General features: G+C 45.6%; 3 protein-coding genes across 7 annotated transcripts; all 3 read right to left on the minus strand.

Annotated features, from left to right (window-relative positions):
* Positions 1-10,191: 10,191 nt before the first annotated feature.
* ARHGEF12 (Rho guanine nucleotide exchange factor 12) lies at positions 10,192-212,354 on the minus strand. Of its 5 annotated transcripts, XM_084895546.1 has the most exons (41): positions 211,637-212,354; positions 154,525-154,548; positions 152,916-153,001; positions 151,417-151,473; positions 123,737-123,835; positions 123,065-123,114; positions 118,674-118,731; positions 109,393-109,571; positions 107,711-107,788; positions 107,441-107,560; positions 105,165-105,305; positions 86,982-87,056; positions 75,548-75,640; positions 73,471-73,581; positions 73,057-73,155; positions 70,240-70,282; positions 69,874-69,979; positions 69,378-69,515; positions 68,892-68,924; positions 68,240-68,354; positions 66,967-67,072; positions 65,638-65,850; positions 59,652-59,784; positions 59,331-59,366; positions 51,918-52,072; positions 50,903-51,049; positions 49,869-49,954; positions 33,638-33,763; positions 33,092-33,206; positions 30,501-30,601; positions 27,333-27,410; positions 25,924-25,999; positions 25,332-25,499; positions 23,738-23,825; positions 22,994-23,080; positions 22,781-22,860; positions 22,054-22,287; positions 18,338-18,805; positions 15,268-15,569; positions 14,322-14,391; positions 10,192-13,932 (listed from the first exon to the last, which is right to left on the minus strand). In XM_084895546.1, the coding sequence occupies exons 1-41, from the start codon at positions 211,666-211,668 to the stop codon at positions 13,922-13,924; spliced, it is 4,617 nt and encodes a 1,538-aa protein (XP_084751672.1). In that variant the 5' UTR covers positions 211,669-212,354; the 3' UTR covers positions 10,192-13,921. The 5 variants fall into 5 exon arrangements, with proteins under 5 accessions (XP_084751672.1, XP_084751673.1, XP_084751674.1 ...); XM_084895547.1 differs by lacking the exon at positions 151,417-151,473; XM_084895548.1 differs by lacking the exon at positions 107,711-107,788.
* Positions 212,355-219,286: 6,932 nt separating this feature from the next.
* On the minus strand, positions 219,287-234,583 carry TLCD5 (TLC domain containing 5). Its single transcript, XM_084895362.1, has 4 exons — positions 234,542-234,583; positions 230,803-231,246; positions 227,292-229,013; positions 219,287-220,550 (listed from the first exon to the last, which is right to left on the minus strand). The coding sequence occupies exons 2-3, from the start codon at positions 230,999-231,001 to the stop codon at positions 228,475-228,477; spliced, it is 738 nt and encodes a 245-aa protein (XP_084751488.1). The 5' UTR covers positions 231,002-231,246; positions 234,542-234,583; the 3' UTR covers positions 219,287-220,550; positions 227,292-228,474.
* Positions 234,584-243,850: 9,267 nt separating this feature from the next.
* On the minus strand, positions 243,851-270,712 carry POU2F3 (POU class 2 homeobox 3). The gene is made up of 10 exons (XM_084893560.1): positions 270,610-270,712; positions 269,600-269,702; positions 267,136-267,218; positions 264,221-264,403; positions 263,707-263,848; positions 262,311-262,447; positions 260,406-260,567; positions 255,292-255,358; positions 254,195-254,300; positions 243,851-243,902 (listed from the first exon to the last, which is right to left on the minus strand). Exons 1-10 carry the CDS (start codon positions 270,634-270,636, stop codon positions 243,863-243,865), a joined length of 1,050 nt encoding a protein of 349 aa, XP_084749686.1. The 5' UTR covers positions 270,637-270,712; the 3' UTR covers positions 243,851-243,862.
* Between the last annotated feature and the right edge of the window lie 17,646 nt (positions 270,713-288,358).

A 288,358-nucleotide genomic window follows, 5' to 3' on the forward strand; every position in this document is an offset into this window, starting at 1 on the left:
TGTAGCCTTGATTTGAGGCGTAGGCCAGCAAGGGCAGGTACAAAGCTTGGCTTCCTCCATTGCTGGGGAAACCCAAGCCTTCCTCCTGCTCTTCGTGGCCGTAGCCATCTTGGTTGAGTTTATTTGCATATTTGCTCCTGATTGGCTGGTGGGCATGGCTTATGGGTGAAGCAGAATAATGGTTGATTTGAATATTACTATTTTATTAGATAGGATGCTATTTCAATCTTTAATTCTCTTGCAGATTTGAATGCAGTTGCCAAAAGAGCAGGTGCCCAAATGGTCTCTATTGAGACTCTATTGAGAGACAGTTGGAAACCTGTGTACTGCATTGCAGGCCTTTGTGACCATGCCCATTTCAGGGGTGGCACAAACCTCAACTTTAAGAAAGTGGGGGAGGCCTGTGTGGAACAGAGGAACGTAGTAAGTACCTGCCCTCTGTCACAGGAATTACAGACCCCGTGAGGTTCTGTGACATGTGAGACCCTGTGAAGGGATAAAACTCCCTTAGTCCTTTCTGAGAGGGCATGTCATCCCTCCCTGAGGCCATATGTAATTTAAGACAAGTAGGGGGAGCCCTACTACAGGAACAGCTGTGACTATCTATTTGAGTGTAGACACGTTTAAATTTCTTCTTGCCATTTAAAGACAGTTACTGTTTTATTTTATTTTATTAAATAAATCTTTATTGTTCAGATGATTACAAATGTGTTCCCCTCCCCCCCTCAATTGCTCCCCTTCACCAGGTTCCCACCGCACCCTCTGTCCTTACCCCACCCCCAATGTCCTCATCCATAGGTGCAGTTTTTGTTCAGTCTCTTCCCACACCCTCACTCCCCTTTTCCCCGAGAATCATCAGATCACTCCCCTTCCATACCTCTGATTCTATTATATTCACCAGTTAATATTGTTCATCAGATTTTTAAAAAAATTTCCTTGGTGTTTATATAACTTGTTGATAGTTATGTATTTGTTGTTCATAATTTTTATCTTTATGTTCTTCCTCTTCCTAAATAACCCCCTTCAGCACTTCATATAATTCTGGTTTGGTGGTGATGAACTCTTAGCTTTTTTTTATTTGTGAAGCTCTTTATCTGGTCTTTGATTCTGAGTGATAGCTTTGCTGGGTAGAGTATTTTTGGCTGAAGGTTCTTGCTATTCATCACTTGAATATTTCTTGCCATTCCCATCTGGCTTGCGTGGTTTCTGTTGAGAAATCAGCTGACAATCGTATGGGTGCATCTTTATAGGTAACTACCTGCTTTTCTCTTGCTACTTTTAATATTCTCTCTTTGTCTTTTGCTCTTGGAATTTTAATTATGATTTGTCTTGGTGTGGTCCTCCTTGAATTCCTTTTGTTTGGGGTTCTGCGGGCTTCCTGGACTTGTAAGTCCCCAGGTGGGGGAAGTTTTCTGTCACTATTTCTTCCAGTATTCGTTTGGTATCTTGCTCTCTCTCTTCTTCTGGAATCCCCATAATTCTGATGTTGGTTCGCTTGAAATTGTCCCAGAGGTTTCTTACATTATTTTCAACTTTCTGGATTCTCTTATCTTCTTGCTTCTGTGGAGGAGTGTCCTCTGGCTCTTTGTGTTCTAAATCTTTGTCTTGATTCTTGCGATCTTCCAGTCTGTTTTTAGGACTCTGTATAATATTTTTTATTTCAGACAATGTTTTCTTCATTTCTATTTGATCCCTTTTCATATCTTCATAGATCTCATTTATTTTATCGGCCTTTTTTTTTTTTTAAGATATTCTTGAGTAACCTTATAACTGTAGTTTTGAACTCAATGTCCAATCTTTTCTTTTCCTGCATCTCCTTCCTTTGTGTCCTGCCTCTTGTCTGCATTTTAATTATTTCCCTGATTTGATGGAATAGTTTTGTGTGCTAGGTGTTCTGGTAGAGCCCAGTAGCACAGCCTTCCCAGTTACCTGCGGTGGACAGTCTTGGTGTAGCCTTTTGTGGGCTGTGTGTGCAGTCTTGTTGTTAAGCCTTGCTTATTGTTGGTATCGCTGAGAAGCGTTGATCTCCAAGCCAATTGGCTGTGAGGATCAGCAGTGTCTCAGCTAAGAGGGCTTCTGTACTCCACTTGGATGGGGCGGGGTCTCAGGGTGGCGCAGACAATCTTTGGTTCCCTGTCAGTCTCGCCTTAGAAAAGTCCTTCTTCTCAGTGAGTTTCGGAAGATTGGTTGCAGGCACGCGCACCTCTTTGGTAAAGGCGCAGACAAGCTTTGGATTCCGGCCAGTTCCTCCTTAGAGAAAGCCAGCCTCTGGGAGAGCTTCTGTGCTCAGCTTGGATGGGGCAGAGTCTCGGATTGGTGCAGATAAGCTTTGTTTTCCCTTCGGCTCCTCCCCAAGTCCCGCAGTAATGGCCTCTGTCTTCACACACCTCCGAGAGATCTCTGCCCACTGTCTGACAGTCTGGCCTCTCCCTGAATGTGGCCGTCTATCAGAGAAATAGGGTGATTCTGTTTTCCTCTCGTACCAGAAAGCCAGCTGCGAGTTAGCTGTCTGCCCTCTCTGCGCACCAGGAGTAAGCCAGCAGCAATCTCGGTCCAGCCTTCCCTCACCGCACCGGGAGTAAGCCAGCTCTTTTTCGCGCGCACAGTTCTCCGTACCTTCACAGTTCCTGAGGTTCAGCGTGCCTTCTCTCTCCTTTCCAGATGGCAAAGCCTCCTCTCAGCTAGCCGTCCTGCAGTAATGGTCTCTGGCTTCACACACCTTGGAGAGATCTCTGCCTGCTGCCTGACAGTCTAACCTCCCTGACTGGGGCCGTCTGTCAGAGCAATAGGTTGATTCTGTTTTCCTCTCGAACAAGAAAGCCAGCCGCACGTTAGCTGTCCGCCCTCTCCACGTGCCGGGAGTAAGCCAGTGCCTTTTCGCACCCACAGTTCTCCATACCTTCACAGTTCCTGAGGTTCAGCGTGCCTTCTTTCTCCTTCCCAGATGGCAGAGCCTCCTCTCAGCTAGCCGTCCGGTGCTTCAGGGCAATGCCTCCCCTGTTTTCCAGTTCTAAATTCAAATTTGTTGTGGCAGGCTGCATTTGGATGTCAACCCTATGCCGCCATCTCGGTTTCTTAGTTACTGTTTTATTATAATACATTTAGAAAAATATTACTCTGAAGAGTCCATAGAGAGGACTGTCAAGAAAAAAATCAAAAAATCTTAAAGCAGGTCAGTATATTTCTCTCCTTATACAATTCCTCCAGAATTTAGCAATAATTAATAAATAAATTATGGCAATACATTTCTTTGCATAAATTCAATAAGACCAGTTTCCAATAGTGGTTTATTGACAGAAAACTTTGACTGGAGTATCACTTTTTAAAGAGCCCTGTCTGAACTCTGAAGACTTGAATCCAATAATAGAGCCATAGGAAAAGCCTGGTACCCTGCTTGGTAGCCCTGAAAATGGCTGGGGCTGGAGAATCAGGTCCAGACCCTACCATCACTGACAGTTGGTCAGAGTAGAAGGGGAGCAATAAGGGTGCCTCTGCATCCCAGCGGAACCTCTACACACTCTAGGCCACAACAGGTGGGAGGGCTGCTAAAATGAGCCTTAAAGCCTAACCCTAGGGAATGGGCCTGGGTAGAGCCACTACAGGTGAGGATTCCCCTAACTCAGCTGATACTGGAGGCAGGCCTGACGGCAGCTGGAAGGCTTGGCTTCCTGGCCCTATGGGGCACACTAAGATACAATCATAAAATTTTGGCAATGGTAGTCAGTTACCATTCTTGTTGTGTTTATGCAATTAGGCCACATTAAATACAATAGATAAATTGGTCTTAATTTAACTCTTTTAATAAATATATGGATAATTTTTAAAAGAAAAATTATATTTTAATAGAAGTTATTAAAACTGAAATGTTTTCTTTCCCTTCCACTGGACGATTTGTTACAGTTTATCTCTGCCAGGTCACAAACATACCTCCTTCTGTGCCTAGGCCTCATCATCCCTCTGACGACAGCAAGGATCTCTTGGCTCTGGAAAAAAAAAAAAATACCCAACACACACAAAAAAAACTCCACCCCTCTTCAACATGGAAGTAGGCAGAGGAGCTCCACCAACATCCATTTTCCCTAAAAGAATTCAAAGCCAGGATTCTTGAGGTACTATATTGGGCAGTAAGACAAACATGAGCAGAACAAAGACAATGGGCCAACTAGCACTACCAGACGTAATTAAGTCTTTCCACCTCTACATATATAGGACAAGGGGCATAGCCAATGGGGTTCTCACCCAAAGTCTCGGTCCCTAAGAAAGGCCAGTAGTCTACTTGTCTTTTGGTTGACCCCATTGTGTCTAGGTAGCCCACCTGCTTCTGAGCAGAAGCAGCCACTACTATATTGGTCAAGGAAGCAGACAAAGCAGCCTGGGAAGCTGCCCTAAAATCAGAGAGGCCTCTTCAGTGACTCCTCCAGACCCTGACTTACACACCTCGCCAGCTTATATGGAACCATACTAAACTTGTAGAGCTTCTAAGAGATAAGTAATATATACGCAATCTAAGAAAGCTGAAATCTATAACCAATCTTTGCTCAAGTTATTACAGGCTTTACAGTCCACCCAGAAAGCAGTCCTGAAGCACGGCCAAGACACTCTGCCTGTGCCAACTTCTAATCTGGTCCATGCCTTCTTCCCTGGTGACTCTGTTTAGGGTGAAGAAATTTACCACCCAAGGACTGACTCCTACCTAGAAAGAACCATACACCATCATTTTTAAAAAAAAAAAAATTAATCTTTATTGTTCATATTACAAATGTTCATTTTTCTCCCCTCCATTGCTCCCCTCCACCAGATTCCCACCCCACCTTCTGCCCTTTCCCCACCCCCCATTGTCCTCATCATAGGTGAACAGTTTATGTTCAGTCTCTTCCCACACTCACTTCTCCCCCTTTCCCTGAGAATCGCCAGTTCACTCCCCTTCTGTTATATTCACCAGTTAATATTGTTCATCAGATTTTTTTTTAATTCCCTGGGTTCTTATATTCACTTGTTGATAGTTATGTATTTGTTGTTCATAATTTTTATCTTTATTTTCTTTCTCTTCTGAAAGAACCACCTTCAGCAATTCATATAATTCTGGTTTGGCAGTGATGAACTCCTTTAGCTTTTTTTTTTTATTAGTGAAGCTCCTTATCTGACCCTCGATTCTGAGTGATAGCTTTGCTGGGTAGAGTATTTTTGGCTGTAGGTTCTTGCTATTCATCACCTTGAATATTTCTTGCCATTCCCATCTGGCCTGCATGGTTTCTGTTAAGAAATTAGCTGACAATCATATAGGTGCTTCTTTATAGGTAACTACCTGCTTTGCTCTTGCTGCTTTTAATATTCTCTTTGTCTTTTGTTCTTGGAATTTTAATTATGATTTGTCTTGGTGTGATCCTCTTTGGATTCCTTTTGTTTGGGGTTCTGTGTGCTTCCTGGGCTTGCAAGTCTAATTCTTTCACCACATGGGGGAAGTTTTCTGTCACTATTTCTTTCAGTATGTTTTCGGTATCTTACTCTTTCTCTCTTGTTCTGGGACCCCCATAATTCTGATGTTGGTTCGCCTGAAGTTGTCCCAGAGGTTTCTTACATTATCTTCAACTTTCTGTATTCTCTTGTCTTCTTGCTTCTGTGGAGGAGTGTCTTCTGGCTCTTTATGTTCCAAATCTTTGACTTGATTCTTGCGATCTTCAATTCTGTTTTTAGGACTCTGTATAATATTTTTTATTTCAGACAATGTATTCTTTATTTCTTGTTGATCCCTTATTATTTCTTGTTGATCCCTTATTATTTCTAGTTGATCCCTTTTCATATTCTCATAGTTCTTCTTTATTTTATCGGCCTTTTCTAGGAAATTCTTGAAAAACCTTATAAGCGTGGTTTTGAACTCTATATCCAGTGGCTTTTTGTCCTCCATTTTTTTCGTTTGTGATCTGTTTCTTTGTCTCCGCATTTTGTAGCTTCCCTGAGTTGGTAGCCTTAAAAGTCTCTGTGTTCAGCTTGGATGGGGCAGAGTTTCAGGGTGGAGCCTACAGCTTTGGCTTCCCTCAGCCCCGTCCTATGCAGCTTCTGAGTCTCAGTATTCCTCAGGATCCTTCAGTACTCACTATAAGCACATCTGAGAGAAAGGTGCCCTCGAGTTTTGCCCACTACCAAACAGTCTAGGCTTTCCCCCAATGAGCCCAGAACTGGGGTTCAGTTCAGTTGGAAGTGGGATTGGAAGTAGGGTTCAGAGCAGTCTGGAGCTTTTGTCTCCTTCCCGCTAGGGCAATCCAGTGGTACAGTCAACTGTCCGTTCTCTGAACGCAATGTGCGCGCCTCTGGGACTTCCTTTTGCTGCTCCCCTGGGTTTCCACCTTACAGCCCAGGCTTCCTCTGTATGAGCCTGGGTCCCCGGGGTCTGGCCTAGAACTGGGGTTCAGTGCAGTCAGAGCTGGGGCTCAGCACTGTCCAGAGCTTTTGTCTCCTTCCCACTAGGGCAATCTAGCAGCAGTCTCAACAGTCTGTCCTCTGCGCGTAATGTGTGCACCTCCAGAACTGCCTTTTGCCGCTCCCCTGAGATTCTACCTTACAGCCCTGGCTACCTCTGTATGAGCCTGGGTCCCCAGGGTCTGGCCTAGAACTGGGGTTCAGCACAGTCAGGAGCTTTTGTCTCCTTCCCGCTAGGAAACACCAGCCAGGCACTCAGCCTTCCCCTCCTCTCCGGCTCTGTCCTCTCCACACGCGCAGCGTGTCTCTGTACCTTAGACTTTTACAGCTCCTCTGCTTTTCCTTCTGGTTTTCTCTTTCCTTCTCGTTGTAGAATTTCCAGTCAATCAACTTTCCTGTAGTTCTGGGTAATGTCCATTTTGTATTTTAGTTGTATTTTATTGAAATAATTGTGTGAGGCAGCCATCTTGGATCTCCCCCCACCATCATCTTGACCACCCCAATGGCAGTCAAGGTTGATGGGATCCAGATGCGGTTTCATCACACCTAATACCGGTGGTCTTAGAAGGATTCAAAAATCTGGAGAAGTGTTGAGTGTAAATTTAAGTCCAGAGATGAAACATAATTTTGGAAGGCATTATGGGGGGCCAGAGAAGACTTAGCTAAAGGAACTAAGTTCTCTTTGTCTCAGGACCCTCTGCTTTTTATTAACACAAATTGTCCTAAGGCAAGGTAGATAAACACCAAAGGCCAGAGTTTGGTACACAGAGTCCATTGTCAAATTGGTGAATTGCCTTAAGCTGTTCAGGTGTTTGGCCAGTAGGAGGCAATAACATGTAGATAAGATGTCCTGATATCACAGCAAGCAGTCCTTTTATGCATCCCTTTCAGGTTTGGGGAAATGTCCTCAGCCATCTCCAGATGATTCAGCCCTGTTGACATGCTGGAACTGGCTTCTGGCACACACCTAGCTAAGGCAGCCCAGGCAGAATAGAGAATCCAAGACTCTTCATCAGACCCACTGAAGCTAAGACTCACACATACTCCTGGTCCTCATTCTGGGACCCTGTCTTATAAACTGGTTTTCTAACTTTATTCAACAGAGAATTAACACTATCAAGCTCATAGTCTGCAAAGCCAATACAATCCCCTCCCCAAGAAAGGGTCACAAGAGTCAATGATTTGACTCATTTAAATAAAACTAGTGGAGAATGAAGCACAGTAGCCTCCATCTTATATAAAAACTGCTGTTTGAAAATCTCTGGTATTGTTAGATAGAACCTTGTTCTGTAAACTCTGTCATTGTAAACTCATTTTTAGACAGTCTCTTATCCTGTAAAATGACTTTGTTTTTTTAGTTTAAATAATAGAAAATATAAACTTAATTGTCTGACCTTGCAAGTTAGCCATCTAGCATAGGGGGCTGATATACTGATACTGATAATATTCTCATGCTAAGTGTTTGCTCATTATGTATCCAAGGTTACAAGCTGTCTGAAAAATAATTCACACGGGCTCTTTGTAAAATCTGCAGACGAAGAGCTTGGAAGGTGTAAGTAGGGGAAACTTCTATGTGTTGGCTCAGAATTTGACAGAGATATTCTGCTCTGAGCCCACATGTAATAAAGACTCCTAATTGGCCTGTTAAGGCATCTTGTATTTAGCTTGCTGATTGACAATATAACACCCTGCCTCACAACTCACACCACTGGCCTCACCTCACGCCCCACTCCTCACCTCATCTCACTCCTAACCTCACGCCCCACTCCTCACCTCACACTCACTCACCTCACGCCCCACTCCTCATCTCTCCTCAACTCATTTCTCATGAGTCTCACCTCACCTACCCCCCCCCCCCCGCCCCGCCTCACCTCATGTCTCACCTCTGGCCTCAATTCCCTCTCCCAGCACATCATGGGGAGTCTTTTGGCTTCAGGTGCACAGCAAGGCCACTCCTGAATCCCAGCCCTCACTCCAACATGGCCCCACCCATCCACTCAGGAGAAAGCCTTGTAGCTAGCCTTTTTAATTAATTCTCACCCAAGGATATTTTTTTCCATGGCTTCTTTTTTTAGATAGAGTGGAAGGAGAGAGAGACAGAGAAATACATCCCTTGGTTGCCTCCCACACTCGGCCCAAAGCAAGCAGGAATTGTGTCCTTGACAGGAATGGAACCAGTCTCTTCAGTCCCAGGGCCAATGCTCTAGCCACTGAGCAGCATGCTAGGGCTGCAGATAGACTTTTATCTGTGACCTGCTGCTTGCCTCATGTCCCAACACCATTTATTATAGAATGCACATTTCTTCTATTGACCTGAGGAGACATGCTTATCATACAAAATTTATCTTTGGATTTGGGTTGATTACTACACCTATTCTGTTCCATTAACGTGTCTATTTAGCCTGGCCAGTGTAACTCAGTGGTGGAGTGTCGACCTAGGAACCAGGAGGTCATGGTTTTGATTCTCAACCAGGGCACATGCCCAGGTTGTGGGCTTGATCCCCAGTAGGGAGTGTGCAGGAGGCAGCTGATTGATGATTCTCTCTCAGTGATGTTTCTATATCTCTATTCCTCTCCCTACAAAGCAATAAATCATATCTATTTTGAAATGTGTCTGCTGGGAAGCGGTACCCTCCTGAACCCTGTCTAGAGGAGGTGATCACGAAAAGGGGTCCAACTGGAACCAGGATGCCACCGAGGAAACTGGTCCTGAGGAAGCGCTGCTCACGGACTCCAGCTGGCTGCAGTGCACTCCCCCAGGCACCCGCTCTGGCTCTCAAACACTCGCTGGCACTCCCTGGACCCCCACACTGCCTGCACCAGGACGGAGACATCTCATCCAGGTCTTTCTTCCCCATTGACCCAAGACCCCTCAAAAGGTGTATGGAAAGGGAATAAGCAATTTGTCTCTAGTTCTCTCCTCACCTCTTAGCCAAACATCTGCTCTGCCCCTCACATACTGGTCTCAAGGCAGAATGGAAATGTTGCTTCAGGTCTACCACGTTCTTCCTCAGGCCCCCCTCAACTCAATGGCTGATTCAACCAGGATAGGCAATCTGCCTCCAGCTCTCTCCTCATCCCTCACCCCAGGATTCCCTTACATTACAGATGACATATATGGATAGATGCCAAGAATATAGATCCATAGTATAAAGGGCTCCTGATGGATAACTGAGCTCAAATTTTGAACAACAACAATAGGGGGGTGGGGGGGGGGAAGGAAAAAAAAAAAGGCAAACCAGAGCCTCATGTCCATTTGTACACAAGGGTTTCTAATACAAATCTTAATTCAGAGGAGAAACTTGCAAGCTTTCTCCCACATTGAACTGACTGATAAAGACGTGTAGACTGAGCAAGGAAGAGAAGGCAAGACCAGAACAGAACACAATGGGAGCAGAGTGGAGTGGCCCCAAGAGAATTCACTCAGGTCAGCCTGACACTAGCCCAGCCATGATGCTTCACACTTCAGCAGCAGCACAGCAGACCTGCTCCCACATGCTGCTCCTGTAGCAACACTGAGCTGCTCAGCAGCCATGCCGTCACCCCAGATGCTGAGCTAGCCCAGCTGCTGGTGTCCCAGTGGAAGTTTACACATCAAAGGTCACTGGCCAGCCTCACTAGTGAAGACCTCTAGTAGGAGGGAGATGTTTGTTGTCCCTGCCAGTAACATCAATGAAGGCCTCCTTTGCACACAAACTTTTCTGAAACTTGTATGAGACACATAAAAAAAAACAAAAAAACAAAAAAAAAAACTGCAAATAGTCACACACTTGGTTCCTTTAAGCATATTTAATATTTGAACTCTCATTTTCTGTTTTCCCAGATCCCAGAAAAGACAAAGTTTTTAGCTGACCAGTATTTTGTTCCAGAAACATACAGCCTTATCAGCTAATTCATAAAAGAGCTATTTTACAAAGGTACATCTGGATAATTAGAACAATAAAGCCTTTTGGGTATTTCAAAATATGAGTAAAAAATACATTATTAATAGTCTTTTTGAAGATAGTTGCCGTTTTTACAAAGTGATTTCTATTAAAGAGCACAAGACTGTGTGGTGAACGAGGGAAGGGTTCTGGCAGGAAGAGGTGTGTTACCCACCACCCAGTGGGCACATCCCAGGGGGCTTTGCAGCCCAGCCGCGCAAGTGCGGCCCTGGAAGGGCAGGCAGAGCTTCCTTCTAGGAGGTTCATTTCCCAAACCAGCTTATTATCAAACTGGCAGGACCAGTGGGGAAGGCATAGGAATGAAGTAAAGGAACTCTTTTCTTTAACAATTTTGCAGAACATTTTGAAAAGGGGTTGAAAAATCATAAAAAAAACCACAATTTACAACAAAAATTGTCCTATTAGAGACAGAGGGGATGGAGGCCCTGCTCCTGGTCTGCTGTAGGCCCTCGTACCCGGTTCTCAACGCGCCTTGGTGCCCTCCAGGGAGAACTGCTGGCAGAGCCTAGAAGCTCAGTGACACTCCACTGCTTTCAGAGGCGTTTCCGACCCAAGTGCAGATGCTCCTGCCACACTTACCAACGCCAAGAAAAAAGGGTACAAAAGAAAGAAAAACCAGAGAACATATTTCTTTAGCTTCTGAAAATAAAAGATTCTTCTCCTCCACGATCACATTAGTTCCCCTCTCCCCTCCAAAATAAAAACTCTTTCCCCTCTATGTCTAAACCGTGTTTATTATACTGCACGGGAGGTGTATTTCATAAAACAGCCCGGCGGTTGAGTGTCGACCCAAGTACCAGGAGGTCAGGGCCTATGCCCAGGTTGCGGGCTCGATCCCTAGTTGGGAAAGTGCCTGAGGAAGCTAATCAATGTTTCTCACTGATATTTCTCTTTCTCTACTCCCCCCCACCCTTTCCCTCTTTAAAAATCAGTAAAAAACTTATGAAATGTGACTCCCATGCAGTGTAGTTTCAAAAAGCCAAGGTAAGTCAGGCAGCCCAGGGGAGCTGATATCAAGGTACACATACGTCGCTTCTCGGGCAGTGGTCAGCACTTTAGAGCACCCGAGAGCCCAGTGGGTGTCTGGCTAACTGTCCTCTCCTACTTCATGAGCCTCAGGAGGGAGCACAGGCCGCAGCTGCTCCCACCGGAGCCAGCTCTCTGCTCCTGGAAAGCACTCCGGCCCCCTCTTTCCCCCCCGGGCTTGTCCGTGTGGAACTGCTTCCAATCTCCTCACTGAGAAAGTGACTGATGGTAACTGAACTGTTTCCGCTCGAGGGCAGGATGCAGTCCATCAGCCTGAAAGGCAGGTCTAACGGTCCAGAAAAGCAGACGTGATGAGAATGGCCAGTATACAGTGGGAGGTGTGGGAGGCCAGGCTGCAGAAGGGGAGGAAGGTTAGTGGGGAAGACAGAAAGAACACTCAAAACGTGGGATCTTTGCAAAATCAGACTTCATTTGGGGGCTTTGTTTGAAAATCTAGACACACATTTATTTGGAAGCCCTAGAGCTGTGGTCCAAGCATTTTCCTCGTTAGCTCTGTTACTGTCCCAAGGAAAGGTTAAACTGCAGGAAAGAAAAGCAAACAGTTGCCAAGGACCAGGTATTGGCTGAGCCAGAGGAGAAATGAGAATGCTGCTACCCCAGCAAGCTTCCTCCGTGAGCGCCAGTGGAGGACCAGGGCCTAGAGTGTCTGCGGTGAGACCAGTTCTCGGTACCTTTCTCCTGATGCCTGCCGCGGGCAGTCGGAGGGCCAGCCGCGCAGGGAATCTCTGAGCTGAGGGAGCGCCATGTAGCTATCTAGTTGCTACTCGCTTCTCTTAAGTGATCAGAAGGTTCAAGCTCCACTTATATATTAGCTTCTGCTTCTAAAATTTAAATTCCACTCTGATTTAATTTATACTTGGTCTATGACCCAAAAATAATTATAACTTATAAACGAGGGTCCAGCAATACAGCTGTTCGTACAGCTGTTCAGTTTACTAAAAACAGAGGTCAGTTTTGAAAAGACGGAGACTGGAGCTGACAGCGGCGAACTGGCTCTGTGGTGCTCGTCACAGAGCTGGAACCCTCCTGTGTGTGATGAGTGTGCGTGTGACTGGGCTGCAGGGGGAGAAGGACACATTGGAGACACCCCCCCCACCCCCCCGCCGCCAGGGGGCACTGCTGGAGGACGAGAGCAGCGGGTGAACTCCTTGCATATGTACAGAATTCTAAAATTTGACAAATAATTTCCTTTTAGTTGGCAAAACTACTCCAAAACATACATACCTGATGCACAAAGGAATCACAGAAGACCATGGAGCTAAAGGAGCTCTCGAGCCACTGCTCTGGTCCTCTGTCCTCTGTGGGGTGCTGTCAACACTGCTGGCCATCCCGGGCCAGCGTCCCCCGCTCACTGGCAGGGCCAGTGCGCTCGGCCTGCATCCATGAGGCAGCAGGCAGGCACCAGTGGGGAGAAGAGCCAGAGGGAGCAGGTCCAGGCAGCTCTGCTCCCCGCCCTCCTCCACTCCTCTCGGCTCTCCTTTCCACTCAGCCCTTTGGCACCATCCGTGCAAACGTCAGTCAAACCTTCAGGCACTGAAGTGTCACTGGCCACAGGGGCAGCAGTGCCTGTCAACTTCAGGAGGGACTCCCTGCAGACCTTCCCAAAGGCCTTCGGCTGCTGCCACCCGGCCTCCCCAGACCCCACCCCTGCCATCTGAGGCATCTCCACTTGTTTTGCTTTTATTTCCTGCTCAATCTGCAGGAGCAATTGTACACACGTGCTGAAGTCCAATGTATAATTATAAAAATGAAACATATTAAGGAAAACAAATTTATAGTCAAGAAAATGAAATTTGCTTTCCTTTCCCTCCCAAATCCCAACCCTCAACGGAGAAGAAAACACGCCCATTTCCAAGTGGCTGCCATGGAGCACACGAGGCTCGGGTTCGGGCGATCCCAGCGGGAGGGCAGTGCTGGCTCTGCCCCCGGGGAGCACAGGGCACAGGTCGCCTCTGCCTCGAGGCCAGATGGGAGCAGCCAGGGGCAGCAGAGACTGTGACACAGGAGAAGGCTGGCTGCTCCCCAGGCTGCTCTCTCCTCTCCGCCCGGCCTCCTGCCACCTGCTCCTGAGCTCTCCGCCTCAGGAGCCACTGGCTTTTGGTGAACTAAATATAAAGGGGTGCTGTCAACAAAGTCTCACTACTTAATTAAAACACAGCAAAAGAGAAATTAAAATGTGCTTTCAAATGTGGAATGAAGTCAAATAAATACATCTGATTTTCTCCTTTTCTTAAGTCTAAATAAAATGTCATACCCCACACACCCAGAGCTCTATGCATTTGGTTTTTGTTCTGAATCAAAATGAATTCCTGGTCGTGAGGCGCAGAGTGTGGAGCAGAGGCTCCCTCGCGGACAGCAGGGCAGCTGCTGACTGGGAAGGACGGTCTTCTCTGGGCCGGGGTCAGGCCAGCCCCGAAGCTTTCCAGGCAGACCCTCTGCCACTCTCTCTCTGCTCACACTAGGGCCAGGATGTGCTGATGCTCAAACTCCAACCACCTCCAGGACGCGCAGCTCTAGCTGTTATCTGGAAGAATAAGGACATCATGGGTCAAAGTAAGAAGAAAGGGCACATGGGCATCTGGAGAACACCGTGAACTCCAAGGCCGGGGTCCGCCTCTGCTTCTGGATCAGAACAGCCTCATCCAGAGCCAATGGCATAGACTGCTGTGCTGAGCTCAGCACCACCTGCAGCCACGGAGTCCGAGAGAGGCCGGGAGGGCCAGGTGAGGAGCCGCCCGCAGGCGGCCCCGGGGCACTGGGTCAGCAGCCCTCCCTCTACCTCCCGCTGTGCAAAGGGGAGAGGGGTGATCTTTAATGTTTGGAAACATTTTAAAATATTTATTTATGCATGCATTTCATGTATTTGTTCAGGCAGGATAATTCCAGAGTCTGGAATACGCAGCTTTCACATACCTGAGTGTTTGTCTGTGAGGGCTGACCCAGCCAGCCTTTGGCAAATAATGGTGTAACTTTCCTCCACCTTCTGTAAAATAAAAGCATCGGTTTTTCATTTGAACATCATAAAAAGATATTTTTGAAAATAAGAAAAATGTTTTTTAATTACAGGTATGCTTCCAAATTGCAACATAAACATAATTAAAATTTTGTTAGTGGAGGGAAACTTGTAAATTTCACTCCTTTTGCCCTTTTCCATCTTGAATGAGGGACGTAACATTTCCCCCATGAGAAGAAAGCAGAGGAGAGCAGCTGGGAGGCCCCTCAGGGAGAGCCACCCGGCACACGCCTCTCAGAGGTGCCCGTCGGCAGCCCGGGACGCTGCATGTGAACAAGGCAAACACGTCCCTAGAGCCCCTCTGCCCGGCCAGTGGGAGCAGCGGGCAGCCGCGGGGCTGCAGACGTAAACGCCAATAAAGAAAGCTCTTTCCTCAGAAGCCCGTGGCAGTCAGGCTGACCAGGGCCAGGACAGAGGTGACACGGTCACTCAGTTCACCAAGCCCCCATGCTGCGCTGACTCACAAGAGCCACAGGGCCAACTCATCCCCACAGCACCAGGCGAACACGTCCCGGCCTCCACTCCAAGGACACAAACCCTTTATCCAGCTCTCTGTTCCCGCCTCGCATGGCAGTCAGCCAGTCCCCTCACACACATCCGGGCCTCACGCCTAGAAGCCCGTGCAAACACAGCTCCCAGGGCTCCAGCGCTTTCTGTCGCTGTGCTTTGTAACCAGATAAACAATGCTGATCTCTGCCTCTTCCCAGGCCTTTTCATGGACAATGGTCAAAGAAAACACACATTTCGAACGCAACAAGTTTGCTGACACCAGTGCTTCAATCACTGCATTCCCTGCTGGTCCACGTGCTGCCCCCCACCGAGTCCTGAGGGGCCGGGCCCAGGTACCTTTAAGTGCTCCAGGGCAGCCTCTATCTTGCGGATGCACTCCAGGACCTGGCTCGGGGAGTCTGCACACGTGAAGGGGCTCTGGATCTCCAAGCAGGCCCCCTCCAGAGCTCCCCAGCGCTGCGGGGTAAATGGTGACACCGCCCCATCAGGAAGAGCCTTCTGGGAAGAGGGCCGCTGTTGCTGGGCAGGATCCGTGGTGGGGAGGACTGTTCCGGAATGCGGGGGGAGCCAGATAGCACCCTCCTCATCGGTGGAGCTCTCCTGCACGGCTTCATAGCCAGCGAGGATCAAATAGTTTCCTACAGACAGAGACAGGGCTGTGAGACTGGAGGGCCATCCACATGTCAGGAAACAGGGCGGTTGAAATGGTGACAGCTTTAAAAGCGATTAAAGACTGTCAATTCGGGAAAGCCATTAATTCCCAAATCCCCATATTTAAAGCACAACTTAATGTTCTTCCTTTGGTTCCAGGGACACTTAGCAAACTTTCATGGTACTTTCTGAATAATTCATAGGAGTTAGAATTTGAAAAGTTAAAAGCTGAAAACTACAATGTTCCTCTACAATCTTGCCACCACTTCCCTCGCTACATGCTCCCCCCCCCCCCCCATCTCCCACCATTTTTCTCCCTGCCCCCTACTTACTCCTCAACCCCGAGCTGGAGCTCGCTGCATAGCTGTGCCTCCTCTAGCTGGGACTCTGCCCCAGGCACCTGAGCTGCTTCCAGGGTCTTGGCTCTGACGCAGCCTCAGCAGAGGCCTCTCCCCTGGTCACTTGCCTTCCCCTTACTCTGTGACCCTTAGTCTGACTCACTTTCCTGTGAAGACTTCTTCTCACTCTATTTATTTGCTTACTTATTTATCACTAGTGGCCCAGTACATTGATTCGTGCACACTGAACGGAAATTAATTAGAAGAAATGTTTTAAGATCACTATTCACCTATTCTCTAAAATAGAAGCGTCAGAAATGAAAGAAAATTAGTAAAATATATATGAAAATGTACATTAATAAAAGAAAAACAGCAAATTGACCATCCCTCCGCTACACCCACCAGCCAGGAGCAAGTATGCAAATTAACCCAACGAAGATGGCGGTTAGCACAGAAGGAAGTCAAGTGCTGCAGAAGGGAGAAAAGCAGCAGAGAAGGGAGGGAGGGAGGCAGCGGAGACGGCAGTGAAGCCCACTCCTTTCTCTGCTTCACTCTGGCTGCAGGAAGCCCTATTCTTGCAGGAATCTTCCTGCAATGGGCCTCTAGTAATATATAAGTTGATTAATTAATAACATGATAATACAACAAAGACATGATATAAAAACAACAAAAACATGATATATAAATAACTTTCATTATAACAATGGCTAATAAATGGATTAAATTTATTCTAATATCTCCCTGTATACCACATTAAGAGTGAAAACACTTTCAGAGAGCTTGACTACTTTCCTTTGTGATGAAGTATTTACAATTTTAATGTTACACACTCTTTGAATTCGGGAGAAAGCAACATAAAATCATCATGTCTACCAGCTTTCTGGTAGAAATATTCCTACTCTGTCTAGAGTTTGTCCTTGTAATTTATTAACAGTCATCGCAAATGCTGGCATCACGGGAAACTGTCTTCGAATTAATTTAAATGGGAGGCCAGTGTCAGATGGGGACAAATCAGTTCTTGGAATCAGAACAACCTCTCCCCCTGCAGATCCTGTTAGTAAGTACTTCAGCTTCGATAATGTTAGGTCAAAATCTTGTGATAATAGATCTAGTGCCATTACAAAGACCCCATTCACTTATTAAGATCTCTCAGGAGCATGAATGATTGCACCCACTTTCAATTTTAATTTATGACAAGGAAGAATTTGATAGAAAAATTTTCCTTTCAGCATCATCCATTGAATAAGTGGAATCATCACTCAAACAGGTGTGGAAATCTCCATCAAGTATTTCCAAAATTTCTTCATTTTAGTTTATGAACATGCTCATTTTTAGGTCAAAGAATCGCATGTTGAGATATAGTTTAAATATTAGCTATAGATATGCTATTTCCAAAGGTAGCTTCAATAATAGATCTGTTACAAATCATTTCACAGGGGATTTCAATAATACCCATTCAGAGAGCTTTACATGTATCACGCGTGCGTGAGTCAACATTTATTTTGAATTGCCAGTGTGCGTCATGTATACTGGCCAGTCGGTTGGTCAGAAGGTCAGACAGATGGTCAGTTGGTCACTTAGCCTTTTATTATTTTATTTTTTAAAATATATTTTTATTGATTTCAGAGTGTAAGAGAGGGGTAGAGAGAGAAACATCAATGATGAGAGAGAATCATTGATTGGATGCCTCCTACATGTCCCCCACTGGAGACTGAGCCCGCAACCCGGGCCTGTGCCCCTGGCCAGAATTAAACCCAAGACCCTCCAGTCCACAGGCCGATGCTCTATCCACTGAGCCAAACCAGTAAGGGAGCCTTTTATATACATACTAGAGGCCTGGTGCATGACATTCATGCACTTGGGGGTGGGCGGGTCCTTCAGTTTGGCCTGTGCCCTTTCGCAGTCCAGGAGTCCTTGAAGGATGTCAGCAGTCAGACCTCCTTAACCACGGAGGTGGAAGAGGCTCCCGCCACTGCTGCTGCACTTGCCAGCCATCAGCCCAACTTCTGGCTGAGCGCCACTCCCGCTATGGGAGTGCACTGACCACCAGGGGCAGCTCCTGCATTAAGTGTCTGCCCCCTGGTGGTCAGTGCACATCATAGTGACCGGTCGTTCTGCCATTCAGGCAATTCTATTATATAGGATAGATTATATAATAGAATTGACTGAACTAGCACCCCAACTAGCACCTAAGCTTCAGGAGAAGAGTTGATTTTTATTAATTCAATGCTCTATCTCCAAGCACTAGAGTAGATTCAAGAATTATTTAGTGTGATAAAGAATAAGTAACACACACACACACACACACACACACACACACACACACATACACAATGCTTGCAAACCCAAACACCATCCGTTTCACCACACAGGACAGTAACAGCAATCAACATCAAAGTGTCAATGTGAGAACTTGCCTGAGATGTGTACGTTAATGTCCTTCTCTTCCTGTTTAACTGCTCCCTCACCTTCGGATGGATTATCATCACTGTGTACTTCATGGGCATCAAAAAAGTGCTCCCCACTCTCATCAAGACCACCTTCTGGCTCTGCAGGAGGAGCCTCCAGGGGCACAGGCGTGTGGCCCGTCACTGCACTGCTACCTGCCTGGCCCTGCTGGAATGCCAGGACCGCAGGATCCCGAGGAGCAGGAGAGTCCGCTGAGGCCGGTGGACTGCTGCATGCTGAAAGGCTATCTGCTCCAGCTCTCAAGGGCATCTGTCTTTCACCGCGACAGGCCTTCATCACTTCAAAGTTCTGGGTTCCACTGTCTGCCTGCACCCATGGGAAGGCTGTCCTGTATCTTGAAAAATGTGGCCAATCTTCCTGAGTGCTCTTCTCAGCCGGACTCAGCTTCTGTGCCAGCAACTGCTTCAACAAGCCCACTGCAAGATTGAGGGGCAAGGGAAAGGCATATTCACACTGAAATCTCAGACTGAAACCAAAACTAAGTAGTGCCATTAGCACTGTCTAAAAGTAAGCACCTTTTTAGTAGCATAGAGTCAAATGTTAACTTCATATAATTATTTTTATTTTTTGAAATAAAGCAATATAATATTAAAATAGACTAGGAAAATCTAGAAATTTGTAATGGGAGGTGCTCCTACTTAGAACTGCTAAGTAACTAATACTATGTCCTCTTCTATTTTTTCTTTCATATACTAGTAACTGGAATAAGACCCAAAGATGCTGAGAAACTTTGGTAAGCTAGACAACAAAAACTCCAAAAGTTCTGTTTTTCCAGAAGCAGACACTATACACATAGGCATTATTTTTTCTAATTTTATTAAACACAAAGAACATTTATTTGATCATTTACTAGAGGCCTGGTGCATGGATTTGTCCATTGGTGGGGTCCCTTGGCCTGGCTTGCGGGCACTGGGCGGAAACCAGCTCTGACATTCCCCGAGGGGTCCCGCATTGCGAGAGGGTGCAAGCCAGGCTAAAGGACCCCAACAGTACACGAGGGAGGGACTGTGGGAGGTTGGCTGGATGGGGAGGGACTGTGGGGGGACTCCAGGGCATGTCTGCCCCATCTCACCCAGTCCTGATTGGTCAGACCTTAGCAGCAAGCTAACCTACCAGTAGCACCATTTGCCCCCTGGTGGTCAGTGCTCGGCATCATAGTGACTGGTCGAAGGGTCAACCAGTCGGACACTTAGCATATTAGGCTTTTATCATACAGGACCAGTGGCTCGGTGCATGAAATTGGTGTACTCTGGGATAGGGGCATCTCTCAGCCTGATCTGTGCCCTGACACAGTGATAAATCGCCCCAAAGCGGTAGGGCCCGCCCACCCATCCAGGGCTCCTCGATGAATTTTCTCAAAGAGATAGGCTGGAGCTGGGGGAGGCCTGCCGATTTCTGGGCTGGGCCGCAGCGGAGGCCTGCAGACCCCCAGAACAGGTGCATGGAGGCCTTCGGACCTCCGCGTGCCTGCGGACCTGTCCTCAAGTCCACAGCAGAGAGGCATGTCACCTGTGGAGCCCAGGTGCAGGCGTGCGGAGAGGCCTCTCTGCCGTGGCCCTGCCCCTGTCCTGACATTGCAAGTCCCCGCCCACTCGTGCCTACTGCACACACAGTAAGGATTGCTGCCCAATCCTTACTGTGATGGTGTCCCAACCAATTTGCATATTACCCTAGTATTAGGATAGACTAGAGGCCCAGTGAACAAATTTGTGCATGGGTGGGGTCCAGCCCGCCCACCAAGATAAGGGCCGTTCGGGCCGGGCTGGCCAGGGGGAAGAGCCACAGGAAGTTGGCAGGTCTTCCCCGCCCCCTGGTCAAACTCTGGTTGAACTCCCGGTTGAGGAGACAATTTGGGTATTACCCTTTTATTATATAGGATAATAACCTAAAGGCTTTCCTTAAGTGGTAAAGAAGAAAATAAACTTCCCTATAAAGATATTTAATTCTAATGATTTATCAGTGTGTATAATTTCAAAAGGGAATAGTAATTAGTTTTTTTTTTAAAATGACCTTATTCATGGCATAGCTTTCTTAGGTTGTTAAAAAAAGAAAGAAAAAAAAAAAAAGCAATATACTAGAATAGGCAAATGTATGCTATAAGGCCCCTCATACAATGACAGTTACTGGGACAAGGTTGGTCAAACCATCAGAAATCTTTATAGTACTTATAAATGCCTAACCACTAGGTGTATACCTGAAATTAATATAATATTGAATGTAAAATATAATTGAAAAAACATTTTTTTAAAGAAGTCATTATCAGTGTTCATTCAGGAGAATATAAATTAATCAGGTGTGAATAAGCTAGACCAATGCCCCACTTGCAGCTCTGGCTTAGTTTCTACCTTCTGTTCCTTCCCAGAGGCTGAGGCCTGACCTTGTAGTGCCATTAGCATCTTTTTAGTAACATAAAGTCAAAGTGTTAATTTCATATAATTACTTTTATATGAAATTAACATTTTGCTTTCACTTCCCAAGAGATGCTCTGAATCCCTGTGGCTGTGATGCTCACAGCCACCTCCCTCCCTGCACCTCCCAAGTCCCAGCCTGAAACTGCAACTCCTGCTTCCTCTAAATGCTTTGCTATTCATTGTCTTAAACTCAGTATGTTTTACAATTATGCCCACAACCTCTGTCAAACTAAAAAAGGGGGAAGAGTGTGACAGTGGGAGTGGTGGTCCTTTTTTACTTTTTATCTGACAAAAACACTAAAAATTATCTCTATTTCCTTCCCTTTGTCCTCACATCCAAACAGGTCAATTGCTTTAAATATCTGTTGACTCCTCCCTTTATATTTATTCCTCTGACACCATTCTAGTTCTAACCCTTTACGCTCAAGTCCACACTACTACAATAGTCTAACAGTAAGTGTACTGCTCTAAGCCTCTTTTCATTAAAATCCTTTCACAGATCTTAAATTTCATTAGTCATAACCTTAAAAACTTCAAATGGATCTCTATAGTTAGAGCCATTATTCTCAGCCTTTTCCCCAACCCCCATTGCTCCTGAGAGAGGAAGCACTCTCCCACTGACAGTGATTATCAGCGGCTGGAGAAGAGGGGCAGCTAAGAGTGGCAAGGCCTGCCCACGCTCCTGGGTAAGTGCACAGTGTGCCTGTGTGTGAGGATGGGACAATTGCCACCGGGAATCAGAGTAATTGGTAGTTTGGAAAAGCCCTCTGAGCACTGTGTTGTGCCATCTGCCAAGTTCAGGAGGCTCAGTCTAATGTCCAAGGCTCCAGCAGGTAGGCTGCACTCCCCTCTGCCCCCTTGCAGCCCGCCTCGCCTCCCACAGCTCCAGTGCACGCAGGCTCTCCCTCAGGCCCCCGTTCACCCTCAAGTTTCCCCTCATTGTGCTTTCAGTGCCATCATATTCTTGATGAATAACTTATACTCTTCTAGATACCTATCAGAGTTTTATCCACCTCTCATTTTCTGTTGCCTCCCTGCCCTTGTCCCCCTGACCAGGTCACTTTGGACATCCCTGTATGTTTAGTACTTAAAATGATGGGCAATGTTTCAATTATCTTCCCAACTAGACTGTAAAATTCTTCCAAGAAAAAGTCTGTTTATACTTCTTTGGATTCTCCCTAAATGACTGTGTAGTACATTATACAGCTCTGGTACTTACTAAGAATCTGTGTTAACTTAGGAATAAAGCTTACAGTTCCTCAGTGCGTCCAACGCCCACCGCTCTTCCGAGACAGGCAAGTGTAAGTCTGGGATTGTGATGTGATTATTTACTCCTGCTTCCTTGACAGCTCCCTCTGCATGCTGTTCCTGTGCAAACCGCCTCTCGGCCACAGAGAGTTCGTCAGCCTCTGCTTTCCCAGAAGTGCCCAGTGTATGAGACTGAGGTTTTGATGATATTAAGGGAGATTCTAATCCCAAATCTCTGTCTGTTAAATGAAACAGGAAAAGGAAAACATATTTTTCAATATTTAACAGGTAGCATTTAGGAAACACTTGGAAAAAATTATCATATGAACTACTGAGATTGTCTATTAAATAAAATACACAGTCAGAGCAGTGTTACAATGGCCCACAGAAGGCTCACAAGCAAAGTTTGTTAAAATGAAAAACTGACACCCAAACTGACGCCTAAAACAAAAAGTGTTAAAGTTTATATTTTTATTGATTTCAGAGAGGAAGGGAGAGGGAGAGAGAAACATCAATGACGAGAGAGAATCATGGATCAGCTGCCTCCTGCAAGCCTCCCACTGAGGATCGAGCCTGCAACCCAGGCATGTGCCCTCACTGGAATCAAACCATGACCTCCTGGTTCATAGGTCGATGCTCATCCACTGAGCCACACCGCCGGACGATTTCTGTGCATTTTAATAAGCAACACGTGGACTACATTCTTCCAAGGAAACTAGCAGGTGGGTTTACCTGGACTCTGCAGATCAGCAGAGGACACGCCTTGATGCTCCGCTTTTAACTTGGGAGGCTTGCCATCCTCACTGTCTCCTCTGCAGAAGAAAGAAGACAATCTTTAGACGTCACAGGCGCCTACATATCACACAACAAAACGCAAACATTACCTACTCCTCTTCCAACCAAAAGAAAACAAAGACATCCTTAGTCAGGCCCAGGCACACTCACTCGCCAGGTGGTGACTGCGGCAGGGCGATTGGCTTTGTGGACGGCTCCTTTACCGATGCGGCCATCCGACAGATTAGGTCCTGCCAGCTGTGGGGTTTTCACAAGAATCCCACATAAAAAAGGGGGAGGAAAAAAAGAGGGCCTTTAAATACACAGAGAACACAAAAATAAAAACAAAATAAAACAAACATAACCAGAAACCAAAACCAACCAGAAACTCTACTTTTGACAGAGATGACATTTATGTTGACTACTGCTATTAAGCAGAGATTATAACTGTGCACTTTAAGGAAAAACCTTAACAATATAATGAACACATTGCCCATTAAAACGCTTCCTATGACTCCTCTGCATTTTTTTCTTTAGAAAATATACTTTCAGTAGGACAGAATCAAAATAAGGGACATCAATATAAAAAGTAACACCTTCTTAGAAGAACAGCTAAAAGAATATAGACGAATTGCTTGATTTTTGATTTTCAAAGTTGTCCTGCAGAAACAATGTTCTGTTTATGAAAGATTATAATCAGGACTTTGAAAACACCAGAGCACCATGGGGCGCAAAGGGTAAAGGGGGCCAAGTACATGGTGATGGAGATTGACTTTGCGTAGTAAACACACAATGCGACATATAGACAATGTATCACAGAATTATACACTTGAAACCTATATAATTTCATTAGCTAATGTCACCCCAATAGATTTAATTTAAAAAGTTACAGAAACAGCGATGTTTAATACGTACACAGTCTTTTCCGAAACTGTCTGTGCCACCAGCTCATAGATTTGGGCTCCATTGTCTGACATGGAAATGACGAAAAAGGCTTTGTTATCTAGAAAAAAAGAAAAGAAAAAAATGACTCACAGAGGCCATTCTTAGGGCCCTGGTATTATTTTGCATCTTAGTCCAGCTAAAGGTTACATGTGTTCACTTTGTAACATGTGTTTACTTTGTAAAAATTCACCAAGTTACACACTTAAACTTTGTACAACAGGCTGTGTAGTCTAGTGTGTTTTTTATACTGCTACAAACCAAAGATTATAAAAACTAGCACTGATTCCACAGTAACTCAATATAAACAAAAAGTCTAAGTGCCTAAATTTACCCTGCCATCATGGAACTAACGAGTTTTAAAAGGGATCTCATTGTCAGTATCATTAATATACTAGTGGTCTGCTGCACGAAATTCATGCATGGAGGGGGTGGTTCCCTCAGCCCAGCCTGCACCCTCTCCAATTGGAGACCCCTTGGGGGATGTCTGACTGCTGGTTTAGGCCCAATCCCAAACTGGCAGTCACCCTCTCTCAACCTGGGACCGCTGGCTCCTAACTGCTCACCTGCCTGCCTGATTGCCCCTAACTACCTCTACCTGCCTGCCTGATTGCCCCCAACTGCCCTCCTCTGCCAGCTTGATCTCGCCCCCAACTACCCTCTCTTGCTGGCCTGGTTGTCCCCAACTGCCCTCCCCTGTTAGCCAGGTTGCCCCCAACTTCCGTCCCCTGCAAGCCTGATCTCACCCACAACTGCCCTAGTCTACTGGATTTGGTTCTGATTGGTCAGTTTCTATGCCAGTCAGTGTCAAAGCTCCGCCTCGTAGGCAGCCATTGGTTCCTCACACTTCACCCAGATTTGGTTCTGATTGGTCAGTTTCTATGCCAGTCAGCCTCTCTGGGCCTTTCAACAGGGCCTGATCAGAAAGACAGGGCTGATCAGCAGCCCCAGTGGAGGCCTAGAGAGAAATGGAGGTGAGGCTGCTGGCCAGACTAGGAGACAGAGAGGCAAGTCCTGATCAAAAGCTGCCACAGAGGCAATGGATCATTTCCTGCTTCTCTCTTCAGGCCTCTCTCTGGCTCTAATTCGAAGCCCACTCAGCAGTCAGTGCTGGGGCACCCTGCAGGACTGACTTCCGGTTGGTCGAGCCTCAGTCATTTCTGGATGTTACGACCCAGGGTTTTTATATAGTAGGATATTTTACTAACTTAAACCGATTTAAAAACCTAAACTATACCCAACTCTTGAGGTTTTGTCCCTTTTCCCCACCAAATCAAAAACATACCACTCAAATGAAAGCCTTTTGTCTACCAATGATTTGAACATGGAATAAAAACCAAATATGCAGAAAATTTTCAAATGCAGAAAATTGCTCAGAGTCTTGGTGTCCTAATTTGGGAGTATAAACTCTCAATCCACTTTCCAAGTAAGTAATTTTCATTTAATTTGCATAAGAATATGAAAAGAACAAAACTTTATGCCAGTTGTTCTATTTAAATAATACTAAATATCTTATGCAACTTTACTATGAACCTGAAGGTTAGCAACACTCAGCAGACATGCTCACCTGTTGCCACTTGTCGAACCAACACTGTATTCAACTTAATGACAGGGCTAAATGTGTGCTTGCTATCAGCTGTGGATGCCAGAATCTTACTGTGACATCTTAACACCAGCCTATCATCCTGCTTTTGTAACAATACAAGGATGTCTTCCAGCAGCAATGTATACAGATCTAGAGAGAAAAACACAGGAAAAGGTGATCAGTACAGAAATTTTAAATTTCATAAAATTCTACAGAGAAATTTTCTATAAAAAATGGACTCCATTTCCCTGAAGTATCAGCCTGACAAAAAAAGAAAAAGAAAAAAAAGACAGCTGTAGCCTTGTGATCCAAAAGCCTAGACTCAACGCAGATGCCAGGACGATGGGAGACAGGACTGAGGCATGACAGTGTCCTGCCTCACCCCCACACAAACAAGTAGCAACTTCACAGATAACAAAACCACAGAAGCACATCTCCTGTAAGGCATGAATAACACAGAGCAGCAATACTAACTGCTGTAACTGAAAACTGTGAATGGTTCTCTCTTCTTCTATGAACGTCCCTATTATTTTCCTTCTTCACTCTCCCCAAAACTGACAGACATTAGACCTACCAATAGTTTTATCTCTATTCACCTTCCAAACCAATGGTCCTTCATGAATCATCTTCCTTTTTGTTAAATCCAAATTCTGTCAAAATAAAGAGAATTATACAGAAATTATTTCTAAGTACTTAGTGAGATAATATTTTAGTTTCTTTTCAAGAAATTCTTAATATAAAAATACCACTTACATTCACCATTATTGATATGTCAACTATTGAAAATGAAATAAAGAGTAAGTTAAAGTAAGCTGCATAAAATTTTCTACAAAGGAAAGGCAACTTAAAAAACACTCAGAAGCACTGCCTTCTAAACCTCTGTGTGAACAGATGACCTTGCTTAGGAAAGTGAAGCTGTGAGCATCCAGCTGTCAGATCCTCACCATCCCTGCATCTTCCACCAAAAACCAGATGCAGATATTGCTAAGCTGGTTTGTAAGAGGCCTCTGTGTCCCCGGCTCTGGTGGCAAAGGGAGTCTAAGGCAGCACGTAGGGAGAGCTCAAGCAGCGCTGGCTCTAGGGCAGGTGTTGGCAACCTATGGCTGCAGAGCCGCATGCGGCTCTTTGAAGCTTTACCGCGGCTCCGACAACTTGCAAGCCTGTGTGAAAATGAAGGTAACGTCTTACAGCCCTGATGTGCTGACACTGTGCACTGAGGTTCAGGAGCAAAAATCCCATTAACCAGGTAAATTAAATATTTTAATTAGCTATTAATTTGCAAAAATATATTTTACATTGTTAAGTGAAAAAGTCCTTTTTTTCTTCAGATTGACAGCTAACTGCACGATCCGGTATATAGCATTAAGGTAAGAAACAATATATGCAGTGTTATATTTGTTTTAAATGTCGCAATGGTTTTGCAGCTCCCAGGTTTTTTTTTCCTTCGGAAACGGGTCCAAGTGGCTCTTTATGTCTTAAAGGTTGCAGACCCCTGCTCTAGGGAGTAATGGCATGGTCGAGAGTCATCATTAGCATCAGCAGCTCTAGGAAAACCCTGTTCTCTGGCTGGGCTTAGCACATCAAGCATGCTTGTTGATAAGCTGTTTCATATGACAGAAGTTTTAATAGCCACCAAATTAATCTGACAAAACAATCAACAGTGAAACAGTGTAAGAAAGATTTAAACCTAAATAGTGACTAATAAAAAAGCCTCATGTACCAGAAGTGATAATTAATATTTCACTATCATTGCATAAATAACATTAACTTAAGAAGTAATGTCTTTTCATCTCTTGCAAATTTCTATGAAAAAAAGTTAATCTCACAGAAAACATTCCTTTAGTGAAAGACTAAACGAAGGAGCCCCATAGGGATGTGACATTTAAAAGCAAGAGCTGAGCCACGATGCTCCCTTGGAGCCTTCATTTCCTGCGGGGTCATCAGGCATTTTATGGTTAAAGTCATTGTTGGACCATTTCTCACCCTGAGCTCCTCAACGTCTGGGTATTCGGACAGCTTCAGGTTGGAAGTGTCAAGGCGACGCTGATAATCCTCTAAACGCTGAGAATCAGACAGGACAGAGCACAGGTTACTGTTGTGGAGGTAAAGTCTCACTGCTCCTAAGTTGAACAGCACTGAACTGAGCTCTGTGCGACACTAGACAGAACGGACGCTAGATCTTCCTCCGAGTTCTCCCTGTGAGCGCTCTCCTAGTTCTCATCTTACCTCTGGCTGCTCTTCAATCTTTTTGGACTTACAAGCTTGTATTTATTTGCTGAACATGTAAATCATGTACATGGTACACAATTCAGAATGTGCTACAAGGCACCTAGTGAAAAGTAGGTCTCCCCCGCCTGTTCTCTTTGCTCTCCACCCAATGTTCTCTAAAGAAATACCCATTTCCTGGGGAGCCTATGAGAAAAATTCTAAGCAAATAGAATATATGTGTATGCCTGTCTCTGTACATGTCGTGTATATATATCCTTCAACAAAAAGGACATGGTAGCATAACATATTTATATACACACTTTTCTATATATGCATACCACTCATCAATGTATCTTGGAGACTGTTCCACATTAGCACATATAGAAAAAGCAGTCTCATATTTTTAGTGGCTGCATAGTATTCAACTCTGAATGAACTATAGTTCATTATTGATGGAAATGCAGGTTACTTCTCATCTTCTCTTATAACAAACAATACTGCAATAAAATGGCCTTAAATGTATACTTCAGTCCACATGTGTAGATACAACTATAGAATAAATTTCTAAAGGAAGAACTGTTAGCTCAAAGGGTACGTGTATTTTCCCCAAGATTATAAAAATTCCCAAATACACAGAACAGTTTTAATGTGTACAGTGATTACCTAGATACCTTCCACCTCCATTCTATAATTAATACTTGCTTTTGTCATATATCCATCCTTCTAGTCATCCTCACCCCTCTATCCATTAATCCTCTTTGTATTTTGTATGCATCTCAAAATAAACTGCAGACATAGCACACTTTACTCATTTTAGCATCCCTGGAATAAACAAGAGTTCAATATTTCTTTACAGTTCTTTTTAGAAACTAAAATCTACAAGCAGTGACACGCACACATCTTAAATGTAGCTTTCTGTAAGTTTTTATGAATGCAAATGTACCTGAGCAAACTCCTATCAAGTTATAAAATACCACCGCTCTCATACTTTTTCCTAATTAGTATCTGTCCCCGCATTCCCGGGGACAACCACCTTTCTGACTTTTTTCCACCACTGATTAATCTTCCTTTTCTGGAAGATTACATACACAGAATTATAAGTATATACTCTTCTTCTTTTTTAATCCTTATCCAAGGATATGTTTTTATTGGTTTTAGATAGAAAGAGGAAGGGTGGGTGTGGGAGGGAGGAAGAGAGGGAGAGGAGAGGGAGAGGGAGAGGAAGAAAAGGAGAGAGGGAGAGAGAGAGAGAGAGAGAGAGAGCGAGCGAGAGAGCGAGCGCGCGCGAGCACTCTCATTGTGAGAAAGATCCATCAGTTGCCTCCCATACTCGCCCCAACCAGGGAATGAACCCACAATCTAGATCAGCAATTGAACCTGCAACCTCTTGGCGTGTGTGATACCCTAAACAAGTAACTGTCTGTGTATACCCTTTTGTGTCTGGATTCTTTCTCTGAAATGTTTGTGAGATTCATCCAAGTTTCCTTTTTATTGCTAGTATTATTCTCTTTTATGATTACACCACATTTGGGTTATGTTGTTATAAGTCTCTGGGCATAACTTAATTTCTCTTAGGTAAATAATTAGGAAAAGAATGGCTGGGTCAAAGGATGTATGAATATGTATATTTTTAACTTACATAAAGATTGCCCTCTGGAATTTAATCATTTTATACTCTAAGCATACACTGGCAAGTTCCCATTTTTATATCGCCTCACCAATAGAGTCATCATCATACTTGGTTCTTAAAAATTACATCCAGATCCATGGACTCAGGAGGCCTCTGTGTGCTTGTGTTTTATTTTCAGTCCAGTGCGCTAAGAACTGGACCCATGAAGCCAACTGTTTATACTGTGCATTTTCCCTGAGGTCACAAATGAACTCAATCTTCCTCACAAATCTGGGGCTTCTCCACTCATCCTGTGCACCCAAATATGCAAATCAGAGACCTTGGTTTATTCCTGATGTTCTCTCTCTTCAAATCCTTCTCTAAATCAAGCAACGCACCCCGTCAATTCCATCGTCTGAATACTTCTCCAATCCTAGCACCACTTGGAGCACCAGCGTTGTCCTGGCTACTGAGACCAGTGAGCTCTTGCATCCGTTCTCGTCCCTCTTCAGTCCTCTCTCCAGAGTAGATGTCTGATACTTATAAAGTGAACACCCGAGCACACCCCTCTTCATCTTGAATGTCTATAACGAAGCCCTATTGCTCTGAGAAAACTTTTTAAAAATATGGTCTATAGCAAGCATGTCAAACTCGCAGCCAGTGGGCCGCGCGTTTGATATGCTTGGTACAGGGCCCTGTATGATGTGGCCCTACCCTACTGCACTTCATTTCATAACACTATGACTTTGCGTTTCAGCATGACAAACATGCTAATCTCATCTTTCAGTTCCTCAAACAGATCATGCTTTAAAAAAAAAAAAAAAAAAAAGTTTTGTTTTTGTTTTGGAGAGAAAGAGAAGGGAGAGGGAGAGAGAGAAACATTCATGAGAGAAAAACACAGACCCAGCCTGCAGCCCCGGGTATGTGCCTGACTGGGAATCCATCCGGCGACCTACACTCCTCGCATCCTGAAATCCTCCTTCATAGAAGCTGTCAACACTGACATAAAACTGCTCACTGACACTCTCTCCTGCTGGAAGAGAAGCTCAGTGTGGGCCAGCACGTGCCCTCCACTCAGCACACCGCACCACAGACGCTCCAGTCACTGAACCAATGACTGAAAGAGCAAACACGCAGCTGGAGATGCTCAGTCAACTAAAACGCTGGCACTCTGTCCCAAAGGGACACAGGCCCACCTATGATGTGCACACTTAACGAATGTCCACCCTGCAGTGGTGCAATGATGCTTCCAATGATTATTTCACAGATTCCAGGTGATGCTAACTTAATATTCTCACTATGCATCCTGTGTCTTTTTGCTTTTCCCTTCTTACCTGCTTGTTTTCTGCCTCCTTGACGGCCTGATTTACATAATTTAAGATCTGACGACAGTGATCGGCTGCTTTCTTCACCTTCTCCCTTTCTGTTGGCCACTCTAAACAAGGGCAAAAATCCAAATGTAAATGGAGGAAATCAGAAAAAAGTATCTATATATATGCCTAAGCAACCATTACAGCAGAATGACCAGTTGCTATGATGCACACTGACCACCAGGGGGCAGATGTTCAATGCAGGAGCTGGCCTCAGCCCCAGGCCTCAATCACCCAATCAGGGCTGAACCCTGGGCTGGGACGGGAAAACAGGAGTGGGTGGCGCCGGATGTGGCCCCTTTCTCAGGGGGCCCGAGGGCCAGCGGCCAACCTTCCAGGTCCCTCCCCCTGTCAGGCAGGCCCTAATAACTCTGCTGCCTGCCTGCTGTGGTTGGCCCTTCCCTCCTGCTCCCTCAGCCAGCAGGACCTGATAGCCTGATCGGGACCTGCTGGCAAACCTCCTGGGGCCCTCCCCTCAGCTGGCAGGTCCCAATCACCTGATCAGGGCCAGACCCCAGGCTGGGATGGGGAACTGGGGGTGGGTGTCAGTGGACATGGGTGGTGAGAGAAGGAGGAAGAGGGGGAGGCGGGGTACCTGATAGGCCCTGGTCACTGAACAGGCTTATGGACCACACCCATGCACGAATTTCATGCACTGGTTCTCTAGTGTATTATCCTGTGTAATAAAGAGGGAATATGCTAACTTACTGTCACACCCTCACAAAAGATGGCGTGCCCATAGTCAATAAGGAGGAAATATGCTAAGTGACTGTCATGCCCTCAAAGATGGCAGCACCCACCGTCACAAGATGGCAGCACTCAGTCTTCTCAGCCCCCTAGGGCCAGCCTGAGGCACAGGAAAGCCTCAGATGTTGGCTTCTTGGTGCCAGCCTGAGGCACAGGCAAGCCTTGGATAGCAGTGCCCAGCTGCCCAGGGCCACCTGAGGCTCAGGTAACCAGGTCCGGCAGAGGCTTGCACTGCCAGCAATGGCAGCAGCAGAAGTGTGATGGGGTATTGCCCACCCCTGAGGGCTCCAGGACTCTGAGAGGGGGCAGGCCAGGCTGAGGGACCCTCCCCGTTCCAATGCACAAATTCTCATGCACCGGGCCTCTAGTATACATATAATTATCATTTTATTTGAACAACTACAAAGCCTTAATAAAACCTTGAATAATCTTATACCAGGCTGAACCTATGTCCGAATCTCAGTTCAGGTGGTGTTTGGACAGGTGAAACTTCTTATGACAACACTTTAAAACAGAAATACTCATCTTTAAAAAGAAACCATAGTACAGAGCACCAAGCTCTAGGAGAGATGCTTTACATCAAGTATCAAGCCCACTGTGTTACACATCCCAGAGAGTGAGTCTCCTTCAGAGTGTAAGCAATATACATGCACAGCCATGTGGTTCTGTCCAGTGCACTTGCTACTATTTTTTAATAATAATACTATCTACATGTATAAAAGTCTAAGCAACTGTGTGACTGGTAGCTATGATGTGAACTGACCACCAGGGGGGCAGACGCTCAATGCAGGAGCTGCTGAGCTTCGTGACTTGGCAGCTGGGGTTCTCAGGTGACGCACCCAGAACCAGAGAGGAGGGAGCCCAGTTCTAGGGTGCGTCACCTGAGAACAGCCCTCTCACAACCCTGGACCCCTCGGGGAATGTCGGAGAGATGGTTTCGGCCCGATCCTCACAGGCCAGGTCAAGGGACTCCACCTGTACACAAATCTGTGCACTGGGTTCTAGTTCGAAATAACTCCAAAATAAATTTCATTGAATTTGAGATTATATTTAAAGAAAGAAAATAGATGAGAATATTCATATCACTAAAAAGAGGGTTAATTTCATCACAATGTGGTGAGGTTACACTGAGGTCTACAATGTAAATACCAAAACAGCATATTCAAAATTACAATCTTCCAAACAGTCCAACTATAATGAGAAGATATATTCAAGTATAAAAAAATAACGTGTTTTCAAATTTTCCAACATAAGAAATAGGAGATTATTAATGAAAACTAAGTATAAGAGCCTAAAGCTCAACTGACAAACTTAGATTCACTACATGTTTTAAAACAGGAGAGCTGGAACTATAATGCACTGATCAGTGGGGTTTCAATAAAGTTCATACATAGATATAAAATATCTCTTCGATCCAGTATAAGTCTCTTCACAGGAAATGTGACGTATACTAGAGGGAGGACAGGTGAACGTTGTCTGTAAAGGGCTGGTAGTAAATACTTTCTATTTCTCAGGACAGGTGGTCTGTGTCACACTTGCTCAGCTCTGCGGTCTCAGGGCCAAGGCAAGCAGACAATGGTCAGCAATGAGCATGACTCTGCCCTAACACCTTACAAAGATGGGGTGAGCCACAGACTGCCAAGCCCTGTGCTGGGCCCCTTGATGGAGACATTACATCAAATATCCCGAGAGTGGACTGAATCTTATTAAAACATTTGCTCTAGGATTTGGAAACCTGCAGGCACCAGAACGCTGAGAGATGTTTGTAGTTTTGTTGCTAAGTTGTTTAATTTCCACGAATGCTGCACCTGTGTACTTGGCAATGTTGTCCAAGAGGAGAGGGTACTTGGTGAGCCTCTGCATCTGGGTGGGAATGATGTCCTTCAGTTGCAGGCGCCGGCACAGAGGGTTACTCTCAGCATCCTACATGAAAGTGAAGGGGGAATTGATCCTGGTTATTAGAACACCTATCATGGACTATATGTTCATTACTTAAGTGTCTATAGCACCACAGCCCTGGTAATTATATAAAACTTTTCACATGCCAAGACATAAAACTGCCACACTATACTTCAGTTTCTCTTTTTATCAATAGACCAATGGTTTCTTTATCTGTTTAAATAACAACTTAGATAATATCTCCATGGTAATGTGAATGTCTATGTCAAGTATTTTAATCATGAATATACTCTTTATTTTTCACCACCCCAAGATCATCTTTCTACCATCAATAATTAAAGAGGGCAGTTACAGCTTTAAAAAACTTTAACACAGTTATAATCCTTATGAAAGACAGGCTTAGAATCTACAACTGGTAAAATTATTTTTTCTCTCACATGACACCCTCAACTCACCTGCACAAAAGTCTGGAACCGAGAGTCTTTCTTTTGACGAGATTTGATCATTTCCAGAGCGAAGGGCTGGTTGCTGCAGAAGGTGGCGGCAGCGTGCTTCAGCTTCTCCTCTCCAGGCCCACTGAACTGCATGAGACCAAGAACCGACTGATAGTGAGCTGACAGCAGGCCAGACACCATGCCAGATGACACAAGCCTTCAGGTATTTCAGTAAATATTCTCAGAAGACAAGAAACAAAGAACTTCACATGCATGTGGAATATCCATGCTTCTCTATGAAAACTTCTGATCTTGACACGGCCAAAACTTTCCTAATTATATTCTACTGGTTCTTCCTGTAGCCTCCACACTTACTCCCTTTCCGGGAGTAACAAAAAGCTAACAGGGCCTGGGCACCAATGAAGCCTTTCCACCAGAGCAGTGTTTCCCAAACTTTTGACATATGTGTACCCCTTCTATAATTTTCGTAACACTGAGTACCCCTCGTACTCATGAGAACGTAGAATTAGGCACAGCTAAGCACGGTGCAGTGCATATCCCCACCAAACTCTTCCCGTACCCCTGGGGGTACGCGTACCACACTTTGGGGAACACTGCACTAGAGAATGGCTCTCCACCTGGCCCCCTATGATTTCCAAATTCATATTTCTTATCTAGTCTCTTCATTTGTGCATGGCCCTTTTCCAGATCCTGAATCCTAGCCGATTGCGGCTTTCACATCTGGCACCTCGAACGACGGACACCTTGAGAAGAAGATTCACCAGAGTGAAAAAAGTAGTTCACAGGAAAGGTGGGAAGAATCACCAAAAATGTGAGAAAAAATTGGCCACGTACAAAGCCTATGCCAGCTTCAAAAGTCAAGATCTGTAAGTGGGTGGGAAAGTCTTTTTTAGCCAGGCTTAATGGGGCAGAATTTGAGTAAAGGGGAGAAACTTTATTTTAGGCTTTTGGCTTGCAAGCTCAAGGATAAAGGAATTAAAGTGTCAGAAGGTATTCTCTTACAGTTTTTGCATATTATTATAGAACATAATCCTTAGTTTCCTGAAGTCGAATGTTGGGAAAGAGTGGTTCATAACTTGGAAAAAGCTCAGCAGCAGGGGAAAAACTTGCCTCCAAATTGTTTTTCCTTGTGAAACATGGTATTGCATTTGCTAGAGCCTTTTAGAGAAACAAAAGAGGATAAACCTCCTCCCCTTGCACCTTCTGCTCCTAAAGAGGAACAAAAAGAAAAACTGGACAAGTGGCCTTTATGCCTCCCTCTACCTCCATGTCCTGATCCTGAAACATTTAATTCGCCACTAGAATCACCTGTGCAAAGAGCTTTCTAAGAAGGATTAAAGGACATGATGGTGGAGCATGGACTTGCTTTTCCTATTATACAGGTAGCTGATCCACACCTCCCAAATCAAATAACAAGACAGCATGAAAAATTTGACTTTAAAATGATAACGGCCTTGCATGAGAGCGTAGTACAAAGTGGTCTTACCACTCCTTTTACCGAAGAAATTATAACTCTCATTTATTAAGTCTTTTCTATGTGTTAATAGCGCTTGTCTGTTGATTATTGTTTTATCTGTCTTTATTGTTTATTGTTAGTTTATTGTGACTTTAATAGAAAAGAAAATAGTGCCTTAACATTAAAGCCACTGAAAGGCAGTAAGTTATCTCTATTACAAAATTTGCCAAAAGAAAATGCCTTGGATAATAATAATTGGCTTTAAAATCTCAAAGTTGTTCAAACATAAATAAATGTAACTAAAATGAAGAATTTGTGGTGAAGCTTTTCAGTAATACTTATAAATATATTAATGATGAAGGGCAAGTCACTCTTCTTGTAAAAGCAGGAGCAACCTTAGATGTTATCTCTAAGGAAGAATGTCACAGTTTTAAAATTCAAGTAGCTATGGCTACGGGCCTGCTCCTTCCTCCCCCTGCCTTTTTGCCAGAAACATAGTTTTCCAAAGTCTTTGGTAACTTAAAACTTTAGAATGTCACTGAACTAAATAATAAAAATGATTAAATATCTAGGTATTTTAAAATGACAAAAATACTGAAATATTAATCTGAGTTTGCCTCATATGAAAAACCAAGAGAATAGAATTGAATCTATTAATTAAATATGTCTTCTACTTTACTGGAAATATATTCTTAAAAATGTAGAAGCATTACTAACCTTAGAAATGCTAAGTATTTAACTTGCCACCTAAAACTTGAGGCTTCTAAAGTTTAAAGTTCAAATTATGTTGGGAAAAATTATATGATTATAATAACAAAATGCATAAAGTATAGAAATTCTCTGGAGAAGTTAATAGTTCAAAATATATTGTAGTTCTTATGTGTACTACATGTGGTAAAATTTCAACCTAGGATATAATATTTTATAGGCCTAATTAAAAAGAATTAATTCTATGATCTGAACCAAATATTTAATATCAATTTTTAAATATTAAAACTGGTTTAAATTTAATTGATATCTTTTAGAATAATTACAAAAGGTGTGTTAATAAATGTCAATCTAAGAAATACTGGCTGTTTAATTTTAAATATCATTGGAAAATTAAGGTTTAAATACTGAATAGTTTTAATAATAGAAGGCAGGACATATATTTTAAAGGAAAAGAAGGAGAAAGTTCTATACAAATAGCTAAAGGTATATACACATTAATGACAAAAAGAATATTAGAGTAAAATGAATTTTTACAGGACATAAAAAGGTTTGAAGACTAATTTGAAAGTATGAAATTTATGAATATCATATATATAACTAGAGGTCTGGTGCATAAAATTCGTGAACAGGAAGGGGTGTCCCTCAGCCCAGCCTGCACCCTCTCCAATCTGAGACCCCTCGAGGGCTGTCTGACTGCCCGTTTAGGCCCAATCCTGGTGGGACTGCTGGCTCCCTAATACTTGCCTGCCTGCCTGCCTGCTGATTGCCCCTAACCACTTCTTCCTGCCAGCCTGATCATCCCCTAACCACTCCCCTGTCAGGCTGATTGATGCCTACCTGCTCCCTTGCTGGCCCAATTGTCCCCAACTGCCCTCCCCTGTAGGCCTGGTTGCCCTAACTGTCCTCCCCTGCAGGCCTGGTCACCCTAACTGCTCTCCCCTGCAGGCATGGGTTCCTCACATTTGCTCTCCCCTGCTGGCCTGATCACCCACAACTTCCCTCCCCTGCCAGCCATCTTGTGGCAGCCATCTGGTGCCTACATGGGGGCAGCCATCTTGTGTGTTGGAGTGAGTCAATTTGCACATTACTCTTTTATTAGATAGGATGAGAAAGAATATAGTTTTGAAAGAGAGAAATGAATATTAAAGTTAACTATTTGCAAAAGTTATAAAAGGGTCATAGAATATCAGGGAAGTTTAAACAAAGGCTAGTAAAGTCCAAAGTAAAATTTGTGTACATATGCAAAGAGCACTAGCCAAAAAGAATGCTGTTTAAAAATAAAATTTAAGAGAGAAGATCAAGATGGCAACTGGCGAGAAGGTAGGGAAGGAGAGAAGTGTGAGAGAGGAGAGTGTGGACGTGTGGTGTGTGTGTATGAGCTAGGGACAGTTAAGATTCTACAGGTCCTCCAAGGGGCTGCCATACCGGGCAGTCTTAGACGGTGGAGCCCTGAGCACAAAGCTAATCACTCCATCTCATGGCATGGAGAGGGATTTGTAGGATCTCAATTACAACATGACAATTGGCCCTACGAAACACACAATGGAAATTAGCTGTTGCATTTAAATATTTTATATACTATAAAGTTGTATAGTCTTAACTATAGCTCAAATAACTCTATTAATATCTTATGGGGAACTCCCAATAAGACAGTATTTGCCACTGCTTTTGTATTTGATCCTTTTGTACTTCTCTCAGGCCCCATCCAGATGTGTCTTAATACAACAAACCATCTATATGAGGTGTCATGCACAGGCTGCACACTATTCCACTGTATTAATTCTACATTCCCAAAAGATTACCTCATGATTTTAAAACAACTGGCATTTGCTTAGTTTTATACTCACCTAACCGAACTTTGGGAATCTCATCAAACCTACCAATTGTTACATGACCTGGTAAAAATCTTAAAATGACAAAAAAAGACTTCTTGGAATGTTAATTACAGACTCTTTGCTCTGGTAGTGTTACTTCTGTAGGAATTACTGCTTCATCCATGATACAATCTGTTCAAACTTCTCAGTTGTGTACAGCAAGCTAAGGAAGACGTAACTAAGACCTTGTCTATACAAAAAAGAATTGACAGCGAGTTTGATGTAGAATTATTGGCACTAAAGTCTACAGTCCTGTGGATGGGTGATAAAATCCACAGCCTTGAGCAAAGAATGTCCTTACCACTGTAAATTTTCCCAGATTTGTGTTACCCCCATTCCCTATAATAGTAACTCACACCTTTGGGAATCAATTTTAAAAATCACCTTCTTGGTGCTTGGGATAAAGGTAATACAACCCTTGATATTTTAGAATTACAACAGCAATTACAACAGAAGTACAATTATCGTACAAACTAATTCCTTAGATGCCAGCCGAGACCGGTTTTGCTCAATGGATAGAGCGTCGGCTTGGGGACTGAAAGGTCCCAGGTTCGATTCCGGTCAAGGGCATGTACCTTGGTTGCGGGCATATCCCCAGTGGGGGGTGTGCAAGAGGCAGCTGATCGATGACTCTCTCTCATCGATGTTTCTAACTCTCTGTCTCTCTCCCTCCCTCTCTGTACAAAATCAATAAAATATATTTTTTAAAAAATTTAATTCCTTAGATGCCTGACAGCAATTTTAAAAGGACAAGAAATTAATCCCTTCCACTGGGTCTCCTTCCATTTGCCTCTTAGCATAACCACTATTGCCTGTCTCATTATTTTTCTTATATGTTACCAGAGGCCCGGTGCACGAAATTTGTGCATGGGGTTGTGTGTGTGTGTGTGCGTGTGTGTGTGTGTGTGTGTGTGTCTCAGCCCAGCCTGCACCCTTTCCAATCTGGGACATTCCTCTAACAATCCAGGACTGCTGGCTCCTAACCACTCACCTGCCTGCCTGCCTGATTGTCCCTAACCACTCCTCTGCCAGCCTGATCGACACCTAACTACTCCCCTGCCAGCCCAATTGCCCCTAACTGCACTCCCTTGCTGGCCTGGTTGCCCCTAACTGTGCTCCCCTGCAGGCCTGGTTGCTCCCAATTGCCCTCCCCTGCTGGCCTGGTCACCCCTAACTGCCCTCCCTTGCCTGCTTGGTAGCCTCTAACTGCCCTTCCCTGCAGGCCTGGGCCCCGCCCAGCTGCCCTCCCCTGCAGGCCTGGTCCTCCCAACTTGTCCTCCCCTGCTGGCCTGGTCCCCCTCAACTGCTCTCCCCTAGTTGCCCCCAACTGCCCTCCTAAACCGGCCCAGTCATCCCTAACTGCACTCACCTGCAAGCCCGATTGGCCCCAACTGCCCTCCCCTGCCAGCCATTTTGTGTCACATGGGGGCAGCCATCTTGTGTGTTGGAGTGATAGTCAATTTGCATGTTACCTCTTTATCATATAGGATTTCTAGTCTGCAGATGCGGAATTAAGAGTCTTGAAAGAACTTGAGCCCTTCAGGCAGCATTCACTTTTCAAGATTAAGGAAACGAAAAGCAGGAGGTGCTGGCAGCTACCCATTGTCACACTATTAGGAAAGTGCAAACAGGAACCACAGAAGGCTGATGGACTAGAGCTTTAGCAAGGGCTAAAGCTATGCACTGATAGTTCTGTCAATACAATGGTGGCTCAAGCAATTTCCTGATCTAACAGTCTCAAAGTGAATCTTTACTAATATTTACTGACCTTTAAGATAGTCTGTCTGCTTCCAGATTGCCTGCCTGACTAATGACATGTGTATCTAGAATTGGATAAAAGCAAACAGGGCCTGGGCCCCAGCGAAGCCCTTCCACTAGAGAATGACTCTCCACCTGGCCCTGAGATTCCACATTCAACAGGTCCTGAACCCTAGCCGGTTCTCTGTAGTAAGCACAGATGGGATGGTCCCCAGGGACCCACAGCATGGACTTCCCGGAGGCTCTTGAGGTGGCTGGCAGTCTCAGGTTGTGTCAGAATCCCAGAGCAAGACTGGGTTGAGTGGCAAGAAGGAGAGGGACGTTTCCCTCCCACAACCAGTGCCGCCTTCCAGGGTGGAGACTCCCTCCACACGGCCACACAGTGGTCTTCTTTAGCCAGATGAGCTCTGTGGGCCTCAGCCCGACACATCCTTAAGACCCACCCACCACAGAGGCCCATCGGGCGGTTGGCCCTGGTGGACATAAAGACTGCTGCCAAGGGGTCTCAGACCTGACACTGTGGCAAGTTTGACTCGGCATCAGCCTGGTGGACACTACTCCCTATCTGACACTCATAGGAACTGATCTCAAGCAACTAGCATGCTGCCAGAGGCTCTGAGGGCTGGGCTCAGGGCAGCCACATGCAGGAATACCCCAGCTGTGGGGGAGCTGTGGAAGCTGGTCTTGCTGCACAGCGAGGTCCTTCTCAAGCACATATAGGCCCAAAGCAGGTACAAACTGTGGGTCTCTTTGTAGCCTAAAGCAGGTAATCCAGGGCCAGTGACAGAATCTAATACTGACCTGCACCGGGTTCCGCCCCCAAATCCCCAGAAGCAGCCTCTATTTTCTGGAAGAAATTTGGGGAGAGAGCCAGCCAAAGACTAAATTGTGGCTTGGGGCAGAGGATCAGAACTGCTGAATTGCTGGGATACCTACCCCTCCTGCTGTGATCCCAGACAAAAGGGGATAATGATGGGTGGAAATCTGAGCAGGTACTGGTCAGTTTACGGCGTGGGGAGTCAGACATTTGACCCAATGGGAGCCAGCTGGTCCAGTCACCAAGAGACTGGAGTGCTAAGGGAAGTTGATTTTTTTTTTTTTTTTTAATCCTCAGCTTAGGGAGAGGAAAGGTGAGAGAGAGAGAGAGAGAGAGAGAGAGAGAGAGAGAGAGAGAGAGTGTGTGTGTGTGAGAGAGAGAGAGAGAAAGAGAGAGAGAGAGAGAGAGAGAGAGAGAGAGAGAGAAGGAGTAAGGGGAAGATGTCAATCAAGAGAGAAACATTCATCAGCTACTTCCTGTATGCACCCCAATGGAGGGTGAACCACAACCTACGAATGTGCCCTGATGAGAATCAAACCCTGCAACCTCATTGGTGCACAGGAGGATGCTCCACCAGCTGAGCAACCTCCTGGCTGGCACTGGCTTTCTCCATCAGTCCTATTTGGTTTGGTGGCATGGGCATCAGGAGAGCTGAGTGATTGTGACTGTCTGCTGGGTGGGCTTCTATCCAGGAAACAGACAAGGGTGTGCTGGGCCCTGCACTGCATTGTGGAAAGCAGACACAGGCACCTCAGAACCAAAGACACACAGGATGTAAGTGAAGGCACAGAAAAATATTCCATGCAAATGAAAATAAAGAAAAAGCTGGGGTTATAATATATACATCTGACAAAACAGACTTCAAAACAAAGGCCATAAAAGAGACAAAAAAGGCCACTACATAATACAAAAAGGATCAACCCAACAAGAGGATATAATCCTTGTAAACATATATGCAACCAATATAGAAATAACTAAATACATAAAATATTTTGGTGGATTTTAAGGGAGAGTTTGACAGTAATCCTATATAATAAATGACTGGTCGCTATAACATGCACTGACCACCAGGGGGCAGACACCCAATGCAGAAGCTGCCCCCTGGCAGGCAGTGTGCTCCCACAGGGGGAGTGCCACTCAGCCAGAAGCTGGGTTCCCAGACTGCAAGAGGGCATAGGCCGGGCTGAGGGTCCCCCAAGTGCACGAATTTTGTGCATTGGGCCTTTAGTACAGTCATAATAGGAGACTTTAACACCTGAATGTCATCAATGGATAGATCTTTCAGACAAAAAAATCAACAAGGTAAAAGAGATCTTAAATGGTACACTAGATCAGATGGATTTAATTGATATTTACAGAACATTTCATCTGCTGCAGAATAAACATTCTTTTCAAGAACACAAGGAACATTCTCAAAAATAGACCATTTGTTAGAACACAAAATAATTCTTAACAAATAAAAGATTGAAATCATATACAGCATCTTCTTGAATCACAATGGCATGACACTAGAAATCAACTGTACTTAAAAAAAAACAAAACATTAAAACACATTGAAATCATATACAGCATCTTCTTGAATCACAATGGCATGACACTAGAAATCAACTGTACTTAAAAAAACCAAAACATTAAAACACATGGAGGCTAAATAGTATGTCATTAAACAATGAATTGGATACTAATAATATCAAACAAAAAATTAAAAATTGCATGAAAATGAATATATAACAACCTAAAACCTATGGGACAGAGTGAAAGCAATCCTGGGAGGGAAGTTAATAACATCACAGGCCTATCTCAAGAATAAAAAAATCTCAAGTAAACAATCTAACACTATATCTGGATAATAAAAAGAACTAAACAAAAATAACTACAAACAAACAACAACAAAAAAAAGAAGAAAAAAAAAAACAAGAAAAGCCCAGAATAAAGGAAAAGAAACAAAAATATCAGAGTGGAAATAAATAAAATAGAGAATAAAATTAAAATACAAAAATCAATAAAACCAAGAGCTAGTTCTTTGAAAAGATAAACAAGATTGATTAATCTTTAGCCAGACTCATCAGGAAACATGCCCTAGCCAGTTTGACTAGAGAATCGGCCTACAGACTGAAGGTTTCCAGGTTCCATTCCAGTCAAGTGCACATGCCTGAGTTGCTGCTCAATCCCCAGAAGGGGGGCGTGCAAGAGACATCACTGAAACACAAAAGATTGTTAGAAAATAATATGAACTATATGACAATAAATAGAACAACCTAGGAGAAATGGACAAATTCCTAAAACATACAATCTTTGAAAACTCAATCAAGAAAAATGTGGAGAGAGAAACCAAGATGGCAGCATAGGTAAACACCTAAACTGCTGCCTTGCACAACAATATCAGAACTACAACTAAAAGACAGAACGGACACCATCCAGAACCACAGAGAGAGGACTGACTGCTGAGTGCATGGGCGGATGAGTGAGTGGCTGGCTTTCTAAAATGGGAGGGAGAAAAAAGCTCCTGACTGTACTGAACTCCAGTTCATGGCGAGTTTCTGGGAACCCAGACTCATTCAGGAAGAAGCTGGACTGTCTGGCACCAGGTGAAACTTGAGGCGGCTTTCTCTCAGAGGTGCTTGAAGCGATCACCAAGGGGCACTGAAACCCAGAGGCCTCATAGGGCAGGATTGATGGGAAGCCATGGCTGTCTGCTCCACCCTGAGACTCTGCTCCATCCAAGCTGTGTGCAGAGGCTTTTACAATTTTGCAAGTCTTGTCTCATAAGGGTGTCTCCATCACAGATGTTCTCCCACTGTAGACACAGGTGATCCTCACAGCAGATTGGCCTGGAGGTCAATTCCTCCTAGTGATACCAACAACAATCAAGACTTAACTACAACAAGGCTATGCACACAGTCCACAAAGGGGTGCACCAAGAGTGTCCACCTCAGGTAACTGGGGAGGCTGAGCTACTGGGCACTATGGGACATCTACCACACAAAGCTCCTCTACCAACTCAGAGAAGCAGCGAAAATGCAGTCACAAAGAAACAGATTACAAATGAAAGAAATAGAGAAAAGCAAACGATTGGATATAGAGTTCAAAACCACGGTTATAAGGTTTTTCAAATTTAGCGAGACCCTCAGGATATGAAAAAGGACCACCTAGAAATTAAATATACACTAACTGAAATAAAAAATATTATACAGAGACCTAACAGCAGACAAGAGGATCACAAGAATCAAGTCAAAGATTTGAAATACCAAGAAGCAAAAAACACTCAACTGGAAAAGCAAAGAGAAAAAAGAATCCAAAAGTTTGAAGATAGTGTAAGGAGCCTCTGGGACAACTTCAAGCGTACCAACATCCAAATTATGGGGGTCCCAGAAGAAGAGAGAAATGAAGATACTGAAAACCTATTTGAAGAAATAATTACTGAAAACTTCCCCCACCTGGTGAAAGAAATAGACTTACAAGTCTAGGAAGCACAAAGAATCACAAACAAAAGAAATCCAAAGAGGACCACACCAAGACATATCATAATTAAAATGTCAAGAGCAAAAGACAAAGAGAGAATATTAAAAAGCAGCAAGAGAGCCAAAACCAGTTTGGCTCAGTGGATAGAGCATCGGTCTGTGGACTGAAAGGTCCTAGGTTCGATTCCGGTCAAGGGCATGTACATTGGTTACGGGCACATCCCCCATGGGGGGTGTGCAGGAGGCAGCTGGTCGATGTTTCTCTCTCATCGATGTTTCTAGCTCTCTATCTTTCTCCCTTCCTCTCTGTGAAAAATCAATAAAATATATATTTTTTAAAAAGCAAGAGAAAAACAGTTACCTATAAGAGAGCATCCATATGATTGTCAGCTGATTTGTCAACAGAAACTATGCAGGCCATATGGGAATGGAAAGAAATATTCAAAGTGATGAATAGGAAGAACCTACAACTAAGATTACTCTACCCAGCAAAGCTATAATTCAGAATTGAAGGTCAGATAAAGAGCTTCACAGATAAGAAAAAGCTAAAGGAGTTCATCACCACCAAACCAATATTTTATGAAATGCTGAAAAGCACTCTTTAAGAAGAGGAAGAAGGAGAAAAAGGTAAAGATAAAAATTATGAACAAATACATGTCAATCAACAAGTGAATCTAAAAATCAAGTGAATAAAAAATCTGATGAACAGAATAAACTGGTGAATATAATAGAATCAGGGGCATAGAAAGGGAGTGGACTGACAATTCTCGGGGGAAAGGGGTGTAGGGGTACACTCGAGAGTGGACAAAAATCATACACCTATGGATGAGGACAGTGTGGGGGGAGGAGGTAAGGGCAGAGGGTGGGGTGGGAACCAGGTGGAGGGGAGCTATGGGGAGGGGGAAAAAGAGGAACAATGGAATAACCTGAACAATAAAGATTTATTAAATTTAAAAAGATATAGTTTTAGAATGTTGTATATGTATATCTATATGTATATGTGTTTATATCTAGATAATACATTAATAATGATGGACTTTGGGGTGATTTAACATTGGTGCTTTTTGCTTGTTTGTATTTTTTATGAATAAACATGATTTTCTTCAATAAAAAAAAAAGAAGGAAAAATCTGGAAACCTGAATAGATGGATAACAACTATTGAAACTGAAGCAATAACCAAAAAACTCCAGCAAACAAAAGTCCTGGACCTGATGGCTTCACAGGCAAATTTAACCAACCTTTCAAAAAAGAAGTAGCACCCATCTTCCTCCACTGTGCCAAAAAGTTCAAGAGGAGGTATGGCTCCCAAGCTCTCTGTGGGAAACCATCATTATTCTAATTCCAAAGACACTGCAGAGAAAGGGAATTATAGTCAAAATCCCTGATGGGCACAGAGGCTAAAATTCCCAAGGAAATATTAGCAAACTGATCCAGCAGTACATTGAAATGATCATATTCAATGGCCAAGTGGGATTTATCCGGGGATACAAGGTTTGTAATACATTCACAAGTCAATAAACATGATGCATCACATAAACAAAATGAAGAATAAAAATCATATAATATCAATAAATGCAGGAAAAACCATTCTACTAAACCCAGTATCCGTTATGATAAAGACGCTCAGTAAAGTGGGAATAGAGGGATCATCCTCAAAGTGATAAGGCCATGTATGACAAACCTATAGACAATATCACATTCAATGGGCAAAAACTAAAACCATCTCCCCTAAGACCAGGAACAAGACAAGGATGTCCGCTTTCACCACTTTTATTCAACATAGCACTGTAAGTCCTAGCCACAGCAATCAGATAAGAAGAAGAAATAAAAGGCATCCAAACTGAAAAGAAGGAAGTCAAATAGTCATTATTTGCAAATGGCATGATATTGTAAACAGGGAACCCTAAAGAACCCATAGAAAATTATTAGATTTAGTAAATGAATTTGGCAAAGTAACAGGTTACAAAGTTAATATTCAGAAGATGGTGGCACTTTTATATTCCAATAATGAACTATCAGACAAGGAAACTAAGAAAACTATCCCATTTACAATTGCCTCAACAACAACAACAAAAAGCCTAGAAATAAATTTAACTAAGGAGGTAAAAGACCTGTATTTAAAAAAGTATAAGATGCTGAAGAAAGAAATTGAACAAAAAATGTAAATAACATTATACACTGTGCTCATAGACAGGGAAAATTAACATCGTTAAAATGTCTATACTACCCAAAGCAATCTATAGATTCAATGCAATTCCTACCACAATACCAATGGTGTGTTTCATAGAACTAGAAAAAAAATAATCCAAAAATTTGTATGGAACCATAATAGCCCTGAATAGGCACAGCAATTTGAAAAAGAACAAAATTGGAGATATCACGCTACCTGATGATTGTAAGCCTGGTACTGGCATAGAAACAGACATAAAGATCATTGGAACCGAATAGGGAGCCCAGAAATAAACCAATGTCTATATAGTCAAAGAATATTTGACAAAGAAAGGAAAAACATACAATGAGATAAAGAACATGTATTCAATAAAGGATGTTGGGAAAATTGCACAGATACATGCAAAAAATTGAAACTAGACCACTTTCTTACAACATACACGAGAATAAACTCTAAATGGATTAAAGACAAATATAAAAACCCCAAACCATAAAACTCCTAGTGTAAACATGGGCAGTAATATCTCTGGTATTTCTTATAGCAATATTTTTTTCTAACATATCTCTTTGGGCAAAAGAAACGAAAGAAAAAGTAAACAACGGGACCACATCAAACTAAAAAAGTTTTGCACAGCAAGAAAAACCATCAGCAAAATAAAAAGACAACCTACTGAATAGCAGAATATATTCAGCAATGAACATATGATAAGGGGTCAATATAAAAGATTTATAAAGAACTCATATCTCAATGCCAAAAAACACAAACAATTCAATTTAAAAATAGGCAAGGGCCTGAATAGACACTTGTCCAAACAGGATGTACAGATGATGGCCAATAGACATTTAAAAAAAGAAGCCCAAAGCCAATAATCACCAGAGAAATGCAAATTAAAACCACAAGACACCATCCACACTTGTCAGAATGGCTATCATCAATAAATCACCAAACAAGTGTTGACAGGGATGTGGAGAAAAGGGAACCCTTGTGCACTGTTGGTATGAATGCAGATTGGTGCAGCCACTATGGAAAGTAATATGGAGGTTTCTCAAACAATTAAAACTACCTCATGATCTGGCAATGCCACTCCTAGGTATATATCCAAAGAATCCCAAAGCACTAATTTGAAAGGACACATGCCCTCCTGTGTCCACTGCAGCATTTTTTATAATACTAGAGGCCCGATGCATGAAATTTATGCAAGAGTAGGCCTTCCTTCCCCCGGCTGTCGGCACCAGCTTCTCTCTGGCACCTGAGACCAGGGCTTCCCTCCAGCTGTCGGCAGGCACCCGAGACCCAGGCTTTCCATGAAGCCCTGGCTTCGTTTGGAAGGTCATCCAGAAGGATGTCTGGTCTAATTAGCATATTGTGCTTTTATGATTATAGATAATAACCAAGATTAGAAGCAACCCAAGCGTCTATCAATAAATGAGTAGTGCGGTACATACACACAATGGAATATTACTTGGCCATAAAAAAGGAGGAAATGTTACCATTTGCATCAGCATGGATGAATCTAGAAGGTATGATGCTAAGTGAAATAGCCAGGGAAAGACAAATACTACATAATTTCCCTTGTGTGTGAAATCTAAAGAGCAAAATAAAGAAACAAAATAGAAACAGACCCATAGATACAGAGAACAGACTGACAATTGCCACAGAGGAGAGGGTTTGGGGGACTAGGTGAAAAAGATGAAGAGATTAAGAAGTATAAATTGTTAGTTATAAAATAGTCATGGGGATGTCAACTATAGCACAGGGAGGATAGTCAATAATTTGTAATAGCTGTGCATGGTGCCAGGTGGGTACTGAAAATATTGGGGCAATACTTTGTAGAGTATGATTGTCTAATCACTATGCTGTACACCTGAAACTGATACAAAGTAATACTGAATGTAAATTATAATGGAAAAATAAAATTAAAAGAATATACTTCTTTTTACATGTACTAAAATAAGTTTTTTTGTTCCATTCTATTAACAGGTTTCTCTACTTTGTTTTAACATGTAGATAGATTTAGGTAGTCCCATGGACTCTGAGAAGAGGATCAAGTGCACTTCTATACTATATCAATGATGAATCTCACTGGAGACTTGGTTTGAATACTTTTTTATATGAATGTATATTAAACTGCTTAGGAATCAAGGCTGATATCAAGTCCATATAGCTTACAACTTTTTAAAACACATTTGACATGGAAATTGATGCTAAACTGTCATACTATAAATTTTTTGTTTCAAGTTAAGTAGTGCGCTTGCTAACAAGCCACAAGAGCTGTTATAACTTTCGCTGCTACACTGACATCCAAAAAACAAAGTGACTCAGACCATCACAGAGTAGCCACAGAATAAGCTGACCTTTTCCAAAGAAATACATATCCTTAATAAAATAGTCCTCGAGTGGGCAGAAGGGAGAAAATGCTTTTGAAAGTTCAAAAAGGGTGAGATGAGATTGGGTTATGGTGCACTAGCCCTGTTCTATGAGTTAACTGGCTAAGAAGAGATCTTATACTGGATTGGTAGATTCTAACCCATGATCTCACCATCAATGAAAGCAGTAAGATTCAAGGGTATATTTTAGTGAAGTACTTAAATTTGTCATTGCAGAACTATCACAATCTATGGCAAGCTACATACTGAAGTAAATGTCTATGGGCATGTCTAAACAGTTTATGTTCAAACCTGTGTTAAAATTTTGCAGACAACATGATGTACTTTATCATCCACAGCCTTAACCATAGTACTTTCTTAAAAGGTTTGAATCAAACCCCCTTTCCCATAGGAAGATTTTCTATATGTTCTAATTTAAGTCTTCCTGCTATATAATCCTATAACAACCTGTACTCTCCCCTTACTGTAATACTCATTGAGACTGAAATAGCTAAGGACAATTTCCCCATCTCCTATATAATAATAAAAGCCTAATAAGCTATGGTCCAGTCGGCCATTCAACAAATCAAAGCATAATATGCTAATGATATGCTAAGGCCGTTCAACCACTCGCTATGACGTGCACTGACCACCAACGGGTAGGTTAGCTTGCTGCTGGGGGCTGGCATATCAGGACTGAGTGAGACAGGCTGGACACACTCTGGAGCCCTCCCAGGCCCCCCCGATTGTGCACTAGTGGGGTCCCCTGGCCTGGCCTGCACCCTCTAAGCTTCATTAAGGCAGGAGCCATGTCTGTTTTGGTTCCTACTGTATTTCCCAGCACAGGGCTTGGCACATAAGTATATATTGAGAGATCTATATGGACAGTCAGAAAAAAACAACACAACAACTACAACAACAAAACCTCAATAAATAGCTACCAGAGTCTCTGAACTCTTCTATTGTATTACCAGAATTGCACAAATTCATGCATGGGTGGGGTCCCTCGGCCTGGCCAGCAATTGGGGCCATTGGGGACCCCTTGCCCAGTCCCAACTGTCGGCCAGCTAGAGGGGAAAATCGTGGAAGATTGGACAGCCTGGGCCGCAGGAGGTTGGCTGTGGGAGCGTACTGACTACCAAGAGGGCAGCTCCTGTGTTGAGCATCTGCCTCTTGGTGGTCAGTGTGCGTCATAGCGACCAGTCAACCTGTTGTAATGGTGGCTTAGGCTTTTACATATACAGATAAATAAGACAAAGTAATTTTCACTTGTCTACTCTTGCAATGGTAGTTTTGGAACTACAATTGTCTAATGCTGTGCAGTAAATTCTGAGATATGGACAGCAGCAGAGAGCTAAAATTGTACATCAGTTAAATTATTTTTATTATGATCTATTTTATGCTTATATTCTTTAAAACACAAAGAAATAGTGTTTGGTGAAAAAAGAGCACTTAAAGAAGAAACTAACCAAAGAATACATATTCCGGACTCTTCATCTTTACATTACCTTTGCAAAATAGATGACTTTGCATTTTTGGAAATGTTAATTACTTAACCTAGAATCTGACAATAAAATATCTATAAAAGTATTAAAATAAAATAGCAAATTTCCTTACCCAGGTTAGCAAATCTTCCCCAATTTGATCAATAACAGAGGTCTCATTCCTCTTTCGAACAGTCTTCATCTGCTCATTCAACCCAACTCAAGGGGAAAAATAAAATGGAAAAAAAAGTAAGCATACAGACATTACTGATAGTACCAAGAACTTAAATTAAAAGGAAAAGATTCAGAATAGTACAACTACTTCTAATTTCCTTAAATATAAACCAGGACACAATTCTTATACATCTAGATATTGTGAGCTCTATCTGAAAAACAGATGATAAAGCACAAAACAATGTGAAAAATAGCAAATTAAATACAGGCTAGGTATATCAAACAGTCAATTAGCTTCAAGACTCCATCTATAACATACTTATAAAGCATTTGAATGTAAATAATGCAGGTCACTCTGTCTACTGTCCCTCTGAAAATGTGTATGTTCATAGGCAATGAACATAATCTAGTCTGAACTTGACAATGCATGTTGGTGAAACCTAAAATCACTCCCAGACAAGTGAAAAGGCATTCATGTGGTGGGCAGGTGTTGAAAGACGGTGATGGCATTCCTGGTGACAGAAAAATGAAACACAAAGGGACACGGGGAACAGTGACTGGGAGCGAGGAACGGACACACTGACAGGAAGTCCGCAATGAGCAGCACCAGGAGAGCTTCCCTGAATCTATCGAGCGTCCCAAGCAAACAATAAATAATGGAGTGATTTAGTTCCTGAAGTGACACAGCCATGGGTTGTATGCTGTGTATTATTATTTCAACATGCATTTATACACATATATTACATGGGATATATTTTTTAAAAACATATACACTATAATTGATAGAAATCTTCAAGGGTAGTTTTGACTACTCATGTCTTTGAACTTAGACACTGACATTAGATCCCAAGTCCTATGTTAACACTTTGAATATAAAAGGCTGATATGGGAATGGGGTGGAAGGTTTATTCAAAGATCCAATCACTTACTTATGTTGTACTCTTTTATATATTGAAAATGTTAGGGACAAAGATCAGAGTCAATTTCTCTTACTGTGAAGTTGAAGAATATCTTCCAAGTTTGAAAAAATTTTCCGTAGTTCTGAAGGTGACAGAATTCCTTCTCTGCACACTCGCTGGTAGAACACTTGATCAAGAACCTTTAGTGTTCGAACATGAGCTCTTTCAGTATAAAATAATTCTAAACAGAAAAGAGGTAAATATAAAATGTGGCCTTACTTAGAATAATTCTACGAAAAGTCTAGTTCATATTTCATACCACACATAGTTATTACAATATTATAGCCTATATTCCTATAGGCTTCAGCTGGGATTAACTAGCAAATAAGTTATATAATAATCATTTAGAGTTTAGAGAAGGGAAGTCATTTTTTTTTTTATTCCACAGAACTCGCCTACATATTGGCTCTAAGAGTTTAATATTGGCAAATGAAAAACTTCACTATAAACTGTTTTGTACTTAAAAGTTAATAGTGTACTCCAAAACTCCTCTATCTTTTTAAAATAATAGCCACAAATCATAACTACATTAGAGAACCATACGCCCAAGTATCATACAGTCTTGGTTATCTCCTTTTAGTTATCTGATGCCTATCAAACCTCATTCTGAGGCCAGGCTTCTAATGTCACTGTCTCAGTGTTACTGGGGACAAGAGGACATTGACTAAATCACATCCTAAAGGCAGGAGAGGGCAGTGTCCACCTCACACCTCTGCTACACACTCGCCGGGTGAGGAAGAGCTGCACCTGGGCGAAGGGGGAGCTGGGTGCCAGTTTTTCCCTGTCACTTATCAGCTGCACAATCTTAATTTGTTCATCACCCTGAGCCTTAGCTTTCTCACTCATAATCTATGAACAAGATGAAGAGTCTGAAAGGAAAGTGATGGGGAAAATGTCTCAATGATTTTTCTAGTTTTGAAGTTCAAGGATCATCTATATAATTTAATTTCATCTTTGTTTAAAACGAAAGGCAAGCAGAAACTTGGAAGCAAACACCAAGGCCCAGGGCATTTTCTGCTATAATAAAACAATAACAAAATTAAACTCACCATTAATCACTTCCTGCCTTTTGATCTCACAGGGCTTCAGTCCCAGTAACACTTCTCGACTAACAAGCTGCTGCCAGTTGGGTGGATCAGTTTCCAAGTCATTTTCAAACTGTTCATCTTCACTTGGACTCTCTCCAAAAGCGATGCCGTCTAACCTAATAAAGGAAAAAAAAGTTGAAGAATCCTATTTGAGGATATCAAGGAACAATGGGAAACAGCAGTAAGTCTGACAAACTATGTAGTATTTCTTTTAGAAAATTCTTATTTTTCAATTATAGTTGGCATACAATATTACATTAGATTCAGGTGTACAACAATGATAACATTTGTGTAACTTATAAAAGTGATGGCCCTGATAAGCCCAGTGTCTACCTTACACACAGGTATGAAAATGTTATTGCCTCTATTTCCTACGCTGTACTTAGTATTTCCACAAGTTTTGTAATTTAACCACTTCCCCTTTTTCACCCATACCACCAACCCCACTCTCATTGGCAACCATCTATTTGTTTGAGTCTATGGATTTTGTTTGTTCGTTTATTTTGGGTTTTTTTTAGATATACCATGTAACTGAAATCACAAGGTATTTGCCTTTCTCTGACTTAATTCACTTAGTATAATACCTTCTAGATACATCCATGTCACAAATGGCAAGATTCCATTCATTTTATGGCTGAATATTCCATTGTGTGTATGTTCCATATCTTCTCTGTTGTCTACTGGTGGGCATTTAGGTTGCTTCCGTATCTTGGCTATCGTATATAATGCTGTAATGAATATAGGGATGCATGTATCTTTTCCAATTAGTGTTTTTTGAAATAATCAAAAGTGAAATTGCTGAGGAACCGCTACTATATTTTCCATACTGGTTATCTGTACATAAAGATCCCTTTGCTCCACATCCTCTCCAAAACTTGATTGGCATTCTGAGGGATGTGAGGTGGTTATCTCGCTGTGGTTTTAATTTGCATGTCCCTGATGATTAGTGATGTTGAGCACACTATCATATATCTACTGACCATCTATTTGGAGAAATATTTCTCAGGTACTCCGTGCTTTTTTAGATTGAATTGTTAGGGTTTTACGTTGTATTAGTATGCATGATTTCCCTATGTTAGTGTATTCACCTCTATCAGATGTCCCATTAGAGAGAAGTGTCTCCCCATCAGCAAGCTATCGTTTTGTTCTATTGACGGTTCTCTTCCCTGTGCAGAGTAAACTACTTTAGTTTCACGTAGTCCCATGTGCTTATTTGTCTTTGGTTTCTTTCCCTTGCCTGAGAAGACATATCCGAAAACTTATTAACTAGAGCAATAATGAAGAGTTTACTACCTATGGTTTCTTCTGAAAGTTTTGTGGTTTGGGGTCTGACTTTTAAGTCTTCAATCCATTTTGGGTTTATTCTTGTATACGGTGTAAGAGAACTATCCGGAGGGGGAATGGCTGCCTAGGCCCAGTGTGTCAGGCATGTCTTCGGGCCAGACTCCCAGCCACCTCTCCCCTTCTGCTCTTCTCCCCAGCCTTTCCCAGGCACCTCAAGTCCGCACTTCAGCCACGGGGATCAATTGTTTTGACTTAGGTCTGAATCACATCTGACAAAAAGATGGGAGCCAAGGGGAACACGAAGCTTAGGCTGACAGCTATGCTGAGTAACCAAGTCCCGTGTCTTCCAGCACTGATGACACTGTGCAGGCGGACTCCAAGTTTAGACTTGAATGATGCTGAAAAGATGCCCCTGGAGCCATTTCTAAGAAGCTGGATCCAAGGTTCAAAAACAAAAAAGAAACTGGAGACTTAAAAGCAACACTGTAATTTAAACTTCAGCTGGAGAGCCGAGAGCTCTGCAGGAAGCCGCGGCCCCATTTTGAGGACACTCAAGGAGCCCTATGGAAATGTTTGAGAGACCCACACGGCCAGGAACATCCCTGCTGCTCCCAGCTGGCCAGGAGCTGAGGCCCCCGGCCAACAGTTAGAATGCTTTTTGACATGGGACAGTATGGATAAGGGCGCATTTTCAATGTTGGATTCTCGTATATCTGAAATTTATTAAAGCAGACGACTTTAATCACTCAAAATATGCGACACATTCTATAGCTAACAAAACCCTCCATAACTTAAAAGAAAGTTATCCAGTTCCATCCTTTTGCACGTATCACTGTTTTCCTTATACCATTTATTTTTAAAAATATATATTTTATTGATTTTTTACAGAGAGGAAGAGAGAGGGTCAGAGAGTTAGAAACATCGATGAGAGAGAATCATCGATCAACTGCCTCTTGCACACCCCCTACGGGGGATGTGCCCACAACCAAGGTACATGCCCTTGACCAGAATCGAACCCGGGACCTTTAAGTCCGCAGGCCGACGCTCTATCCACTGAGCCAAACCGGTTTCGGCTCCTTATACCATTTATTGAATAGACTCTATTTACCTTATTGTATAGTCTTGTCTCCTTTATTATAGATTGATCATAACAGGCATGGGTTTATTTCTAGACTCTCTAGTGTGTTCCACTGATCTGTGCCTGGTGTTTTTGTTTTTAAGAAAAGTTGGTTTTAGAAAGAGAAGGGAGAGAAACAGATTGGTTGCCTCCCACACGCATCCCAAATGGGGATCAAACCCGCAACCTGGGTATAGGAACCTGGGTGTGTGAACTGGCTGGGAATTAAACTGGTAACTTTTCAGTGCACAGGGCAACACCTAACCAACTGAACCACACTGGCCAGAGCACGTGTCTGCTTTTATGCCAGTATCATGCTGCTGTGGTTACTATAGCCCAGAATAGTTTGGTGTCAGGCAGTATAATACCTCCAACTTTGTTCTTTCTCCAGTGGTTCCATATGAATTTTATTTATTCTAATTCTGTGAAAAATGTCATTGGTATTTTGATACACTGCATTAAATCTGTAGATGGCTTTGGGAAGTATTAACATCTTAAAGATGAACATCATGCTGAGTGAAACAAGCCAGTCAATGAAAGAGAGACACCACATGACCTCACTTATTTATGGATGATAAAGAACATTATAAATGAAGAACCAAAAGATATAGAGACAGTAAAGCAACAAGCAGACTGTCAAATTACAGCGGGGAGGTTGGGGAGATCTGAGGGAGATAAGAGATCAACCGAAGGACTTGTATACATGCATATAAGTACAACCAATGGACACAAAACTCTGGGGAAGGGAAGGTATGTGTGTGTGGGGGGGGGGGGGGGATTGGTATATGTACAAAAATAATAATTTAATAATATATTATAAAAAAACATCTTAAAGATGCTAATTCTTCCTACATGAGCACAGTCTACATTCACATTTATTTGTATAGTTTTCAATTTGACCCTTCAAATGCTTAGTTTTCCAAGTATAGGCCTTTTACTGCCTTGGTTGACTTTATTCCTACGTATTTATGATGCAATTGCAAATGGGGATTTTTAATTGCTCTTTAAGAATAATTATTACTGGTGTATAAAAGTGTAACTGGTTTTTCTGAACATTAATTTTGTACCTTTCTATTTTATTGCACTTACTTGTTAGTTCTAATAACTTTGTGGCGGAATATTTCGGGCTCTGTTAGCTGGGGTCTTCATGGGGGGCCTTCATGCTGAGGTATGCTCCCTGTACCACCTCTTTCTAAGAGTTTTTATCTAAATGAAGCATTTTGTGAATATTTTCCTGCATCTATTGGTAGAATCATAGTTTTTATTCTTAATTTTGTATATGTGGTATGTAATCTTAAGTGATTTGCTAATATGAACTAATCTCAAATGCCAGTGATAAATCCAACTAGATCATGGTGTACCTTTTTACTGTACTGCTAAATTTGATTTAAAATATTTTGAGAAATTTTGCATTTAGGTTTATCAGTGATATTGGTCTATAACTTTCTTTTTTTTGTAGTGTTTGGGATTGGTATCAGGATAATGTAGCTTCATAAAATGACTTTAAGAGTCTTCCCTCCCTTCACTTTTTAAAAATATATTTTATTGATTTTTTACAGAGAGGAAGGGAGAGCTAGAAACATCGATGAGAGAGAATCATCGATCAGCTGCCTCTTGCACACCCCTACTGGGGATGTGTCCGCAACCAAGGTACATGCCCTTGACCGGAATTGAACCTGAGACCTTTCAGTCCGCAGACCGACGCTCTACCATTGAGCCAAACAGGCTTCGGCTCCCTTCACTATTTTAAGAATAGTTTGAGAATACGTATTACTTTTTTGAATGTTTGGTAAAATGTTCCTATGCATCCATCTGGTCCAGTGCTTTTGTTTGCTGGAAGTTTTTTAATTACTATTTCTATTTCTTTAGTAGGTATTGGTCTGTTCATATTTGTTTCTTCAATCTTGGAAGATTGTATGTTTCTATAAATTTACTGATTTATTTCAGGTTGTCCAATTTATTGCAATAGACCTGTTCATAGTATTTCTTTAAAAACCTTTGTATTTCTGTGGTGTTGGTTCTCTCTCCTCTTTCAGTTCTGATTTTATGTATTTGTCTCACTCATTTTATTGTTGTTGATGAGTCTACTAGCTACTTTATCTTTTTTTTAAAAAAATGAATCTACTGTATTAGTTTTTTGTGTGTTTTTTTAAAAATATATTTTATTGAATTTTTACAGAGAGGAAGAGGGATAGAGAGTTAGAAACATTGATGAGAGAGTGCCCACAACCAAGGTACATGCCCTTGACCGGAACCAAACCTGGGACCTTTCAGTCCGCAGGCCAATGCTCTATCCACTGAGCCAAACCGGTTTCGGCTACTTTATCATTTCAAAAAACTAGGTCTTGGTTTCATTGATCATTTCTTTTTCCTTTTTCTTTTTTGTAAAAAAAAAAAATTTCATTATTTCAGCTCTGATCTTTGTTTTTTCTATACTTCTCATTTTGGGTTTGTGTGAGGTTTTCTGTTCCTTGAGGAGGCCTGTCTCACTCCATTTTCCCATTAGAGCTGCTGTGCCTGTGCCCATAGGTTTTTGGTCTCTGCGTTTTCATTTTCATTTGCCTCGTGGTGTCTTTTAACGTATTCCTTGATCTTGTTAATCCACTCACTGTTTTTAGTTTTGCGCTACTGTTGTTGGTTATTTCCTTTGTAAATTTACTGAGACTTGTTTTGTGGCCTAACATGTAGTCTGTCCTGGAAAATGTTCCCTATGCACTTGGGAAGGATGTATATTCTATTCCGTACACCCATGTCTCCGGACCTGTGTAAAATACGGACATATCTCAGAGAAGAGGGGGTTGGGAGGGATAGAAAACATATATGCAGAGCCCAGACAATAGTGTGCTGAAGGCTGGAGCTGAGTGAAGGGGAACATTGGGGGGCATCTGTAATACCGTTATTGCAGTATTTTTGTTCTTAAAAAAGTTAGAACAAAACGAATCAGAATGAATATTCTGCTGCTTTGTGTAATGATGTCAAAGATGCCATCCAGTCCCATCAATCTAGTGTGTCATGTGAGGCCACTGTTTTCCTTACTGACTTACTCTGGGTTCCCTATCCATCCATGTCAACGGGGTGTTGAGCTCCCTACTATGATTGCCTCACTGCCAACCTCTCTGCACCTCTGTCCTCCTGTGTTTTATACAGACACCCCTATATGGGTAGGTAGCAGCTTATAGGAGCTGTGCTCTCGTGTGGGATTGACCCCTTTATGATTACGAAATGCCCTCTGTCTTTTGTTACTTGATTTAAATTCTGTTTCCTCTAAGTACTGCTACACCGGCTTTCTTTTTTCCCCCATTTGCAGGGAATGCCTTTATCCCATCCCTTTACTTTCATTGTGTGTGTCTAGATCTGACATGGTAGTGTATGTACCAGTCGTATTTTTTTTATCCACCCATTCATCTACCCTATGTGCTTTGCTTGGGACATTTACTACATTTGCATTTAAAGTAATTATTGATAGGCATGCAGTTATTAATCAGGTTTTCTTATTAGTTTTGTAGTTCTTCCGTTCCCTTCTCATTCTCTTGCTCTCCTCTTTTGTGTCTCCTCTGTGGGTTGTGTGTGCCCTCCTGTTGTGGTTGAGCCTTGACTGTGCTGGCACCTCAGTGGGTGGAATTGCCCTGCAGGCTGGCTAGGTGAGGGCTGCCGTAACTATCAGACAGGCTGCGTGCGAGGGCAGGGCTGACCCCACAGAACGGCAGGGCTGTAGGAGCAGTGGAGTCCACTGTTCAGATCTGTCATCGGTGGGGCTGGTGGGTATTAACGCCGGCCCTGGTGCTGGCACTGGAGCCTCTTGTGTGGGCTCAGGTCACTGCTGTGTATGCTTGGCTGGTGCTGCCTGGTTGGTGCTACAAAGTGACCTGTGGTCGGTTGCTGTTGTGCTGGAGTGGGAGGCACTTGGAAGAGGTCACACTGCAAGACTGGCTGTCAATACTGCCAGGCTGGAGAGCCGTGGAGGTCATCATGATGGGAACCGAGGCAGTGGTCACTGTGCTAGGCTTGTGACTCAGCTGAAGCTACTTTCCAAGCCAACACTGGCCACAGCTTATGCCTACCCAAGCAATGCAAATTGAGACTGGGTGCTGGTTGTGCTAGGAGCCACTTAGCAAGCTGGATGGGGCATGCCATGGCCAGCCCCTGCTTGTCTGGCATTTGGAGACCCTTGAGAGATTTTAGGAAAATCCGCAGCAGGAGCTGAGGCAGACCGCTTGTGTAGAAAAGCCGCTGGACGTGGCTGGCGCTGGCAGTGAGAGCTGGGTGGGGAGTGTCGGATGACTCAGCACAGCTGGAGGAGCAGTGCTAGCCAGGCTCATGGAGCACAGACTGGGAGCCACGCTGAGCCTCCAGGTGGGCAGGGGAGGGGCAACGGGCACAGTGGGGCCTGCCAGCATTTCTGCGCCCGGAGTGTTCTGATGGCTGTCCTTCAGCTGGCAACCCACACCTACTCAATATAGCTCCTCCACACGTCCCTGGCACTTCCCTGCTCTGTTCCTGGGGTGGAGCCCCGAGTGAGCTCCTGCGTGAGCCAGAACCTGGGTCCTCCTGAAGAACGGCTGGGCACTGCAGCCCTGCCATGCTCAGAGCAGGCCCTGCTGGCTCCCCAGCCCGAAGTGAGCACTCCTCTTCCCAACACTGGAGTCCCAGGGTGAAAGCCCAGCCTGGTGCTGGGCCCCTCGATCTCCACAACCGAGATGGCCTTCTTATTCTTCACCACCACCCATGGATGCAGGACCACCCGCTTCCCAGCCCACTCGTCTTAACACCAGGGCTTCTCCCTATTCTCATTCAGAGGGTCCCCAGATGGTTCTCAGTGACAGCTGCTCCCTGACGCCACTGATCTGCTGTGCCCGGGAGGAGGGAAGGCAGCGTTCATCTACTCCGCCATCTTGGCCAGAATACCCGAGACCCTTCCTTTAACATACTTCCTTAAAGCATGCCCTACTGAAGGCTACTGTACAACTACTTACTTTCGAAAGGGCTTTGGTGTCCCATGTTCAGTCATCCTAAAACAATGGGAAAAAAGAGTCAACAAAAAACCAAAATGTTAATTAAGAAATATATGCCAGTGTTCAAAACTGGGTAAAAGTACAGCGGCTGATAACTAGTACTTCTTGATATTGTAAGAATAAATTGAAAAGCATTCAATATCTATTAATATTTACTACCAAAACAAGTTCTAGTTTCTTCCCAAAAAGCACCTGTGGGAATAACTGTAAAATACAGGAATATTATATAATTAAAAAATGGTAAGCAGTATCCGACACGGAGACCGGTTACGTCTGAATTACCTTTCCACCTCCCATTCCTCCTCTTGCACCTGGTCCAGTGGCAGCGGCGGGGACTCCAGGGCAGCACTGGAAGCACGAGGCGGGGCGTCCACGAGGTCTGCAGATGCTGGGGATTCTGCCACTGGCTTTGACCCTGAAGAGACAAACGGCACCCACTCAATTCGTGCCACACACGTAATATCATGTACTTACTCAGATGATGACAAGAAAAAAAAGGTGTTCATTCCAGAAGAGCTTCAACCTAATCCATAGTCACATTCATTTTTAAACAACTGTGGGTTAGCTAGAATAAAGATTCTAGCATATAACATTTTAAAATACACTAAAAACCAAATAGAAAATCATTTTAAACAGCTTTAGGTGACAGCATAAAACATGGCAACAACACAGAAGAGCATATAAGAGAAAAATATTCTCACCTATCCTTTTCTACCCTAAATCTTTTTCATTCATTCACATTTCAGATATTATGGTGATCCAACAAATAATAACTTTATTCTTTATTATCTTTAGGTAATATCTACTTCTTCCTCCTTAGAAGATATTGCTTATTCTTCCTGCCTTCAACTTAGGGCTAGAGAGGGACGCAGGAGGATGGCCAACCAGGGAGGGACCTCGGGAGGGCTCCAGGGCATGCCCGGCCTGTTTTGCTCAGTCCCAATTGACTGGACCCCAACAGCAAGCTAACCAACCAATCAGAGCATCTTCCCTCCAGTGGTCAGTGCAGGTCAGAGCGAGTGGTTGAGAGGCTTTAGCATATTATTAGCATATTATGCTTTGATTGGTTGAACAGCTGATCAGCCGACCAGACACTTAGCATTATTAGGTTTTTATTATATTAGAGACCCGGTGCACAAAATTCATGCACAGGGATGTGTCCCTCAGCCCAGCCTGCACCCTTTCCAATCTGGGACCCCTCAAGGGATGTCTGACTGTCCATTAAGGCCCAATCCTGGAAGGATCAAGTCTAAACGGGCAGTCGGACATCCCTCTCACAATCCAGGGCTGTTGGCTCCCAACTGCTCACCTGCCTGCCTTCCTGATTGCCCTTAACTGCTTCTGCCTGCCAGCCTGGTCAGCCCCTAACCACCACTCCCCTGCCAGCTTGATCAACACCTAAGTGCTCCCCTGCCAGCCTGATTGCCCCTAACTGCCCTCCCCTGAAGGCCTGGTCACCCCTAACTGCCTTCCCCTGCAGGCCTGATCCCCCCAACAGCTCTCCCCTGCTGCCCTGGTCACCCTTAACTGCCCTTCCCTGCAGGGATGGTCACCCCTAACTGCTCTCTCCTGCAGGCCTGGGTCCACCCGAACTGCCCTTCCCTGCAGGCCCAGTTGCCCCCAAATTCCCTCCTCTGCCGGCCTGGTCACCCCTAACTTCCCTCCCCTGTAGGCCTGATCACTCACAACTGCCCTCCCTTGCAGGCATGATCCCTCCCAATGCCCTCCCTTGCTTGCCATCTTGTGGTGGCCATCTTGTGTTCACATGGGGGCAGCTATCTTGTGTGTTGGAGTGATGGCCAATCTGCATATTACTCTTTTATTAGATAGGATGGAGGCCAGGTGCACGGGTGGGGGCCGGCTGCTTTGCCCTGAAGGGTGTCTCAGATCAGGGTGGGGGTTCCCTTGGGGTGTGGGGTGGCCTAGGCAAGGGGCTTATGGTGGTTTGCAGGCTGGCCACGCTCCCTGGCAACCCAAGTAGAGGCCCTGGTATCTTGGACTTATTTACCTTCTATAATTAAAACATTGAAGCCTTAAGCGGAGGCCAAGGCTGGCCAGGAAGCTTGGCTTCCTCCATCGTTGGGGGCAGCCCAACCTTCTGCTTGCTTCAGTTCCATGGCTGCCAGCATTTTTGTTGGGATTTGTATCTTCTATAATTGAAACTTTGTAGCCTTGAGCGGAGGCCAGGGCTGGCCAGGAAACTTGGCTCCCTCCATCACCGGAGAAACCCAAGCCTCCTGCTAGTTCCTGGCCGCACCATCTTGGTTGGGTTAATTTGCATACTCACTCCTGATTGGCTTGTGGATGTGGCTTGTGGGCATAGCAGAGGTACGGTCAATTTGCATGTTTCTCTTTTATTAGTGTAGACTAGAAGGCCCAGTGCACAATATTTGCGCAATTGGGGGGGGGGGGAAGGGGGGGAGGGGGTCCTTCCCCTAGGCCTGCACCCTCTTGCAGTCCAGGAGCCCTCAGGGGATGTCCCACTGAAGGTAGTTGGACATCCTTAGCACTGCCGAAGAGATGGGAGAAGCTCCTGCCACGGCCGCTACACTCACTAGCTGTGAGCCTGACTTCTGGATGAGTGGTGCTCCTCTTCGGGGAACACACTGACCACCGGGGGGAAGCTCCTGCATTGAGTGTCTGACCCCTGGTGGTCAGTGCGTGTCATAGCAACCAGTCATTCTGCTGTTCAGTTGTTGTGCATATTATCCTCTTATTACACAGGATAAGATATCCTGTGTAATAAGAGGATAATATGCTAATAGACTGAACAGTGGAACAAATGGAACAACTGAATAACCTGTTGCTATGACGTGTGCTGACCACCAGGGGACATGCAAAGAATATGGCGGGCATTGGCTGCAGCGGGATGGTGGAGCAGGTGAGTGGTGGCACCAGAGCCAGTCGGTGTCATCGGGGCAAGCCTCTGATGGTTACTGAAAATTCTTTATTCCCATGCACCGTGGTTCCACCCGGCACACCTGCTGCCGGTGCCCAGCTCCGGTCCTGATGGCTCAGTGCCATCAGCAGATGTGAGCAGCTGCCAGCCCCAATCGTCCCTAAGGGCTTCTCCACCTCCCCCTGCTCCTGAAGAGGAGATCAGGGCCTGCAGCCGCCTCTTGCACCTGCTGCCAGTGCCAGAGCCACCACTCGCACCCACCGCCAGCACTGGCCCCGCTTTCAACTGCAGCCAGTGCTGGAGCCGGCACTCACACCCACTGCCTTGAGTCAGTCCCAATCGCTCAGAGCCATCATATATATATATATATATATATATATATATATATATATATATATATATATATATATATATATATATATATATATATATATATATATATATATTTGCCTAAGCAACCGACCAGACACCCTCTCTCAATCTGGGACCCCTCAGGGAATGTTGGAGAGCTGGTTTTGGCCCGATCCCCACAGACCAAACCGAGGGATCCTACCAGTGCATGAATCTGTGCACCTAGTATCTATATATTTGTTCCTTCAAGAAGTTAGTATCTTCTTGTTGTTAATCCTCACCCGAGCATATTTTCTCCATCACTCTTCAGAGAAGAGTGGAAAGGAGGAAGGTGGAGAGAGAAAAATAGAAACATCGATGTGAGAGACACACACCCCAACTGGTGGCAGGGAGCCAAGCCGCAACCCAGGTAGGTGCCTTTGACCAGGAATTGAACCTGCAACCCTTTAGTGCTCAGGCCAGCACTCTAACTACTGAGCAACACCAGCAAGGGCAAGAAGTTAGTATGTTAACGCTCTTCTACGTCAGATTAGGTATTTAGTGACCTTTCCTTCTTCTACCTTCATTTTTTTTTAAACTACAATTTCACTTGTATGATTAACAGAATTTTTACATTTCCATTCTGATCTGTAGCCACAGAATTTTCTGTGCTTTGCCTGAGAGACTGGTTCTCAAAGTCTGAAAACAAGCATATTGCTATAATAATTACATTATTATAGCAATATATACATATGGTCATATAAAATATATAACATATATATTATTCCTGTCAGATCAAAAGATATGTTAGTTAGGATTACATGGTCTGATAATATAATTCTTGGGCCATTTGAAATAAAATGTTTATTATGTTAAAGTCTTATACTCATCAATTACTTTAAGATCATGCCACTTATTTTACTTCATGTTTAAAATCATGACAACTTTCTGAACAACTGTTTTTCTGAATGCTTTTCTATCATTACTGTCAAAATATTAGAATCTTATCAAGCCTCCCATGTTTTCATCTGCTACACTGTACAGCAGTATGCGCACAGCGCTTCCCCCGTGCTTGTCCTGCACCTCTTGTGTTCATCGGAGCCGCTGCCTGGGCCTGTGACCCGCATCATCCTCGAAGGGCCCTTCTCCACGCTCCTGGGTGGTTCCCATTTTTTCCTGTATCTCATAACATTTTCTTTCCTCCTATTTACTCTCATTTTGCTACAATGGTATTTTAAAATAATTTTCAAGTAACAGGTAACATTTCAGTTAAACTCTTAATCCTAGAATATCTGAAAATGCCTTCCTATTTTTCTCCATGCTTTAGGGAGGGTCTGAATGCAGACAGACTTCTAAGCTCAATGCCTCTTCCTTCCAGAAGCTGAAGAAATGCTCTTTGTGTTCAAGCACCCAGTGTCCTAAGGCAAGTGTGATGCAGTGGAACCCCTGCTTTAGGGCCACACGCCAGAGCTCCAGGACATCATCCTGTGGAGCGTACCTCTCCCCACATACTCCCTTCTCCCGCCCTGAAATGGAGGCCCTGGCTTCCCCGTCCATGAGGACAGACTGCCCACAGCCTGCAGTGCAAGGAGCAGAAGGCTGCCAACGTGACTGCATTGATCAGACGTTTGGTTTTGTCATTTTCGGCTCAGTCGTTCTCCGCGCCCCCCCCCCACCCCCCCCTAATGTCCATGCGCTCCAGCCAGCCTGAGCCTGCAGGCTCTCGTGGGCGAAGGGCCGCCTCGGGCTCCTTCACTGAGTTCCGGGCTGCAGCTTCCTTTATGTGGTTTTGCCCACCAAACCACACTGTCCTTGCTCAGTCTCCCCAAAGGTGCTGACATCTCTTATTTGTTGTAACACCTTACTTTCTTCTACCTCCTTTTTGTTCTGTTTGTTACCCACCATGCTTGTGTTTCCCTGAGACATGGAGCCATGAGTGAGTGCAGGTACACAATCCAACACCTTCAGAGTCCTGTGTCAGTCTCCAGCCTTTTCTCCGAATGTCCCTCCTACTTCTCTATCTTAAATAAAAACCTGCCTATCCCATGGGAAGGCAACCTTTCCTGCAACCACCCCTCCCGTAGAGACATGTTCTCCCTCCCGGACATTCCCCACGTCCCTTCCTCACAGCAGGCACCCAGCAACACCCCTGTGGCTGCGGCTCAAAACTCTCCTCTTAGTCCGAACCTCACATACCTCAAACCCACACACAGGTTAAGCTATTCGAGCTCCTGTCTCCTCGGCTTCCTTCCTTCCTTCCTTCATCTCTAGCACCCTCCTCCACGCCACCTCAATGACCACTCCCACCACTTTAGCCTTGACCTTGGCTTCACCAAAAACTGACTGCTTCCCAAATCACTAACACAGGCATTGCCTCCTCCAAATAAAACCACCTCTTCTCCTGCTCGGGTGCTTAAGAAACTCATAACACAGGCTGTCTGAAGAACATGGTATAAGTTCGTTTCCAAGTATCTACAATTACTTCGTATCTGTCTTGACTCTTTAAATCATCTCTTTTCACCAAGGTTATTACTCTGAGGTGATATCCTAGTCTTTCATCTCCTCTCTCCTTTTCAAAACTTTGTTCCTTTGGTTACTCCAGCTTATCCCTACATCTTCAACCTCTTCCCAGCAGCTGGCTTCCCCTTAGCAGTTAAAAGGCATCTCTAGTCTAATTTTAAAAGCCTTCCTTACACCTCCCACATCTGCCCCAAACCTCTGACAGTCCTCCTCGCTCCTTTACCTTGCCTCTGTGGACTCAGCACAATTTGAATTTGTGAGTGTAGGACTCTCATCCAGGAGAACAATTATCCTGTCCTAACATCTAGAATGAGGCTGATGCCTAACAGAAAACTCAGTAATCATTTTTGAATGGATGAGAACTTGAAAATCATCAGTCAGCACAGATTTGTCCCTAGTTGTCAGATATTAAAACTGAATTTAACTGGGGTTCAGTCTTGATTAAAATAATCTGTCAATTTTTCTTAGTATGATTGTTTTAAAATATTAGCTCTTAAGTTATGCTGAACTACGGCTCACCCGCATCGTTCTCCTTCCCTCCATCCTGGCAGAGACTGGCCACGGAAGCCCCTGAGGACATGGAGCCGGCGGGAAGGTACCCAGCGTCAGCTCCGTCACCTGCTGGCCCACTCTGGCGAGACTTAGCAGCATCCTGGGGCTCGGGACTCACAGGGGGAGGTGTGGGTGAGTGCTTCGGGTGGCGCTGCTTCTGTAGCTCCATGGCTCTGCCAACTGGACAGAAAGAAATGGTCAAAAATGTGTGTTTCAAAGCAGCCAAACAACGATGATGTCAAAGGTCTGGAAAAATGTCTAAAACATGGTAGGCCCTAGAAAACTGTAAGGCTAATGATTACACAGAAAGAGGAAAGGGAAGTAGGAAAAGCAGAAAGGAAGGAAGGAAATGAGAGGAAGCGGGAGAGGGAGAAGGTGGAATAGGACTGGTGCAGCGTGAAGGAAGACAGGAGGTAGACAAAGATGAGCAAGAGAAAAGGAGAGCGGGATGCTGAGGCAGGGAGGTCCATGGGGAGCATCCGCACTGGTACTGTGGAGAGGAAGCCTTTGAGCTCTAGAAGCTCACCCCCCCAAACCCTCATCAGGTCATCACATTGCACCCTGGTCCATCCAGTTCCCCTCCTGCTCCTGTCCTCATACTGCACGGAGCTGCCCCCCTCACAGAGCTCCACATCATAGCCCCATGTTCTCCCTCACTCCACTCTTCTCTGCCTCTCCTTCTCCTCACCGTCTCTAAAAATGTCCTTCACCCGCTCAGTGTTTCTCCACAGGCCGCCTCGTCCTGTAGGACAGTTCAGTTGCTCGGTCCCACCCCTGCCCACGCCACCCTGCCAGTGTGCCCACGGGACTCGTGTCTTCCCCCAGCTCCACAATGCCACGTCCTCCTCGGCCCTCTCCAGGGGCTGACGCTCCCCTGGGCCTGACGGTGGAGGGAGATCAGAAAATAAAGCGTGGTGGAGAGGTGAAAAGTGTGAGAGACACATGTGTAAAAGGACTGAAAAAAGTATGGTGGAGAGACCCAAGCGCATGTTCTGTGTTTTTAATTTTTAACTTTACTGATCAGAATGTGAATACAAACAAAATTAGGACAGGTGAATGAATTATATTGTGGATAACTAGTGAGATGCTCTGCTACCATCACAGGGGATGTTTTGGACAATTATGAAGCCACATGGGGGAGCTCAGTGCAGACAGAACACCAAATAGAAGCAAAGCACATTGGAAGTTCAGAGGAACCATGTCAAGAACACCCTCTCTAGCAATTCCCTCTAGCTCAATGAGACCATTAAACGGTGGCGTGGGACACAAAACACAGCATTTTAAACTTCAACATACTTGCACTGTTGTCAGGACGGCTGGGCCTCCGTGGGGGCCCCAGGATGCTGGAGAATCCCCTTCGCTTCCCCTTTTCTTCGCCTTCCTTATCTTTCTTCATACTTTGCTAGAGTTAAGGTACAACCAAAGAGATAAGGATACATAACAGAGTGGGCTTCTTCTGTTACTTTCAAACATAGAAATGGAATTACAATGGTCATTTGAAAGAAATTGGTTAAATGTAAATGAAACACACACACACACACACACACACACACACGATACTCATTAGAAACTGGCACACAGTACTGTGTATAGATGAAACTTACGGTATCTGGGGGAGGTGGAGGAGTGAATATGGGAGATAAATGCTGATGGAAGGAGACTTGACTTGGGGTGGTGAACGCACAATACAGTGGACAGATCATGCATTATACAGTTGTAGACTTGAAATCTGTGTAATTTTATTAACCAATGTCACCCCAGTAAATTCAATAAAAGACATTTTTTCAAACTCTTTATAGCTGACAATTTTGTAAAACAAAAGGATATTTTTATTTTTTTATTTTTTAATAATTTCTTTTTTTTAATAAACAAATCAGCATAGTTATCTATGCCATTATATATATATATATATATATATATATATATATATATATATATATATATATATATATTATTGAAGGGAGAGGAATAAAGCGTTAGAAACATCGATGAGAGAGAAACATGGACCAACTGCCTCTTGCACACTCTCCACTGGGGATGTGCCGGCAAGCAAGGTACATGCCCTTGACCGGAATCGAACCCGGGACCCTTCAGTCCTCAGGCTGACACTCTATCCACTGAGCCAAACCGGTTTTGGCCAAAAGGATATTTTTATAACACATTTACTGGGAGCTTGTACATGATTCATTTATCCACTGAGCAAATATTTACTTAATAAGCTCAGGCAATGTGAGCGCACTATGCTAAAGGCTAGAGGTCCAATGATGAAGGAGCTCCTTGCACTCACAGAGCTTCACTATCAAATAAAAATTAAACAAAAACACAAATTATTATCAACTATGGCAGGCACCACAAAAGAAAAGGGTAAGCTGAGGATGGTACTCTGTAAGTTGCTACTTTCACTTTTCCTATTTTTTAGTCATTAGTTCCCATCCCGCTTTCTCACTAGGTTTGGAGTTTCTGACGACGGGAGCCACACCCTATCCATAGCAACTACACGAAGCTGCTGAAGAGCGAACACTGAGCAGGCGAAAGCACGAGCCCGCACACAGTGCTCTCCCAGCCTCACCTTGATTTTTGGAAGGAACCCAATCCGACCCCGCTTATGCTCCAAATTTCGAGGTTCTTTCACTTTTACTCCCAGATGCTTCATGTACATGAAAATAACATACTGCATTGTTGAACTGGAGGAAAACAGAAGAAGGAAAATAAGAAAAAGAAGGGTGGGTAAAATAAAGATAGCAACTGACTTCCAAAATCTCAGTGATAGAATTCTTAGAGTTCATTCATCACATAGAAAAGAAGGCATTACCAGGAAAGGATTCTATCTCAAAATACTAGAATATTAGTCAAATAAAATATAAGCCACCATGCCGAAACCGGTTTGGCTCAGTGGTAGAGCGTCGGTCTGTGGATTGAAAGGTCCCGGGTTCGATTCCGGTCAAGGGCATGTACCTTGGTTGCGGGCACATCCCCAATAGGGGGTGTGCAGGAGGCAGCTGGTCGATGATTCTCTCTCATCGATGTTTCTAACTCTCTATTCCTCTCTCTTCCTCTCTGTAAAAAATCAATAAAATATATTTAAAAATATATATATAAGCCACCAGAAGGAGATGGTCTACATTTTTTAAGTTAAAAGAAATAAAATATAATTCAGTACTGACAAAAGAAAAAAGTTTATTTTTTATTTCCTTAAAATTCTAGAATAAAAGTTGTATTACCTCTTATCTTCTTCTATAGCCTGAGCAGTCATCCTAAAAATAAAAACATTTACAAATGAAATATTAACGTTTAAGAAAAGAGTTGCTATTAAACCCAGATTCCTGAAGCAGCAGAAAAGCCACAGGGACTGTAATTCTAAGAAAAACCCCTCTATCCTCAAAGGAGCTGCATGCTTCTCACTCGTGTCCTGTCATCAGCTATAAATGTTCTATAGCAACAAATATGATTTCCAAGCCTCTGAATTTAAACCAATGAAAGCATTTAACCTGTTCATCAGCTAGAAATTTTATAGTTACTCATTTTGCTAATACCCAGAAAAAGAAACTCAAGAACTTTATTTAAAATAAATTATCAGCAAAAATAATAAAGGATCAGCAAAACATTCCGTCTATCAAGCACCATGAGCCAGGCCCTCTTCTGGATGTGCTAAGTGTCCCGTCTCTCAGCAGAATGAAGGGCGTTTCTACGTCTCGTCTGTTACTTACAACACTTCTTCAATTTTGGCAACAATCTGTTCTGCGCATGCCCGCTCCTTCTCCAAGATGACCCGGTCCTTGTCTCTCTCGATGTCAAGTTTGGTCAGTTCGCTTTCAGCCAAGGTCAGCCCCATGCTCCTTTTCTGCCTACAGGGAACAGGAGACATTGCCTGAAGTAGCTCAGAGGAGAGTATCTTTCCTCACCGTTTGCACAGCCGCGACCTCCCAGCAACAGGCACCGGTCTGGGTTTTCTATCAGCACACACATCTGCTAGGACGGCAGGGGAAGACCTTCCAGGGTGCTCACTGCACAGAGCACAGGCCCTGAAGGAACACTCAGCACACACAAACAGGGAAGCACGTGGGCTGGGAACAATGGACTCTCAATATCCAAACACACTGACTCCAGATGATCATTCTGCTTTAGAAAAAGAGGCGGAGACCAGGTGCTAAGCCGAAGAATTCATCTATAATCTATCAGCTACGTCTCTATTCCCACGCTTACCGGAAATCCTCCAGGTGCCTCTGGATCTCAGGGTGAACTCGTTCCTGCATAGTGTGAATATAGTGGCGGTGGAGATCCTCAGGAATAAGCTCAGGTCTTCTTTTTTCTGAAAAGAGAAAAAGGGAAACATTTATTTGATCTAAAGGTGTAATCTGTGCATTATCACTGGCAACGTACCAATGTGACTGGGGTAAACTTGTCTTGGGAGTAAGACACAGAGTTCTTCAGTTTAATTCATGTATTTCATCTCATGATTCAGATTTCATTTACCTTTCAATGCGATGATCTACTAGTCAACACATGACACATAACACCTTTACAAATGAGCTGAGCTACATAACTATAGATATAATTCTCCAAACTTACCTAGATCTACTGATATTTCATCAGGAACAGAAACTTTCAAGTGCTAAAACAGAAATGCAAAGAAAAAGTGAGACAGCACTCAGGACTTTTTAAGATGCATGCAAGTGCCTGCATAAAGTAAGTTAATAGAACCTGGACACTTCTTTTCACAAGCACCATCGTACATAAGCTCCTTTACTGTGCTCCCCCACCCAATGTCACTGCTCTGGTGTGTTCTGTTGTTTAACCTGGAAAAGAAGCCCTTTCCACAGATCACGCTATAAAGGAATTATCTACAATATTTACTAAATGACTAAATGCTTCTGTGCCTTACTTATTCTTACTGGCTTTATGGTAGCTTTCTGGAATGAATGAATGCTGACTTTGGCTTTCTAGAATCTGGTTAATCTACATTGTTTGAATTAATATAGGTAAAAACTAAACTATGTGCATATATTATTATATGGAAAATTCACTCATATATAACTACTAGAGGCCCAATGCATGCAACTCATGCAAGAGTAGGCCTTCCTTCCCCTGGCTGCTGGCACCCGCTTCCCTCTGGCCATCAGCAGGCACCTGGGACCCAGGCTTCCCTCGCAGCCCCGGCTTCATCCAGAAGGTCAGCTGGAAGGATGTCTGATCTAATTAGCATATTATGCTTTTATTATTATAATTTTTATTTACTGTATTTGACATACACCCACTACAGACCATGACATTTCCAGTCCCTTTCCCTAAAGAACCCTCACAATAGTCATTCTCCCAATGAGAGTTAGTGAATGTCATTTCTGAGGATTTGGAGTCTTAAATATCCAGTAACCATCTGCAGCATTTGCACTACTGAACTAATTAAAGTAACTGTGTTTTAGTTTTATACAGCTAGGATTTCTCCCATAATAATTGCAGTTTCTGGTCCCACTATTAATTTAAAATATATTTTCCTTCCCATCAATTTGGGAAATATTTTAAAAGTAAATGTTTTTTGCAGATATAGTAAATATCATAACCTCTGTATACTGACTTTATATTGTACACTTACTTAAGTTGTATACTTCCAGAATTTAAACAATTCCTATAATATCTGAAGTTTTATATTTGAAAATAAGTCACTGCTAAAAATTATGAGGTGGCTAATATTCATTGGAAGGACAGGAAGTGGATTTCTAAATTTTCTCCTTCACTGATGTTGCCATCTATACACGTGGGCACTTCTAAGAAAAAAATATCACCTGTGCATCAAAAATAACTAGTAAGTTAATCAAGGTTCTTACATTTTAATGTTAATAAACTTATACAGATCAGTAGCAAAATATAAAGTTTTAACTTAGCATGGAGCTCTATATGTAAAATTCAAATACACTTCAATATGGTGTCATTTCTTAATAAATATGATGCATAATATATTAAACAATGGCAGTAAAATCAGAAGCCATTCATTCAAAAAATATCTGAGTGACCACTCTGTGCTGCAATCTATTAATATTGGGAGTACAGCAGTGAACAGACAGGATAAAAACATCTTCCCTGACGAAGCTAACATTCAGAGTAGAGTAAGAATACAAACAAACAAAGTAAGTTAATAAAATATAAGTTCTATGGACAAAAATAATAGGAGAGAGAGCAGCATACAGTGAGAGGGTTACATTTAAGTGAGCTGGTCAGGGAAGGCCTCACAGTGGTGATTGTGTTCAGCAGTGTGCAGGCAGCTGTGGAAAGGGACGGAGAAAGGGGAGCTGGAGAAAGGAGAGGCGTGTTACTGCTTTGAGATGGGAGAACTAGCGAGTCTGCCACAGAAAACAAGCACAGCAGTGCAGGCAGAAAGTCTCTGCAGAGGAAGCAATGCACAGGCGGATGTGGCAGAGGAGAGGACGCATCTGCTCAAGCTCTCTTCGGTAGACGACTTTAAATTCCTAAAGCAAAAGCCAGGTCATCAGCTGAGGGAAGGACAGGGAGGAAGGAACAGGCGTTCTAGGAGAAAGCCGGTAGGACAGTCATAGGGGAGAACCAGGGACACGGAGTGACTGACTGCCTAGGGAGCATTAGGGCCAGTTCTCCTTTACCGAGAGCAAAGCAAATAATAAAACTCTTAGGAAACACTATTGCCATTTACTATCATTTATGTAAATAAGATAGTTTTCACCACTTTTTAGTTAAACTTGTACCTAAAAACTTCAGAGGCCAAGAGGAGTTAAAGTATGCAGGTGTTACCTTTTGGATCCTGACATGTAAATGTGCATCTTTGTGTTCTCTTTTTATTCCCTCATTCTAATCATACACATGTGACAACAGATAGGCCTACAACTAATTTAGAAATGATAAAAAAAAAAAAAAAAAAGCCCCACAAAAACAGCCAAGAGTAATCAATGACTGACAGATGTCACAAAGCACAATAAAGTCCAAAAATATGGAGGGAGTCCGGCTGGTGCAGCTCACTTGGTTGGAGCGTCATCCTGTCCATCAAAAGGTTGTGGGTTCAATCCATGGTCAGGGCATGTGCAGGAGATACCTGATCAATGTTTCTTTCTTTCTCTCTCTCTCTTTCTCTCTCTCTCTCTCTCTCTCTCTCTCTCTCTCTCTCTCTCTCTCTTTCTCTCTCTCTTTCCCCTCCCACTACCCCTTTCCCTCTCTCCTGTCCTCCTGTCTATCTCTCTCTCTCTCATTCTCTCTCTCCCCCCACACCATCCCTAAAATCAATAAAAAAAATAATAAACTAATAAAAAATAATAATTAAAAAAAAGTGAAAGAAAAAAACCAAATGGGAGGGAAAACTGGAAGTAGGAGGCCGATAACTCAATGTACTAGAGCAAAGAGTTTACTATTAACTTGTCAACTTACCGCAGATCGATCCAGGAAGAACTGATGGAACTCAAGGAAGATACGACGAGTCTCCTTGGAATTGGTCTGTTTATAAAGGTCTGAATAAAGATAACAGAGCTGTAGTAAAGAAGAAAATGAAGAAGAAAAGTGAGAAATCTTGAAATATATAATCTGTCATATTCTCAGAGTATGAATGTTTGCAACAGGCAAGTCACCATAAACAATGTACCAGAACAAAGGAAGCAGTAATAGTTAAAACATTCAACAAAGTGCTTAAAAAAATAAATAACATTTTAAGTATCTTTCATGTCTATCCTTAAATGTTTATAAAACTGAAAAAAGTCTTTCCACTTATTTCACAGAAGTGAAAAGTTTTATGGTTTATTAATCAATGTAAAAACTTTGAATTTGCTAAATCGTAAAATACATTACCAATGTCGCAGGATCAAACTGTGAAACTACATGGTGTAAAAAAACAGCCAAGTGAGCAGGGCGAGATTTCAGCAGTTCAATGCTCTGGAAACAGCTGCACTGCCCATTGATCTAGAAAGGGAAACAATTACACATCAGTGACTCCAACACAAATGCAAATGTCACGTGAGCTCAACTAAGCATAAACTATCAAAATCTACTTCAATCTTCCGTAAAAAATCCAATATTTGAGAACTTTCACTAGAATTTACTAGCAACACAAGCTATGGAATCTTTTCCTCTGACGTGAGAACTTTCAGTGGAGAGGCTAGGAGAAGGCCATCCTGGAAGAATGCAAGTTAGGAGATAATTATCAAGGAGCTGAGGCATCTCTGTATCAGCACACACCTACCTCACAGCATCCTGCAAATGTCCTGGAAGGCTCTGCCTAATAAGGAACCAGCTCTTTTCCTTTTCTTTTGAACTAATCACAGAAATGGTGGTACAAAATGGAGTTGTATCACTTTAAGTAACACTGGCCTATAATAAATGTATATATTCCTTACCATACAGAAAACAGCAATCATTAAATGAAGGTAACTAAAATCACAATTTTCATGTAATTTTTACACATAAGTAAATTAGGGTGAGACTAAAGTTAATCTAAGAAACAGTCCAATCCCCTACAATCTCTTAGAAAACACAAGAGGAGGCCGACACCCTCGTGGGCTCAGCCCACCTGCTTTTCCAGATGACCTAATAAATCCACAATTCTTATTTAAAAAGAAAGACAAAACAAGAGGATGTAACACTTGCTGCCTCCTGCACGCCCCACACTGGGGATCGAGCCTGCAGCCTGTGCATGTGTTGTGACAGGGAATCAAACCCTGACCACCTGATTCATAGCTCACGCTCAACCACTGAGCCACACCGGCTGGGCTGAGGTAGCACTTCTTATTCATCCTAGACCAGCAATACCCAACTATTAAAACCAAACAAATTACAAAAAAAACCAAACAAACAAAAACAACACCAAAACTACACAATAGCATCCCCCATAAACACAGACAAAAATCCTCAGCAAAATAATGGCAAATTGAATCAGCTATGTCAAAAAAGGAAAATGCATTATGGCCAATTAGGGTTTATCCTGGAATGCAGAGCTGGCTCAACAGGTTAACATCTATCCATATTAGGAGACTAATATAATCATATACTCGTTCAATAACATTCAATATCCACTCATGATAAAAACTCTCAGCAGACTAGGAATAGAAGAAAACTTCCTTCACCTGTAATAAAGAGTATTTGTGGAAAACCTACAGCTAACTTTATTATACTTTATGATGAAAGACTAATCTTTCTTCCTAAGGTCAGTAATAAAGCAAAGATGTGCTGCCTCACCATCCAGTTCAACTGCATTACTAGAAGTCTTAATCAGTCCAGTGAAGGTAACAACAAGAAACAAAAGATAAGCAGACTGGAAACAAAAAAATTGTCTCTAGTCACAGACACCATGGTTGCCTATGGAGAAAATCACAAATGTGTTGTTGTTACTGTTGTTAACCCTCACCCGAGGATATCTTTTTCCAGTGCTTTTTTAAAAGAGAGTGAAAGGGAGGTGGGGGAGAGAAACACTGATGTGAGAGACACATCGGTTGGTTGCCTCCCACATGTGCCCTGGGGTGCGGGATCAAACCTGCAACAGGGGTTGCCCTTGACCAGGACTAGAAGCCACAACCATTTGGTTTGTGGGCCAATGCTCTACCCACTGAGCAACATTGGCCAGGGCGCCAAAAGAGCTATTTTAAAAAGCTCCTTGAAGTACCAAGCCGATCGTATTCCTATATACCATCAATAAACAATTGGAATTTTAAAAAAAAACACCTCCCCCTCCGAAAATGAAGTACTTAGGACTAATCAGTGACTTATCAGTTTTAAAAGCAAAGTCATTCCTATTGATTAAAGCTAAAATAAGCAACTAACCCACTAATTAACCAGTTAATCTTAGTTAATGTCCAGAAAAAATGTTCATTTTTACAATAATCAAATATGTCAGAAGATTAGTGGGGGACTTTTTAGAAAAAAATATTATCACCTGTTCATGTTCAGTACCAAAATCATCATCCTCTGCTCCAATAATGTGAGGTGCTGTACGGGTTGCAGGGCTCCCGATAAGTGATTGAGTGTCCTGGTGATATTCAGAGAAAAGAAATAAAAAAATTAACTGTCATCAAATTCAGAGGAGGAATAAAGATGTGGTTTACCAAATAGGTGTGACTTATTTTTATTTGTTTTCTTTATGTATTTTACTCTCAAGTTTTCCAGGCCATCAACCACAGCAGCAAACAAACTACAATAGTATTTGGGGTTGGGGGACACAATTCTCCTGGAAATAATAAAAATTCTTTGCTCACTATACCCCTGGTTGTCTGATTTCAATCACTCTCAGGTTACTTCATTTATTACTCCATACATGTCTAGACCTTGTTACAGAAAAAATAAAATTAGTTTATATAAATTGTTAAATATTAAAAAGTTGTATTTTAAAATGTGAGTGAAGATATCAGGGCAAAGGAAACATGAGAGTAGAATTGATAATACAAAATTTGCAGAGGTTAATACAAAGATTTCTATTAATGTCGCATATTGAAAACTGTCGCTAAACCTTAATTTTTCGTTTTTAATTAATTTTCCCAAGTGCACAATGCAGCACTTCCAGCCTGCACTGTGATATTTTGGACAGGTAATGCTTTGTGGGAGCTGTGCTGTGCACTGTAAAGTGTTTAACAGCACCCTTCCCTCTACACACCTACTGGATGCCAGTAACAGCCTCCCAGCCACAACAATCAAAATGATTCTAGACATTATCAAGTGTCCAGGGATAAGAACACTCCTGGCTGAAAAGCACAGGCACAATGCAAAATTAAAGTTTAAAGCAATCACATAAAACACTGCTACAGAAACAAAAATGACAAAGTTACGAAAATAAATTACAGATATCACTCCATGAAATAGAAAATCCCTTTGTGAATTCACTGTGTAAAAATCAGCATGAAATAGGCAGTGTAGAGGCATCTATATATGTAAAAGCCCAGCAACCAATACGGCAAACAACCAGAATGACCGGTCGCTATGACGCACACTGACCACCAGCGGACAGATGCTCAACACAGGAGCTGCCCCCTGGTAGTCAGTGTGCACCCACAGCAGAAGCGCCACTCAGCCAGAAGCTGGGCTCACGGCTGGTGAGCATAGCGGTGCAGCAGGAGCCTCTCCCGCCGCCGTGGCAGTGACAAGGAGTGCTGAGCCAAGCGGTCAGAAGTAAGCAGGTGGAAGTAGGAAGCAGTGAGCCAAGTGGTAAGGAGCAAGCAGGTGGGAGGTTAGGAGTGAGCAGGTGGATGGGTAGGAGCAAGAGTCCTGGATTGCGAGAGGGATGTCCCTTGAGAGGGCGAGAGGGTGCAGGCCAGGCTGAGCAACACCCCCCAATGCATAAATTCTGTGCATCAGGCCTCTAGTTAATGGATAATGTAAAACAAATGGGATGCTTAAAGACCACAAATATTAAATTAAAAGATACCAGAGTATGAAGAGAAGTAACAATTTTAGAAGAAATAGAAAAGAAGGAGTTGACTTAAATCTGACAGCAGTGGGGCTATAAAGCTTTGGGAGTCATCTGCAAAGCAGTAGTAACTGAAACAAGCTGCAGACTAAGTAAATGACATGTCACTAGTTTTTCCTCCTGAAGCGTTGTCCCAAACCTTCGTATTTGCATCTGCTAACCTGGAGCAACACAATGTGCACCTCACTCCGGGTGACAGGAGAGCCCGCTCCGCACTGAGGGGGGAGATCGGAGCACACCAGCGTGCATCTCGCTATGGACCACAAGAAGGCGAGCACTGTGCAGACCAGAGCAGCCCACGCCCACTCCACCCTAAGCCAGGGTCTTGCTGAGGGGGCAACACGGAGTAGCCCAGCGCGTGCCCCACTCAGGTCACAGGGGAGCTCTGACTAGGCAACCCAGAGCAACCAGCACCTGCTTCTCCCCAGTGTGCCCGGAGGAACCCAGCACACGCCTCACTCTGGGACACAGGAGAGCACTGCCAGGGCGACCCGGAGCAAGTGGGTATCCCCAGCCAGGGGCCACAAGACTGCGCTGGCAGAGGGACCTAGGGTGCCACCCTGCCCCAGGTGCCAGGGCTGCTCAGAGAAACGCATGCCAGAGGGCTCTGGGCCCTCACAGGGAGCCGCACCCCAGAGGAATTGTGCACGTGCTCCCACCATCCTGAGCATCTGAAACAGACAAGTGAGGGACCAGGTCTATGGGCAAGAGGGCTACAACTCAGCAGACACAATGAAGGCTGAGAATTCAGGCAGACCCAGCCGCTGGGCTAGCGATGTCCAGACCACTGCCTGGAGAGGGTCTTCAACCTCTCAACCCCAAGCAGGGTGCCTAGGGCCAGAAAGAGACAGCAAAAATGGGGAGACAGACACAAACCCCCAAGGAAAGAAAAGGATGAATTGCTACAGGGAAGCATGGGACCTGGCTGGAATGTCTGTGAGGAGGATTTTCTGAAAGGTTGGGGACCTTGCCAAAGGCAGCAGCCCCTGTCTTGACTTTTCCAAATAAGTCCGAGCCCCCAGGTGTTTTGCTAGAATTTCTGTGTTTAAGTCTTTAAACCCAACCTTGTAGAAGCATGAGCCCTCTCCAGGATGCTTACCTGCTGACTGCATCTAGAGGTTAATATTAGTGCAAGCTGCTGTGACAATAAAAGCCAAAGGAGGCAGGTGAACAGGGCTACTTGGTAGCAACAGCCAAGTAGTGCCTTAGTCTCTCTTTCACAGAAGCATGTGTTAGAGTCATCCTGCATCCGTCACTCATGGCTGGAGAGTCAGCCCCTGCAAAGTGGTGCTCCTGTGTGAGTACCAAGGAACGCAGGGAAATGCAACGGACCCTCGCAAACGAAGAGTAAGAAAATGAAAGTAACTGTGCAGTAAGTCACTGGAGCCTACTTGGGATTTCCAAGTTCCAAGGAATTGTTTCTCAGCTAAGGAATTCACTCTCTGTTATACTTCTTAAGGATGTATGTTTTCCATTGGAAAAATAAGCCTATTTCTGAAAGCAAGGGAAAAAATGATTTGCCTGTATTCGCCTAGGATGCAAAGGTTTTATATATATTATTAAAATAATTGTTATATCAATCGGGAAGTTGAATACTTCAATGAATAGATTACTTAACACTTTTTTAATTGATTTTTTACAGAGAGGAAGAGAGAAGGATAGAGAGTTAGAAACATGATGAGAGAGAATCATCGATCAGCTGCCTCCTGCACACCCCCCACTGGGGATGTGCCCGCAACCAAGGTACATGCCCCCGACCGAAATCGAACCCGGGACCCTTCAGTCCGCAGGTTGACGCTCTATCCACTGAGCCAAACCGGTTTTGGCTTAACACTCTTTAATAATAATAATAATATATATTTGATTACATTCCAAGGGTTTAAATTTTAAGATTTGCTTTATCTCCTTATGAAGAAAAATTTTATACTTAAGATATATGGGAAACAATGTCAAATAAGAAAATAAAATGTATATTATATATATATATATATATATATATATATATATATATATATATATATATTAAATAGGTTATAATATGCTTTTATGTATAACCAAGTGTTATAAATTACAATATTGTAGAATATTGTGTTTTGCAAGAAGGACAAGATTCCATGTCATTTATATTACTCTATAAAGTATCTAAATTTATAGAAATACTAGCAAGAAAAATCAGGAGCAAAAAAATTTCATTATAGAACTAAATGAACTAAAAATAATTATAGTTTTAGTAATTTTTGTTCTAATAGCAATACACTTATTTGCATGAATCCAATAAGAATTTGATTTCTTTGTAGCAGGACATGAATCAGTTTCAATTGTAGTTTTATTAACCAAAACTTGGCTGGAATGCCATATCTGAAAGAGACATGCCAGGACTCTGGATGTCACCAGAAAGCTCTAATGAAGAGTGACCTTGAAGCCGGTAAGCCCCTTAGAATAAACAGCCTGGGCCCTGGCTTGGTCACGTGGCTCCTGGCACTCTTCCCAGGTAAGGAACAAAGATTGCTTTACTGAGAGATGGGATGAAAGACACCTCAAGACATCTATGGGGACCTCAACTTTAGGAATGCACCCCAATTCTGTAGATATTGCAGGCGAAGCCTGACGGCAACTGTGTAGCTTGGCTTCTTGGCCCTGGGAATACACTTTCTCATGAGATCCCAGCAAAGCACATTTTTTAAAAAATAGCTTATGTAATCAACTGTTATTCTTATTGTGCTCATGCAAACAATCAGGACAAATTATAACTACACTTAATACAGTAAGTAAATTAGTCTTTAATAAAAATAAGAATGATTTTAGGGAGAAAAAATGTTTCAACAGAAAATTATTAGAAACTGTTCTAACTTTTGCTCAATGAAACTGAATTTTATAACACAGTTTGTCTCCATTAGATTACAAGCCCTACTTGTACCTAGGGAATACCACCTCTAGGCACCATCGCCACCTCCTTCTGTGCCCAGGCCTCCTCGTGCACCTGACAGAGAGCAAGCATCTCTCGGCTCTGAGGGAGACCTCTGACCGCCTCGGCATGAGGCAGCGACAGAAAACCCCGGGTCCCCTTTCCCCGAAAGAATTCAGAGCCAAGACTCTTGAGGGGGAGGTGGGAGGCAGTTAGACAGGCATAAGCAAGGACGATAGGCCAACTCGAGGAGAGATAGACATACTTCTCACCACTCCAATTAATCTGAAGCTAGGCATAGAGGAAACTGTGTAGAACCTTTAATCATAACTAATTGAAAGGAATTTACAGTTTTTGTATAATAGAAGGTATAAAGGAAAAAGAAGGTGAAGTAGACAAACTGAAAGGGTATGTGTAGTTACAGAAGAAATATATATATATGTAGCAGAAGGTATATATGTTATAAAAGGTATATATAATATAAATTTTAAGAGGTATGTATAAGTTACAGAGGGTCTGTACAATTAAAGGAGAACAAAAGTTGAGGAGGTAAAATTGTGAAAAGAGATGCAAATAAAGGAATATAATAGAAAGAGAGGAAATGAGAGTAGGAATACTTACGAATAATTGTGAAAGTTATAAGAATGTTTATAAAAGTCCTAAAAGATCTATAAAGACAAATCTTAAAAGGAATTATAAGTATACTAAATAATAAATCTAATAAATAAAGCACCTAAATGAATTTGAAAAGTAATCATATTGTTTTAAACTAGAGGTCTGTTGCACAAAGATTTGTGCTAGAATAGGCCTTCCTTTACCTGGTTGCTGGCACCCGTTTTCCTCAGGCACCCAGGAGCCAGGCCTTCGCTCTTTGCTCCCAGCCAGCCGGGAGTTTGCAGTCTTCACTCTGGCCCGAGCACCATAAGCAAAGACTGCAACTTCACTGCACCGCCCCCCCCCCCCCCCCCAGCCACTTGGTGCGAACATCCACCACATTACCATAGCGACAAGGCGGAAGCTCCCACCTCGGGGCCAGGGAACCTGCAATCTTCACTCACAGCGCTCAGGCTGGGAGCTTGCAGTCTTTGATCCTGGCCCAGGCACCACTTCTGTAGCTCCTTCTGCCCCTGCCCTCTGCCTGATGGCAGGCATGCCACCCTGTCCAGCCACTACGCACCTGCATATGCAAATTAACCTTACATCTTTGCTGGGTTAATTTGCATATTCACTCCTGATTGGCTGGTGGATGTTGCAGAGGTATAATAGTCAATTTGCATCTTTCTCTTTTATTAGTGTAGGTCTTAGAACACGTCCTTATATGTGAATAGAGGGTTAAGTTTTCCCTAAAATTGTCTTTTCAAGACCTTTGCAAAGTTATTAGAGAGGTAATTTACCTATGAATCCAGCAAGCACAACCGTTACGCATAGTCAGACTAACCCACCAGAAATTAACATCATCTTGCCAACATTATCTCATTGCCTGACAATAGCTATGTCTACAGACCCCAGGCCTGCACGTAGCTACATCCTGTACCCTTTCCCATTCCCTTTTATCATCCTGTCCCCTATACTTTGATATAAGTAAAATTCTACAAATAGAAGAAAGAAACAAGCATATATTTTCTCAAGGATACTTACCTGCTGATTGTACATAGAGGTTAATTTTAGTTCAAACTGTTATAACAATAAAAGCCAAAGAAGGCAGATGAACAGGGCTACTTGGCAGCGATAACCAAGTAGTGCCTTAGCCTCTCTTTCACAGAAACACATGTTAGAGCAATCTATTCATCCATCGCTCTGGGTCTACAGGTCAGCCCTGGTAAATCACCAGAAAAGGAACTAAAAAAACGGAAGCATGCAATATGTCAGAAAAATAATTCTGAGAAAAGGTCATACAGTTCATAAACAGGGAGAGAAAAATCAACAACTTATGTAAGAATCAGGAGGAAATACAAAATTATATATAGATACAATAAAAAACAAAATAGAAGGTTTCAACGGTAGAATAGAAGCGAAGGACTGAATTAGTGAGTTAAAAGATATGACAGGGAAGAAAAACACACACAATCTAAAAGGATTATAAAGAGATATTGGAAAAAATTAGAAAGCCGAAGGAGAGCTTAAAGGAGCTTTAGGAAACCATGAAACGAAGTAACATACATATAATAGGGGCTCCAGAAAGACAAGAAGAGGAACAAAGATTAGAAAACCTATTTGAAGAAATATGACAGAAAATGTCCCTGATTTGGGAGGAAACAGTCACACAAGCAGAGAGAATCCCAAACAAGATAAACCCCAAAAGACCTACACCAAAATAAGTCCTAAATATAATGGCAAACATTAATGACAAAGAAAGAATCTTAAAGAGAAGAAAAAACAAGATAGCGGCATAGGTAAACACCTAAACTGCTGCCTGGCACAATTTCAAAACTACAATTAAGGACAAAATGGACATCATTCAGAACCACAGGAAAGCTGGCTGAGTGGAAATTCTACAAATAGAAGAAAGAAAAAAGCACAAGAACACTCAGAAGAGCTACAAAAGGCTGTGGTATGAAGACATGTGCGCAGAGAGGACAGGCAGCTGAGTGCCTAGCTGGCTTTCTCAAGTGGGAGGGAAAAGGAAGCTTCTGACTGCACTGAACCCCAGTTCTGAGCAAGACCCTGGTGACCGAGACTCACACGGGGGAAATATGAACTGTCAGGAAAAGAAAAAAGCACACAGAAACTCAGGGAAGCTGCTGCGAGAGGCAGAGATCCAGAGGTGCTCGCGAGTGCGCAGAGAGGACTGACTTCTGAGTGTGCCATTGGTTTTCTCTAGCGGGACAGGGACAGAGGCTCATGGCTGCGCTGAACTCCAGTTTCGGGCAAGAATCTGAGAATACAGATTCATTGGAGAAGAAACTGGACTGTCTGATGCAAGACTCGGGAGGCTTTCTCTCAGAGGTGATTGCAGCAATTACCAAAGGACATTAAAGCCTAAGGGCCTCATAAGGCAGGGCTGATGGGAAGCCAAGGCTGTCTGCCCAGCCCTGAAACTCTGCTCCATCCAAGCTGAGCACAGAGGCTTTGCAATTTTGCAAGTGTTGTCTCATAAGGCTGTCTCCAGCACAGAAGTTCTCCTGGCATGGACACAGCTGATGCTCACAGCCAATTGACCCGGAGGTCAATTCCTCCCAGTGATACCAACAACAATCAAGACTTTAATACAGCAAGGCTGTACACACAGTCCACAAAGGGTGCACTAAGAATGTCCACTTTAGGTAACTGTGGAGGCTGAGCCACTGGGCCATATAGGACACCTAGCACACAAAGCTACCCTACCAACTCCGGGAAGCAAAGAAAATGCGATCACAAAGAAACAAATCACAAACAAAAGAAATGGAGGAAAACAAACAACTGGATATAGATTTCAAAACCACGGTTAAAAGGTGTGTTTTTTTTTTAACAATTTCCTAGAAAATGCTGATAAAATTTAGCAAGACCCTCAAGGATATGAAAAAGGACCACCTAGAAATTAAACATACACTAACTGAAATAAAAAATATTATAGAGACCTAACAGCAGACTAGAGGATCGCAAGAATCAAGTCCAAGTTTTGAAATACAAAGAAGCAAAAAACACTCAACCGGAAAAACAAAGAGGAAAAAAGAATCCAAAAGTTTGAAGATAGTGTAAGGAGCCTCTGGGACAACTTCAAGCGTACCAACATCCGAATTATGGGGGTCCCAGAAGAGAGAAACGAAGATACTGAAAACCTATTTGAAGAAATAATTACTGAAAACTTCCCCCACCTGGTGAAGAAAATAAACTTACAAGTCAAAACCCCAAACAAAAGGAATCCAAAGAGGACCATACCAAGACACATCATAATTAAAATGCCAAGACACATCATAATTAAAATGCAAAAGACAAAGGGAGAATATTAGAAGCAGCAAGAGAAAAACAGTTACCTACAAGGGAGCACCCATATGATTGTCAGCTAACTTGTCAACAGGAACTATGCAGGCCAGATGGGAATAGAAAAAATATTCAAAGTGATGAATAGGAAGAACCTACAAAAGGATTACTCCTCCAGCAAAGCTATAATTCAGAACTGAAGGTCAGATAAAGAGCTTCACAGATAAGAAAAAGCTAAAGGAGTTCATCAACACCAAACTAGTATTATATGGAATGCTTAGAGGTATTCTTTAAGAGGAGGAAAAAGAAGAAAAAGCTACAGATAAAAATTATGAACAACAAATACATATCTATGAACAAGTGAATCTAAAAATCAAGTGAATAAAAAATCTGATGAACAGAATAAAATGGTGAATATAATAAAATCAGAGGCATAAAAAGGGAGTGGGCTGACAATTCTCAGGGGGTAAGGGATGTGGGGGGTGCAGGAAGACAAGAATCGTACACCTATGGACACAGACAGTGTGGAGAGGTAAGGGCAGAGGGTGAGGTGGAAACTGAGTGGAGGGGAGCTATGGGGGAACAAAGAGGAACATCTGTAATAATCTGAACAATATAGATTTATTTAAAAAAAAAAAAAAAAAAAAAGAACTCACAGAACGAGAAACTAAAAAACAATCCCATTTACCATGGCACCAAATAAATTATGATACCTAGAAATAAACTTAACTAAGGAGGTAAAAAAACCTGTCCTCGGAAAACTACAGGACATTGAAAAAACAGATTGAGAAAGACATAAACAAATGGGAGAATATACTGTGTTAATGATTGGTAGAATCAACATCATTAAAATGTCCACACTACCCAAAGCAATTTATACATTCAATGCAATCCCCATTAAGATACCAATGGCATGTTTCACAGATCTAGAAAAAACTATCTAAAATTCGTATGAAATTATAAAAAGACCCCAAATAGCTGCAGCAATCTGGAGAAAGAAGAACAAAGTTGGAGGGATCACAATACTGGATATTATTATACTCAATATTTGACAAAGTAGGCAAGAGCATACAATGGAGTCAAGACAGTTTTAATAAATGGTGTTGGGAAAATTGGACAGATAAATTCAAAAAAAATGAAACTAGACCACCAACACCATACACAAAAACAAACTCAAAATGGATAAAGGACTTAAAGGTAAGACGGGAAACCATAAAAATCTTAGAAGAATCCATAGGCAGCAAAATATCAGATAGATGTTATAGCAATAGAAACTAAGGAGAAAATAAATAAATGGGACTACATCAAAATAAAACAACAAAAAAAGCCAACTGGATGGGAAAACATTTTTGTCAATATATCCGATAAGCGCCTAATTCTAAAATTTACAGGGAACTTATACATCTTAATAAAAAAAAGATAAACAATCAAATAAAAAAATGGGCAAAGGACTTAGACACTTTTTGAAAGTGGACATATAGAAGGCTAAGAGACATATGAAAACATGCTCAAAGTTACTAATCATTAGAGAGATGCAAATCAAAGCGACAATGCAGTACCGTCTCACACCTGTCAGAATGGCAATAATCAACAAATCAACAAACGACAAGTGATGATGAGAATGCGAAGAAAAAGGAACCCTCGTGCACTGCTGGTGGGAATGTAGTCTGGTGCAGCCACTGTGGAGAACAGTATGGAACTTCCTCAAAAAAAATTAAAAATGGAACTCCCATTTGACCCAATGGGAGTTCATGGTTGCACACATAGTGTTCAAGTTCTTTCCGGTCTTTCTGTTTGCACACTATGTGTGCAACCAATGATCCCACTTCTAGGAATATATATCCCAAGAAACCAGAAACACCAATCAGAAAGGATATTCACCCCTGTGTTCATAGCAGCACAATTCACCATAGCTAAGATTTGGAAACAACCTAAGTGCCCATCAACAGATGAGTGGATTAGAAAACTGTGGCACATCTACACAATAGAATATTAGGCAGCTGTAAAAAAAAAAGAATGAATTCTTACCATTTGCAACAGTGTGGATGGAGCTGGAGAGCATTATGCTAAGTGAAATAAGCCAGTCCGAGAAAGATAAATATCACATGATCTCACTCATTTGTGGGATATAATGATCAACATAAACTGATGAACAAAAATAGAGCCAGAGAAGCATTGAACAGACCGTCAAACCTCAGAAGGATGTCAGGTGGGGGGCAGGGTAGAGGGGAGGATAAGGAGATCAACCAAAGGACTTGTATGCATACATATAAGCATAACCAATGGGTATGGACAGTAGGGGGGTGAGGGCATGTGCTGGGGGGTGGGAGTGGCCAGAGAGAGGTCAATGGGGGGAAAAGGAGACATATGTAATACTATATGTAATATTTTAAACAATAAAGAATTAAAGAAAACAGAAAGACCGGAAAGAACTTGAACACTATGTGTGCAACCATGATCAGAGGAGTATTATTCACAACAGCCAGGAGAAAGAACCCACCCAAGTGCTCACTGACAAATGGGTGAACTAAATGAGGTACAAACAGATGATGGATCATTATTCAGCCTTAAAAAGGACAAACATTCTGACACTTGCTACAACAGAGATGAATCGTGAAGACACTATGCTAAGTGAAATAGACTGGTCAACAAAATGACCATTACTGTATGATCCCACTGCCCTAGGTTTTAGGGGAGTCACATTCCCAGAGGCAGGAAGCAGGAAGGTGGCTGCCAGCGGCTGGAGGGAGAAGATGAACGACCTCGAGTCAAGTGTGCGAGCCTCGGCTGAGGGAAGATGGGAGTTCTGAGATGAGTGCTGTGCTGCTGCACAGCGTGAAGGTAACAGATGCCATGAACTGCACACTTAGAACAACCACAGCAAACTTTATGTTACGTGCTTCACTGCAATAAAAACATTCAACACTTAATCATACTGACTGTGGGCACCTCTCCATTTATCAAAAAAACATTATTCAGTTGCTTTAAAGTTTAAGCTCTCTCTCAAAACGAACAAACAAACAAAAACAACAAAAACCAAACAGCAGAAATGGCTGTCACTTTAAGTATCAGGAAAGCACTACATTTCACAGGTTTTATACTCACAGTGTCCTGAATCACTTCATTTTTCTCCAGGTTTTCCTCTAGATAAATCCTCTCTTTCAGGCCACTCTTAGGACTCTAATTTAAAAGAAAAAGAAGGTATTTAGTTCATTTCAACAGGCTCACCAAAAGGAGAGTTAAAAAATATTGTGGAAAAAGAATCTTCTGAATTTCATATATGTCTTTTGAAACTACTAAGTATCTCTCATATAATATCTGGCTTTGCTAATTTTTTCCCTGACTTTAGCAAATCACTTATTCTCTCAACTTTTTAGTTTTATATTGATACCATTAAAACAATATAGAGAGGAACCAATATGGCGGCATAGGTAAACACCTAACTGCAGCCTCACACAACAATTTCAAAAAAATACAACTAAAATACAAAATGGAAATTATACAGAACTACAAGAAAGTTGACTGACTGGAAATTCTACAACTAGAAGGAAAGAGAAAACCAGAAGGAAAATCAGAGGAGCTGTAAAAGCCTAAGGCACAGAGACACACTGCGCGCAGGGAGAGGACTGAGCTGGAGAGGAGGGGAGGATGGGTGCCTGGCTGGCATTCCCTAGCGGGAAGGAGACAAAAGCTCCGGACTGTGCTGAACCCGATCCGACAGCACTGAACCCCAGTTCTAGGCCAGACCCTGGGGACCCAGGTTCATACAGAGGGAGCCTGGGCTGTTAGGCAGAATCTCAGGGGAGCAGCAAAAGGCAGAACCCCTGGAGGCGTGCACATTGTGCGCAGAGGACGGACTGTTGACTCTGCTGCTAGATTGCCCTAGCAGGAAGGAGACAAAAGTTCCAGACTATGCTGAGCCCCAGTTCCGACTGCACTGAACCCCAGTTCTAGGCCAGACCCTGGGGACTCAGGCTCATACGAAGGGAATCTGGGCTGTAAGGCGGGAATTCAGGGGAGCGGCGAAAGGCAGTCCGGGAGGCGTGCAAGTTGTGCGCAGAGGACAGACTGTTGACTGTGCCACTGGATTGCCCTAGCGGGAAGGAGACAAAAGCTCTGGACTGCTCTGAACCCCACTTCCAACCCCAGTTCCAACTGCACTGAACTCCAGTTCCGGGCTCATTGGGGGAGAGACTAAAACAATATAGAACCATCCTGGCCAATGTTGTTCAGTGATTATAACATTGACCCATGCACCAAAATGTCTTGGGATCAATTCCTGGTCAAGGGCACATTCCTGGGTTCCAGGTTCCAGGGCCAGGGCTCACATTTGTGTTTCTCTCTCTCTCTCCCCTACTTCCTTCCTTTCCACTCTCTCGAAAAATCAATGGAAAAAATATCCTTGGATGAGGATTAACAAAACAAACAACAACAAAAAACAATTTACAAACAATAGAATAGTTTTACTTTAAGACTGGGCCTGAGGGCATATTTGTACCAAATAAGTGTAACTAGATATATTACTATTTCAAACTCATTATGTCAAAATCAATGTCTATTGCTATCCATCTCCTCTAATCCTCTCTGTCCCAAGAGAAAAGCATTTTGGACTATTTATATGAATGATATTAAGCTTCTATTTTGCTGTTACTACCTTGTGTAAAATGGATGTATGGATTTTCATAAAACTTACATAGTATGTTTGCAATGACCTAATATAAACACAAACTCTCTGACATGCAGAATTTCAGTTTTGGAGGGTGAGAAATACCCCAAAGCAATGGAGCCACTCTTCAGAGCGGCTGAAACAAGGCACAGAGATTTTGTGTGAATGCCAATAGGGACTATACATGTTCTCTATACAGTCACCAAATACCGTGTGACAGAGAGACAGAAAAGCTGCCAGACCTACTGGGAGTCATGTCACAAGAATACAGAAGACAACTTGAGGAGATTCCACTGGCCAAAAAAGAACAATTTAAGCACCAGAAAGAATAATGATTGCAATGGATTGAAAAACACCAGACAATATGTTAAAACTATTGATTCAAAATGTACACACAAGTGAATGTATACACATCCCAACACTGGGCACCTCTGGAGTTTGTTAAAGGTAACAGCTCTTCTGAAAAGAGATTCATAAAGGAAAAGAATCAAGCATTTATACCACCCTTCCTGCATAAGCTATATTTTAGGGTAATCTAAAAACTAGTAATGGAAAACTATTCTTTATACAATAATTCCATATAATATACACAGAAGAAATGACAAAGCAATGATATCGTTTTGAAGCAACTAATTAAATAATGGATGCAGGCATTTTCACCACTAAGATATTCCTGTATCAGATAAAAACTTAATGGGGAACTTTAGAATGAAAGAATCATGCTCACATCTGAACACCTTAAACAAACTTAAGGTCACAAACCACCACTACCACCAGATAGTCACCACATGATGCAGTGGTATGGGATGTACATACACAGTGCCACCCATGAATTGTTTTGATAAACAACTCAAAAATGTCCATCTGATCAAGACTGGATCTCACTATCAGTTTTTTGTAAATATACATGGAGGAACATGTTAACACCGTGAAACACAATACTGGACATATGATCTAGTTTCTTAAACAAAAATGACAACAACAAAAGATGGAACCATTATAAATTAAGAGACTTACTGAACAAAGGTTGAAAAACTTAATTCTGACTCAAATAAGCTGCAAAAAGATCATTACAAGACAATCAGGGTAGTCAAACTGCAAATTAAGGAAATAGTAATTCTAAAGATTGATGATACTATCTATATGAATAAAAGAGTAATATGCTAATTAGGGCAGACGTCCAAGGGAACAGGCCTGAGCCATCAGTAGGCCATCCCCTGAGGGCTCCAGGACTGTAGAGAGGTGGCAGGTCAGGATGAGGGCCCCCACCCCCAGTACACAAATTTTCATGCACCAGACCTCTAATCTATAATAATAAAAGCTTAATATGCTAATTAGACTGGACATTCTTCCAGGCGACCTTCCAGATGAAGCCGGGGCTGCGAGGAAAGCCTGGGTCCCGAGTGCCAGAGGGAAGCAGCACTGGCAGCAGGGGAAAGAAGGCCTACTCCTGCACAAATTTTGTGCATCAGGCCTCTAGTGTGTAAATATTTTTATTAAGAATTTGTAATGATATAATTACAGACTTATCCCACTCCCCAACCCCCAATGCCTGCCTCTCTCCCATCCTCCCCCCTTTTTGCCTTCGTCACACTCTTGCCCCTGTGCAGGGGATATGTATATATGTTCCTTAACTAATCCTATCACCTTCTTTGTCCAGTCACCCCGCACACTGCCCTCAGGAACTGGCCAGTCTATTCCACATATCCATTCCATTTTACTTGTCACATTATTTTCTTCATTAGATTCACATATGAGTGAGATCATGTGATACTTGTCTTTCTCTGACTGACAATCTTATTTCGCTTAGCATGAGGCTCTCCAGTTCCCTCCAGCTGCCACAGGGGCGAGATCCTTCCTTGTCACAGCTGCGGTGTTCCCTGGTGTGACCGCACCACAGCTTTCCTATCCACTCCTCTGCTGACGGGCACTTGGGTTGTTTCCACATCTTAGCTACTGTGAATTGTGCTAGGAACATGGGGGTGCATATACCCTTACAGACTGGTGTTTTGGGATTCTTAGGCTATATTCCCAGAAGTGCGATTATTGGGTCAAATGAGAATTCCATTTTTAGCTTTTTGAGGAAACTCCATACTGTTCTCCACAGTGGCTGTTCCAATCTGCATTCCCACCAGCAGTGCACGAGGGTTCCATTTTCTCTGCATCCTCGCCAGCACTTGTTGTTTGTTGATTTGTTGATGGTAGCTATTCTGACAGGTGTGAAGTGGTACCTCATGTCATTTTAATTTGCATCTTTCTGATGATCAGTGACTTTGAGCATTTTTTCATGTCTCTTGGCCATCTGTATGTCCTCTTTAGCAAAGTATCTATTTAGGCCCTTTGGCCATTTTTAAAATAAATATATATATATACATATATATATATATATTATTGATTTTTTACAGAGAGGAGGAGAGAGGGAGAGTTAGAAACATCGATGAGAGAGAAACATTGACCAACTGCCTCCTGCACATCCCCCATTGGAGATGTGCCCACAACCAAGGTACATGCCCCTGACCAGAATTGAACCTGGGACCCCTCAGTCCGCAGACCTATGGTATATCCACTAAGCCAAACCGGTTTCGGCTGGACATATTTTAAAAAAATATTTTTATTGATTTTTTACATAGAGGAAGAGAGAGGGATAGTTAGAAACATCGATGAGAGGGAATCATCGATCAGCTGCCTCCTGCACACCCCCTACCGGGGATGTGCCCGCAACCAAGGTACATGCCCTTGACTAAAATCGAACCTGGGACCTTTCAGTCCGCAGACCAATGCTCTATCCACTGAGCCAAACCGGTTTCGGCTCAGCTGGCCATTTTTTAATTAGACTGTTCGTCTGCCTGCTGTTGAGCTGTATGAGTTCTTTACATATTTTTTAAATTAATTCCTTATGACCTCTATCATTGGCGAATGTGTTCTTACATGCAGTGGGCTCCCTTTCATTTCTGTAGTTTCTTTTGCTGTGCATAATAGAGTCTGTTTAGTTTGATATAGTACTGATGGTCCATTTTCCTGAGTTTCCCTTCCCTTAGAAACCTATTGACAAAAATGCTTCAAGAGATATTACTGCCTATGTTTAACTCAGGGTTTTTTATGGTGTGGCGACTATATTTTAAGTCCTTTATCCATTTTGAGTTTACTATTCTGTACTAGTGGCCTGGTACATGAAATTCGTGCAGGGATCAGGGGGTGGGGAAGAGGGTTGTCCCTCAGACCAGCCAAGACCTTCTCCAATCGGGGACCCCTTGGGGGATGTCTGCCTCTCACAAACCAGGACCGCTGGCTCCTAACTGCTCACCTGCCTGCCTGATTGCCCCTGACCACTCTGCCTGCCAGCCTGCTTGCCACCAACTGACCCCCCCCTGCTGGCCTGCTTACCCCCAAATATACCGATTGCCCCCACCCCCTAACTGCCTCATCCTCAGCTCGGCCACCATGTTTTTGTCCAGAGGGTCTCCCAGTCTAATTAGCATATTACCCTTTTATTAGTATAGATGTTGTAAGTTGGTGGTCTGGCTTCATTTTTTTGCACGTACCTGTCCAATTTTCCCAGCACCACTTACTGCAGAGGCTGTCTTTACTCCAGTGTATGCTCTTGCCGCCTTTGTCAAATATGAACTGAACATACGACAAGTATGTTCAGTTCATATTTGGTTGGTTTCTGGGCGCTCTGTTCTGTTCCATTGGTCTATATGCTGTTCTTGTGCCAGTCCTAGGCTGTTTTGATTACTATGGCCTTGTAATATAGTTTGAAGTCAGGTTTGGTGATCCTTCCAACTTTGTTTTGCTTCCTCAAGATTGCTGAAGCTATTCAGGATCTTTTTTTTTTTATTATTATTCCATGAAAGTTTTGTAATATGTTTCTAGTTCTGTGAAATATGTCACTGATATTTTAATAGAAAGTGCATTGAATCTATAGCTTGCTTTGGCTGGTGTGGACATTTTAATGATGTTAATTCTTCCTACCCATGAACATAGAGTATGCTTTCACGTATTTGTAGTTTTCTTAATTTTTTTCTTCAATGTCATATAGTTCTCTGAGTCCAGGTCTTTTAACTCCTTGCTTAAATTTATTCCTAGGTAACATTTTTATTGCAATAATAAATGAGTTTTCTTAGTATCTATTTGCAGTAGTTCAATATTGGTGTATAAAACTGCCACTGATTTTTGGATGTTAATTTTGTATTTAGCATCATTTTTTAACTCATAGACTATGTCTAGTAGTTTTTTGGTGGAGTTTTTAGTGTTTTCTATATACACCATCATGCCATTTGCCAATAATGGCAGTTTTACTTCCTCCTTTCCAAATGGGATGCCATTTATTTCTTTTTCTTCTTGTCTGATCACTATGGTAGAACTTCTAATACTAGGTTGAATAAGGGTGGTGAAAGTGGACATCCCTGATCTTAAGGAAAAATCTTTTAGTTTGGGCCCAATAGGGGTGATGTTTGTCATACATAGCCTTTATTAGATTGAGGTAGGACCCTTCCATTTCCACTAGGCTGGGAGTTTTTATCATAAATGGATGCTAGAGTTTACTGAATGCTTTTTCTGCATCTATTGGTATGATCACATGATTTTTATCTTTCACTGTTTATGTGATGTATCAGATTTATTGAATTGTGAATATTGGACCAACCTTGCATTCTTTGAATAAATCTGACTTGATCATGGTGTGTGATTTTTTAAAATGTATTGCTAGATCCAACTTTTGCTAATATTTTGTTGCGGATTTTAGCATCTATGTTCAACAGGGATACAGGCCTATAATTTTTTTCTGTAGTGTCTTTTTCTGGTTTTGATATTAAAATAATGTTGGTCTCCTAAAAAGAGCTTGGAAGTCTTCCCGCCTCTTGTATTTTTTGGAATAGTTTGAGGACAGGTGCTTGTTCTTCTTTGAATGTTTGATAAAATTCTCCTGTGAACCATCTGGTCCAGAACTCTCTGGTTGCAGAGCTTCAATTTCATTAGTTTCCCATCTATTCAGGTTTTCTTTATTCTTCTTGAGTTTTAGAAGATTGTACGTTTCTAAGACTTTGTCCATTTCATCCAAGTTGTCTATTTTATTGGCAAATAGTTGTTCATAACATTTTCTTACAGTCCTTTATATTTCTGTGATATCAGATGTTACCTCTCCTCTTTCACTTCTAATTTTATTTCTTTGGTTCCTCCCTCCTAGGTTCATCAATCTCATTTATCCTTTCAAAGAAACAGGCTTTGGATTCATTGATCTTTGGTATTTATTTTATTTTATTTTTTTAGTTTCTATGTCATTTATTTGTGTTCTGATCTTTATTATTATGTGAAAGAAAAGAGCCACATGCTAACCTGATAAGCTCAGGGAAGGCTTGCATGGCAGTCTTGCAAACCCAGAGACCTAAGATAACCATAAAAGATGGTTTGAAAATTAAATATCTAACAGGTTATAGTAGGTAGTCATGTCCCAGATATTTCACCTGACAAAGATCAATTTTGATCTTTTACTGAGCCCATCTGCCTTCCTGCATCTGAGATAACATATCTGTGAGATGTTTGGGTAACTTGTAACTTCCTTTTTACCCCGCCCCCTCAGAGCATATCCCAGAGGTTTCCCCCCGCTTCCCTCTGTCCCACCTCCCTAATCTATCACCAATGAATTCCATGTAACTCACCTACGTCCCTTTCCTTTGATTCCAATGTATAAATACAGAAATGTAACCTGCCATTCTCCGGAGCATTATCTCAATCCCTTGAGGTTCTGCTTCCCCTGCATATGTCGACAGTAAGGCTCAAATAAACTCACAAAAAATTCTTTACAGGTTTCAATGTGTTTTTTTTGTTGTTGTTGTTAACATTTCTGTTCCTTTTACTTACTCTGGCCTTTTCCTGCTATTTTCTTCCACAATTATTTTAGGTCCAGGATTAGGTTATTTACAAGAGATTTTTCTGTTTTTTGGGGGAAAGTCTATATGATAGGAACTTCCTTTTCAATACTGCTTTTGCTGTGTACCACAGATTTTGAATAATTATGTATTCATTTTCTAGGCAATTTTTTATTACTTCCTTGATCTCATTGGTAACCCATTCATTCTTTAATAGCATGCTCTTTAGCCTCCATGTGTTTGAATATTTTATGAGCTTTTTTTTATCGTGGTTGATTTTAGTTTTATACCATTACTAGAGGCCCAGTGCACAAAATTCATGCATGGGTGGGGGGGTGTCCCTCAGCCCAGCCTACACCCTATCCAATCTAGGACTCCTCTCACAATCCAGGACTGCTGGCTCTCAACTGCTCACCTGCCTGCCTTCCTGATTGCCCCTAACTGCTTCTGCCTGCCAGCCTGATGACCTCCTAACCACACCCCTGCCAGCCTGATTAATGCCTAACTGCTCCCCTGATAGCCTGTTTGCCCCTAACTGTCCTCCCCTGCAGGCCTGGTCTCCCCTAACTGCCCTCCCCTGCAGACCTGGTTACTCCTAACTGCATGCTGGAAACCAAACATTGTCACTAGTAGTCAAATGTAAAAAGGGCTGGCCAACCTTAATGGCTCTGAATGGTCCAAGCTATTAACTCATTGCTTAAGTTGAGTCACTAGTAGTCAAATGTAAAAAGGGAATCCCAACCTTAATGGCTCTGAATGGTCGGAGCTATCAACTCACTGTTTAATTGAGATAGTGGTAGTTGAAGCAACTTTAACTTGTTAATCATATGTAAATTCTTGTTGATATTCTATTGTTGGAATTTCCTGCCTAAAGGATGTCTGTATCTCAGAACCTCAATAAAAGGGATGGCAAAAGGCCAGACCAGGGATAGTCCTCCTCCCAGAGGTGAACTCCTGCCTGGTCCCCCATTTTCCCAAATTAACTTTTTTCCAGTCTCTTTTCATTTATGTGCAGCCTTCTCCAGAAACCGGACTCTGAAGTGGAATCCTGAACCACGCAGGTCGTTTTAAGGGATCCCATACCTGCAGGCCTGGGTCCTCCCCACAACTGACCTTTCCTGCAGGCCCAGTCACCCCCAACTTCCCTCCTCTGCTTGCCTGGTCACCCCTAACTGCCCTCCCTTGCAGGCTTGACTGGCCCCAAATACCTTCCCTTGCAGGCCTGGTTCCTCCCAACTGCCCTCCCCTGCTGGCCATCTTGTGTCCACATGGGGTCAGTCATCTTTGACCATATGGGGGCAGCCATCTTGTGTGTTAGAGTGATGGTCAATCTGCATATTACTCTTTTATTAGCTAGGATGATCTGAGAATATGCTTGATATGATTTCATTCTTCTTAAACTTGTTAAGATTTATTTTGTGTCCTAACATGTGGTCTTTCTTTGAGAATGTTCCACGTGCACTTGAGAAGAATGTATATTCTGCTACTTTGGCTCAGTGGATAGATCGTTGGGCCGTGGACTGAAAGGTCCCGGGTTTGATTCCAGTTGAGGGCATGTACCTTGATTGCAATCACCAGTAGGGGGCATGCAGGAAGCAGCTGATTGATGTTTCTCTCTCATCGATGTTTCTAACTATCCTTTTCCCTTCCTCTCTGTAAAAAGTCAATATATATTTTTTAAAAATTTTTAATCCATCTGATCTAGTGTGTTAAGATCATTGTTTGCTTGTTGATTTTTTTTGTCTGGAAGACCTATCCATTGATGACAGTGGGTGTTAAAGTTCCCTACTATGATTATATTGCTGGCAATTTCTCCCTTAAAGTCTACACAAAGAATTTTTTATATTTTTAGGTGCTCCTATATTGAGTGCATATATGTTTATAGGGGTTATTTCCTTTTGTTGAATCAATATCTTTATTATTATATAGTGACCTTCTTAGTCTCTTTTGTGGCCTTTATTTTGAAATCTATTTTGTCAGATACAAAGTTGCTACTCCAGCATTTTGTTTATTTCCACTTGCATGGAATAATTTCCCACATGGCTGGTCTCAACAAAGTGGGAATTGAAATTCCAATAGCCACTGGTGCTCCAAATCTGTGTTGGTCTCCCATGACACCAACCAGCAGGTGGAGCAGTCCAGGAGGCTCCACGGGTGGGGGAAGGGGCTCCAGCCCTGTGCTCCAGGTGGAAGAATCCTTTCCCCTTTCCCTAAGCCAAACAGTGTAGTCACTGACCGGCTCTGCACAATGTCTTCAAGAAATCAGAGGGCCCCCCCCAGACGCTCTGCTGGACCCAAACATGGCAGCCCAGCCTCTCCAGCAGTCAGAGCCCAAGCAAACTTCTCAGGCTTGGGGTGCTAACAATAAGAGTGCTCTTTCACTGGGAACCTGCTGTCCAGTCTCTCAGGCATACAGAATCCCCCTGGTTCCCTCTGCCTGATGCTACAGAAGCTCTTCTTGCTGTCTCTGCTGCTCTGGGTTTGGAATCCCTGCAGGGGGTTGAGACACCACACTCCCAGGGAGACTGAGCTTTGCAGGCAATGGCGCCCAAGCCTCTCAGCCACTGTGCTGCTGTGGTCTCTCCTTTTATCAATGCCCCTCCTTTGAGTTTCTGCATAGTTTCTCCAGTGCTCCTGGGATGGAATATGTCCAAACAGCTACACTTCACCAGGCTTTTCCAGTTGATTACTCAGTTTTTAGCTATAAGCCTGGTCCTTATCTGGGAGCAAAGGCATGCAACCTCCAATTACTCTACAGCCATACTGCCTCTCTGCTGGCTAATTTTTAAGTATTCTTTTCTCTTAAAGATGCATAATAATGAACTAGTATCTTGGACTTGACTTTAAAGTAATCCAGAGATTTGAGCATCTGTTAGTGACTACTGATGCTGGGTGATTAGGTGCATAGGGGATCATTATGCGTCTCTACTTTTGAATAGATTTAAAACTTTTCCATAGGTATTTTTATATCATTTACATACTAAAAATTAGAGAGATAGATGCTCTGTATTTTTCATGATTCTTTGTGAGAAACTGGTGTGTGGTATTCATTAGAATCACCTTTTAAGTGGACACAAGAAGGGATTTTGCAATGATAATGATATCACAAACAGCACAAAGAGATTATTCTATAAAAATGAGCAGAAAAAGAAAAAAATTTGAAAGTGTTCTTTTAAAATATAAAACAATGACAGGTTCCTATAATCTTAATATAAGTGAAACAAATATGAAAACCCATAAACAAAACACAGCATATTTTAGCTTCAAAAAAACACGTTTTGAAGAACTAGAAATTAATCTAGTTTGTCATGTAAATATCCTAGTCTACAGTATATCATCCCTCAGCCAGATTTCTACAAAAATCATTTATTTATGTACTCTCAGTTTCGTCATCTATAAAATGGTAATACTGCGCCTTGAAGACTATTATGAGAGCTAAAAAGAGTATGTGTAAAGTATTACGGTAGGTACAACTGCTGACACAACGCAAGCAATCCATAAATGATAACCAATTATTAGCCATTCAACACAGATTTGTTCCTATTAAGCCAAGTAGTCTTTTTTTCTATCCTCACCTGAGGATATATTTATTGATTTTTAGAGAGAGAAACAGAGGAGGAAGAAACATCAACCGGTTGCCTTCTGTTCGCACCCCAGTCAGGGATCAAACCCGCAACAAGGTATGTGCTCTGAGCAGGAACTGAACCTGCAGTCTTTTGGCATTTGGGACAAAACTCCACCAGTGGAGCCACCAGCCGGGCAGCAGTCCTCTTTCCCTACAGCTCTCCCTACCTCTGCTCCACTTCCCTTTTCACACGGACATGTTTCTGAGTGGACCTGTGTTTTGCATGCAAGACCAAGACCAAACTCTTTAATTATTCCTTTTGCTGTTCATTCAAATACTATATAATAAAGAGGGAATAGCAAATTGACTGTCACTCCACCACAAAGATGGCAGCACCCACAGTGGAGGCAGAGCTTTCTGTAACACAAGATGGCTGCACCAAGAGTGGAGGCCAACTTCCCGTAACAAGCCTTAACAAACAATCAGCAGGAACCTGAGGCTGTGCCCCCTGCCCGTGGGGCTTGATAGGGGACCTCAGGCCATGCCCCCCGCCTGGCAGGGCTTGACAGGGGACATCAAGGTGCACCCCTTGCCCCTGTGCAGGGCTGGGAAACCTCAGGCCGTGCTCCCTGCCCCGGCACTGGACCAAGGGACCTGCAGCTGAGCCCCTGCTCGGCGGGGCTTAATTGGGGTGGGGCCATCCGGGTCTGGGTCTCGTGCAATTTCGAGGCCCACGTGGGTGGGTGGGGACTTGACTCTGGGTCCCATGGTGCGCCCCAGACTCTGACAGGAGGAAGATTTCCATATACATTTTACTAATTTTCTTTCATCTCTGACACTTCTATTATAGAGAAAGGGCAAATAGCAATATTAAAGTATTTCCTCTAATTAATCTTTTGGTATGCACTAATTTTGTGCACCAGGCCACTAGTACTTAATAAACGCTAATTATGTAACAAATTCTTAACTCACTGGAATGCCTGTTTTTACATTTGCTAGTTCACACTATTTTATAAAGTATACCAGAGGCACAATGCATGAAGGTTCATGCAAAAATAGGCCTTCCTTTCCCTGGTTTCGGGCGCCGCCTTCACTCCAGCCTGGAGCCACCTTTCTGCTCTGGCCCAGAGCTGCCTTTCTGCCTTCCCATGCTGCCCAGAGGCCCGGAGAGGCAGGAGTGGTGCGGAACGCCTTCATCGTTGCCACGGCAATGACACAAGCGTCCCGCCCCCAGCCGCTCAGCACCTGCATATGCAAATTAACCCACCATCTTTGTTGGTTTGACTTGCATATTTACTCCTAATTGGCTGGCGGGCACCGCAAAGGTCAATTAGCATAGTCAATTAGCATGTTCTATTTTATTAGGTAGATACATCTAAGCCACAGATTTTATTGTAACATCATTCTAAATTAAGATGACCAGATGTCCTGCTTTTGGCAGGACAGTCCCGATTTTTAACAATTTGTCCCTCGTCACACGGCGTTTTAAAAAAGTCCCAATTTTTGGAAAGAATGTCTGACAAGCTAGGGAAGGGTGGGAGAACAGGAAGAGAATATACGGTTTTTGGCGGCCATGTGGCTATTTAGCCAGGATATGAGTTTTATATTATTTTTGTTAATTTTATAATGTTAAACTTTAATAATAACAAATAATTGTTGAGAACTGATTATCAAGAACTGCTAATCAAAGTACGCATTGTTGATCAGTTGTTAGAATTCGACGACCATTGTTTGGACTTAATGAACAATGGCATTTTTTGGGATTGGCAAAGACGAAAACATTTTGTAACTGTCCTCAGACGATGCACATTGTACTGCCTGCTAGTAAGCTAGTTAAACAAGTGATGTCATTACAAATCAGCTATTCAGATAATTTAGGTACGGTAAGTAATTTATTCATTTATTTATTTCATAAATACATAAATTTTCTTGAATTTGGCAGACGGTACTTTTATTATTTATATTTTATAGTGGCGGCAAAAAGTCTAGCACCGGCCTTGAAAGTGACACTTACGACTATACATAATTTTTATTTATTTATTATATTTGTAAATTGTACTTATGTTGAAATTTAAAAATATATATTACAATACTATTTTTGCGTTCTATGAAAATTTTTGTTGCTCCATATAGACCAAATTTTTAATCAAACTCCCCCCCCCCCCCCCCCCAATCCCTGGTTAATGGTGTCCTGCTTTACCAATGTTAAAATCTGGTCACCTTACTCAAAATACAAAATTTACAGTTTTCTTTCTTTTTTAAAAAAAATATTTTTTTATTGATTTCAGAGAAGAAGGGAGAGGAAGAGAGAGAAAAACATCAATGATGAGAGAGAATCAATGATCGGCTGCCTTCTGCATGCCCCACACTGGAGATCAAGCCCACAACCTGGGCACGTGCCCTTGACTGTAATCAAACCCACGACCCCACTGAGCCAAACCAGCCAGCGCCACAATTTTCTTTCTTATGACTTGTTCTCCAGGCTTTGGAAGCATTAAGGTAAATAGGACAGTCTCTTTGCCCTCAGACACTTCCCTCTAGTGGTAGGACCACGCACTAAAGCAGAAAGGAGGGTGTGAGAAGAGCTGGTGCAGGTGACGCGTGGGCGTGCCTGTTTCTGAGATGAACAACAGCCGTTTCCTCCATGCCCTAACATATCAGAGAACCGTCTGCTGCTCTCCTGGGGAGGCACTTTCACACAAAAGTGCCTTTGCTTATAAGAGCACTCTGCACCTTGGTAAAGGCATCTCACTTATCACCTGGGTAATTTCGGCAAGTTAGGTTACTCCATTTGGCCTGCTTTATCTTTTGTAAAGTAATGATAACAACAGTATTACATACATGGCTGTTTTGAGAAGTAACTAGATAGGGATGTGAAACACTGTGGCAGCATATTATATGTACGCACAATAAATGTTAGTTGTTATATTTTTTTCTTGAGTCAAAACTGGATTTCTCATCAAAACATTTAGCATACCCAATCATAAGACTCCTACTGTCATCTTTCTCTCTCTCACACACACACACACAAAATTCTCTTATTTTCTTTGCATGAGGAACTGAGTCATTGGGCCTAAGCCTCAAAAGTTGGTTGGAATGATGGCTTAGGCCACATGTGTCAAACACAAGGCCCGCAGGCCAAATCCAGCCCGCCAGGCCTTGCAATGTGGCCCGCACCGCGCTGTCATCACTGCACTCCGCTGTCAGTTTATGACATTGTCAGTTTATGACTGTTCAGTAAACCATTCGGCCCGCGATTTAGGCTGGATTTTAGATTTTCGCCCCTTCTCTGATTGAGTTCGACACCCCTAGCTTAGGCCAATAGATTTCCTTTTCTTTCTTTCTTTTTTTTTCTTTCTTTTATTTTAGTGGAACCTTCAATAGGGCAGGAATTTTACTGTTAAATATAATACTTGGGTGTGTCTCTGTGTATGTGTGTACACATGTACACATGCACATACAATAAAGTCAGAAGGAGTAACAACACCTCTACATGCAAAGCACTCTTACTTCCTATTCTTTTTTTTCTTTTTCTTTTTTTTTAATATATGCTGGTCCCAACCAACTAAATTGATTTCATAAACCAATTTTTAAAATGCGGCATTACGGTACCATCTCACACCTGTCAGAATAGCCAACATCAACAAATCAACAAACAAGTGTTGGCAAGGTTGCGGAGAAAAAGGAACCCTCGTGCACTGCTGGTGGGAATGCAGACTGGTGCAGCCACTGTGGAGAACAGTATGGAGTTTCCTCAAAAACTGAAAATGAAACTCCAATTTGACCCAGTAATCCCACACCTAGGAATATATCCCAAGAAACTAGAAACACCAATCAGAAAGAATATATGCCCCTCTATGTTCATAGCAGCACAATCTACAATAGATAGAATTTGGAAACAGCCTAGGTGCCCGTCAGCAAATGATTGGATCAAAAAACTATGCTACATCTACACAATGGAATACTATGCTGCCATAAAAAAGAAGGAATTCTCATCATTTGCAGCAACCTGGATAGAATTGGAGAACATCATGCTGAGTGAAATAAGCCAGTCAATGAAAGAGAAATACCACATGGCCTCACTCATTTATGGATATTAAAGAACATTATAAACTGACAAACCAAAAGTCAGATATAGAGACAGTAAAGCAACAAGCAGACTGTCAAATTACAGCGGGGAGGGTAGGGAGATCTGGGGGAGATAAGAGATCAACTGAAGGACTTGTATACATGCATATAAGTACAACCAATGGACACAAAACTCTGGGGAGAGAGGGTATGTATGGGGGGGGGGGGACAATGTTAAAATATGTACACAGATAATAATTTAATTAAAAAAAAGAAATAAAAAAAATGCTGCATTAGACTACTTTGCACATTACTTTAAAAAAAAGGTGATCTATTTGTAATTCATTATTCTATCATTGCATACTACTTACAAAGAAATGCTGAGTAACACTGAAATTAGCTTTTAAGTATTCATATGACTATGAAGCCACATCATATTCAACTTCAAATATTATATCTTTTAACAAATATCCAAGTTCATCTAGCAATTTCTGGGTTAATCAAGAAACTGATACTAGGCAGAAGAAACCAAGATGGCAGCATAGGGTAGACACCGGAATGCAGCCTACCACAACAAATTTGAATTTAGAACTGAAAAACAGGGGAAACATCACCCTGAAGTGCATAGGCTCTACCATCTGGGAAGAGAAAGAAGGCGTGCTGAACCTCAGGAACTGAGAAGGTGCTGAGAACTATGCGCGCGAAAAGGCGGCCGAAGAGTTCGCTGCCGGCTTGCTTGCAGAGCGCGGAGAGGGCGGGCTGAGTTTGCTGCTGGCTTACTCCCTGCACACGGAGAGGGAAGACAGCTAATGCGCGGCTGGCTTTCTTGTTCGGGAGGAAAAGAGAACCAACCTATTGCACTAATAGAGGGCCCCAGACCGAGAGAGGCCAGACTGTCAGGCAGTGGGCAGAGATCTCTCGGAGGTGTGTGAAGCCAGTGGCCATTACTGCAGGACTCAGAAACCAGACCATCATAGGGAGGGGCTGAATAAAGCTTGTCTGCACCCGAGACTCCGCCCCATCCAAGCAGAGCACAGAAGCCCTTCCAGTGGCTACCTTTCTCGTTCGTGGCGAATAGGACTCTCCTTGGGAAGGACAGACAGGAATCTAAAGTTTGTCTGTGCCTATACCAAAGAGGTGCGTGCACCTGTAACCAATTGTGCGGGATTCAACAAAGCTTGTCTGTGCCACCCCAACACTCCGCCCCATTCAAGCGGAATACAGACACTTCTGATCCTCATAGCCAATTGGCTTGGAGATCAACGCTTCCCAGTGATACCAACAACAAGCAAGGCTTAACAACAAGACTGCACACACAGCACACAAAGGGCTACACCAAGACTGTCCACCTCAGGTAACTGGGAGGCTGACTCACTGAACCATATAGGACACCTTAGCACACAAAGCCACCCTACCAATTCAGGGAAGCTGTGAAGATGCCAAGACAAGGAAACAGATCACAAACAAAAGAAATGGAAGAAAAGAAGAGACTGGACATAGAGTTCAAAACCACGCTTATAAGGTTTTTCAAGAATTTCCTAAAAAAGATGGATAAGACCTATGAGGATATGAAAAGGGATCAACAAGAATAAGAGATCAACAAGAAATAATAAGGGATCAATAAGAAATAAAGAATACATTGTCTGAAATAAAAAATATTATACAGAGTCCTAAAAACAGAATGGAAGATCGCAAGAATCAAGTCAAAGATTTGGAACATAAAGAGCCAGAAGACACTCCTCTGCAGAAGCAAGAAGACAAGAAAATCCAGAAAGTTGAAGATAATGTAAGAAACCTCTGGGACAACTTCAAGCGAACCAACATCAGAATTATGGGGTCCCAGAAGAAGAGAGAGAGCAAGATATCGAAAACATACTGAAAGAAATAGTGACAGAAAACTTCCCCCACGTGGTGAAAGAATTAGACTTACAAGTCCAGGAAGCGCACAGAACTCCAAACAAAAGGAATCCAAAGAAGACCACACCAAGACACATCATAATTAAAATTCCAAGAGCAAAAGACAAAGAGAGAATATTAAAAGCAGCAAGAGCAAAGCAGGTAGTTACCTATAAAGGAGCACCCATAAGATTGTCAACAGAAACCAAGCATGCCGGACGGGAATGGCAAGAAATATTCAAGGTGATGAATAGCAAGAACCTACAGCCAAAAATAATCTACTCAGCAAAGCTATCACTCAGAATCGAAGGCCAGATAAAGAGCTTCACTAATCAAAAAAAGCTAAAGGAGTTCATCACCGCCAAACCAGAATTATATGAATTGCTGAAGGGGGTTCTTTCGGAAGAGAAAGTAAATAAAGATAAAAACTATGAACAACAAATACGTAACTATCAACAAGTGAATCTAAAAACCAAGGGAATTAAAAAAAAAAATCTGATGAACAATATTAACTGGTGAATGTAATAGAATCAGAGGTATGGAAGGGGAGTGAACTGACGATTCTCGGGGAAAAGGGGAGAAGGGGGTGTGGGAAGAGACTGAACATAAACTGTGTACCTATGGATGAGGACAATGGGGAGTGGGGAAAGGACAGAGGGTGGGGTGGGAACCTGGTGGAGGGGAGCAATGGAGGGGGGGGATGAGGAACATTTGTAATAATATGAACAATAAAGATTTATTTAAAATAATAAATAAATAATAAGAGAAACTAATACTAAACATGTGTTATTAACATAATTCTACCTAATAGAACTACTAAGTCTTTTCCTCTTTGCAATGGCAAAGAGCTTCAAAACTGAGTAACTCTGACCACAAATGGAATATTAACATGCTCTTAAAGATATCAACAGTTGGCCTCCCGGTTCAGTAAGAAAGCACTTGTGTTATCAGCTTTTCTACCCTCAAACAAGATACCTGCTGGGAAATTCCATCTCCTCTAAAGAAACATGTGTCAGTGGTGTGCCAGGGAAAAGTGAGCTCTGGAATTAAAGGTTCCTATACAACAATGTCCAGAATTTCTGCTTATCCAATGCTACATTAAAAATGGAGAGGAAAAAAAAAAAAGCAGGAAGAGAACATAACTCTAACTCATGCTATAATACTTAAAATTAAATCTAGAGAGCAGCTTTCAGAAGAACCCAGGAAGACAGAGATGTGGAACTTACATCTGCATTGTCACTGCTGGGCCATGATGCATCTCCGCTGCTACAGTCAACTCTGCCTAGTCCGTCACCAGAGTCTGCTTCCACCGCACTGACTGCTGGGGTGTCATTGAAAGGCTTGGAGGATGCGATTATAGCTCCATCCTAAGATGGTTTAAACACAAACACATTAAAAAGACTTTCACTGTGGGTTGCATAAAGAAATGGAGTTGCACTACAATCAAAAGAGCGCTAACATCCGGCCAGTTTGATATGATTAAGAACACCTAAAGATCTAAAAGTTAAAAACATAAACAACTACTAATTCTGTGGTTCTAAAATGGCAATGATCAAAGACAGTTTAGCATGAAGGAAAAAAGTTTGTATTTCCATATAGAATGTAAAGGTAAAACAGTTTGTTAAGCTGCATTTTGTAAGATCTTTTAACTATACTTAAAAACATGATTTCTATTTCCTGCCCTTTCGTAAGATTATTACACATAGCATCTGCTTCACTGCCTTTCAACACTTCAGAATTTCAGTAAATCACAAATACTGAGATACAATGCTATACCACAATGATAAGCTTTTAGATCAGGAACCACACTTTTACTATTTGAAGACAGTAAGAATGCTGTCTATGCTCAGTAATAACATAAAACTGGCAACAAAACTGAAGGGTAATTCTAAAAACATCTATGAATGTTTTTGGAACTGAAAGTGATGAAAAAATAAATAATGTGTAATAGAAACTACACTAAGCCAGCAAGTCAGGACACCTTATGACTGTGATCTTCTGGAAGTCATGTAACCAGTTTAGGCCCTAGTTCTCACCACCTTAGCTAAATATCCTACATCTGAATATTATCTATAATAGAGGATTTTACAAATTGTCCAGGACGCCATCACAGTAAAAACCGAACAGCAGGTTGCGTGGGGTGATGATAAGGCCAGCAGGGGGGTTAGTGAGAGATGACCAAACAACTGAACAAGCAGGCTGTGTGGGGCAACCAGGTCGGCAGGGGGTTAATAAGGGATGACCAAATGACTGACCAGAGGCTGCATGGAGTGAATAGGCCGGCAGGGGGGTTAGTGAGGGACGGCCAGGCAAGCAGGCAGGCAGGTGAGTGATTAGGAGCCAGTGGTCCAGAATTATGAGAGGGATGTCCGACTGCCAGTTTAGGCCGGGATCAGGCCTAACCCAGCAGTCGGGACATCCCCCAAGGGGTCCCTGATTAGAGAGGGTACAGGCGGGGCTGAGAGGGAACCCCGCCCTCTGTGCACGAATTTTGTGTACCAGGCCTCTAGTAGAATATAAACCTGGTTGAGACTTAATGCTAAGCTATTTTTCTTAATCACACCATCATCTCCATACTTACCATATTTTCCGGCGTATAAGACGACCCCCTAATTTTACAGTTAAAACATAGGTTTAGGCCTATATTCGCTGTATAAGACTACCCCCCACTTCCGAGGCAACACCAGTTCTTTTTTTAATAGACCGCCTCTCTGACTCTGGCCAATCTGAGCAGGCTTTTTACTAGAACACAGTGTAGCTTCGGGTACAGAACATGTACACTGTGTTCTAGTAAAAAGCCTACTCAGATTGGCCAGAGTCAGAGAGGCGGTCTATTAAAAAAAGAACTGGTGTTGCCTCGGAAGTGGGGGGTAGTCTTATACAGCGAATATAGCCCTAAACCTATGTTTTAACTGTAAAATTAGGGGGTCGTCTTATATGCCGGAAAATACGGTATACTTACATACCAAGTTCAGTTGAAATCTATTTTAAAATTACAATGAAACGAGAGTATTAGGAATGTGATTGTGCTTTGAATTCATCAGACTGGGCTTAAGTTCCAGTTCCATTGCTTCTGAGCTACACGATCTCAGCAAGTTATTTCACCTTTCTGAGTTCTGTAAGTGTGTGTGTAAAATGGGGGGGACATCAGAGCTCCTAGTCTAAGAGGGCTGCTGTGCAGAATAAGAAATCCTGTCCATTTGTAAGATCTAATAACTATACTTAAAAACATAATTGCAGAAGGAACCTCAAAAATTACATTTTAATGATTTGTCACATTAAAGCAAAAGCAGTCTTTTTTAAATTATTGTAAAAAAAAAAACACATTAAATCATGAGCAAGGCAATAATCAAAGCCCACATTTCTACTAATGAACCATTATTTCTGCCACGCCCTCCGCAGGGCCGCTGTTAGGAAATAACGTTTACAGCAGCGCTGCGTGCTCTGGACACTCTCACAGAGCATGCTCCCACACAGGCCAGGAGGCTCCCGGGGTTGCTACCTGTGGGAGGCCAGCGGCTTTGGAGAGCTGCTCCTGCAGCTGAGGGAGGAGTTTCTTGGCCTCTTGGATCTCTTTTAGCAACTTTGGGGTAGGAGCTCGGTTGTAATCTTCCTGCAATAACTGAAAAGTTATAAAAAGATTTTAATAATTGATTGCTTATGTCAAGAAAATAGAGAGAGTCTATTCTTAATCAAACAGTTGATGGCCTGCGACTCTGAGAAGCCAGTCGCATTCTGACTGCCTGGACACAGCCCTTTCCTAAGGCAGTACCTGCAGCCGTTCCTGTTCTTTCTGTAACATTTTTCTTAGAATTTCTACTTTCTGGTTATGAACCACATTGTTTTCCTCCTAGAAAAAGATAAAAAAAACAAACAAAAAAAACCCAACAAACAAAAAAGAACCAATACAGGGAAAGTGAAGCTAAAATAAATAAGGAAAACGAGACATATAATGTATGCCCCAGCTCTGAGTTTTTCAATATCTATTATGATTTTCTTTATTTCCATCACTTATAAGGATGGACTTTTAGACATGACATGAAAGATAAAAGATTGCAGGGAAATTTAAGCCCTTTTCACTTTTCCTAAACTAGACACAAGAAAACATTAAGTACTTATATTAGTTGGGAAAACGAAGCTGGCTTAAGTATAGGAATAATACAGTTTCCCATCGTTAGCTCATTACTGTCAGCCCCATGCATGGATTCCTGCTGACCTCACACCATCTCTCCTTGTTTTATGACCCTTTATTTAATCAAACTAGTCTTCCTAAAATCCTGTTATAACCATAACACTCTCTTGCTCAAAAGAAATTTTAATGGATCTCACTGCATATCTAGTTACATATAAAGTAGCCTGCAGTTGTGAGTTTAGTGAAAATAAACAGTCCTCTAAGTTTTCAAGCTCCTCTCCCACTACATAAATCCTTAACGTGCACCAGCTGCTTCCAAAACGTATCTGGTGCTTTCTTGGCTCTTTCCCTCTACCTCCTCTAACTGAGCTGCCTTCGTTTCCATTGCCACCACTACGCGTTACCTGTTTTTCAAGGCGTTACCTGTTTTTCAAGGCTCAATAAATAAAGTAGCTTTGGGCAAAGTCCTTCCTTTTCACAACTGGATGTACTCCCCCACCCTTGGAATTCTTATAGAACTTACTATTTTCCCCTCATGTCACATTCTGCCTATGTATTATAATTACTTGTATACACTTGACTCCACCTTAAACAACAAAGGTTTATTAAGCACCTACTATACACCAAGCACTAGGTACTCTTCTCCAGAAAATAGAGGCTCAATAATAAACAAAACAAACAAACAAACAAACAAAAAACCCATGTTCTTTCAAAGTATGGAACTTGAACACAGGATATTTTAAATATTTTTGTGAGAGGCAAATGGTTTTGTAGATAGTAGGTGTTTAATATTTTTTTAAATTAAATCTCCTATCCCAATACTCAGCAATCATTCCAAATTACAGCTGACCCTTGAACAATGTGTGCGTTAGGGACGCCAGCCCTCCGTGCGGTGGAAAAGCTCTGTGTGACTCTCACTCCCCCAGAACTTTACTAGCAGCCTATTATTGACAGGAAGTCTAACCAATAACAGAAACAGCCAATCAACACATATTTTGTATGTTACTTGTATTAAATATTAAATTTTTACAAAAAAGTGAACTAGAGAACAGAAAATGTTATTAAGAAAATCATAAGGAAGAGAAACTACATTTTCAGGGCTGTATGTATTTATTGAAAAGAAAATCCATGCATAAGCGGACCTGCACTATTCAAACCCATATTGTCTAAGGGTCAACTGTATTATGTAATTATTACATCAGAAAATTATTTTCTGGAACCTTGAACTTAAATTTGCTTACCAGCTCAATATCACAAAATTCTGAATATAAAAAGTAAAGGTATTATGTAATTGAGTTTGCAAAGACGTTTCCTGCTCTTACCCCCATGAGCACAGGACTGGTAATTCTCTCCATGTTCCCAGATGCTCCCGGTGAGTGAGGAGAGGTCGTGATAGGAGACATATGTCCAGTGACGGATGGCTCTACTTCAGAATCAGCAAGTGGGATCTGGGGCATCCCAGGGGGGCGTCCTTGAACAGTGAGAGCTACATAGGAACCAGCTGGGTGAGAGATAGAAGGGAAAGGAGCTCTGTAAACAAGTTTCTACAGCATTTTACTCCTTAGCCTTTGACAGTTCTAAAAGTACCCAGTCATGTGAGAAAGCTGCACCGACTGCTAACCACTGGCCCACATAAAAACCACCCAGTGCTTTTTTATGAATTCTCTAAGAATCTAAAAGAACAATGTTATTTTCAGATAGCATACTACTACTCATATTATTTAAAAGCAAATAAAATGTATAACCCCCCCAATTTTTTAATTAGAGAAGAGTGAATTAATATCAACCATCTACTAATGGCTATGTTTAATTAATTTCATAAATGCAAAGCTCTAGCCAGTTTGCTCAATGGATAGAGTGTCGGCAGACAGACTGAGGGGTTTTGGGTTTGATTCCAGTCAAGGGCACATGCCCAGGTTGCAGGCTTGATCCCCAGTGGGGAGCATACAGAAAGCAGCTCTTCAATGCTTCTCTCTCATCATTGATGTTTCTATCTCTCTCCCTCCCTCTCCTTTCCTCTCTGAAATCAATAAAAATATTTTTTAAAAATTTTTCCTTAAATGCAAATTTTTAAAAATCATTTAAAGATATTAATTAGGCAGAGTTTAATTTTCTAGAATATAATGCCATTTTAAATTAACTTTACTAAATAAAATTGACAAAAAGTATCCCACAAAACCATCAATAATTAAGTAACGAGTTTTATTTTTAAAACTCATCAGAGAAGACTGATGGGGCAAGATGGCTGTGGGACCCGGAGACGCCGTGCCCGTGCTCCCAGCCCGGCTGGCCTTACAGCTGAAATGCTGTAAGGCTGCCTGGAAAAGTAGGAGTGCTGCTGACTGGACATGTGTGTGTAAGGAGCACTGGAGAAACAGCACAGAGACTATAAGAGGGGGATCCCCTGGGGCAGATGCTCAGCTGAGGCCCAAGTGACATTGGCTACAAAGTGCCCTCCACGCAGGGACCCCCAACCCCAAGCAGCAGAGACTGGAAGGAGACACACACAGCATTGGGCAAAGAGGCCCAGGGGGTTCTGGCTGCCTAGGAGGCTGGTTCCTCCCTTCCCCATGACAGAATATGCCAGGTGCTGGCTGCCCCAAGGGGATTCGCCGCAGGCTCTGACTGCAGAGGCTGCACAGCAGTGTTTGGTTCAAAACATACAGGGCCTAAGGGTAGCACCCAGCAGTGATTTGAAGGACGCTGGGCTTTCCTGAAAGGCTTGTGCAGAGTCCAAAGAGCATGGCGTCCCCACCTGTAGTGCAGGGTTGGGACCCCGCCCATACCTATGGAGCCGCAGGGTTGGCAGCAGGCAGGGGATTTTATTACTAGGGTTCTGGTGCACGAAATTCATGCACTGGGAGTGGGGAGGGTCCCTCAGCCCAATCTGTCCCCTCTCACATACTGGAAGCCCTCAGGGGATGTCGTTAGGCCCACGGGGAGCGGGCGTAAGCTGCAGTCTGATCAGCGAAAGGCACCAGCCCATCACCCGGCTGCTGCAGCCCCTGCCAGTCACCACAGCCGCCAAGGTGTTTTCATCAACACAGACTCCAGTCTCTTCACTAAGAAAAAATGACAACTTTCTTTAGGCATTTTCAAGATGTGTCTTTCATAGGATATGTATTTCTTTCTTTATTTATTCTTATCCTCACCTGAGGATATGTTTCCATTGACTTTTAGAGAATGTGGAAGAGAAAAGGAAAGACAGAGAGAAATATCAAAGTGAGAGGGACACTTTGATTGGTTGCTTCCTGCATGAGCTCTGACCTGGGCCCCAGCCAGGAAGGAGCCTGCAACCTAGGTTCATGCCCTTGATTAGAATCGAACCCAGACCCTGTGGTCATCAGGCCGAGGCTCTATCCACTGAGTCAACTGGCTAGGACAGGATATGACATTTCTTAGCCCCTCCAGCAACAGACCTTACTTTTTCCTCCAGGAGTGAGGTGGAAAAACCCTAGGTCACCTCCTTGGGTTCTTATTACCCAAGTCACTAAGAATATTACCAGTGGCATACAGGAAGCTTAGCCAGTGAGCGGTCAGAAAAGGTGTTTCCTCTATAGTTCACACCAATTGCCGGCTGGACCCTGCCCAGGCCTCTGGCTCTGGCCTCAGCTTTAGGCCTGGGCAGGGCCCTCCAGCTCCCGCTGATCACCGGCTCACCCCTGCCCAGGCTGCCCAGACCGAAAGCCTTGGGCAGGGGACCCCAGTTTCCCTGTGATTGCAGGCTGCGCCCCTTGGGCTGGGGACCCCCAGCTCCCTACCAGGGGTCTTCAAACTACGGCCCGCGGGCCACATGCGGCCCGCAGAGGAGTCTGATCCGGCCCGCCAGGTTTTTTGGGCAGTGAGCGCAGCCGAGGTGTTACAGTAGGAATTAGTAGTTCATATAGTCCGGCCCTCCAGCTCTCTGAGGGACCGTGATCTGGCCCCCACTTTAAAAAGTTTGAGGACCCCTGCGTGTAATCCATCACAGGCTCCGCTCCTGCCCAAGGCCCAAAGCCTCCAGCTTGGGCAGGAGCGGAACCCCCGTTCCCTGCAATCGATCGCAGGCTTTCGGCCAAGGTGGAGGCTTTCAGCCTTGCGCATGAGCAGGCCCCCAGCTCCCTGCGATCAATGGCAGGCTCCGCTCATGCCAACCTCGTTCTGATTGCAGGCTTGGCCCTGCCCAAGAGCCTCCTGGCTCAGACCCTTCCCAGGCTGCCTTACCTCACAGTGACCTGGGTGCCAGGATGTTCCTGGGACACAGGCGCTGGGAGCCTATGAATGCAAGTTAACTGCCATATTTTGGGTTAATTTGCATACTCGCTCTGACTGGCTATGGGCATAGCGAAGGTATGGTCAATTTACGTGTTTATTATTAGGTAAGATTTTGTTAACCTTACCTGAGGATGTTTTTCCATTGATATTTAGGAGAGTGGAAGAGAGAGGGAAAGACAGACAGAAAAATTGATGTGAGAGAAACACATTGACTGGTTGCCTCCTGCAAGAGCCTAACCAGGGCCTGGCTGGGGGAAGAGCCTGCACCTAAGGTATGTGCCCTTAGCCAGAATCAAACCTGGGACCCTTTGGTCTGCAGGCCAAGGCGCTATCCACTGAGCAACACCAGTGAGCCTAGATGGGGATCTTAAGCCTGCACTGAAGAGAGGGGAACATAAGTGGAGCTGGGGTAACTGGCCCCGCTGTACTGAGACCAGCCAGTGGAGACTTCAGTCCTGAGTGGGACCGACTTCGTAATCCTTCTGCTTGGACCAGGGGCACAGGGCACCGGTCCTGGCAGAGCTGAGCTTTTCTATGCGATCCCATGGGAAGGCTTCCACTGCGGAGACAGAGGAGGGAGAGCTGGCTTTGTGACTGCATTGTGGAAACCCATCCAAACTCCATGTGTGTCCAGGCGGCCAGGCCCGGGAGGAGGGGTGGGGCTTGTCTCCCCCTCTTGTGGGCTAGGAACACACCTACTTGAAGGAGACCAGATCCCCTGCTGGACACACTGGGGGGGGGGGGGGGGGACAGTAAAACAGAGTAGGACATCCTGAGAGTAAGACCGTCAGAGGCCGTTGTCTAGCAGCAGAAAAGGCTTAGCCCGGTCCTGGGGACAAGACTGCCAACATTCTCAATCGGGATCTCTTTTGATAAACCCCCCTGGGCCAGGGCAGCAGAAACTTCTCCTGCAGAATGGGTGGCAGGCCGTGTCCAACCTGAGCCTGCACTGGGTCACCTGACAGGGAACTAGAGTTGGAGGATGTGGTTGACTGAGGTGTGTCTACGGAGCAGATGCATTCCCCCTCAGTGAGAGCCTAATGAGTCATCTCTAAGCCGGGGTCCACTAGCTCTAGCTGTGCTTGCCTGGCTTCACCCTGAAGACTCTTTAGAAAACACTGGAGGAAAACCAGGCACTTGGTGGTGGTGTGTGTGTGTGTGTGTGTGTGTGTGCGCGTGTTGTTGTTCTTTTTTCAATATTTCCTTCCTTATTACTTTAGTATTATTGCCATTAATATTTTGGTTCTTTTCTCTCATATCTTATAAGCCTCCTTCCTTTTATTTCTTTTTCCTATTCAGTCTTTATCAATTTACCTTTACCTTTCTCCTCTTTTAATTCTGCATAACTTTTCCCCTTTCTTTCTGTGTTCTTGTCTTTTTTTTTTTTTTTTTTTACCATTTTCCTTTTCTTACTCTCTACTCATACTTTTTCCTTGCTCTCCCTTTGTTCTTTAATAATTTTTTCTGCCACTTTTCCACCATTCTCTTTTTTTTTTCATTTTGCTATTAGTAATATTACCTTTTTCTCTTTCTTTTTGTTTACTATTCTTGTTTTCTTATCTCTTTAGAAATTCTCTTCACTTTTGTGGTTGCTTTCCTTATCAGAACATGTAAAACAGCTCAAACAACATGGATATGGGTGAGCCTTACAGATAGCCATCCTGAGAGGAGAGCCCACCCACAAACAGGACAACAACAATCAAGACCAAATTATAACAGGAGCCCAAATAGCCACAAAAGGGTTACTGCTAAGGCATACAACTCAGCAGCAGAGGACACTGGGTCCACAGAACATGTAGTAAAAAAGCCCACCCCAAGAAGACTGGGAGTCATAGCAAGTATATCTAATTTACAAACACAAAGAGATACTTAAAAAGGGGAGACAAAGAAACAACCCCCAACTTAAAGGAAAGGAGGTATAGCCAGAAAAATACATAAATAAGATGGTGAGAAAGTTACCAGACATACAGTCCAGAATAATGATTATAAAGATGCTCAAGGAACATAGTGAGAATGACAAGGAACTTAGTGAGAACTACATCAGCATGAAAAAAAAGCCATAGAATTAAGAGCCACGCAGAAATGAATACTACTTAGGACATCAAGAATACACTGGAAGGAATTAAAAGCAGGCTTGATGAAGCAGAGGATAGAATAAGTGAATAAGAAGACAAGGTAGAAAAAAAAAAAACAGTCAATCAGAGCAGCAAAAAGAAAAAATACTTAAACATGAGGACAGTTTAAGGGAACTCAGGGATACCATCAAATGAAACAACATCCATATAATAAGGTTACTAAAGGAAAAAGACAGTGAGCAAGGAATACATAACCTGTTTAAAATAATAATGATAGAAAACATCCCTAACCTGGTGAAGGAGAAAGCCACACAAGCTCAGGACTCACAGAAAGTACCAATCAATATGAACCCAAAGAAACTCAACTCCAAGGCACATAGGCACATCATAATTAAAATAGCAAACATTAACACGTTAAGACCCATGGCAGTTACCAGAGACTGACACTATACTTTCCATCCAAAACAGGCTGGGTGCTTAATGTGTTAAAGACAAAGAGATAATTTCCAGGGCAGCGAGAGAGAGATAATCAGTGACCTACAAGGCAGCTCCCATAAGGCTCTCAAACAAGTTCTCAATAGAAAAACTTTAAGCAAGAAGAGAATGGCAGGCAATATTGAAAGGAATGAAAAGTAAAGATCTGAAAAGCAGACTACTCTATCTAGCAAAGTTATTATTCAAAATTAAAGGTGAAATAAAAAGCTTCCCCCCCCCCAAAAAAAAAGGCTAAAGAAGTTTACCACCACCAACCCTACAATGCAAGAAATGCTAAAAGGATTTCTATAAGAAGAAATAGAATGAGAGAGGAACAAAACCATGCAGAATACAAATAACAAAATATAAGTACCTATCCTAAAGAATAAAGAGAGAATATGTAAATTGACCATCACACCCATCACAAAGATGGCAGTGCCCATAGCCACTGATGGTGGTGCCCAGTCTCCTTAGCCCCAGTGGGGAGGCTGGGGGGTAGGCACACAGTGTGGCTAGACCAGCCCTCAGCCCCACAGTCACCTAGGGCTGGCCCGAGACGCAGGCAAGCCTTGGATGGCGGCTGTCCAGCCAACACCCAAGGCACAGGAAAGCCTCGGATGTCAGCTGCACAGCTGCCAAGGGTGGGCCCAAGGTGCAGGCAAGCCTTGAATGGTGGCTGTCCAGCCATCCAGGGCTGCCTAAGGCTTGCTCTGCTGGCATGGCAGCAGCAGAGATGTGATGAGGGCAACGCCTTCCGCTGACCACCAGGCCGCCTCCCATTCCTGAGGTCTCCCGGACTGTGAGAAGGGGCAGACCAGGCTAAAGGACACCACCTCCAGTGCATAAATGTTCATGGATTGGGCCTCTAGTCTATTATAACCTTAAATATAAATGGATTAAATGCTCCAATAAAAAGACATAGGGTAGATGAATAAGTATACATGACCGATATATATGATTCTATAAGAGTTAGATCTCATTATAAAAAACCCAACCAGAATAAAAGTGAAGAGATGGGAAAATTTTCCATGCATATGTAAACATAAATAAAAGCGTAAATATAATACTTACATATGACAAAATAGACTTAAAAGCAAAGGCTATAACAAGAGACAAAGAATGTCACTTCATAATACTAAAGGGATTGATCCAACAAGATAATATAACCCTGTAAACATATATACTCTCCCTATAGGAGCACGTAGGGAGAGATCAACAGCATTACAGTGGCAGGGGACTTTAACACCCCACTAACATTATCAGATATAACTTCCAAACAAAAACCAACAGGAAATGATGACTTTAAACGACTCTACATCAAATGAATTTAATTGAAAGTTTATACAACATTTCACCAAAAACAGCAAAATATACGTTCTTCTCAAGGGCAAACAAGACCTTCTCAAAGATAGACCCGTTAGGACACAATGTAAGTCTCTGCAAGTTCAAGAAGATTGATTTCATATTAAGCATCTTCTTGAATCACAATGGCATAAACTAGTTACCAACTACAATAAAAACACTAAAAAACAATCAAACACATGGAGGCTAAATAGCATGTTATTAAACAATGAATGAGTTACCAATGAGCTTAAGTAAGAAATCAAAAACATCCTGGAAACAAATAAAAATGAACACAACCCAAAATCTACGTGACCAGGGAAAGCAATTCTGAGAGGGAAATTCACAGCAATATAGGCCTACCTAAAGAAACAAGAAAAAGGACTAATAAACTATGTAACCCTACAAATAAAAGAATCAGAAAGAGAACAGTAAGAAAAGCCTAAAGTAGATAGATGGAAGGAACAAATAAAAATCAAAGGAAAAAATAAATGACATAGAAACTAAAAACAAAACAAAACATAACGCAAAAGAGCAATGAAACCAAGAGCTGGTTCTTTGAAAATATAAACAAGGTTTATGAACCTTTAGCTAGACTCATCAGAAAACAGAGAAGGTTCAAATAAAAAGAATCAGAAATGAAAGAGTTGAACAACTGACATCATAGAAATTCAAAGTGTTCTAAAAAATACTACAAAAAACGCTATGAGAAACCACAAGCTGACAGGAGGAAATTCCGAGGGTCCTTAGCATGCTGCAAAGGCGCGAGGCTCCTGCCACCACCACTGTGCTCACCAGCCGTGGGCCCAGCTTCTAGCTGAGCAGCACTCCTGCTGTGGGAACACAAAGACCACCAGGGGGCAGCTCCTGCATTGAGAGTCTGCTCCCTGGTGGTCAGTGCACATCATAGCAACAGTCATTCCACTGTTGGGTTGATTTGCAGAATAGCCTTTTATTATACACTAGAGTAGGGGTGTCGAACTCAATCAGAGAAGGGGCCAAAATCTAAAATCCAGCCTAAATCGCAGGCCGAATGGTTTACTGAACAGTCATAAACTGACAATGTCATAAACTGACAGCGGAGTGCAGTGATGACAGCGCGGTGCGGGCCACATTGCAAGGCCTGGCGGGCTGGATTTGGCCTGCGGGCCTTGTGTTTGACACATGTGCACTAGAGGCCTGGTGCACAAAATTCATGCACGGGTGTGTGTGTGGGGGGGGGGGGGGGTGTTCCTCAGCCCAGCCTGCAATCTCTCCAATCTGGGACCCCTCAAGGGATGTTCGACTGCCCATTTAGACCTGATCCCTTGAGGGGTCCCAGATTGAAGAGATTGCAGGCTGGGCTGAGGAACATCACCCCCACACCCCACCCCGTACACAAATTTTGTGCACCAGGCCTCTAGTGTATATATATTTTTTGGAGAAAACAGAAAGTAACATTAACCATGACCAGCAAGACTCAACAGAAGACATTCATTAGTTATCTAGCATGAAGAAAAAAATGAGATTTTCCAAGTAAATTACTTCTTTAGGTAACTGATCTTTAATTGACAAAAACCTTTCTCTTAAAACTTTCAATAGAACTTTTAAATGTATAAAAGTTTAAAAGTATAAAAGTATTTCACATTTTTGGCAATTTAACACTACTATGGAACTCACTGTCAGTTATTTCACCACATTTGAGGTGCTAAAAATGTTTTCTTTTTACACTTAATTGTTATAAGTACTATGATTTGGGGGAATTTTAAGAATATACATTTTTTAAGGGGTTCTGTTCATCTAAGTCAGTGGTTCTCAACCTTCCCAATGCTCTACAGCAGCAGTTCTCAAACCTGTGGGATCCCACAGGTTCAGATCCGCTAGCAGGGTCGCCTAAGACCATTGGAAAACACAAATATTTACATTATGAGTTATTAACAGAGCAAAATTACAGTTATGAAGTAGCAACGAAAATAGTGTTATGGTTGGAGGTCACCACAACAAGAGGAACTGTATTAAAGGGTTGTGGCATTAGGAAGGTTGAGAACAACTGACCGAAATCATTTGTGTCCAGTCTTCCCCCCCTCAGGTGGCTTAGACATTTCTTTCAAATATATGCTTTCAATATTACCAAGATAACAAGGACAGCAAAACCAATCACATCTATGAAGTGACAGGAAAAAAGTATTTGGTTAAGAATTTTCACCTCAGACTTTCCTTTAATGCAGGACTTATCAAACTATAGCCAAGCGGCTTAACTTAGCCACAGACTATTTTGGCAAATAAAGCTTTATTGAAACACAGACACATCCATTCATTTACATACTGTTCAGGGTTGTTTTTGTGCTACAATGACAAAGTCACATTGTAAACCATGGGGCCCACAAAGCCTAAAATATTTACTATTTTATCTATTATAGAAAATATTTGCTGATCCTTGATTCAGGATTTCAGAAAACAAAACAGCAACATTCACCTACATTTGATTAACTTTACCACCTCCAGATGGTTTGAATGAGTCACCAGAGTTCCATTCACCTGCAAGAAAATGAAAATAGTGCATATCAGATACATTCCACAGACACATAGGTAAACTGATTTCAGGAATTATTATGCGTAGTATAGTCAATTAGAATACAGTAGATGGGACTATGTATATACTAAAATATGTATATGTCTGATTCAATATTTCACTTTTACCACTGTCCCATCAGATAAACTCAGCAACAAAATTAACTTTAATGCAAAACAAGGCCTTGACTAAAAGGGCATTGCAGTGTATTCACCATGACAGATGAAGAAACATAGCGTACCACAGATTTACAAACCTTCACAGTGGATGGCTCTTGCACATAGAAAATATCTCTTTGCCTTTAATTATAAATTCAGTGATTTGTAAAAATTACAATGCATTGTTAAAAGATAAAAAAATTATTTCAAAAATAATATTCAACTTACTTTTAGTTTCCCAATTATGACCTAATTTTTATAAAGAAAATATTTTCAGAGAGGCTAAATGTAGAAAATGTTATCCAGCCGAAACTGGTTTGGCTCAGTGATAGAGCGTCGGTCTGCGGACTGAAAGGTCCCAGGTTCGATTCCAGTCAAGGGCATGTACATTGGTTGCGGGCACATCCCCGGTAGGGGGTGTGCAAGAGGCAGCTGGTCGATGTTTCTCTCTCATCGACGTTTCTAGCTCTCTCTCTCTCTCTTCCTCTCTGTAAAAAATAAAAAAAATAAAAAAATAAATCAATAGAAAATGTTATCCAAAGTCTTCACTATTCAAAACAAATTAAGGTAAAATTATCAAACACGGATCTAACATTAAAACTACTTTTCTCTGATTTTTATAAGTTAAAATACTATGTATAATAGTAAAAGCCTAAGTGACCATCACAACTGAATGGACAACCAAACAGGCTGCATGGGGCAACCAGGCTTGCAGGGGGGTTAGCGAGGGGCGACTAAATGACCGGACAGCAGGCTGCAAGGAGCAATCAAGCCTGGGGAGGGGAGTTGGTGGCAACTAGGCTGGCGGGGGGGGGGGAGATGGGTGGAGGCAGTGAGGAGGGACTAAACGATTGAGCAGCAGGCTGTGTGGGGTGAGCAGGCCAGCTGGTGGTTTAGTGAGGGGCGACCAAACCACCAAAAGGCAGGCTGCATGGGGCAACCAGGCCAGCAGGGGTGGCAGTGATGGGCGACAAGGCCGATGGGGGGGGGGGGGGGGTAATTAGGGGCAACTAGACCAGCGGGGGTACAGTTGGGGAGGACCAGGCCAGCATGGGGGCAGTTAGGGGTGATCAGCAGGCAGGCAGGTGAGCAGTTAGGAGCCAGTGGTCCCGAATTCTGAGAAGGATATCTGACTTCCTATTTAGGCCCGATCCCCAGGATTGGGCCTAAACCAGCAGTCGGACATTTCCCAAGGGGTCCTGGATTGGAGAGGGTGAAGGCTGGGCTGAGGGGACCTCTTCCCCTTGTAAGAATTTCATACACCAGGCCTCTAGTCAGTGTATAAACCATAAATAAAGGTATACTCATCATGACTACCAGAGACCACCTTTGTTAACCATGTTTAATCCTAGACACTATTCTAGCACATATACACCACATACACAAACACACAACACCTAAATTATTACTGTCTTTTTTCTGTAAATACTTTTCACTATATTGTGCATATCTTTCATTATAGGTATACACATTCTTAAAAGCTGCAGATAAAATGCAATTTATTTCTCTAGCTCTGTTTATGCATATATATTAATAGGTTGTTTATATGTTGTCAATATGATGAAGCCGAAATGAATTTCCCTGTACACATTTCATGATTGGATACTTATTTCCTTATATTCCTAAAAGCAAATTTGCTGGTCAAAGGTAATATACTTACTTAAAGTATATAATTTTTATACATATTCACAAGTCCCATCCAGATTTATACCCATGACAAGTTTATGAGAGTAGCTATTTTACCATGCCCAAACTATACCTAATACATATCATCAATCTTTAGAATTTCTGACAACCAATTATATTTTCGTGTCTTTAATTTAGTAGTGAAGTTGGACATATTCTTATTAATATATTACTTATTTCAATTACTTTGTGGAATTGCCTGACAAAATTATTTGCCCATTTTTCTATTAGTTTATTCTTTTCTTAGTACAGGTATTTGAAAAGTGCTCCTTATAATTAAGGATATACTCTATAATAGGTTTCAAGTATTCTTTGTAAGTATATCCATGGTATCTTTTCCTGGATAGTAATTTTGTTCCAAGAAATCAAATGAGCCTTAGCTGGTTTGGCTCAGTGGATAGTGTCAGCCTGCAGCCTGTGGACTGAAAGGTCCCAGGTTCGATTCTGGTCAAGGGCACCTGCCTGGGTTGCAGGCTTGATAGGGGACATTCAGGAGGCAGCCAATCAATGCTTTTCTCTCATCATTGATGTTTCTCTCTCTCTCTGTCCCTCTTTCTTCCTCTCTAAAATCAATAAAAATGTTGGAAGGAAGGAAGGAAGGAAGGAAGGGAGGGAGGGAGGGAGGGAGGGAGGGAGGGAGGGAGGGAGGGAGGGAGGGAGGGAGGGAGGAAGGAAGGAAGGAAGGGAGGAAGGAAGGAACCGGTTTCAGCTCTCCGTATTATTTTTTAACAAGTAATTCTCATTAAAATATACTGTTAGAATTGGGAAGGTCTGTCATTACTTGTCTGATTATTCTTTCAAATGAACTTTACAGGTTTAAGTATCTCTGATGAAAAAGTGGTCTGTGGGGGGGGAGGGAGGGAGGGGAAGGGAGGAAAGAAGGAAGGGGGAAGGAAGGGAAGGGAGGAAGGGAGGAAGGGAGGAAGGAGGAAGGGGGAAGGGGAGAAGGGGGAAGGGGGGAAAGGAGGAGGGAAGAAGAGGAGAAGGGAGGAAGTGGAAAGGGAGGGAGAAGGAAGGGGGAAGGGAGGAAGGGGGAAGGGGGAAGGAAAGAGGGAGGAAGGGGGGAAGGGAGGAAGGAGGAAGGGGGAAGGGAGGAAGGGGGAAGGAAGGAAGAAGAGAAGGGAGGAAGGGGGAAGGGGGAAAGGGGGAAGGGGGAAAAGGGGGAAGGGGGAAGGGGGGAAAGGGGGAAGGGGGAAGGGGGAAAAGGAGGAAGGGGGAAGGGAGGAAGGAGAAAGGGAGGAGGAAGGAAAGAGGGAGGAAGGAAAGAGGGAGGAAGGGAGGAAGGAAAGAAGGGGGAAGGGAGGAAGGGAAGAAGGGGGAAGGGAGGAGGAAGGAAGGGAGAAGGGAGGAAGGGAAGAAGGGGGAAGGGGGAAGGGAGGAGGGAAGAAGGGGAGAAGGGAGGAAGGGAAGAAGGGGGAAGGGAGGAGGGAGGAAGGGGGAAGGGAGGAAGGGAGGAAGGGGGAAGGGAGGAGGGAGGAAGGGGGAAGGGAGGGAGGGAGGAAGGGGGAAGGGAGGAAGGGAGGAAGGGGGAAGGGAGGAGGGAGGAAGGGAGGACGGAGGAAGGGAGAAAGTGGGAAGGGAGGGAGGAAGGGAGGACGGAGGAAGGGAGAAAGTGGGAAGGGAGGAAGAGGTTGAAGGGGGGAAGAGGAGAAGGGAAGGGAAGGGAAAGGGAAGGGGAAGGGAGGAAGGGGGTAGGAAGGAAGGGATGAAGGAAGTCAAAAGAGTCAAGTGTCTCAAGTGCCATGACTGACTAATCCATTCTTTCCTCCTGGTCAGATTCAAGGCTGCTCTGGGCTCGCTGCTCCACTGACAGATCTACACCAGACCAGGGACTCTGCCTATCTTAACTCACACCCTGTCACTTACCTCCCCACAGACCACTTTTTCATCAGAGATACTTAAACCTGTAAAGTTCATTTGAAAGAATAATCAGACAAGTAATGACAGACCTTCCCAATTCTAACAGTATATTTTAATGAGAATTACTTGTTAAAAAATAATATGGAGAGCTGAAGTCGGTTTGGCTCAGTGGATAGAGCGTCGGCCTGCAGACTGAAGGGTCCCGGGTTCGATTCCGGTCAAGGGCATGTACCTTGGTTGCGGGCACATCCCCAATAGGGGGTGTGCAAAAGGCAGCTGGTTGATGATTCTCTCTCATCGATGTTTCTAACTCTATCTCTCTCTCTTCCTCTCTGTAAAAAAATCAATAAAATATTTTTAAAATAATAATAATAATAATATGGAGAGAAATGATCTTTACTCCATTTATTCAAGCCCTTTTTATGCCTTTCAGTATAGGATAATATTAATTTCTTTAAAGTGAGTTTTTATAGACCACAAATCCAACATATGCTGCGTTTTACAAAAATCCAAGTGGAAAAAAAAATGTGGCTAATATATGCTGTGTTTTCTTTTTTTAATTCTACCATAAATTCTATAGTGGTTGTTTCCTTACCTTGATGATTCGATCACCTGTCTGTACTCCAGCCCGCATGGCTGCTCCATCTGTAAGAGAAATTAGTTAATTAAGATGTAACTCATTGGCATTGATTGACAAGTTCTTGAAAAAGAGGAGCATAAGGAAGTGCTCACAAACACAGGCTTCAAGTCAGACAGACTGGGGTTCAAATGCTGCCCCTGCCACTCACTAGCTGTGTGACCTAGGACTGCTTTTATGTTTTTTACTCTAAGCCTCAATATTGCCTATAAAACGGGGGATAAAAATACTACCTCAAGTCACAGCACCCAGCATGAAGTAAGTATTCAATATACGTAATATCAGTAAAAGATACTGTTGCTGTTTTGGAAAAAGAATAGATATTTTTAAGCCTATAACCATCTGCTTAATGTGTCTCTACCAAACATCTCTAAAGAAATAATATTCAACAAACTTCTATAAGTGATGATGCATAAAGTATCACAACACAGAGTACTGTGATTTCTATAAAGTGCCAAGAAAACCAACTGGGGAACTCATGCCTAAAACTACGATACTAAAGACAAATCTAGCAACACGGCTATATAGCCTGCACTGTGGATGACTGTGTCATTCTGGGCAATAGATTTTGTTTGCACTTTTCTGTTCTTACTCTGCTCTCGAGTGACAAGACAGTTTTAAATGCCTTGCCTTCTTTGACAGACTGTACGAAGACTGGGTTGTCTCCACTGACCGTCAGCCCAAATCCATTGTCACCCTTCTGGATGATCACACAGCGCTGAACAAGACCTGCATAGAACCACAGGACAGAGAGAAGGAAGAGAAAAACAAAAGGAAAAAAGATAATAATTACATAGCAGCAATGAACTGTATTCTTTCTGAAGAAATACCAGGCAGCACATGAAACCCATATATAAAACGAGAGCACTGTCCCCATGAGCAAAACAAACATGAGAACATGACACAGTCATACATATGGTCTCTCACTGCAGAAGCAACATGGAATGGGCCCAAGATGAACAGCTCTGGCAAACTGGAAAGAAAAAGTATTGGAGAGGAGACAGTCATAAGAAACGCCCATAGCACATCTACACTATTGATAATATAAAATCTCCCCTACCACCCCGTGTTTTGATGCTCTTAACACCCACCCCCCCAAAAAATGCACAACCAAAACATTTTGGGACATTAAGCTAGAAGCAGCCCATAGTAAATTCTAGAGAAATCCCATCTCCCTCTCAGGGACATATACTCAGAAACACAGACTACATAAAGAAAGAAGGTGCTTGCAGGGTTCCTGCCACTTTTCTCCCAAAAGAAAGAAAAAAAAGGGAAAGCTACAAAGGGCAGAAAAACCTTGGCTCAAAGAAAAAGTAAACAGAAAAGATAAAAAAAGTAGAAAAAATAAAGAATCTGTGAGCTCCACCAACTCTTTTATCTCTTTCTGTACTGACCTGACTCCCAGGAGCAGTTATTTTCCTTCCAGTTAAACAGCAAATGAAAATTGTCAAGGCAAGGTGAGAGGAAGAGGGCCCCGTCAAAGGACAGGCATGTCCATGACGTAAGTGCCCAGCTCTTTTATTATGAATCAGAGATGAAGATCCTCAACTCTGTGTTAACGGAAGACTCCATACGTAACTTCCAGGTTCACAGAATCTAATCATTTCACCAAAAATCCAAATTCAGCCCCAGCTGGTATGGCTCAGTTAGTCTGGCATCATCTCCTGCATCAGAGGTCTCTGGTTGGATTCCAAGTCAGAGCACAAGGCCAAGTTGTGGCTTGATCCCCAGTAGGGGGAATGCAGGAGGCAGCCGATGGATGTTTCTATTCCTCTCCCTTTCTCTTTAAAATCAATAAAAACATATAACATCAATATATAAACAGCTTTAAAACAATAGGTATAATAATGGTTAGAAAATATTCTTCAAAATAGTAAAGGATTTATACAGAACCATCATCTTTTACAAAACAAAGAGTATGTTAAAGACTGCTTATTTTTATATAGATTTACATAGATTTCTTGCTGTTAATGAAATGTCACACGTATGTGAGCCTACTGCAGATGAAAGAATATAACTAGATGCCAGCATGAAAAATATGAACCTTTAATTTTAACTCATAACCCTATATGAAATTTAACTTAAGCAGATCATGGACTTAAACATGAAGCTAAAATTTTTCATGAGAAAACACAGAAAAAAATCTCCAAGACCTTAGGGTAGGCAGAGATAGTTGAGGATGCAAAATGTACCAACTAGAAAAAAAACAAACTGGTAAACTGAACTAAAAACTTAGAACATTTGCTCTTCTAAAAGACACTAAGAAAATGAAAAGAAAAGCCACAGACTGGGAGAAAATATTCACAAAACAAATATGTTTATATCCAAATTACATATTTTAAAAACGCTACAATTTAATAATGGAAGACCTTTTAAACAATGGTTGCCAACCTTTCGGACCTCACAGACCACCGTGGTCCATGGACCACCATTTGGTGAGCGCTGCTTTAAAAGGGACAAAAGATTTGAATAAACACATCACAAAGAAATACCAATGCATAATAAGCACATGCAAAGGTGCTCAATATTTACAGGCATCAGAAAAATGCAAATTAAAATCACACTGAGATGCCATGTACACTAACTGAAATGGCTGAGAACAGGAGTGACAACACCAAGTGCTGACACAGCTGTGGAACAACTAGAATGTTCATACATCCAGAGGGAATGTAAATGGTACACTTTGAAAAATAGTTGAGAAATTTCAACATGTATTTATATCTGACCCAGCAATCTCATTCCAAGAGAAATGAAAACTCATATGCATATAAAGACTAATAGACAAATGTTCATAACAGTTTTTTATTCCTAAAACCCCAAAACTAGGAAATAAAACAAGAACTAGGCACATGCAGCAAATGAATCACAAAAACATAATGCTAAGCAATGGAAAGCAGATACAAAAGAAGACAGTGAACACCGTTTGTAAAACAGACAAAACTAAACTACAGTAACAGAACTCAGGCGAGTGGCTCCTGGGGCAGGCTGGGAGAATGAGTGCAAAAGGGACAGTAAGGAATTTGGGAGAGTGATGGGAATGTCCGGTCCTTAATTAAGGTAATGGTTACATGAGTATATTCATTTGTCAAAACTTACTGAACTACACACTTAAAATGGATATATCTCATTTTATGTAAATTGTACATCAAGAAGTTGATTTTCAACATTAAATATGTCACCACTCAACTCAAGAAACTACTAAATACTAAATAGCATTTGAATTTACCACGCCCACAAAATAGTCAATTGTAATGAGGGTAGGGGGAAGACAGCCCATCAAAATCAACCATTCAACCATTTTCCTTTGCTTAATGTTGCTTCCTTCAAGTAACTATTATAGAAAAAACTATAAATGGAATGGATATGAATACAAAAAAAAAAAAAACAAGAAAAAGGCATTCTTTATAAATTTCTAATATGGAATACAACAAATACAGGAATGAGAGAACCTCAAAATAGATCAAGCTCAGTGTTTTACAGGGAGCTTTAAAACCCCTGGTTTTATCCAGTCCTCCACGGAAGGGCACTTCAGCTGTTCCCGTGTCGTGGCACCGTGAGCAGTGCTGAGGGGGCGCCTATAGCGCTGTGAATACCTGACTTCGAGGTTTTCAGGTGTATACCCAGGGGAGGGATGGCTGGGCCACACACACACAGTGGAATACTACTCAGCATCATAAAGGATGAAATAGCACCACTTGCAACCACAGGGCGGGACCTTGAGAGCAGTGTGTGAGTGAAGTCACAATGAGAAAATCAGAACCCTAGGACCTCACTCCAGTGTGGGACACAAAACGGAAACTGGTGGCACACAGCACTGGTGGCTGCCAGAGGGAAGGGGATGCAGAGAAGGCGTCCTGATATGAGGTGAATATGAGGGATCTGACTCTGGGTGGCAGGCACACAGTGCCATACACAGATCCTGTCCCAAAGAAGCCCACACCTGACACCCGTATGTTTATGTGGACCAATGGCACCCCAATAAATGTAATTTTAAAAATGTGATTTTGGCCGAGACCGGTTTGGCTCAATGGATAGAGCGTCGGCTTGGGGACTGAAGGGACTCAGGTTCGATTCCGGTCAAGGGCATGTACCTTGGTTGCAGGCACATCCCCAGAAGGTGGTGTGCAAGAGGCAGCTGATCAATGACTCTCTCTCATCGATGTTTCTAGCTTTCTATCTCTCTCCCTTCCTCTCTGTACAAAATCAATAAAATGTATTTTTTTAAATGTGGTTTTGAAAACATAAATACCCGATGTCCTCCTTTCCAGAGTTACTTGAAATTTCAAAATGAATTATATATTATGACTTTAAAATAAAAATCAAGACAACTACAACATTGAATACACGCGCACACGCGCGCGCGCGCACACACACACACACACACACACACACACACTTCATACTATATCCACCCCCCAGTTCTCCCACCAGCTGCAAGTCAGTAAAGTGAAGGTTCTAATCTTGGTGTTCATTGTGCTCAGCCACTCACAGACTCATTGTCAGGTTACTTTAGAGCAGCAGTCACCAATCTTTCAGACTTCACAAACCACCGGTTGGCGACCGCTGCTTTAGAGAACCGGGTGCTGGTGAAGATGAAAGCGAGTGAAGGTTAAGAGTTTGTGTTTCACTGTAATACAATGAGCATAAAGTAATTATTTAATGCCTGACACATACTAAGGGTTCATAAATGTTAAGTATTATCTATCAATATAAAAGGCTAACATAATATGCTAAGTGTTCCCTTGGGAGTTCAACCAGGAGACCCGGAGTTTGATCACTTGCTATGAAATGTGATGACCACCAGAGGGCAATACGAAATGAAAGAAGGCCCAGCTGGCAGCCAGGGAAGGATGGCCTGGGCCAGCAGTGGGAAGGCCCTGATTGGCCCTAATGGCCCGCCAGGCCTAGGAACCCTACTCATGCACGATTTCGTCCCCCAGGCCTATAGTTTTATTATAATATGATTGAAGGTAAGCTGCCTTTGGACTTTCCTCATCAGATATATAGCCATCAGTTAAAAACCAATTAATGCCTGTATGTTTGTTAACTAACTCCTATAATTTTTGCAATTTCTCCTTTAAAAAGAACCATCCTCATTTATGTCTTTGTCTAAATTTTACTTTAACAGATAAGCAAATTAGTTTTAAATGGGACAGGAAGAGAGTAGAAAATTTAACAGAGCAGGGCTTCTAGGAATAGGTAACTTCAGAAGATGAGACAATAGAAAAGCTACCAGAAACAATCACCTCCTCTTAGAAGCCTTTTCCGATTATCCAGCGTGGAGGAGGGGCATCCCGATGGCCCCTGCACCTCTGATTACCCATAGTGCCATCTGACTTACACTTGTCTTGCCTTTCCTCAGAACATATGCTCCAGGAAAAGAACAGGCTCTATTTTGTTACAGTCTATGTCAGGACCTGTCAATTGTCTGGCACAGGAAAAACTTTTTTAAAAAATTGCTAATAAATGAATGAAAACTGGATAAATAGAAGAGTCTAGGGAAAGGATAGAAACTCAAAAAGGTAGGTGATCTAAGAGGGGAAAAAATACCAGTACACACAGTCAACTTTAGCAAACAGACCCAGGGCCCTAACAGACTTTTAAGGGTTGAGTAAATATAACAGGATTCCCTCAAAATACTGCAAATCTGTTTTCTCCAATTCAAAATTGTTCAGTCTAGTAACTTTCCCTTTAACTCTATCTAAATCAAAAGGAAAATATGGAGGCCATAGCTGGTTTGGCTCAGTGGATAGAGCATCGCCTGCAGACCCAAAGGTCCCAGGTTCCATTCTGGTCAAGGGCACATGCCTGGGTTGTAGGCTCGGTCTAACATGCAGGAGGCAGCCAATCAATGATTTACTCTCATCATTGATGTTTCTCTCTCTCTCTTCCTCTCCCTTTCTCTATGAAATCAATGGAAATATATTATTTTTTAAAAAGAAGAAAAAAAAAAAGATGGAGAACAAAGGAGAAAGAACGATATGCACACCTTAGTCCCCTGTCTCTTCTCCCCAAACCCACAACATTGTCCATGTATTATTAGGACATATGCTAACCTATGAATCTGATGTCTTTTAATATATAAGAACTAGAAGCCTGATGCACAAAGATTCATGCAAGAATGGGCCTTCCTTTCCCTGGATACTGGCACCTCCTTTCCACTCCAGCCCCACCTTCCCATGCTGCCCAGGGGCCCTCAGCAGCTGGAGTGGTGCAGAATGCCTGTGTTGTAACCCCGGGCCACTCGGCACCTGCACAGGCAAATTAACCTGCCATCTTGGTTGGGTTAATTTGCATACTCACTCTGACTGGCTGGTGGGAGTCATGAAGGTACAGTCAATTTGCATCTTTTCTCTTTTTTTTTTAGTGTAGATTACTAGACTAATACAAAAGGAAACATATCTTATATATACAGCCAATTAAGAACCTATGAAATTCAAATTAATGATACTATTCTGTCCTATTAATCTATGCCATCTGCATAAACTTAATTAACTTAAAACTAAGCTGCCATATCTCAAAATTCAGAAATCCAACCTCTCAGATGCTTAGTTCTATTATGTTCATTCTCATTCAAAATAAATGTTTTTTTCTTAAGTTATGTTTTCTACTTGTTGTAGAGCAAAAATTGTTTTAGTCCACTGCAGAGAATAAATGCACCCTTAACACTGAAATCACTGACTAAATTATGACAACTTTAAAATGTCCTTTTTGAAAAAAAATCCACTTCTTTATTTTAGCAAATTTGTATTTATTATCTACTAGCTATTTAACATTGCAGTATATAAATATTTTGAGGAATACAAAACTAGAAGTATGCTCTCAAAAAACTCAAATCTTGACATGGAGAACAGCAGAGAAACAAATAAGGAGCCAGGACAATGTCCTACTAAGAGTCAGAGGCTGGTTCAGATGACAAGCCCTGTATGTTATTTTACCAAAATAAAAAATAAAAATGGACTCCTAAGTCCAAAAAAGCCATTTTCAAAATTAATTTCTACTTTTCCTAATTTTAACAAACACATACAGTCCATTGTTTGTTGTTTTGCTAAATCCCTATTGTCTAGTGTACATGTTATTAACTATAATTACCATATAAATGTGTTTATCTTTCAATGAATTTTTATAAGGTCACAAACTTACATTACTATCAGCTGAATCCAAGCAGTTTGCATGAAGACTTAGCAGAAAAAGAATTTAGCAGTGAAATAATAAGTTTATACTTCCTTAACACTTAGCATGGTGATCTTCATTCTCACCATTCTTAGTGCCATATAAAGGTTTTTCCAGAACAACCTATTTTTAGGTACACATAAAGTATTAGTAAACTAGTGTATATCTTTATTTTTGTGCTTACCAAAACATGTTATAATTCTTCTTTTTGTACTAGACTGAACTTCCAGAAAACAGGAATAATCTCCCCTTATTTTTGTCTCCCATCACTGATAGTGCATTGCATATAATAGCTGCTGAAGAAATATTTGCTATTCCTAAAACTGAATGTATTTTACATAAAATATATTTTAAATAAATCATATCCAGTCACTTTTTAAGAAAAAGTAATATCAGAGGAGAGAATCCAAGATGGCTGCTCGGGTAGGCAACTAGCCGCAGCCGCACACAACAATTTTAATAAAATACAACTAAAATATAAAATGGACATTACCCAGAACTACAGGAAAGTCGACTGACTGGAAATCCTACAACAAGAAGCAAGGAGAAAACCAGAAGGAAGCGCGGAGGAGCTGTAAAAGCCTAAGGTACGGAGACACGCGGCGCACGCGAAGAGGACGGAGCCGGAGAGGAGGGAGGCCGAGTGCCTGGCGGGCGTTCCCTAGCGGAAAGGAGAGAAAACTCCGACTGTGCTGGGCCCCTGACTGCTCTGAACCCCCGTTCTGGGCCAGACCCCGGGGACTCAGGCTCAGCCATAGGGAGCTGGGCTGTAAGTCGGAACCCTGGGGTAGCGGAGAAAGGAGGTCCCGGAGGCGCGCACACTGCCCCCAGAGAAGGGACGGTCGGCTGTGCCGCGGGATTGCCCTGACGGGAAGGAGACTGGGGCTCCAGACTGCTGTGTACGCCACCTCCAACTCCACTTCCAACTGAACTGAACCCCAATACCGGGCTCATTGGGGGAGAGCATAGACTGTTTGGCAGCAGGCGAAAATCGAGGGCACCTTTCTCTCAGAGGCGCCGGCAGCGAGTACTGAAGGACCCGCATAGGGCGGGGCTGACGGAAGCCAAAGCTGCAGGCTCCACCCTGAAACCCCGTCCCATCTGTAACTGCGAAATGCGACAACAAAATAGATCACAAACGAAAGAAATGGAGGACAAAAAGCGTCTGGATATAGAGTTCAAATCTACGCTTATAAGGTTTTTCAGGAATTTCCTAGAAAAGATGGATAAGGCCTATGAGGATATGAAAAGAGATCAACTAGAATTAATAAGGAGTCAACAAGAAATGATAAGGGATCAACAAGAAATAAAGAATACATTGTCTGAAATAAAAAATATTCTACAGAGTCCTAAAAACAGAAGGGAAGATCGCAAGAATCAAGTCAAAGATTTGGAACATAAAGAGCCAGAAGACACTCCTCCACAGAAGCTAGAAGGCAAGAGAAACCAGAAAATTGAAGATAATGTAAGAAACCTCTGGGACAACTTCAAGCGAACCAACATCAGAATTATGGGGGTTCCAGAAGATGAGAGAGAGCAAGATATCGAAAACATACTGAAAGAAATAGTGACAGAAAACTTCCCCCACCTGGTGAAAGAATTTGACTTACAAGTCCAGGAAGCGCACAGAACTCCAAACAAAAGGAATCCAAAGAGGACCACACCGAGACACATCATTATTAAAATTCCAAGAGCAAAAGATAAAGAGAGAATATTAAAAGAAGCAAGAGCAAAGAAGGTAGTAACTTATAAAGGAGCACCTATACGATTGTCAGCTGACTTCTCAACAGAAACCATGCAGGCCAGAAGGGAATGGCAAGAAATATTCAAGGTGATGAATAGCAAGAACCTACAGCCAAAAATAAGCTACCCAGCAAAGCTATCATTCAGAATCGAAGGCCAGATAAAGAGCTTCACTAATAAAAAAAAGCTAAAGGAGTTCATCACCACCAAACCAGAATTATATGAATTGCTGAAGGGGGTTCTTTCAGAAGAGAAAGTAAACAAAGATAAAAATTATGAACAACAAATACGTAACTATCAACAAGTGAATCTAAAAACCAAGGAAATTAAAAAAAATCTGATGAACAATATTAACTGTTGAGTATAATAGAATCAGAGGTATGGAAGGGGAGTGAACTGACGATTCTTGGGGAAAAGGGGAGAGGGGGGCGTGGGAAGAGACTGAACATAAACTGTGCACCTATGGATGAGGACAATGGGGAGAGGGGAAAGGGCAGAGGGTGGGGTGGGAACCTGGTGGAGGAGAGCAATGGTGGGAGGGGGGGGGAAGGAACATTTGTAATAATATGAAAAATAAAAACTTATTAAAAAAAAAAGAAAAAGAAAAAGAAAAAGTAATATCATAGATCTGAAAACTATGCAAAGTAGAGAAAAAATCCTATAAGGACACTTACTATATTATAATTAAAGTAATTTGATTTCCATTTAAATAACTCTAATTACAAACATAAAATAACTCCTCTACTTATAAACACATTTTTTTATTGTCTGTTTTTTTGTTTTGTTGTTTTGTTTTGTTTTGTTTCTTAAAGAGTATGATATTTCACCTGGAAGCTAACAACAGATATTTGGTTTTATGACATCTGTGAAATGTTTTATCAAATTTAGTATACACTATCCTTTCCTAAACTTCATTTTCTCTTTCTAACAAAATACTTTTTCCCCCCTTTTAGATGATGTGGTTAAGTGAAACCAACATAAAAAGATTACTCTTTACTCAAAAGATAAATATCATATAAATATCTGGAGTGTCTGTTCTAGCTCTGTGAACTATGATGTTGGTATTTTAATTGGGATTGCACTGAATCTGTAGACTGATTTGGGTAGTATGGACATTTTCATTATGTTAATTCAACTAGTCCATGAACTCGGTATCTTCTTCCACTTGTTTATTCTTCTTCCATCTTTTTTCATAACTTTTTATAGTTTTCTGAGTACAGGGTCCTTTACCTCCTTGGTTAAGTTTATTCTTAAGTATCTTAATTTTTTGTTCACACAGTCTAGAGCTCTTAATTTTTTTTATTGCAGTGGTAACTGGGATTGTTTTTTAAGTTCCTGTTTCTGAAAGTTCATTATTGGTGTATAAAAATGCCAACAATTTCGGGTGTTACTTTGTATCCTACTACCTTGGAAAAATCGTTTATTAAATCTAGTAGCTTTATGGTGAAGTCTTTAGGGTTTTCTATGTACTATATCATGTCATCTGCAAATTTTTCTTTTCAATTTGGATGTCTTTTTTGTTTGTTTCTTCTTGTCTGATCACTGTAGCTAGGCCTTCTAGTAAAATACCAAAAGCATATATCACAGATCGAGAACAAACACCAACAACATATTTCACATATCTAGAACAAACACTCCAAACTTATATGGAACCAAAAAGTCTACAGCAATCTTTAGAAAGAAGAATGAAGTTGGAGGAATCACAATACCAGATATCAAGTTATACTACAAAGCCACCATAATCAAAATAGCTGGTACTGGTATAAGAACACACATACAGATCAATAGAACACAACATATAACCCAGAATGCTCAGTTAATTTTTTTTTTTAATTTATTTTGTACAGAGAGGAAGGGAGAGAGATAGAGAGTTAGAAACATCGATGAGAGAGAGTCATCAATCAGCTGCCTCTTGCACACCCCCTATTGGGGATATGCCTGCAAGCAAGGTACATGCCCTTGACCGGAATCGAACCCGGGACCCTTCAGTCCCCAAGCCGATGCTCTATCCATTGAGCCAAACCGGTCTTGGCTCAGTTATAATTTTTTATAAAGGAGGCAAGAGTATACAATGGAGTAAAGACAGTCTCTTCGATAAATGGTGTTGGACTAACTGGACTGCTACATGTAAAAATGAAACTACACCACCAACTCACACCATACACAAAAATAAACTCAAAATGAATAAAAGATTTAAATATAAACCATGAAACCATAAAAATCCTTGAAGAAAATATAGGCAGCAAAATATAAGACATCTCATGCAACAAAATATTCACCAATACATAGCCTAGGACAAAATAAACATAAGAAGAAAATAAACAAAAGGGACTACATCAATATAAAATGCTTCTGCACAGAAAAAGAAACCACCATCAAAATGAAAAGGGAACCCACTGAATGGACAACATATTTGCCAATGATACATCGGATAAGGAGTTAATAACAACTCAACAAAAGGAAGACAATCTAATAAAATAAAATAAAAAATGGGGAGACGACTTTTCCAAAGAGTACAAAAGGCGCAGAGACAAAGAAATGTTCAGCATCACTAATCATCAGAGAGATGCAAAAGCAAGATCTGGAAAAAGCCCAAGTGACCATCAGCAGACAAGTGAATAAAACAGCTGAAGGGCATTTACAATGGAATACAATGCAGCAATAAAAGAAGGATCTCTTACCCTTTGGGACAGCATGGAGGGGCCTGGAGAGTCTCATGCTGAGTGAAGTAAGTCAGAGAAAGACATGTATACATGATCTCACTCACAGGTGGAATCTGCGTAACAAAATAAACTGACAAACGAAGTAGATCCAGAGACATGGAAGCATGGAGCAGACTGAGGGTCCTCTGAGGAAGTAGGGGGAGCTGGTGCTGAGAAGGGAAGAGATCAATCGAAGACCATGTATGCATGTATGATATGAATAACCTAGGGGCACAGGTAACAGTGGGGTGAAGGCCTGGGAAGGGGGGGACAGGAGTGGGGAGGAGGAGATTAGTGGGGGAAAGGAGGACATCTGTAAAACTACAACAATAAAGGCAAATTAAAAGATAATTACCAAGAATTATATTTTAAAAATGAAAAAAAAAAAAAATAGGTTCTTTGTAATGTTAGTTATAGTGGGTAAAGCCCTAAAGACTTTGGGAATGGCATGAATAAAGAAAGACTATGAAGCCATATTCCAGAAATGAAATTTTGGAAGAGAGTGTAGTACATTTAAGTGAATAGTAAATTAAAGTAGGATTATAAACTGGAAACAAATTATACTATGATATACTTCCTAGCAAATAAATGCCCAGATCCTGATTTTAGTAATACTAATCTTACAGCCAAAACCGGTTTGGCTCAGTGGATAGAGCGTCAGCCTGCGGACTGAAGGGTCCCGGGTTCAATTCCAGTCAAGGGCATGTACGTTGGTTGCGGGCACATCCCCAGTAAGGGGCATGCAAGAGGCAGCTGATCAATGACTCTCTCTCATCGATGTTTCTAACTATCTCTCTCCCTTCCTCTCTGTAAAAAATCAATAAAATATATATTTTAAAAAAATACTAATATATAAGAATGGAGAAGTGAGTCAATATGAAATCAAAGTGAAAGAAAGTTACGAGTCTATTAAAATATTCTAGCCCTAACTGGTGTGGCTTATTAGATAGCGTGTTGGCCTGCAGACTGAAGGGTCCTGGGTTCAATTCCATTCAAGGGGACATGCCTGAGTTGCTGGCTCGATCCCCAGTAACTGATCAATGATCCCCTTACATCATTGATGTTTCTATCTCTCTCTCCCTCTCTGAAATAAATAAAAATATATTTTTTAAAATATATCCTAATGAAAAGATGAACGGAGAAACCAAGATGGCAGCATAGGTAAGCACCTAAACTGCTGCTACGCACAACAATTTCAAAACTACAACTAAAAGACAGAACGGACATCATCCAGAACCACAGGAAGGCTGTCTAAGTGGAAATTCTACACCTAGAAGGAAAGAGAAAAGCTCTCGGAGAATCAGAGGAGCTGCAAAGGGCTGAGGTATGGAGACACACACACAGAGAGGAAGGGCGGCTGAGTGCCTGGATGGCTTTCTCTAGCGGGAGAGAGAAGGAAGCTCCAGGCGAGCTCCTTGGGGACCCAGGCTCATACGAGGGGAATTTGGACTCTGTCAGGCAAAAACTCAGGGAAAGAGCAAAAGGCAGAGGTCTGGAGCCATGCGTGCAAGTGCGTGCAGAGAGTACTGACTGCTGAATGTGCCTCAGGCTTTCTCTAGCAGGAGGGAATCGGAAGCTCACGACTACTCTGAACTTCAGTTTCAGGTGAGAATCTGGGAATCCAGATTCATTGGGAGGAGAAACTGACAGCAGGCAAAACTTGAGGGTGGCTTACTCTCAGAGGTGCTTGCAGCGATTACCAGGGGACACTGAGACCAAGGGCATCATAGGGCAGGGTTGACGGAAAGCCATTGCTGTCTACTCCTCCCTGAGACTCCACCCCATCCAAGCTGAACAGAAAGGCTTCTGCAATTTTGCAAATCTGGTACCATAAGGCTGTCTCCAGCACAGAAGTTCTCCAAGTGTAGACACAGCTGATCCTCATAGCCACTGGCCTGAAGGTCAATTCCTCCCAGTGATACCAACAACAATCAAGACTTAACTACAACAAGACTGTACACACAGTCCACAAAGGGGAGCACCAAGAATGTCCACCTCAGGTAACTGGGAGGCTGACCCACTGAAGCATATAGGACACTAGCACACAAAGTTACCCTGCCAACTCAGGGAAGCAGTGAAATGAGGAGCCAAAGAAACAAATCACAAACAAAAGAAATGGAGGAAAGAAAACTACTGGATATAGAGTTCAAAACCACAGTTATAAGGTTTTTCAAGAATTTTCTAGAAAAGGCTGATCAATTTATCAAGACCCTGGAGGACATGAAAAAGGACCAACTAGAAATTAAGCATACACTGACTGAAATAAAAAATATTATACAGAGACTAAACAGCAGACTAGAGGAACACAAGAATCAAGTCAAAGATCTGAAATACAAAGAAGCAAAAAACACTCAACCGGGGAAAAAAAAAAAAAAAAAGAACCCAAAAAGCTGAAGGTAGTGTAAGAAGCCTCTGGGACAACCTCAAGTGTACCAACATCCAAATTATGGAGTGCCAGAATAAGAGAGAGCAAGATACTGAAAACTTATTTGAAGAAATAATGACTGAAAACTTCCCCCAAATGGTGAAAGAAATAGACTTACAAGTCCAGGAAGCACACAGAACCCAAAACAAAAGGAATCCAAAGAGGACCACACCAAGACACATCATAATTAAAATGCCAAGAGAAAAGCTAAAGGAGTTCATCACCACCAAGCCAGTATTATATAAAATGCTGAAAGGTATTCTTTAAGAAGAGGAAGAAGAAGAAAAAAGATAAAAATTATGAACAACAAATACATATCTATGAACAAGTGAACCCAAAAATCAAGTGAATTAAAAATCTGATGAACAGAATAAACTGGTGAATATGATAGAATCAGGGACATAGAAAGGGAGTGGACTGATAATTCTCAGGGGGAAAGAGGCATGAGGGTACAGGAAGAGACTGGACAAAATCGTACACCTATGAATGAGGACAGTGGCAGGGAAGTAAGGGCAGAGGGTGGGGCTGGAACCTAGTGGAGGGGAACTATAAGGGGGGGGAGAAACAATTGTAATAATCTGAATAAAGATTTATTAAATTTTAAAAAATAAAGATGGAAACTGAACACAAAGCAGTGAGGATGGAAGGAAATAGTAAGGGATGAAAAATAATGTGACGGTACAATCGATGGGACCTCGCAGACAGTTGACGAGAGGGGACAAGGTAAAGGGAGAAGTCAGAGATAACTATAAAAAAATAAGACAAGGTTAACAAAAGAATGACAGTGCCACTGAAAGAATCGGGAAAACTGATTTCTAGCCAGGATGAAAAACGATGAATTTCAGGTTGTCATTCTGAATTTGAAGGACAGAGAGAAGGTATTGAAAAAGGTTAAAAATATAAAACTGGTAAAAGTAATATCAGGGACAGAAACTCAGGTCATGTCTACATTTGCAAGAGTGAACAGCAATCAGTACAGAAAAGACAAAATTATATAGAGAAAAGAACCAGGTTAACACCACATCATAGAAACCAAAGAAAATGTATCAGCATTGTCAAATGGTTCAGAGAAAAGGTGAGAACTGAGAATAACTTCATAGATTTTGAAGTCAAATATTTTAGTTTACCTTCCAGATGGTATATGTTTACTTTTTTTTTTTTTCTTTTTTTTTTTTTTAATATTCTTTATTGTTGAGTAGAAGCCTGGTGCACGAAATTCATGCATGTGTCCCCCTCAGCCAGGCCTGCACGCTCTCACAATCCAGGACCCCTCAAGGAATGTCTGACTGCCTGTTTAGGCCCAATTCCTGTATAATCCAGGACTGCTGGCTCCTAAACTCTCACCTGCCTGCCTACCAGATCACCCCTAACCACTTGCATGCGTGCCTCATTACCCCTAACCACTGCTCCCTGTCTGCCTGCTCGATTATTCCTAACCCCTCTGCCTGCCTGCCTGATCACCCTTAACTACTTGCCTGCCTGCCTCATCACCCTATCCACCTCTGCCTCGGACGCACACACACCCACACTGCTGTAGCACCATGGCTTCGCCCAGAAGGGCATCTGGAAGGACATCCAAAAGGTCGTTTGGCTGTCTGGTCTAATTAACATATTGCCCTTTTATTATTATAGATAGTATTACAAATATCTCACCTTTCCCTCTTCTACCCCATCTTCTGAACCCCTACCCACTCCTCCAAGTCTTCACTACCCTATTGCCTGTGTACATGGGCTATACTTTTAGGTATGTAAGTCCTCTGATTTCTCTCTTCTCCTCCCCCCCCCCTCCACCCCACCCCCACATCGAGGTATGTCAGCCTGCTCCATGACTCCATGCTTCGGGTCTTATTTTGTTGCTCAATTCATTCGATTCCACAAATAAGTTAGAGTATGTAACATTTGTCTTTTTCAGTTTGTCTTATTTTGCTTAGCATATTTTCCAGGACCATCCTTGCTGTCCCAAAGGGTAAGAGATCCCGCTTTTATTTTATTTTTTACAGCTACATAGTATTCCATGGTGTAAATGTCCCACAGCTTTTTTACCCACTCATCTACTAATGGGCACTTGTGCTGTTTCCAAATCTTAGCTATTGTAAATAATGCTGCTATGAACATAGGGGTGCATATATTCTGATTAGTATTTTGGGGGTTTTAGGATATATTCCAAGAAGTGGGATCACTGGGTCAAATGGGAATTCCATTTTTAATATTTTGAGGAAACTCTATACTGTTTTCCATAATGGTTGCACTAGTCTGCATTCCCACCAGCAGTGCACTATGGTTCCCTTTTCTCCACATCCTCGACAACACTTGTTTTTTGGGTGATAGCCATTATGACAGGTGTAAGGTGGTATCTCATTATGGTTTTAATTTGCATTTTTCTGATTAGTAACTTTGAGCATTTTTCATATGTCTCTTGCCCTCTTTGGGAAAATGTCTATTCAAGTCTTCTGCCCGTTTTCTAATTGGATTGCTTGTCTTCCTTTTGTTGAGTTGTATGAGTACTTTATACATTTTGGTATAAACTCCTTATCAGATATATCATTGGCAAATATGTTCCTCCATTCAGTGGGTTCCCTTTTCATTATGATGGTGGTTTCTTTTGCTGTTCAGAAGCTTTTTATTTTGATGTAGTCCCAATTATTTATATTTTCCTTTGTTTCTTTTGCCCTATGGGATATATCCGTAAGTATATTGCTACTTGACATGTCTGAGATTTTACTATGTTCTCCGCTAAGATTTTTATGGTTTGATATCTAACATTTAAGTCTTTTATACACTGAGTTTATTCTTGTGTATGGTGTAAGTTGATGGTCTAGTTTCATCTTCTTGCATGTAACTGTCTGGTTTTCCCAGCACCATTCGATAAAGAAACTGTCCCTTCTCCATTTTATGTTTTTGCCTCCTTTGTCAAATATTGATTGAGCCTAATGGCTTGGGTCAATTTCTGGAGCCTGTGTTCTGATCCATAGGTCTATCTGCCTTTTCTTGTGCCAGTACAAGGCTGTTTTGTTAATAATGGCTTTGTAGTATAATTTGATATCCAGTATTGTGATCTCTCCTACTTTGTTCTTCCTTCTCAAGACTGCTGCAGCATTTTATGGTTCTATATAAATTTTTGGAATATTTGTTCTAGGTTTATGAAGTATGCCATTGGTATTTTAATAGGGATTGCACTGAATCCATAGATTGCTTTGGGTAGTATAGACATTTTAATGACGTTAATTCTTCCAATCCATGACCATGTTATATGCTTCAATTTATTTGCATCTTCCTCTGTTTGATTTTTCAATGTCCTATAGTTTTCCAAGTACAGTTCTTTTACCTCCTTGGTTGAGTTATTTCTAGTTATCTTATTTTTTGTTGTTATTGCAATGGTAAATGGTATTGCTTTTTGAGTTTCTCTTTCTGTGAGTTCATTACTGGTGTATAAAAATGGAATAGATTTGTGGATATTGATTTTGTATCCTGCTACATTGCCAAGTTCATTTTAAGCTTAGTATTTTCCTAGGTTTTCTATGCACAATATCTCGTCATCTGTGAACGACAGTTTTACATCCTCCTTTCCAATCTGGATGCCTTTTATCTCTTCTTGTCTGATTGCTGGGAGTAGGACTTCCAGTATTACGTTGAATGAGAGTGGTGAAAATGGACATTCTAATCTTGTTCCTACTCTTAGGGAAAAGCTTTTAGTTTTGTCCATTGAGTATGATGTTGGCTGTTGGTTTGTCACATGTGGCCTATATTAAATTTAGGTAAAATCCCTCTATTCCCACTTTACTAGATTTATCAAAAATGGGTGCTGGATTTTATCAAATTATTTTTCTGCATCTATTGGTATGATCATGTGGTTTTTATCTTTCAATTTGTTTATGTGATGTATCATATTTATTGATTTTTGAATATTGTACCAACCTTGCATCGCTAGAATAAATCCCACTGGACCATGGTGTATGATCATTTTAATATACTAGAGGCCCAATACATTTTTGCCAAGAGTAAGGCCTTCGCAGTTGCAGCTGCCTCGATCCCTCCCTCGCAGCTGGGATGGCTGCTTCAATGCTGGGGCTGCAGCCCCAGCTTTGTCCCAAAGCACATCCAGCCTAATTAGCATGTTATGCTTTTATTATTATAGATTGCTGGATCAAATTTATTTATTAATATTTTGTTGAGGATCTTAGCATATGTGTTCATCAGGGATATTGATCTATAATATTCTTTCTTTGTAGTGTCTTTATCTGGTTTTGGTAGGATAATGCTGGCTTTGTAAAAAGAAGTGTTCCTTTCTCTTGAATTTTTTTGAATAGTTTGAGGAAGATAGGTGTTATTTCTTCTCTGAAAGTTTGGTAAAATTCACCTATAAATCCATCTGGTCCAGGACTTTCATTGGCTGAAAGTTTATCAATAACTACTCCAATTTCATCAGTTGTTACTGGCCTACTCAGGTTTTCTGATTCATCCTGGGTCTTGGAAGATTGTACGTTTCTAAGAATTTGTCCATTTCCCCAGATTGTCAATTTTATTGGCATATAATTGTGCACAGTGTTTGCTTACAGTCCTTTCTATTTCTGCGATATCTGTTGTTATATCACCTCTTTCATTTCTGATTTTATTTATCTCTTTTTCTTAATGAATCTTGCTATAGGTTCATCAATCTTGTATACCTTTTCAAGAACCAGTTCTTAATCTTACTGATCTTTTGTACTGTCTTAGTCTATAAGGCATTTATTTCCACTCAGACCTTTATTTCCTTCCTTCTACTTCCTATGGGCTTTTCTTGCTATTCTCCTTCTAATTAATTTAATTGTAGGGTTAGTTTACTAGTACTTTTTTTCTCATTTCTTGAGGTAGGTGTATAGTGCTGTGAATTTCTCTCTTAGCAATGCTTTCACCGTGTCTCATAGGTTTTGGGTGGTGTGCATTTATTTTCATTTGTTTTCAGAAAGTTTTTAATTTTTTTTTTAATATAGTTTATTAATTTTCCACAGAGAGGAAGAGAGAGGGATAGAGAGCTAGAAACGTCAATGAGAGAGAAATATCGACCAGCTGCTTCCTGCACACCCCCAATCCGGGGATGTGCCCGCAACCAATGTACAATACATGCCCTTGACCGGAATCGAACCTGGGACCTTTCAGTCTGCAGACCAACGCTCTATCCACTGAGCCAAACCGGTTTCGGCGAAAGTTTTTAATTTTTTGCTTGATCTTATTGGCAACTCATTCATTGTTTAATAACATGCTATTTAGCCTCCATGTAGCTGAGTACTTTTGAAATTTATTATAGTTGATTTCTAACTTCATGTCATTGTGATCCAAGATGATTTGTATTACATCACTCTTCTTAAATTTGTATAGACTTATTTTGTGCCCTAACATGTGGTCTATTTTTGAGAATATTCAATGTGCACTTGAGAAGAATGTACATTGTGTTACTTTTCTGTGAAATGTTCTGTAAATACTGGTTAGATCCATCTGGCATAATGTGTCATTTAAGGCTTCTGTTTCTTATAAAATTTTTGTCTGGAAGATATATCCAGTGGGGTGTTGAAGGCCCCTAGTATGACAGTCTTGCTGTCTATCTCTCCCTTTACGCCCATCAAGAGAGCTGTTTGTTGTTGTTGTTGTTTTTCTAAAGTACTTGGATGCTCCTATAGTGGATGCATATATGCTTACAAAGGTCCTATTTGCTTGTTGAATCATTCCTGGTAATATTATGAAGTGGCCTTCTTTGTCTCTTATTATTGCCTTACTTTTGAGGTCTATTTTGTCTGATATAAACATTGGTACCCCAGCTTTTTTTTTCATTTCAGTTTGCATGGAAAATATTTTTCCATCCCTTTACTCTCAGTCTGTATTTCTTTTGTTCTGAGGTGGGCATCTTATATATATATGATGTCTATAAAATGGATAAGAGAACATGAATATATATTCAGTCAGCCTATGCCTTTTGACTGGAGCATTTAATTGATTTATATTTAAGATTATTATTGGTAGTTTTTTATTTATTGCCATTTTTATTTTCTTTAAGGCTATGATCCTCTCTCCTTTTCTTCTTCTTAAAGCAGTCTTTATAACATTTCTTGCATTGATGGTTTGGTGTAATGTACTCCATCAATGTTTTTTTGGTCTAGAAAGCTTTTAATTTCAATTTTAAATGATAGCCCTGCTAGATACAGTAGTCTTGGATTTAGGCCCTTGCTTTTCATTACTTCAAGGACTTTATGTCACTCCCTCCTGACCTAAAGTGTTTTCATTGATAAATTAACTGGCAATCTAATGGGAACTCCTTTGTAATTCTATTTTCTCTCTCGATTTAAGATTCTTTATTTTTAACATTTGCCATTTTACTTATGATGTATCTAGGTGTAGGTCTCTGCGTTCATCTTTGATTGGGATTCTCTGTGCCTTCTGGACTTGTGTGACATTTTCCTTCACCAGACTGGGGCAGTTTTCTGTCATTATTTCTTTATTTTATTTTTTTTAATATATTTTATTGATTTTGTACAGAGAGGAAGGGAGAGAGAGAGTTAGAAACATCGATGAGAGAGTCATCGATCAGCTGCCTCTTGCACACCCCCTACTGGGGATATGCCCACAACCAAGGTACATGCCATTGACAGGAATCGAACCCGGGACCCTTCAGTCCCCAAGCCGATGCTCTATCCACTGAGCCAAACCAGTCTTGGCTGTCATTATTTCTTTAAACAGGTTCTCTGTTCCTTGCTCACCCTCTTCCCCTTCAGATACTCCTACAATGTAGATGCTATTACATTTCACATAGTCCCAGAGCTCCCTTAGCTGTCTTCCTGCTTTTTATTTCTTTTTCCTATTTGCTGCTCTAAATGGGAATTTACCAAGTGTACCAGTTAATAATGTGGATTTTGTAATCAAAGAAAACATGACAATTATTCAAAGTAATGTCCATCGCTAGCTACACATTTCCCCCATCTTTCATACCAACCCAATAGACCTTTTCTTTGTCGATACCAACCCAATAGACCTTTTCTTGTTTTGAGGCAAACCATTCAGAGACCCATTTTTCCACTTCTTTTGTATGTTTTGAAGTGTTGCTCAGAAAGTACATGTGCCACCAATTGAATGGAAATTGTTTGCTGAGCAACGTTTAATCTTTGTGCAAGTTGTTTTTAAGTTTGACATGCATCTTCATCCGATAATTCTTATAATGGTTGGTCTTCAAACTTTTCTGGTTGACCTGAACATTCTTTGTTGTTCACTTTGAAATCATCACTTTAAAGTGTTTAAACCAGAGTTCACAATTGTCTTGAGATAGAGCATGTTCATCATAAGCTTCCCAAAGTATACAATAACTTTCAGCAGCACTTTTCTTCAAAATAATGAATTAAAACTTCCTGCAAATGCTCTTTTGTTTTGGAACAAAACTCGACATCTATAAGCGTAAAAATATCTATGATGTTAACACCTTCAGAAAATTTGACACATGAAATTTTGAAGCTTGCTATCAATACAACAAAGTAGCATACATATCCAATCACATATATATCAACACTAGAGGCCCAGGGCAGGAAATCTGTGCACAGAGTAGGGGGGTGTCCCTCAGCCCAGAGAGCACCCTCTCTAATCTGGGTCCCTTCGAGGGATGTTAAACTGTATCTAAATGAGCAGTCGGACATCCCTCTCACAATCCAAGACTGCCGGTTCCCAATTGCTCACCTGCCTGCCTTCATGATTGCCCCTAACCACTTCTGCCTGCCAGCCTGATTACCCCCCCTAACCACTCCCGACAGCCTGATTGATGCCTAACTGCTCCCCTGCTAGCCTGTTTGCCCCCAACTTCCCTCCTCTGCTGGCCTGGTCACTCCTAACTGCCCTCCCCTGCAGGGTTGATCGCCTCTAACTGGCCTCTATTGCAGACCTGGTCCCTCTCAACTGCCCTCCCTTGCAGGCCTGGTACCTCCCAACTGCCCTCCTCTTCTGGTCATCTTGTGGTGGCTATCCACAAAGATCCTTCTTTGACCACATAGGGCAGCAATCTTGTGTGTTGGGTGATGGTCAATCTGCATATTACTTTTTTATTAGATAGGATAGAGGCCTGGTGCATGGGTGGAGGCCAGCTGGTTTGCCCTGAAGGGTGTCCCGGATCGGGGGGGGGGGGGTTCCCTTGGGGTGTGGGGTGGCCTAGTGAGGGTCGTGTGGTGGTTTGCATGCCGGCCACGCCCCCCGGTGACCCAGGAGGCCCTGGTATCTGGGGTTTTTCACCTTCTACAACTGAAACTTTATAGCCTGGACCGGAGCCAAGCCCCCTGCTCACTCATGGCTGCCGCCATTTCTGTTTGGATTTATGTATTTTCTACAATTAAAACTTTCTAGCCTTGAGTGGAGGCCTAGGCAGGCCAGGCAGGTGGAAAGCTTTGCTTCCTCTGTTGCCAGCAGCAACCCTAGCCTGTTCTTTCCAGCTTCATTTTTCTTGGGATTTATCTTCTATAATTGAGACTTTGTATCCTTGAATGGAGGCCTAGGCTGGCTAGGGCAGGTGGAAAGCTTGACTTCCGTTGCCAGGGAAACCCAAACCTCTCAACTGCTCTCTGTGGCTGCAGCCATCTTGGTTGGGGTTAATTTGCATACTCGCTCTGATTGGCTGGTGGGTATGGCTGGTGGGCGTGGCTTGAGTGGAGTGATGGTTAATTTGCATGTTACTCTTTTATTAGGTAGGATATGTGTAATTCCATCTATTGAAATAATCCACATTATTAACCAGTACACCTGGTATTTTTATCTTATCTTCCAAGTCGCTGATTTAATTCTCTACTTTATCCAAATCTACTCTTAATACCTTCCAGCGTGTCTTGATGTTAGAAATATCATTCTTCATTCCTGTCTGGTTATTGTTCATAGCCTCTATTTCCCTTTTCTTGCTGCTGTCATTTGCACCAAGTTCCTTAGCATCTTGATAGCCATTGTTTTGAACTCTCTGTCTGATAGACTGCTTGTTTCCATCTCATTTACTTCTTTTTCTGGAAATGCCCTCTTTTCTCTCACTGGGGGGTTGTTTCTTTTTATCCCCATTTCAGCTGTCTCTTTACATTTGCTTCTATGTATTAGGTAGAACTGCTATGCCTCCCAGTCTTTGTGGAATGGCCTTATGTAGAAAGTCTCTTAAGGGGTCCAGTGGTGCAGTCTCTTCGTTCAACTGAGCTGGATGCTCTAGGAATGCCCCTTGTGTGCATTGTTTGGGCTCTCCTGTTGCAATTGGGACTTGATTGTTGATGTCTTGTTTGTGGGAGGGATCACCCCTCTGACTTTGTGCCAGCTCTTATAGAGGTGCTGTGGTTGCACTATTTGTGGAGCTCAATGGATGTTGTTGAATCTGGTCCCTCAGTGTGTCTATTCTGGGCCTCCCGGGAGCTTCTCTAGTGCATATGAATGTCAATCACTGTCCCTTTCTGGCCCAGGGCAACCTGATTGAGGTCTGAGAGGTTGAATGAATAAGTAGTCCAATGGTCAGGGACTCCTTAACCCAGAGGCTGGGTCTGTGTTGAGTCTCAGCGTTGTTTGTTCCTGTTCTGAGCGGTGCTCCCTTCCCCAACAGAGCTTGTCCTGGAGGTGTCAGCTGCAGGTGCTTGGGGTGCCACTGGCTTTTACCTCACTGATCCATCTGGAATGGTGTCTGGGGAGGAGACCCAAACTGCTATTTCACAATAGTATGTGTTTAGATTTCAGATTTCAAGAGGTTAAGAAGTCATAATTTATAAGGACATTGAAAGTTCATACTGTAGAATACTCTTTGCAAAGTTGAGGAAGAAAACAGAATAACTATGTGAAAGTAGAAACAAACTAAAAACTTCTTTTACATATATGTGAAGCTTAAATAAAATTTTAAAAAGATGGAGAGTGGGGGAGGTAGAAGAGAGTAACAGCGGGAATAAAAGGTAATGGAAGATTTGACATGGGATACTGAACACACAATACAATAATATACAGATGATGTATTATAGAATTGTACACCTGAAATCTAAATAATTTTATTAACCAACTAGAGGCCCGGTGCACAAAATTCATGCACGAGGAAATGGGGTCTCCTCAGCCCAGCCTGCACCCTCTCCAATCAGGGATCCCTCTTACAACCCTGGACTGCTGGCTCCTAATCACTCTCCTGCCTGCCTGCCTGCACCCCTCACTGCCTCTGCGTTCCAGGCTAGTCACCCCATCCTCCCCCCACCCTCCCCCAACCAGTCACTGCCCCCACTGCCAGCCTGATCACCCTGAACTACACCCCTGCCGGCCTGGTTGCCTCTTACTGCCCCCACTACTGGCTTGGTCACCCCCAACTGTCCCCCCTGCCAGCCTGGTTGCCCCAACTGTACCCCAACCCGCTGGCCTGGTCGCCTCTTACTGTCCCCCCTACCGGCCTGGTTGCCCCAACTGCTCCCCCCTGCTATCCTGGTCACCCACAACAGGCCCCCCGAAAGCCTGGTTGCCTCTCATGGTTCCCCCACTGGCCTGGTTATCTCATACAGCCTGCTGTTCAGTCATTTAGTCATCCCTCACTACCTCCCCTGCCGGCCTGGTCACCCCACGCAGCCTGCTTGTTCAGTCGTTTGGTTGTCCCTTGGGCTGGCCCTGGGCAACTGGACAACTGGACAACCAACACCCGAGGCTTGCCTGTGTCTCCGGCCAGTGGTGGGCAGCTGGAGGACTGAAGGAACAGGGGGACTCTGGAAACAGGCGCCCCGGCAGGGCTGAGGGGAATGGGTGCCACCATCTTGTGGCTATGGGCACCACCATCTTTGAGGGCATGAGAGCAATTACCATATTCCCTCCTTATTGGCTGTTGGCACCTCCATCTTTGTGAGGGTGTGATAGTCAATTAGCATATGCCCTCTTTATTAGATAGGATGCCACTCCAATAAAGTCAATAAAAATACATTAAAAAAGGAAAAATATATGAATTTTAAAAATATGTACTTTGAAGTATCCAAACCAAGATGTCTCAAGTGCTAACAGTTTGCCCGTCACGGACTGCATGTTTGTGTCCCCCACAAAATGCATATGTTGAGTGAGTCAGAGCAAGCCAGGGGAGAGCTCTCACCACAACCCAACCACCCTGGCACCTGATCTCATACTTCTAGCCTCCAAAACGATGAGAAAATAATTAAATTCTTGTTACTCAAGGAAAGTCTTTGACATTTTGTTAAAGCAGCCCCAACAGAGTGAGGCAGCTTCAAAAAGGCATTGTTTATTTTATTGTACAAAATACTATCAGCTGGAATCTCCTCATGAAACTGAGACAGAAGTTAGGAGAAGTAGTCTAGCTCAAAATTCCCTTGTTTAATCTCATAACCCACAAAATTTCTCCATTACAATATTAGTGGTGGGGGGAAAGAGAAAAGTAAATATTAAAATTGCAGATCAAGCCGAAACCGGTTTGGCTCAGTGGACAGAGCGTCAGCCTATGGACTGAAAGGTCCCAGGTTCGATTCCAGTCAAGGGCATGCACCTTGGTGGCGGGCACATCCCCAGTGGGGGGTGTGGAGGAGGCAGCTGGTTGATGTTCCTCTCTCATCGATGTTTCTAGCTCTCTATCCCTCTCCTTTCCTGTCTGTAAAAAATCAATAAAATATATATTTTTTTAATATTTTTAAAAATTGCAGATCAAAAATACACCTGTATACTAGTATCACCAACAGACTCCAAAAGGTACAGGGGAAATAAAGTGAGAGGGAAGAAATACTGGCCTACTGCCTTGGGCAAGAAATTAACAAAAGGAATCACTACAAAACAAACACTTGGGCTCCTTTTAAAATGTGCAAAGTAAATCCATCTGATAAAACAGCTCTGAAAATGGCTTAGAAAATTTAAAATAAATATAATTTATACTTGAATAAATGACATTTGTGTTTAGTATCCAGTTAATAAATTTTAACCCAAGACAATGTGCAATCTCAGAAGTTAGAAGCTGACTAGTTAAGAGACCTGCACAATGTCACCAGTTCTTTGTTCTTGTCTCATCTTCCAGGACGGCCTGTGGCTCCCAGAGGCGCGAGTGCACACAGCCTGAAGAGGTCTAAGCACACAGTGGACAGCATGCTTGTGATGCCAAAGAGGTTGCAGTCAAATGCTAACTCAGTTCTGAAAAACTTGTCCTTCTGTAAATACTTTTTGGGACTCCTGGTTCAGTTTCTTCTACAAAAGGCGCTTCAAGGGTTGTCAGGAAACACACACCCAGAGAACCACACCCACTTCCCTATGACTACCAGCAATGGCATGTCTTAGCCGTGCTCCTATCACTGGAATATTAACATCCAAATCAAACAACAAGCTTTCATACATACCACAGATCCACAGATCTAGGCAAATGGGGGTGGTGGTGAGGGTAAAATGCAAAGTTGTAAAGGTCTCGAAATGAATGGGGCTATAAAGGTAGTGTCCCCATTCCTAAGGGGTGAATAAACCAACTCTATAGAGAACTGAAAGAAGTATCGAGAAATTCAGAAGCTATTTCTTACTTATGTGGCGCCTGATACTTAGGAAGAAAAAACATAAACCTGAGATCTCCTGTTGAACTACTGTCCTGTAAAAGGTTTACTAACTACATAGAGAAAATTCTGGTCACAAAAACCCAAGCAAACAACCAAGTGTATGTATCTAACAAAGAAGATTTACTGCTTTATAACCAAACACTGAGGCCTCATAATTTTATCAGGAGATATAAATTATAAAATGTCATATATTATTTTCCTTTCATGTTTATCAAGCTAGGAAACAACTACATCTGGGGAACCTCTATTTAATAGACTTTTGGTTATATTAGAGAAGACATAGTTTTCCTTTGATGCTGAATTTGGAATCGTCTTTAAACAAAAAACTTCTGCACTAGCTGGTTTGGCTTGGTAAATAGAGCGTGACCCTGCGGACTAAAGGGTCCCAGGTTCGATTCTGATCAAGGGCTATGGACTCAATCTCCAGTGGGGGTCATGCAGGAGGCAACCAATCAATGATTCTCTTGCATCATTACTGTTTCTCTCTCTCCCTCTCCCTTCTTCTCTGAAATCAATAAAAATAAAAATATGTTTTTAACAAAACAAAAGCTTATTCTTTCAGAGATTAATTTAAAGTTTTGGCCCCGGGCCCTGCCACTTTTCTCAAAAAGCTAATTGGATGTCAAAACAAGGGAAGAGGGAAAATAAAACTAGGCAAAGGCAAAAGGAAATAGGTGTGGGCTTCACAGTGTGGCTTCTCCGTGCCAGGAGCCAGGGCGCCCTCTGGAAACCAGTGTCTCAACCACCTTCCAGCTGGCCGCCTGAGGTGAGGAGGGAGATGGCTGCCGGGAGGAGACTGCAAGACAGTGTGTGGGCGAGAAAACAAAGGGAGAGTGTTTGGTCGCACGGGGAGTGTTTGTTGGTGAGTGAGGGACAGCTGTCCTCCAGGAGAAGGTGGAGGACTGCTGGACGGGGCTCCCCTGACCGGGCAGCCCCCACTGCTGCTGGGATCCCTCCCGGAGCGACTGGCTCCATCTTGAAGGGGAAGGTGGATGTTATTGGAACCCTGAAAACCTACAACTGCGCACCCAACAGCTGCAAGCCCCAGAACACACGGATTCAGAGGGCTCTACACCCACCATGGAGAGAAGGAGAGAGAGAACTACATAACCAGACATGCGGAGAAGAGAGAACACGGAGGGACAAAAAAAACAAAGCTGATGTCCAGCTGAAACCTGCTCTTTATAAAAGTTATTCTAAGGTGCCATTTTGAAATTGTCCATTCCTAAATTTTAGGGAGACTTATGAAAGGCATAGAAAATACTTCATGTTACAAAAATAAAAATTTAAAGTATTTTACTGCTGTGGATAAATCATACAAGCATTTCCAAAAGATGAGGTGATTAAAAATAAATAAACAAATAAAAAATAAAGATCCAAAGAACTGCTAACACACATTAAATTACACAAATTCTACATGATCCAAACTCCGCCAATGGGACATGGGAAGAAGATAACAAGAAACCAATGCTACATGTGACATGGAGGAACCTGACCCAAAGAGAGGAAAGACACTTTCCTTCATGAACAAAGTGCAAGAAAAGATGAGTAACGTGGCCTATTCTTACTCGACAATGTTAGTTTCTAGCAGCCTTAAGCTTCCACATCACCGCCACACTGGCCCCAGCTCCCTTTCCCTGCAGTACGTCATGCCATGCAGAGCAGACAGGAAGGCTGTAGTTGTTTTTAAAAGGAAACAGCATGAAGCAAGCTCCAACGGTGTAAGGCTGATTGGCTATGTGAGCTTACCATATATCTCGGATCTACTCTCCTCTGAACTAGACTTTGTCTTCTTGGAGGAGCTATCTGCACAGAGCGGGAGAAAAGGAGAGAGATATAGAAAACATGGAGACCAATGTAAGGGGAAAACTCATGGGGGGAAAGAATGAATCATGATCAAGTTAAATCGTGCAAACAAAGTATGAACATCACAGGTGACAGCACTTAAGAATAGTCACAAACAACACAGGTAATGACATATTTTACAGATTTACCAAAGAAAAGACAGTGCAAAAATATATATTCAAACAAAACAAAACATGAATAGTCTACAAAATACATCACCTAAAATTTGAGACAGAAAAAGCACTAAAAACTATAATAATCTCATTATGAAGCATTACACATCACTTTGCTAAATGTGTCACATCACAGATGAACAATACCTTGCTAGCAAGACAATAAGTAATCATATAAGTAAAAGCTTCTGTGACCCATGATGTCAAATCAGGTGTCAAAAAAAATTTTTAAAGTATCTTTTAATGGAGATCTAGAAGTTACATATTACAAACTCCAACCATCAAAACTTTCAAAATTGATTATTGAGGTTTCATTTTATCTACTATTGAAGATGCAGGTAAGTTATTAGTTATGCACTTTCTATTCTTTCCTTCCTAGCATCTTAATTAGACACAAAAATATACTTACTTACTTTCTATTAAAAATTAAATTTTATTTCTAAGTGAAAATATCTAAAAGCAGATACATTATATTTATGTATCTGGGATCTCAGCATTTACTTTATCTTTGGTCACAGGAACATACCACTGAATAAAACAGTATGTGCACAAAAAACGCACAGCAGTTTCAAAAGGTGAAAGTTGAATTATCAAGCAATTTTTATCAATTAAATACTTGGTACATTTATAAGGAGAAAGCTAATTCCCGTATTTTGCAAGAGAAGGGAAAACTCTATAAACAACGGCTGTAAGTAGACCACTGACACGAAAACGCTAGGAAAGGTGAAAGACTTTCTGAGTGCAGAATCCTCTTTGACTGAGCAAAGGGTCTCTCATTTACTTACTCTAAAATAATAATCAATTTTGAAGTTGCATTTAATCTACTCCAGACCTGAATTTTTAAATGACTATGGAAATTGGTACTTGTTGTAGACTTAATTTTATGACATACTACTTACTTATTAGTCCACACCTATGTTTTATCTTAATTTTAAGTCGTTGGTTGCAACAAAATACTCAGTTATGATATAAAAACTATTTCTATTATAATTACTCTTTTTAAATATGATACACTTTACAATGAAGCTTCCACAGTGGAATACAAGGCACTGGAAGTTAAAAATGTTGCATTTCTCCTGAGTGGAAAGATTTGTGCTATAACTGAAGGAGGAGAGTCCTCAAAAGGAGTCTTCCTTCTGAACAGGAGTCCACGCAGCTGTGCAGCTGACGTGATAGTATCAGGCACCCACTACTTTCACTGTTCTTCGGAAGGACAAACAGGGTTTTTACCTGTGGGGTCGAAGTCATGTGATGCACTGCGCTCAACTCTCTGCTTCTTATCAGCTGGTGACTCTCGGTTCAAAATACTTCCATGCCTAAATCAAATCAAAGCAATCAAATAGGTACAACAGAACAGTCAGTAGAATAAAATTTTAATTTAAAAATATCAAGTGTGTCTTACAGAGAGACCAAGAAATCAGTTTACCGCAGGGGTCCTCAAACTTTTTAAAGTGGGGGCCAGATCACGGTCCCTCAGAGAGCTGGAGGGCCGGACTATATGAACTACTAATTCCTACTGTAACACCTCGGCTGCGCTCACTGCCCAAAAAACCTGGCGGGCCGGATCAGACTCCTCTGCGGGCCGCATGTGGCCCGCGGGCCGTAGTTTGAAGACCCCTGCCTTACAGTCTCATAAACCTCTCTATTTTTTCAAAAAGTTTTAAATTTTAGTCTATACTACAAGTAACACAGTGACTCTTTACTTGGTTATAAAAAGTGCTTAAAATTATAAAAGTACTATTCAGGAATAAAGCTTGTTTTATTGTTAGGTATACTGCTTAAATTATTTTAGGGATTTTCAAAGGCTACTCATTAATATTTTCATTTAACAGATAAGAAACAATGCCTTCAAGTAATTCAATACATTACCCAAACCTAAATATACCATGGCCAGATTTAAAGTCACTGTATAAATATAGCACTGATGTTAGCAGTTAAAAAAAATTTTCTGGAAAGCTGCACTTAAAACCTGCAAATAGTTCTAGTTACAGCAGTCTTTCTTAAGCAAGCCCAGATGACACTGAAATTATTTTCTTATGGTCTATCAACTTACACCGATCAGATAATGGCCGGGCAGTAAATAAGACTGACTATAATGCATACACAACTAGTTCATTGAAATCCCAAGATTAACATTGGTATCCTGGACTATGGTGTCATTAAAAATGATGAATGTCCTATGAAGGTAAGCAGGAATGACATACTATCTACATTTTAAATAATATTTATGACAAGATGAAAAAGGGAGAAATGTTGAAGAACAAGTGTTAAGAAAGAGGCATTTAATCCTGGGAAATTAATAGACGTGCAGATATTGATATGGGTACAGACATCTAAACATTTTGGATTTTTCCCTTTACTGTCTTAAAGTTTTTAAGACTGATCCAGTTTGCCAAAGTTCATTAACTAAAGGCAGTTACAGTTACCAGATGCTAAAACCCATTAAAAACTAGTAATCCTTTTACACTCCCTAAGTTATTCACAACCAAAAACAGTCACAATAGATTTTAAAATCTGTAATAGAATCAACAATAAAAATAAGTAATGAAAATAAAAAGAATAGGAAAGGGGGAGAAAATAAAAGCAAAAATTCATAGGGAGTGACCTTAATACCAATTTGAACTTTTAAAATGCTTGTATTAAAAACACTGAAAATGTTATCAAAACAATGGTATCTTCCAGAAAAAATAGAAACATCTATTACATTCTAATTTGTAAAATATTTTGAAAATTTAAACTAAAATCTACATTTCAAAAGCCACAAAAAATCCACAATTTCAAAGAAATAATTCTATTGAAAATTTAATCTAAATGTATGAAGAACAACTGAACAACTTACCTTATAGGTTTTTTGAGGGGAAACCTGAAACAAAGTACAAAAAAAAAAAAAAAAAAAAAAAAAGGATAAATGCCATTATTTCACTTGTAAGATAATCATTACATCACTGTTAATATCTTAAATTCTTTGTTATATCTTAAATTGCAGGGTTTTTTATAATCAGCTGTCCCTGAGTATGGTTTCTCTTTTTTAAAATCCAAATAATAGCCCTGGCCAGGTGTTCAGTGGTTAGAGCATCAGCCCATAGCCCAAAGGGTCACAGGTTCAATCCCCAGTCAAGGCCATGTACTTCCACTGTAGGCTCCATCTCTGGCCCCAGTCTGGGTGTGAACAGGAGGCAACCAATCGATGCCTCTCTCTCACACCAATGTTTCTCTCTTTCTCTCCTCCCTTTCTCCCATGCTTCCACTCTCTAAAAGAATCAATGGAAAAAATATCGTCAGGTGAGGATTTAAAAAGAAATCCAAATAATAACAACAACAGCTAACTTTATTAAGGGCTTACTAATACTAGGTACTGCTCTAAACTGTTTATATGTGTTATCTTATTTAATCCTAAAATATAACTACGTATGAAGATATTTCCATTTTACAGGTTTTTTTAAAAAGGGCAAAGAGATATTTTACCATTAAGATGTTACACTTTGTTTCCCTAAGAGAAAAAGTTCCTTCCTGTCCATCACTTTTCCTCACCCCTTAAAATACATGGGTGCTGATTATTGCTCTATTGACCTTTCTACCCTTTGATCATGATCAAAGCATGATCCTCAATTATTTCGATTTCGCTTTAATAACAGGAACCTAGAAAAAGTTACTATTGCAGTAGTATCAATTATTAAAAATATGTTCCTAAGGTAGAAAACAAAAGGGATGTTTTTCTTTTTTCAATTCTATAAGCTAAAAGAACTAAACCATTTCCTCTTGCTTGTTTTTTAAAAGCAATGTTATAGGAGGCTTCTTGATAAGAGTTTGATGCTATATATAGATGCAAATCTAAGTCTAAAATGAGTGCTTAAATTTCCTCCCATTCCTTTCTTCAATTTCTGTCCTTTTTAGAAATTATCTCAACCTATGGCATTTTATGTAATATTACTTATTCTAGTAATAAGAACAGGTAACATGTTACAAAGTCTAATAGTAAAGATAGTAAGAGATAAATATAAAACAATGATACCTAATTGACTACTTTATTTGGCATGGAGTTTAATTTTTAAGAAGTACAAGTTTAATTACAATTCCCTTTAACTCCTATATAAGTCAAAATTGATTCTAAGAAAGACAAAGAATCTAAAAACTTGCCTAATAAGCACGTTAACTCACAAGAAAGTTAGAAATAACAAGGAAAGGAGTTCTGGGATAAGAGAACACTGCTCTAGAGAATATACTGATTACAAAAGATTACCGAATCTTCAGAAGTAAATGCTCCTAAACAATCCATCCTACCGCGGGGCAGGGGCTTACACACCTGTACTTGTAATTCACTTGGTCACTGCCTGGGGGCCACTGCAAAAATCCCTACCCCCAAGCAATGCTGCTACATCAGGGACTGCCACACACAGGGGGGCTCTGGTTAAGAATCTGGAAGTTCGAAGGAACCAAGATGGTAGCATAGGCACCTATACTGCTGCCTTGCTCAACAATTTCAAAACTACAACTAGAAGACAAAACGTCTATCACCCAGAACCACAGGAAAGCTGGCTGAGTGGAAGTTCGTCAACTAGAAAGAAAGAGGAAAGAGCACTGAGGCGTGCACAAGCACTGAAAAAGGTACAGAGGCGTGCCTATCCGGCTGGCGGCAGACAACTGGGTGTGCTGCTTTTTTCAACCCAAAGGGAAATAAGATCCCGATTACACTGAACTCCAGTTTGTGGGGAGATGCTGGGGACCCAAACTCCTACGGGGAGAAGCTAGACTGTCTGCGCGCAGGAATCATTGTTTACTGCATTGGGACGCAATATGTGGAGATGTGGAAACTCAGAGACACTGATATTACTGACTGGCAGCCATCGCTGTTTGCCACACCCTAGCCTAGGGACTCCATGAGACCCCGCCCCACATAATCTACAAACCCACCCAAGCTCCATGCACCAGCTTTTGCATATAAATGGCCTGCCATATTGCAGCTTAACCTAACAAACTGCAGCTGTAGTCAGACAGCTCCAAAACTTCCAAACCCCAAGCAAAGAGGAGAAAACTGTAGTTCCCACTATAGCTCCTGCTGGGTAGCCTCAGACAGTAGCTGACCTGCACCCCATTGGAGATCCAGAAGCCAGTGTATGTAGTGGTCAGTTGGAGATGACATCAGATTTCAACTCCTCACATCCATAGTGACACATTCAAGGGGCAGACTTAGTGAGCAGCAAAGCCCCACTGAAGCAAGTCCTGCCCATAAGTGTGTCTCCAGCACATCAGTTCTTCCATTATAGACACAGTGGGTCCTCACAGCCAATTGGCCTGGAGGTCAATTCCTCCCAATGTACCAACAGCAATCAAGACTTAACTACACCAAGCTTTGTACTCAGCCCACAAAGGAGTATACCAAGAGAATCCACCTCAGGTGATTGGGGAGGCTGAGCCACTGGCCCCTATGGGTCACCCACCACACAAAGCCACTCCATCAACACAGGGAGGCAGCCAAAATGAGAAGACAAAGAAACATGTCACAAATGAAAAAATAGAGGAAAGCAAACTACTGGACATAGAGTTCAAAACCACAGTTATAAGGTTACTCAAAGAATCTTCTAAAAACCGCCAAGAAATTTGATGAAACCTCCGAGGAGCTTAGTGAAACCTTCAAGGACCTTAATGAGAATGCCAAGAAAATGGAAAAGGACCAGTCAGAAATTAAGCATATACTATCTGAAATAAAGAATATACAGAAATTCAACTGTAGATCAAAGGACCCCAAGAATCAAACCAAAGATCTGAAATATGAGGAAACAAAAAAACACTCAACCAGAAAAACAAAAAGAAAGAAGAATCCAAAAATATGAAGATAGTATAAAAAGCCTCTGGGACAACTTTAAGTGTACCAACATCTGAATTTTTGGGGTGCCAGAAGAAGAGAGAGAGCAAAATATTGAAAACCTATTAGAAGAAATAATTACTGAAAATTTCCCCCAACTGGTGAAAGAAATAGACTTACAAGTCTAAGAAGTGCAGAGAACTCCAAACAAGAGGAATGCAAAGAGGACCACACCAAGACACATCATAATTAAAATGCCAAGGACAAAAGACAAAGAGAGAATCTTGAAAGCAGCAAGAGAAAATCAGCTAGTTACCTACAAGGGAGTACCCATACGACTGTCAGCTCATTTCTCAACAGAAACTATGCAGGCCAGAAGGCAGTGGCAAGAAATATTCAAAGTGATAAATAACAAGAACCTACAACCAAGATTACTCTACCCTCCATAGCTATCATTCAGAATTGAAGGGCAGATAAAGAGCTTCACAGACAAGAAAGAACTGAAGGAGTTCATCACCACCAAAAACCATTATATGAAATGCTAAATAGTATTCTTTAAGAAGAGGAAGAAGAAAAGGTAAAGATAAAAATTATGAACAACAAATACATACCTACCAACAAGTGAATAGAAAATATGAACAGAATGGACTGGTGAATATAATAGAATCAGGGACATAGAAAGGGAGTGGACTGACAATTCTCAGGGGGAAGGAGTTGAGATGGGTGCTGAAAGAGATTGACAAAAATCTTATACCTATTGATGAAGACAGTGGCGGGGGGTAAGGGCATGGGGTGGGGTGGGATGGGGAATCAGGTGGAGAGTAGCTATGGGGGATCAAAAATAGTTACACCTGTAATAATCTGAATAAAGATTTATTTTTTAAAAAGAAATGATATTTCACTTTAAACAAACTCTTACCCCAGGTGAGGGGTGGGTGGGGAATCTATGGACTGCTGGCTTCCAACTGCTTGTACATGCCTGCCTTCATGATTGCCCCTAACCGCTTCTGCCTGCCAGCCTGATCAACTCCTAACCACTCCTGGGCCAGCCTGATTGGGGTGTAACTGCTCCCCTGTGAGCCTGTTTGCCCCCAACTTCCCTCCTCTGCCAGCCTGGTCACCCTGAACTACCCTCCCCTGCAGACTTGATTGCCTCCAACTGCCCTGCTTTGCAAGCCTGGACCCTCCCTATTGCCCTCCCCTGATGGTCTGATCACCCAAAACTGCCCTTCCCTGCAGGCCTGGTCCCTCCCAACTGCCCTCCCCTGCTGGCCATCTTGTGGTGGCCATCTTGTGTCCACATAGGGGCAGGATCTTTGACCAAATAGAGGCAGCCATCTTGTGTGTTGGAGTGATGGTCAATCTGCATATTAGTCTTATATTAGAGAGGATAGAGGCCTGATACATGGGTGGGGGGCAGCTGGTTTGCCCGGGTGTCCCAGATCAGGGAGGGGGTTCCCTTGGGGCGTTGGGCAGCCTGGACAAGGGTCCTGTGGTGGTTTGCAGGCAGGTCACACCCCCCAGCGACCTTTGTTTGGAATTATCAGTGTCATGAATACATTCGTGTTTTCTTCCCTCTGTGTCATGTCTTCTTGAGTTGCATTTTGTGCCTTTTAGTTCATATGGTAGAGAGTGAGCCACATAACCAGACACCCTGAGAGGAGCGAAAATATGGAGACAAAGAAACAGCCCCCATACAAAAGAAAAGGATGAATCACCAGAAAAGGAAGTAAACGAAATGGAGGCAAGCAATTTGTCAGAGAAAGAATTCAGAGAAATGGTCTAAGGAAGCTGAAAAAGATGAAAGACAAATTCAATAACATGTTCAAAATCAAGAGGAAATGAAGAACCAAGAAGAAATGAAGAATGACATAGCTGCAATGAAGAACACAATAGAAAGCATCAACAGTTGACTAGAAGAAGCAGAGGACCACATCAGTGAGCTAGAAGACAAGGTAGAAAAAAATACCCAGCAACTGGAAAAAAACAAACTTAAAAAACAGGAGGAAAGCCTAAGGGAGCTTTGGGACACCATGATATGAAACAACATCCACATAATTGGGGTGCCAGGAGGAGAGGAAACTGAGCAAGGAATAGAAAACCTGTTTGAAGAAAAAGTAAAAGAGAGCTTCCCTGATATTTGGAAGAAAAAAGTCACTAAAGTCCAAGAAGCTCAGAGTTCCAAACAAGATAAACCCAAAAATACCGATACTAAGACACATAATAAATATATTGGCAAACACCAAACAAAGTAAGAATCTTAAAGGCTACTAGAGAGAGACAGAAAGTTACTTATAAGGAATCTCTCATTTTACCATCAACTGATTTCTCAACAGAAACACATCAGGCCAGAAGGGAATGGAATGAAATATACAAAGTCATGCAAAGGAAGGGTCTGAATCCGAGAATTCTGTACGCAGCAAGGTTATCATTCAAAACTGAAGGTGAAGAGATCCAAGATGGCTGCGCCTAGGTAAACACCTAGCCGCAGCCGCACACAACAATTTCAATAAAATACAACTAAAATATAAAATGGACATTACCCAGAACTACAGGAAAGTCAACTGACTGGAAATTCTACGACGAGAAGCAAGGAGAAAACCAGAAGGAAGCGCGGAGGAGCTGTAAAAGCCCAAGGTACGGAGACACGCGGCGCGCGGAGAGGACGGAGCCGGAGAGGAGGGAGGCCGAGTGCCTGGCTGGCGTTCCCTAGGGGGAAGGAGATAAAACTCCGACTGTGTTGGGCCCCAGTTCTGACTGCTCTGAACCCCAGTTCTAGGCCAGACCCTGGGGACCCAGGCTCATCCAGAGGGAGCTGGGCTGTAAGGTGGAACCCCGGGGAAGCGGCGAAAGGAGGTCCCGGTGGAGCGCACATTGCGCGCAGAGAAGGGACGGTCAGCTGTGCCGCAGAATTGCCCTGGTGGGAAGGAGACAGGGGCTCCAGTCTGCTCTGAACGCCTCCTCCAACTCCACTTCCAACTGAACTGAACCCCAATACCAGGCTCATTGGGGGAGAGCATAGACTGTTCAGCAGCAGGCGAAAATCGAGAGCACCTATCTCTCAGAGGCGCTTTGCAGTGAGTACTGAAGGACCCTGAGATGCAGGAGCCGCATAGGGCGGGGCTGACGGAAGCCAAGGCTGTAGGCTCCACCCTGAAATCCCGTCCCATCTGTAACTGCAAAATGCGTCAACGAAATAGATCACAAACGAAAGAAATGGAGGACAAAAAGCGACAGGATATAGAGTTCAAATCTACGCATATAAGGTTTTTCAAGAATTTCCTAGAAAAGATGGATAAGACCTATGAGGATATGAAAAGAAATCAACTAGAATTAATGAGTCATCAAGAAATGATAAGGGATCAACAAGAAACGATAAGGGATCAACAAGAAATAAAGAATACAATGTCTGAAATAAAAAATATTATACAGAGTCCTAAAAACAGAATGGAAGAGCTTCACTAATAAAAAAAAGCTAAAGGAGTTCATCAACACCAAACCAGAATTATATGAATTGCTGAAGGGGGTTCTTTCAGAAGAGAAAGTATTCAATAAATAAAGATAAAAATTATGAACAACAAATATGTAACTATCAACAAGTGAATCTAAAAACCAAGGAAATTTTAAAAATCTGATGAACAATATTATCTGTTGAATATAATAGAATCAGGTATGGAAGGGGAGTGAACTGACGATTCTTGGGGAAAAGGGGAGAGGGGGATATGGGAAGAGACTGAACATAAACTGTGCACCTATGGATGAGGACAATAGGGAGTGGGGAAAGGGCAGAGGGTGGGGTGGGAACCTGGTGGAGGAGAGCAATGGTGGGGGGGGGGAAAGGAACATTTGTAATAATATGAACAATAAAAACTTTAAAAAAAAAAAAAATGAAGGTGAAATCAGGAGCTTTCACAGACAAAAAAAAGGGGGGGGGGGGCCTAAAAGAGTTTATTAGCACCAAACCAGCAATACAAGAAATGCTAAAGGGACTTCTGTAAAAAGAAGAAATAGTAAGAGAAGAAGGAACACAGGCATAAAGAATAAAAATGTCGAGAAACAAGTACCTACCAATAATAACCTTAATTGTAAATGGGTTAAATGCTCCAATCAAAAGACATGGGGTAGCTGAATGGATAAGAAAACATGAGCCATATATCTGCTGTCTACAAGAGACCCATCTCAGAACAAAGGACTCACACACACTGACAGTGAAGAGAAGAGGGAAATTTTCCAGGCGAATAGAAAAAAAAAAGAAAAAAAAGGCTGGAATAACAATATATATCTGGAAAAAATAGACCTCAAAGTGAAGGCCATAAGAAGAGATAAGGAAGGCCACTTCATAATAAAAAGGGAGCAATTGAACAAGAGGCTATAACTCTGATAAACATATATATGCACCTAATACAGGAGCACCCAAATACATTAAAAAAGCAACACCCTGGAAGATATCAAGGGAGAGATCAACAGCAATACAGTCATAGTAGGGATTTTAATACCCATTGACACCACTGGAGAAGCCCTCAAAAAGTCAGCAAAGAAACACCAATCCCAAATGACTCACTAGATCAGATGGAATTAATTGACATCTTCAGAACATTCCACTCAAAGCTACAAAATATACATTCTTCTCCAATGCACATGGGCAAAAGCTAAATCTATTTCCTCTAAGAACAGGAACAAGACAGGGATGCCCACTCTCACCACTCCTTTTGACATAGTACTGGAAGTGCTAGCCACAACAATCACAAGAAGAAGAAATAAAAGGCATCCAAATTGGAAAAGAAGCAGTAAAACTGTCCATATTCACAGATGATATGATACTGTACATAGAAAACCCCAAAGATTCCATTAAAAAATTTTACTAAACCTAATAAATGAATTCAGCAATGTAGCAGGACACAAAATTAACACCCAGAAATCTATGGCTTTTTTTATACACCTAAAATGAACTCACAGAAAGAGAAACTAAAAAGTTTACTACTGCACACACACAAAAAAAAATTAAGATACTTAGGAATAAACTTAACTAAGGAGATAAAATACCTATACTCAGAAAACTGCAGGACATTGAAAAAAGAGATAGAGGAAGACATAAACAGATGGAAGAACATATCATGTTCAAGGATTGGTAGAATTAACATCATTAAAATATCCACACTACCCAAAGCAATTTATATTGATAGATTCAATGCACTCCCCATTAAAATACCAAGGGCATATTTCACAGACCCAAAACAAACTCTCCAAAATTCATTTGGAATAAAAAAAAAAAAAAGACCCAGAATACGCCGAAACCGGTTTGTCTCAGTGGATAGAGCGTCGGCCTGCGGACTGAAAGGTCCCGGGTTCGATTCCGGTCAAGGGCATGTACCTTGGTTGCGGGCACATCCCCAATGGGGGCTGTGCAGGAGGCAGCTGGTCGATGTCTCTCATCGATGTTTCTGACTCTCTATCCCTCTCTCTTCCTCTCTGAAAAAAATCAATAAAATACATATTTTAAAAAAAAAAAAAGACCCAAAATAGCCACAGCAATCCTGAGAAAGAAGAACAAAGTTGGAGGGATTACAATACCAAATATCAAGCTATATTACAAGCCACAGTTCTCAAAACTGCCTGGTACTATATGCCCAAGAACAGACATATAAACCAGTGGAACAGAACAGAGAACCCAGAAATTGACACAAGCCATTATACTCAATATTTGACTAAGCAGGCAAGAGCATACAATGGAGTCAAACAGTCTCTTCAATAAATGGTGCTGAAAAATTTGGTCAGATGCATAGAAAGAAAAGAAAGAAAGGAAAGGGAAAGGGAAAGGGGAGAGGGGAGAGGGGGGAGGGAGAGGGGGGAGGGAGAGGGGGAGGGGGGAGGGGGAGGGGGAGGGGGGGAGAGGAGAGGAGAGGAGAGGAGAGGAGAGGAGAGGAGAGGAGAGGAGAGGAGAGGAGAAACTAGATCACCAATTTACACCATACACAAAATCAAACTCAAAATGGATAAAGGACTTAAATGTGGTACGGGAAGCCATAAAAATCTTAGAAGACTTCATAGGCAGCAAAATATCAAATATATGTCATAGCAATATCTTTACCAATATAGCTCTTAGGGCAATGGAGACTAAGGAGAAAATAAACAAATGGAACTACATAAAAATAAAAAGCTTCTGCAGAGCAAAAGAAACCATCAACAAAACAACAAGAAAGCCACTGCATGGGAAAACATATTTGCCAATGTTATTTCAGATAATTCCCTCCAACATTTACAGGGAACTCATACAATTTAACAAAAGATAAAAAACCCAATCAAAAAATGGGCAACGGACCTAAATAGACACTTTCCAAAAGAGGATAGAAGGAAGGCCAAGAGACACATGAAAACATGCTCAAAGTCACTAATCATCCGAGTGATACAAATCAAAACAACAATTCGGAATCACCTCACACCTGTCAGAATGGCAATCATCAACAAATCAACAAAAGACAAATGATAGTGAGGATGTGCAGAAAAAGGAACCCTAGTGCACTGCTGGTGGGAATGCAGACTGGTGCAGCCACTATGCAGAACAGTATGGTATTTCCTTAAAAAGTTAAATATGGAACTCCCATTTGACCCAGTGATCCCACTTCTAGGAATATATCCCAAGAAACCAGAAACACCATTCAGAAAGGATATACGCACCCCTATGTTTAAAGCAGCACAATTCACCATAGCTAAGATTTGGAAACAGCCTAGGTGCCCGTCAGCAGATGAGTGGATTAGAAAACTGTGGTACAGCTACACAATGAGATATTACACTGCTACAAAAAAGGAACATTTACCATTTGCAACAGCATGGATGGACCTAGAGAGCATTATGCTGAGTGTAATAAGCCAGTCAGAAAATAATAAATATCACATTATATCACTCATATGTGGGATATAATGATCAACATAAACTGATGAACAAAAATAGATCCAGAGACAAGGTAGCTCTGAACAGACTGTCCAACCTCAGAGAGAAGGGCGGGGTGGGGGGTGTGGTGAAAGATCAACTAAAGGAGATGTATGCATGCATATTAGCACAACCAATGGACACGTTCACCAGGACCATGGGGGCTTGCCCTAGGAGGTGGGAGTGGTGGGGGGGGGGGGTTTAATCAGGAAAAAGGACACATATGTAATACTTTAAACAATAGTAAATAAAAATAATAAAAACAAGCAAACAACTAATGTAGGTGAAGGTGTGGAGAAAAGACAACCCTCGTGCACTGTCGATGCTACTGCAAACTGGTGCTGCCACTAAGGAAAACATTATGGCAGCTCCTCATAAAACCGAAAACAGAACTATCACATGACCCAGCAATGGCATTTCTGGGTATTAATCCGAAAAAATCCAAAACACTAATTCTTAAAGATAAGTACCTTTATGCTGACTGCAATATTATATATTAGAGCCAAGATATGAACCTAAATGCCATACACAAATGGGTAAAGATGTGGTACATATATATGATGGAAAATTATTCAGCCACAAAAAAAAAAAACCTTTCATTTGCAACAACATGGATGGATCTAGAGGGTAAAAAGCTAAATCAAATAAGTCAGACAGAGAAAAATAAGTACCATCTGATTTCACTTATATCTGGAATCTAAAAATCAAATAAATCAGAAACAAACTAATTGATACAGACAACAAACAGTGATCATTAGATGGGAGAGGATTGAGGAAATAGGTGAAAAATATTAAGTACAAGTTGTCAGCTACAGAAATAGTCACGGGTACTAAGGTATAGCACAGGAGATCTAATAAAAAATACTGTAATAACTATGCATGGTGGCAAATGGGTACTAGACTTATTTAGGTGAGCACTTCACACAGTATATAAATGCCTAATCACTAAGTTTTCACCTAAAACTAAGATTGCATGCCATCTGTAGATGAAAAATAAATTTTTTAAAACTTTACGAAAAATAAATGAATTTTCATCTTTTTATTTTTACTGTTGACAATATTACAGGTGTCTCCATTTCTCCCGCATGCCTGCCTCCTTAGCCCCCGCCCCCTTTCCCTCTAGCTATCACCACAGTTGCCTGTGTCTGCTTTATACAAATATGTCCTTTGGCTAATCCCTTCACCTCTTTTCTCCCAGGCCCGCCCCCCTCCCCTCTGACAGCTGTCAGACTGTCCCAGGTGTCCAGGCCTCTGTTTCTATTTTGTTCTCCAGTTTGTTCATATAAGTGAGATCATATGGCATTTGTCTTTCTCTGAATGACTTATTTCATTCAGCATAGTAATCTTCAGGTCCAGCCATAATGTTGCAAAAGGTAAGATTTCTATCTTTGTTATGCTCATGCAGTGTTCCATTGTGTACATGTACCAAAACCTTTTTAACCACTTACCTAATGATGGGCACTTGGGCTGTTTCCAGATCATGGTATTGTACATAACACTAAAGTAAAGAGTCTCTCTTCACAAATGGCTTGGTTCTGGCCTGGAGTATTAATGCCTCCTAGCTATTCACTCAGTTTATTGTGAAACCACACTTTCTGCTGCCAAATCTCAATACCCCCAACTTTCAAACCACCACAAAGATAAAGACCTCTGATTTCATAGGGAAAGGCGATAAAATTAGCTGTATGCATGCCATCTTACACTTTCTTCTGCAAGAGTATTTTCTTGACCCCAAACCAAGAAATTAAGGCTGGGGCATACTTCCATCAGTAATAATGGCTGAATCTGCAAAGTTGGAGGGAAGGTGTGTTAATTATTTTGACATTCCTCTTAGATCATCCCAGAATTGGGAATCACTATTTTTCAAAGTTAAGGTTATTTTATTATTTTTTAATCCTCACCCAAGGATGTTTCCATTGATTTTGGGGGGGGGGGGGGGGGGAGGTGAGAAACATCGACCAGTTGCCTCCCATTAAACCTGCAATCTTTGGTGCTCGGGATGGTGCTCCAACCACTTGAGCCACATGGCCAGGGCGAAGAGAAGTGTAACCAGGAGAACTCTGAGTCACTGCCAAGTGCACAACCAGGGCATCTTCCCAGCGAGGCTTGCTTTGCCCCAAGGGTAACAACGGCGTTGAGATCAATAAAAATACAATTCATTTGAAAACATGAATTCATTGTAGCTTTTGGCACTTATTCCATTTGGCAAGACTATACCTCTATCTGCTATCACGTGCTTCCCTGTTTTGTTTGTTCTTTACTTTGAACAAAAATAGTCTTTCTCACCTAGTCTGTACCCTACTTTGTTACTTGGCATCAAAGTAATGTTATGTTTGTCTTAAAAGGTCTACTTCTAAAACAGCCCCTTCAGATTCTTGCCGTATCTTTCCTGGAGAAGAGGCACATTCCCCTGGAATTAGTCCAAGGGACTGGTGTGTCCTCTCTTCTCTGCGTACCTGGGTCATATACAGCTCTTTACTTCTAGTCCAAACTCCCATATGGCTTCCTTGCTACAGATAAATTCATCCTCAGAAGTTGAGAGAGAACACATAATTAGAGGTACAAAGATATTTTGTTAAAAAACTGCGCCTAGACTAAATATTTACAGAAATGAACTGGTTAAATTAATAAGCCATATCACAAAGCACTTGACAGCTATCAAGAATTATTTAGAGCCGAAACCGGTTTGGCTCAGTGGCCTGCGAACTGAAAGGTCCCGGGTTCAATTCCGGTGAAGGGCATGTACCTTGGTTGCAGGCATATCTCCAGTAGGGGGTGTGTAAGAGGCAGCTGATCGATAATTCTCTCTCATCGATGTTTCTAACTCTTTATCCCTCTCTCTTCCTCTCTGTAAGAAATCAATAAAATATATTTTTTTAAAAAAAAAAAGAATTAGAGATGTTTTTCCAAATCTTTATCTTATTTTGAAGTTCAATCTATGCTAATAAAAGGGTAATATGCAAATTGGTCATGACTTCCTCACAGTAACAGCAGGCTTTGTGGGGCGACCAGGCCAGCAGGGGGAGCAGTGAGGGGCAACCAGGCTGGCAGGAAAGGACAGTGAGGGGCGACCAGGCTGGCAAGGTGGGGGGAGGTAATTGGAGACAACCAGGCCAGCAGAGTGAGGCAGATGGGGGTAACCAGGCCGGCCAGTTAGGGATGATCAGGCAGGCAGGCAAGTGAGCAGTGAGGAGCCAGGAGTCCCAGATTGCAAGAGGAATGTCCCAAGTTGGAGAGGGACCAGCTGGGCTGAGGGGAGCCCCACCCCCCGCTCCTCCCCGTCCAGTGCACAAGGCCTCTAGTAAATAAAATAAAAATTAAGCAGCTCTGACATATAAGGAACCTAGAGCTCCCAACTACCCACTTTTACTCTCTAAGGGACCTCATTTGATCCACAATTTAAAACTGGTGCTATAGTGAAATATTTAATAATGTAAAGTTATATTGATGTTTTATTAAGATAAAAGAAAGTTACCAACAGTATATCCAGTATGCTTTAATTTTTATAAAAATAAACTTTAAACACTATATGTCTACTTTATACAAATACAGAAATATATCTCTATCTTGACAAAAGGCAGGGGAAATATTCATAAAATGCTGGTTGAGATGGGTGGTTTCCTCCTATAAGTTTAATGACATTCAATTTTACTTTTAACTCTATGAGACATTTTTCAATAATTTTTGTAGAGTGTGAGGTATGGATAGAAATTTACTTGACACGTGGATATCGCATTGCTGTTACTAGGATATGACTGTTTCTAGCCCTATCAGCAGACAGAGCTTGGAAATTTACACACATCTACAATTGTCCCTGTATCTATCCCTCTGTATATAAAACTCCAAACCATATTTCAATTTAAATTGTTAAATTTATTGGCATAAAGTTATTCATAATATTGCCTTGTTGTCCTCTTAATATCTGTACATGCAATGATGCCACTTCTTTCACTTCTGAATTGGTAATGATTATCTTCTCTTTTATTCTTGGCCAGCCTGATTACAGGATTAACAATTTTATTGATACTGCAGGCCCAGTGCACGATTCGTGCACGAGTGGGGTCCCTCAGCGTGGCCTATGGGGGCTGGGCCCCAACTTGCATCCCCAGCATCCCCAGCCTCACAGCCCCGCCTGGCACCCCGCCGTGGCCTGGTGCTGCCCTCTCACCTGCTCCACCATCCTGCTTGTGGGGCGATCCCTCAGGGACAGGCACCCTGCCTGGCTCCCTCAGCACCTAGGAGCCAGCCAGCGGCCCCATTCCCCGCCACCGCTGCTGGTCGCCATTTGTGGGGTGATCATCGGGGCAATCGGAACTCCACTTGCACCTGCTGCCCACTCACTGCTCCACCATCTCACCGTGGTCCCGCTCACGTTGGGGCCCATCAGGGCCAGCAGCACCTCCACTGCCACCTGCTGCCAGCCCACTGATGCCCACCATGTTCTGCCCCTCCCCCTGGTGGCCAGTGCAAAATTTGCATATTAAGCTTTTATTATATAGGATTCTCAAAAGCAGCAGCTTTTACTTTCACTGGTTTTTTTCCTATTTTTTGTTTTTCTACTTCATATATTCCCATTCACCTTTTTAACATTTCCTTCTGCTTACTTTAGTTCTAATTTGTTCCTTTTTCTAGTTTCCACAAAAGGAAGTTGATGTCATTGACTTTAGATCTTTCCTCTTTTCTAATAGGTGTTTAATGCTAAAACTTTCTAAGTAATGCTTTAGTGGCATCCCACAAATTCTAATATGCTACGTTTTCATTTTCATTCAGCACAAAATGATTTCCTATTCCCTTTTGATTTCTACTTTGACCTATGGAGTCTATAGAATTGTGTTAATTGCCAAATATCTGGGGATTTTCCAGTGATTTTTCTTTGTTGTTGTTAATCCTTACCCAAGGATATTTTACATTGATTTTTAGAGAGAGTAGAAGGAAGAGAGGCAGGGGGAGGGGAGTTGGGGAGAGAGAGAAAAACATCTATGTGACAAAGACACATGGATTGGGTGCCTCCTGTACCTGCCCTATCCTGGACCAGGGACTGAACCTACAACCCAGGCACATGACCAGGAATTAAACCTAAGAACTTTCCCTTTAACCCCTGAGCAGCACTGGCCAGGGCCAAGCCTTTTAATTTACTAGAACTTATCTTATTGCCCAGAACATGATCTACCTTAGTAAATATCCTGTGTGCACTCGTTAAAATAAAGTTTATTATGTTGTTGGCTAGAATTTTCTATAAATGCAAATACTAAACTGGACAACTGTTACGTATTCTACATCCTTGATGATTTTTTGTCTACTTTTAGTTATCAAGAGATACTGTAATCACTGATAATGATTGTGGATTTGTCTATTCTTGTAGTCATGCTAGTTTTTATTTCATGAATTTTGAAGTTCTGCTATTATGTGCATAAAGGTTTAGAACTGTAAATTTTTTATTTTTTAGAGAGAAAGGGGGGAAAAAGAGAGAAAAACAGAGGGAGGGAGGGATAGAGAGAAGAAGAGAGGGAGGGGAGGAGGGAGGGAAGGAGGAAGGGAGGGACATCTATTTGCTGTCCCACCCATTCATGATTCTTGCATGGGTCTTGTCAGGGGTCTTGAACTTGCAATCTTGGTGTGGTCAACTTGCAATCTTGGCGTGGTCAATGCTCTAACCAAGTGAACTACCTGGTCAGGGCTATATTTCTTTTTTAACTAACCCCTTTATCATCATAAAATGACCATCTTTATCCTTAACAATTTTTTTGCTCTGAAATATACTTTAGCTGGTTTTAGTGGAATCATTCGGCTTTCCTTTGTTTTTTGTTTTTTGTTTTTTTTTTAAATATATATTTTATTGATTTTTTACAGAGAGGAAGGGAGAGGGACAGAGAGCTAGAAACATCGATGAGAGAGAAACATCGACCAGCTGCCTCTTGCACACCCCCTACCGGGGATGTGCCTGCAACCAATGTACACACCCCCAACCGGAATCGAACCCGGGACCTTTCAGTCCGCAGACCGACGCTCCACCGCTGAGCCAAACCGGCTTTGGCATCGGCTTTCCTTTGATTAGTGTTAGCATGGCCTATCTCTTTTCATCTTTTTAAAGTATGTGTTTCTTTATTTTTAAGGGATGTTTCCTATAGGTATGTTTCTTAGGCTTTGTGTTTTTTCCAATCTGATAAGCTCTGCCTTTTAATTAAGGTGTTTGCACCACTTACATTTCCTGTGATTATTGGTATGACTAGGTTTAAGTCTGTCACTTTGCTATATGCTTTTAATTTGTCACTTTGTTGCCTGTTTTCTCTTTTTATGTCTTTTTGGATTAAATTTTAATCAATTAATTGAATTATTTTTAAAATAATTTTAATATTCTGATAATTTGTATGACTTGCTAGAATCTACATTATCTGAAAGCAAGTACTATGTTCTATCTGATTTTATATTCTAATTTACTAGTATAGTGATGAACATATATCTGACAATTCAACACATTTACTAAATGAATTCATTCATTCAAAAAAAATTATTTTGAATTATAGATGCTCTCAGGACTTCTCAATCCAGTAACAGCATCCTTCTAAGAAAAGCCCCATGTTACTCAGCTGTCTACTGCTCTCCTTGGAGCCCGCGGACGCAGAGGAAGCTAGCCCAGTGCTGAAGCAGAGAGGGCCTTTTTGGCCCAATGGTAATTCCATTCTTGGGTAACTGATTGGTTCAGAAAGAGACAATGAGAATAGAAACAAAGTTTATCCCAAGAATTTGTTAAAGTATTTTCTTACTCTTAATAGAGAACCAAAAGAAACTCATTTTTCTCTTCCACTAGACTAAACAAGGAAGCAAGTAGTCCTGACTGCTACTTAGCATCCATCCTTAAGATCCAGCTTAAGGTGAAGCTAACACTGATGGCAAAGAGTGGGAAAATGCAAAGAACCTGGGCCCTTGACAGTTAAGCCACTAAATCAAAACTCAACTCCCTCTAGCAGAGTGAGCGAGTTCATGTGCTCAGTGCTGTCAGGTGGCCTTAGGTTCCTCTTACAGGCGGCCCAATGCATCCTAAGCTACACACACAGCAATCCGTGCCAAGCACTGTTCTAGACACTGAAGGGCACCTCAGGAACAAATAAGGCTCCCTCTCAAGAACCGTATGCTCTACCAGACAAAGCAAGCAAACAAAAACTGTGCCAAATAAGTTCAGAGAGGGACTCAGTGCTATGAGAAAAATAAGAGATGAGACTTTGACTAAATGAATTTAGTTTATGCAAAGAAGATCTCTAAGGCGTTCGATCTGAGACCTAGTGAAGTGAGGGAGCATTATAAGCCAAGGCAATAGCTAGTAAAGGGTCACCAGGGGAAAGCAGCCTAGTGGAGCTGCAGAATACAGACTCCACTGCACTTGAGTACAATGACTAAGAGGAATGCTGAGACGAGATCAACACATTACACAATGGCCAGGTGATTTAATAATGTGAGCCGTGTAAACAAATCAGACTTCATGGAAAATACAATTGATAGTCATGATCTGATTCATGTCTTAAAGGAGAACTCTGATGGATTAATAAACCTTTATAGTCCATAGAGTTGAATACTAAGAAAGTCAAATTCATTTCATGCTTACAGTTAGTGTATTTGGCCCCAAACATCAAATGCTATGGTGCACCCAATATGTGAGAACACTACGCACAGTGTCTAACACTGACCTACTTGTCCTCGCCGCACATGAATTCCACATTATCTTAAGCTTAGATTTTATTTAGGGGGAAAACTAAAATAAAGATAAATTAGCAACACATGGAAGTGCAGATGTTAAATTGTTCTTTCTAACATAATTTCTCCAAATAATATTTGAAATGTGTAGATTTTTTTTAAAGCATAACATGTCGGACAGACAACTTAGAGTTCAGTCATTTAACCTCTGTCCAGGCAAGTGTGTCAGTCCTGCTCTAACGTTAACAAGTGTTTGGATTTCATCAGGGTTTTTTTCCGTAGAACAACATTTTTAAGCCAAAGGAGAAAAAAGTTTTTCCCCAGCAGCTATGCTTCCTATGGTCTTTGTAAGGGCAGGAAGACCCCTGTTAGATAAAACTATGTAGTTCGTGTGTGTGTGTGTGTGTATCTAGAGAGAAGAGGTGAACTGGCTAAAAACAAGTGTAAATTGGAGAGGTAGAGAATAACACAGTAAGCTGTTCCATATTTCCTGGTGTTGAGTTCCTGAAAAATATTCATTGGGAAGAATGATTCGTTAAGGAATCCTCAGTACCTTAAAGTTACACTTGGTAGTAGAAAATTATGTTAGGTACATTGATACTCCATTATCCATGATAATAATTATCAACAATTAGAATAATGATAACAATATATAAAAATTATTTTAATAGTTTTACGTACTTAACATTTCCAGCCTCTGTTTTGAGTATTTTATACATATTAATTTAATTCTAACAATAATTCTAAAACATAATTATTACTTTAGCCTCATTTTATAGCAGAAAAGTGTAGGTTCAAAGAAGTTGAATAACGTACACAAATTGTGTAACCAGATAAAACGCTGGCTTACACCCTCTTACTCTGCTAGAGGCCCTCTCTCAGCCTCGAGCCACTGCCTTCCCACATGTCTTCCTGCGGATGATGTTTTCTCAGTCAACTACAAGTTTTCACATGAGTGAGCTCAGAAAACTAGAACTGGTGCAACTATAAAATCGTTTAACGGGATTAAGACCCTATATAGTTTTAGGCAAAGATACGCCAATATAAACTGGTTGTAATGGGCTTCCAATCACACAGAAACTGTCTAACACCCTAATGCTCAGGGAATTCCATTTCTATCTACTTGCTATGTGGGGGAGCTGGAAGCCACACCTAAAGACATCCCCTGAAAGTGTTCCTTCATGGCCATTCTCACCACCACTCACTCCTCCAAAAACTATGCACTAAATTCTAGGTAAAGATAAAGGAAAGAGAACAAAAGCAATCTACCCTTCCTCAACACTAACAGAAAAAATAGAAGAAAAGAAATTCATCTTCCAGGAAAGGACATGATTATAACCTGAAAATACTAACTACAAAACATACTTGCCAGCCAAAACTGGTTTGGCTCAGTGGATAGAGCGTTGGCCTGGGGACTGAAAGGTCCCGGGTTCGATTCCGGTCAAGGGCATGTACCTTGGTTGTGGGCACATCCCCAGTAGGGGGTGTGCAAGAGGCAGCTGATTGATGATTCTCTCTCATCGATGTTTCTAACTATCTCTCTCTCTCTTCCTCTCTGTGAAAAATCAATAAAATATATTTTTAAAAAATTTAAAAAAACATACTTGCCAGCTCAACTACATTCAGGATCCACACATACCAAGGAAGGCCTGATAGACTGGAACAGATTTCCCTACATCAAAGGATCAGAGATTTGAAATATAGATCTAACTACCCTTTGATTAGAAAGGTAATACCCAGGTGTATGCGTAGAATAAGGGAGTAGAGATCCAGAAGAGCAGAAGAAAAAAAAATTAAGAAAAAAAAAATGCTGGCACATTCCTGGGACTAGAGTAGCACTTGGAGACGTAGGAGAGACAATGATGGGAAGAAAAACAAATGCCACCAGAACACAGACAGGAGCCCGTGACCTCAGGACCTTTGCTGCGAGCAACAGAGGCCTTTGGAACCCTGTCAGGACACACAGTCATAGAAAAAATGAGCAACTAATAACTAAGGCTTACTGTGCATGTCACATACTATGCCAGTAACCGTGTGCCTGTATCACATGCATTAACTCATTTCTTTTTTTAAAAATAATGTTTTATTGATTTTTTACAGAGAGGAAGGGAGAGAGATAGAGAGCTAGAAATGTCGATGAGAGAGAAACATCGACCAACTGCCTCCTGCACACCCCCTACCGGGGATGTGCCCGCAACCAATGTACATGCCCTTGACGGGAATCGAACCTGGGACCTTTCAGTCCACAGATAGATGCTCCACCACTGAGCCAAACCGGCTTCAGCTCTTTTTTATTTATTATTAAGGTAGTATATGTGTACAAATTTTACGATTGCCCACCCCCCCCCCCCGAGTTTTGTGTCCATTGGTTATGCTTATATGCATGCATACAAGTCCTTCGGTTGATCTCTTATCTCCCCCATATCTCCCTATCCTCCCGGGTGTAATTTGACAGTCTGTTTCTTTTACTGTCTCTGTATCTATCTTTTTGTTCATCAGTTTATAATGTTTCTTATTATCCATAAATGAGTGAGGTCATGAGGTGTTTCTCCTTCATTGACTGGCCTATTTCACTCAGCATAATATTCTCCAGTTCTATCCAGGTCGCTGCAAATGATAAGAATTCCTTCTTTTTTATGGCAGCATAATATTCCATTGTGTAGATGTAGCATAGTTTTCTGATCCAATCATCCGCTGGCGGGCACCTAGGCTGTTTCCAAACCCTAGCTATTGTAGATTGTGCTGCTATGAACATAGGGGTGCATATATCCTTTTTGATCGATGTTTCTAGTTTTTTGGGATATATTCCTAGGAGTGGGATTACTGCGTCAATTGGGAGTTCCATTTTCAGTTTTTTGAGGAAACTCCATACTGTCCTCAACAGTGGTTGCACCAGTCTGCATTCCCACCAGCAGTGCACGAGGGTTTTTTTTTTTCTCCACATCCTCGCCAGCACTTGTCATTTGTTGATTTGTTGATGTTGGCCATTCTGACAGGTGTGAGATGGTACCGCATTATTGTTTTGAATTGCATCTCTCCGATAATTAGTGATTTTGAGCATGTTTTCATGTGTCTCTTGGCCTTCCTTCTGTCTTCTTTTGAAAAGATTCTATTTAAGTCCATTCCCCATTTTTTAATTGGATCATTTATCTTCCTTTTATTAAGTTGTATAAGCTGTCTGTAGATATTGGAAATTAATCCTTTATCAGTGATAACATTTGCAAATATGTTCTCCCATACAGTGGGCTTTCTTGTTGTTTTGTTGATGGTTTCTTTTGCTGTAAAAAAGCTTTTTATTTTGATGTAGTCCCATTTGTTTATTTTCTCTTTAGCTTCCATTGCCCTAGGGGCAGTATCAGTGAAGAAGTTCTTTCAGCATATGTCTGAGATTTTGCTGCCTGTGGATGCCTCTAGTATTTTTATTGTTTCCCGTCTTATGTTTAAGTCCTGTATCCATTTTGAGTTTATTTTGGTGTATGGTGTAAGTTGGTGATCTAGTTTCATTCTTTTGCATGTATCTGTCCAATTTTCCCAACACCATTTATTGAAGAGACTGTCTCGACTCCATTGTATGTTCGTGCCTCCTTTGTCAAATATTAACTGAGTATAGTGATTTGGGTTGATATCTGGATTCTCTATTCTATTTCACTGATCTGTATGTTCTTGTGCCAGTACCAGGCTGTTTTGAGAACAGTGGCTTTGTAACACAGTTTAAAATCTGGTATTGAGATACTTCCTACTTTATTCTTCTCAGGACTGCTGTGGCTATTCGGGGTCTTTTTTTGTTCCAGATGAATTTTTGGAGAGTTATTTCTAGGTCTGTGAAATATGCCATTGGTATTTTGTATGCGGTAAAGCATTGAACCTATAAATTGCTTTGGGAAGTATGGACATTTTGATGATATTGATTCTACCAATCCATGAACATATGTTCTTCCATCTGTTTACATCTTCCTCTATCTCTTTTTTCAGTGTCGTGTAGTTTTCTGCATATAGGTCTTTTACCTCCTTAGTTAAGTTTATTCCTAGGTATCTTAATTTTTTTGGTGCAATGGTAAATGGGATTGCTTTTTTAGTCTCTGTTTCTGTAAGTTCACTATTGGTGTATAGAAATGCCATAGATTTCTTTTCCTTTTCTTTTTTTTTAAAATATATTTTATTGATTTTCCACAGAGAGGAAGGGAGAGGGATAGAGTGCTAGAAACATCGATGAGAGAGAAACATCGACCAGCTGCCTCCTGCACACCCCTACTGGGGACGTGCCTGCAACCAAGGTACATGCCCTTGAACGGAATCAAACCCAGGACCTTTCAGTCCACAGACCGACGCTCTATCCACTGAGCCAAACCGGTTTTGGCAGATTTCTTGGCATTAATTTTGTATCATGCTACATTGCCGAATAGTTTTTTTTATGGAGTCTTTTGGGGTTTTTATGTACAATATCATGCCATCTGCAAATAAGGACAATTTTACTTCTTTTCCAATTTGGATACCTTTTATTTTTTCTTCCTGTCTAATTGCAATGGCTAGTACTTCCAGTACTATGTCAAACAGGAGAGGTGAGAGTGGGCATCCCTGTCTTGTTCCTATTCTTAGAGGGAATGGGTTTAGTTTTTGCCCATTGAGTATGATGTTTGCTGTGGGTTTATCATATATAGCTTTTATTATGTTGAGCTATGATCCTCCTGTTCCCATCTTGTTGAGAGTTTTTATCAGGAAAGGGTGTTGGATTTTATCAAATGCTTTTTCTGTGTCGATTGATATGAATATATGATTTTTATCTCTCAATTTGTTTATGTGATGTATCACATTTACTGATTTGCGGATATTTCATTTAATTCTTAGTGCATACTATTACATCCCTGACTTATAGGTGAAGAAAAAAAGGCACAGAGAGATGAAGGAACGTGGTCAAGGTCAGACAGTAAACAAAGAAGCTCAGATGTAAGCCCAGACCTTAGAGTTCTACAGCCGTGTTCTTAATTCTTATTATGCTTATTATGCTTTAAATATATTGTTATTAATTTCCGAGAGGAAGGAAGAGGGAGAGAGACAAAAACATTAGTGATGAGAGAGACACATTGACTGGTTACCCCCTGCATGCACCCCGACCAGGGCTGGGGATCGAGCCTGCAGCCTAGGCACGTGCCCTTGACCAGAAATGTACCTGGGACACTTCGGTCCACAGGCTGATACTCTATCCACTGAGCCAAACTGCTTAGGGCAGAAAAAAGAATATTTTTAAAATACTAGAAAAATATATTTAAAAATAGAGAATAATTTGAATCGGAAGAAAGAGCACACTGTCCTATATAAACAAACACAAAATAGTCAACACTAACACATACAGTGTTAAAGTTTTGAAAATTTAATATCCTATATAATAAAGAGGTAACATGCAAATTGACCATCACTCCAACACATAAGAGGACTACCCCCATATGGTCAAAAATGGCCGGCAGGAGAGGGCAGTTATGGGTGACTGGGTTGGCAGAGGAGGGCCGTTGGGAGCAATCAGGCCAGCAGGGGAGGGCAATTGGGGGTGACTGAGTTGGCAGGGAAGGGCATTTAGTGGCCACCAGGCCTGCAGGAGAGGACAGTTGGGGAAACAAGGTCTGCAGGAGAGGGCTATTGGGGGTGACCAGGCCAGCAGGAAGAGCAGTTAGGGACAACAAGGCCATCAGGGGAGGGAAGTTAGGGGTGACCGGGCCAGCAGGAAAGAGCATCTGGGAGGGACAAGGCTTGCAGGGGAGGGGTGACCAGGCCTGCAGGGGAGGACAAGTTGGGGGCAACTAGGCTGGCAGGGGAGAGCAGTTAGGGATGACCAGGCCAGCAGAGGATAGTTAGGGTGACCAGGCCTGCAGGAGAGACAGGGGAAACCAGGCCAGAAAAGGAGGACAGTTCAGGGTGACCAGGCCGGCAGGGGAGGGCAATTAGGGGCAATCGGGCCAGCAGGGGAGCAATTAGGCATCAATCAGGCTGGCAAGGGAGTGGTTAGGGGTGATCAGGCTGGCAGGCAGAAGTGGTTAGGGGCAATCGGGCAGGGAGCCAGGCGAGCAGCTGGAAGCCAGCAGTCCTGGATTTTGAGAGGGATGTCTGACTGCCCTTTTAGGCCAGGGATCAGGTCTAAAAGGGCAGTTGGACATCCCTCAAGGGGTCCTCGATTGGAAAGGGTTAGCCCCACCCACCACTTTCACTAACACTGTTCTATTATTCTAGTCAGTGCAGCATGGCAAGAAAAATAAATAAAAAGCATCCAGATTGGAAAGAAAAAAGTAAAACTGTCTTAATTCACTGACTTCATGATGATATATGTAAAAAAAATTATGAAATAACAAAAGAGCTACTAGAGCTAATTAGTTAACAAGGTTGCAAAATTAAAAATCAATAATGAGTTGTATTTCTGTATTTTGTATAAGCAATGAACAATTAGAAACTGAAATTGAAAAGACAATGCCATTTATGATACCACTAAAATATTAAACACTTAGGTTAAATCTGGCAAAATATGTGCAAGACTCATAAAACTGAAGAGTGGAAGCATGGCTCCGAGAAACTGAGACCCAAATGAAAGGGAAAGAACTCTGTGTTCATGGACTGGAACACTCAGGATCCTTAAGATGACATTTATATACAAATTGATTTACAGATTCAAGGCAATTTCATACAAAACCCAAAAAGGTAGTTGTGTGTGTGTGTTTTGATTTGTTTTGTTTTTTCAGAAACTGACAAACTGATTACAAAGATCATAAGGAAATGCAAAGAACATAGAAAAGTCAACAGCTTTGAAAAAGAACAAAATTGGAGGACTAACAAAACAGTATGGGGTCAACAGACAAAAAGATCAACAGAACAGAATGGAGACTCCCACTGACAACAGACTTATGACAAAGGTGCAAAGGCAATTCACTAGAGAAAAGATAGTTTTCAACAAATGGTACTAAGATATTTGGATATCCATATGCAAAGAAAATATACTTCAATCTATACCTCATACCCTATTAAAAAATTAATTCAAGTTGTATCAGAGACCTAAAAGTAAAGTTAAAACTGTAACATTTCTAAAAAACAAACCTAGGAGAAAATATTGGTTAGATAAGTATTTCTAATGTACAATTCATGAAAGAAATAAAATGACATTAGAATTCAAATTTACAACTTCTGATCTTCAAAATGTGAACGATAGCTCAATAAATCTGTTTTTATTAAAGAGAAAATACGAAGAGAATGAAAGAGCAAGTTGCAGGCTGGGATAAAATATTTCAAAATCATTTATCTAATCAAGGACTTACATCCAGAATGCATAATGAACGCTTACAACTCAATAATGAAAAGACAGTGTAATTAAAAACAAGATTTAAACTGACAATGCATGAAAGAAGGTGTACAAATGATAAACCTGTGAAAAAATGTTCAACATCACTGGTCATTTGATGAAATGCAAGTAAAACTACAAAATGATCCCATTGCTCACCCATTAAAATGGCTAAAATTATAAAGGCTAACAATACCAAGTATTGGTGAGAGTGCAGAGTATGGCTATTGCTGGTGGGAATGTAAGACAATCGGCCACTGGAGAAAACAGTTCGCAGTTTCCTAGAAAGTTAACTCCACTCCTACCATGATCCAGCCATCTACTCCCAGTGAAATAAAAATCTAAGCCCATTCAGAGACTTGTATGTCCAAAGAACTTCTTTTAGTAGTCCAAAACTTGAAATAACCCAAATGTCCACCAATGGATGAATGAGTAAATTGGCATATCCATATACTGAAATATCACTAGCAATAAAAAAGTATGAACTTTTGGCACAACAACATGGACACATTGTAAAATAACAATGCAAAATGAAAGAAGTCCAACAAAAAGAACGCATATTGTAAGATTCCAATTATATAAAACTCAGGAAAATGCAAACTAATTCTATAATGACAAAAAGCAAGAAATTTCAAACTCATCTATACTGGCAATATCACTTGGTACCGGGGGAGGGTTGGGAGGAAAGAATTACAAAAGGCAAAAGATCCTCTGGGGGTGGATATGTTTATCGTCCTGCTTGTGATGAACAGCTTTCCAGGTGTATGCATATATCAAAGCCTAGCAGCTGATACTTTAGCGCATACAGTTTATTATGTGCCAATTATACCTCAATAAAGCTGATAAAATCTCAAAAAGCTCAATGTTCAAATGAACCAAAACTACCAGTACACATGATGTCATACTTCATTAAATATATTTTTATTTTTAAGTGTAAGATTCAATGGTTTATATATGTTGTACTCTTGTAATTAGCATTTCATAATATACTTAAAATAACTTATAAACCAAAAAGGAGCTTTGCTATTATGTTTTTCTTTGCATATGTGGAGAAAAAGCATCTAATAATGCTTTAGGAAAGTATTGTTAAGTAGAATACTGGGTAAACCTATGGTTATCAAGTTCTATACTGTCATTATTTTGTATGGGGAAATTCCAGCAAACTTAAGTTTACTTGCCTAAATGTAATTATTTTGTAGGTTTTTTTATTTTTAAGATTCTCACACTAATTAGTTCCTTAAAGGGTCATTGCAATAATAGAGATATTTTAACCCCAAGAGACTCTGTATTAAAAAGTATGAAGTTACTTATATATTTTGCCAGTGTACTATACAAATACATCATTCATGAATTTATAAATGCATATATATATGCATAATTAATCCTATTTAATAATAGAGTAATATGCAAATTAACCATCACTTGGCAACAAAATGGCGACCCCATAGCCACAAGATGGCAGCGCCCAGTCTGCTGCTGGAGTGTCTGGCCTGTCCGCAGGAGCAGTGAGGCTGGATACCCCTCCGGAGGGGTTTTTGATCCGCCCCAGGCCTGGCAGACAGAGCCCGGACAGCAGGGCATGGGGGCTACCCTTTACCCTGCCACCGCCCCAGGGACTTCCTTACCATGGTGACGGCAGGGAAGCCCCAGGCCCAGCAGTCTGAGCCCGGACAGCAGGGCTTGGGGGCTTCCTTAGGAAGGTAGCAGCGAGAACACTCCCAGACCCCACAGAAAGAGCCCGGACAGCAGGGCCTGGGGGCTTCCTTAGTGTGTCAGTGTCGGAGAAGCCCCCAGGCCTGGAAGACAGAGCACACTGCAGGGCATGGGGGCTTCCTTCACATGACACATGGCAAGGCAGGCAGAGCGCAGAGAGCAGGGCATAGGGCTTTATCTCTATGGCTGCAGCGAAACCTCCAGGCCCGCAGAGAGCAGAGAACCACGGGGAGTGGGCCTAAGCCATCAGTAGGGCATCCCCTGAGAGCTCCTGGATTGTGTAGAGGGTGCAGGTTGGGCAGAGGGACCCCCATGCACGAATTCCATGCACCAGGCCTATGATATGATATAATATGATATGATGTGATATGATATATGATATGATATGACATGATATGATATATATGATATATGATATGGCATTATTCTAGGTCATTGAAATATACTTGGGGAAAAGGAAAGAGGGAGACAACAGACAATAATAATCTCAATAAATATATACTGTAATATATTAAGTGATATGAATTATAGATATCTTCTTTCCCCAAGGGAAAAAACAACAGGGCAGTAGCATATGCAGCACCAGGAGTGCAAACTAAATATACTTACAATGAAAACTTAAAAGTATGAGGCTTGTTTCCACAAGCTACACAAGAATCACTCTTATACTGAAAAGAACCAGGTAACATTAGGACTGAACTTAGGTGACCTATTCTAACCCTCACACCTTACAGACGTCGTAAAATTACTCCGTTTTGGCCATAGATCAAGATCCCAATCTCGTGTTCACTCTATTGGCATCATTCTTTGTGATGTCAAATAATTATGATAAAATGTCTTAATCTGCTGATATGGAAACAGCGGGAAGAGTTTTGAAGTTTGCCTGATCTTCGTCACTTCACGGTGTTGTTACTTATGGTAAATAACCAGGCGAAATACAAATGTCATCATCTATAGGAGAGAGATGGTGATAATTTTGTTCCTGGGTTGTTAGGACTAAAAATAGTTTATGAACTTTATGTATCAGTACTAGTACACAAATATACAGTATAACCAACATTTGTATACTAGCACAAAAAATTGGACATTCCTATGTATAGGTTGTTCATATTCTCTATTAGACTATAAACCTTGTATATATCCAAAATACTAAATATTATGTGAATACTAAAGCATTCATTAATTGTTAATATTCTTAGGATTCAACCAGCTTTCAAAATGTTGCAAACATTATGATGACTCCTATCACTAAGACAGAGATAAATTAACTGGAAGCGTCCAAGTATGCTGAAATATTTTTTTTCTATCTTTTCTAAACAGAGAAGTCTGTAGCACTAAACACCTTTTAGTGTCAGAAACTATGATCTTGAGTCTTTCTGTCTAAAAGAAAATAACTTCCCCCATGAAGAACACCTAGGAGAAAGTGAAAAAGCCCACAGCATTTTACACCGTGCCTACTTTTCACATTCATGCCTCTGTTCCTATATTCACCGAGATGAATGGAAAAATAAAAAAGTAAAAGGCAGAAAGCAATTCCACCAATGCCATCATAGCAATCGGCAGTTTCTTCATATTTATAACTATCCTTTTAGCTGACAACAGCAAAATAACTAGAAATTGAGCAAATAAAATAATTCAAAAGGGTAACAGTGTTAGATGCCTTTTCCAAATGATTATATATTCCAATTTGATTTCAAATAAGAAACGATCATGAAGATTGCTTTGTAAAAACAGTCCCTTCCCCCACTCCCTACAACCCCCAATATCCCATCCAGTGTCCCTTGGGAATAAGGGGGAAACCATCCTGAAGCTTCCAAGAATTAAATCACAATTTACAGAACCATAAAGTCCCCAGCTAAGATTCAAGAGAAGCCATGTCAATTCAGCTCTAAAAACATAAAAGAAAGATGTTGCTTCCTTTCCTACTGAATAAAAAAAAAAAAAAAAATCCCTGCAATGCTGGATATTAAAGCCTTTGTTCTCAAGCTAAGCAATTAAAGCACGGGTTTTCAAAATTAGCAATTTTCTTCTCTGAGGTCAAATTAAGCTTTATAAAAGATGAAGAAACCTTAAAAGCTATTGTAAGAATAATAATGCAAAAATATCCGTTTTCTTTTTTATCTTATTCCTCTGCTAGAGGCACATCCCTTTCACTGAAGCTATTTTTCTAGCATTTTGCTACATTTCACACACCAAGGAGAAAACAAAGACTGCTCCGGATTACCTGGGTCTCTGGGCAAAGCAGCAAGTCCAAGCTCACAAGGCTCATTTCCCTGGAGCAGAGGAAGTGCTCACCGAAGCACCCTCTCCTGACAGTTCCAGGCTTTTCCACACACACACAGCATGTGGCTGGTGGCACTGCTGAGCAGAGAGGGAGGATCCAAAACCCCACCTCTTCTCCCCCCCTCCTTCCGCTGAAGCCCGCCTACATGGCGAGGGGCAAGGCCAGAGCAGCAGCCCCCCACCCCACCCCGCGCCTGCCCCATGACAGGTGCCCAGTGACAGGTGCCCAGTGACAGGTGCAGAAGCAAGAAGGAAGCAAAGGCTTAGTCCGAGGATTGCTAAGAGAGCGAGCCAAACCGCTCTCACGGTTAACAATACCCGATCAAGATCCAATGACAGAGCCACAAAATATTAATTTTTGTTAGAACTTCCTGAATAAAGTATAGTTTTTAGAAAAACGTAGTGTCTCTGCCGAAAATGGAGGTCCTCAAATATCTTAAAGTTTTGTTGTTGCTATGGCTCATTTCTCTAAAGCCAAATAAACCAAATTATTTTTTTTACTTTTAAAAGACTCCCTTTTTTTGGTAGTGTGACCCCTTCAAAGATAATTTGGGATAGGAAGTGGGAATAAATGGAAGGAGGGAAAACATTTTCTGCCTCAATAAGCCTAGTTACACTTGTAAGGCTGGAGGATTGAAATTTCTCCATGCTATGCAATCAGTTTGTGTTTGATTATAATAAATCATTTTTGTCTCTAACAATGCCCCAGGCAATCTAAACAAGTATCCCTGCCACTTACTAAAACAAGGGAGGGACAAGAGACACACTCACTCAATCTAATCCCCAGAAGCCCTGTCATTTCACGAAAACTATAATTTGCCTCATACACCACCGCTCCCTACCAATGCATCACCATCTGAGAAAACGCATTACCTCTCCTCTCCTTCCCTTTCCTACCATCAACCCACCCTGACAATGTGCACACACATAATTCCTGGGATCACTATGTTAGTAATAATGAAAAACATATTCTTTGTTTTATAAAACATATTCCCTAAAATATTTCAATGTATCTACTTTAAAGTTAAACCCAGTAATCATGTCACTCACATAAACTCTTCGTTTATAAATTCACAGACCCACCCAGAACCATAATTAGAGATCTGTGATGAATCAGCTTCCAAGAAACCGCACAATGGCAAATGCAGTTTGTCAAAAGTAAACAGAGTAAGAACCAAAGGACAGGTGGATGAGTAGATTTCGTAGATTCTCTAAACTGGAGACCAACGACTTAAAAATATTGGGCAATATGAAGGAACTAACTTACTGAATTCATGGCTTATAAGTACTTAGTAGAAAAGCACTTATCATACAACCATATGACCCAGAAATTGTACTTTTTAGGTGTTTATCCAAGTGATGTGAAAATTTATGTTCACACAAAAACCTGTCCTTGGATGTTTATAGCAGCTTTACTCATAATTGCTAAAAACTGGAAGTAAGCAAGAAGCCTTTCAATGTGGGGAAAGGTAAAAAAAAAAAATTATGATTCATCCATAAAATGGAATACTCTTTTAACAATTTAAAAAGTATAAACTATTAACTCACACAATACAGATCAATCTTTAATGCATATTGCTATGTTAAAGAAAACATTTGTAAAATCCAAAGATTTTCCTATCATTCTATTCATATAACATTCTAGAAAATGCAAAATTAAACCTGGCCAGGTGACTCAGTTGGTTAAAGCATCGCCCCAAAGCAAGAAGCTACCAAAAAGTGCTTAAATAAGTGGAACAACAAACTGATGTTTCTCTCTCTCTCTCTCTCTCTCTCTCTCTCTCTCTCTCTCTCTCTGAAATCAATCACTTAAAAATTTAATTAAAGAAAATGCAAAATAAAAAAAAAGGATTCAACAAAAACTGACTAGCAGTTGCTGAGACTACAAAGGGGGCACCAGGGGAACATTTAGAGTGCAGATCCCTTCAGTGGGGTGCGAGGCTTAGGGCGGTGAATACAGAACTCTATCAGAACCCACAGAGCATTGTGAAGAGCGTTCAATGGATGCTGACCCAATAACAACCAGAATGCTGGCAGGTTCCAAGATGAAACGTGGACTATGACAAATGGATATACCCACATTACAAATTATGACAGAAATGCATTGAAATGAGCTGACCTAACTAATTTGGGAAAACAATGTTCTGACTGGAAATTATAAAGCTAATGACAAAAATAAACAGTATACTCTAGTTGGAAAATTTGTGTCTCATGGGCATACGAGATAGCAGTTCTGAAATAGCTTTGCATGTATATAGTACATGGTTGGAGCCAGGTTTCTCACCATCAGACTGCAATGTCATGTACATACAAGAAAGGAAGACCTGACCACAGAAGCCTGTGATACTGGATTAAAATCGGAGACATCAATATGAACTCATACTTAACATACATATACATGAACACAGAAACAACTGTATAGATATCTGGGTACATATGGGGTAGTGTGTGTGTGTATAACCTAGCTCAATCCCTAGGGAAGGCCTTAAAGCACATGTGTCAAACACAAGGCCCGCGGGCCAAATCCAGCCCGCCAGGCCTTGCAATGTGGCCCGCACCGCGCTGTCATCACTGCACTCCGCTGTCAGTTTATGACATTGTCAGTTTATGACTGTTCAGTAAACCATTCGGCCCGCGATTTAGGCTGGATTTTAGATTTTGGCCCCTTCTCTGATTGAGTTCGACACCCCTACCTTAAAGTAACGGCACCTCAATAACAATGAGCACACCCAGCAACCACATTTCGGTTTCTAAATGCCATCCCCCAATAAAAGGAATTTGTCCCTTGGTAAAATGGTTATTCCAAAACAAGGGCGACAAAAATACAAGGTGGCCTTGAGCATCTTCAAGTGCCAGAAAGTAGAAAAGTGGTCAAAAACCAAATAGATGGAGTAAGTGCCAATCTGAAAGCCTTTCTAATGCTCAAAAGTTACAAAAATATGAGCAACAAAATAAAAATACAGTATTGGACTAGAATTCAAAGTATAAAATAAGTATACATTAGTTTATACTGATATAAAGAATTGAATACCGTATTTTCCGGTGTATAAGACGACCCCCTAATTTTACAGTTAAAACATAGGTTTAGGCCTATATTCGCTGTATAAGACTACCCCCCACTTCAAAGAAAAGACTTACTTTGCCGTCAACATCTGCAGATAATTTTTGTGCAATTTTGGTCTTTTGCCCCCGATTTTCAGTTGACTTTTTTTTGTTTCAAAGTCGTCTTATACGCTGGAAAATACTAAATAAAGGAAAACACACACCTTCTTTACAGAAGGATTCCAAATCATATATAGATATTTCTCCCCCACAAGTGTGTATTGGACTTCAGTGATTTGCTTCTGAAAAACAGAGTATGGAAAGAAAAAAAAGTAACTTAAAAAAATTTGATTTCAGAGACAGGAAGGAAGAGAGAGATAAAGATAGAAACATCAATGATGAGAGAGAAACATCCATCAGCTGCCTCCTGCATGCCCACACTAGAATGGAACCTGCAACCCAAGCATGTGCTATGACTGGGAATCAAACCACGACCTCCTGGTTAAGGGTCAATGCACAACCACTGAAAAACACTGACTAGGCAAAGAAAGAGTAACTTTAGAGTGGAGAAATCTGGTAAACACCACCTCAGTCAAGCAGTCGTGGTTAATATGATGTGCTATGAATGTCATTTGGACATCATATGCCCCTGATCTGATTAAATAAAAAGGGCACTTTTGCCTCTGCTGTATTCTTCCCAAAATGCATAATTCTGATAAGAAACAGCAACAAACTCAGACTAGAGAATAGTCTAAAAATTATTTGGCCAAAGAGAAACCAAGATGGCGGCATAGGTAAACAACTAAAATTGCTGCCTCTCACAACCACAAAAAGACAAAAGACAAAACTAAAAGGCAAACGGACATCATCCAGAACCACAAGAAGGCTGGCTAACTGGAAATTCTACAACTGGAGGAAAGAGAAAAGCACATTGAGACTCAGAGGAGCTGCAGAAGTAAAGTGCAGAGGTACAGAGGTGTGTGTGCAAGGAGGGCTGGCAAGTGAGTACACGGCTGGCTTCAATCCGCAGGGAGACACAAGCTCCTGACTGCTCTTAACTCCAGTTCTGGGCAAGACTCTGGGGACCCAGACTCATATAGGGAGAAACTGGACTGTCTGGAATCGGGTGGAACTTAAGGGCAGCTTTCTCTCAGAGGTGCTTGCAGCGATTACCAAGGGACACTGGGACCTGGGGGTTTCATAGGGCAGGGCTGATGGGAAACCATTGCAGTTTGCTCTGCCCTGAGACTTCGCCCCATCCAAACTGTGCACAGAGGCTTTTGCATATGAATGCTCTGGTCCTTTGAAGTCTAAACTTACCTAACAAACTGTAGCTGAGTCAGAGACCCAGGACATCCAAAAGAAGGCCCAAGGTCCCCCAGCAGCTTGCACTGCTTCACAGCTGGGCCCCATCTGGGCACCTCCAAACCCAAACAAAGAAGAGGAATCTGCAGATCTCTCTGTAGCTCCTGCTGGGTGGCCTCAGGCAGAGGCTAAATTAGCACTTCCTTGGAGATACAAGAGCCAGTGTATCCAGGGGTCAGAGTGGGACCATCCAGCCGAGAACGGTTTGGCTCAGTGGATAGGGCTTTAGCCTGGGGACTGAAAGGTCCCAGGTTCGATTCCGGTCAAGGGCATGTACCTTGGTTGCGGGCACATCCCCAGTAGGGGGTGTGCAAGAGGCAGCTAGCTGATCGATGTTTCTCTCTCATAGATGTTTCTGACTCTCTATCCCTCTCTCTTCCTCTCTGTAAAAACTCAATAAATTAAAAAAAAAAAAAAAAAAAAGAGTGGGACCATCCAGATTATAACTACTCAGATCGATAAGTGACACACTCAGGGGGCAGACTCAGTGAGCATCAAAGCCCCACTTAAAAAAGTCTTACCTCATAAGGGTGTCTCCAGCACAGAAGTTCTCCCATTGTAGACACAGCTGATCCTCACAGCCAATTGGCCTGGAGGTCAATTCCTCCCAGTGATACCAACAACCATCAATCTTTAATTGACTACAACAAGACTTAACTACAATAGGACACCTAGCACACAAAGCCACTCTATCAACTCAGGGAAGTGGCCAAAATGAGGAGACCAAGAAAAAGGTCACAAATGAAAGAAATGGAGGAAAACAAATGACTGGATATACAATTCAAAACCACAGTTATAAGGTTTTTCAAGAATTTTCTAGAAAAGGCTGATAAATTTAGTGAGACCCTCGAGGATATGAAAAAAGGACCACCAAGAAATTAAACATACACTGACTGAAATAAAAAATAATATACCGAGATCCAACAGCAGACTAGAGAATCGCAAGAATCAAGTCAAAGACTTGAAATACAAAGCAGCAAAAAACACCCAACCGGAAAAGCAAAAAGAAAAAAATCTAAAAATATGAAGATAGTTTAAGGAGCCTCTGAGACAACTTCAAGTATACCAATATCCAAATTATGGGAGTCCCAGAAGAAGAGGAAGAGCAAGATACTGAAAACCTATTAGAAGAAATAATGACAGAAAACTTCCCCCAACTGGTGAAAGAAATAGACTTACAAGTCCAGGAAGCACAGAGAACCCAAAAAAAGAGGAATCCAAAGAGGACCACACCAAGACACATCATAATTAAAATGCCAAGAGCAAAAGACAAAGAGAGAATATTAAAAGCAGCAAGAGAAAAGCAGTTACCTACAACAACAGAGCACCCATATAATTGTCAGCTGACTTGTCAACAGAAACTATGCAGGCCAGATGGGAGTGGCAAGAAATATTCAAAGTGATGAATAGCAAGAACCTACAACCAAGATTACTCTACCCAGCAAAGCTATCATTCAGAATTAAAGGTCAGATAAAGAGATTCACAGATAAGAAAGAGCTAGAGAAGTTCATCACCAACAAACCAGTATTATATGAAATGCTGAAAGGTATTCTTTAAGAAGAGGAAAAAGGAGGAAAAGGTAAAGATTAAAATTATGAACAATACATGTCTATCAACAAGTGAATCTAAAAATCAAGCGATTAAAAAATCTGATGAACAGAGAATCTGGTTAATAGAATAGAATCAGGGGCATAGAAAGGGAGTCGACTGACAATCCTCAGGGGGAAAGGGATGTGGGGGGTGCGGGAAGAGACTGGACAAAAATCAGACACCTATAGATGAGGACAGTGAAGGGGGTAAGAGTAAGGGGTAGGGTGGGAACCTGGTGGAGGGCAGCTATGGGAGGGAAAAAAGAGGAACAACTGTAATAATCTGAACAATAAAGATTTAGTTTTTAAAAAAGAAAAAAAATAATAAAATAAAAATTATCTGACCAGTACTCTGCAAGGCTGTTAAGGTCATGAAAACAAAGTAAAACTGAGACACTGTTACCAGAAGACACTGGGGACACATGAAAACCAAATGCATTGTGATATCTTAGACTAGACCCTAAAATAGGAAGTGACCATTCAAGGAAAAACTATTGAGACCCAAATAAAGTCAGTTTAAAGTAATTTAGTTAATATCAATGTCAGTTTCTTAGTTTTGACAGATGTACTATAGTGGTGTAAGATGTTAACAAGAAAACTAGGTGTGAAATACACTATCTATACTATTTTTGTAACTTTTTTGTAACTCTAAAATTATTCCAAAACTAGAGGCTCGATGCATGAATTTTTGCACAGATGGGGTCCCCTCCTGGTCATTCAGGGCCATCTTGATCAGTCCCAATTGGGGCCAATTAGGACCGGCCAGCTGGGGGGAAGGACCACAGGAGATTGGCCAGCCACAGGAGGTTGGCTGTGGAAGTGCATTGACCACCAGGGGGCAGCTCCTACATTGAGCTATCCCTGGTGGTCAGTGTGCATGCAAGCTACCTGCTAGTCATCTGGTCGTCCAGTCGTAATGGTCACTTACACTTTCATATATATAGATAATAAAGTTATTGAGTAATTAGTCTATGATGCTAAAAGTCAGATATTAGGTCCTCTTAGGTAGTGACACCAATTGTTGGATAAAAACACCCTCTCCTGCAAAAATCCTCAGACTCAGGTAATTTCTCTGGTGAATTCTCACAAACATTTAAAGGGAAAGTTAATAACACCCTACACACACTCTTTCATTCTGAAAACAGATGGCCCTTCCCAACTTATTTTCTGAAACCAACATTACCCTGATATCAAAATGAGGCAATGGTTGCATCTGGTGCAGCTCAGTGGTTGAGGGCAGACCTATGGATTAGGTCACAGTTTGATTCCCCGGCTGCCTGCCGCTTAATGAACTGCCTCGACCTGTGTGGGATCAATTCGGACAGTGGGCTGGAGCCAAATGAGCTGGCGGGTAAGGCCAGACTGCAGCAGCATGGAGGTGCACTGCTTCCCACAGGCCACTCTGAGGGATCACATCAATGCACGAATCCGTGCACCGGGCCTCTTGTCCTATATAATAAAAGCCTAATATGCTAAGTATCCAGGCAGCCCTTGAATCGATCAAAGCATAATATGCTAATATGCTCAGGCAGCTCAACCACTTGCTATGATGTGCACTGACCAACAAGGGGCAGAAGCTTCAACCGGTAGGTTAGCTTGCTGTTGGAGTCCAGCCAATCGGGACTGAGCGGGGCAGGACAGACACACCTAGAGCCCTTCCTTGTTCCCTCCCCGACTGGCCAACCTCCCCCGTCTCTCCTGGCCCTGATCATGCACCAGTGGGGTTCCTCAACCTGGCCTGCATCCTCTTACAATCTAGGACCCTTTGGGGGATGTTGGAGAGCCAGTTTCGGCCCAATCCTGCAGGCCAGGCCAAGGAAACCCACTGGTGTATGAATTCATGCACTGGGCCTCTAGTTAATGATAACATCTCTCACAAACTAAGATAGAAAGTAACTTTCTAAAACTGATAAAGGGCATCTATATAAACAAACACAAAACATCATACTTAACAGTAGCAGACTGAATGCCTTTCGCCTAAAATCAAGAAGTATACAAGGAGGTCTTCATGTCTATTCTCACAAATTCTAGTAAGCATGTTGCCTAAAGGAGCAAGGCAACCTATATAGTATTTAAAAGGCTAATATGCTAAGTGTCTGACTGGTCGCTATGATGCAAACTGACCACCAGGGGGGAGACGCTGAACACAGGAGCTGCCAGGCTGCAGTGACTTGGCAGCAGCGGTTCTTGGGTGACACACCCCGGAATCAGAGAGGAGGGAGCCCGATTCCTCCCAGGGCCACACGATCCCACCTTCGGCCATGGCTTATGTTGTTGCTGGGGCACTGTCGGCCCTGAATCTGGTTTACTGCTCACTTGTGTTTGTGTTCCACACTCTGTACAATAGCAACTTTGCAGAGTGCCTTCTTGCACTCCAGGACCCCCCTTGGGCAATGTCAGAGAGCCAGGTTCAGCCTAATCCCCAAGGGCCCAGCCTAGGGACCTCACCTGTTCACTTCACAGACACCAGGGAGGGAACGTAGGAAGCTGGCTCCAGGGCCTGTTCAGCCCATCTCACCCAGTCCCGCCCTGTGTGCCACCTTCTAATTAATTTCCTTTAAATGTGCACAAATCCGTACACTGGGTCATTATTAAAAGGCTTACAGACTGAAAAGAAAAAGATACTTGTCTTTAACCATAGAGAACGTGATTATCAATGTAAAAAATCCACCCGAATCTATAAATAAAAACTTGTGGATTAACAAGGTAATCTACACTAATAAAAAGGTAGTATGCTAATTAGACCAGACGTCCTGCTGGGCATCCTTCCAGACTAAGCTGAGGCCGGAGCGAAGCATTCTGGGTCCCAGGTTCCTGCTGGCAGCCAGAGGGAAACAGCCCCGGTCCTGCGTGCTGGAGGGAAGCCGGTGCCGGCAGCTGGGGGAAGGAAGGCCTACTCATGCATTGAACCTCTAGTAGTACATAAGATCAATATTCAAAAAGCAACTATTTCTATACACTAGCAACAAATTAAAAATTAACTATAAATACCACTTAAGATAACCTCAAAACACATGAAATAATAAAGGTGAAGTTAAACTCTATATTGAAAACTATAAAATCTTTTGAGAGAAATTAGAAACTCAAAGAGCAATGTTTCTAACTGGTTTTCTCTAAAGATGACATGGCAGCCCAGCACCTCCTCTCTGAAGAGTGTAAGGTTCCTACTAATCATGTGGCATCTTATGAGCTGCCCATCAGTGATGCTTCTTTATCTACTAGATGCACAACTTTGTGCATGGGTAGGGTTCCTGGGCCTGGCCAGTGATCAGGGCTGATCAGGGCCATCTCGCCCAGTCCAGATCAGGGCCGATTGGGGCCAGCCAACCAGGGGAAGGGACCACAGGAAGCTGGCTGTAAGAACACACTGACCACCAGGGAGCAGCTCCTGTGTTGAGCATCTGCTCCCTGGTGGTCAGTGCGCACCATAGCAATCGATAGACCAGTCGTTCAGTTGACCAGTCATAATGGTCTCTTAAGCTTTATATATATATATATATATATATATATATATATATATATAGATGACTCACTATTACACTAAAGGCCCAGGAGAACCTTGTTTTGCAGCATTCTTGGAAAACCAAGCTGAGGTGAAGAGGGAACCTGCCTTCCAGTAATTAAGGGGCCTGAGAGAGATAACTGGGGAACCAGCAGACAAGCTTTCTACAGTCTGCTCTAGAGTTGGGAGAAAAAGTTAACCAAGCTCCTGCCAGACCTAAAAGCCATTGCTTCTGCCAACAATGACTCTGATCTCTTATCCTTCACGGGAAAGTACCTGGGTAAGTCTGGGCATGGGACCTCCTGGTTCATAGGTTGAAACTCAACCACTGGGCCAAGCCAACAGGTGGAGTTAGTTCCAACTTTATCTTCCTTTTCCCCACAAAAAGATGCTGCTAAGTAGTAGGTACATAAATAACATTCACTAGATTGTTTTCTTTTTTGATTTATGCTTGCAATATTTCACAATGAAGTAAAATGATGAAAAGGGGGAAATTTAAAAATTAGATGTTGCAGCTAGGTGAGACATATTTAATACCATTAAAAAACACACACATAGATTTCTTTTTTCCTTTTTAAAATTTAGAATTAACTCACTTGAAGAATAAAAAGTTCATATATACCTCCACACAAGACCATGCCTCAAGTGCCATTATAGACTTTCCCAAAAATCTCACAAAGGTCTGCAAACACTAAAAAAGCAGTTACTGGCCTCAGAGCACCTTGTACCTCTTGCTAAGTAGCTTAGCCTCGCTCACATCATGATGCCCCAAAAAAGGGTCCCGAGCTCAGCACATGTGACAGAAGGCCGAGGTTGGCATCACAGCCTCCCCAGGTGCCTCGAAACCCAGCATAAACAGCAACCAACCACAGGTCACTTTGTAGCACACACCAAAAAGCCCCAAGCCCAGCACAAACAGAGGCAGATATTGGCCTACACAGAAACCCCTTCTGAAAGGTTTCAAAAACAGCACTCCTAGTGGAAGGCTTCAAACCACTACCCACCAGCTCCAGAAATGACATTCCCACAGTTTAAGCTTATCTGGTAAGAGCCTGAGAACGCAACTCCCACCATGGGATTGGCAGCCACACAACATCTTGTACTCTGTAGTCACAGGCAACTCTCATAGCCAGTCAGCCTGAGAGTCATCCCAACCACTAGCATGCCAACAGCAATTGAAGCTCAACTACAACATATAACCCACTGGGGAAACCCGGGAAGCACCAGCTTAGATAAGCAGGGAGATAGCACCAATGGGCCCTCAGGACATCTAAGTAAGCCCACAGTGTCAAGCAGCTCTACCTAATACATAAAAACACAGGATAAAATAACAACACAGGACAAAAAATAAGAGTCTGCCAAAGTGAGGAGACAAAGAAACATGTCACAAATGAAAAAACAGGACAAAACTCCACAAAAATAAGTAAACAAAATGGAGATAAGGAATCTACCACACGAAGAGTTCAAAACACTGGTTTTAAGTATGCTAAATGAACTGAAATGAAAAATATGTAAACACAGAACTTCAACAGAGACAGAAAACATGAATAAGGATATAGAAAACATAAAAAAGAACTAGTCAGAAGTGAAGAATAAAATAACTGAAATACACTGGAGGGAATCAAGAGCAGGTTAGATGAAGCAGAGGATCAAAGCAGCGATCTGAAAGACAAGGTAGCAGAAAACACCCAAAGAGAACGTGTGGTGGCTATAAAATCAGGACTATCTTGGCTATAGAGGTTTCCCTGAGGATCCAGAAGTACACAAGACCCACCTCCCTCCCCCCCAGCCCATAGTTCCAGAGCCAGGAAGAGAAATTCCCATAACTTTGGGCTGTTAAAACCGGCGTGGATTGTAGCTGAGTGACACAGAGGATGTTGGAGTCCCAGGTAGTTCCTCTTAAAGGGACAAATTTACCCCTCTAAGCTCCAGATCTGGGGCAGCAGCTGGAAAGGGACCTGGGACATTTGGGAGGACCTAACTTGTTTGGAATCAGAGAGGGAGCTGGAGGGGCAGCTTTCTCCCACACACAATGCCAGCAGAGGCCAGTGTTCCTTTGCTGAACCCTGCCTGCCACAAAACTGACAGGACTCTAAATCCCCATCAACCTGGCTCATACTGTTCGCCCCAATCTGGTGATTCTCTGCCACCTCGTCCCTCCCTACTTGCAGGCTCATCCAAGTCGTTTACAGTGGCTTTTCCACATAACTGGCATCTCTTGACTCATGCTTTGGACTTTACTAAAACCTCTCAAACAAACAGCAGCTGGCTTCCATCTATCTTATACTTCTTGATAAGTGGCTCCAGGCCCAGCACTAGCAGCAGCCACCTTGGTTCAGAGCTTCGTCTCTCCTGAGCAACTATAAGCCCAACACAAGTAGCAGTCATTTGCAGATTGCTTTGTAGCTCAGGCTGGGTGGCCCTGCGCAGGGCAAAGCCAGTGGCTGACTGCACCTCCTGGGAGGCTCCAAAGCCAGTTCACCTGTGGTCAGCTTCAACCACATTGGATTACAACTCTACTACTTCCACAAGTGAGACACTCAACAGGCAGACTCAGTGAGCAGCAAAGCCCCATTGAAGCAAGTCCTGCCCCCGAGGGTCAACTCCTACACAGCAGCTTTTCCACTGTAGTCACAGCCAATTCTGGCAAATGACTGATCTAAGGGTCAGTCCCTTCCAACAACAACAGCACAACCAAGGCTCAACTACAATAGAACAGTGCACACAGCCCACAGAGGGGTGCACCTAGAGTGCTCAGCTCAAGTGACTGGAAAGGCTGAGCCACTGGGCCCTACAGGAGACTTACTATACAAGGCCATTCTACCAAGTCTTGGAGACTACCTAATACAAAGGAACAAACACAGGGAACTAGCCAAAATGTGAAGACAAAGACGTTTGTCACAAATGAAAAAACAGCAGCCAGGCCCGAAGCAGCCAGGCCTGAAGCATCCAGGCCTGAAGCAGCCAGACCCGGAGCAGCAGCAGCCAGGCCCACATCAGCCAGGCCCGGAGCAGCAGTAGCCAGGCCCGGAGCAGCAGCAGTCAGGCCCGGAGCAGCCAGACCCGGAGCAGCATCCAGGCCCAGAGCAGCCAGGCCCGGAGTGTTGTGGGGTCGAACCCTGGATTCAAAATGAAAGGAAAGAAGGAGCAATGCTGCCAATTCGGGTACCAGAGTGTTAGGTCCGTCATCACAATAGACTCAGGGAAACTCCTGTGTCCCTTCACCCAAAAGGACTGAGAGTTGCCCAGATGACAGCAAAGTTGGAGAAGAAAACTGAAGGCTATGCAAGAGAATGAGGTGCCAACATGGAGTCATCTGAAGAAATTAAAGACTGAAGTGGAAGCTACTTCTTTAATCATGTTCCTGCTCATGCTAGCATCTGTTAGCTTCCAGTCTTCTGCAAAGTCTTGTGCAGCAAGTCCAAGGACTCTGAGTAAATTTACACCAGCAACAAAAGAGACTCATTCAGTAGCTAAAAATATTAATATGTCCATAATTCTGATTTCTCATTTTGTTGTTTTGCATTGGCATTGTTGTTAATATATAACAGCCAGAGTTTTGCTCTTGACATTCAAGTTTTGAAAATAACATGTATGTGGTTTAAAAAAATAAATAAATGAAAAAAACAAAGGAAAAAAACTAAATAAAATGGAAGCAAGAAAACTACCAGTTACAGAGTTCAAAACAATGGTTATAAGGGTGCTCAAAAAACTTACTAAGAACTTCAAGGAACTTAGTGAGAACTTCAACAGCATGAAAAGGGACATAGAAACCATAAAAAAGAATCAATCAGAAATGAAGGGTACATTAACTGAAATGAAGAATAATTTACTGGAAATCAACAATAGAGTAGAGGATGTAGAGAATCAAATCAGTGATTTGGAATATGAGGACACAAAAAAAGCACCCAATTAGAACAGCAAAAAGAAAAAGGAATTCAAAAAAAAGTAGTGTTAAGGAACCCATGGGACAACTTCAGGCCTACCAACATTTGCATCACGGGGATTCTAAAAGGCGAAGAGAGGAAGCAAAAAATTGAAAACCTATTAGAGAAAATGACAGAAAACTTCCCTTATCTGGTGAAAGAAATACACACACAAATCCAGGAAGTGCAGAGTACCAAACAGGATGAACTCAAAGAGGCCCGCACCAAGACACATCATAATTAAAATGCTAAAGATTAAAGAAAATGAGAGAATCTTAAAAGCAGCAAGAGGAAAACAAACACCCATACAACTATCAGCTGATTTCTGAACAGGAACTTTTAAGGCCAGAAGAGAGTCGCAAGAAATATTCAAAGTGATGAATAGCAAAGATTTACAACCAAGATTACTCTACCCAGCAGAGCTATCATTTATAATTGAAGGTCAGATAAAGAGCTTCTCAGACAAGAAAAAGCTAAAGGAGTTCACCACCACCAAACCTGTACTGCATGAAATGTTAAAGGATCTTCTTTAAGAAAGAAGAAAAGAGATAAAGAATATAAATGATATAATAGCAATAAATACATAGCTATCAACAATTGAATCTAAAAATCAAAATAAATGAACAAGCAGAACAGAAACATACTCAGATACAGAGATCATATTGATGGTTGCTAGATGGGAGTGGGATTGGAGGGATGAGTAAAAAAGATGAAGGGACTTAAAAATACAAATCATTCATAGCCCACACACTCAGAGAGGTGAAGGCCTGGGATGGGGTAGGATATAAGTGGAGGGGAGGAAGAGAGGGTTGGAAATGGGAGATATCTGTAATACTCTCACCAATAAAATAAATTTTTAAAAAGATAAAGCACCAAACACCTCAAGTTTCTTAAATTTCAACTTATAGCATGTTTTCTTTTTAATTTAGTTAACTCAACAAAATATAATTAAAGAAAATAAACAAATAGATAAATAAACAAATACATAAATAAATAGTATATGTGATAGGAAGCTACATTAATTTTTTTTAATTTGGAAAAGATAAATTCAACTCATTAATTATGATTCACATACCACTTCTTCTGATAAATACACAGGACTTCTCATCTTTATCTTCAACTATCGATATATATATGTGTGTGTGTATACACACACTAATATGCTAAGTGTCCAACCATCCAGGTAATGACATAATTTCCTTCACACTCGGTTTCCTCTCCCTAGCACTAGCCTCCTTGCAGTTTCTCCAGTCCAGGAAAACACCACTTGCTTCATAGCCAGGTGGAAACATTTCACACTGTAACCAAATGTCTGTGAAGCGTTTTCCGGTGCCTCATCTCATCTGATCCTCAAAGAAATCCTGTGTAGGTAGATAGGAGACTCAGTGGAATCCTATTTTCTTTTTATTAGCCGGAAAACAGATTTAGAAAGCTTAGAAAGGTGACCCAACTGAAAAGAAGAAATGGTGAACCTTGAAAATGACCTCAGGTTTTCGCACTGCAGAGAATATAGTCAGACACTGCTGCAGTTAAATATTTTACCCTTTGTTCTCCCTGCGTGATCTAAATAATAATCTGCTTCATGTTGCTATTTACTGCTGTGTTGCTCACAAGCACCTGAAAAAGAGAAGTTGGGGTGCTTCACTGGGCTGGAAAAAGTTTAGCTACATCAGAAAGCAGGTCTAATTAAGCAAGTTTATTCTATATATATAAAAGGCTAAGTTGACTCATGCATGTGTGATACATATAAAGCTCTCACTGGCACCAATCGCACGCATGTGTTTCCATCTGTTGTTGTCGATCATGAATTTGGTTGGCACTTCTATTACAAAGAAAGGGCGAATAGTGATATTAAAATATTTATTCTAATTAATTTCCTTTCACTGTGCACAAATTCATGCACCAGGCCACTAGTCAATTAATATCACTCTTACAGGTAAATTTCTTAATCCTTAAATATAAATCAACAGGTAACAAGCTCAAAATAACTTTACCAAAACAATGACTATACAGAGCAGACATTACCATTTACTGAATAAATAAACTAATGGGTAAAAATAGAACTGGACAAATTTTGAGTTATTGAAAGCAGATTTAAAAGTTGACTCCCAATCCTAAAAATCTAACCAATTCTTTAACTAGAAATGTCATTGCTTCATAGTCTGAATTGAAATAACTGTGTCTCTTAAGTCTCTTCTTCACTTCCAAATGTACCTTAATTTTAAAAACAGCCTATAGCCGAAACCGGTTTGGCTCAATGGATAGAGCGTCGGCTTGGGGACTGAAAGGTCCTGGGTTCGATTCCGGTCAAGGGCATGTACCTTGGTTGCGGGCATATCCCCAGTAGGGGGTGTGCAAGAGGCAGCTGATCGATGACTCTCATCAATGTTTCTAGCTCGCTCTCTCTCTCTCTCTCTCTCTCCCTTCCTCTCTGTACAAAATCAATAAAATATATTTTTTTAAATGTTTCTAACTATCTCTCTCCTTTCCTCTCTGTACAAAATCAATAAAATATATTTTTTAAAAACAGCCTATAATTTGAAATATAAAGGATAAGGGATATTTTCACAAGGCACAGTCATAACGGCAGCAAGTTCATATGAATTCAAAGTCTTTTTACAAGCATAGATCACAGTTTTAGAAAAACATAATTTCTGAAATTTAAACAGTAACAGCTACTATAATTTATTGGTGCTAGACATTTAAATACATTCTCATTTAATCTTCATGACAACTCTGCAAATCAAGTATTATTATTCCCATTTTAAGTGATGTGGAAACTAAACTGCTTGCTCAGAGGTGCCTCTGCCTAATGACTCTCAGCTGATAAGTAAGTAGCAGGACAAGTCTCACACACAACACCAAGGCCCCGTTCTCTACACCCCTCATTCAGGTCCCTTCCACTGCTCCTCTCCTACAAAGGCTAAAAAAGGAAAATATGTAAAATTAAGAGCTGAAATAGTTTTTCCTTTCAAAGCGTTTTATCTGTGACAAACAGGATAGTCTCAAAAATAATTTTGCCAGGGAATAAAGACTAACATAATCACTACTATCATATTTATCCACTTAATATTTTAGTTGGTTCCTATTTTTTGAAACAATTGTACCTAGCATCCTAATCCTATTAAGCGATGATTGCTTAGTGGTAAGATTCTTTTTTTACTATTCACAGGCAACATACTCAAAGTCTCGAGAACTCTGATCACGGAGAACTTCTGAATAAATTCAGTAGCTGAAGCCACGAAACTTTCCCCAAACTGTGCAGCTTGCCCATGAAACTAAATCACAACCAAAGCACAAGTACGTTACTCTAAGGCCGTGGTCGGCAAACTGCAGCTCTCGAGCCACATGCGGCTCTTTGGCCCCTTGAGTGTGGCTCTTCCACAAAATACCACGGCCTGGGCGAGTCTATTTTGAAGAAGTGGCTTTAGAAGAAGTTTAAAAAATTTGGCTCTCAAAAGAAATTTCAATCGTTGTACTGCTGATATTTGGCTCTGTGGACTAATGAGTTTGCCGATCACTGCTCGAAGGGATGACAAACTACCTTTGAAAATAAATTTTTTAATTATGATACAACAGAAAAATAACACGAACAATGGCAAGTCAAAGAGTTATACTCCATGAAAAAAAAATCATATACACTGAAAACAAACTATATTATCCCAAGCAACAAAAGCCAAAATCAATTCAATGACAATAAAAACCCAAATTAAATTTGTAAGTTAACTAGAGGCCGTTGCATGAATTCGTGCAGGTTAGGCCTTCCTTCCCCCAGCTGCGGCACCAGCTTCCCTCCAGCACCCAAGACCCGGGCTTCCCTCGCAGCCTGGACTTCCTCTGGAAGGTCGTCCGACGGACGTCCAGAAGGTCGTTCAGCTGTCCAGTCTAATTAGCATATTACACTCATTATTATAGATGATAGTCATTTTTCTACTGCAGTTACATGGATTCTGAAATGAGGTAAACAATAGAACTTAACTAAAGTAAACCAAAACTTTTAAATATTTAGAAAGACTACTTTAAATGTCTCTATACACAGTGAAAGAACTTTAAAAATTAGATAGTAGTACTATATTAAAATTAACTATTGTCATGTTAATTACAACTATTTATTTATTCACTAGCCTGTATAAATCCCTCTGATCACCTCACTGCCACCTGCGAATCTACAAACTAAAGGGTAAGATTAGTCAGTTTCCCTCCTCCTCTTCTTCCTCCTCTCTCTCTCTCTCTTTTTTTTTCTCTCTCTCTCTCTCTCTCAGAATAAAGATGATGCTGGAAACACAAGTGACATTCTGCTGTAAGCCTCCTCCAGAAATACCCAAAATGACATATTATAGAATAAGTTTCTGGCTGTCACTCAATAAACATCCCTCCCTACTTAACACCTATCAACCCACAGAGCCATTACCTCAACCTACTAGAGTCTAGTAGGTAAGTCTAGACAGTAAGAATCTACTAAAAGACGTGATACTATCAGACCTTATCTTTCAGAAATCGTACCATATTTACGGTAAAATGATGATATCCAGAAACTGCCTCAAAATCATCCAGTGGAGAAACAGAACCAGGAGACAGACGAGCCAGCACTGTCCCAGCACTGATGTGAATGATGTGAAAATGGGGTTCGCCGTGCCAGTCTCTATGTTTTCGTACATGTTTGATGTATTCCATTAAAAACTTCCCGATTCCAAACAATGCCTTTACCATGCAGTTACTGAGCACTCCTCCAGCTGAATGACCCTCTCTGCTTGGCTTCCTGAGAGGACTGGGCAGACTGCCATCAGGATGTGATCTGCAGTGCTACCTGCGGAGGTCCACATCGCTGGCCCTTGACAAGGAGCCTGACCACACAGTTTACTGTGGCCAATGACATGTGTAAGCGACGTGACTGATGGACACCAGGACTGAGCAGAAACTTGAAGAGCCATCATATGTTTGCACCAGTTTTCCTGTTCTTCCCTCAGCCAGGGCTCCACAAATGCTGCAGCCAGTCCACAGCGGACATGATACAATGTAAGCAAGAAATAAACCACTGTTGTAAACTACTGAAATGTGAATGGGTTGCTATGGTAGCATAACCTAGCAAAAGCTGATGGATACGCTAGGGGCTAGGTACAAAGCATGTTAAAATGAAAGGCTAGTATATTTATAAGAATGTTTTAGAAAACAGACAAAAAAATTTAACTACCGGTAGGTTAACACTGGGCAGACAGTCTGGGAACTGAGGGGTGTACAGGGATAGGGAGAAGACAAGAGACTGTATTTATACAATCACATGTCACTGAATTTTCATGTGTATGTTTTTTAATCCTGAACATCATCATCTAGGGCACATGTGTCAAACACAAGGCCCGCGGGCCAAATCCAGCCCGCCAGGCCTTGCAATGTGGCCCGCACCGCGCTGTCATCACTGCACTCCGCTGTCAGTTTATGACATTGTCAGTTTATGACTGTTCAGTAAACCATTCGGCCCGCGATTTAGGCTGGATTTTAGATTTTGGCCCCTTCTCTGATTGAGTTCGACACCCCTAATCTAGGGACTTGGATAATTTGAACTATTTTTTATTTCCTACGTATTTTAGAACAGTTACTTTAAAATGACTAAGAGCTATCTCTCTACCCTTGAGAAACTAAAAAATAGTTGACAATTTAGCTTTTTAAAAAGTGTCTTTCCTCTTCTCCCCCCGAAAAAAAAAAAAAAAACTGTTAATTTTTTTAAGTGGTAAAGGCTAAATGCAAAAATAAATAAACAACAGGAGCATGACGTAGGTTTCAGCAAAGCGAACACAGGGCTGTGGGTTACATGGTACTGATCTCCAAGGAAATTCTCTCAGTTACATCTTTTGGTACACCAGTAAACTGTGAGAAAGCTTGCTCTAGGCTTTAAGTTTTGTGAACAAGATTCAAATAGGACTACTACAGACAAGGGATTTTATCCTACTAAGTTAGCCCATGTAGGTTTAAATTATTAAAAAGAGAAGAAAATAAAAAAGGGAAAAAAATTCTTACCACGACTCTTGCCTTGATTAAACACTTGAATGGTTACAGAAGTCAAGTTCCATAGAGTAAGACTTAACTACGTGAACATATTTTTACTTAATTTGAGCAATATTTGAGCAGAGCAGTATCTTGCAAATACGATTAGGAAGTGTCTGTTCGCTCAGACTTGCATCTCAAAGCACTTCACAAACATTAACCCTCATTTCCCCTGAGAGGGAGATGTTACACATTATAATAATCCATCCTTTTCACTACAAAAAAGTTAAGTACCCCTCAGCAGTACTTTCCCTGAGAAGGTCTTGCCCCAAACAGCCAATAAAACAGGAAATAAGCTGACAGTGCATGTGCCACCAACAATCTCTGACAAGATCAGACCTTCACCCACAAGAACCACTTCCTCTGATAAACCACAAAGACAAACAGGGCAAACCACAGCATATCAGCTTGTGTCTAGAAGACAGACAGACAGCCATCTAACATCTATGGAAGACTGCCTACACACCCTCACAGATTTCCTATACGTTCTAAGTGTACCTGAGGACTTACTAGTCTTCTGGATAAGTTACAGCCACCTTCTGCATTACACATACAATTTCTTCACATGTCAATGACGTCTTCAGCCTTCAACAATAGAATAACCTACATTTTCTCAATTCATAGAAGACCTACAAACTCCTATTTAATGTGAGTCTAAAATGAAGTGAATCTAAAATCAGCATTTAAAAATATTTGACCAAAACTGTAGTCTCAAAGCAATTTCTTTAAATGACAATCAGTTTTATATTAAAAGGAAAAGCAGTGTGACAAGTAAGCACCAACTAAACCAGAGTTTTAAAACATATTTCCTATTTCTTCCTGAATTGTTACTCACAGACAGAAAATCCACTTTTTCAGTGGCCATTACATTTGCATGTTTCTCAACACTAGGAAGCCAGTAAGAACCTAATCTGTCAGCTACATTAACTAATTCACTAAATTAAACTTAGAGTGTCTCCCCTTGTATTAAGTGTCAGTCTTGTGCCCGAACTGGTTTGGCTCAGTGGATAGAGCATCAGCCTGTGAACTGAAAGATCCCAGTTCGATTCTGGTCAAGGGCACATGCCTGGGTTGTGTGCTCGACCCCTAGTGGGATATTTGTAAGAGACAGCCAATCCATGATTCTAATCATGTATGTTTCTATCTCTTCCTCCCTTTTCCTTCCTCTCTGAAATCAATAAAAATATATTTTTTAAAAAATCAGTCTTATACACTTATGCAATTTAGGCAAAGCCTCTGACCTTGCCGAAACCAGTTTGGCTCAGTGGATAGAGTGTCGGCCTGTGGACTGAAAGGTCCTGGGTTCGATTCAGGTCAAGGGCATGTATCTTGGTTGTGGGCACATCCCCAGTGAGGGGTGTGCAAACATCTCATCGATGTTTCTAACTCTCTATCCCTCTCTCTTCCTCTCTGTAAAAAATCAATAAAATATATATTAAAAAAAAAAAAAAAAAAAAGCCTCTGACCTTCAGCATCATCATGTATTACTTCCGCAGAAGCAAAAAGCTGACAATTATTGATATTAGCTGCCTGGGCTTTTCTTAGAAGCTATATTAGAAACTAACATAAGTTAGAAGCTGTTTTACAAACTTCTTTCATATATGGCTATCTTGGTACTCTAGATATCCTAAGTTGAAAAAAGTAATATGCTCTAAATTTGGCATGTTTCCAAAATTCTAAACTAAAAATGTGTCCTGATTATGAGATTAGAGGGCTGTGTAGTCTCCTGAGAAAGTGATGGGTAACTACTCTAGAATCACTTAAAATTAAAATAGATAAGGTACTAAAAAGAAGTGAAAGTAGAAGACTTGAGAGCCAAAAAAAATCTAGTAGATTAAAAAATCTAGGTTTTAGATGAGAAACCAAGATGGCGGCATAGGTAAACACCTATATTGGTGCCTCACCCAACGATTTTAAAACTACAACTATAAGGCAAAACATCTATCACTCAGAACCACGGGAAAGCTGGCTGAGTGGAAGTTCGTCAACTAGAAGGAAAGAGGAAAGAGCACTGAGGCGTGCACAAGCACTGAAAAGCTGAGGTACGGAGGGAACCAAGCTGCTTCTGTCAACCCAAAGGGAGACAAGCTCCAATTACTCTGAACTCCAGTGTCTGGGGAGACGCTGGGGACCCAAACTCCTAGGGGAGAAGCTGGACTGCCGGCCATTGGGTCGGAAAGTGAGGGTGGCTTTCTTGCAGAGGTGCACGTAGCAATCACTGTTCACTGCGGTGCGGGACGCGGGGATTTGGAAACTCAGAAACGCAGAGAAGGCTTACTGGCAGCCATCGCTGTTTGCCGTGCCCTAGCCTAGTGACACCCTGAGACTCGCCCTGCACAATCTACATACTCACCCAAGCTCCAGGCAGCAGCTTTTGCTTATAAATGGCCTGCCCTATCACAGCTTAACCTAACAAACTGCAGCTCTGGTAAGACAGCTCCAAACCTCCAAATCCCAAGCAAAGAGGATAAAACTGTAGTTCCCGCTGTAGCTCCTGCTGGGTGGCCTCAGACAGTAGCTGATCTGCACCCATTGGAGATCCAGAAGGCAGAATATCTAGTGGTCTGTGTAAGACAACAGCAGATTTCAACTCCTCACATCCCATTAGTGACACATTCAAGAGGCAGACTCAGCACCAAAGCCCCACTGAAGCAAGTCCTGCCCATAAGTGTGTCTCCAGCACAGCAGTTCTTCCATTATAGACACAGCAGGTCCTCACAGCAATTGGCCTAAAGGTCAATTCCTCTCAGTGACACCAACAATCAAGACTTAACTACAACAAGGCTGTACACACAGCCCACAAAGGGGTGCACCAAGAGTGTCCATCTCAGGTAACTGGGAGGCCGACACATTGGGCCATATAGGACACCTAGCACACAAAGTTACCCTGCCAACTCAGGGAAGCAGTGAAAACAAGGAGACAAGGAAACAAATCACAAACAAAAGAAATGGAGGAAAGCAAACTACTGGGTATAGAGTTCAAAACCACAGTTATAAGGTTTTTCAAGAATTTTCTAGAAAAGGCTGATAAATTTAGTGAGACCCTCGAGGATATGAAAAAGGACCACCAAGAAATTAAACATACACTGACTGAAATAAAAAATAATATACCGAGATCCAACAACAGACTAGAGAATCACAAGAATCAAGTCAAAGATTTGAAATACAAAGCAGCAAAAAATACTCAACCAGAAAAGCAAAGAGAAAAAAGTTGAAGATAGCATAAGAAGCCTCTGGGACAACTTCAAGTGTACCAATATCCAAATTATGGGGGTTTCAGAAGAAGAGAGAGAGCAAGATACTGAAAACCTATTTGAAGAAATAATGACAGAAAACTTCCCCCAACTGGTGAAAGAAATAGACTTACAAGTCCAGGAAGCACAGAGAACCCCAAACAAAAGGAATTAAAAGGGGACCACACCAAGACACGGAGGGAACATCATAATTAAAATGCCAAGAGCAAAGACAAAGAGAGAATATTAAAAGCAGCAAAAGAAAAACAGTTACTTACAACAAGGGAGTACCCATACGATTGTCAGCTGACTTGTCAACAGAAACTATGCAGGCCAGATGGGAGTGGCAAGAAATATTCAAAGTGATGAATAGCAAGAACCTACAACCAAGATTACTCTACCCAGCAAAGCTATCATTTAGAACTGAGGGTCAGATAAGGAGCTTCACAGATTAAGAAAGAGCTAGAGAAGTTCATCACCACCATACCAATATTGTATGAAATGCTGAAAGGTATTCTTTAAGAAGAGGAAGGAGAAAAAGGTAAAGATAAAAATTATGAACAATACACATCAAAAAGTGAATCTAAAAATCAAATGAATTAAAAATCTGAGGAACAGAACTGGTGAATATAATAAAATGAGGGGCATAGAATGGGAGGGGATTGATAATTCTCAGGGGGAAAGGGGTGTGGGGGGTACGGGAAGAGACTGGAGAAAAATCGTACACCTATGGATGAGGACAATGGGAGGGAGGGTAAGGGAAGTGGGTGTAGTGGGAACTGGGTAAAGGGGAGCTATGGGGAGAAAAAAAGGAGAAACAATTGTAATAATCTGAACAATAAAGATTTATTAAATTTTAAAAAAATCAAAAAAATCTAGATTATAAAACTGTCCTTTCTAGTTTTATAACTTGACTTAAACTTTATGAGCTGTCTAAAGTGGTGATTGGCTCTACACTGAGTTGAAAACATTGTAAATGCCAAAGAATGACAGGATATCAGTACATACATGAGGGTATTTTACTCAAAAGAAGATAAAATACTTATGATTTTGCTGATTTTATAATTTCAGTGTAAATGCTACCATTTTGAACACGCTTAATTATTAAACGGGAAAGGAGCATGTCTTCACATGAAACCTTAAGACAGCATCAAAGCCAAGTTTTCATGGAGGAGACAGAATGAAGGCAAACTCCCTACTCCTGAGAATATGGCATGGTCACTTTCTAGGAGGTAAGAGATTATATGATAAACATTTTTAGTAACTTTGTCAGACAACTATGATGTAAAAGAGTTCCTCCAATTATCTCTGAATAAAAAAACATTAAAACATCCTGTTGGCTTTGTGACCCATGTCAGTTTGGCAGGCAACTCATACTCATTTCTAGATGGCGTTTAGAAGAGGCAACCGTGTGTTTATGCAAAGACTAGAGGCCGGATGCACGAAATTCATGCAAGAGGAGAAGGCTTCCTTCCCCCGCTGCCAGCACCGGCTTCCCTCTGAACCCGGGGCCGGGCTTCCCTCTGAACCCGGGGCCGGGCTTCCCTCCGAACCCGGGGCCGGGCTTCCCTCCAAGCCTGGCTTTATCCAGAAGGTCGTCCGGAAAGACATCTAAAAGCACCTAGGTCTAATTAGCATATTATGCTTTTATTATTATAGATTTTTCCCAGGAATCACAATGCTCCACATAAAAATTTGTAAAACACACTATTTATGGATTCTGTCAATGTTTGCCTCAAATTTAATTTTTAAATTGAAAATTCAAACTTAATTTTTAAAAAATCCTACTGGTTAACTCAACATTATTGTATAAAACTGGAAACCAAGACTGTGTTATACAGTATTTCCAGGTTAACATATTTGTGTATTGATTCAAATAAAGCTTCTCTTGTCATTTCATTGAATAAATGTGAACATCTAATAAATGTGCCATTTATCAGGAAGACTACAACTCTGTATTTTTTTAATTTAATTTGGATGATACATGTTTCTCATGTAGAACTGAACAAGTTAATGAACTATTGCATATCTATATGAATTATGGTTTTATATTAGAAAAGACAACATAACTGGGATTGATTCCCAATTTCAATTTTGTATTTATAAATGACTGACTTTATATTACAAATAATTTCATCTTGCAGATGGCTCAGGCAACCTTTAAAATGGCACACCTACAGTATTTTTTGCATTGTTTTCTAATCAAAAGCATTTTATAGCAATGTTGGCAAAAAAATATCATGAATGAAAATGCTAACTACTGGATATATGCATATAAAGTCACAGGTTTTCACATTCACTTTTAAAGTTTACTCAAGTTAAATAAGCATACAGCTGAACTCACTAAAAAAAAAAAAATGCCAATACCTCAAAAAACTTTATCTCTAAATCAAAACAACAACAAAATCCATAAGTCCAAGACAAGACAAACTCCATTTATTTCAAGGAAGACCCTTAAAACAAAATCCCACCTGTATTGTCCCCTAAAAATTCATTGTTCCAGAACCTAGCCTGAAATCATTTACTGAGTCCATGGAAAATCATTCTCTTCTATTTCTCAGAAGAAATTCCAATTGCCATAGAAGCCCTGAATTCTCAGCGACAGAAGCTCGGTACGTAAGAGGACTGGAAACAAGGTAAGTTTTAGGACTTGAATGTGGTAATCAATGCAAACTGAAAAGCAGCAATTGGGTATTTTCGCCACTTTTTAAGTGCTGATTCCAAAAGATGAAAACAGAATATTAGTTCTGGGAATCCAAAGGGAGCAATCCCAGCCTAAACACAGTTGAATTCCATCCCAGCCCAGCACTTATTTCCCTAACACAGAAGAATAAAGCTTTCTCATCTTGGTCAGCCAAGTGTCCTCTGCCACCACTAACTGCAAAACAGAGTCACGTCCAAAACCAGCCTGTCAGAATTCAACTGAGGACAGACAGACTCCAATCCGGAGCGAAAGAGCTCCAGTCCCACCTGGCCTGCGGGGCTGCGCACCCTCCCGAGCAAAGCCGGACCTTGTGGCAATACCTCCAACTTGAAAGGATCTTTAAAAGCTGCACTGGCACTGCTAACTGTGCCAACAGCTCTAGAGCCGGCAGGCATGCCTCCGGTACACTGAGGGAGGACGAACGAGGGTGAGGCAGCAGGCTGAGAAGGTAGGAACGCTGGCAGAAGTTTGTTAAGGCATCCTGGCACAAAGTATCAGAGCTGTGTTTCAAACATGTATTCAGGTCGGGGCAACTCCTCTCCCAAACAGCCAGTGGATGCTAGCTGTTCATAGAATATGCTTAAAGAAAAAGTAATGGTCACATAAGAATAATTAGTACTTTAAAAAGCTGTTAGCCCAAATGACGGAACATCTGGAGTCATAAATTAAGTAGATTTCAGTAATCACCTGCAGAACTCAAGGCATCCAAGTCTATCTTCTCTGTGAATATCTTTGTGTAAGCTGTCATTCAAAATCAATGTGAGAAGATGACAGAAACCCTGCTAACATATTGAGGGCAAGAAGTTGTAAAGGAAAAATTCCATGTCTCAATTAAAAGATTGGATTGCAAAAAATAAAATAAAAATAAAAAGCTATTAGTAAATTTCTAAGAAACACGTTTCCATACTGTCTCAGTAGTGCTTATTAAAATAAATGACTTTTAAAGGTGTTATTTTTCTTTTAAAAAAATAGATAAAAATCAAGCAGCACTTGAAGCAATTCAAAGATATTACTATCCAAACCAATTTGCAGATTCATCTTAGACTTAGAATCCTCATCTTTTAACCCTGTGGGCCTACCACAGTGCCTGGCACAGAACAGGCACCTTTTCACTGCATGATTATTTATATTTATAGTTCATCTACGTCATAGGAAGTGCACAAGTCCCAAGATTCTACTTCCAAGGTAATGGAAATAGTAAGAAAATCTCTGAGAAGCAAAGAGGAAGAAAGGTCATTAAGTGGGGGCTTGTGGGTGATTTTTGTGTGGAATGAATTGATGACTTTGTATCTGTCTCTACAAATTTTAACACCCCTATCATCACAAAGAAAACCACCACTACCTTAGTTCCTGTAAGACTTCTAGTTTACAGGTTCACAGAGGGGGAGGGAACTGAACAAACCAGGAGAACAATTACCCACACGCCCGTGAAACTTATTTCTCAGAAGCAAAACACCCTGAAAGGAACGAGGATAACTAGAGAAATCAAGATAAGTGTTGCTACTCCTGTTAAGTGCGCTCTCTCTCAAAAGTTGAAAATTACTTCATTTCCTTAAAAACTAAAACATATTTTTAAGACAACCAATCTAAAAATAAATATAGTTTAAATGTTTAATGGTATCTTTTTAGGTAAACATTCACTTGACACTGGAAAGCATCAACAGGAACAGGAAGTTCTGCTTTTGGAGTAGCTGTTATGGTATGATAATGGAATTTACCCTTTTAAAATCAACAACTAAGTCTTACTATTAGGTCAAACTCCTTTAAGAAATTCAACTATTTTCTGCAGAAACACTATTGCACCCTTCATCAAAGAGCTTTCATTTGCCCCCTAATTCAGTTATTTTATCTTTTTTCAATGATATAATAGTCAGAAGGTTGCTTGGGAGAAAAAACAAGCTGAAGTCTCAGACAAGGATACAAAGTCATAATTAAAGTGAGAAATAAAATGGAGTGAAAGAAGATGCTTTTATCCCATAGCCTGATATTCAAAAGGAAACTATAAAGAGTGCTCCACGGATATCCCAAATGGCCTACCCAACTCACCAACCAGCAGCAGCCCCGGCACGTCCACCTGCCTGCCTGCCTGCCTACTGATTCGCTTGGGGCTCGTATCGCTTTAAATACAAATGTTTCTGGAAGTTGAAATACTGAAAATGCAATTATTCAAATAAAGCCCCAGGATTCCCCCTCACTTTTTTTATTTTTTTTTTTTTTAGCTCCTTGATACTGTCCCTTGCAAGAACCTGTGATGGGCGGGTGACGTCAATAGCCTGGACAATTACTTGGTCAGCACCGCGCGGGGCAGGACTTAAGAGACCAGGTTCCCAGCACCGTGGGCGGCGGGGACGGAGCCCCGGAGGGCGACCCCGCGTGCGAGAGGCCGGCTGGGCAGCAGCGAGGCTGCCCGGACCCCGGCGCAGGGCCGCACCGCCCTCCGGCCGCGGCAAGGACAGCACCGCCGGAGCCGCGCGGCGCTCCGCCAGGCCGCTCCAGACAAGTCCCCAGGAACCCCAGAGAACCCCCAGGAACCCCACAGAACCCCCCAGGAACCCCAGGAACCCCACAGAAACCCCAGGAACCCCCCAGGAACCCCAGAGAACCCCCAGGAACACCACAGAACCCCCAGGAACCCCAGAGAACCCTCAGGAACCCCCCAGAACCCCCCAGGAACCCCACAGAAACCCCAGGAATCCCAAAGGAACCCCCCAGCGCCCGGTGCACCGCCCAGGACCTGTCAGGCCAGGCCCGGCCCGACCCGGCGCCCTTCACCCCCGCGGCCCGGCTGCGCGGCTGGGCCGGGCGGAGCGGCTACCAACCTGTCGGTGGTCGTGGGCTGTGTGCCGCTCATTGGGGCCCGTGGCGAGGTCCTCCCTTATCCAACGGGCATTTTACGGGGGCGCCGCCGCCTCGCCGCCGCTCGGGGCCCAGGCCCGACTCCGAGAGGGACACGGTCCGCTCCGCGCGGCCTGCCGGCATCGAGGGCGGCGGCAGGGTCGGGGGCGCGGCGGGAGCCCGAGAGATGGCCCGAACCAGGCCGCCCCACAAGCCGAGGCGGAGGCGGAGGCAGAGGCGGAGGCCGCCGGGAGAGGAGCAAGTTCTAGGGCCGCGCGGGGGGAAGACCGCCGGGCGCCGTCGGGAGCCGCCGGGAGCCGCCGGGCGCCGTGTCTATCGGGGGCCGCCGGGCGCTCGGGGCCGCAGCCTCCGCCGCCTCTCGGGCCGCCGGGCGCCGGGCTGGCGCGGCCCCATGTCCCGGCCGGGTCGCTGTGCTTCCTCGCCGCCCCCACAGCCTCGGGCGCGGACGCGGTCCCGGCGCCGGTGACAGCAGCCCGGCCTCAGCGCCGCGGCCCGCCGCCCATCGCCCCGCGGCCGGCTCTTCCGCGGGTGCGGCCCCGCCCCGTCGGCTGGGCGGCGGCCCGAGGCGGCGGAGCGGAGCGTCCGGCCTGCGCGCGGCGGCCCTCGGTCGCGGCCGCCTCCCAAGTCCAGGCCTCGCGGGAGCTCGCGCAGCAGGCGGAGGAGGCCGCGGCGGCGGGGCGGGCGGGCTTCCGGTTCCGGTTCCGGTTCCGTCTCCGCCGCGTCCAGCGCGAGCCGGCCCCGCCCCGCCCCGCTGACCGGAGGCCTCTGCCCAGACTCGGGGCGCCGGCCCGGGCCCGCCGCGCCGAACCGGGGGCGGGCCAGTTCCTGGGCGCTGCCCGGGTTCGGGCGGAGCAGCCCCGGCCCGCAGCCGTGTGCTCCGCGGAGGGGCGGCCCGGCTCCCGCCTCCGGGGACGCGCGCCCACGGCTTCTATGGGCGGGCGCGACCCCCGGCCCGGAGCCGCGCCGTCCTCCCCGGAAGGCGCCCCACAAGGAGGGGCTGGGCCTCCGGCACCTGCCGGCCTCCAGGCCGTCCGCCGCGGGCGGCTTGCGGGCCGAGCTGCGCAGGGCTGAGGAGAAAGAAAGCGCGGAGTCAGGATTTCTCAGTAAAAGTCTGTCTTTGGGCTGCTGCTTTGGCAAAGTGAAATGCATCATTTGCCCAATTAAGAAAACGACCCAAGCTTGCTGTGGAACAAAGGACAGGAGAAGAGAAAGGAGATTTATCAGGCACATAGCCATAGTTGGGGGGCCGGTCCCTGTTTCCCCGCCCCTTTCCGGGTAGATTTCCATAGCCATCTAGTTTTGTGATTCCATAATTAGGTATGGTAACCATTTAAGTAACTGTACCCCATTCAATATAGGTCCTTTTCATTCCATTGGCAGACATCTAAAGTAGTTATAGTTTTATCAAAGTTTTCAAACTTGTGAATTTAAACTTGTGCTGATGGGTATGGGACCTCAACCTTTTTGTGGAAATAAAGTGACCAAGGAGATACAGTAAACTGGATGTGGAGACGAGAAATAATGACCTCTTAACATGGCTGTTTCTAGGTCAATCCCCACAGTTCATGAAAGAAAAGATCATTATTAGATGTCTGAACTAAGGCTGAAATTAGAAGGGTAATGAACTGTGATCATTATTTCTTACTAGAGGCCCAGTACACGAAATTCATCCAGGGGAGGAGGGTCTGCTCAGCCCAGCCTGCACCCACTCCAATCCTGGACCCCTCAGGGGATGTCTGACTGCCAGTTTAGGCCTGATCCCAGGGATCTGGATGTCCCTCTCACATTCCTAGACCACTGGCTCCTAATCGCTCACCTGCCTACCTGCCTGCCTGCCTGCCTCATTGCCCCTAACTCCCCCACCCCCTCCCACTGGCCTGATCTCCCCTCACTGTCTCTGCATGCTGGCCTGATCTCCCCTAACTACTCCCTGCTGATCACCCCTAACTCCCCGCCCCCTGCTGACCTGATCACTCCTAATTGCCCCTCCTGCCAACATGGTCACCCCATGCAGCCTACTTGTTCAGTCAATTTGCCATCCCTCACTAACCTCCCTGCAGGACTGGTCTCCCCACACAGCCTGCTTATTCATTCGTTTAGTCATTCCATACTAACCCCCCCTGCTGGCCTGGTTGTAGACAGCCATCCTTGTGAGGGTGTGAGAGTTAATTTGCATAGTACCTCTTTATTATATAGGATTACTAGAGGCCCAGTGCACAAAATTTGTGCACTGGGTGGGGGCGGGGGGAGTCCTTCAGCCCAGCCTGCCCCCTCTCACAGACTGGGAGCCTTCAGGGGTTGTCCTACTGACAGGGAACAGGCCTAAGCCACAGTCTGGCCTTCCTCTGCAGGAGGTGACCATGCTGATCAGGGGAGGGCACCAGCCCCATCACCCCATTGCTGCTGCCACTGTTAAAACTGCCAAGGTGTTTTCATCAACACAGACTCCAGTCCCTTCACCTTGAAAAAATGACAACTTTCTTTAGGCATTTTCAGGATGTGTCTTTCATAGGATATGTATTTCTTTTCTTTCTTTTTTATCCTTACCTGAGGATACGTTTCCATTGATTTTTAGAGAGCTTGGGAGAGGGAAAGACAGAGAGAAACATCAATGTGAGAGGAACTCTTCGATTGGTTGCCTCCTGCATGAGCCCTGACCTGGGCCTCAGCCAGGAAGGAGCCTGCAACCTAGGTACATGCCCTTGATCAGAATCGAACCCAGACCCTGAGATTGGCAGGCCGAGGTTCTATCCACTGAGTCAAACTGGCTAGGGCAGGATATGACATTTCTTAGCCCCTCCAGCAGCAGACCTTAGTTTTTCCTCCAGGAGTGAGGTGGAAAAACCCTAGGTCACCTCCTTGGGTTCTTATTACTCAAGTTACCAAGTACGCTGTGAGAGGCAGCTTACAGGGCGCTTAGCCAATGGGCCTTCAGAAAAGGTGTTTCCTCTGCAGCGCATGTGCAGAGCACCCCCTGCATGTGTCCGCAGGGCTCTGTCCACTGAGCCAGGGGTGCCCCTGGCCCCCACAGTGTGGCTTGGGGAACGCCCCCAGCCCTGCGGCTCTGCTTTCTGTCAGCTGGCCTTCTGTCCGCTGGGCCGGGGCCTGCCTGGAGCCGCACAGGGGCAGCTCTGAGCTCACCCCCAGCAGAGTGCCCGCTTTCTGTCAGCTGGGCTTCTGTCTGCTGGGTCGTACCCAGAGCCGCACCCCTGGCCCAGCAGCCCAGTGTTTTGTCAGCCGCCCTCCCTCCCTCTGCAGCCTGGGCGTGGGACACTAGCGTCATTACCATGGCCAGCGCCCCGCCCTGGTGCTATGACGCCACCATATTTGTAGCAAAGTGATGGTTAATTTGCATATTGCTCTTTTATTAGATAGGATTATATAGGACTAGTGGCCCAGTGCACAAAATTTGTGCACATTAAAAGGGAATTAATTAGAGGAAATATTTTAATATTGCTGTTTGCCCTTTCTCTATAATAGAAGTGTCAGAGATGAAAGAAAATTAGTAAAATGTATATGAAAATCTTCCCCCTGTCAGAGTCTGGGGCGCACCATGGGACCCAGAGTCAAGTCCCCACCCACCCGCGGTGCCTCAAAATTATGCCAGCCCACCCCCATTGGGTAAGAACCAGACCTGGCTGGTCCCAACCCTGTCAAGCCCCACTGAGTAGGGGGTGCAGCCTCAGGTCCCCTGGCCTGGCAGCAGGAGGGGGGCGCAGCCTCAGGTCCCCCATTAAGCCCTGCTGGGCAGGGGGCACAGCCTTAGGTCCTTCAGTACACCCTTAGGTGCCTGGCCCAGCACCAGGTTGGGGGGCACAGCCTGAAGGCCCCCTGCCTGAAGCCGGGGTGGAGGCTGTGACCTGAGGTCCCCATCCGAATGCGGGGACATGGGGGAAAACCTGAGGTCCCCTGTCAAGCCCTACCAGGTGGAGGGCACAGGCTCAGGTCTCCTGCCCCAGCCCAGTACCATGCAGCCTTAGGTCCCTGCTGATTGCTCCTTAAGGCTTGTTTTAAGAACTTGGCCTCCACTGTGGGTGCTGCCATCTTTGTGATGGTCTGATGGTCAATTTGCATATCCCTCTTTATTAGATAGAACTAGAGGCCCAGTGAAGAATTTGTGCAACAGTGGGTCCCTCGACCTGGCCTGTAGAAACCAGCTCTCTGACATCCACTGAGGGGTCCCAGTTTGCAAGAGGGTGCAGGTCAGGCTGAGGGACCCCACCGGTACATAATCAGGATGGGGGAGGGACTGTAAGAGAGCTCCAGGGAATGTCCAGCCCCTCTTGCTCAGTCCTGATTGGTTGGACTCCAACAGCAAGCTAACTACTGGTGGGAGCATCTGGCCCCTGGTAATCAGGGCAGGTCATAGTGACTGGTTGACTATCTGCCCCCTGGTGGGCAGTGCATGTCATAGCAAGCAGTTGAGTGACCTTACATATCGTTAGCATATTATGCTTTGATTGGTTGAAGGGCCGACTAGTTGATCAGACACTTAGCATATTAGGCTTTTATTATATAGGACTAAGGCCCAGTGCACAAAATTCATGCACTTGGGGCAGGTGTCCCTCAGTCCAGCCTGCACCCTCTTCAATCTGGAAACCCTCGGGGATGTCTGACTGCCAGTTTAGGCCCAATCCCACAGAGATCAAGCCTAAACCAGCAGTTGGACATCTCTCTCACAATCCAGGACTGCTGGCTCCCAACTGCTCACCTGCCTGCCTGCCTGATTGCCTCTAACTGTTTCTGCCTGCCAGCCTGATCACCCCCTAACCACTCCCCTGCCCCCAACTACCTCTCCTGCAGGCCCGGCCACCCCTAATTTAGCCCTCCCCTACCGACCTGGTCACCCCCAACTCTCCCTTGTGCAGGCCTGGTTGCTCCCAACTGCTCCTCTTCCCCCTTCCCCCCACTGGCTTGGTCGCTCCCAGCTGCCCTCCCCTGCTGGCCTGTCACCCCTAACTGCCCTTCCCTGCTGGCCTGATTTCCCACAGCTGTCCTCCCCTGCAGGCCATCTTGTAGTAGCCAACTTATGACCACATGGGGGAAGCCATCTTGTGATCACATGGGGGTGGCCATCTTGTGCATGGGTGTGATGGTCAATTTGTATATTACCCTTTTAATTTCTTATACATGTTTATTACTTGTTCTTAGCAGATTTTACTTTATTAAAAAAATTAGAAGGGTTGAAAACAAAAAGGAAAAGATAAACAGAGGCCAGAGATGACTCTTTTTTAATATATTTTATTTATTTTTTTACAGAGAGGAAGAGAGAGGGATAGAGAGTTAAAAACATCGATGAGAGAGAATCATCGATTAGCTGCCTCATGCACACTTGGATTTTTGTAAAACGCAGCATATGTTGGATTTGTGGTCTATAAAAACTCACTTTAAAGAAATTAATATTATCCTATACTGAAAGGCATAAAAAGGGCTTGAATAAATGGAGTAATATATGTTCCTGGATAGGAATGTAATTCACTGTTGTAAAGATCATTTCTCTCCATATTATTATTATTATTATTATTATTATTTTAAATATATTTTATTGATTTTTTTACAGAGAGGAAGAGAGAGAGATAGAGTTTGAAACATCGATGAGAGAGAATCATCAACCAGCTGCCTTTTGCACACCCCCTACTGAGGATGTGCCCACAACCAAGGTACATGCCCTTGACCTGAATCGAACCTGGTACCTTTCAGTCCTCAGGCCGACACTCTATCCACTGAGCCAAACCAGTTTTGGCGAGATGACTCTTTATTGCTTGATCTTTTTTATGCTCAGGGCACAGCCAGCTAATTTTGTAATGTTTATTTTGAGAAAGAATAGAAGAGAATTAGGGTTCTAAGCCACTTTCCAAATAATCAAACCAGGATATATCACCACCTGCTGGTAGCATGACAATTCTGTCCTGAAGACACTTAATTATTTTCTACATATAACTGAAAAGAGTCCCATCCATCAATATACAATGACCAAAGTGCAAACTTATTCCCAAACTTATATCTTTCTCACACATACTAAATATGTGTCTTTTTTTGCCCTGTCATAATAATTTTATAGTTGCCCCAATGACTCATCAAATCATGCATTTAAAAATGAGTTTCTTTTTTCTCTTCAAGAATGCCTCACTATTGAGCTTCAGGAATAAAACAACTGGGAAAGTTTCCTGATTCACCTCCTTTTCCTTGCATACAAAACCTCTTGGCAGACTGCTTTCAAGATCTTTCCAACGTTAAACAGGCCCACAGTTCCAGCTGTGAGCAAAGAAGGCTCTTGCTGTGAGAAAGTTTCGGGAGACAGCAGAGGACTTAATTAAGCCAGTCCTTCATTCATTCCAGACTGTTCTTTTTAATGATGGTCTCTGCTCACCACAAAGCCCTGATGGCAGAAACGCCCCTGAGAGCTGCTTCCCAGGTGTTGGTAGCTCCAGCCCAGGGGTCCCAGCGTGGGCACACCCCCACAGGGGGGCAATGTGGTTTTTAAGGGGGACAATTCGAAAATGAATTATTAACAGTGAATTTTTTGCATTTTTTATTGTTCTAGGGGCTTCAGTATATACGTATATATTGTGACTTATTTGTGCATTTCAGTTCTCTGTTAAATGTTTTGAAAATTTATTTACTATTTTTTATTTACTATTTTTTTATATCACTTTATATTATTATTATTTTTTTAAACAATTTCTTAGTGTTTCTTCCTCAGTACTTAAACTGTCCTTTTGTTCTTTGATTTTTCTCTTTCATGGATGCCATGCTCTTTGGAAGCTTGCTTAGACCAAGTTAATTTTTAGGCTTCCTGCACGTGTATAGGAGTTCACTTTTTGCTTTTTAAATGTATTTTATTGATTTTTACAGAGAGGAAGGTAGAGGGAGAGAGAGCTAGAAACATCCATCAGCTGCTTCCTGCACACTCTCCATTGGGGATGTGCCCGCAACCAACATGCCCTTGACCAGAATCGAACCTGGGACCCTTGAGTCCACAGGCCTACACTCTAGCCACTGAGCCAAATCGGTTAGGGCGGGAGTTCACTTTTTTAATGAGAATTATATGTCGCAGGTGCATCAGGATGTTCGAGTGCTTAGGTGGGGCATGGCTAAGAGAAGGTTGGGTGCTCTAGACTGTTCTGAATGCTCCATCTATAGAACCCCTTCAGAAATCCCGTCACACCCCGGGTCACTAGTTCCTCACCTAGAAATGTTGGAGGACCGTGACTGTGGGGCCCCAGCTCCGGGTGCATGGTCACCGAGGTTGCACAATGCGCTTACTCTGAGCAGCTTTCTCTCCTCCTCATCCGCTCTCTCAGCTTACCACACCCTGGGAGTCTGTTCTGAGCACCGCGGGGCCGTTCTCAGGGAGCCACTCCGTTATCTTCAAGGCAACGACCCAAACGGGGCAAAATGACAAAGAGATTACCCTGTCCTCTCTCCTCTGCCACACTGTTCTGTGTGTAGCTTGCTGCCTGGAGTAACTTAGGCCAGGGATGGGCGATGAGAAGCAGCAGGCGGGAGGCGTTTTGGGAAACGTGAGGCGTGGGTCAGCGTTTCCACAGGCCTAACACTTCTTTACAAACCTCTTGGCAAAACCACAACAAAAGTATAAAGCAAACTCTGGATGGGTAAAAAGTGGTTTATTTTTATAAAACAGTACGAATTGTGTTGAAATGTAAGCCATCTAATCCAAATGCAAACGAGCACTTCATCCCACATGTTAATTAGCCCTTCCTGTCCTCAGCATCTTAAGTGGTATCTTCATTTCACATTTTTTCTCTCGGTTTCCTTCACATTTATTAGTTACAACAACAAGATAAGCTGAGATGAGGGATTCTCTTTCCCTTATTATTCTTTAGGTTTCTCAAATTTCAAAGACCTACATACATTCACACTAGAGTACCCCAAAGCAGCAAGATCTGCAATCCCCCCTTCGCTTCTGGGGAGGGAGGGGGAGGGACTGGCAGCAGGGCAGCCTGCCCAAGTGTCAGGTCTGGAGTGGGCTGCGCGGCCACCGTGAAGAGCCAGCTGTTTTTCTTTCGGAAGCTCCTGCTCCCTGCCACTTGCTGCTGGGCTTTTGCTGAAGTCAGCACTCCCAGCACTTGACTTTGACCATAATTTTGTTGGAAAGAAATGGCCAACATTTTAGGGATTCTGATCACAGGGGAAAGAAAGAGATAGAGATATCACTGTCAGATTATTTCCATGTCCAGCAAAACACTAACCAAATGACAACCATTTTAAAAAGATGCACAGTGAACAAGCCTGTAAAGCTGCTTCCACGGAGCAGTGATGACGGTATGTGGTCCCAAGCACTCTGCCTGGTGGTCAGTGGCATGCATTTTCAAGAGCCTCATAAGGTTATTGTGACCAGTGACCTCAGATGAGCTGAAACTGCCACTGACATCAGCCCTGACTTCAATAGCCCTATACACTTTCTCACCAACAGCCAATCCATCACCACTGATCTAAATAACAATCAATCAAATAGCAAAGACAGAAATAAATAATGCATTAAAGAAATGCTACATACCGTCTCTATGGCATGCAACATGGGGCATTTCATTCATTCACAGCAGAATTTGCACGAGGGAAGAATAAATCAGTGACCTGCCCCCAGGAGTTGGCCAGGGAGCAGCCAATTCTGGAAAAGAACACAGGCATTCTTGATTCCAAACTTCTCGTTCTAAGTTCACATTCTTGCTTTTCCTGGGTAAGATTAGAGACTATCACACTAATTTTGTTGTTGTTGTTCCTTCCTAGACTGGCCTTATCATAATATGTGTCCACGGATGGCGGTACCTCTTCCAGAGAAGAGGGGAAATAGTAAGAGGACCGAAAGGGGATGTATCTGAAATGAAAACTTAAGACTCGCTGCCCTGCCCTGAGCTCCAGGCACCGGAGCGCCCTGAGGCCCTGCCCCCAGTGCGGCCCAGAGCACCGCGGCCCTGAGCGCCGCGAGGCCCCGCCCCCAGCGCGGCCCTGAGCGCAGCGGCCCCAGAGCGCCGAGAGGCCCTGCCCCCAGTGCGGCCGTGGCCCCGCCTATATTGTAGCCCGGGAGAGCTGCGAGGGCCCGCCCCCATAGAGAAAGAGGGCCAGAGCAACCAAAGTCTGGGAGGTCAAACCAGTAACACTGACACCTAAGGGCTGAACTACAAACTGCCTTTTTTTTTTTTTTTTTTTTCTTTTAATTAATCAAAAATAAATAAATGGACACAAATAACTAAGATATAGCCTGCCTAAAATTAAGGACTACCTTACAAAACTGAGGTGCAGTGGAAAGCTGGGAACTGCAAGACTCTCTGATCCAAGAACCAGGCATACCAAATACAATAACAGAGGAAGTGATTGAACTCTACTGGACAATTTTATGCTAATTATACTATTCTTTATTTTATTTTCATTTTTTACATTTTTTATTTAATTTTCATTTTTTACATCTTTTACTTCAGAAACGATTTTTTTTCTTTTTTCCTTACTTGATTTTACCTTTTCAATTATTACATTTTTCAATCTCTATCTTCACTATTACTACTGCTATTTTGCAATTTTTTTTTTCTTTTTCTTTTCCTCCCCAGTACCATTTTACTTCGTCTTTATTTTACACTGGGAGTAACCTTCATTCTATTTTAATCTCTACTATAGCATCATTCAACCCTATCTCAATTCGACCTTTACCCCATCACTCTCTTACTAAACTTTAACCTTTTAGTCTCCAGTTTATCCTATCCCTTTCCGGCTTTAGTTTTTCCTCTATTCTTTCTGTATACCCCCTGCTAAAGCTCTCACTATACTCATAGATCTAAGTTCCAACCCCTGATACAAGTGTATAAATATCACTCTCTGCACTATATTAACTAGTTAAAAAAAAAAAAAACACAAAAAAAAAAACGGTTCTACTTTCTATCCTTTTCTCATTGTTTGAGTGAAGGTTGATTATTGTGAATATTGGTGCTTTTCAGTGAAATTGTTATGCTTATTCCAGTGTTGTTATTGTTGCTTTGTATTTTTTTTTAAATCCTCTGTTTTTGTTTGTTTCTTTGACTTCTGTATATCATAACCTTACTTAATAATAGTGGATATTGTATTGTAGTTTGTATTAATCTCCAAGTATTGTTACCGGCATTGGCTGGGCTCAGTGGTTGATCTATGGCAATTTTCTCCACATATATATAGTTTGTTTCCCATTTTTTTAGTTTGCTTCTTCTCTCTCTCTCTCTCTCTCTCTCTCTCTCTCTCTCTCTCTCTCTCTTTCTCTCTCTCTCTTCTTTTTCTCCCTGTTTTCTAACTTCATTTTGTCATTACTTTATTTCTTCTTTGACTTTTTTTTTTTTTTAATTTTTCTTTATTTTATTTTTACCTTCCTTCCTTCCTTCTCTCCTATACCCTAATTTGCCTATCGCTAGGGGTTACCTTTATTAGAGGTTATTAATATTGTAAATACATTCCTGTTAAGTGCCTCTCGTGTTGTACATGGTAGTGTTGTATTTTGCACCTATAAATTAACGCAAGAGAAAGAACACCACATAACCAGACATCCTGAAAAGAGATACCATGGGAAGACAAAGAAACACCCCACAAATGAAAGAAAAGCAGGCATCACCAGAAAAGGAAGTAAACGAGCCAGAGGCAAGCAGCCTACCAGAGCAAGAGTTCAGAATAATGATTATTGGTTGGCTAAAAAGAATGGAAGAGAAATTTGACAATAACCAAGAAGAAATGAGGAAGAACCATCAGGAATTGAGGAAGAACCAAGAAGAAATGAAAAATGACATCGCTACCATGAAGAACTCAATAGAAAGCATCAAGAGTAGACTAGATGAAGCGGAAGACCGCATCAGTGAGCTAGAAGACAAGATGGAAAAAAATACCCAATTAGAGCAGCTTCTAGAAAAAAAGATTAAAAAGCAGGAGGAGAGCCTACGGGAGCTTTGGGACATTACAAAACAAAATAATATTCGAATAATAGGGGTTCCAGAAGGAAAGGAAACTGAGGTAGACGTGGAAAAAGTATTTCAAGAAATAATGACAGAAAACTTTCCTGAGATAGAGAAGAAAAAACCCACACAAATCCAAGATGCTCGCAGAGTCCCAAGCAAAATGAATCCCAGAAGACAGACGCCAAGGCACATTATAATTAAAGTGGCAAACAACAACGACAAAGTAAGAATCTTAAAAGCAGCCAGAGAGAGACAGAAAGTTACTTACAAAGGAACCCCCATCAGACTAGCAACTGTTTTCTCAACAGAAACATATCAGGCCAGAAGGGAATGGGATGAAATATACAAAGTCATGCAAAGGAAGGGTTTGAATCCAAGAATACTGTACCCAGCAAGACTATCAATCAAAATTGAAGGGGAAATCAGGAGCTTCACAGACAAAAAAAGACTGAAGGAATTTATCTCCACCAAACCAGCAATGCAAGAAATGCTAAAGGGTCTACTGTAAAAATAAAGAAATAGGAATTGAAGAAGGAACATGGGTATAGAATAAAAATGCCATCAAATGAGTACCTATCAATAATAACCTTAAATGTAAATGGATTAAATGCTCCAATCAAAAGACATAGGGTGTCAGATTGGATAAGAAAACAAGACCCTTACATCTGTTGCCTACAAAAAACCCACCTCAGAAAAAAAGATGCACACAGACTGAGGGTGAAGGGATGGAAAAAAGTTTTCCAGGCAAATGGAAAGGAAAGAAAAGCTGGGGTAGCAATACTTATATCTGACAAATTAGATCTCAGAGTGAAGGACATAACAAGAGATAATGAAGGTCACTTCATAATACTAAAGGGTACAATCCAACAAGAAGAAATAACCCTGGTAAATATATATGCACCCAATACAGGAGCACCCAAATACATAAAAAAACTGCTGGAGGACATTAAGGGAGAGATTAATAGCAATACAATCATAGTAGGAGATTTTAATACCCCACTGTCACCCTTCGACAAATCATCTAAACAAAAAAGCAGCAAAGAAATATCAATCCTAAACGACTCACTAGACCAGATGGAATTAATTGACATCTTTAGAACATTCCACCCCAAAGCCACAGAATATACATTCTTCTCAAGTGCACATGGGACATTCTCAAAGATAGACCACATTTTGGGACATAGGCAGAGTCTATTCAAATTCAAGAAGATAGAAATCATATCAAGCATCTTCTCAGACCATAGTGGCATAAAACTGGAAATTAATTACAATAAAAATAATCCAAAGAAATCAAATACATGGAGACTAAACAACATGCTATTAAACAAGGACTGGGTTACCAGAGAAATCAAGGAAGAAATTAAAAACATCCTGGCAACAAATGACAATGAAAACACAACAATCCAAAATCTATGGGACACAGCAAAAGCAGTTTTGAGAGGGAAGTTCATATCCTTACAAGCCTATTGCAAAAAACTAGAAAAAATGGTAACAGATGAACTAACTCTACAACTCAAAGAGTTAGAAAAAGAGCAACAAGAAAAGCCCAGTGTAAGCAGAAGGAAGGAAATAACAAAAATCAGAGTACAGATAAATGACATAGAGACCAAAGAAACAATACATAAGATCAACAAAACCAAGAGCTGGTTCTTCGAAAGGATAAACAAGATTGATGGACCTCTAGCCAGGCTAACCAAGAAACAAAGAGAGAGGACCCAAATAAACAAAATCAGAAATGAAAGAGGTGAAATAACAACAGACCCCACCGAAATACAACAGATTGTTACAAAATACTACGAACAACTCTATTCCAACAAACTAAACAACCTGGAGGAAATGGACATATTCCTAGAAAAATACAAACTGCCAAAACTCAATCAGGAAGAATCTAAAAATCTCAATAGACCAGTGACGTGGGAAGAAATTGAAACCGTCATCAAAAAGCTTCCAGCAAACAAAAGCCCAGGGCCAGATGGCTTCACAGGAGAGTTTTACCAAACATTCAAGGAAGAACTAAAACCTATCCTCCTCAGACTATTCCAAAAAATCCAAGAGGAAGGAACACTTCCGAACTCCTTCTATGAAGCCAACATCACCCTAATACCAAAACCAGATAAAGACAACTCAATGAAAGAAAATTACAGGCCAATATCCCTCATGAACATAGATGCCAAAATCCTCAACAAAATTCTAGCAAATCGACTCCAGAAGAACATCACAAAGATCATACACCATGACCAAGTAGGATTTATTCCAGGAATGCAAGGATGGTACAATATCCGCAAATCAATAAACGTGATACATCACATAAACAAATTGAAAGATAAAAATCATATAGTCATATCAATTGACGCAGAAAAAGCATTTGACAAAATCCAACACCCTTTCCTGTTAAAAACTCTTAAAAAAGTGGGAGTACAAGGATCATACCTCAACATAATAAAAGCTATATATGATAAACCCACAGCCAACATTATACTCAATGGGCAAAAACTAAAACCATTCCCTCTAAGAACAGGAACAAGACAGGGATGCCCACTCTCGCCACTCCTGTTTGACATAGTTCTGGAAGTACTAGCCATTGCAATTAGACAAGAGGAGGAAATAAAAGGCATCCAAATTGGAAAAGAAGAAGTAAAGTTATCCTTATTTGCAGATGACATGATATTGTACATAAAAAACCCAAAAGACTCCATTAAAAAACTAATTGACTTAATAAATGAATTTGGCAACGTAGCAGGATATAAAATTAATGCCAAGAAATCCATGGCATTTCTATACACCAACAGTGAAACTACAGAAACAGAGGCTAAAAAAGCAATTCCATTCACCATCGCACCAAAAAAATTAAGATACCTAGGAATAAATTTAACTAAAAAAATAAAGGACCTATTTGCGGAAAACTACACGACACTGAAAAAAGAGATAGAGGAAGATGTAAGGAGATGGAAGAACATACCATGTTCATGGATTGGTAGAATCAACATCATCAAAATGTCCATACTTCCTAAAGCAATCTATAGGTTCAATGCACTCCCCATTAAAATACCAACGACATATTTCACTGACCTAGAAAGAACTCTCCAAAAGTTCATTTGGAACAATAAAAGACCCCGAATAGCCACAGCGATTCTGAGAAAGAAGAGTAAAGTAGGAGGGATCTCAATACCAGACTTCAAACTATACTACAAAGCCACTGTTCTCAAAACAGCCTGGTACTGGCACAAGAACAGACAAATAGATCAATGGAATAGAATTGAGAACCCAGATATCAACCCAAATCACTATGCTCAATTAATATTTGACAAAGGAGGCACGAATATACAATGGAGTCAAGACAGTCTCTTCAATAAATGGTGTTGGGAAAATTGGAAAGACACATGCAAAAGAATGAAACTAGATCACCAACTTACACCATTCACAAGGATAAACTCAAAATGGATACAGGACTTAAACATCAGACGGGAAACCATAAAAATACTAGAAGCATCCACAGGTAGCAAAATCTCAGACGTATGCCAAAATAACTTCTTCACTGATACTGCCCCTAGGGCAATGGAAGCTAAAGAGAAAATAAACAAATGGGACTACTTCAAAATAAAAAGCTTTTTTACAGCAAAAGAAACCATCAATAAAACAACAAGAAAGCCCACGGTGTGGGAGATCATATTTGCAAATATTACCACTGATAAAGGTTTAATCTCCAACATTTACAGACAGCTTATACAACTAAATAAAAGGAAGATGAATGATCCAATTAAAAAATGGGCAATGGACCTAAACAGAATATTTTCAAAAGAAGACAGAAGGAAGGCCAAAAGGCACATGAAAACATGCTCAAAGTCACTAAGTATCCGAGAGGTGCAAATCAAAACAACAATGCGGTACCATCTCACACCTGTCAGAATGGCCAACATCAACAAATCAACAAACGACAAGTGTTGGCGAGGTTGCGGAGAAAAAGGAACTCTCGTGCACTGCTGGTGGGAATGCAGACTGGTGCAACCACTGTGGAGAACAGTGTGGAGTTTCCTCAAAAAACTGAAAATGGAACTCCCATTTGACCCAGTAATCCCACTTCTAGGAATATATCCCAAGAAACTAGAAACACCAATCAGAAAGGATATATGCACCCCTATGTTCATAGCAGCACAATCTACAATAGCCAGAATTTGGAAACAGCCTAGGTGCCCGTCAGCAGATGATTGGATCCAAAAACTATGGTACATCTACACAATGGAATACTATGCTGCCATAAAGAAGAAGGAATTCTCATCATTTGCAGCAACCTGGATGGAATTGGAGAGCATCATGCTGAGTGAAATAAGCCAATCAACGAAAGAGAAACACCACATGACCTCACACATCGGTGGATGATAAAGATCTTTATAAACTGATGAACCAAGAGACAGATATAGAGAAAGTAAAGCAACAGGCAGACTGTCAAATTACAGTGGGGAGGGTAGGGATATCAGGGGGAGATAATAGATCAACCGAAGGACTTGTATAAATGCATATAAGTACAACCAATGGACATAAAACTATGGGGAGGGAGGGGATGTGTGGGAGGGAGGGAGGAGGGCAATAAAAAAAAATCAAGAAAATATGTAAAAAATAAATAAATAAATAAATAAATAAATTAAAAAAAAAAAAAAAAAAAAAAAAAAAAGACTCGCTGCCCTGAGGCCACTACACATTTTGGTGTTTGGTTGTAGTCTGCATTAAGCACAGCAGACCCGCAGACGGGACTCCGTCTCCCTCAAGTCCAGTGGCGTCCACATGGGAAATCCTGTGGAATCGTCACAGCTGCTCATGCCCAGGACTTCAATGCACAGAAGCCCTGGCCAGGGGCACTTTCCCTGGTGGAGCAGAGCCCAGACAGCAGGCCTCCTCGCAGCCACGCCTCAGCTCTGTGGCTTTTGAGCAGAAGAGCGAACACAGCAGGCCTGAGGGCTGTCCTGGGAAGGCTGGCAGCTGGGAACACGGATGTGGGAAGAGCTCCATGCACCAATCAGACAGGCTCACTGCGCAAACATCACGGTTTATGCTGAGCACTGACTTCCCTCCTGGCAGTCAGGAAGGTCTCTGTGCCAGCCAAAGGCTGCCTTTGTGACCACCCCGAGGAAACCTGATCTCAAATGAGCCTCCTTGGCAGCCATGTCATACACTGTCCCAAACCATTGCTAGAGGAATCAGCACGGCCCGCGTGCTGCCTCTGGCCCCTCTTCCTCTGCTGCACTCTCTCTCTCTGTGCCTCAGCACCATCTCAGTCAGAGTTAGGAGTACAACCACATGCTGGGTCCTCTCACCAAATATCAAACCCAAAGGTGGCCTTGGGGACCCCAACCTGCCGGCACAGGGAGGCTACACCGGTGAGCACCCACAGCCACAGACCCCCCTCACCTCGCTTCCCCTCCAGTTAAGTCAGCAGATGCCGTTCTCTGATCCAACGCTCAGAGGCCACAGGCATGAGTCTCCCTAACAGGCACCCACCTTGTAGTAAATGGCGGAATTTGTTTAAATTGCTACATGGAAAACGGTAGTGTTTGTTGACACAGTCACTCCTCTAAGATATAAGGACGAAGTAGCCCATCTTCCCCGGTTCCTCTCTGAGCTGTGTGAGGAACACCCTGCCAGCCCGCAGGCCCCAGGCAGCACAGACAGACAGGACCGCGGTCAGGTCCATTCAACGGCCCGCCCCGCCCGCCCTCGCCGCCCCGCCCCGCCCCGCAGGAGTCAGGCTCTCACACTGGCATGTGCTCCACGTGGAGCTGATCGTAAGCGAGGCCCTTTCTCTGAAACCTACGTCTGTTAGACAGCGGGACTCCGTGCCAGCCCTATGTCCAGACTGGGTGCCACGGCAGGTGCGGTCGCTAGTGCGCCCTGAGGTGCCCGTTTCGCTTCCGCTGCGGCTCCTCGCCCCGCCTGCTTCTCCAGGCGTGGTACTTCTTGATGCTTTTCCTCCAGGCAAAGCGCCAGATGCTTACCATGAAACACCACGACACGGCATACATGGCTATCCCCCCGGCCTTCATGAACCACCTGGGCTTGGGGGAGACCATCTCGCAGAAAAGGAGGCGAGCTCCCAAGCCAATCCTCACTCCCGTGAACAGGGCCACGAAGAGGAAGTCCGCCACGTCGCCAGCGAAGCTGTGGTAGTGCCCTGTCTCGCGGAGAAACCAGCGCAGCTGCAGCAAGGGGTTGGTGAGCTCACTTCCAAAGAGGACCGCGTTGACCTCTGTGCCCGACTCTCCCAGCACCAGGGCCGTGGTGATGCCCAGGATGCTGAGGGTGTGGTGTGCCAGCATCAGGGCGCCCTCCGACCGGAAGTAGAGGCACCAGCCCAGGTCGAAGATGAAGTAGCCCAAGGTGAGGCACAGGACGTGCGCTTGCAGAGGTGTATTGGGTGAGCCTGAAACAACCAAGACAGAAGCAAACTGAGCTGCCTCACACAGGGGCCCTAGGTTACTGTCTCTCAATCCTTTCTAAAATATTGAAATAAAAAATAATAGAGCCCTGGCCTGTTGGGCTCAGTGGATAGAGCATCGGCCTGCAGACTGAAGGGTCTGGGGTTTGATTCTGGTCAAGGGCACATGCCAGGGTTGTGGGCTCAATCTCCAGTGGGGGGCATGCTGGAGACGCCAGCCAATAGTGATTCTCATCATTGATGTTTCAATCTCTCCCTTTCCCTTCTCTGAAATCAATAAAAATATATTTAAAAAAATATTTTTTAAAAAACAAAACAATGGCAATTACATGCTTTTAAAATGACAGCCTAAGGAAATCTGAAAACTTAGTCTTTATCAAACCAAACAGTGTTCCAGGCCCAGCGTGCTGTTCTGATGAACCAGATCTCTCAGTAAGTGGGCTGGGCACCAGCAATGACTTCAGTGTACTCTCTGTGTAGCAGCGTAAAATCCAGTTATTTTGTTCTTTAAGTTAAAATCCTATACAGTTTCTTTTCTTTCTTTCCGTTTTTCCCCCCAGCTAAAATTCTGTTTCCAAAGCTTTTAATTGGCCTGTCCTGAATGTCATAAATTACATAATGTACTGAGTAAAAGTGCTGGACACTGGTGACCCTAACCCATCTTAAAAGTGGACTTTGGAAAGAACCCCAGAAATGAGTGTGTTCCACATCCAAGAACATAGGGTGCAGGATCTGACATGTTCAAATCTATTAAGAAACTTAAAAAAAAAAAAAAAAAAAAAAACCTTCATGCACACAACACAAAGCTTAAAAATTGCTTTCATATCAATTTGATTGAGAGACAGTAACCTAGGAAGAAAATCAGAAGTTCAATATAGAAATCTAAGAAAATTTAAAGAAAAGAATCTAAGGTGTTTTTAAAAATCTTATTCTAGGGGACCAAATTATGTCATCCCAAAACTCATATCCTGAAGTCCGAACCCCTAGAACCTCAGGATGGGAGACAGGGCCTTTAAAGAGGTGATTAAATTTAAACAGGACCATTATGGTGGGCCCTCACCCAACGTGATTGGTGACCGCATAAAACCAGGAGATTAGGACAGACACCCAAGGCAGGGAAAGCCATGTGAGGGCACAGCAAAAAGGCACCATCTGCAGAGGAGCGAGGCCGCAGGAGAAAGCAAACCGGCCAGGAACCCCTGCGCTATGCTGCCCCAGCATACTCACACAGGGCATGATCTTTGTATTCTAAGAAAGTAACACTTACATGTCGCAGCTGAAAAATATAGCTGCCCCAAATTATGAGGCATTGGTTAAGTAAGTGATGGCAAATGCATAAAGCACAATATTATGTAATAACTAAAAGAAAAGGGAAGCTCTATCTCTATATATATGGAAAGATGATATCTTTGGAATATACAATCAAGTAAAAATTGCAGGTTACTAATAAGTATGTATAATACCGCCCATTTGTGTCTGTTTAGGGAAGAGGTGGAAGATGTTGACACTGCCTTCTTGTTTTGTACATTTTGATGCATTACATCACAACAAGCATTTTAAGTGTGTTTTAAAGGTAGAGAGTTATGGAAAGCAGAAGCAATAGGTGACATATACAACATCACAGCTAACAATGAAGACTCCCAATAGAAATGATATCGGAAATTATTTTCAATATTCTTTTATAGTGTACAAATTCTCTGGGCGAAAAGTCCTATCCTTCTAAGATTACCCCCGGATTATAAGTCCCTGGGGGGAAAGCCTGTCTCCCACCTACCTGGGTAGGTGAAGGGCCACGGGCCGTCGATGAAGCCAATGTACGCCGAGAGGCCTATTGCGAGGACTCCGTGGGCGAGTGTGACCAGCCGGCAGCTCCACTCGTAGCCCCGGTGCTTATTCACATGGCAGCAAGAAAAGTAGAGGGAAAGCCAGCCTCCCAGGCTGCCCAGCACCTGCAGACACAGGGCTAATGCCATCCTGCGGGAAGAGACCGGCACCAGAATCACAGGGGACGCACCTAAGCAGACAGCACTGGGCTCAGCTGAGTACAGTCTTCACTTCCGGGACAGCAGAGCACAAAGATGCTTCCTTCCCGGAAGCACTGCTTCCTTAGACCCATATCCACGTATCTCCGCATTAGTGTGGCTGGACCTCTGATTACATGCTCCTCCAAGATAACGTGTTGGACCTGGCTGGCGTGGCTCAGTGGTTGAGCATTGACCTATGAACAGGAGGTCATGGTTTAATTCCCAGTTGGGGGCACAGGCCTGGGTTGTGGGTTTAATCCTCAGTGGGGGGCATGCAGGAGGCAGCCCATTAATGATTCTCCCTCATCACTGATGTTTCAATCTCTCTCTCCCTCTCCCTTCCTCTCTGAAATCAATAAAAATATTTTAAAAGATAACATGTTGCAACTGGTACAAGCTGTAGTGGAATATCAGGCACTGCATGGTGAGTTAGCAGGCTGTCTACTGTAACACAATGTTACGATCAGTAAATGCCAGTAATCACCTCCAGTGATGACTGACCCTGGAATAACGTCACCTAATATCCTATATAATAAAAGCCGGAATGATCGGTCGACCAGTCACTATGACACACACTGACCACCAGGGGGCAGATGCTCAAGGCAGGAGCTGCTCCCTGGTGGTCAGTGTGCTACCACAGTGGGAGAGCTGCTCGGCTGAGCAGGTGAGCGGCTGCTCCCACTCTGAACCCTGGGCCGAGGGGCAGGAACTGCGCTGTGAATGTTGCCTCCTCCCCCCCAGCCTCCTCCTTCTTGTTCCCTGCCTCCTCCTCTGGACATCTTCAGGCCACGCAGTGTGGACCTTGGAGGCTGGAAGGTGGGCTTGTGGTTGCCCCGGGACTGAGGCCTACTCTGCCATCTCTCAGGTCTCTCAGGGCTATTGTCCCTGGGCCAGGCCCCGACCAGGTCCCCCGGAGAGGTGAGTGCCCAGCTCCACAGAGATGCCAGACCAGGGAGCAGCCGCCCGGAGGGGCTCCCCAGCCACTCAGCTGACTGGGATGAGGGCGATCCCCACAGGCCACCCCCCAACCGAGCGCAAATCCCATGCACCAGGCCACTAGCATGTAGTATAAGACAGGATTTAGATAGTGTGTTCACATGTCAAAAGCCCAGTAAGAAGCTTTATGGAAACACCCCACCACCACTTGTGGTCTCTGTGGGAACTCACATGACACGTGGCAGCTTAATGTGGTTTCACACTGACACTAAACTCAACTGAAGTGTGGATGAGACTTACAAGTTTTTCAGTCCAAATGGAAGCCTGAGGCCACCTGACTGAAGGACTAACGGAGTGCTGGTATTTCGGTTAGGAGGAAATTCTAGGTTTATTCTGCTCTGAAATCGAATCAAAGAGGGGAACAAGGTTTTGAGGTACAATTGCAAAGTTTTTGTGGAGATATAAAAATATCTTTAAAATATATATCTTTGAGACAATTACTTTACTAAAAATGGAACAGAAACCCACCGTTTGGAATTTTTACTGTGAGAAACATATCAGGATAAGAACGACTGTAAATGAATCAATTAAGTCATGCAGGACTAAACTCTAAAAATAACCAAGATGTTATTAATATTCACAGAGGCCTGGTGCATGAATTTCGTGCACGGAAGGGTCCCTGGGCCTGGCCATCAGTCAGGGCCGATAGGGGCCTTCCTTCCCCTGGCTGCCGCCCCCTGGTGGTCAGCGCACATCATAGCAAATGGTTGAACTCCCAAGGGGACAATTTGCATATTAGCCTTTTATTATATATATTAGCTCCTCTGTTAAAGTACAAGCAAAAAAGTCAAAGATATTTTATATATCTGTCTCCTCTTAGCAGCAGTTTTCTGCTTGACCACACTTATTGCTTCATCTCACTCTGACAAGTAAGGAATCTGCGGACCAACACACTTGAATCCACAAGCCTCTCCCAAGAATGCCTTGGAGAAAGCTTCATTCTGTACAGCTTTCTCTACAGTCGGATTTCTAGTCAAGAAGACAGTAGGCGTCCATCACAGACTTGAGTTCCAGTTGGTCTCTAAGTGGCCAGTATGGTCTGGGCGGAACTTTACCCTCTGGAGCCTCAGTGCGGGCGGGAGTGCGGGCCCTGTGTCATCCCAGGGAGTGACCCACACTGGCCACAGGCAGACTCAGCTGGGGGTGAGGGGTGAGGGGTGAGAGTGAAGAGTGGGGGGTGAGGGGTGAGGCGTGAGGGGGAAGGGTGAGGGGTGGGGAGTGAAGGGTGAGGGGTGGGGGTGAGGGGTGAGGGGTGAGAGTGAGGTGTGAGGGGTGGGGGTGAGGGGTGAGGGGTGGGAGTGAGGGGTGAGGGGTGGGAGTGAGGGGTGAGGGGTGGGGGTGAGGGGTGAGGGGTGGGGGTGAGGGGTGGGGGTGAGGGGTGAGGGGTGAGGGTGAGGGGTGAGGGGTGAGAGTGAGGGGTGAGGGGTGGGAGTGAGGGGTGAGGGGTGGGAGTGAGGGGTGAGGGGTGAGAGTGAGGGGTGAGGGGTGGGGGTTGAGGAATGAGGGGTGAGGGATGAGGGGTAGGAGTGAGGGGTGAGGGGTGAGGGTGAAGAGTGGGGGGTGAGGGTGAAGGGTTAGGGGTGGGGAGTGAAGGGTGAGGGGTGGGGGTGAGGGGTGAGGGGTGAGAGTGAGGGGTGAGGAGTGGGGGTGAAGGGTAGGGGTGAGGGGTTGGGGGTGGGGGGTGGGGGGTCAAGGGTGAGAGATGAGGGGTTAGGGTCAGGGGTCAGGGGTCAGGATCCAGGGGTGAGGGTGAGGGTGGAGTAGCGCAGGCTGGAGCTCCCATCACAGGCGCAGGCAGAGGACGCACAGGCGGGGCCGGGACCCCAGGGCGGAGACTGGCTGTCCGCTCCACACGGTGCTGGGCTCGGACACCCAGAGGCGAGGCCCCGGCATCACCCTGAGGCTCCGAAACTGCCGGGCTCTGCGGGCTGTGCGGGGTCCGCCTCCCCCCCCTGAGCCCGGCCCGCTCTGCGGGGTCCCCCCCCTGAGCCCGGCCCGCTCTGCGGGGTCCCCCCCCTGAGCCCGGCCCGCTCTGCGGGGTCCCCCCCCCTGAGCCCGGCCCGCTCTGCGGGGTCCCCCCCCTGAGCCCGGCCCGCTCTGCGGGGTCCCCCCCCCTGAGCCCGGCCCGCTCTGCGGGGTCCCCCCCCCTGAGCCCGGCCCGCTCTGCGGGGTCCCCCCCCCTGAGCCCGGCCCGCTCTGCGGGGTCCCCCCCCCTGAGCCCGGCCCGCTCTGCGGGCTGTGCGGGGTGCGGGGTGCCGGTGCGGAGCCGCCTGGGCGGGCGGGGACAGGCTGCGCCATGGCAGCCGCGCGGCCCGGCCCGCCCTCCGCCTGGCGCTCCCCGCGCCCAGCGGGAGCGATGGGGTCCTCCCCATCCCCGCCAGGCCCTGCCCCCGCCCCGCCCGGGTGGACCGGACCGGACCCGCCCCCGCCAGGCCCGAGCCCGGCGCCTCCTCCGCAGCCGGGCCGCCGCCCTCCTTCCCAGCCCCAGCTCACCTGCCCGCTGCGCCCGCCGCCCTGTAGCAGGGCCTGGGGGGAGGCGGGGAGAGGCGGGGAGAGAGGCGGGGAGAGAGGCGGGGAGGGGGGGAGAGGCGGGGGGAGAGGCGGGGGGGGGAGAGGCAGGGGGGAGAGGCGGGGAGGGGGGAGAAGCGGGGGGAGGCGGGGGGAGAGGGGGAGGGGGGGAGAGGTGGGGGTAGAGGCGGGGTGGAGGCGGGGAGAGGCGGGTGGGGGGGAGAGGCGGGGAGAGGGAGGAGAGGCGGGGAGGGGGGGAGAGGCGGGGAGGGGGGGAGAGGCGGGGAGGGGGGGAGAGGCGGGGGGAGAGGCGGAGAGGCGGGGGGAGAGATGGGGGGAGAGGCGGAGAGGCGGGGGGAGGCGGGTAGAGGTGGGGGTAGAGGCGGGGGGGGGGGGGAGAGGTGGGGAGGGGGGAGAGGCGGGGGCAGGCGGGGGGAGGCGGGGAGAGGCGGGGAGAGGCGGGGAGAGGCGGGGAGGGGGGAGAGGCGGGGAGAGGCGGGGGGGGGGGGAGAGGCGGGTGGAGAGGCGGGGAGGGGGGCAAGGCGCTGAGAGGCGGGGGGGGGGGGGGGGGGTGAGAGGCCTTGCGGAGGGGGAGGCGGTGGAGGGGGGCCGCGGGGAGGGGAGGAGTGGGTCTGGCGGCTGGGAGCATGGAGCACAGAGGAGCAAAGTCTAGGGGAGGAGGTGTCTGTGCTGTGTTCTTGGCTGAGGGTGGGGGTGCAGGTGCGTGGAGGTGAGGGTGAAGTGTGGGTGGGGGTGGGTGAGGGTGGGGTTGAGTGAGGGTGAAGCGGGTGGGGGTGGGGGTGGGGGTGATGTAGGGGTGGGGTTGAGTGGGGGTGGGAGTGGGTGACACTGGGGGTGGGATGAGGATGAGGGGAGTGTGGGGGGTGGGGGTGGTGGGGTGGGGTGGGGGTGTGGCACCTGGGGATGGGGATGGTGGTGGGTGGGGTGGGCGTGAGGCGAGGGTGGGGATGGGTGACCGTGGGGTTGGGATGAGAATGAGGTGAGGGTTGGGGGTGGGGATTGGTGGGGTGGGCTGGGGGTGTGGCCCCTGGGGGTGGGGGTGGGGGTAAGGTGAGGGTGGGGCAGGTGGGGGTGGGTGGGGAGATGTGGCGGGTGGGGGTGTGGCGCCTGTGGGTGGGGTTGGGGGTGGGTGGGGTGAGGGTGAGGTGAGGGTGTCATGCTTCCCAAGCCTTGCTACTCGAAGTTCGTAGGGCCAGCAAAAGCCACTGGATCTGAGAGTTTGTTAGAAGCACAGATCAGGCCCTGACCCCAGACCTGCTGAATCAGAACCTGCCTTGTGAGGAGGTCCCGGTGACACATCTGGGCCATGTTCTCGCCGGAGAGCACCGCAGGGCACCCATGTCCATGCTGCACTCCAAATAAGTCAGAGCCTGTGTGGGTAGCAACCTTTTTTTAAAGCTTCCCGGGTAATTCCAACGCGCACCTAGGCTGAGAATGCCTGCTGTGCGGACACTCTGCTGAGATCAGCATGAAATGATGGGGCGAAGACAACTGTTCCGGCAGCCGGAGTGAGGGCGAGCAGAGGAAGAGCACGTGAGCCTGCGCACTGAGTGGGATGACACGATTTGTGCAGAATGGTTTCCTTCTAGAGGGAGCCCGGAGCTTGCTTCTCGCAGCCTTCCCAGGAGAGAAGGCGCCAGTCCCTCCAGGGAAGACTCGATGGGCCTGCATCCCAGGATGGCTTCGGTTCCAGGTTCGCAGCCCATCGGGGAACTGAACTGTCCTGAGGCGCACGTCTGCGGGCACAATCCTTGTTCCACCGAGTCAGTCCTGTCGTTAGCGACCTTCCCAGAGTGCTGTTCCGTTAGGGACGCAGCGATAGGGAACACTCCCCGATTTACTGGAATAACAACGAGGGTCACAAGTATAACAACTCGTGCGAACGCACCAGGCATTGTTCTGTGGAAGGAAGCGAGACAGACGCGGGCAGAGCAAGGCCAATGGGCCAGGTTCCGAAAGCCCAGGTCCTGGCCAGGGGCCAGCGGAGGAGCTGTTCTCTCCTCAGAGGGGCCTCCCCCCGGGACATCTCTGCGCGTGTGCTTAGGCCCCCTGGGCTCTGCTTCACTGGTCCCGGTCCGGACACTCCCCTGACCTCTGCTCCCCCAGGCATGCTGCCGGTCATGTGGCTGAGACCCCCTCAGAGGGGGAACGAACAAGGGAGTCAGAGAACAGCCCTTCAGCATTGAGCCCCCAGGACCATGAGGTTCTGACCCCATCAAACCCCCCAGGCCTGCTCTGTGAGCGCCAGGCCCAGGAAAGCAGCAACGGCTGACCACAGGACCGGTGCACCGACGCCTGAGCCCTGCCCATGCCGGCCAGCTGTGGAGACCGCCCCCCGGAGAGGACACACGGGAAGCTCCCGGGGGAACCCCCACCCTTCAGATAGCGCCCTTGGGACGAGGGCTCAGTGCGCGGCCTCGGGGGGACACCGAGCCCACTCCCCCCAGGGGCACTGCCTTCGCCTTTCCCTCCTCGCCTCGCTCCACGCCCTCCTCCTGCCTCTGTGACTTTCTAAGTAAACTTCCTCTTCTGGTGTGAGCCTTGGCTCTGAATTCTTCCTTAGCCAGGACCCCAGTGACCCAGGCCTGGTCTGAACATCGGGTCCAACATCGGATCATTTCCCCACCGGCAGGCCAGGCATGTTACATATATTAACTCTTTTTTTTTTTTTCAAAGATATCTTTTTATTGTAGAACTAAATGACTTAAAATTTTTTTTTAATTGATTATGTTCTCATATAATTGTCCTTATTCCCCCATTCCCACCCCAAATCCCTCCCTAGATATGCCCCCCTTCCCAATCCCGGTTGTCCATGGCCACTGGCCAGGCCCATATGTGTGCACACAAGTCCTTTGGTTGATCTCTTCCCCTTTCCCCCATCCTCCCTTACTTTCCCTCTGAGGTTTGAGAGTCTGATCGCTGGTTCTCTTTCTCTGGGTCTGTTTATGTTGTTCATTATTTCCTCTAGATGTGTGGGATCATGTGATCCAAGAAATACCCTTGTAAGAACCTAAACTGCAACAAGCCCTAATGGTTATGCTGAGAGGCAAATGAATCAGTCTGTAGTGAGTTCCTTTCTGGGCCAACAGTTCTTTAGAGTCCCAATTACAATGCCAGATAATTCCTTATGTGTACATGTCAGCCATGGTATTTCAGATCTGGTTGGTGGACAAATGGTGGTGATGCAGGTCCGCCCGTCTCTGGTTTGGTCCTAGGCAACCCACTGCTGCTGTCTGCCAGTATGGCAAGGCGTCGTCAGCATCTTCCATCTCTGAATTGTGTCTCTTCTGTCTTCATGGCTAAAGTGCTTCTGTCTATTCCTCTCTGTTACAGGATTCCAGATGGTCTCGGAGTTGTTTTAGCTGCTGCGATCAGAGTACCTTTGGATGTGGAGGTCCGGGAGTCTGCAGCTGGTGGTGGCATTGCTGGGTTTCTAAAACAGGCCCTTCTCCCCTTCAGGATGGCAGGGCTCCCTGCTGGGATTCCGCCGCCCGGGAGAGCCCGCAGCGGTGTTAGTCTCTCCTTCTGCCAGCTCTGCTGCTCCTGTGCGCTTTAACTTTCCCTCACTCACTCACACGCACCCCACACCTGTCCACACACACTCCTTTCCTACTCTCAATCACTTCTCTCTCAGCTCCGTCCTGCCAGCCGCCATCTTTCTCCGCCCCCTATATTACTCTTTTAATTTTCACAGCTCCTAGTTACTCTATCGTTGATCCCATTTTACAACGGAAAACCGGCAGAGCTGGCTTGCTGCTGTGCTGAGTCGAGGCAGAGAAGCCTGCAGCACGGGGCCTGCTCAGTACACCCTGTGCTCTCCAGCGTCCACGGCACCTTTCCTTGGTGAAGGGCATTAGAAACTGTTTAGAGAAAAAAATTAAATTCAAGTTTTGGAAACCTTCATGGCCTGTCATGGCTGGTCACAATGCTAGCCCCGGGGACAGGTCTCCACTCCAGGCCTCTCAGTCCAGCAGGAGGGGCAGCAGGGCCAGCAAGTGTCCTGGGTGCTGAAAGGAGGGTCTTGAGTGCGCAGTGAGGAGAGGCACCGGGCCTGACACCAGGCGCTCGGGCAGCTTCCTAATGTGAGTCCTGGGACTAGGCTCACTCTCTGAGTCGGACCCAAAGCCTTCGTCTTGGGGCCACACCAGGGCCCGCCAGTCTTGAGTCAACTGAACGTCAAAGCACGAGACTTGAAAGCTCCCCTGGACAAGGACTGGCGGTTGGCCGGAGGCTCTCTGGTGCCCAGTGAGACGCTGAAGGAGCCAGGCCAGCCTCGCTCAGACGGTCCTGGAATGTGGGCTTCGTGGAGCTGTGCAGACCTGAAGTGGAATGGACACTCGCTTCAGGTTTGAATCTATTTGGCAACTGCCCAAGTCAACAGACAGTGAAGCTACTGGAAGATGAGCAGTTAGACTATAATTCTGTTTACAGAAACTATGGCCAAGCCCTGGCTGGGTGGCTCCTTAGGTTGGAGCATTGTCCCACACACCTAGGTTGTGGGTTCAATCCCCACCTGTGGCATATAGGAGGCAATCAATTGATGTTTCTCTCTCACATCGGTGTTTCTCTGCCTCTCTTCTCTCTCTCAATCTCTCTCTCTCTCATATATATATATATATATATATATATATATATACACACACACACACACACACACACACACACATATATATGTATCCTATGTAATAAAATATTATATGCTAAGTGTCTGGTCAACCATTCAACCAATCAAAGTGTAATATGCTAATGATATGCTAAGGCTGCTCAACTACTCGCTATGATGTGCACTGACCACCAGGGTACAAGCTAACTGGTAGGTTAGCTTGCTGCTGGGGTCTGGCCAATTGAGACTGAGCAAGACGTGCCAGACATGCCCTGGAGACCTCCCATGGCCCATACCCAGCTGGCCAACCTCCCATGTTCCTCCCTGGCTCTGATCGTGCACTGGTGGGGTCCCTCAGTCAGGCCTGTACCCTCTTGAAATCTGGGACCCCTTGGGTCATGTCAGAGAGCTGGTTTTGGCCTGATTCGTGCACCAGGCCTCTAGTATACTACTATATATAATCTCGTTAGGTGAGAATTAAGAAAACGTATTCATGGTCAAATAGGAAACCCAGAAACAGAGTCCCATACATACTCACCTAATCTTTGGCCAAGGAGCTAGGGCCGAGGTTGGCAAACTGAGGCTCACGGAGTCACATGTGGCTCTTTGGCCCCTTGAGTGTGGCTCTTCCACAAAATATTACATCTGGGCATGCACGTACAGTGCGATTGAAACTTTGTGCCCCATGCGCAGAAGTCGGTTTTCTGCTCTCAAAAGCAATTTCAATCATTGTACTGTTGATATTTGGCTCTGTTGACTAATGAGTTTGCCAACCACTGAGCTAGGGCAAGATAATGGAGAAATGACAGTGTTCACAAATGGTGCTGGAACAACTAGACATCCACCTGCAAAAAGACAAAAAGAAGAATCTAGACACAGACCTATACCCTTCACAAAAATGAACTCAAGTGAATGGTAGACCTAGGTGTGGAAAACAGAGCTCCCGAAGATACGCGGAGAAAACCCAGATGACCCAGGTATGATGCTGGCTGCTGAGCTGCACCACCAAGGACCTGATCCATGCACCACACACCGGAAAAGCTGGGCTTCACTGAAACTAAACACTCTGCTCTGCAAAGGGAAATACCAAGAGAATTAGAAGATAAGCACAGATCTGACAGAAAATATTTCCAAAAGACATAAAGACATGTTATCTAAAATATACAAAGTTCTTAAAACTCAACAGCAAGAAAACAAACAACTGGTTTGAAAATGGGCCAGTAGACAGCTCACCAAAAAAGGTAAACGAATGGAAAATAAGACTTTAAAAAGATGCTCCATGTCATATGTCATCATTAAAGCAGTGAGATGCCATTGCAGGCCGATGAGAAGGGCCAGCATCTGGGACAGGGACAGCAGAGCTGACAGGATGTGGGCGGAGCAGCCCCCAAACCGCTGGGTGGGATGCACATGGCTCAGCCACTTTGAAAGACAGTGTGGCCATTTCTTATCAAACTAAATGTGCTCTAAATACACTCTTCCCATACAACCCAGCAGTCATGCTCTTTGGTACTCACCAGAGGATTTGAAGTTTAATGTTCACACAAAAACCTGCACACAGATGTCTGTAGCAGCTTCATTGATAAGAGCCAAAACTTAGAAGCAGCCAAGATGTCCTTCAGTAAGTGGGTAAATGGGTAAGCCGTGGTATCTCCAGACAACAGACTGTGACTCAGAGCTCTCAAGCCATGAGGAGCAGGGAGGAGCTTCAGCATATATGACGCAGTGGAAGTCCATCAGTAAAGGATACACACCACATGATTCCAATCTCTGACGTCCGAAAGAGGCCACACAAGGGAGGCAGTGCCTCCCAGTGGTTAGCCAGGGGGTCGGGGAGGGAAGGTAAATGGGCAGAGCACAGAGGATGCTTAGGGAGTGGAAACACTCACTATGATCTGATGATGATGAACATACTACACTTGGTCCAAGCGAACTCTAAGGTACACTGTGGACTCTGAGTGATTATATGTCAATGTAGTTTCATCCTTAGTTAAAAAAAAAAAAAAAAAAAAAAAGTCCTTTCCGCAGAGAGACACTGATAATGGGGAAGACTGTGTATGTGTGAGGACAGTGGAAGGAGACATCTCTGCAGCATCTTCTCATTTTGTTGTAAATCTGAAACTGCTGTAAAATTAAAGTATTTCTTTACAAGTTCATGGATGTGAACGGAGTCGTGGGCAGTGCAGACCACCCTGTGGCGCTCCTCTGAGCAGGGTCAAGGTGGCCAGGCTTGCTGTGGGGAGTGAGCACAGGGATGCACACGTGGGTGTGTGACAGCTGGGCGGGGGCGGAGTGTCCTGTCAGACGGAAATGACTGCGGAGCTCCTCTCGCTGCCTGTTGTACCCTGCCATGCCCTTCAACTCGCACTTTTCCTGAGAAGCTTACTATCCATAGGCCTCTCCTCCTTCTCACTGTAAACCCCACTCAAACACCAAGAGCAGTTAACTCTGCCCTGACTGGTTTTGCTCAGTGGATAGTGGCCGCCTGCAGACTGAAGGGTCCCAGGTTTGATTCTGATCAAGGGCACATGCCCGGGTTGTGGGCTGGATCCTCAGTTGGGGCGTGCAGGAGGCAACCGATCCATGATTCTCGTCTGATGTTTCTAACTCTTTCCCTCTCCCTTCCTCTCTGAAATCAATAAAAATATATCTTAAAAAAGAAAAGAACAGTTAATTCTTAATCATTTATGTATAGATTTTCCACTTGGATATTATTTGCAACTAAAGTCTAACCCTAACTTTAGTTCCCCCTCCTTGTAGCAGCCAGTGTCTACCTCAGGAAGGGTGACAGGTATTTATGACCTAAAAAACCAGGGGACACTTCCTATGCCTCTCATGCCCTCACCAAAGTCGGAGCCCATTGCAAAGCCGAATACTGAGGGTCAGTAAGTTATGTTCACTTCCACCATCTATCGCTTTCCCGGCTGAATTCTGAGCGGCTGGTTGTGGGGGTGCCCGAGCTGCTAGTCTCGGCTAAGTCTTCGCAGGTTGGACGGTGAGTGTCTAGCATTGTCCCCTTTGCACCGTGAGGAAGCCAATCTCTCGCCTTCTCTGCCTTCCAGGCAGTTCCGTCAAAAAGAATAAGAACTCCCAAGGCTTCAGACCCTGCATGAATGTGTCCCCCGCAGCATGAGTTTGGGGAGTAATCGGCTTAATGTGTTAATTTGAGACATTTTCCCTATCCCACTCCATCACTCACCCCCCACAACAGACACGGAGCAGTCCTCCAGCCTGGAGGTGTCAGCGTGGGGCCGTGCAGGCGGCGCCACTCAAGTTCCCCTAGGGCAGCATTTTTCAACCGCTGTTCCGCGGCACACTAGTGTGCCTCGAGATGTTGCCTGGTGTGCCGTAGGTGCAGACAAGACAAGAATTTTATAATTTTTCACTATTTTGTTCACTTAATATTTCATAATAAAGTAATTATAAAATACTTTCTTTGTGTTTATTTGATTCCTATTCAAGAGAATTACTTTATATATAGTCAATATAGGCACAGAGTTAAATTTTTTAACATTTTCTAATGGTGGTGTGCCTCGTGATTTTTTTCATGAAACAAGTGTGCCTTTGCCCAAAAAAGGTTGAAAAACACTGCCCTAGGGACAGTGAGCTTCCGAATCCCCCATTGGCTTGGACACACAGGTTTTATTAAGTTTTATTCCTAGGAAGGCGTCACGTGCCCTCTCTGCACCTGCCCCCAGAGGAGATGCAGGGAAGGTCCCGTGCCGCCCACGGGAATCCCGACCGCGGAACTCCTGTGGGACTCCGCACAGGACGTCCCACGCTGGTGTTTTTCTTTTCTTTTTCTTCCTTTTTTAAAAAGATGATAAAATATTACAGAGACATGTTTGAAGTTCACACCTGAGTTAAGCATTTTGCTGGAGAATTCCACAGGAAGGAGGGGGGAACGTAATGAAAACAGCAGGAAAGGGCTCTACAGGCACCTGACAGCCCTGTCCCTCCCCAGCCGGAGTCAGGGGCTGAGCCGGGGGGCTGGGCTGGGCCGGGGGCGGCTCCTGCGCCCGGACGGGCGGTGCAGCTGGCAGGGAGCCTCGTGACGGAGGGACTGACCTTCTCTAAAGAGGAGGGAGACAGACAACAAAAGCACGAGTGGGTTTGGTTCTATGGAAGGAGCAGGCCTCGGAGAGCTCGGGGTGGAAGAAGGTTCAGTCAGAAAAGGATGCGGAGCAGAGGAAACAGCGAGGCTTTGCTGGAGGCGGTGGGAGTCACAGCTCTTCCCGGGGGGTCAGGAGGAACTCAGAGCGGGGCCCTGCAGGCAGCCCAGGCTGTCCTCAGGGGGCCCTGCAGGCGGCCCAGGCTGTCCTCAGAGCTGGCCCTGCAGGCGGCCCAGGCTGTCCTCAGGGGGCCCTGCAGGCGGCCCAGGCTGTCCTCAGAGCTGGCCCTGCAGGCGGCCCACGCTGTCCTCAGGGGGCCCTGCAGGCGGCCAGCGTGGCTGTCCTCAGAGCTGGCCCTGCAGGCGGCCCGGCGTGGCTGTGCCCAGGAGAAGGTGGAGAGCAGCGGCGAGATGTCCTTTCCCCGAAAGGCTGGGCAGCGGCGGCGGGAAGGCCAGAGGGACTGCCTGCTTCCCGACAGGAGGGCCGGGTCCGAATGAGCTGCGGAGGCCGGGTCTGGGAGGGCGGGCCCAGCGCACGGTGCGGCGCCCTGCGTGCTCGGGGGCAGTGGGCTCAGTGGAGGTAGGTAGGGTGGTTCCATCGGTACCAGGAACTGGAGGGAGAGAAAGCCGAGCAGCTGCGGTCACGGGAAGGCAGGGGGGAATCCCTGTGGCCGCAGGGCCCACTCTGAGAGGTACGCGGCGTGGGACCAATCCCGGCCTCCCAGGAGGGCCTGGGCTTCCTCTGCTCTGGTGGCGGCTGTGGACACCGCACAGTGAGCGGGCCGGCGCCCTCGTGGCTTCACCTCTGGCCCAGCCAGGCCTCTGCCCACCACACCCACCCCTGGTCCCAGTCAGCCCCCGCCCCCGACCAGCTCCTACCCTAACCCTACACCCCAACACACAGCTCCTAACCCTCCCCCCCACACACACCAGCTCCTAACCCTAACCCTCCCCGACACACACCAGCTCCTAACCCTAACCCTCCCCCACACACACACCAGCTCCTAACCCTAACCCTCCCTCCCACACACACCAGCTCCTAACCCTAACCCTCCCCCCCCCACACACCAGCTCCTAAGCCTAACCCTCCCCCCCCCACACCAGCTCCTAACCCTAACCCTCCCCACACACACACCAGCTCCTAACCCTAACCCTCCCCACACACACCAGCTCCTAACCCTAACCCTCCCTCCCACACACCAGCTCCTAACCCTAACCCTCCCCACACACACACCAGCTCCTAACCCTAACCCTCCCCACACACACCAGCTCCTAACCCTAACCCTCCCCCCCCCACACCAGCTCCTAACCCTAACCCTCCCCCCCCACACACACCAGCTCCTAACCCTAACCCTCCCCACACACACCAGCTCCTAACCCTAACCCTCCCCACACACACACCAGCTCCTAACCCTAACCCTCCCCACACACACACCAGCTCCTAACCCTAACCCTCCCTCCCCCCACACACCAGCTCCTAACCCTAACCCTCCCCACACACACACCAGCTCCTAACCCTAACCCTCCCCCCACACCAGCTCCTAACCCTAACCCTCCCCCCACACACACACCAGCTCCTAACCCTAACCCTCCCCACACACACACCAGCTCCTAACCCTAACCCTCCCCCCCCACACACCAGCTCCTAACCCTAACCCTCCCCACACACACACCAGCTCCTAACCCTAACCCTCCCTCCCCACACACCAGCTCCTAACCCTAACCCTCCCCCACACACACACACCAGCTCCTAACCCTAACCCTCCCCACACACACCAGCTCCTAACCCTAACCCTCCCCCCCACACACCAGCTCCTAACCCTAACCCTCCCCCCCACACACACACCAGCTCCTAACCCTAACCCTCCAACCCACACACCAGCTCCTAACCCTAACCCTCCCTCCCCACACACCAGCTCCTAACCCTAACCCTCCCCACACACACCAGCTCCTAACCCTAACCCTCCCCCCCCACACCAGCTCCTAACCCTAACCCTCCCCCCCCACACACCAGCTCCTAACCCTAACCCTCCCCACACACACACCAGCTCCTAACCCTAACCCTCCCCACACACACACCAGCTCTTAACCCTAACCCTCCCCACACACACCAGCTCCTAACCCTAACCCTCCCTCCCACACACCAGCTCCTAACCCTAACCCTCCCCCCCACACACACCAGCTCCTAACCCTAACCCTCCCCCCCACACACACCAGCTCCTAACCCTAACCCTCCCTCCCACAAACCCGCTCCTAACCCTAACCCTCCCCCCCCACACACCAGCTCCTAACCCTAACCCTCCCTCCCACACACCAGCTCCTAACCCTAACCCTCCCCACACACACCAGCTCCTAACCCTAACCCTCCCTCCACACACCAGCTCCTAACCCTAACCCTCCCCACACACACACCAGCTCCTAACCCTAACCCTCCCCCCCCACACACCAGCTCCTAACCCTAACCCTCCCCCCCCCACACCAGCTCCTAACCCTAACCCTCCCCACACACACACCAGCTCCTAACCCTAACCCTCCCCCCCCCACACACCAGCTCCTAACCCTAACCCTCCCCACACACACCAGCTCCTAACCCTAACCCTCCCTCCCACACACCAGCTCCTAACCCTAACCCTCCCTACACACACCAGCTCCTAACCCTAACCCTCCCCCCCCCACACACCAGCTCCTAACCCTAACCCTCCCCCCACACACACCAGCTCCTAACCCTAACCCTCCCCACACACACACCAGCTCCTAACCCTAACCCTCCCTCCCACACACCAGCTCCTAACCCTAACCCTCCCCACAAACACACCAGCCCAGCTCCTAACCCTAACCCTCCCTCCCCCCACACACCAGCTCCTAACCCTAACCCTCCCCCCACACACCAGCTCCTAACCCTAACCCTCCCCTCCCCCCACACACCAGCTCCTAACCCTAACCCTCCCCCACACACACACCAGCTCCTAACCCTAACCCTCCCCCCCACACACACCAGCTCCTAACCCTAACCCTCCCCCCCCACACACACCAGCTCCTAACCCTAACCCTCCCCACACACACACCAGCTCCTAACCCTAACCCTCCCCACACACACACCAGCTCCTAACCCTAACCCTCCCCACACACACACCAGCTCCTAACCCTAACCCTCCCCCCCACACACCAGCTCCTAACCCTAACCCTCCCTCCCCCCACACACCAGCTCCTAACCCTAACCCTCCCCCCCACACACACCAGCTCCTAACCCTAACCCTCCCTCCCACACACCAGCTCCTAACCCTAACCCTCCCCCCCACACACACCAGCTCCTAACCCTAACCCTCCCTCCCACACACCAGCTCCTAACCCTAACCCTCCCTCCCCCACACACCAGCTCCTAACCCTAACCCTCCCCCCCCACACACCAGCTCCTAACCCTAACCCTCCCCACACACACACCAGCTCCTAACCCTAACCCTCCCCCCCACACACACCAGCTCCTAACCCTAACCCTCCCCCCCCACACACACCAGCTCCTAACCCTAACCCTCCCCACACACACACCAGCTCCTAACCCTAACCTTCCCCACACACAAACCAGCTCCTAACCCTAACCCTCCCCCCCCACACCAGCTCCTACCCTAACCCTCCCCCCCCACACACACCAGCTCCTAACCCTAACCCTCCCCACACACACCAGCTCCTAACCCTAACCCTCCCCACACACACACCAGCTCCTAACCCTAACCCTCCCCACACACACACCAGCTCCTAACCCTAACCCTCCCTCCCCCCACACACCAGCTCCTAACCCTAACCCTCCCCACACACACACCAGCTCCTAACCCTAACCCTCCCCCCCCCACACCAGCTCCTAACCCTAAGCCTCCCCCCCCACACAAACCAGCTCCTAACCCTAACCCTCCCCACCACACACACCAGCTCCTAACCCTAACCCTCCCCCCCCCCACACACCAGCTCCTAACCCTAACCCTCCCCACACAAACACCAGCTCCTAACCCTAACCGTCCCTCCCACACACCAGCTCCTAACCCTAACCCTCCCCACACACACACCAGCTCCTAACCCTAACCCTCCCTCCCACACACCAGCTCCTAACCCTAACCCTCCCCCCCACACACACACCAGCTCCTAACCCTAACCCTCCCCACACACACCAGCTCCTAACCCTAACCCTCCCCCCCCCACACACCAGCTCCTAACCCTAACCCTCCCCACACACACACCAGCTCCTAACCCTAACCCTCCAACCCACACACCAGCTCCTAACCCTAACCCTCCCTCCCCACACACCAGCTCCTAACCCTAACCCTCCCCACACACACCAGCTCCTAACCCTAACCCTCCCCACACACACACCAGCTCCTAACCCTAACCCTCCCCACACACACACCAGCTCCTAACCCTAACCCTCCCCCCCCACACCAGCTCCTAACCCTAACCCTCCCCCCCCACACACCAGCTCCTAACCCTAACCCTCCCCACACACACACCAGCTCCTAACCCTAACCCTCCCCACACACACACCAGCTCCTAACCCTAACCCTCCCCACACACACCAGCTCCTAACCCTAACCCTCCCTCCCACACACCAGCTCCTAACCCTAACCCTCCCCCCCACAACACACCAGCTCCTAACCCTAACCCTCCCTCCCACAAACCCGCTCCTAACCCTAACCCTCCCCCCCACACACACCAGCTCCTAACCCTAACCCTCCCTCCCACACACCAGCTCCTAACCCTAACCCTCCCCACACACACCAGCTCCTAACCCTAACCCTCCCTCCCACACACCAGCTCCTAACCCTAACCCTCCCCACACACACACCAGCTCCTAACCCTAACCCTCCCCCCCCCACAAACCAGCTCCTAACCCTAACCCTCCCCCCCCACACCAGCTCCTAACCCTAACCCTCCCCCCCACACACACACCAGCTCCTAACCCTAACCCTCCCCCCCCACACACCAGCTCCTAACCCTAACCCTCCCCACACACACACCAGCTCCTAACCCTAACCCTCCCCACACACACCAGCTCCTAACCCTAACCCTCCCCCCCCCACACCAGCTCCTAACCCTAACCCTCCCCCCCCACACACACCAGCTCCTAACCCTAACCCTCCCCACACACACCAGCTCCTAACCCTAACCCTCCCCACACACACACCAGCTCCTAACCCTAACCCTCCCCACACACACACCAGCTCCTAACCCTAACCCTCCCTCCCCCCACACACCAGCTCCTAACCCTAACCCTCCCCACACACACACCAGCTCCTAACCCTAACCCTCCCCCCCCCACACCAGCTCCTAACCCTAAGCCTCCCCCCCCACACAAACCAGCTCCTAACCCTAACCCTCCCCACACACACACCAGCTCCTAACCCTAACCCTCCCCCCCCCACACACCAGCTCCTAACCCTAACCCTCCCCACACACACACCAGCTCCTAACCCTAACCCTCCCTCCCACACACCAGCTCCTAACCCTAACCCTCCCCACACACACACCAGCTCCTAACCCTAACCCTCCCTCCCACACACCAGCTCCTAACCCTAACCCTCCCCCCCACACACACACCAGCTCCTAACCCTAACCCTCCCCACACACACCAGCTCCTAACCCTAACCCTCCCCCCCCCACACACCAGCTCCTAACCCTAACCCTCCCCACACACACACCAGCTCCTAACCCTAACCCTCCAACCCACACACCAGCTCCTAACCCTAACCCTCCCTCCCCACACACCAGCTCCTAACCCTAACCCTCCCCACACACACCAGCTCCTAACCCTAACCCTCCCCACACACACACCAGCTCCTAACCCTAACCCTCCCCACACACACACCAGCTCCTAACCCTAACCCTCCCCCCCCACACCAGCTCCTAACCCTAACCCTCCCCCCCACACACCAGCTCCTAACCCTAACCCTCCCCACACACACACCAGCTCCTAACCCTAACCCTCCCCACACACACACCAGCTCCTAACCCTAACCCTCCCCACACACACCAGCTCCTAACCCTAACCCTCCCTCCCACACACCAGCTCCTAACCCTAACCCTCCCCCCCACACACACCAGCTCCTAACCCTAACCCTCCCCCCCCGCACACCAGCTCCTAACCCTAACCCTCCCCACACACACACCAGCTCCTAAACCTAACCCTCCCCCCCACACACACCAGCTCCTAACCCTAACCCTCCCCCCCCACAAACCCGCTCCTAACCCTAACCCTCCCCCCCACACACACCAGCTCCTAACCCTAACCCTCCCTCCCACACACCAGCTCCTAACCCTAACCCTCCCCACACACACCAGCTCCTAACCCTAACCCTCCCTCCCACACACCAGCTCCTAACCCTAACCCTCCCCACACACACACCAGCTCCTAACCCTAACCCTCCCCCCCACACAAACCAGCTCCTAACCCTAACCCTCCCCCCCCACACCAGCTCCTAACCCTAACCCTCCCCACACACACACCAGCTCCTAAACCTAACCCTCCCCCCACACACACCAGCTCCTAACCCTAACCCTCCCCCACACACACCAGCTCCTAACCCTAACCCTCCCTCCCACACACCAGCTCCTAACCCTAACCCTCCCCACACACACACCAGCTCCTAACCCTAACCCTCCCTCCCCCCACACACCAGCTCCTAACCCTAACCCTCCCCCCCACACACCAGCTCCTAACCCTAACCCTCCCTCCCCCCACACACCAGCTCCTAACCCTAACCCTCCCCCCCACACACACCAGCTCCTAACCCTAACCCTCCCCCCCACACACACCAGCTCCTAACCCTAACCCTCCCCCCCCACACACACCAGCTCCTAACCCTAACCCTCCCTCCCCCCACACACCAGCTCCTAACCCTAACCCTCCCCACACACACACCAGCTCCTAACCCTAACCCTCCCCACACACACACCAGCTCCTAACCCTAACCCTCCCCCCCACACACCAGCTCCTAACCCTAACCCTCCCTCCCCCCACACACCAGCTCCTAACCCTAACCCTCCCCCCCACACACACCAGCTCCTAACCCTAACCCTCCCTCCCACACACCAGCTCCTAACCCTAACCCTCCCCCCCACACACACCAGCTCCTAACCCTAACCCTCCCTCCCACACACCAGCTCCTAACCCTAACCCTCCCTCCCCCCACACACCAGCTCCTAACCCTAACCCTCCCTCCCCCACACACCAGCTCCTAACCCTAACCCTCCCCACACACACACCAGCTCCTAACCCTAACCCTCCCCCCCACACACACCAGCTCCTAACCCTAACCCTCCCCCCCCACACACACCAGCTCCTAACCCTAACCCTCCCCACACACACACCAGCTCCTAACCCTAACCTTCCCCACACACAAACCAGCTCCTAACCCTAACCCTCCCTCCCACACACCAGCTCCTAACCCTAACCCTCCCCCCCCACACACCAGCTCCTAACCCTAACCCTCCCTCCCACACACCAGCTCCTAACCCTAACCCCCCCCCACACACCAGCTCCTAACCCTAACCCTCCCTCCCACACACCAGCTCCTAACCCTAACCCTCCCCCCCCCACACCAGCTCCTAACCCTAACCCTCCCCCCCCCACACCAGCTCCTAACCCTAACCCTCCCCCCCCACACACCAGCTCCTAACCCTAACCCTCCCCCACACACACCAGCTCCTAACCCTAACCCTCCCCCCCCCCACACACCAGCTCCTAACCCTAACCCTCCCCCCCCCACACACCAGCTCCTAACCCTAACCCTCCCCACACACACCAGCTCCTAACCCTAACCCTCCCCCCCCACACACCAGCTCCTAACCCTAACCCTCCCCACACAAACACCAGCTCCTAACCCTAACCCTCCCCCCCCACACACCAGCTCCTAACCCTAACCCTCCCCACACACACACCAGCTCCTAACCCTAACCCTCCCTCCCACACACCAGCTCCTAACCCTAACCCTCCCCCCCACACACACCAGCTCCTAACCCTAACCCTCCCCACACACACACCAGCTCCTAACCCTAACCCTCCCCACACACACCAGCTCCTAACCCTAACCCTCCCCCCCCCACACACACCAGCTCCTAACCCTAACCCTCCCCCCCCACACACCAGCTCCTAACCCTAACCCTCCCCACACACACCAGCTCCTAACCCTAACCCTCCCCACACACACACCAGCTCCTAACCCTAACCCTCCCCCCACACACACCAGCTCCTAACCCTAACCCTCCCTCCCCCCACACACCAGCTCCTAACCCTAACCCTCCCCACACACACACCAGCTCCTAACCCTAACCCTCCCCCCCCACACCAGCTCCTAACCCTAACCCTCCCCCCCCACACACACCAGCTCCTAACCCTAACCCTCCCCACACACACACCAGCTCCTAACCCTAACCCTCCCCCCCCCACACACCAGCTCCTAACCCTAACCCTCCCCACACACACACCAGCTCCTAACCCTAACCCTCCAACCCACACACCAGCTCCTAACCCTAACCCTCCCCCCACACACACACCAGCTCCTAACCCTAACCCTCCCTCCCACACACCAGCTCCTAACCCTAACCCTCCCCCCACACACACACCAGCTCCTAACCCTAACCCTCCCCACACACACCAGCTCCTAACCCTAACCCTCCCCCCCCACACACCAGCTCCTAACCCTAACCCTCCCCACACACACACCAGCTCCTAACCCTAACCCTCCAACCCACACACCAGCTCCTAACCCTAACCCTCCCTCCCCACACACCAGCTCCTAACCCTAACCCTCCCCACACACACCAGCTCCTAACCCTAACCCTCCCCCCCCCACACCAGCTCCTAACCCTAACCCTCCCCCCCCACACACCAGCTCCTAACCCTAACCCTCCCCACACACACACCAGCTCCTAACCCTAACCCTCCCTCCCACACACCAGCTCCTAACCCTAACCCTCCCCACCACACACACACCAGCTCCTAACCCTAACCCTCCCCACACACACCAGCTCCTAACCCTAACCCTCCCCACACACACACCAGCTCCTAACCCTAACCCTCCCTCCCACACACCAGCTCCTAACCCTAACCCTCCCCCCCCGCACACCAGCTCCTAACCCTAACCCTCCCCACACACACACCAGCTCCTAACCCTAACCCTCCCCACACACACCAGTTCCTAACCCTAACCCTCCCTCCCACACACCAGCTCCTAACCCTAACCCTCCCCACACACACACCAGCTCCTAACCCTAACCCTCCCTCCCCCCACACACCAGCTCCTAACCCTAACCCTCCCCACACACACACCAGCTCCTAACCCTAACCCTCCCCCCACACACCAGCTCCTAACCCTAACCCTCCCCACACACACACCAGCTCCTAACCCTAACCCTCCCTCCCACACACACCAGCTCCTAACCCTAACCCTCCCCACACACACACCAGCTCCTAACCCTAACCCTCCCCCCCACACACACCAGCTCCTAACCCTAACCCTCCCCCCCCACACACCAGCTCCTAACCCTAACCCTCCCTCCCACACACACACCAGCTCCTAACCCTAACCCTCCCCCCCCCACACCAGCTCCTAACCCTAACCCTCCCCCCCTCCCACACCAGCTCCTAACCCTAACCCTCCCCACACACACACCAGCTCCTAACCCTAACCCTCTCCCCCCCACACACCAGCTCCTAACCCTAACCCTCCCTCCCACACACCAGCTCCTAACCCTAACCCTCCCTCCCACACACACCAGCTCCTAACCCTAACCCTCCCCCCCCCACACACCAGCTCCTAACCCTAACCCTCCCCACACACACCAGCTCCTAACCCTAACCCTCCCCACACACACACCAGCTCCAGGAACCCTGCGGAGGAGAGTCTTGGGCCCAGGAGGCTGCTTCCCTGTGTGCACCCTGTGCCCTCTCGCTGTGCAGCGGGTGCGAACCGGGGTACTGGCAGGAGGGGGATCCCTATGCCCAGGGAGCGTCTGGCCTTGGACAGGAGGCCTGGGCCTGTCCCCTGCCCAGGCTCCTGCCCAGAAGGCTCAGTGGCTGAGCCCCTTTCTGAACCTGCTCCCTGGGGCCAGGCCCCTCCCTCCATCCCCTCCCCTTGTCTGACTGAAATCCCCTTCTTCCCAAGGCCCGGCCCGCCCCTCTGCCCGGGTCCCACAGCCCCCTTCCCCACCCCACAGGCCCCGCCCCACAGCCCCCCCTCCCGCCCCACAGCCCCCCCTCCCGCCCCACAGGCCCCTCCCGCCCCACAGCCCCCTCCTCCCGCCCCACAGGCCCCGCCCCACAGCCCCCCCTCCCGCCCCACAGGCCCCTGCCCCACAGCCCCCTTCCCCACCCCACAGGCCCCGCCCCACAGCCCCCCCTCCCGCCCCACAGGCCCCTCCCGCCCCACAGGCCCCCCTCCCGCCCCACAGGCCCCTCCCGCCCCACAGCCTCCCCTACAGCCCCCTCCCGCCCCACAGCCTCCCCCACAGCCCCCTCCTCCCGCCCCACAGGCCCCTCCCGCCCCACAGCCTCCCCCACAGCCCCCTCCCGCCCCACAGCCCCCTCCTCCCGCCCCACAGCCCCCTCCTCCCGCCCCACAGCCCCCTCCTCCCGCCCCACAGGCCCCTCCCGCCCCACAGCCTCCCCTACAGCCCCCTCCCGCCCCACACCCCCCTCCCGCCCCACAGCCCCCTCCTCCCGCCCCACAGCCCCCTCCTCCCGCCCCACAGGCCCCTCCCGCCCCACAGCCTCCCCCACAGCCCCCTCCCGCCCCACAGGCCCCTCCCGCCCCACAGGCCCCTCCCGCCCCACAGCCTCCCCCACAGCCCCCTCCCGCCCCACAGGCCCCTCTTCCCGCCCCACAGGCCCCGCCCCACAGGCCCGGGGCCCCAGGCTCACCCTGCGGCGCCCAGGCCGGCAGCTGCCTTGCTGCTGTGCTGCGGGGTGGGGAGTCCGGTGCCGGGTGAGGAGGGCCTGCTGCCCCCGGGGGAGCAGGACGAGGTCACTGGGGTGAGGAGAGGCAAACGGGTCACATGGCTGCTCCTGCAGGGACCCCAAAGGGCTCTCGCCCTCCCCTGCCCCACGCACCCACCAGCCCTGCCTTCTTGGCAGGAGCACCCAGACCGGGGTCCTGCCAAGTCTCCTCTCAACCCAGGCCCCGGGAGTCGCCCAGCTGGTCCTGGACACCAGCAGGCGGAGGCCAGAGGCGGGCACCCTGGCGGCAGGCACCCAGCCCCAGAGGCGGGCGGGGAGTCAGGAACCATAGGAGGGAAGGGAGGGGGAGGGGAGGGGGCTGGGAGGGGGGGAGGGGGGCTGGGAGGAAGGGAGGGAGGGGAGGGGGCTGGGAGGAAAGCAGGGGGAGGGGAGGGGGCTGGGAGGAAGGGATGGGGAGGGGAGGGGGGCTGGGAGGAAGGGATGGGGAGGGGAGGGGGGCTGGGAGGAAAGCAGGGGGAGGGGAGGGGGCTGGGAGGAAAGCAGGGGGAGGGGAGGGGGCTGGGAGGAAGGGATGGGGAGGGGAGGGGGCTGGGAGGAAAGCAGGGGGAGGGGAGGGGGCTGGGAGGAAGGCAGGGGGAGGGGAAGGGGCTGGGAGGAAGGGAGGGGAGGGGAGGGGGGCTGGGAGGAAGGCAGGGGGAGGGGAGGGGGGCTGGGAGGAAGGCAGGGGGAGGGGAAGGGGCTGGGAGGAAGGGAGGGGAGGGGAGGGGGGCTGGGAGGAAGGCAGGGGGAGGGGAGGGGGCTGGGAGGAAGGCAGGGGAAGGGGAAGGGGCTGGGAGGAAGGGAGGGGAGGGGAGGGGGGCTGGGAGGAGTGCGGGCAAGGTGCGGGGAGGCGCTTGGAGCAAAGAAGGGAAGGGCCCAGAATCCCACTGCTGGAAGTGCACAGAGCCCTGGCCAGGGCGCACAGGCTGACCCCCTCGGGCTGTGACTCGGGCTGACCCCCTCGGCCGCAGAGCTCGGGGCAGCAGGAGGCCTCTGCTGCTCAGGGCTTCCTTGGGGCTCACCTGTCGCAGGCAGCGTGCCGTGCCCGGGAGGGAGCGCCATGGGGCCCAGAGGCCCAGAGGAGGACACCTGCAAGGCAACATGGGCGTCAGTGTCCGCACCCCCCCTGCGCCGCCCGGGCGCCCTGTGCTGGGCCCCGGCGCCCAGGCCCATTCCAGCCCTCACCCACACCGCCCCATTCCCAGGCCCCGCCTCCCTGTGTGGTCAGCCAGCCCGGTCCAGAGTGTGCTGGAGGCTCAGCAATGGGAGGAGCACTCCCCGACCGACCGACCGACCGACCAACCGACCGCTGCCTCCTGCTTCTGCTCAGGGGCCCTGGCCGCCTCCCAGGCTGCCCAGGGTGGCCCCGGGGAGCTGGGCTTTGGTCTCTGAAGCTTTTAATTTTGCCTGGAGCCCTCACCGCACCCCCAGTGCGGGCTCTGCAGGCGGGAGGTAAGGTGGCCCGCCCTCCACACAGCGCCCCCCCTGCTTCCTAGCCCAAGGGAAGGGCCTCTGGGCAGACCTGGGAGCCGGGTCTGGCGAAGCAGCAGCCCTCCCTTCAGTGCCATCGCGCCTGGCAGAGTGAGGCTGGACCCCAGCCCCGCCTCCCTGCGGGCTGCAGGGCCCCAGCCCAGGGCGGCGTGGGCACGCACCCACAGGGGGCAAGGCGACTTTGAAGGGGGGCAATTCAAGAAAGAGCTATTAACAGTGAACTTTTTCATTTCTTCTGGTTCTAGAGGCTCATATACAGTATGTATGTATATATTCTGGCATATTTATGCATTTCAGTTCTCTGTTATATGTTTTGAAACTTTATTTGCTATTTTTTCCTATCACTTCATATTATTATTACTTTTTAAAACGATTTCTTCCTTAGTTCTTAACCTATCTTTTATTTATTTTTCTCTCTCATGGATGCCATGCTCTCTGGAAGCTTGTTTAGACCAAGGTCGTGGCCTGTTGGGCTTCCTGCTCGTGGACAGCTCCCTTCCTGAGGAAGAACTCCGGCCTCGGGCGTCAGATGCTCGGGGGGCGTGGCCAGAAAGAGGCTGGGACCATCGCTCCCAACGCTGTGTCCCCTGTGGCCGCTCGGGCGCTGGAGGGGGGGCTCGGGGGGCGCTGAGCCGTGCGGAGGGCGGGTGACCTTACCTGCCGCCTGCCAGAGCCCGCACGGGGGGGGGGGGGGGGTGCGGTGAGGGCTCCAGGGCTGTCTGCCCCTCCCCCCCAACGCTGACAGGAGAGCTCTGATGCCTTTTGAAGATTTGAAAGGAAGTTCTGCTCAGGGAGCTGCATTTGGTAACACCCCTTTGGTAACACCCCTTCCAGCAGGAGGCATCAGGGCCCGCCTGGCTGCTCCTGGCATTTGCTGCCTTTGCACAGCAAGGGGCAAGCACGTGGGGGGTGGGGGGGGCAGCCAGGAAGATGTGGATCAGGAATCTCTCCTCCCCTCCCTGCTGCAGAGCCCAATCATCTCACTGCTTTTAAATAAACAATGTGTTCAGTCACCGTGAGCAGCTTCTAAGAAGTTTCCTTCTGGAGACAGCTATGCCTGTGCAAGCAGGCATACACATGGTTTCCCCGTTTTAATGCTAAAATGGTTAAATCTTTATTGTGGAGAGTATCACAGATGTCCCCCATGCCCCCTTACTGCACTGCTGTCTGTGTCCATGGACCATGCACATAGGCACGCGAGGCCTTCCGCTGCTCCCGGCCCCTGCCGTCTGCAGCCTGGCCCTGCGCCTGCCTCTGGCCCATTTGTTCACTAGAGGCCTCGTGCGGCACGATCAGGACCTGGTCTGTCTGCCTCAGAGTGTGCTGTCCGCCCTCCATGGCCGCAGAGGTGAGGGCCTCTTGGCCGCTGCGAATGGCGCCGTCTGCCACATCTGCCCACTCGCCTCTCTGATGGGGTGCTGTGGAGAGCATCTCCTCTCAGGGGCACAGGAAGCCGCCCTGGTCCCAGAGACACTGCCGTGGGCCAGGAAGACAGCAGACACGCCCTCCTCAGAGCCCAAGAGCCTCAGCACACGTCCCTCCTCGCCCTCCCCCCGCCCCTGCCCCCAGAGCGGGCCTGTGGGCCCGGTGACTGGCTGCCAGGCGCTGGCCCAACATGCTGAGAGGGAGTCAGGCCCCTCCGGCCAGCGGCTCAGGGCTGAGCGTGAACCTAGGAGCCAGGAGGTCACGGTTCAATTCCCCGTCAGGGCACAGGCCCGGGTTGTGGGCTCCATCCCCAGTGTGGGGCCTGCAGGAGGCAGCCGATCCATGATTTCCTCTCATCATGGATGTTTCTGTCTCTCTCCCTCTCCCTTCCTCTCTGAAATCATTAACAATATTTGAGAGAGAGAGAGAGAGAGAGAGAGAGAGAGAGAGAGAGAGAGAGAGCGCCGCACTCTCCACAGCCCCTCCGAGCCCCTCCGAGTGCGGTGCCCTGGGGTGGTGAGACCTCAGTGAGCACCTGTCTGCCATCTGCTCTAAACAAACCGTCTTCAAGGTCCTGGCTCAGGTTTCTTACGGCCGAGGATGCCCCACATTCTCGCTCATTCCTGCGTCCAACCCCCTCACGCCTTCCCTGCTGCCTCTCTCCCAGCCGGTGCCCCCTCCTCCCTGTCCTCCCAGCTCCCTGCCCCCCACCTCACTCCCTGCTGTCAGTGTGAACAGCCTTCCTCAGAGGAGCTCCCCTCACACTCCGCGGGACCAGATCCCTCCATGCCTCATGGAGGCTCAGCGCGGCCTTCCGTCTGCCTTCCCTGCTGGCTGGGAGCGACCGGCCTCCCGCCCTGTGCCCAGGGCCAAGCACACGGGGTGCTCAGGAGGCATGTGAGAAGGGAATGATGGCTGAATGTCATGTGGCTTCCAACTTGAAATTTTAATGGACTCCCGTAGTTTTTAGAGTATTTTGGTATCAAGGCTCATCATGACCCGGCTCTCGTCAGTCTCTGTCTTAGTCCCAAACCTTCTGGTCCCACCAGACGGAAACGCGTGTTTCCCTAAAGGATGTGTTGTTTGGACCTCCCTGCTCCTCACGGCTGCCCCGCCCCCACCAGCCTTCTTCCTGCTCACTCCTCAGCTCTCCACGGCGCAGGCCTCGCAGCCCGCCTGCTGCTCTTGTCAGAGTTCCTGGCGCCCCTTCACTGACCCCTCCGTCCATCTCCTTCCACCTCGCCGTCCACACCCCTGCTCCCTTCCTCCCCGCGAGCCGGTGTTCTGCAGGTGGGGACTGGGCTCGCCTCTGTTTCTTCTGTCCAGACCCCACAGTGAGCTCCTTCCCACCCAGGATCTCAGCTTATGGCTGCCTGAGCCCAACCTCTGTTCCATCTCCCCCCTGACCTCTTGATCCCAGGCCCCCCTGAACATCATCATAAAGGAAAGAACAGAGACGGCCCTCTCCATCCCCACGTGACTCCTCCCACATCCGCTTGTCCATCAATGGCGTCACCATCTACCAGCCCAGTCTGACCACCCCAGGCCGTCTCCCTCCTTCACTGCTCCCCACTCCCGCCTACCAGCCATCACCGAGTGACCCCGCCTTCTGACGCCCTCCTGGATCTTCCCCCGTTGGTACCACTTGGTTTTGCTTCAGCCTTCATTTCCCCACTGAGAACCCCCAGCCTCTCAAACCGCCGCTTGCACTGGCGTGAGGATGATCGTACTCTAAAAGGCAGATGTGGTCACGCAGTGCCTGCCTAACACCCTCAGGCTCTGAGCCCGGAAGCGTCAGCACTGCACAGCGCCCCTCAGCTGTCCGTGTGACCTGTCCAGCCTCACCGTTCTGCATCCCGCCCCAGGAACCACCTGCAGTGCCATGAAGGTGCCACCGTCCTCCCTGGCCGGTCCTCGTTCCCCCCTTCCCCGTCCTTTTGCCTCTTCACTCCTTCCTGCCTCTGGGACTGCGCCGGGCGCGGAGGGCCTCCTCGGGGAGCCTTCCCTAGCCGCCGCCTCCCGAGGCTGACTCAGCGTGACACACGCTCTCCTGGAGAAACCCTCACATGGTGTGTCCTGTGCTCACGTGGCTGTTCCCCTGCGAGGCAACGGGCCTCTGGCAGAGCCACAGACGATGGAGAGAGCTAACAGGCCTGGTGAAGCAACGAGCAACGGCGGGTTTTATGGAACAGCTCTGCCCGCCCGGACAAGGCTGAGTGCTGTCCGTCCTGGAGTGCCACAGGCTCAGGGGCATCCCATTGTCCCCAAGGACCTTACCGTTCACCCACGCCACCCCCGAGGACGGATGGGACTTCCCACCGCACCTCTGGCATCATCTTCCCTCCACACTGCCACGCTGCCTGCCCCATGCTGCTACAGCCCCACGGCTCGCTGCAGACAGAGCTGTCCACCTGACACTCCTCTGGGGGGTCTAGGAGTCATGTCCAGCTTTCTGCAACCAACTCTAGATTCTTCGTTTCCCTCTCACACCTGTTCCTCCCGAGTCTTCGTCACCTCAAGCATGGCAGACCTCCCAGCCAGCTGCCCAGGCCAGAACCTGGTCTCCTTTCCCTGGTTCCTCAGGCCCCTGTGAGCACTGGGCACGTCTTGCTGGCTCCGCAGGTGAAGTCGATTCAGATCCAATTGCTTCGCCTCACCGCCTTGGCTACCACCCCAGCCCAAGCCTCCAGGACCCAGCCTGAGCACGCAGCTCTGGCCCCCTGTCCCCTCACGTGGTTCTCAGCCGCGCGTGTCCGGCTCCGGCTTCTCTGCTCAGAGTTCTCCAGCGGCTTCTTTCACACAAAGCGGCCGGTCCTTCCAACGGCTGGTGCCTGCTTCCTGCCCCTCTCCCGTCAGCGCCTCCGTCTGGCCTCCTCCCTCGCTCTGCCCGCCGCACTGGCACTCTCGGGCAGCCTTGCTCACCGGCCCCTCTTCTCTGGGAACCCTCTCCCTTTCCACAGTGAGGTCTCTGCGCGAACGGCACCTCCCCAGAGAGTGACGGCTCTATGGAAACAGCTCCTCACCATCACTTTCTCTCTCCTCACCCTCCATTCTCCTTGATATTAAATACTTACTGCACAGCACCTATCTGTGGATTTATTTACATCCTGTACTCCCCCTCCCCCCATCTTCCCCGGGATGGAGAAGACTGCCCTCCGGGCATCGGCCGCAGTGCCCGCAGGCAGCTCACGCTCTCCCTCTAACCCACACCAGCACTCACCAGACGGGACGTGTAGACGGGTGGTTTGACGGGTGTGGCCACAGGACAGTTGATCCGCTTCTCCTTTTGGCGTCGGTTGCAGAACCAGACTCTCACCACCTCCTTCTCCATGGACAGCTGTTCTGCAATCATGGAGATCTCCTCCGAGCTGGGTTTGGGGTTCTACAGAAACCGAAGGGGGAGAGTGGTCAGGAGAAGAAGGGAGTAGGGTCAAGAATTGGGGGTGGGGGACAGATGCTTCATGGAAACAGGATAAAACAACAGATGGATCAAAAGCTTTAGAATCAGACCTAGATGGAATGCTCACTCATCCCTTCCTGTGTGTCCCTAAGCAAGGTTCTTAGCCGCTGTGAGACCAGAACAGCAATGCCTGCCCTGAAGGATTGTGGGAGGATTAAGTGAGAGATGTGTGTCAGGGCTGCACACGGGCCTGGCACAGCTCTTCCCTTGCTCCTTCCTTCCCGAGCAGCTCTGCTAGAAGAGTCACGTGAGGACAGGAGCTCCAGTGCCCTCCTCTGTGTTCTGTCTTCACAACCTGGTGTTTCTCTGTGGCCCTGCCTCCTGTCCTGCCCCACATAGGGAAGGATGAAGCTAACCCTGAGCACCGTGGAGACTGTGCAAATACAGGCAACACTTGCCCGGCCAGGGTGGCTCAGTGACCGAGAGGAACCAGGAGGTCAGGAATTCGATTCCGGGTCAGGGCACGGGCCCGGGTTGCAGGCTCCATCCCCAGTGTGGGGCATGCAGGAGGCAGCTGATCCATGATTCTCTCTCATCTTTGATGCTTCTCTCTCTCCCTTCCTCTCTGGAAGCAATAAAAATACTTTTTAAAAATATATATAGATCACACTCTAGTTCTGCTCCCCAACACCCGTCTTTGACATCTGCCCTCTTCTCTCCCTCAGACACCTTCCCAGAGGCCCTCCTGGTGCTCTGAGAACCTGAGTCAGAAGGAAAGCCAGCTCTTGCCACCCTGCCAGCAGGATGCAGCCTCCAGCTCTTTGGCCGCTTACGGGCGGCCGGCCTGGGCCTGGGTCTGTGCGACTGATGGAGGCCAAAGCATGTCCTGGTACCCAAGGGCCCTGATTAGAAGCTCTGGACCAAACCTGTTTTCCTCTCTTCTCTCCCCCAGCTCCCAGGGGGACACAGAGTTGATATTATTAGCTTCAACATACAGGCTTTAGACTATGCTTTGGCTCCTCCTTAAAAACTGTATGCATGTAATATGATTGCAAATATTTAAATGTGTGTGGAAAAGAGAAATAGAAGGAAACACAGGTAGATGGCATTTGATGATGAGTTTCCCCTCCATCCCTGTCTTTTCCTAATTGTGTACGCTAAGCATTTGTTACAGTTATAATTTGAAGAATACAAAACAATGCACAGGAAGTGGAGAATTTCTATACAACGCCCTTCTGTGCTCCCTCCACTTCAACTGGACAGAGTGCTGCACGCTTCTGGGAATCTGTATCCCATTGTGTCTGTTTTTTTAAAATATATTTTTATTGGTTTCAGAGGGAAAGGGAGAAGGAGCGTTAGAAACATCAATGATGAGAGAGAATCATTGATGGGCTGCCTCCTGCACGCCCCTCCTGGGGACCGAGCCCACAACCCAGGCATGTGCCTTGTCTGGAATCAAATCCGGGACCCTTCAGTCTGTAGTCTGAGGCTCTATCCACTGAACCACACCAGCCAGGGTAATATTCCAGTCTTTAAATCTCCAGTGGAAGGGGTGACGGGCCCTGGATAGGCATCAGGGCAAGAAGGGTGAGTGGGGGAAGAAGTTCCTGGGGTGTGAGAGGATGGCAGACTGCCACCTGCTGTCTACAGAGGGGGTGCTTTCTAGCCTCTTCCCAAGACCGGCCTGAGCTGCTCCCCCGCCGCTCCCGCCGAGGGGCCACTCACATCCTGAAACCTCTTCTCCAGGCTCAGGCGGATGTTGGTCTCGATGCTGGTGCGTTTCTTCCTCTTCCTCCCGAACACCTCGGTGAGGGCGGGGTACCCGCTGGGGGCGCTCGCCGAGGGGTCTGCGGGGGAGGACTCTGGGGGAAACGGGAGGAAGCGAAGGGAAGGGAGTGGCAGCCATCCGGCTGAATGGACTTGAGGTCCAGTGACTCTCCAGGGTGGTGGGTCCCCAGCGGTGTTTTCTGGATCGGCCCTCCCCCAGCCAGGGGGCCGGCCGGACAGAACCCTGCTCTCCTCGTTGCTCCGGGCAGGGGTCTCCGGGGTGTGCACACGGCCCAGGAACCCCGGACGCGCAGGCATGTGTGGGCCCAGGGGCGCGGGCAGAGCTCCTGCGCGGAGGCTTGTGCTTTGTAAGCAGCCCCAGTGGGAACCCCGAACACTGGGTGAGTGGCGTGAGCCTGGGGCAACGCTGGTGCCGGGCCAAGGCTGCGGCGTGCACGGAGCAGTCTCCCTAGGAAGGACCCGGCCCAGTGGGGACCCACTAGAAATGACCTTTAAGGTCCTTCCCCGGGGCCGTAGCTCTGGCTTCGACACTGCTATAAAAGCTGTGAGGGCAGTCTGTGGGGGCCGTCTTTGTCCTCCCAGGTGCCAAGTGAAAGGCCTTCCAAGAAGGTGGCATCCTGCTGCCCGCCTCCCGGTTTCCACAGCAACCACTCACCTCACTTCAACCTAACAGAGGCCTGGCCCCGCCTGGCTCTCTGCTCTGTCCCTCTCAGCCAGACCAGTGGTTCCCAATCAAGGGTGACTTGGTACCCGCCGGGGGCACCTGGCAATGTCCGGAGATGTGGTGGGAAGAAACCAGGGAAGGTGCTGCCAGGACGGCCCACAGCACAGGCGTCTCTGGGCCGAATGTGGGTGGTGTGCGACCGAGCAGCTCTGACCCACCCACAAGCCCTTGCCTCCGGCCGCCTGCACCTCCACACCGGGCAGTGGGCTAACCGCTGACCAGGCTCCACGGCCAGGCTCTCCCCACAGCCTGTCTGGCTCCTCCGGGCCTTCTCACACCTCTCAGATCAGCCAGATAGCAGCCTCCTGTGGGGACTGCTTCGCCCCCTCGCCCCTCCCGCCAGTCCTGGGATGTGTCTGCTCTGCAGACCTGCCCCAGGCGGCTTCCTGAGGGCCTGAGGTCCGGGCGGCTGGGGAGGGGCGGGAGGTGTGCGTTTCCATGGCCACGGGAGCTGTGAGCCCTGCAGGGAGCTCCCCTCCCCGTGCCTGACTCCCCGCTCAGCCGGCTCCAGACTCTGAAGAAGGAGGGTGCGGGCACGGACACCTAAAGCCCAGCAGATAAGGGCCCCTCCTGCAGGCTGTCCCAGGGGCGCCCCCGCCCAAGGCCTACCCGCGTCGCTCAGCCACTTCTCCAGCAGCGGCTTGAGCTTGCACATGTTCTTGAAGCTCAGGTTGAGGGCCTCGAACCGCGAGATGGTGGTCTGGCTGAAGTCGTTGCCGTACAGCTTCCCCATGGCCAGCCCCACGTCCCCCTGGGGGAAGGAGGGGGAGAGAGGCTGCTTCTCCTCCAGTCCACCCGCCACCCCCACCTACCGCCTCGGCTCCTTCCCGGCCCCCAAGATGGGAGCGGCCTGATTTCTCTTCAGGACTCTGTGGGCTCCAAGCGGAAGGCCTGGCCCCACCCGGCCACCCCCCCTGCCCCCTCCACCGGCCCTGTGCTCAGCACAGCGCTGTCCACAGGCCCGGCTCCCCCCTCCACCAGCCCTGTGCTCAGCACAGTGCCGTCCACAGGCCCGGCCGCAAAGGGCTCACAACAGGCGCAGGATGGGCCCGCCCCGGCACGCCGAACTCGGGGTGCTCTTGAGACCTGGACGGGAGCCTCCTCTGCCTCCCCAGAAGCAAACCTGCGTGAAGCCCAGCTTGATGCGTCTCTGCTTGAAGGTCTTGGCAAACTTCTCCAGCTCCTCCAGGTCGCTGGGCTCGTCAGCACCCCCGGCGCCCGGCAGGTGCTTGGGCACCGGGAGGTGCTGGGGAGCTTCCAGGTGGGCGTCTAAGGAGGGTCCCGGCAGCCCGGGGCGCCCCGCTGCCTGGAAGACACACAGTCAGCACGTCCGGCCGAGTGCCAACACCGGCACCGGCAGCTCGGGGGGGCCTGGCTGCGCTGAGCGCCTGTGCTGTCACTCACAGGAGGCGGGAACCACGCTCCTAGGAAGGGCGAGCAGCCACCTAGGCCAGAGGGGCAGCGGCAAGTGGGCCTGGAGTACGCTGGCCGGTCTGTGATGCACCGACTTGGCGCCCTCCCGTGGGCTTTCCCCCAGGAGAGGAGCCAGAGGCTCGGGTGCAGTTTTGAGAGCGAGCTCAGCGGGCCGTGGCTGCCGGCTTTGTGTTCGCACACAGCAGAGCCGCTGGTGCTCGCCCAGCGGAGCCGGCTTCCTGCACGGAGCTCTGCTCAAGGTCAGGCTCCCCGCCTGGCGTTTTACATCCTAGACCAGGGGTCCTCAAACTTTTTAAAGTGGGGGCCAGATCACGGTCCCTCAGAGAGCTGGAGGGCCGGACTATATGAACTACTAATTCCTACTGTAACACCTCGGCTGCGCTCACTGCCCAAAAAACCTGGCGGGCAGGATCAGACTCCCCTGGGGGCCGTAGTTTGAAGACCCCTGTCCTAGACCACCCGTTTTCATTCAGTAGAATGTTTGGGGGTTTGCTTTTCTTTTGCTTGTTTGTTTTGTTAACCCAAGGATATTTTTCATGATTTTTAGAGAGAGTGGAAGGGAGAGGGAGAATCAAAGTGAAACGCTGATGTGAGGGATTCATCCAAGTGAGAGAAACATTGATGCCAATTGGCTGCCTCCCACACGTGCCCAGACCTGGGCCGAGGATCACACCTGCAATCTCCGTACCTGCCCTGGATCAGGACCCTAAGTCCACGGCCGACCTCTCTCCACTGAGCCGCACTGGTGAGGGCTGCTCTTTTTTTTTTTTTTTTTTTTTTTTTTTTTAGCAAAGGCATTCCAGTGCTCTCTGAATGCTCTGTGATCTCATTCATGGTTGTCAGGAGCACTTGCTTCTTTTGTTTATTTTCAGAGGAAAACGGATCCGTAGCCTAGAATCCAGGTTGTCCCCGTTTGGGGTCAGGCATCCATTGGACCCTGAAGACATGGATCATCCCCCAGGGAAGGAAGGACACCCAGCCGAGGGGTCAGCGCAGGCCTCTGCCCACATGGCACCGTGGCCTAAGCCCCCCTCTGCTCTCTCCTCCCCGCTCACTCTCTGGACTGGGGCTAGCTGTGCCTTTTCTCATCCAAGACACTCAGGGTTACCATGACGACAGGCGTCATTATTTTGGGGATGTAAAGGACCTGAAGGAAGTTGAAGACTCTTCCCAGAGAAGGGCTTTTGGGGATTTAAGACGGCTGGCTATGCATCTGATCCCGCTGATACAGACCAGACCCTCGGACACAGCTCTGTCTTCTTGAGACTTCCTTTTCATTCATTTATTTGTTCTTTTATCGGACAAATACCAAGTTCTTTGCTAAGGCCTTCACTTTCCCCCTTCACATCCAACTAGATGCCAAATTAAATTGGTTCAACTTCCCCAACATCTCTCATTCACCCCTTGCCTCCATCTTACTACCATTGCCCTAGGTCCGTGGTAGCCAAACTCATTAGTCACAGAGCCAATATCAACAGGACAACGATTGACATTTCTTTTGAGAGCCGAAAACTGACTTCTGCGCATGGGCCACGAAGTTTCAATCACACTGTATGTGCGTGCCCGCACGTGGTATTTTGTGTAAGAGCCACACTCAAGAGGCCAAAGAGCCGCATGTGGCTCGGGAACCACAGTTTGCCGACCATTGTCCTGGGCCAGTCGCTGTCACAGTCCAGGATGCTCTTGGGAGCTTATGCTTCTAGTGTCCCATTCCCATGAGCCACTAGGTGGCGCTGTCCCCCCAGGTGCCCCTGCTGAGCCAGGGCTCACAGTGATCCCTGGGAATCTCCATGTAGAGAAGGGGCATTGGGGTCCCTGCACACCCACTTCTGCAGAACCACCTGGGGCAGCTGTGCAGATGGGAGTGGTGGCCACAGCCGGTCACTCTGGCCGAGTGTGCCCAACATGAGGCTGCTTCAGCCCAGGCACAGAGAAGAGCCACTGCCTTTATGGTCTTGGGGCATCAGGCCAAGGGGCTCTAGTCCCCCATTGGGGCGTATGAGCGCCAGGCTGGGTGGCCATCACTGTGGCGTCCTAGGGGAGCTTGCTGACTGCTGGTTTGTTTTTTTTTTGTTTGTTTGTTTTTTTTAACAAGTTTTTTGTTTGTTTGTTTGTTTTTAACATATTTTACTGATTTTTTACAGAGAGGAAGAGAGAGGGATAGAAAGTTAGAAACATTGATCAGCTGCCTCTTGCACACCCTCTACTGGGGATGTGCCTGCAACCAGGGTACATGCCCTTGACCGGAATCGAACCCAGGACCCTTCAGTCCGCAGGCCGACGCTCTATCCACTGAGCTAAACCGGTTTTGGCTGGCTGCTGGTTTTGAGGTGACTGCTGCTAGAGCCTGGCTGGGGGCGGGGTGCCGGCACCATGGAGTGAGTGAGGCCAGGAGCTGGTCACTGGGTCCTCGTTCTGCCTCCACCTCTGACAGCGGCCCACCCTCCCTGGCTGTGGCTGTCATTCGCCCGCCTACCAAGAGGGCGAGTCCCCTGCTACACCCTCTTCCCCGGGGGTAAGAGCCCAGCCGAGGGCCGGAGGAAGACCAGGGGCTGAGCTCCGCCAAGCAGAGACTCCCAGAGGACACCTGGGAGTGGGGCTTACCTGGGACACCAGGCCGGATCCAGGCTGCGGGAGGAGCAGGGAGCTTTGCTGCTGTGGAAAGGGGAGGAGATTGGGCTGCAGACCTGGTGAGAGGGGGACAGGGACAGGAATGAAAGCCCCTTGTGAAAACCCCTGCAGCCTTGGAAGCCTGGCCTCTCTCCTCACTCACCCCCCCACCCCCCACTAATGAACCAAGTCCTGCAGCCCACCTCCAGCCCTGGGGGGAGGGGAGGTCCCCACGGGCACTGCCAGGCATCACCACAGGCCGAGGCAGAGCAGACCCAGGGAGAAAGCCGTGCCCAAACCAGTCCTGCTGCGCCCGCCGCCTGCCCGAGGCTGAGGAGGGCCAGCGATCTGCTCTGAGGTGGACTCCGGGCTGCTGGAGAGACCCGAGGGAGGAGCTGCGGGTGTGAGGGCTACGGTTCCAGCTCAGCTGGGAAAGTCCTGCCTGGACAGCTCACAGGCCGCCCATCGGCAAGGATGCCCGAGCATGCTGAGAGGTACTGTGGGGACCCCAGGCCGGCACTTTACCCATGGGGGAGGGGCTGAGTGAAGGGAGAGCAGCCAGGACTCCTCTGCTCCACCCGCTCCCCCTCCCCAGGGCCCGGTCCCCCAGGAGTCTCCTGCTTGGTGGTCATGCCAGGGTCTTCCTCGGGGAAGGTTATAGCCAGGCCTCTTGCTGCCACTCGGAGAGAGGCCGCCACACCCACAGCAGAAGGGGGTCGCCCGGCCGCTCAGCAGAGCTCAGCCTGAGTCTCTGTGGTCCCGAGCTGGCTTAGAGCACCGGCTGCTGTTACACATGCTCCTCAGTCTGAACAAGAAGCCAGGACTTTCTTCTTCTTCTTTTTGTTAATCGTAACCCGAGGATATTTTCCCGTTGGTTTTAAGAGAGAGTGGAAGAGAGAGGGAGAGACTGAGAGAATCATTGATGTGAGAGAGACATCGATTGGTTGCCACCCACATGAACCCCGACCAGGACCAAGGGGTCAGATCAACCTGCAACCAAGGTGCCCTTGAGTGCAGTCGAACCCTCTATCCACGGAGCCATCTGGCAGGGCGGCTTTTATTATTAAAATGAATGGGAAGAACCCGGCCTGGGAGGCTAATTGTGACCTCACAGCTGTGTTGTGTGTGGAAGTTACAAAGCCTTCTCACTGCTTTATTTCAGGTGACCCTCCATCACCTCGGGAGGCCGAGTTTTACTATTTTTCTTTTTTATGGAGAAGGACATAAACCTCAAAGAGGTTAAGGTAAGTTTCCCAAGAATCACAGCTAATAATTTCTACCAATGAGCTTTTTTGACTCCAGATTTTGAATTGGGCTTTTAATTGTTTATTGTTTGCTCAGTATTATCCATTGGCCTTATTGGCTACAAGCCTAGGCCAATTTCATATCACTGTTGACCAAAAAGATACCGAATTCAGCGCTACCTTCCCTTCCTGGCCCAGGAGTGTGATATGTATTATTCTGCAGAAGCAAATGCTTCAAGGTTCAAATACGCTCTGGCTCATCATGATGGGACACCCTGAGATGCGGGCAGCGCGGAGGGCAGGACCACAGCCCCATGGCCTTGAATCCTGGAGCTTACACTCCGCCATCACGTTTGGGCAAGCTGATGGCTACAGGAGGCGGAGAGGTGACACAGTGGTGGGTCAAAAGCAAGGGTTTTAGACAGACAAATCTGGAACTTTCTAGAAGGTCACCAGAGGCAGAATATGAGTACCCAGTGCACACAGTTATAGTTTGAGAGATAAATCAGGAAAACCACTCAGCAGGCCTCCTGGCACATCATGCTCAAATGATGTTAGCGATTGTTATAAACATTCTGTATTTTATTTGTTTGTCTGTTTGCGTGTTAATCCTCACCTGAGGTGACTCTCCCATTGATTTTCACAGAGAGCAGAAGAGAGAGCGGGAGACAGAAAGAAGCATCGATGTGAGAGAAACATGCAGGCCAGGGCCAGGGTGGGGAGGAGCCTGCAACCCAGGCTTGTGCCCTTGACCAGAATTGAACCCGAAACCCTTTGGTCTACAGGCTGACACTCTATCCACTGAGCCACACTGGCCAGGGCACAGTTGTTATAAATCTAACCCCTTACTCTTGGCCAGGATATCTGGAGGTTATGTTCCGGCAGCCTGTGGGTGGCACTGCTGCTCCACCGAGGCCTCACGTCCAGCTTCCCGAGGGACGCGGAGAGAACTGGGGCGTCTGCACGGCATTTCCCAGGAGCCACTCCTTTTTGCACTGCCCAGGTCCTGCCTCCCCCGCTCCCTTTCAGCCTCAAGTGGCATGAAATCATGGAAGATGGGAGAAGGAAGAAGAGAAGGCAATGGCCTGGAGGGGCAAGGAGGTCCCTGGCTCAGGCGTGATTGGGAAAAGCTGACCTAACAGCAGCGCTGGCCCCTCCCCCGGGTCCCAGCAGGCCCCGCCCAGCCGGCAGCAGGGCCGTGAGCCGGACCTCACCTTGCTGCCCTGGCTGGGCCTGAGAGAGCAGAAACTGCGAGACGGACTGCAGGTGGCTGGGAACCAGCACAAGCTGCTGCAGGGGGTGGAGGGGCGTCAGGTCCTGTGAGGGGAGAGACACGTCACAGGACTCACAGACTGGTCCCATCACGGCCGCCCGTCTGCTCCAGGTCCTCAGACGCCGAGTGTGCACAGTGGCCGGGTCTGTGCCCTGCGCGTCCCAGGATCCGGGACGCAGCCGCTGCTCCGCGAACGCTGGCCATCACGGTGCCCTGCAGCCTGGCCTGTTGTTTGACCTGTGTCAGTCGTGCCCCTTCCCCGCCCCCTCCCTGGAGACTGCAATGGCCTGGGGTGAGGCTAAGTCTTCTCACGTCTCAGACTTTACTCTGAACAACACGCAGTCCTAGTTGTCCAAGTGTGAAAAACCTCGTGGCACTGGGCCGGTTTCTGGGCCCGAACCGTCCTTCCTGAGGAAGGCAGCAGCTCTTAGTTCTCAGGAAAACCCATGGGCCTCCACGAGAGTCCAACCCCGGGCTCCTCCACCAGCCCAGAGCATGGACATCCAAGCCCCAAGATTCCTCCCAAGCGGAGGAGGGGTGCACATTCCGTTTTAAATGCGGCCAGAGAGGGGGTGCCTCTCACCTCCGGGTGAGCCAGGCCGACAGGAGCCCCCAGGAGGCCTGCTCACACACTGTGGGCGGCCTGGGCGCCTCCTTCTGCCCGCCAGGCCCCTCCGGTCCGGCTTTGAGGAAGCACTTGCAAGGAAGGGGCGTGCGGGGCTGCCCCAGGGCCAGGCCTGCGGGTTCTGCAGGGCTGCCTCCCTTCCCTCCCGGGAGGGACCTCCCTCCGTGACAGCCAGGCCTTTTGGAAAGGACTGTCAGGAGCCTCCCCGCCCCCCGCTCTCCAGCCTCTGCGCACCCCTGCGGGGCTCCTCGGACCACACTGCGGAGGTCAGCATTGTGCTGGGACGAGCCCGCGCCCACCAGGAGCACCAGGGCTCACGCATTTACCCCGGACACTTGGCTTCCGGGCATCATGGCAGGTCCCTGGCTCAGGGGGCATGGCCGGTGTGAGAGCGTCTGCTGCAGGGAGTCGCTGAGGTCCTCGGTTTTGATCTGCAATGGAGGCAGGAGGGGCGGCTCGGTCTGGGCCTCCCAGGCCTACAGGAAGGGAAACTTAGAGAAGATCAGGGCAGGAGACCAGGGCTAAGTCAGCGAATAAGGAGTCAGCTCAGCCCTGCTCAGAGGTTGAGTGTTGACCTATGAACCAGGAGGTCACGGTTTGATTCCAGCCAAAGGCACATGCCCGGGTTGCAGGCTCTGTCCCCGGGGGAGGGGCATGCTGGAAGCAGCTGTTCCATGGTTCTCTCTCTTCACTGATGGTTCTCTCCCCATCTCCCTTCCTCCGAAATCAATAAGAATATATTAAATAGCCGAAACCGGTTTGGCTCAGTGGTAGAGCATCGGTCTGTGGACTGAAAGGTCCCAGGTTCGATTCCGGTCAAGGGCATGTACATTGGTTGCGGGCACATCCCCAGTAGGGGGTGTGCAAGAGGCAGCTGGTCGATGTTTCTCTCTCATCGATGTTTCTAGCTCTCTATCTCTCTCCCTTCCTCTCTGTAAAAAAAAAAAAAAAATTCAATAAAATATATTAAAAAAAAAAAAGAGAATATATTAAATAAATAAAAGCAGCGCAGAGCCCACTGGGCGCCCCTCAGGCCCGAGGTGGGGCAGAGGGAGGGCCGGCACGCCCTGCCGCGCCTCCCGGTGGAGGGAGCGAGTAAGGGCTGGGGCGGGCGGAGAGGAGGTCCTTGGGGGTTAGAACTTCTTTCCTGAGAGATGCGGTTCTGGTGACATTCCAGAGCGCCCCTCACAGCAGCTTAGCGCCTCCCCTCTTCAGCTCTCTGTCCACAGAGCCCCCCTTGCTCCTGCCCCCTGCAGCTGAGCGGCCCCTGCGGGGAGTGTCTCCCCTGCCCTCCGGCTGCCTCAGGGGGCGCCGCACAGCTCCCCCAGGCGCCGGGGGCACCAGGGCCAGCACCTCCCACGGAAGGCGAGGCGGCCCATGCCCGTTCTGTGCCCGTGTCTGTATCCATGTCCATGTCCATGTCTGTGCTGTGCCCGTGCCCATGCCCGGGTCCGTGTCTGTGCCGTGCCCGTGCCCATGCCCATACCGTGTCTGTGTCTGTGTCCGTGTCCGAGCTTGTGTTCGTTTCCAGATCTGTGCCTGTGTCTGTGTCCGTGCCCGTGTCCATGTCTATGCCCATGTCTGTGTCCATGTCTGTGCCTGTGTCCATGCCAGTGTCTGTGCCCATATCTGTGTCCGTGCCCGTGTCGGTGTCCGTGCCTCTGTCCATTCCCGTGTCCGTGTCTGTGTCCGTGCCCGTGTCCGAGTCTGTGCCCCTGTCCGTGCCCCTGTCCGTGCCCCTGTCTGTGCCCCTGTCCATGCCCCTGTCCGTGCCCGTGTCTGTGTCTGTGTCCATGCCCGTGTCTGTGTCCATGTCTGTGTCTGTGTCCATGTCCATGTCTGTGCCCGTGTCTGTGTCCGTGCCCGTGTCCGTGTCTGTGCCCCTGTCCATGCCCCTGTCCATGCCCCTGTCCGTGCCCGTGTCTGTGTCTGTGTCCATGTCTGTGTCTGTGTCCATGTCCATGTCTGTGTCCGTGTCTGTGTCTGTGTCCATGTCCATGTCTGTGTCCGTGTCTGTGTCTGTGTCCGTGCCTCTGTCCATGCCCGTGCCCGTGTCCGTGTCTGTGTCCATGTCTGTGTCCATGTCCATGTCCGTGTCTGTGTCTGTGTCTGTGTCCATGTCCATGTCTGTGCCCGTGTCTGTGTCCGTGTCTGTGTCCGTGCCCGTGTCCGTGTCTGTGCCCCTGTCCATGCCCCTGTCCGTGCCCCTGTCGGCGTCTGTGTCCGTGTCTGTGTCTGTGCCCGTGTCTGTATCCATGTCCATGTCCATGTCTGTGCCCGTGCCCATGCCCGGGTCCGTGTCTGTGCCGTGCCCGTGCCCATGCCCATACCGTGTCTGTGTCTGTGTCCGTGTCCGAGCTTGTGTTCGTTTCCAGATCTGTGCCTGTGTCTGTGTCCGTGCCCGTGTCCATGTCTATGCCCATGTCTGTGTCCATGTCTGTGCCTGTGTCCATGCCAGTGTCTGTGCCCATATCTGTGTCCGTGCCCGTGTCGGTGTCCGTGCCTCTGTCCATTCCCGTGTCCGTGTCTGTGTCCGTGTCCGTGTCCGAGTCTGTGCCCCTGTCCATGCCCCTGTCCGTGCCCGTGTCTGTGCCCCTGTCCGTGCCCCTGTCCGTGCCCGTGTCTGTGTTTGTGTCCATGCCCGTGTCTGTGTCCATGTCTGTGTCTGTGTCCATGTCTGTGTCTGTGCCCGTGTCCGTGTCTGTGCCCCTGTCCATGCCCCTGTCCGTGCCCCTGTCTGTGCCCCTGTCGGCGTCTGTGTCCGTGTCTGTGTCTGTGTCCGTGTCTGTGTCCGTGTCCATGCCCCTGTCCATGCCCCTGTCCGTGCCCCTGTCCGTGCCCCTGTCCGTGCCCATGTCCGTGTCTGTGTCCGTGTCTGTGTCTGTGTCCGTGCCTCTGTCCATGCCCGTGTCCGTGTCTGTGCCCATATCTGTGTCCGTGTCTGTGCCCCTGTCCATGCCCCTGTCCGTGCCCCTGTCGGCGTCTGTGTCTGTGTCTGTGTCCGTGTCCATGCCCCTGTCCATGCCCCTGTCCGTGCCTCTGTCCATGCCCGTGCCCGTGTCTGTGCCCGTGTCTGTATCCATGTCCATGTCCGTGTCTGTGCCGTGCCCGTGCCCATGCCCATACCGTGTCTGTGTCTGTGTCCGTGTCCGAGCTTGTGTTCGTTTCCAGATCTGTGCCTGTGTCTGTGTCCGTGCCCGTGTCCATGTCTATGCCCATGTCTGTGTCCATGTCTGTGCCTGTGTCCATGCCAGTGTCTGTGCCCATATCTGTGTCCGTGCCCGTGTCGGTGTCCGTGCCTCTGTCCATTCCCGTGTCCGTGTCTGTGTCCGTGTCCGTGCCCGAGTCTGTGCCCCTGTCCATGCCCCTGTCCGTGCCCGTGTCTGTGTCTGTGTCCATGCCCGTGTCCATGCCCGTGTCTGTGTCTGTGTCCATGTCCGTGTCTGTGCCTGTGTCTGTGTCTGCGTTCATGTCCATGCCTCTGTCCGTTCCCGTGTCTGTTGTCTGTGCCCATGTCTGTGTCTGTGCCCCTGTCCGTGCCCCTGTCTGTGCCCCTGTCCATGCCCATGTCCGTGCCCATGTCTGTGTCTGTGTCCATGCCCGTGTCTGTGTCCATGTCTGTGTCTGTGTCCATGTCCATGTCTGTGCCCGTGTCCGTGTCTGTGCCCCTGTCCATGCCCCTGTCCATGCCCCTGTCCGTGCCTCTGTCCATGCCCATGTCCGTGTCTGTGCCCATATCTGTGTCCGTGTCCGTGCCCCTGTCCGTGCCCCTGTCCATGCCCGTGTCCGTGCCCGTGCCCGTGTCTGTGTCCGTGTCCGTGCCCCTGTCCGTGCCCGGCTGCGCTGGGGCGCTGGCGGGGGCACCGGCATGGCTGTTTCTGCTGCTTTAACTGAACTCGGGTCGGCTCCCAGGGACGGGCCTGTGGGAAGGCGGCTTCCGGGCTCGAGGGCTTGGGGCGCCACGGGGACACCGGCGGGAGCAGTGCCGCGGGGTGTGGGGCAGAGCACCGAGAGTGGAGCCGCAAGGTGACCCCAGGTCTCCGGACGGGGCTCCATCCTCTGGCCCAAGGGAGAGGTGCCCTGCAGAGAGCAGGGCGGAGGAGGCGAGGGAGGGGTGGTGGGCGCAGAGAGGCTTTCCAGAAACTCACAAAGCACGGCCCGCAGAAGGGCCCGCACAGCCCCCCGCACCCCCTCCCCCGGCCCCCCGCACCCCCTCCCCCCGGCCCCCCGCACCCCCCACCCCCGGCCCCCCGCACCCCTCCGCCCGGTCCCCCCACACCCCCTCCCCCCGGTCCCCCCGCAGCCCCCCCGGCCCCCCCGCCCGGCCCCCCCGCACCCCTTCCCCCCGGCCCCCCGCCCGGCCCCCCCGCACCCCTTCGGCCCGGCCCCCCCCGCACCCCCTCGGCCCGGCCCCCCCGCACCCCTTCGGCCCGGCCCCCCCGCACCCCCTCGGCCCGGCCCCCCCGCCCGCCAGTCCGCCCGTCCGTCCGCCCTGTCTGCTGGGCCCCCGCACCGCCGCCCCGCTGCTCCCCGCGGTCCAGAGCAGCCGCCGCACTGGGTGGGCGGGAGCGGGTGCGGGTGCGGGGCTGAGGGTGTCGGGGTGACCATCGCCTCCAATCGGAGCGACTCCGGACTCCGCGGGTCAGGAAGCGCGGGGCCTGGGATGGAGCGAGCCCGCGCCGCCCGCCAGAGGCCCAGGGCGCGAAGGGGCCCTGGCACAGGGCACGCAGGGGCCCCAGGGGAGACACAGCCAACGCGGATGGGCACACGCTGGTGATGGAAGCGATCAAAGCTGCTGTCCCAGTTGCATAACTCGTTTGTGGAAAATGTTTCATAAACATTTCACAAGAAGGAGAATTTCAAAGCGCAAACATCTCTCAACCTGCCTTCAATTACAGGCAAGGTGTGTTTTTTCTCTCTTTCTCCCCTTCTCTCTTCCTGCCCAGCAGTGAGGAAGAGTTTCTGTTTTGTAACTGATTTATAAAGAGTTGGCAAAGGTTGCTCACAAAAATAACCTAAAAATACATTCCAAGTGGTGGAGCGGGGAGGCAGGAGGACCGCCTCCCCGCCATGACCTCGCCAGACCGCCGGCCAGCGGACACGTGCTGGCCCACTCCGGGGCAGCACCACTTCCTCAGAAACTCGTGGCTCCTCAGGAGGCTGGGCCCTGGGAGCTGCCGCCTCCTGAAAAGGAACTTTCCAGAAAGAAGTCCCTGCTCTTCCGGCTCTCACCCGCTCTGGAAATACAACACGCTTATCGGTCTTATGAGGAATGCATGGGCGTCGGTTCTGAGGACGCAGCATTGCTAACGCGGACACGTGTGGAAGCGCGCCATTTAAAACCCCAGCACGTAAGGCCATGAATTCAAGTTTATAAACTCGGGAAAGGGGCTGTGTTCTCATGAAGAACACATTCTCTTGCCCCGACTGGTGTGGCTCAGTGGACAGAGCATCGGCCTGCGGACTGAAGGGTCCAGGGTTTGATTCCTGGTCAGGGCATATGCTTGGGATGTGGGCTCGATCCCCAGTAGGGTCCAAACAGGAGGCAGCCGATCAATGATTCTCTCATATCACTGATGTTTCTCTCTCTGAAGTCAATAAGAAGATGTGTGTGTGTTTTAAAGAGCACAGTCTGGCAGCAGGCTCCGTGTCCGTGCAGAGCAGGGGCGGTTCCCACGAGAGGCATCCACCCAGGTGAGAGCTGAGAGCACGCCGAGGCCAGCGGGACAGGAGTGGGGCAGAGACAGAGGAGAGGGTGGAAGGGTTTCTAGGACAGAAAGTGTTGTAAAGGGTCATCCTTTACAACAAAGAAGCAGTTCCCCTCGGACTCTGCCTGCAGGCTGAGAGCACGGGAAGAATCGGAGACGCAGCCAGCCGGACTGCTCCTGACGGAGGGCGGGTGGTGGTCTAGGTCTTCATTCTCTAGATCACACATTTCTGCGAGGTTCACCAGCAGAAAGCTACGCATAAACTTTAAAGTAGAAAAAATAAGGTTACAAATAGTAAGCACTGACAATGTTATCTGCGAGGAATTCTTTAGTGTACGACGTGGCACGTGGCGGAGATGTTTCCTTAGCTGGTGAAAGGGAGTCTTCAGAGGTTAGGGGAGAAGTGTCTAAGTCAGCACACACAGTCCTGCAGCTATCAGATGTGCACAGTGTGTGCGTGTGTGTGTGTGCGCGCACGCCTGCTCGTGCGTGTTCTTTAAAAGCGATAGTGGGGACCAAAGCTCTCGCCTTGCATCTCCGGTCGCTGACTTTCAGCCGAAACACCGGAAAGGCGGCCTGCACGCCTCACACAGAACACTTAAACACACCATTTAGGTCCATTTTCAGAATACTCCCATGTGACTAAAAAGACAGACAAAAGCCCAAGCCCATTTGGCTCAGTGGATAGAGCATTGGCCAGCAGACTTAAGGGTCTTTGGTTTGATTCCAATCAAGGGCATGTACCTAAGTTGCAGGCTTGATCCCTGGCCTGGTTGGGGCATGTGTGGGATCTCACATGGATGTTTCCCTCTGTCTCCCCCGGTCTTCCACTCTCTGTAAAAGTCAGTGGGAAGTGTCCTCAGGGGAGGATTAACAGGAAAAAAAGCAGGCAATGCCGTTACTGTTTCACAGAGGAGGAAAACTGGCTCACAAAACAGGAGATTTATCCACGGTACACAGCCAACTAGCAAGAGAGCCATGATTTGAACCCATGTCATCTTTAAAATTCAGCACATCTTTCAAATTCCTCGGATTTTCCGAGGAAGCCTTCCCAAATAAGTGGATTCCAGTCACTAAGGTCTCTGGTCCCGCTCAGGCCTTTGCTTCAGTTTCGGATGCATGTTGATTGGCGTCATTCTGAATGAGCTCTCGCTCACAGGGATTGCAATAGCTCTGCTTCCCCCAAAGAGGACCCGGCGAGAACTCAGGCCCTGACTCAGGCCAAGGCGCCCACCCTGGGCTGGGCGACTGACAGCGGCCAGCCGCCTCCCGGAGCCCTAAACTGCTTTTGTTGCAGCTGCTTTTCCAGGTTTTAACTTCTTTCTCACAAACAGGTTTTTCACCTGCTACTGTTGGTATGCTTGCCTCTGGCAACCCTATATTCCACCTCAAATTTGCAGCTTTTATTTGCTATGTGGAAAAGTCAGATAAGTAAGCTCTTACAACTGTTTCTAAAATAAAATGTAAGGTCCGGGAGGCATGGCTCAGGGGTTGAGCATCAACCTATGGACCAGGAATCAGGACCAGGTTGAGCATCAACCTATGAATCAGGGTTTGATTCCCGGCCAGGCTATCTGTCGGGGTTGTGGGCTCCATCCACAACCCCGTATGGGATGTGCAGGAGGCAGCCAATCAATGATTCTCATCACCAACGTTTCTATCTCTCTCCCTCAGCCCCCCTCCTTCCCTCTCCCTTCCTTTCTGGAATCAATAAATATATACACATTAAAAAAAAAGTAAGGCCTGAGAAAGGGCTCGGCTTGAGGTCTCCTTCGCTTCCTCCCGATCCTCGGCTGGGCTCCAGTAAGCAAGGCTGCTGGCTCCCAGGTCAGTGAGGCACGAAGCAGCGCTCGCGCTCCCTCTCTCTCTCTCTCTCTCTCTCTCTCTCTCTCTCTCTCTCTGACAATGGGCTTGCCCTTCTGGTTTAATTTCTAGTGAGGACATATCTGTCCTGTTACCCTTGTTAGCCTGGGTCGGGGCTCCAGGCACAATGGTTGGTTAAAACCACACAACTAGTGTCAGCTCATTTCCTATGGCTGGGGAGCAGTTCACAAATGTGTTACTCAGAGCCCATGGGGGATTCTCTCCACGCATGCTCCCTGTGAGAGGAGCGGACTTCTGATTCGTGCCGGTCTCGTGGCGGGGCTAACTGCCTGTGAAACTGTTCCTCAGCGCTTTCCTTTCTTTTCCACGGCACAATATGAAGATACTGGTTCTGCACATTTATTTCCTGGCACAGTGCACATGCCTGTCATTTAGAAGGTGCTCATTGAGTACATGGCGAATAATGCAATCCTGGAACACAGGAAACGGTGTCAGAGCTGTCAGGGATTTCCCAGAGGCCACATGGCTAGGAAGTTGCAGAGTTTGAATGTGAACTTGGGTCTGACCGGATCCAGAATTGACTCTCTTTTACCATATTACTTGGACTTAGAAAATGACGACAGACTCATTTCCTTTTATATGGAGTTCCTGGAAACGACGAAGGGTGCATGCTGTAAATATTGTGTAATTATTGTTGGGTGTATGCCAGTAACGCCCCCGAGGTCAAGGTAGGGGCGTCTGAATGGAGGCAGGTTGACCAGCATGGCCACTGCCCCCTGTGAGGTGTGGGAAGACGCAGCGGCTCAGGCTCGCTCAGAGGACCTCAGGGCCAGCGCAGAGCAGCCAGCACCTTGAACAAGACATCGAGGTTTTCTCTCAGTTTGGAAATATAGAAAGAACGGAGGAAAGTAACACAAAGAACATGGGAGTCCATGTAAAACTCCTTTTCTTACAATGTGAACATTAACTGTTCCAGTGCAGGCAACCGCTTTATATTTAAAAAGACTTGCAAGCCCTGGCCGGTTTGGCTCTGTGGGAAGACCAAAGGGTTCCGGGTTCGATTCTGGTCAAGGACATGTACTTTGGTTGCAGGCACCTCCCTGGCCTGGGCCCTGGTTGGGGCATGTGCGGGAGGCAACCAATGGGTGTTTCTCTCAGATGTATGTTTCTCTCTGTCTTTCCCTCTCTCCCCCACTCTCCCTAAAATCAATGGGAAAATATACTCAGGTGAGGATTAAACAAACAAACAAAATAAAATAGAGAAATATGCTAATTAACCAGGATGCCATAACAGGTGGACCGGACAGGAAGAGGTTGTGCATGCAGTGGGGTGAGGCAGCAGGAGCCTCTGTGTGCCTGCTCTGGGGGAGGACCTGGTCGGCAGCCACCGAGGCTGCTTCAGGGCTGAAGAGGAAGGCAGGGCCGGAACAGCGACTCCAGGCCGACTGTAGCATGACAGCAGACAGCAGGGCCTGCTTGGCTGTAGCTATGGTGACCTGGGAGTAGGCAAGCGCAGCCCACAGGCAGCACCCAGTAGAACCCACTAGCCCATTGCCACGATGTGGAGCAGGCCGGGAGCAGAGAGACATAGGGAGCGGGCCTAAGCCATCAGTAGGACATCCCCTAAGGGTCCCTGATTGGAGAGGGTGCAGGTCGGGCTGAGAGACACACACCCTGTGCATGAATTTTGTGCACTGGGCCTCTAGTAAATGAGTAAAACAACTGGAGAGGTGCTAACTGAGCCTGAGAGTGAGTGAGCTGAGAGGAGAGGGTGGTGGAACAATCACTAAGGACCTGCAGCGGAGACTGTGCTAATGGCAGCAGGACCACAGGGGGACCCTGAGGAGAGGCCACCGTGCCCTTCCCTGCTCCAGCCACCATGGGAATCAGGCACAGTGAACACAGCACTGCTCAATGACGTGTACCGAGGGGGTGTGGGTGCATGAGCAGGTGGTCCCAGTGCTCCGGGCTCGCCAGTGCCATCTGAGCGCTGTGCTGTGTGCGTGCGGAGACTAACGCAGGTAATTGGCAGCCCGAACCATATGCAAGGGTAGGAAGGCACAAGCGAGTCTAAGGAGCTCGCCATGGTTTTGTTAAAAAATACCGAGGCAACCTAATGCCCACCGACAGCACAATAGAAAAGTGAACTTACGTTAAAACAGTAGGACAGTATGAGGTCATTCACAAAAATGATATAATTCTTCAGGTTTTGCCATGCAACAATCTATACACATTATTTGTAAGTTTAAAAAGTAAGTTTCACATAGTTCAATTTATGCATATCCTCTGTAATAGAAGCCTCATATGCTAAATGTCCAGTTGACTGGTCATCTGTTCAACCAATCAAAGAGTAATATGCTAAATATATGCTAAGGCCGCTCAACCGCTTGCTATGATGTGTACTGACCACCAGGAGCCAGATGCTTTGACCAGTATGTTAACTTGCTGTGGGTTCTGGCCAATCGGGACTGAGTCAGAAAGGCTGAACGCACCCTGGAGCCCTCTCATGGTCCTTCTCTGGCTGGCCAACCTCCCGCATCCCTCCCCAGCCCAGATCATGCACGGGTGGGGTCCCTTGGCCTGGCTTGTGCCCTCTTACAATCTGGGACCCCTCTGGGGATATTGGAGAGCTGGTTTTGGCCTGATTCTGCATGCCAGGCTGAGGGACCCCACTGGTACACAAATTCGTGCACTGGGCCTCCAGTATACATAAATGCACCTAGATGTATGTTAAAAACTTCACAAACATTTCTACATTTTCATTTGTACTGATATTCCTGCAAGCACAGAGAGAGAAGTCACACACACACACACACACACACACACTGATAATAGGAATGGCCTCATGCTGAGACTGAACAGGGATCAAAAGTCTTCTTCTTCTTTTTTTTTTTTTATCTATGTTGTGACTTTTTCTCCCACAAAGAAGTACTCATGTGTCATGTGTATACATATGCTAAGTGAGGCATCAGGAGCCTTCTCTGCAGACTCAGTGAGAAACTCTGGGTATTTTATATAAAGAAGATGTAATATGCAAATTGACCATCACACCCTCACAAGATGGATGCCTAGGACTAGGCCAGCAGGGAAGGGCAGTTAGGGGTGACCAGTCCGGTGGGCGAGACAGTTAGGGGCAATGAGGTTGGTTGAGGGGGGGTGCAGTTGGGGGTGACCAGGCCAGCAGGGGGGAAGTTGGGGGCAATTAGGTTAGCGGGGCGGGGGGAGGGGGGGAAGCAGTGAAGGGCAACCAGGCTGGCAGGGAGAGGGCAGTTGGGGTGACCTGGTTGGCAGTGGGGGCAGTTAGGGGAGATCAGGCCAGCATGCAGAGGCAGTGAGGGGCGATCAGATTGGTGGGGGGGGGGGGGCAGTTAGGGGTAACCAGGCAGGCAGGCAGGCAGGTGAGCGATTAGGAGCCAGTGGTCCAGGATTGTGAGAGGGATGTTCGACTGCCGGTTTAGGCTCCATCTCTGGGATCAAGTCAGACATCCCCCAAGTGGTCCCAGATTGGAGAGGGTGCAGGTTGGGCTGAGAGGATTTTGTGCACTGGGCCTCTAGATTATGTAGAAAGGGAAGTTTGGGTGTGACAGCTCTCCTCACCTCCCTCCCAGCAAAGGGAATGGACTGAGGACCTGGGCTGCCCCAGGCAGTGACCACCACAGGGAGGCCAGTCAGGGGTCCACTGGGATAAGAATGGCTCCAATATTGCAACCACTCAGCCGTGGGGCAGGCTGAATTCTGGGTAGTGAGTCTTGAATTCCTGGGGAGCTTTGGCAGAGACGGGGTGTCAGTGAAAGGACAGATACACCAGAGGTCGGTTGGGCTGGAATCAACGGTTCCTAGGAGTTTGAGGTTCCTGACAAGCAAATCTTTTTTTTTTTTTTTGAAGTTCAGCTAGGATTGTTTTATTTTGCCAAGTAAGACTATTTTTTTAAAAGTACATTTTTATTGACTTCAGAGAGGGAGGAAGAGATAGCTAGAAACATCAATGATGAGAGATCATTGATTGGTTGCCTCCTGCACACCCCACACTGGGTATTGAGTCTGCATCCCAGGCCTGTGCCCTGACCAGGAATCAAACCTGGGACCTCTTGATCCATGGGATGACTCTCAATCCACTGAGCCCAAATAAGAATATTGAAGTAACTAAGTTCTACTTAGACTGTCATTGAGTTATGTGCCATGGACATTTTAACACTAAAAATAGAAAAATCTGCCGAAGCCGGTCTGGCTCAGTGGATGGAGTGTCGGTCTGCGGACTGAAGGGTCCCGGGTTCGATTCCGGTCAAGGGCATGTACATTGGTTGCAGGCACATCCCCAGTGTGGGTGTGCAGGAGGCAGCTGGTCGATGATTCTCTCTCATCGATGTTTCTAACTATATCTATCCCTCTCCCTTCCTCTCTGTGAAAAAAATCAATAAAATATATTTTTTTAAAAAGAGAGAAAAATCTCAGGTTGTAAAAATTGAATAAATAAATTTATTGAAAATTGCTACATTTTCTTTTATTTATTTTTTAATATGCTTTTGTTGATTTTTTTTTTTTTTGAGAGAGAGAGGAAGGGAGAGGGAAAGAAACATCCCTCAGTTGCCTCCTGCACGCCCCCTACTGGGGATCGAACCCAAAACCCAGGCATGTGCCCAGTCTGGGAATCGAACTGTGACCTCCTGGTTCATGGGACAATGCTTAACCAACTGAGCCACACTGGCCAGGGAGCTACATTTTCTTTTCAAATGTCACTGCAGCCAGTAGTCTGAGGCATTATATCATGAAGAGGTAAGCGTGTTAGTAGCCAGGGCAGAAGGTGGAGGAGGAAGCCTTGGGTCAGACATCCAGGGTCTGGGGCTGGGACAGTCTGCGTGTCTCTGACCCACCCCAAGCTTGTCTCCATCGCGTATGAAAAACAAAGTCGCATTGATACCAGGGGTCCTGGACGTCCGGGGCCCGGGAGGCAGCCCCGGCAAGGCCCCTGTCCAGCTCCACAGAGCCACTCGCTGCTGCACTCCGTCCTCAGGGTCTAAGAACCGGCTGCTCAGAGGCCCTCGCCGGACGGCCGGCGGGCGGGGAGCGGTGGGATGTTTGCGGTGCTGCGGGGCCTCTGCAGCGCTGTTTGCAGAGCCGGCTGGCTTGCCGTCCTGGGAAGATGGGGGGGGCGGGTGGGCCAGCCCGGAGTGGAGCAGCGTGTGGAGCGGAGGCCTGCAGAGCAGAGAGGCGGGCTCCCAGGCTGGGGTTGGGCGGGAGCCTCATTCCAACTACCCTTGGGTGGCGTTGGCTTAGGACACGTGTGTTGAGTGTCCACTCTGTGCCAGGCCCTGCTGCGCTAGAGTGTGGAGCACCATCTTCCTCACCACTCCTGTGCGGGAGGCACACGGCAGAGCCTCGCCGAGGAAGAGAAGGGCTGGTCTAAGGGCTGTGCGGGGAGATGAGCCAGAGCCGGCGGGAAGGTGGGGCAGGTGAGGTGGAGGCTGGTGCTGGGCCGTTCACACCAGAGGCAAATGCCTGTCCAGGCCCCTGCTCCTCTGCTCCAGGCCCTCCAGCGTTTCGAAGGGGACTCTCATTTCTTACAGCCCCAGGCGGCCCTTGGAAGTCCCGAGGAATGGGGACGAGGGGGCTGGAGGCCCTTTTGTGACGTCGGGCTCCCAGGGCCTGTCCCCTGGAAGGCCTGCCTGAGCAGGATGGGCCGCCCCGAGAATGCTGGGCCCTGGCCCGGCTCCCAGCTCGCAGGCAAGTCCGGCTCCAGGCCTGCCGCCTCGCTCCGCGCCGGAGCGGCGTCTCCCGGGCCGCAGGGCGCTGGCGCTGCCCCACGCAGGCTGCCCTCGGGCCCTGGGCCCATGCAGGGGAAGCACCATTTTCAGGGAGGAAGTTGGTTCTGGTTCAGAGAGAGGAAGCAGGACACCTCCTCTGGGCAGCTGACTGCACCGCCAGGCCTGGCGTGAACCCTCTCATCTCACCAGCAAGAGGGCAAGTCCTCTCCTCGGGCCCCCAAGGAGTCACACTTACCCCTAGTGACTGATGCTCTGACCTCCCAGGCTCAGGCCCCTCACACGTGGCCTACGGAACCGTCTGCAGCCCCGGGTGCCTTCAGTGCCTGGCCAGGCTCACACACTGCCTGTGCGCCGCTGTCCTTGCGGGCAGCACGTGAACAGACCCCAGACGCAGACGCTCTCGGTGGCTGACTGACCACAGCGGGCACTCTGGCCTCTGGAAAGACGCGGTCTAACATCCCTTCAGATCACAGGCTCTCGTGGCAAAGAAATGTGACATTGAGCTGACAAAACTGTGACTTACGACAACATTTCAAAAGCCACTCAGGCACGGAGAGGCCCCTGGCCCGGCCCAGTCGCCTGGGCTCCCAGCATTGCTCAACGCCGGCTGAGCCGGGGGCCAGGGGAGACCCTGAGGGCGGAGGGCGGCACGGGGAGCCCAGCAGGAGCTCTCCGGGAAAAGGCCCCCTGGAGCCTCCCAGGGGCCAAGCGGGAAGAAAGGGGAACGGAGCCACTCCAATGTAAACTTTTTAAATTTTACTTGTTTATCTGTTTGTTTAGTTAATCCTCACCCACGTTTATTTTTCCATTGATTTTTAGGGAGAGTGGAAAGGAGAGGAAAGCAGGGAGAAACACCAATGTGAGAGAAACATATCTGTTGGTTGCCACCTGTCCATGCCCCGACCAGGGAGGGCCCAGGGCAGAGAGGAGCCTGCAACTGAGATACGTGCCCTTGACCATAATCAAATCCGGGAACCTTTGGTCCTCAGGCTGATGCTCTATCCACTGAGCCACACAGGCCAGCTCAACAATAGCTCATGTCAACTGAACACGTACTATGTTCCAAACACTTTCCATTCAAGATCTCATTCATTCCCCTCCTAAAAGCCCTGTGAGGTTGATGCTGTGATTTCTGCCCATTTCAAACGCAGAAATAGAGGCTGGAGAGATGAGGGAGGTTACTCAGCTCCAGCTGGTGGAGCCAAAATTCACGTTCCAGTCTGTCTGCGTGATGCCAGAGCTGGATCTGACCACTGCCTGTCTGACCCAGGATGCCAGCAGCAGGTGCCAGAGCCGTCTGAGGGGAAATCTCGGGGACGCCAGCGCAGGGAGGGGCTGCCAGGGAGGAAGGCGAACCAGGATGTGAGCGGAGCATGCCAGCTGTTGGGAGGCAAGGGGATTTCAGTGGCCACAGGCGAGGAGGCACCCGGACAGGATCGGGACATAGCAGCCGAGGTCAGGGGCCCCATGTGCGTGTGCGTGTGTGTGTGTGTGTGTGTCCATGTGTCCGTGTGTCCGTGTGTGTCTGTGTGTGTGTGTGTGTGTCAGTGTGTCCGTGTGTGTCTGTGTGTGCGTGTGTGTGTGTGTGTGTGTGTCCGTGTGTCCGTGTGTCCGTGTGTGTCTGTGTGTGTGTGCGTGTGTGTGTGTGTGTGTGTTCGTGTGTCCGTGTGTGTCTGTGTGTGTGTGTGTGTGTGTGTGTGTGTGGCAGCATGTTAGTGGAACACAGAGCCTACGATCGAGTGGCGCCGGATACAGATGCACGGAGTCCGTCTCGCCCCTGGCCATTTTGAGCCTCGCTCCTTTATCTGTCCATGAGAAGCCCCCCTCCGCTCCTGCGAGAGGGACCCCACTGGCGCAGAGAGAACCGCCTGGGAGGGACCTGCCTCGGAGCGGCCCCAGCCCCGGGCTTCGTTCACAGCAGCGGTGGCTCTGGAGCTGTTCCTGGAGCTGCCCCGACAGCCCCTGCCGGGCGGAGGGGGCCCGCCGCCCTGCCCCGCGGCCCACGGGCGCGGCACCTTCTCACGCACAGGCCCGGAGCCTCCTCGCCCCACCCGCCTGGCCGCCTGCCCGCCTCCGATACCATCTCTGCCACCCCCACCGGCAAGCCTGGCGGCCTGGAGGCCTGGTGGGCGAGGGGCCCTGGAAATGTGGAAAAATACCGGGGTGCGGGAGGAGCCAGACCTCCAGGCTGCGCCCTCTCCCAGGGTCACCCCCAGCCTCCCTGCGCTGAGCCGGCTCAGGAGTGGGTGGCGGTGCTGGCTCCCTGGCAGAGGCTTACGTAACATCACACAGGACACAGCTTTATGCAAAGTGGCTGGCGCGTCCCCTCACCCTTGGCTGGAATCCTGGCTTTAAGCAAGTGCTGTGCCCTTCCCCAGCCTCGGGCTCCCTCAGTGACACGGGGCTATAAAGTCTCCCTCGAACCCGGACCATGGCCCTCACCTGGCCGAGGGGCTCTGCAGCTGTGACTAAGTTAAGAGCATGAGGTGGGAGACTGTCCTGCCTTCCGGGGGGGGGGGGGGGGGGGACTAATGGCACAGAGGTGGGCGCGGGAGGGGCCCTCCACACAGCCCCCAGGCGGGAGGCAGCCCTGCTGACACGGCTTCACAGTTTATATTATACATTTAAATGTATTAATCTAAATAAACAAGCAAAACAAACTGCCGCTCCGGGTTAGGTAAAGTGTAAGTGAGCTGCGGCAGGTGGGGTGGGGGGCTGTGGGGTGTGGAGGGTGTTCGAGCTGAGGGCCTGCCGAGCTGAGGGTGTTCGAGCTGAGGGCCTGCCCAGCTGAGGGCCAGCTCCCTGGGGTGGTCGCAGCGGCGGGTTCCGGTGGGAGTGCCCGCGGGAGGCCAGAGCGGGCTCGGCTCAGGCTCAGGGGCCCAGACTGCACCGCCCTCCGCCAGCTCTGAGGCTCGGCGGGAACCCCTGCACTTCCACACTCAGGAGGGGTGACCACGGCCTCTCCACCGGGTCCTCTCGGCACCTGGGCAGGGGGGCCGTCTCCTCTGCCGGTCCCCACGCCCCGGCGGCTCCTGCAGATGCTGAACCTGGAGGAACCGACCCTCGGACCCGGAGGGCTTGGTGGCGCTCCTTGGGGCCGGGCTCTGCTCTCCGGGCTCACCCCAGGGTCCCTGCTCCTGGCTCCTCTCCCTTCTGGTTCAACAGGCCCGCCCGGGCATGGGGACTGTCGCCTCATCACAAACCATCGGGGCCTCAGACCAAAGAGCCAAGGATGGCTGCAAAGAGGGACAAACGCCCTCCTCTCCAAGAGCAAAGACACTCCTCAACCTACTCAGCAACCACTTCAACGCAGGCTGTGGGTGGGGACTGCGATGGACAGTACGGGTCTCAGAAAACACGGCCCTTCTCGTAGCGTCTGCTGCCATTCGCGTGGGGACAAGCCCAGCTCAGCGGCCGCACAGGGAGAGAGAGGAGGGAAAATGATGGGTTCTCGCTCCTCAGAAAACACCAGGAGCCAATGTTTAGTGGCTGGTCATGCATATCGGAGACTATTCTAAATTATAGAACTCCCGTCTAATCCATCCTTACGCCACGACGGGAAGCAGACACAGGCACAACCCCATCACGACAACTCTGGGCAGATCACCAAACTGCAGGGGGAAGCCGCCCTGAGAAGGGGCGTCTCGTCACACCGCACCTCGGCCTCAGCCATGCCTGCCCCCCGCAGCCCTGCAGCGGAGGCCGGGCCGCGCTCACTGTGCTCAGAGGCCGGTGTGCTGCTTCTGAGCGCCCTGCCCAGGGCCAGGGCGGCCTCCGCCTCCCTCTGCCTGGCATTTCTAGGTCCCTGCCTCCTGGCAGAGTGACCTTCCTCTCTGGGGCCTGGGGTGACAGCAGCAGGCACGGCCTCTGAGTCTGGGTGGTGTTTCTAGCTCTCAGTGCTTTGCACTTGCTGGGCTGAGGGCAGGCCCCCGCGAGGCGGCACCGCACACTAGGAAATGCGGCTCACCTGCTCGCCCTCGCGGGCCCCCCAGTGGCTGCTGGACATTCCTGTCCGTGAACAGCCTGAGTAGCGTCACATGAGCCGAGGGCCCAGCTCCATTTTCCCATGAGCACAGAGTATCTTTTGAAGACTTTTAATAACTACTGACTGACTTTTTTTCAGGAATGCCATTTTCTTTGTAAATTGAGGAAATATTATTACATTTTTACTTTGCTGGAGGTTTATCAGAGTTAACACTTTGGGACATTGAACTGCCCATCGAGATCCCAGTCAGTCTGTAAGTGTGTCTGTGTTCATGTCAGCAGAAGCGTCCCACCATTTCGTTAAACCTCGACGGGAAGTGTGTGCTCAGGACTCTGACTAGCCGAATTGAAATACATGTTATTTTATTTTAAGTTACTTTTTATTCTCTTTTTTATGCCAATTAGAGAATCTCACTGAATTTTATTTGTTTTCTCTAAATCTCATCCAGGATATTAAAGAGGCTTTACTGAACCCTGTTGCCAGGGGCATCTGGGAAGGCCAAGAGCACAGGGTTGGAAGGAATTGGGGAGGGGATGGCCTGGCTCCTCCAGGACCTGCTGTTGGCCAGAAGGATGCTCCCCCTGAACCCAGGATGGAGTCAATCTGGAGGCGGCTCTGAACTCACACCATCACGGCCCTGCAGCCACAGCTGACACTCCTGGGCCTATTTTTCGACTGTGTTTGGTACAGTGCGGGGGAAGGAAGGAGTTTAAGAATTCACACTCTAAAATCCACCCCACTGCTCCTCATCTCCTCTCCCTCTCAGCCCTCCTGCCCAACTATCCCTGCCTCTACC

This window comes from Pipistrellus hanaki (genome assembly GCF_964339955.1).
Source record: "Pipistrellus hanaki genome assembly, chromosome: 9".
NCBI lineage: Eukaryota > Metazoa > Chordata > Mammalia > Chiroptera > Vespertilionidae > Pipistrellus > Pipistrellus hanaki.

Bases quoted from the DNA above. Each gene is read 5' to 3' on its own strand.
- ARHGEF12 (XM_084895546.1), bottom strand. From the start codon at position 211,668: ATGAGCGGCACACAGCCCACGACCACCGACAG. The intron at 49,955-50,902 runs GTAAGAGAAATT...TTTCCCCTTGAG, and splicing joins AGATATTCTTCAACTTCACA to TTGGGTTGAATGAGCAGATG. The intron at 27,411-30,500 runs GTAAGAAGGGAA...TCTGATTCTCAG, and splicing joins AGGAGGCAGAAAACAAGCAG to CGTTTAGAGGATTATCAGCG.
- POU2F3 (XM_084893560.1), bottom strand. From the start codon at position 270,636: ATGATGCCCGGAAGCCAAGTGTCCGGG. The intron at 264,404-267,135 runs GTAAGCCCCACT...TGTGTCTTCCAG, and splicing joins GATCCGGCCTGGTGTCCCAG to GCAGCGGGGCGCCCCGGGCT. The intron at 263,849-264,220 runs GTTTGCTTCTGG...TCCTTCCCCCAG, and splicing joins TCAAGCTGGGCTTCACGCAG to GGGGACGTGGGGCTGGCCAT.
- TLCD5 (XM_084895362.1), bottom strand. From the start codon at position 231,001: ATGGCATTAGCCCTGTGTCTGCAGGTGCTGGGCAGCCTGGGAGGCTGG. The intron at 229,014-230,802 runs GTAGGTGGGAGA...TGGTTGTTTCAG, and splicing joins GTGGCCCTTCACCTACCCAG to GCTCACCCAATACACCTCTG.